General features: G+C 44.7%; 7 protein-coding genes across 7 annotated transcripts in view; 3 read left to right on the top strand and 4 right to left on the bottom strand.

Moving 5' to 3' along the window:
- LOC120065373 (zinc finger protein 43-like) overlaps positions 1 to 5,029 on the top strand; it is a 5,498-nt gene extending 469 nt beyond the window's left edge. The window contains exons 2-3 of the mRNA XM_039016316.1: positions 267 to 479; positions 599 to 5,029. Of these exons, the coding sequence (XP_038872244.1) occupies positions 281 to 479; positions 599 to 3,360 (2,961 nt within the window). The 5' untranslated portion in view covers positions 267 to 280 and the 3' untranslated portion in view covers positions 3,361 to 5,029. The remainder of the gene's footprint in view (positions 1 to 266; positions 480 to 598) is intronic.
- Positions 5,030 to 8,343: 3,314 nt separating this feature from the next.
- Positions 8,344 to 16,732, bottom strand: LOC120065372 (hyaluronidase-2-like). Its single transcript, XM_039016315.1, has 4 exons — positions 16,551 to 16,732; positions 12,878 to 13,847; positions 10,765 to 10,854; positions 8,344 to 10,206 (listed from the first exon to the last, which is right to left on the bottom strand). The coding sequence occupies exons 2-4, from the start codon at positions 13,829 to 13,831 to the stop codon at positions 9,814 to 9,816; spliced, it is 1,437 nt and encodes a 478-aa protein (XP_038872243.1). The 5' UTR covers positions 13,832 to 13,847; positions 16,551 to 16,732; the 3' UTR covers positions 8,344 to 9,813.
- Positions 16,733 to 31,827: 15,095 nt separating this feature from the next.
- Positions 31,828 to 37,599, bottom strand: LOC120065371 (tumor suppressor candidate 2-like). Its single transcript, XM_039016314.1, has 4 exons — positions 37,467 to 37,599; positions 35,025 to 35,314; positions 33,416 to 33,536; positions 31,828 to 33,107 (listed from the first exon to the last, which is right to left on the bottom strand). Exons 2-4 carry the CDS (start codon positions 35,177 to 35,179, stop codon positions 33,042 to 33,044), a joined length of 342 nt encoding a protein of 113 aa, XP_038872242.1. The 5' UTR covers positions 35,180 to 35,314; positions 37,467 to 37,599; the 3' UTR covers positions 31,828 to 33,041.
- Positions 37,600 to 38,867: 1,268 nt separating this feature from the next.
- LOC120064830 (ras association domain-containing protein 1-like) lies at positions 38,868 to 41,841 on the bottom strand (the record flags this gene model as incomplete). Its single annotated transcript, XM_039015427.1, is given in 4 exon segments — positions 38,868 to 39,017; positions 39,194 to 39,306; positions 39,633 to 39,795; positions 41,746 to 41,841. Coding segments are annotated over 4 exon segments (522 nt in total), but the record flags the coding sequence as incomplete, so codon positions are not given.
- Positions 41,842 to 64,064: 22,223 nt separating this feature from the next.
- Positions 64,065 to 92,252, bottom strand: LOC120065370 (helicase ARIP4-like). Its single transcript, XM_039016312.1, has 22 exons — positions 92,144 to 92,252; positions 86,756 to 86,940; positions 84,786 to 85,401; positions 83,945 to 84,078; positions 80,092 to 80,292; positions 79,398 to 79,633; positions 78,683 to 78,865; positions 78,384 to 78,517; positions 76,789 to 76,985; positions 76,006 to 76,348; positions 75,581 to 75,758; positions 75,022 to 75,246; positions 72,879 to 72,997; positions 72,561 to 72,685; positions 70,849 to 70,948; positions 70,238 to 70,443; positions 69,774 to 69,949; positions 69,374 to 69,570; positions 68,956 to 69,140; positions 68,436 to 68,525; positions 67,955 to 68,047; positions 64,065 to 67,746 (listed from the first exon to the last, which is right to left on the bottom strand). Exons 2-22 carry the CDS (start codon positions 86,886 to 86,888, stop codon positions 66,752 to 66,754), a joined length of 4,866 nt encoding a protein of 1,621 aa, XP_038872240.1. The 5' UTR covers positions 86,889 to 86,940; positions 92,144 to 92,252; the 3' UTR covers positions 64,065 to 66,751.
- A 550-nt stretch (positions 92,253 to 92,802) lies between these two features.
- On the top strand, positions 92,803 to 110,153 carry LOC120065369 (ubiquitin carboxyl-terminal hydrolase BAP1-like). The gene is made up of 17 exons (XM_039016311.1): positions 92,803 to 93,004; positions 93,283 to 93,312; positions 93,423 to 93,477; positions 98,197 to 98,329; positions 99,958 to 100,077; positions 100,170 to 100,231; positions 101,573 to 101,715; positions 102,075 to 102,153; positions 102,245 to 102,368; positions 102,813 to 102,960; positions 103,203 to 103,375; positions 103,562 to 103,683; positions 103,836 to 104,308; positions 104,715 to 104,950; positions 108,420 to 108,512; positions 108,657 to 108,729; positions 109,040 to 110,153. Exons 1-17 carry the CDS (start codon positions 92,968 to 92,970, stop codon positions 109,171 to 109,173), a joined length of 2,235 nt encoding a protein of 744 aa, XP_038872239.1. The 5' UTR covers positions 92,803 to 92,967; the 3' UTR covers positions 109,174 to 110,153.
- A 13,660-nt stretch (positions 110,154 to 123,813) lies between these two features.
- Positions 123,814 to 257,821, top strand: LOC120064829 (protein bassoon-like). Its single transcript, XM_039015426.1, has 12 exons — positions 123,814 to 124,148; positions 126,649 to 127,024; positions 164,129 to 165,250; positions 240,632 to 241,471; positions 244,056 to 246,721; positions 246,803 to 247,308; positions 247,540 to 248,435; positions 248,739 to 250,551; positions 251,242 to 251,249; positions 254,183 to 256,283; positions 256,672 to 257,691; positions 257,811 to 257,821. Exons 1-12 carry the CDS (start codon positions 123,814 to 123,816, stop codon positions 257,819 to 257,821), a joined length of 11,694 nt encoding a protein of 3,897 aa, XP_038871354.1.
- The last annotated feature ends 30,537 nt before the right edge of the window (positions 257,822 to 288,358 follow it).

Raw genomic sequence — 288,358 nt, 5'->3', positions numbered from 1 at the left:
GATATCAACCGTGCAATGTAATTAATTTGTATCTCAAAATAATATTAAAGTAACTTCAAACCAAATAATTGAGTTAGTTTGGCCTTGACAGCGTTCAACTTTGAGATCCTCTAATAATATGCATTCTGCTTTGTTTTATCAATTGAAAAGTGCACGTCTTGTGTGCCTATCAACAATGAGAAGGGATTCTTTATCTAACATATTTAGAAAGATGTTTGTAGATTTATTTTTGTGTGTTTGTGTGCTTCTTTGGTGATACGTCTCAGAATAAGACGATAACATGGAGTCCATTGATTTGGAGAGGGAGGACCCTTCTAGCTCACTATCTGGATATGCCAATGGAGAGATAATGACCCTGGAGATCTCAGACGTCTCTCCAGACTTGCTTGTTCTCGAGGTAAAAGACAACCTACCTGAAAGTAACCATGGCAGCCTAGACATGGAGATGGATGCTGACTTTCATAATGATGATGGGCATGGTAAGAAAAGAACAAGGGTATTGGTTTGTGGGTTAGGCTAACTTGTTATTAACTGGATTGTTAACTGTGAGGTCAAAATAATTTAAATGTTGTACTTGTTGCCTCTGTCTTTTGTAAAGGTTTTGCGAATGTGGAACTCCAGTTCTTTCCATGTGATGCCTGCGAAGCCTCCTTCACTAGTGAACCAGAGCTGGAGCAGCACTTCATAAGCTCTCATTCAATATGTGATGTAGCAAGTGAGAGAGGAAGACCAAAAGCCAAGTCAATGGAAACAGGTGTCTCACCCCTGCACACCTGCATGACTTGTGGGAAGGTGTTCAAATACCTAACTTCATTTCAAAAACATGAGGAAACTCATATCAAAGCCCTGCACACCTGCAAGACTTGTGGGAAGGAGTTTAAATACCTAACTTCATTCACAAAGCACCAGGCCACTCACATTGTACCAAGACCGAGAGGAAATGGAAAGTCAATCATAGCAGTAGGCTTAAATGTCAATCAGAAAGTGAAAGGCCTTCACACCTGCAGGCACTGTGGTAAGGGGTTCAAATACCTAACTTCTTTCATAAAGCATGAGAAGACACACAGGATAACCAAAAAAAGCAGAAAAAAACAGAGGAACCCTTCAAGTTCTGAGATTATTGTACGTCTTGAAGGCAATAGGAAAGATGCCACAGAAACTTGTGTAAGGGCCATCAAGAAAAACAGGAAGAACAGCGACGATACTGAGGATCAGGATGCATGTATTCTAATATCTTCTGATGATGAACTAGCCAACACTGCAGAGCAGCAAACGCCTGACTCTAACCGTTCTCCTCCTTTTCCTTCTGACTCTAACCGTTCTCCTCCTTTTCCTTCTGACTCTAACCATTCTCCTCCTTTTCCTTCTGACTCTAACCATTCTCCTTTTCCTTCTGACTCTAACCGTTCTCCTCCTTTTCCTTCTGACTCTAACCGTTCTCCTCCTTTTCCTTCTGACTCTAACCGTTCTCCTCCTTTTCCTTCTGACTCTAACCGTTCTCCTCCTTTTCCTTCTGACTCTAACCGTTCTCCTCCTTTTCCGCCTGACTCTAACCGTTCTCCTCCTTTTCCGCCTGAGTCTAAACGTTCTCCTCCTTTTCCGCCTGACTCTAAACGTTCTCCTCCGTTTCCTTGTCTGGACTGTGGGAAGGTTTTTAAGTTTTTCAAATCTTACCAAAAACACCAGAAAAGACATGCTTGGGCACAGGGCAAAAGTGAAATAGTGCCTCCTAAACAGGAGCACGGAGCGCAAGTGAAACAACAGATTAGATGTCCAGTTTGTGGTAGAGCATTCAACAAGCTTAAAGCTTGCACCAAACACGAGAAAATGTATCATCGGGAAAATAACTTGCGTAAAAACACATTTGCTTTAACGTGCTGTGAATGTGATCGTCATTTTGAAAAGGCAGATATTTTCCAAAAGCATAAGTGCTTCCACCTGCGTAAGCATGTAAAGGCTTTCATAGAGGCAAGTAGGGTGAGCCAACAGGGGGATATTTTCTATTGTCAACTCTGTGTCCTAAAGGTTGCCAGTGGACTGGAGTTTGAGAATCATGCCAGGGAAATGCACCCAGACCAATACCGCAAAACCCTAAAAGCAGTAGGCAATGTCAGGACATGTATCATTAAAGACACCTTGAAAGGCTTGCCGACACAAAGGGATCTGGAGGCAACTGAAATAGACTTAAACACTGTAGGAGAGACAGAGGAAGATGTATCGAGACAATTTATTTGCAAAGATTGTGGGGACTGTTTCATATATCATGTTTCGTTTAATTTTTGTGGAAAATGTTTAAAGGATCGCAAAGACTCTAGGAGAATTCGGGAGAGCAACGTAAAAGCCTCCAAGCTGCATCACTGTGAAGAATGTGGCCTTGACTTTGGCCGAAAGGATCACCTAAAGCGCCACAGCTGTTCTCATTCTGGCAGTTCCTTTATCTGTTTTGATTGTGGCATTGGATTCAGGGATCCAGGAGAGTTGCGGACGCATGAAAAGACTCATCAGGTGAGAAACCACGTCTGCCAACTGTGTGAGAAGCGATGTGAACATCAAAAGGAACTGATGTTGCATCATGAAGTTTATCATCCAGGACCAGATGGTTATACATGCCACCAGTGTGGCAAGAAATTTAGTACTGGGGAAAAGCTGGGAAAACACAGAATGATCCATTCAGACAAAACTCCCCATGTTTGTTCATATTGCGGTACAAAGTTCAAGGGGCGAGAACATTTGAGACGGCATGAGAACCTGCACACCAATGAGAAACCTCACCTTAGTCATTGTTATGGAGATACATTTGGGCGACAGGAGGACTTAAAGACCCACCTCGGTAAAATGCACACAATGTTGAGGAGTTATCTTTGTAAGGCTTGTGGGACAACGTTCAAGGACCATAACTCTCTCCGAAGACATAGATATCACATTCACACAAAGGCAGGCAAGGTGTTCCAATGTGAGAAGTGTGGCCTAAGCTTCAGCCGGGCGGATCATCTGAAGCACCACAAGTACACACATTCTACTGAAAGGCCCTTCTCATGCTCAATGTGTTACAAAGTATTCCACATGGCAGAAAACCTCAAGAAGCATGAGCGAAATCATAGAAACAAGTGGTTGGAGTACCTCAACACCCGCCGCCACAATAACACACCCAAGCAGGAGAGCCATGTTTCTGAGAGCTCCAAGTGGAAACTGGGCTGGTCTGAAGCATCTGCCCTACTAAAGCTCATCCAGAGCCACTCCAAGCAGCAACATCATACCTGCTATGTTTGTAAAAATACTTTCAGAGGGCTTTACTATCTGAAAAGACACCGTCTACTAAACTGTCTTGGACAAAGGAGTAAAATTATGGATTCATTCTGATATGGAACTGTTCAATAACTCACTTTGGTGTTGATAATATGGGAGATTTAGAAGAGAAATGTAATTTAATTTTGTAGAACTTGTTGTATATTTGTATATAGTGAGCTGTGGTTTGGTATCTTGTATTGTCTGGTTATTTAAATGTTATTATAGACCCTCATAGCCATCACACCAGAGCCAGTGTTGCCAATATTAGACTGCTGTGCTATAGTAGGATTACATTAGGCACAGACGTCAGTTCAACATCTATTTTACATTTTTGTAAACTAACGTGAATTCAAAATGAAATCAACAAAACATTTCACCATGACATTGGATTTAGGTTCCAAGTTGGGTGAAAAAAATCCTGTACGTTGATTACTTTTTGCAAATATGATAATTTTCCCACGTAGATTCAACGTCGTCACCTTGTTTCCACGTCATTTCAACAAAGACATCTGTTGATTCAACCAGTTTTTGCCCAGTGGGATTGCTGAAAAAAAAAATCTCTTTCCTTTAAACTGGTACAGAAGAATGGAATGGTATACCAAACCTTATAAAATCCATCAGTTTTAAGAAACCTTAAGAGGAAATAAATGGTTTATGGGCAAAATGCTTTAAAACTACACAAGCTAAAAGAAAGATAATTGTATCAATGAACATTACTTGGTCATCTATTTTATTCCTTTTACTGTTTCCTCCCTATTGATGAGATGTATTTAAGATGTTATAATTAAGCAATAAAGCCCGACGAGGTGTTGTATATTGCCAAACTACCACGGCTAAAGGCTGTTCTTAGGCGCAACGCGGCGTGCCTTGATACAGCCCTTAGCCCTGGTATATTGGCCATATAAAGCAAACTCCTGATGTGCCTTAATTATATTATAAACTGGTTACCAATGTAATTAGAACAGTAAACAAGTAATTATGCATCATACCTGTGGTATATTTAAGCAATAAGGCCCGAGGGGGTGTGATATATGGCCAACATACCACGGCCAAGGGCTGTTCTTATGCACGACGCAACGCGGAGTTCCTGGATACAGTCCTTAGCTGTTGTATATTGGCAATATGCCACAAACCCCTGAGGTTACCAACATAATTACAATAGTAAAGAAGTAATTATGGGTCATATCCGTGGTATATTTAAGCAATAAGGCACCTCAGGGGTTTGTGGCATATGGCCAATATACCAGGGCTAAGGGCTGTATCCAGGCATGCCACGATGCGCCTAAGAAAAGCCCGTAGTCGTAGTATATTGGCCATATACCACCCCCATCTGGCCTTATTGCTTAAATATACCACGGCTTTCAGCCAGTCAACATCCAGGACACAAACTACCCGGTTTATAATCTTGTGTATATTTTGTTTTTGTGTATTCAAGGGGACCACAATGGAAATACGTTTTCAAATTTGTGGTTATATTGTGTTTAAAATGGTCAAGTTGTATCATGCATTTTAACAATGACAATTATAAAATCAAACAATGAATTTTGTTATCTTGTTTCCTGTATCGAATGCCCACTGAAGAATGTCTATAGGACCAGGCATACATATTCAAATATCCTTCAACATTTTGTTATTGAAGCAGTTAGGAAGCTTGCATGCATACTTTATAGTATATTCATACTCTTACCTCTTTTGTAACATTTTGGAAATGAACAATGAAACAGATGTTGATGACCAATAAAACAAAGAGATGGTGTAATAAAAAAACACTCTAAACTTTTTGTTCCAAAGTGTCCACATGGAGTGATCACAGAGCATCATTGTGGTCCAGGCTTGTATAATGACAGATTAGAGGATGGTATTGTGTTCATCTCTCACCATCCACACCTGGCGTTTCACAATGCCTTGGTTTTCTTCTCTTACATTTAACTCGTATTTATTTAAGACGGCTTCTCTTTCTAAACAATTCATACCATACAGTATACTCTCACATATACAAAAAAGCCTGTATAAGAAGGCAACGTTCACTGAAAAAGGTCAGAAGTATGGATTAACTGCTTAGCATCTGACCATAAGGCGCTACAGAGGGTAGTGCGTACGGCCCAGTACATCACTGGGGCCAAGCTTCCTGCCATCCAAGACCTATATAATAGGCGGTGTCAGAGGAAAGCCAATTAAATTGTCAGAGACTCCAGTCACCCAAGTCGTAGACTGTTTTCTCTGCTACCGCACAGCAAGCTGTACCGGAGCGCCAAGTCTAGGACCAAAAGGCTCCTCAGCAGCTTCTACCCCCAAGCCATAAGACTGCTGAACAATTAATCAAATGGCCACTGGACTATTTACATTGATCCCCCCTCCATTTGTTTTGTACACTGCTGCCAAATACATTTAAACTCAGTTTTTCACAATTCCTGACATTTAATCTTTGTAAAAATTCCCTGTCTTAGGTCAAATAGGATCACTACTTTATTTTAAGAATGTGAAATGTCCGAATAATAGTAGAGAGAATGATTTATTTCAGCTTTTATTTATTTCATCACATTCCCAGTGGGTCAGAAGTTTACATATACTCAATTAGTATTTGGTAGCATTGCCTTTAAATTGTTTAACTTGGGTCAAACGTTTTAGGTAGCCTCCCATAAGCTTCCCACAATAAGTTGGGTGAATTTTGGCCCATTCCTCCTGACAGAGCTGGAGTAACTGAGTCAGGTTTGCAGGCCTCCTTGCTCGGACCTGCTTTTTCAGTTCTGCCCACAAACTATAGGATTGAGGTCATTCCTTTTTGATGGCCACTCCAATACCTTGACTTTGTTGTCCTTAATCCATTTTGCCACAACTTTGGGTCATTGTCCATTTGGAAGACCCATTTGCGACCAAGCTTTAACTTCCTGACTGATGTTTTGAGATGTTGCTTCAATATATCCACATAATTTTCCTGCCTCATGACGCCATCTATTTTGTGAAGTGCACCAGTCCCTCCTTCAGCAAGCACCCCTACAACAGGATGCTGCCACCCCCGTGCTTCAAGGTTGGGATGGTGTTCTTCGGCTTGCAAGCCTCCCCCTTTTTCCTCCAAACATAACGATGGTCATTATGGCCAAACAGTTCTATTTTTGTTTCATCAGACCAGAGGACATTTCTCCAAAAAGTACGATCTTTGTCTCCATGTGCAGTTGCAAACCGTAGTCTGGATTTTTTATGGCGGTTTTGGAGCAGTGGCTTCTTCCTTGCTGAGCGGCATTTAAGGTTATGTCGATGTAGGACACGTTTTACTGTGGATGTAGATACTTTTGTACCGGTTTCCTCCAGCATCTTCACAAGGTCCTTTGCTGTTGTTCTGGGATTGATTTGCACTTTTCGCACCAAAGTATGTTCATCTCTAGGAGACGGAACACGTCTCCTTCCTGAGCGGTATGACGGCTGCGTAGTCCCATGGTGTTTATACTTGCGTACTATTGTTTGTACAGATGAACGTGGTACCTTCAGGCGTTTGGAAATTGCTCCCAATGATGAACCAGACTTGTGGAGGTCTACAATTGTTTTCTGAGGTCTTGGCTGATTTCTTTTGATTTTCCCATGATGTCAAGCAAAGAGGCACGGAGTTTGAAGGTAGGCCTTGAAATACATCCACAGGTACACCTCCAATTGACTCAAATTATGTCAATTAGCCTATCAAAAGCTTCTAAAGCCATGACATCATTTTCTGGAATTTTCAAAGCTGTTTAAAGGCACAGTCAACTTAGTGTATGTAAACTTCTGACCCACTGGAATTGTGATACAGTGAATTAAAAGTAAAATAATCTGTCTAAACAATTGTTGGAAAAATGACTTGTGTCATGCACAAAGTAGATGTCCTAACCGACTTGCCAAAACTATAGTTTGTTAATTAACAAGAAATTTGTGGAGTGGTTGAAAAACGAGTTATAATGACTCCAATCTAAGTGTATGTAAACTTCCGACTTCAACTGTACATTAACAAATTACCTCAACTAACCTGTACCCCCACACACTGACTCGGTACCAGTACCCCCTGTATATAGCCTTGTTATTGTTATTTTGTTACTTTTAATTATTTTTTATATATTTTTTTACTTTAGTTTATTTGGTTAATATTTTCTTAACTCTTCTTGAACTGTACTGTTGGTTAAGGGCTTGTAAGTAAGCATGTCACATGTATTCGGCACATGTGACAAATAGTTTGATTTGATTGACATTTTCCTATCAATCTAAAAATGTTATAAAGGTCCTGTGAATTGGCTAAGATGTTATAGGGCTTTAGTAACATGTTTGTTAATGATTGTTTACCTACCAACTACAGTAACAGCAGTCTTGCATTCAGTCTATTGATTTATGGAATTCACATCTTGGCCACACATAGCCTTTAATAGTCCAACTGTACACGCATCAATAGTATTACACGTGCCAAAAGATTTGGATGCTGTTGAATGAGTGAACAGCACTATCCTTCCTCCTGGAGGGTTGGAACTGGAAGATTGGGGGGGCTCGAAGTCTGGTTTTAGTTATAAAACAAGGCTTTCTCTGTACTCCTAGCACAATAATATTGCTTTTGGCACCATGAGATTACCCCCCTTATACATGGAAGAGATCCCCAAAAATGGAGGGGAAAAAGAGGAAAAGTGAAATGTTGGCAAGACACAGAGGTAGGTGACTCAGGACAGCAAGTTACCAAGGTGCAAAGGCCTTCACGTGAAAACCTTGCCAGACACGTTGCAGCCTGCTCCCCGGGCGCCTATGAGGCGATGACGTGGACGTCGATTAAGGCAGTCCCCTGCACTTCTCTGATTGAGGGGTTGGGTGAATGCATCCAGTTGTGCAACTGATTAAGTATCGCCTTTTCCCTTATTTTTCTGATGCCATTAAATCCAACTAAATGTGTCACTGTACTGACCATGAATGGTTAAAAGATGCTTTTCCAAAATGTCAAACTGCTCACTGTGTTTGCAACACGTGGAATGTGATTGTGAACTCTGACCCACCATGATGTTAATAACGGCAGCACAACAGCTCCAAGATACAAATTCAGTGAGAGCCTTCTCATATTTCAAGTTTAATGTAATAAAAAGAAACGACTAATTACAATTACATCCAATGCACATGTAGGAGAGTAAATGAGAAGCATGTTTGGGACATAAATAAGAGCAGTGAAAATGACAGACCCTCACTGAGGCCCCTGGAGAAGCCTACGAGAGGACAAAGCCATTTTCTAAGGAATTTGGTTTCAGGCAACAGAAGGCAGAATAGAGTAAAGACAAAATGAGCGAAAGTGCTTTCAGCTTTGGTTTACAATCCTCACAAAACATCAACACAGAAAATGTAGATGCACCAGAATAAGAATCATGACAATAAGGATGATGACCACAGACACGTTAGGCCAAACACACTCGTTGGACAGGCACAACGCACTGTCATCTGTGCAGATGAGTGGTGTGTTAACAAATGTCAAAGAACATGTTGTGGACTACAAACATTTCTTACACATTCTTAGATTAGTCGTTTCTTGTTGATGTGACTGAGGTGCTGAAGTGTTGCAAAAGCAGTCCGCGTGTGACACAGACAGCTATGTAGATGAAATGAGTTCCTTGCCACAATGCTAAGCTTTACTGAAGGTCATGAATTTTCAAATGAAGCAGTCTTTTCCAAATATTCCAGTTATTTTCCACAGCAACATTAGAGGCATAAAAAAAATTAGACCATAGAAAAAGAGACCATTACAAAAAGGTGCTGAAAATTGCTGTCGATTTTCCTCGCCGTATCTGCAGTTGGACCAGATCAGAATTGGGTGAGGGTGTAGCCGTCTAGCCGAGAGGTAGGACTACCCAAGCACAGCACAGGTCTCTTTGGACAGAATCTTCACAGTGGCAGTCTCTTCGTAGAAAAGTAGCGTTCTTGTGTGATGCGTTAGCTTCTCTGTTGTTGAAGATTCAACTCTCTCATAAGTTTCAACATGAGTAAAAAGAGAGGCACATTCTAACAAACTACAGTCTAACTAGTAACCCCAGTACACTTCTAACTAATGACAGTTCACTTAGACACACACAAACTCAATAATACAGCTGGTTAGCATTCATACACCTTGCATGCATCTTAGTTCTAGTTATGGCTGTTAGCTACAGATGTCTTCCAGCTCTGGTGACGGGAGGGATAGATCACTACAGTATGGACCTTCATTTCTGCCACACCTGCAGCGCACCCACTCACTAATAACATCAAGTCAAAATAGAAGGCCTGTTGTTTGGCCCACTTCAAATGCTGTCCCTTTCGCTTGTGTGGGTAACTGGAGGGTACTGAGGGGTATCTTCAGTCCCCTCCTTCCTTCATCGTGTTGAGAAGCAGGCACTCCCATGTCCTCTCCTCCATGGATCAGTCCCACAGAGCAGCTAGTGCCCATCCCTGACCAGGAAGCCCCCTGAGCACCAGTAGAGGCCAGGACTAGAACCAGGACCAAGGTGTGGTGGTGGTGGCTTCCCCCATATTGCACGGTGTCAGCGCCTGCTCCTCCCAGCCTCAGTGGCGCACAGTGAGAAGCCCCAGAGGGAGCAGCAGAGTCAGCACAGACCAGACTTTCCAGACAGGGGCAGCACCACTCTTCCCCAGCTCTCCCTGGGCACAGCCCTCACCCTTGTACCCACTGTAGCACTGGCACTGGAAGTGTTGACGGTACCCAGCCAGCTCCCCCTGGCTTAGTTGCCCAGTCACCTTCAGCCTCCCCCCCTGGCTGCTGATGCTGTGGGTGAGGGGGCTGAGGTGCAGGTAGGCATCAGTGTCTGAGTGTTTGCGGAGGCAGCGGCCATGGAAGCCGCACAACTTCTGACTGCACAGTTCTGCTGCTGTGGAGACATTGAATAGGTACCGGCCCAGTGGACCGCGGAGGTACTCACTCAGACTGGAGCAGCTGGCCTGGAGAGAGAGAGACACACATATACACAAACATACATACAGCGACACACACATATACCCACAGAGTGAGACAGAGGCACAGACTCAGAATGGAAATGAGAAACTCAGACAAAAACAAAGTGGGGAATTGGAGGTCAAGTGTGATACGGGGCAAACAGAGACACCAACACATGTTAGCATTTAATGTGGATAGACAGGAAATAGTCATTACATAGTAGCTACAGAAGGGAACACCAGACTGATGACTCAAACTAGGCATAATCTATGAATGATCAAATAGGTGTGTCCCCCAAATGGCAACCTATTCTCTACAGGGCCCTGGTCAAAAGTAGTGCACTACGTAGGGAATAGGGTGCCGTTTGGGAAACACACCAATTTGAACATTCATAGATTATGCATAGTTTGAGTCATTATGTTGGGAACAGGGAATCTTCAGGGAGAACACTCCCATTGCTGCAGCCGTAAGTATGTTACAGAGGGGAACACCAGACAGAGGACTCAAACTAGGCTATGCATAATATTGAATGATTAAACAGCTTGAGTGATGAGAACACTCACATTGCTGCTGGCGTAGGTATGGTCTCCCCAGATGATGACCCCAGATGCTCCCAGGGCTACACTCTCCCCAATAGTGGACACCAGGTCTGTCTGCACACACACAAGTTCAGTATGGAAGTTGGCAGCCCATTATGAACATACTAGCCATGTTTGAGATTGACTACATTGCAGTCGGCGACGACCCGTCAAATCATAATGAGTTGTCATCATGACGTCAGGTGATTTGTAGTTCAGTCAGTCTGCAGTGGCTGACTACAGTGACATTAACTGTAATCGATCTGAAACACATGCACTACCCTCTATGAACAGGAACACACACATCATTTAATCATTTCTTTAACACTGACCAGCTGAGCTGACCCACACCCTTTACACTTCATGTAGATGACGTCACATTATATGGAAAAGATGGTGATTCAGAAAAGAATGTCAGAGGAACTGACACATATCTCTTTACTCCCTGGTTTAAACACAGATGTGTCACTCTCCCACGCACATCCTTTCACTCCGACACGTCCTTATGGAGGCTTCAGACACACTCAAAGTAAGAAATGAAGCATGATACAATATATAGGCTAACCATGATCTCTCGTTCATTCAGAATAATCCTACAAACACACCTTCTGTCTCTCCCTCTCTCATCCAGTGTGTCTGTGTGAAGAGTGGTCCAGTGGGAAAGTAAACACTGATACCCAGGCTGCCTGACAGCAATTTATTCATCCACACACACACAACAAACCTCACAGCACACACACAACCAACCTCTCATTTAAATCTATTCTGTCAGTAATCTATTTCCAATTGTCTCTTGACTCACTACTACAGTGAATTTGTCTAACTCCCCTCATCTATCCCTTGGTGAAACAGCTGCAGGAAATGTAATGAAAACTGCTGACAGAAATGGGAACCAGCGAACAAACGTCACTCTTCAGACGAGCAGTGGAGTTTTTCCACAGGGTTTTCAACAGAGTGGTTGAACAGTACATTCACACGCACACAAAATTAACTTGAACTTGGGGACAGTCTGTCTTCCTGCATGCATTTGTCCTAAACAGAACAAAACTGGACAGTAAAGAGCGAAGGGAATTATTTAGACTAGGCTAATGGCTCTACTATGGCCCAATCAATTCATTCATGACTCTGGTGTGGGTAAGAATCAGTTGCTGCTTGAGATACAGTATTTTGTGCGCAATGGGTGTGTGTGTGTACTCCAGATTAGTGTATGTGCGTGTTATTGGAAAGTTGGCCAAGGGTAATTATATTTGGTGTAGAAACCGCAGAGAGACATATTTAGGTTTCTGGGGAAACACAGGCAACTCTGTTGCTGGACATGCGAAGCCTGGTCATGTAGGAGTGTGTGTGGACATGTAAATGTTCTATATTTAGCCCTGACATATTAGCCTGGCTTTCTTTAACACAATACGATCCAGACAACAAAGCATTCAGATCCTCATGGGCCGGTTTCCCAGACACAAGTTAAAGGGATACTTTGGGATTTTTGTCAATGAGGCCCTTTATCTACTCCCCAGAGTCAGATGAACTTGTCACTCAGACCGCACTCTTGGTTAAAATGTGATTTGTTGAACACTTTTTTGGTTACTACATGATTCCATATGTGTTATTTTTACTATTTTCTACATTGTAGAATAATAGTGAAGACATAAAAACTATGAAATAACACATGTGGAATCATGTAGTAACCAAAAAAGTGTTCAACAAATCAAAATATATAGCAAAGGGTTGCTATTTGAAAAATATAAAATATATTTTGATTTGTTTAACACTTTTTTGGTTATTCTACAATGTAGGAAATAGTAAAAATAAAGACAAACCCTTGAATGAGTAGGTATTCTAAAACTTTTGACCGGTAGTGTACATCAGGGTTAATTCAGTCTCACACACACACATACACACACTTTCTCGACAAAAAAATAACAGTTGTGGTAAGAGGCAGCTGAGAATTTCAAAGCTATAGTGTGTCTGATTGATTTCTTACCGGAATAACAAAATCAGAGATATCAGGTCTCTGCATAGCACAAGTGGTCATGATGAGTAGACTAATCATATCTAAAGTATAGGGACAGAATCAGGCCTATAACATGGGCCCTCTCACCTCAGTCAGCGGAGTCAGCTCGTTGGCATAAGTAGGCCGGGTATAGACAAAGACAGGCCGTGCCAGCCCGTCACCCGCCGATGCCAGACGCATCCCCTCCTTCACCCGGTTGCGGACAAACTGCCGCCCAAACATGGTGGCGCGCAGCACTGTGCTCATGTAGACAGATGGGAACAGGGCCGTGCTCTCAGTCCATAGCCAGGTCAGCTGGTCATTGCGGGCCACCTCCACGTCAGGGCAGCGGCCAGTGTAGTTCTCCAGGCCGCTCCGGTAGTCATGGTTGTAGCAGTCTGGAAACAGGTAGAACCCCCACAGCTGGTTGGGCCGCAGGCTCTTGGCCAGCCGCAAGGTCTCCAGCATGAATTTCCGGGCAGACAGCTCAAACTCCTGCTGGGCCACTTTCCCCACGCGCTCCAGGGGCCACTCCAGGTTTTTGTTGGCCACCAGTTGCCGGGATTGGTTCCGGTATACGTCCTTGACGTCCCAGTTGCGGATCCACAGCGGACGCCACTCCTCCCAATCGATGACGGCAAGGCCTTTGGCGTTTGGTTCACTTATGTACTTGTGAACACCTTCGGGCATCTTCTCGTAGTGCTGCGTGAGGCTGGCGGCCTGTGGGAGCCCACCGTTCACTGCGGTGCCGTCCCGCTCATAATACGGATACAGCCCTAACCGGTCCTTATAGAAGATGGTGAGGTTTTGTCTGACAAAGCCCTCGTTGGGCGACGCCACAATCTGGAACTGCTCCCGTGGGAAACGCACACCGTGCCGGGGGCGGCAGTCCTCTGTCGGGGCATTCCAGGCGAGGAGCAAAGGCTTCTGGGAGAACATGGGCCATCTAGTGGGCTTCAGTTCTTCAGCTCCGAGGACATTCCAGGGAGTGAGCAGAGCCAGGAGCAGCAGCCAGGGCAGCTGGCCAGTCAGGGCCAGGAGAGAGTGAGGCGCTACCCCCATGGCCACCTTCTCTGCCCTGGAAGAGAGACACAATGTCAATGTAGCTCTTTACAATCACAGCCTAGGAAATGAGTCTCTCCAGTTACTCAGTTTCTCTGTAGACTATATAATTTGGCAGTGATACGAGCTATTTTTACTGAATGAAATGGCATGTTTACTTAATATACATTTCTCCAGGTGCCCTCACAAACCATTTCTAACTGTGGTATGTAATAATACGCCTTGAGCAAGAGTGTGTGTGTTTTCAACTTCAAATCAACATTAACTTCCTTTCACAACACTGATTGGCACACATATGGTGGGAGATTGCCAACCATTATGACAGGGCTAGCTTGTAGGATATCTCTGAAATTTAAGAGAGTATCTTGGTACTACTCTTCATACTAACATTGTTGGAAGGTCATGTAGCACTGCAGTAAAAAACACAAACAAAAGACAGACACAAAACTGTCTGACAATGCATGGAGAGATAATATATTATTTCCAGGGTTGGGTAGGTTACTTTCAAAATATAATCCGTTACAGTAACTAGTTACCTGTCCAAAATTGTAATCAGTAACGTAACTTTTGGATTACCCAAACTCAGTCATGTAATCTGATTACATTCAGTTACTTTTAGATTACTTCCCCCTTAAAACACATTAGAAGAAGACAAAAATGTATGTTACCAATTGAACGACATCTATTTCAGGATAAATCAATGTTAAAGTTTACATAGCTGGCCATATATGGATGTAAAATGTTACTTTATGGGTTGGTTATGTAGGCTTCTTCTAACCCATCGCTTTCTACTACATATAAAAATAATATGAGTCAATTATATCTTTACATTAAAAACCAAAGTCTATCAGAATTCCAGTCATTCCAATAAATGTTATACCCCTTGATCTTCAAGAATAGGTCTTGGAAATATGGAATTATAGATTAGACAAATAGTTTTACCTGAGCATAACCCCAAAACTAAGGACTTATTAGCCTGCCCTACTCTGTTGTTTATGATTTTGTTGTCATGGAGGACTGATTGGGCTCATTGATTCCAGTTCAAAAATAAATGCTGTGCTCATGGAATGGCATGCTTTGAGCACTACTGAAAAGTGCTATTTACATGTGAAAAATGAATGCCATATGCTGCATTTGCTACAGGTCTATTGTTGACCTTTTTGTTGGTGACACTTTTTGATATCTTGATAATATGCAGCTGTTTAATGGGCAAATCCACAGATGAAACAATAATAAAATTGGTACCCCGCCTCTGTTTTGGTAAAAAGCTGAGGGATGGGCCTGGAGAAATGTAACCACTCTCAGATTAATAGACAGAGCTACAGATGGAAGGACTGACCATCCACGATATCAAAAGTATTGTTTTAACCATGTTATGAGGCTATACAGTGTTTGTTCACATTTACAAACATTTGAGAAAAACAAGATTATATTTTGGGTTCTCATGGAGTGTAACAGTTGAACTAAGCTCATGAGTCATTATAAATTATATTCTTCAAGAATTAAATGGATATATATATAATCTATAAGTCAAAAATGTATGTAGCAACTACAGATTGCCACTTTAAGTCTATCAAAAGTGTGCGAGTTTGAGCATGTGTCCATTAGGCCTATGGATTTTTATTTTATCAGCATGAATTTGATTGAGCAATAAAAGCCCCACTTTTATTCCATAGGCCGCTGTTGCAAGAGCGTATTTTTCACTGGATGTCCACCGGTTTCAAAAACAATGATTGCTAAACTTTAACTTCTTGAATTCAACCATTATTGGGTTCAAATACACATTTAGATTTGTGAACAGCCATGCGCAACAACCACAATCCGTAAGGAGCAAATAACTAAATGAGAGCAGTGTGATTCACATCAATGCGCTATGTAGATATCAATAATAAATGATATCCGTATCACCGTAGACTACACCACTACTGTCATCCTCACCTCCAAGCGTTGGTTCAAATTCGATAATCTTTGGATGTTGACAGCAGTCGCACCATTGTAAGATATAGCTTGGACTGTAGCCTACAAAAGCCTATTCCTGCGCTTTTCCCGCGATCGATCAAACATTTTGTGTGTCATCATAGTGGTCTCTGACTTGTGGTCAGACTCGCTCAGGTGGAACAAATTGTATTTTTTTTTTCAATGCTGATTTGAATGTCATTGAGAAAACAAGTCTAAAATATGTTTTTCGCTAACATCCTTTCTGAATTTAAAAGTAACCCTTGAAGTAATCATCTAGTTTTTCAAAAGTATCTGTAATCTGATCACAATATTTTTGCTGGTAATGTAACGAATTAGCTACCGTTTTTGTAATCCTTTACATCCCAACCCTGATTATTTCTGTAGACCAAAAAATACTGACGACTGCATTTTACCCTGTTTTTCGTGTTTCTGCTGGCCTCGAAACGAATCGAACAATACACTCAAATGTATAACCAAACCAGCTTCAGACAATGTGAATGATTATCATTACTCGCTAATTCGTTAATCAAATAAGTAATTATATGCATACCAAATTCCACAAACTAGTACGAATACGCGATGTAGTTGAACACGCGCACACCGTTAGCACGAGCTAGTTTCAGTCCTTGCATTTACTCATTACATTGTAGCCAAATACAATAACTGAAATTGAATGATACAGTTGCGAACTGTGCAATAATGTTACACTACTTGCTACTGTAGCAACACAAGTTTCACTAGTTGACCAAGGGAATCTGACCTGTAGCAGACGACTAGATCAGGACAGCGGTTTATTCCACTAGTGTGGTTTCAAACAAAAAACGACATAGAAGAATCTGCCGACATCCTGGTATACATATCTCCTCATGATGGAAATGTTCCACCACTCTTCTTGCTAATAACATATTATAATCAATACATTTTTCGTGAAAATCCCATCTTCCCAACAACGCATCGCGCCCAGTTCCAAGCAAAGAAACGATGCGCTACGAGTTTAGAACTGCTCGTTCCATTCTACGGGAAAGGGGGGATACGTTCAGAAATTGACGTCAATGTTTAGGTCACTTCGTCTTGATGAGGAGTAATACATATGTCATTGGACTAATTAATGTCAATATATATTTATGTGTATGTTAAAGCCATACTAATGTATTTGTAGCGTTTTTGGTTTGACGTTTGTTTACGATTACTCCCTTTAAATGTCAATAGTGGCTTAGTCTTCCAATTTCGCTGAGGGGTAGGATATCACGCCAGAATGTGTTCTTTAAATTAAGATAGTCACATGTAGGAACCAATCCAATTAATTATGTTTATGTAGGTTTAGATAGCAGAGATGTGGGTGACTGGCACTGCTTGAGTTGAACTACTGAAAGACTAGCTAGTCTATAAATACCACGTGTTACAGGAGTGTGGATGTCCACTTTAAACGAGCACATCCTACTTTTAGACTGTGTGTTTGTTATAATTCAGTCATCTTAATGTAGTCCTTACTGATACTTTTCAGTAATTGAAAAGCTGTGACCATACTCTTTGACATCTTTCAGGAAACTGAAATAAAGCATACAGCAAAAAAGCTTAAAGCTGTCTAACTACATCCACGCATCTGCAGTTCACCCTCTAGAAAGCATGATGTCCGCTGACCATGTACTGTGGACATAGCTGCTGTTCCTGTGAAAGTTGGGCGCGACCATTGACTCTCCATGCTGACTCACCTGGCAGGGTCAAACTTATGAAGGGGAAAGCGTCTCTCATGGCTGCTGACCAAGCAGGTTAAGACCTACAGCAGGAATTTCTCGCTCTCTTTCTCGCTCTGTTTGCTTGTTTGCAGATGTAATTTCAGTACAGGGAACACAGAAGACCAGACCATTTTAAGTCAACTGGGATACCTTAAAGTAACGTATCATGTAAACAGGGCCTGCCTGCTTTACATCAGTGCCAGGTGTATCTGCCTGTAGTCTGGTCTATCTCCATTGAATGTCCATGGTTTAAAGCCTTCCCCTCTCTCTAAGCCCTGTGGAGCGGGCAGTAATCAGGAATTGCTACTAACACACACCTGGAGGTAAACTACAGTAGTAGTGAAGCCACCGTGCTTCTACCTCTTCATTGCTTAATTGCTCTTTGGGGTTTTAGGCTGGGTTTCTGTTTAACCACTTTGTGACAACTGTGGATGTAAAAGGGGCTTTATAAATACATTTGATTGTATATTGCCTCGTTATTGTTATTCTTATTGTGTTACTTTTTATTATTACTTTTATTTTAGTCTACTTGGTAAATATTTTCTTAACTCCTCTTGAACTGCACTTATGGTTAAGGACTTGTAAGTACGCATTTCACGGTAAAGTCTACACTTGTTGTATTCGGCGCATGTGACAAATAAAGTTTGATTTAATTTGATTGAATGATTGACCACAGTAGAGTGCATTTACCGCAATGCAATCAGTGCCTTAGTATGCCACCCACACACAGCTAGGCAGCTACAGGCACAGATGTGTGGTGCTTTGAAGTCTGGCCTAGGGTCCACTGTTGTGAAATCCAGACAGGAATCTACTTGACAGGAACAAATCATTCAGCAAACCAGAGGGGATTTTACAGAATGTTTTTTGAGAGGAGTGCAGTGCAGAGAAGAATGACAAAGATGTTGTGGAAATGTGTTTTGTAGTTTGAAGTAGTTAACGAAGGAAGAAACTCTAGCGGGGAAGTTTAGGGGTGGATTTGTTTTATGCTACACTCCCTAATTGATAGCATGCTAACAAAACTCACAACTTTTAGACAAGAATCTCCCATGCATAGACTACACACACACGAAACAACTATGAAAAAGCTGAAAACACATGAAAATAAATGTTAGAGTAAATTGGAATATTATCAAATTAAAATGACTTAACACACTGAGGCCTGTGTGTGATATGTTTAGACATTTTACAAAAGGCATCAATGTGATGTGCCTCCTGTCATAGCAGACTATGAGAAACGGTGTCTGAAATGCAACTGGTAATCAACCTTGGGTAATTGATTCAGGAGTAGGGCACATTACTTTTAGATGATGGATACATGCATAGTAAGAAATGGAGTAAAAAAAAGGAATGCAGACAAATATGTGATAGTCAATTGTTGAATAAATCGGTCTCTGAAGTTTTTCCCACTTACCCAACAGAGGCTAGAGTCCTTTTCCTTGCAAATCCACTGAAGAGGACTGGATGTGTTGTACAGACCAGTTTCTTTCCTCCCTATAATGTTGGCTAAAGTGTCCTGGGTCCCCCTGCATTGACAATCCCTTGAGTGTGTCAGTAGTTAAATGCAGAGATCCAGCCTTACATCTTATTTCAACCTCTGACAGACCCCACCTCTGTCCCGCCCATGCAACCATGCCAAATAGACATCAGGCTCATGAACTCAATAAAATATAACTCACCACTCTCACCAAGGTTAGGGTGAGTTAGACTTAGGGCTCAAACAAACCAGGAGGTACTTCCTTCCCTCTCATGCTCATAAGAGTCAATTCCGCCCTATCCCTTAATTTAATGGTAAACTGACAGGTTGTTGGATCAGGTATTATACTAGGTATCAATTCTGAGGCATAAAGATGACTTATTTTACAAGACTAATTATTAGAAGACAATCCCCAAATGCCCAAACCCTACAAAAATCCTGTGTGTGTGTGTGTGTGAGAGAGAGAGAGAGAGAGAGAGAGAGAGAGAGATAAGGCACATGTTAGGGTTTAGTGTTGAAGCCAGGGGTTTCCTTTGTTTTTGTCACTGATCATCTGACTGCAGTACGACCTCAAGCGTCTCCCATTGTCCAGCTATTGTCCAGCTCAGGGTATAAAGTTCATTCTGACCCTGTACTGGGGGGAAGGGTATGTCTGGGGTCACACACACACACGCGCGCACACACACACACACACACACACACACACACACACACACACACACACACACACACACACACACACACACACACACACACACACACACACATACACGATAACGCTTGGGGCTAGTGTAAAAAGTCTCCGGCAACCCATCATTTTTAGTCTAATCAGCACTTTAAATGCTGTTGAAAGTACACTCAAATGATCATGAATGTACATTCTGTTCTTTGCATTGGGTATTTTGGGTGACTGTTGACACAAAAGACCTCTGTGGTAGGAACATTGCCACTTTGTGCTGCATTGTGTTGAGCCCTATATAATAGACACTTTCTCATTGCGTGATAGACCCTGTCCTTAGTGTGTCCCTGTATAGGCAGAAACAAAAGCTGCTTTTATACGCTGGGCAAAAGCAAGGTCATAGATCAAAGCCAATAACAGTCACTAAACTAAGAAGCTAAGCTTGTGAATAATCTTCAGTGTCAGTTAGTGGGGTTGGTGCTGAAGTGAGATGGATAAGGGTAAAATTAGGGTAATAATCACGGTATTAACTATGTTAACTATAATCATCAAGTTCTGACCTTCATCAGGTTACTTAGTCTGAAATATATGTAGGGTTTAGCAGGAACTTTGTACTAGTCTCGTGCTACCAGACATCACACGATATTCTAGTTTGTTTCTATGGATAAACATAGAACGACTGGAGTCAAGGCTATCTTGGTACAGACTTTCAGCTTGTGTTATGAATGTGTAGCTACTGCTAGTGATGGTAGTAATTATCCCTTTCCTTGCCACCATCATATGTCACATTACATAACTATAGGATAGAACTGGGAAGAGCCTCTGGATGCCTCCAATCAAAATGGTTTGCATTCCACTCATGCACAATGTAACAGTTTAGAATTCCCAAATCTGAAGAGGTAACGCGAGACGAGACAGGGCCAGTTCAAAGACTCCTGTCTGACTGTCCAGCAGGGAGAATGTCACCTTTGACCCTGCATTAATCTACATCCCCATAAAACCACAGGTCTGTTAGGACATACGAGATGGCCAGGGATAACAGAAAAGCCACACGAGGTTGTAGAAAATGGCTCCTTGAATCAATGGCTTTCCAAATAGCTTCTAGTCTTTCTTTGGCTTTTGTTTTCTTTCCTATCCTTTGGCTTTTCTGATGTGTTTACATTTGTTTACAGTTTGTTTGGCTCCAGTCCCACCCACAAACATGTTTCATGGTAATTCGCTAATTGGAACATTACGCAAAATTCTTTGAAATGACAATTACAATAAGTACTATGCAAAACATTCTGAAGTGAGCGCCTCGCTATATGACAGCCAGGGACAGAAAAAATAATAGTTCCCTTCTCGGAAGTGTGATGCTAGAAAGAGCTATTCTTCTACTAATACTTGTTCTTTCCCTAAACTGAAAGAAAAATGTCCTCCGGGGGGAATGGGCATTGAGTTTCCTCATAATTACTCTGAGACTGCCACAATAAGGCCTACAATATGTGAAATACAAACAATATGCTCGTATAAAATCCAACGTGAACAAATAAGACACTCATTATCCCTTTTCTTTGGACTCAAAGAGAATTTGGGGTTTCTTGAAAGCCCCAAAGAAAGATTATGAAGTTCAGAACACAACCTACCAAAAAAACGAAACTTTCCATCTCACCTGTGCATAGCACTTCACCAAACCTCTGAAATATTATTGTAGCTTTGTGGAAAAGTACAGATATAAAAAACTATTAACCGTTGTTTAATCTCCCTCCTTTGACGCAGTGCACACAGCGACTCACCACAGAGTTTTTTGTAGGCTGAAAAGACAGGAACAAAACCTTGTATAAAAGCAATAAAGTGAAGTGGACCATGACACAGCATTCTTTTATCCTCTAAGCAGACAATAACACAGACTTCTTTGCAGGACAAACAAACACACTCAACATACACTTTCAGATGGGCAAAGAACAGGGTGATCAAATCAAATTTATTTATATAGCCCTTCTTACATCAGCTGATATATCAAAGTGCTGTACAGAAACCCAGCCTAAAACCCCAAACAGCAAGCAATGCAGGTGTAGAAGCACGGTGGCTAGGAAAAACTCCCTAGAAAGGCCAAAACCTAGGAAGAAACCTAGAGAGGAACCAGGCTATGAGGGGTGGCCAGTCCTCTTCTGGCTGTGCCGGGTGGAGATTATAACAGAACATGGCCAAGATGTTCAAATGTTCATAAATGACCAGCATGGACAAATAATAATTACACAGTAGTTGTCGAGGGGGCAACAAGTCAGCACCTCAGGAGTAAATGTCAGTTGGCTTTTCATAGCCGATCATTGAGAGTATCTCTACCGCTCCTGCTGTCTCTAGAGAGTTGAAAACAGCAGGTCTGGGACAGGTAGCACGTTCGGTGAACAGGTCAGGATTCCATAGCCGCAGGCAGAACAGTTGAAACTGGAGCAGCAGCACGGCCAGGTGGACTGGGGACAGCAAGGAGTCATCATGCCAGGTAGTCCTGAGGCATGGTCCTAGGGCTCAGGTCCTCCGAGAGAGAGAAAGAAAGAAAGAAAGAAAGAAAGAGAGAAAGAGAGAATTAGAGAGAGCATACTTAAATTCACACAGGACACCGGATAAGACAGGAGAAATACTCCAGATATAACAGACTGAACAAACCCCCCCGACACATAAACTACTGCTGCATAAATACTGGAGGCTGAGACAGGAGGGGTCAGGAGACACTGTGGCCCCATCCGATGATACCCCCGGACAGGGCCAAACAGGCAGGATATAACCCCACCCACTTTGCAAAGCACAGCCCCCACACCACTAGAGGGATATATCCAACCACCAACTTACCATCCTGAGACAAGGCCGAGTATAGCCCACAAAGATCTCCGCCACGGCACAACCCAAGGGGGGGCGCCAACCCAGACAGGAAGACCACGTCAGCGACTCAACCCACTCAAGTGACGCACCCCTCCTAGGGACGGCATGGAAGAGCACCAGTAAGCCAGTGACTCAGCCCCTGTAATAGGGTTAGATGCAGAGAATCCCAGTGGAGAGAGGGGAACCGGCCAGGCAGAGACAGCAAGGGCGGTTCGTTGCTCCAGAGCCTTTCCGTTCACCTTCACACTTCTGGGCCAGACTACACTCAATCATATGACCTACTGAAGAGATGAGTCTTCAGTAAAGACTTAAAGGTTGAGACCGAGTCTGCGTCTCTCACATGGGTAGGCAGACCATTCCATAAAATTGGAGCTCTATAGGAGAAAGCCCTGCCTCCAGCTGTTTGCTTTGAAATTCTAGGGACAATTAGGAGGCCTGCGTCTTGTGACCGTAGCGTACGTGTAGGTATGTACGGCAGGTCCAAATCGAAAAGATAGGTAGGAGCAAGCCCATGTAATGCTTTGTAGGTTAGCAGTAAAACCTTGAAATCAGCCCTTGCCTTAACAGGAAGCCAGTGTAGGGAGGCTAGCACTGGAGTAATATGATCAAATTTTTTGGTTCTAGTCAGGATTCTAGCAGCCGTATTTAGCACTAACTGAAGTTTATTTAGTGCTTTATCCGGGTAGCCAGAAAGTAGAGCATTGCAGTAGTCTAACCTAGAAGTAACAAAAGCATGGATTAATTTTTCTGCATGATTTTTTAACAGAAAGTTTCGGATTTTTGCAATGTTACGTAGATGGAAAAAAGCTGCCCTTGAAACAGTCTTGATATGTTCGTCAAAAGAGAGATCAGGGTCCAGAGTAACGCCGAGGTCCTTCACAGTTTTATTTGAGACAACTGTACAACCATCAAGATTAATTGTCAGATTCAACAGAAGATATATTTGTTTCTTGGGACCTAGAACAAGCATCTCTGTTTTGTCCGAGTTTAAAAGTAGAGAGTTTGCAGCCATCCACTTCCTCATGTCTGAATCACAGGCTTCTAGCGAGGGCAATTTTGGGGCTTCAACATGTTTCATTGAAATGTACAGCTGTGTGTCATCCGCATAGCAGGGAAGGTTAACATTATGTTTTCGAATGACATCCCCAAGAGTTAAAATATATAGTGAAAACAATAGTGGTCCTAAAACGGAACCTTGAGGAACACCGAATTTTACAGTTGATTTGTCAGAGGACAAACCATTCACAGAGACAAATTGATATATTTCCGACAGATAAGATCTAAACCAGGCCAGAACTTGTCCGTGTAGACCAATTTGGGTTTCCAATCTCTCCAAAAGAATGTGGTGATCGATGGTATCAAAAGCAGCACTAAGGTCTAGGAGCACGAGGACAGATGCAGAGCCTCGGTCTGACGCCATTAAAAGGTAATTTACCACCTTCACAAGTGCAGCCTCAGTGCTATAATGGGGTCTAAAAGCAGACTGAAGCATTTCGTATACATTGTTTGTCTTCAGGAAGGCAGTGAGATGCTGCACAACAGCTTTTTCAAACATTTTAGAGAGGAATGGAAGATTCGATATAGGCCGATAGTTTTTTATATTTTCTGGGTCAAGGTTTGGCTTTTTCAAGAGAGGCTTTATTACTGCCAATTTTAGTGAGTTTGGTACACATCCGGTGCATAGAGAGCCGTTTATTATGTTCAACATAGGAGGGCCAAGCTCAGGAAGCAGCTCTTTCAGTAGTTTAGTTGGAATAGGGTTCAGTATGCAGCTTGAAGGTTTAGAGGCCATGATTATTTTCATCATTGTGTCAAGAGATATAGTACTAAAACACTTGAGTGTCTCCCTTGATCCTAGGTCCTGGCAGAGTTGTGCAGACTCAGGACAACTGAGCTTTGGAGGAATACGCAGATTTAAAGGGGAGTCTGTAATTTGCTTTCTAATGATCATGATCTTTTCCTCAAAGAAGTTCATGAATTTATTACTGCTGAAGTGAAAGCCTTCCTCTCTTGGGGAATGCTGCTTTTTAGTTAGCTTTGCGACAGTATTAAAAAATAAATTTCGGATTGTTCTTATTTTCCTCAATTAAGTTGGAAAAATAGGATGATTGAGCAGCAGTGAGGGCTCTTCGATACTGCACAGTACTGTCTTTCCAAGCTAGTCGGAAGACTTCCAGTTTGGTGTGGCGCCATTTCCGTTCCAATTTTCTGGAAGCTTGCTTCAGAGCTCGGGTATTTTCTGTATACCAGGGAGCTAGTTTCTTATGACAAATGTTTTTCGTTTTTAGGGGTGCAACTGCATCTAGGGTATGGCGTAAGGTTAAATTGAGTTCCTCAGTTCGGTGGTTAACTGATTTTTGTCCTCTGACGTCCTTGGTTAGGCAGAGGGAGTCTGGAAGGGCATCAAGGAATCTTTGGTGTCACGACTTCCGCCGAAGTCGGCCCTTCTCCTTGTTCGGGTGGTGTTCGGCGGTCGACGTCACCGGCTTTCTAGTCACCACCGATCCATTTTTCTGTTTCGTTTTGTTTTGTCTGCATAATTACACACCTGGTTTCAATTCCCCTATTATGTTCCCTATTTAACCCTCTGGCTTTCATTTCTGTTTTGTCCGTGATTGTTTGTTACGTTAGTGGTTGTTGTTATTTCTTATGATGTTTTGTAATTATTCCCTTTGTGGAATTTTGCTGTGATTTTTGAGTAAACGTTTTGTGTTTCGCTCAACACCTGTGTCCTGCATTTGACTCTGCTACTTCGCCGCACACAACCCTGACATTTGGGTTGTCTGAGAATTTATAGCACAACTTTTGATGCTCCTTGGTTGGGGTCTGAGCAGATTATTTGTTGCGATTGCAAACGTAATAAAATGGTGGTCCGATAGTCCAGGGTTATGAGGAAAAACATTAAGATCCACAACATTTATTCCATGGGACAAAACTAGATCCAGAGTATGACTGTGGCAGTGAGTAGGTCCAGAGACATGTTGGACAAAACCCACTGAGTCGATGATGGCTCCGAAAGCCTTTTGGAGTGGGTCTGTGGACATTTCCATGTGAATATTAAAGTCACCAAAAATTAGAATATTATCTGCTATGACTACAAGGTCCGATAGGAATTCAGGGAACTCAGTGAGGAACGCTGTATATGGCCCAGGAGGCCTGTAAACAGTAGCTATAAAAAGTGATTGGGTAGGGCTGCATAGATTTCATTACTAGAAGCTCAAAAGACGTTTTTTTTTGGTAAATTGAAATTTGCTATCGTAGATGTTAGCAACACCTCCGCCTTTGCGGGATGCACGGGGGATATGGTCACTAGTGTAACCAGGATGTGAGGCCTCATTTAACACAGTAAATTCATCAGGTTTAAGTCATGTTTCAGTCAGGCCAATCACATCAAGATTATGATCAGTGATTAGTTCATTGACTATAACTGCCTTGGAAGTGAGGGATCTAACATTAAGTAGCCCTATTTTGAGATGTGAGGTATCACGATCTCTTTCAATAATGGCAGGAATGGAGGGGGTCTTCATTCTAGTGAGATTGCTAAGACGAACACCGCCATGTTTAGTTTTGCCCAACCTAGGTCGAGGCAGAGACACGGTCTCAATGGGGATAGCTGAGCTGACTACACTGACTGTGCTAGTGGCAGCCTGCTGCCTGGCCTGCACCCTATTTCATTGTGGAGCTAGGGAAGTTAGAGCCCTGTCTATGTTCGTAGATAAGATGAAAGCACCCCTCCAGCTAGGATGGAGTCCGTCACTCCTCAACAGGCCAGGCTTGGTCCTGTTTGTGGGTGAGTCCCAGAAAGAGGGCTAATTATCTACAAATTCTATCTTTTGGGAGGGTCAGAAAACAGTTTTCAACCAGCGATTGAGTTGTGAGACTCTGCTGTAGATCTCACCACTCCCCCTAACTGGGAGGGGGCCAGAGACAATTACTCGATGCCGACACATCTTTCTAGCTGATTTACACGCTGAAGCTATGTTGCGCTTGGTGACCTCTGACTGTTTCATCCTAACATCGTTGGTGCCGACGTAGATAACAATATCTCTATACTCTCTACACTCGCCAGTTTTAGCCTTAGCCAGCACCATATTCAGATTAGCCTTAACGTCGGTAGCCCTGCCCCCTGGTAAACAGTGTATGATCGCTGGATGATTCGTTTTAAGTCTAATACTGCGGGTAATGGAGTAGCCAATAACTAGGGTTTTCAATTTGTCATAGCTAATGGTGGGAGCCTTCGGCGTCTCAGACCCCGTAACGGGAGGAGTAGAGACCAGAGAAGGCTCGGCCTCTGACTCCGACTCGCTGCTTAATGGGGAGAACCGGTTGAAAGTTTGTGTCGGCTGAATGAGCGACACCGGTTGAGCATTCCTACAGCATTTCCCTCCAGAAGCCATGAGAAAGTTGTCCGGCTGCGGGGACTGTGCGGGGGGATTTATACTAACGTTACTATCTGTACTTACTGGTGGCACAGACGCTGTTTCATCCTTTCCTACACTGAAATTACCCTTGCCTAACGATTGCGTCTGAAGCTGGGCTAGCAGCACAGCTATCCTCGCCGTAAGGCGATCGTTCTCCTGTATATTATGAGTACAGCGACTGCAATTAGAAGGCATGTTAATGTTACTACTTAGCTTCGGCTGTTGGAAGTGCTGACGAACCATGTCTAGATTAAACGTCCGGAGTGAAAGAGTTGAATGAAAAAAAGTTGAGTGAGGGAAAAACAAAAAATATAAACGGTAATTAAAAAGTAAAAACCGTAAAGTTGTCAGGTAGCAAAGTAAGGTTGGCAACAAAACGCACAGCAGCATGTAAAAGACACCTGAGTTATTCCATGTCATTTCAACAAGCCATGACACCCACCATCTCAGATTGTTCTGAAATCATTTCTGTAGTTAAAAACAGATAAGATTAGCATTCCTGCAACATTCTTTTGTTGAAATATAATTTGATCGCTGAGAAATTAAGCGAATTGATTGCACACAAATTGGCCATTTTCATTTATATGATAATTATAATATTCAATAAATAAAGTACCTAACATCCAATTCTAACAGTGAGTAAAACATGAGGAATTCAAAGAAATTGTCGAAAGCCACCCACACCAATACCACCCTAACAATGAGTATACAATATCAGTTCTCTATGTCGGAGAATTAGTATGCAGCTGCGGCTCTGAGTATTTGTTATTCATGTAATGTATTCTCAGTAAATTTGGTCATTTTTCCCCCACCCTGTTCAGAAAAATTTGTTATTGAAGTTATATCCCGTCCTACATACTGATATTACCAGGTCTGACTAGATGGTGCTGTTTCTGGTGTTAGGTGATGTAGGATGGGACATAAACCTAACAACTTCAATGACCCTGGGTGGCGTTTGACCATTTCTCTGGATTCCTCATGTCAAACTCACTGTTAGAAAAAAGCTTGGTCCAAACCGGATGTTAGGTTAAATTAAAATGGCATATTTGGGTGCAATCAACTTAATTTCTCAGAAAAATTTCAACAAAATAATGTTGCAGGAATGCTAATCTTAACTGTTTCTAACAACAGAAACAATTTCAGAACAATCTGAGATGGTGGCCGTAGAAAACCTCTTTCTTGTGGTTTTTGGAGGTGGAACGACCCACCTTCCTCATGAGTAATAAATAGGAAAAGGTATGAGAGTGAAAGGTAGCCCCACGAACACCAACACACCGACAAGTATACCCGCTCAAACACCCCTGGGGAGAGTTGGCCTCTGTTGTTTCCTGTGCAGTACACTCTTAGAAAAAAAGGTGCTATCTAGAACCTAAAAGGCTTCTTTGGCTGGCCCCATAAGAGAACCCGTAGAAGAATCCTTTTTGGTTTCATGTAAAACCCTTTCCACAAAGGGTTCTAGATTGAACCCAAAAGGGTTTTTACCTGGGACCAAAAATGGTTGTCCTATGGAGACAGCTGAAGAACCCTTTTGGAAGCCTTTTTTCTAAGAGTGTAGTTGGGGTCGTTTCCTCCACCCTGTGTATACGTCAGTGACATCCTTCCTAGGTTTCAATTTCCCCTCTTAGCATGTCCAGACCCATAGAGGACGGGGGACAGGAAGACGCCTTCCATAACAACAGAAACATTGGTGGACTGTGGCTGCAACGACAGCGTGACAAAGACAACCGCACATCAGCAGAGTACCTGCCAGTGTTACACCAGGGCCAAGGACATGCCACATGCTGTTGCTGAACATAGTGGTATTGCCCTGGGCACAATCTACAGCTGCCAAATGTACCAAGGTCAAGGGCACACACAGACTCACACTCGTGTGAACACAGAGCTTCACAGCCTTCAATAGTTTTATAATGTGAGACGCAAAACAATGTCTCTCAAGCCTGTCAACCAGATCTAATGTTAACCTCTGTAGTGAAATAATGTTTGAAGTAGTGCCTTTAGTAATCATAGTGAAACAAAGTTCTATGCAATATCTACAATTCACTTTTCATAGACACAATTTAGTGGATGACAATTACAACTTTTCAAGTAGTGTACCCCAGACTACACATGCTCAGATCAGTGGTAGAGAAACTGCAGCAGAAGCAGCCTCTGTGGCTTCTATCCACTGCTCTAAAGTGTAATAAGTCACAGTGTAAGTACTGTGGGTCATCTGTTAGTAATCAGACAAACACAATTTACAACAGAACGGCATGCTATGTGTAAAACACACACACACACACACACACACACACACACACACACACACACACACACACACACACACACACACACACACACACACACACACACACACACACACACACACACACACACACACACACACACACACACACACACCCTCCAACCTAGAATAGTGACAGAGCGGTAGGACCACTTCAGAAGTTATTTATAATATGTAGAAACACACCCTCACATGATTGCTGAACTCCATCCTCTCCTCCCTCTCCTCCCAGACACCATAGTTGTCAAACAATGAGTTACTGGGCTTGTTCGAAACTGCAGCCAGCCTTGCAGGAGACTGCCGACTGACTGATCTACAAATAACCTTGCATCATAAATAATTACTCAATATTATTTATAGATCATTCAGTCACAATTGACTGAAAATGCATCACATCGGCTGCAATGTCAAACACGCCCAATCACTTTCCTAACAGTGTAAAATGATTTTTTATAATATGGCTTGACACTGCAGGAGTCATCTGTGCCCAGAACTCAAGCACAGTCATGTACAGAGCCTTCTATTTACAATAGAAACATTTTTACCACCATGTAGCTAGATTTTACCACCATGTATACCTCTTCCATGGAGCTCAGCGTTAACTGAGGATACAAGAAGCAATTTATCAGACAAAAGCCCATAAAACAGACAGACATGATGGGCCCATATGGCGTAGATTATAAGATTAGAAACTCCCACCCCTTACCCAATTAAAACTTATCTTGCTGTCTGCAGGGAGCTCAGAGTCTGTCCTCAGAAGGAAATTAGAGACTACAGGAGACCCGTGTGTGGGCGAGTAGCCAATGGGGGCTCTGAAATTAAATTAACGTCCCCCTGAGAGGCAGGCTAGAGAGGTGTGTGTCTGTGGACATGGTGATTCAATAGATTGTGCCGTTGTGAACATGAACGTGCTCTGGTCCAATGTTGATCTTTCCCACTTTAGGTAGAGGTCTGGAAGTATACACCCGTTAGATAGGGCAGGCTTCCACCACTTCAATATGACTGGCCGATAAAGTAATCATCTGTACAGCGTCTGGAAGTTTCCCTTGGAGCAATGCTCTCATCAGTTGGTCAGTACAATGATGTTGTATTGGGCAGAGGGAATCACCTTTCTGTTGGGGTCGCTAGGGGAAAAGCTTGAGCCAATCACTAGTACGGGAGGCTAAAGGGCAAAGATCACAGGTTCTGCAGAATCAAATGACAAATACTCCCCCTTGTGGCTGAATCAGGCACAACTATTGTTACAAAACAAATAACTAGCCTACGATATTGTTGCACTCGCTTTGTATAGTGGTCTCAGGACTAGTTACATTATCTGTAACGTGATTGAATGTGTGCGTTTATATACTGAACAAAAATAAACACAACATGCAACAATTTCAAAGATTTTACTGAATTACAGTTCATATAAGGAAATCAGTCTATTGAAATAAATTCATTAGGCCCTAATCTATGGATTTCACATGACTGCGCAAGGGTGCAGCAATGGGTGGGCTTTGGAGGGCATAGGCCCACCCACTTGGCAGCCAGGCCCAGTCAATCAGAATGAGTTTTTCCCCACAAAAGGGCTTTACTACAGACATACTCCTCAGCACACCCCACCTCAGACGATCCCGCAGGTGAAGAAGCCGGATGTGGAGGTCCTGGGCTGAAATGGTTGCACGTGGTCTGCGGTTGTGAGGCTGATTGGAAGTACTGCCAAATTCTCTAATACGACAGTGGAGGCAGCTCATGGTAGAGAAATGAACATTCAATTCATCATGGGCATTGTGTTGTGACAAAACTGCACATTTTAAAGTGACCTTTTGTCCCCAGCACAAGGTGCACCTGTGTAATGATCATGCTGTTTAATCAGCTTCTTTATATGCCACACCTGTCAGGTGGATGGATTATCTTGGCTAAGGAGAAATGCTTACTAACAGTGATGTAAACACATTTGTGCACAGAATGAGAGAAATAAGCTTTTTGTGCATATGGAACTTTTATGGGATTTTTATTTAAGCTCATGAAACATGGGACCAACACTTTAAATGTTGGGTTTATTTTTGTTCATTGTATGAGAAATCAGTGTTTGAGGACCGTGTTGGGCGCACACGTGGCCAGGGAGACAGCAACCTTGCCTTAGGTCCAGCTCTGACTTGACTCCTTTGGGTTGGCGAGCCAAAGCGGATTATTATGTTCAGATGGTGATGGAAACAAATGTATAAAAAACTACAAACAGGCATACCTAAACTAAAGAGCCTACATCAAAACGAAAGGCCTCATGGCCACCAAACCAACCCAACAGCCTCATGGCTCTCAAGCTGGGACACTGACTATTGACCACCTGAATTGGCAGCACCTGGTGTGCTTATCAACCAGGCTCAACACCTGGACAAGGTTGCTGCTGCACCCTGGTGGGGGAATGGAGTGTGGAAGTGGTAGTGAGCTGTAGTGTGCTGTCTAAACTAAGTAACCTATTCCATAACACTATCCATGAACACAGATGTGGGGAGAAGAGAACACAGAGAAATTCCACAGTTGAAAGAGGGAGACATCAGTTTGTGTAATGGTGTGTAGAAGACAAAGGGACCACGACCCGACTGGATACATTTTGAGTTGTAATTAAAAACAATGCCATTGTAACAGTTATAATAAATTAACAGTGAAATGTATCGCACTAAAGCAGTGAAGGAACAGAGGACTTTCCCAGGGGGACTCAAGTTCTTGCTTCTCTGTACATGTGTCTGATGCCTGGGCCCGTGCTAAAAAAAAGCAATTCAGTAGGATTGCAGATCTAGGATCAGACCCCAGCCCCCCCCCAGTCCCTTTAATGTTAATGTGATTCACTATGATGATCTCAAAGGTTAAAACTGATTCTAGATCAGCGCATACTCAAACGTTTCATAACTACAAGCCCTGGTCTTGACACCATGATCACCACAGCCAGTCAAACATCACAACACATCACATTAAGATCAGCTTAGATCACATTGGCCACCAATTGTCTAGCTCCATCATGGGGAAATGACAGAAGCAGAGCCATCGTCATGCATGGTGGAAATTATATCAAGCCATGGCGTTTTTTAAAAACTTGTAAACATAAAATGTGCATTAAATATTCCTATATCTCTGACCTCAGGATATGGCCCTAATAGTTGAAGCCCTATCATTACTCTGGAAGCTCTGAAGACTGAACAGGTATCGGAAAATCTCACCCCTTAATACGTACAGATGGTAAATTAACTCTCTAGGGCGGGGTTTAAAGATATAGGATTGCCGGCCTATTCTGAGACACACTACTCTACTTAACAGCCCATGGTTCAACTCAAATTGTCCCATTACATTCTCCTTACAAAGTACAATGGATCCTCCTACAAGAGCACACTGCTGCTGTGAGACAGGCAGACAAGCTGTTGTCACAATTCATTCCATATCCACTAACACACATACTGTATATATTGAATAGGTTGAGGGTAACGGGAGCATAATTATGTCTTCAGCCATCTTAACCGACGTGTTTCACAGATCATCGACGGTCTCCGTAAGTGGCCACATACTACTTTGTGTAACGTGACTGCACACAGGCCACACTTTACAGAGTCCACATGCAGGGGCTCAACACAATCATGTGTTTAGACAGCCTGTCTATCATCACAGGTCAGGGCTCCTGCCAAACATCATCACAGGGAGACCACGGTGGTTTAGAGGAGGGTAGGTGGAGGGCTTCAGGGTAAAGTATAGGTGGAGAGGGAAACAGGGGGACGGAGTTGACACATTGGCTAGTCTGAGTCTGGTCTCAAAACGTGGCTCCAGGCTTCATCAAACCTCACAGAGAACGACAGGGAAATCCACATGGATGCAGGGGTGCTCCAGCTTTATGGTTCCCTATATGGAAAACCCCCCCAAAAGAGACAGAATGATGAACACAACTAAAACTAAAGCACATGATCATTAAGTTAGCTACCTAAACATTCAGATGAGAGATCAGGATATTGCCATATCGGATATACTGGTGTGGGGGTGTGACAATTTTCATCATGCATACTAGGGGGGTGTCCAATAGAGTTTATTGGACAAATTCAGATAGGGTGAAACAGGGAAGTTTCTGTTTGCTTCCATTTGGTTGCTAGCGAATACACCCCTGAATTTTGTATTCCAAATGGGGGCCGTTACCTGACAGAGGGGGCTGTTACCTGAGGTATGAGGTTTTTCTGGATCTTCTTCAGTTTGGCCCTCTTGCGGCCGTTCTTCGTCACAACCGTCTCCTCATAGAACTCGTGGGCCAGGTCTCCATCCTCGTCAAAGTACAGGGAGCTGAAAGTAGATAAGACATAAGGGTTACTGCTGGGTGTGGTCTGGTCTGATTAATCAGGCTGTAATACACAATTGGTATATACAGCCTTGGACTAATTCCTGCAAAATCGTGTAAAATGTTCCTTACAAGCCAGAATGTTGAATATAATATAATCTTACTCTACCAATTGTCTGAGGTTTATCCTTCAGCTGCTTGAAATTTTTGACAAAATATCCACAGGAAAGTATTGTTTATCACAACTTTTTAGAGAGCCGGGTTGTTTCAGTTCAGTACCAAGGAAAGTTTGTTTTATATTCTATATTCTGTTCTCTCATTAATAGCTATTGAACCAAGCATTCCATGACAATGAACAATTGTACAGTCTGAATTAGGGGAGGATGGAGAACATATATATAAATGTTCATTGTCATGGCATGCTTGGTTCAATAGCTATTGACAAGAGAAAACCAAATATCCAACATAAAACAAACTTTACTTTGGTGCTGAACCGAACCATACACCTACTGGCTCTCTAAAAGTTGAGTAAACAATACTTTCCTGTAGATATTTGGTCAAATTTCAAGCAGCTAAAGTTCAAACCACACAGACAACCAGTAGAGTAAGTTTAAATGTCATTTTATTCAACATTCTTTCTTGTAAGGAACATTTAAATGATTTTGCAAGCATTAGTTTGAGGCTGTATATACCAATTAATTGTGTTACAGCGTGATTAATCAGACTAGGTGTTGTCCACAGATACACTACCGGTCAAAAGTTTTAGAACAACTACTCATTCAAGGGTTTTTCTTTATTTTCTACATTGTTGAATAATAGTGAAGACATCAAAACTATGAAATAACACATGGAATCATGTAGTAACCAACAAAAGTGTCATATAAAATACATTGATTTGTTTTTGAGATTCTTCAAATAGCCACCCTTTGCCTTAATGACAACTTTGCACACTCTTTTCAGCGGCAAGGACTGGGAGACTAGTCAGGATCGAGGGAAAGATGATCGGAGCAAAGTACAGAGAGATCCTTGGTGAAAACCTGCTCCAGAGTGCTCAGGAACTCAGACTGGGGCGAAGGTTCACCTTCCAACAGGACAACGACCCTAAGCACACAACCAAGACAACGACCCTAAGCACACAACCAAGACAACGCAGGAGTGGCTTCGGGACAAGTCTCAGAGACCTGAAAATAGCTGCACAGCGACACTCACCATCCAACCTGACAGAGCTTGAGAGGATCTGCAGAGAAGAATGAGAGAAACACCCCAAATACTGGTGTGCCAAGCTTGTAGAGTCATACCCAAGAAGACAGGGTATGCTACAATTTCTAAAAACCTGTTATTGCTTTGTCATATGGGGTATTGTGTGTGTGTAGATTGAGGGAATTTAAACAAAATCTGTTTTAGAATAAGTCTTACGTAACAAAATGTGGAAAAAGTGAAGGGGTCTGAATACTTTCCGAATGCACTATAGCTACTTATGATGCTATATTTACCTTCGTCTGGTAAACACGAAGGGCGTCGCACTTCGGAAACTTTGGAGCCTCGCCAGCGACTGTGCGTCGACTCCCTCTTTGGTTGGATCACCATCAACACTGCCTGAACCAGCAAAAGGCCAATAACCTTTGGTTTTGGAGCCACTACCTCCCATCTTCAACTGTAGGACATTATTTTCTTGGCCAGACTGCACCCAGGAGAGATGTAGCTAGTTGGTGCTCGATGAAGGTGTTGACAGTTCGAGACAGGGACGTTGTTTATCAAGTAGAAGACAGTAGCTAGCTAGAATCTAAAGGAATTACAGAGAAAGGAAGTTACTAGAAGCTAGATATTGATGAATGGTGACAAAAGTTTCCCTGGCAGCTGCTGATTTTGCTAGAGACCACATTACCTGCAATCTTAGCTATGTTGACATATTTTGCTAGCTAGCTAGCTATTTGTGACTATTTAGCATGAGTTAGTGGTCTTTCATCTAGTATTCTATACTCAAGCAATAAGGCCAGATGGGGTGTGGTATGTGGCCAATATACCATGACTAAGGGCTGTTCAAGATCACAACACGGAGTGCCTGGATACAGCCCTTAGCCGTGCTATATTGGCCATACACCACAGACCCCCAAGGTGCTTTATTGCTATTATAAACTGGTTACCAACGAAATTAGAACAGTAAAAATAAATGTCATGCCCGTGGTATACAGTCTGTTATACAACAGGTGCTTCTAATCCTGAATGCTCATTGGTTAAAACCGCCTTCCAGCCGGTGTCTATTCCACAAATTACCACCAGCTAAATCTATGACGTTAAAATGTCCATTTACTCTGTTCCATCTGACTACGCAATCCACTCTCTCATCAACCCAGCCGGGCAATATATAAACTTGGATCTCCACTATAAAAAGCATCTAGACATTATCTCACATTTATGGGCTCCCGAGTGGAGCAGGGGTTAAAGGCACTGCATCTCAGTGCTAGAGTCACTACAGATCCTGGTTCGATTCCAGGCTGTATCACAACCGGACGTGATTGGGAGTCCCAGCTTTCCCATTGTAATGGGAATGTCAAGAGTCAGGACGAGATACAGCGTTTCTCAGCCAGTCAAAATTATGAATCAGATGGCATTGTTTTTACAGATATATACAAAGAAATGTCAATTGAAAAAAGCTACAATGAAAGAAAGTGCAGCTAGTTTACACTTTACAGCTTCAGTTTGAAGTGATTGTGTTAGCTGTGTTGTTGGTTAGCTCCTCTGAACAACAGTGTCCTGACGAGAGAGCACATGTTCTATGCCAGGCAAAATCTCATCTCATTTGCTCATTGTTATGGATGTATCCAAATAAATGTCACGAGAAAGCAGCTTAAACAAATGCAGCTACTGTTGTTATTCTGGCTGCACTGTTTGACGTGACGAAGTTAGCCATAGTTGGCTAGCTAGCAGCCAGTATGGCAATGGAACATTTAGAGCAAAAGACTGGGATACATAGATACAGATCCATAGATACAGAACAAAAAGACTGAACGACTGTCTCTGGCAACCGAACTGATAGAACGAAAGACCAGCCAGCTTGGGCAGCAACACATTGTCAGGACTATATCTTGTGGAAGGATGAAAGAGTATGAATACATTCATCAAAATAACAATGAAAATATGTCAATCATTACTTGAATATGTTGCTAACCCGTTGTATAAAATAGACTCTCGTCCCTAACACCCCATGCCAATATACCCTCCAAACAACAGCTTCTCGGTCATTGTCAATTATAAACTTGGTGGCTCAGCCCTGAATGCTAATTGGCTGACAGCCATGGTATATCAGACCCTAGACCACAGGTATGACAACATTTATTTTTACTGTTTTAATTACTTTTGGAACCAGTTTATAATAGCAATAAGGCACCTTGGTGGTCTGTGGTATATGGCCAATATACCACGGCTAAGCGCTGTATCCAGGCATTCCGTGTTGCGTCTTGATTCAGAACAACCGTTAGCCGTGGTATATTGGCCATATTGCCTAAATATACCACGGCTGTCAGGCAATCAGCATTCAGGCCTCGAACCACCCAGTTTTTTTTTTTTTTTTAACATAGCAAACGAGCATGGTAGGATTTGAGGCTGGCGTTAGTTTCCCAAACCAAAGTAGTTTAGCTAGCTGTTAGCGAGCTGTTTACACCAACGACGTCCTGTCATCATCCGTAGCTATCTAGCCGACGGCTCACTTTATAACTTTCCTGTTAAATAGCAGCATGTCATATCTGAAACAGGTTGAAGTATTGAGCTTGGCAGAACATTCCAGCGTGTCTGAGGCGGTGATATGCTAGTTGTAGCTAAGGCCCTTGAGAATATCAGATAGCTAGCTACAAAACGCCATACTTGCTGTCAATACGTGCTGTCACGTTTCCATTTGATTTGTTACATGCTTGAAAGCGCATTCACTATCGCCATACCCAGAGTAATTTCAGCTTGATGTCGATTGAAATCTAGGAGGTGGCAACTTCCTTTGACGACGAATGCCTTCAAAACACAAACAGCTCTCTCACGCTGAAAAAGCTAGCCACAGCTTTCAGCCTCTCCCTCACTTCCGTCAAATGGAGGGAATGTACTTGCGTCACTTCCAGTCTATTTTTTTAAAAACTTTCCTTGTTGGGAAGGAAAGGAGATGAGGAAAGAGAGCAGATAAGCAAAATAGTCTACTTTAAAGTGGGTGATGTAACGTTAAGTCATAATAACAACACTGATAACAAAATAAATATTCAATGACTTATCTTTTTATTATTAGTGGAAATATGAACACTGCAAAATAGATTCATTTCCTTAGATATGTAATTTCCATAATAAAACATGCATGACACTGGCTAATTAAAAGTTTAAAGGATTTATCTGAGTAATTTTGACAGATGGCTTCCCAGAAAGCTGGGCCATGTGCAGTAGGAAGAAAATATTTTTGAAACAGGGAGAGACCTATACTGTCCCTGTAAGAACACAGAATTTTTTTCCCGATTTAAATACATTTTTTCTACAGTATGCCCTACTGAACACAACCCTGGTCTAAAACGGTTGTCAAGTTTCATCACACGTCCCTAAACTAAGATAGAAATCTAGAGAAAGCCCACAACAGATTGGCATGTCAGACGCATTCAATGATCCCTTTATTAACAAGGGGAATTATTAGAGTAACAACAGCTCAATACAATTAAATCTTCAGTTATCGCAACCTCCCCCAACATCTGAGCAGCAGAATACATTTTCCCAGTGGAAAAACTCCAGTTCTCCAGTTAAGCAGTGTCCAGACCAGGACATCTCCTGGGTGTCCAGTCAATGACTTTATCGTCTGTCCTTACTCCTCAGACAACTTCTTCCAGTCGTTCACAGTAGTGCCCAATCCAGGCCACACAACACCCATAGTAGTAGTCCACTGGTTTGCACTAAATATCTCTACCTTCTCTCCTAGCTATGTCCCTGGGCTTGTTCGACATTGCAGCTGACAGTGCAGGCGACTGCCGACTAACTCATCTACAAATAACAACTCATTATTATTTGTAGATCAGTCAGTCAGTCACAATTTACCCATGATACATTACAATGTTGATCCTCTCGAACACGGCCAAAGTCTGTCTCAAGGACATGTTCATGATTGATCTCTGACTTCCTGTCTCTCCCCCTATCTAACCCCCTTTGGCCGTAGTTGCCATCTACAGCTGCAGAGGTTGTTGTGCTGTGCTCTATCTGCTACATCAAGGACAGCTCTAAAGACCTTTGAACTCAGAATGGCATATTGTGTACCATGCTCCTGGTGGCTGCTGGTCAATAGTGTGCATGCCTCTCCACCATGATGCCATTACATCACATCAGCCGGGGGTGGTGATGCTGGCCATTGCCTCCTTCACCCTGTCCCAGCCCAGAGCGTAGCGCTTGATGATCTGCCGGACGTGTTCCTCCTCCTCACGCTGAAGGATCCGCAGGAAATTGTGCAACTCAGGGAAGCTGAATGCATCCCACTGTGGGAGAGAGAGTAACTCAATCTCAATGCAATAAAGTTACATTACAGAGTTACATAGTCTGTCAACACTTTACAATACACATAATTTTCAGTATTGTGCATATGAGAGCCCTCTTTGTGTATTTTTTGGACATAGAAATACATTTTATTTCTATGGTTTTGAAGATGACTCACATTGACCTCACCAGTCTAATTCTCTTTCAACACCAGACTGAGGACTATCTCATTAGGTCCGGCACACAGACGCAGGTGGAGCGGCCGCTCGTCAGACATCTTACGGAGGTATACTGGAAAAGTAAAACAAAGAAAGAGACAGAGAGAGATACATAGCCATAATATGACTTTTGAAGAGTCTCTATTCCTTTGATACTTTTTTGAGTTGAATGTTTACTGTTAATTTTTGATTGTTTATTTACATTTTGGCAATGTAAACATGTTTCCCATGCCAATAAATGAAATGAATTGAATTGAATTGAATTGAGAGAGAGAGAGAGAGAGAGAGAGAGAATTGACCCGGACATTTTCATACGTTGTGTTTGGTATCATATTAAGTGGAATGATTTGAGCATGTTCATGACAGTGCATTTAGGTTATATTGCTTATGGACACTTACTCTGGTTTTGACGTTCACTGCGCTCAAACAGGGCGAACTTGGCCGGGTTGTCCACCACAGTGAATTTGTTGAGCAGGGCCTCTATGACCTCTCGTACCTGTGTCCTGGAGCTTATGTGCAGGTGTTTGGCTGTGTCTTTGGGGAGGTAGAAAGAGGTCCGGCACTTCAGCCGGAAGTGTCACACAACACAATGCCCCAGATTGGCATGCTTACTGCAGGAATGTGCAATTTGCATGCTTACTGCAGGAATGTGCACCATAGCAGTTGCCAGAGAATTTCATGTTCATCTCCCTGCCATAAGCCGCCTCCAACATTGTTTTAGAGAATTTGTCAGTTCGTCCAACCGGCCTCACAACTGCAGACCACATGTAACCACGACAGCCCAGGACCTCCACATCCGGCTTCTTCACCTGCGGGATCGTCTGAGACCAGCAACCCGGACAGCTGAAAACATTGTGGGTTTGCACAACCAAAGAATTTCAGCACAAACTGTCAGAAACCGTCTCAGGGAAGCTCATCTGCATGCTCATCGTCCTCACCAGGGTCTTGACCTGACTGCAGTTCTGCGTCATAACCGACTTCAGTGGGCAAATGCTCACCTTCGATGGCCACTGGCATGCTGGAGAACTGTGCGCTTCACGGATGAATCCCGGTATCAACTGTACCGGGCAGATGGCAAACAGCGTGTATGGCATTGTGTGAACGAGCGGTTTGCTTTGTGAACTGTGTCCCATGGTGGCGGTGGGGTTATGGAATGGGCAGGTATAAAGTACGGACAACGAACACAATTGCATTTTATTGATGTCAATTTGAATGCACATAGATACCGTGACGAGATCCTGAGGCCCATTGTCGTGCCATTCATCCGCCGCCATAACCTCATGTTTCAGCATGATAATGCACGGCCCCATGTCCATGGATCTGTAAACAATTCCTGGAAGCTGAAAATATCCCAGTTCTTCCATGGCCTGCATTACTCACCAGACATGTCACCCATTGAGCATGTTTGGGATGCTCTGGATCAAAGTGTATGACAGCGTGTTTCAGTTCCCAACAATATCCAGCAACTTCGCACAGCCATTGAAGTGGAGTGGGACAACATTCCATAGGAGATGTGTCATGCTGCATGAGGCAAATGGTGGTCACACCAGATACTAACTGGTTTTCTGATCCACGCCCCTACTCTTTTATAAAAGGTATCTGTGACTAACAGATGCATATCTGTATTCCCAGTTATGAGAAATCCATAGATTAGGGCCTAATTTATTTATTTCAATTGACTGATTTCCTTACATGCTGACCACACCGCTCACGTCGCGTGCGTGATAGTTGCAAAATAAATGCACACATACATGTTATTCAATCATTGCACCCATACTGCTCGCGAGCGTCTGCGTGGCCAGGCGCTAAAATAGAAATAGGTTCTATTTGTGACGCTCAACGCGCTGCAAGTCCGGCCTCTCCCATCTCCTCATTGGTTTTTAAGAGGATATACCAACGTGCCATCTCCTCATTGGTGTTTAGAAGCAAATACCCACGTGGGTGATTGAAAGATTAATTTAGGTCCACACTACAGTTGGTTGTAGTAATGCTGTAAAGTTGGTTGCCAACTGCAATACAAAGTCCAAAGAAGAAAAATAAGCCTGAAGTAAGGAGGAGAGATAACGAGAAACAAATTTGTTTTTCCGTTTTAGCTGTGGATTAAATGTCGGAGTTGAGGACCTTGTGCATTTCAGGTAAAATAACAACCCAATGTTTATAATCCAGGACAAATTAGCTAAGAACAGCAAGCTAGCTAGCTAAATTGCCATAAATGTTAAATGCTTTTTGACCTGTCCCCAAATTAATATAATTGGTTCAGAGTTTGATTTGATATTTCAACCTGATCGTTTCTGGTGTCCGGTTTGGTCAGCATGTTATATGAACTGTAACTCAGTAAAATCTTTGAAATTGTTGCATGTTGTGTTTATATTTTTGTAGAGTGTATTAACCACATACATATACAGGACACCCGGACATAAGGGGTCAGCAACTCATTTACAAAGCGAGGTTAACTGGCCATTCGACACAGGTTTGTGTGTGTGTGTGTGTACATTCATTGACATTTACATACCAGCACCATGTAGAGATTGCTGTTGATTTGAGCATTGAATTCCTTCACCTTCTGCTGGATGTCACCGACAGAAAGCACTCGTTTCCCCCAGTCAATAGGTTAAATCTGAAATAGAGGAGAGGAATGTGAGTATCAAAACAATTCTCCTAGGACCTATTCCTGTGGTCTGGCTGTAGGCTCACAAGCTAACCAACCACAAGAGGTCAGCAAAGAGCTTACTTGTGTTGTTCTACAGCTTTATTATACACCTGCTCTATCAGTGATCTCCTAAATGTAATTTTTTTCATGAAACAAGTGATTTTTGGGGCATGTGGTAAATAAACGTGTTCTACGTCCCTTCCGTGTACAGTAGTTAGTTGTACAAAAGTATCCTATGTCCTCATCTGGCATTACTTTTTCACATGATAATACAACCTCTCTTTCTGTCCAGTAAACAGCGAGTTCACTCCCTTGGGTTTAAAGACAGGTGCATGAAGCAGCTGGAAGCTGGCCAACCTTGCTCTCTCCACCCCCTCCCTACCAAGTCCAGCTAGCAATCACATCAGGAAACCCTGCCTTCCCCAAGAACAGAGGAGAGGAAGTCATATCTCTGCCAGTTCCAACCAGCATATTAAACATTTCCACACAGCAACACAAGTTCTCTTTGCATCAATTCTCCAATGTCTCATGCAAAACCAAAATAATTCCCAGCTGGGAAAAAAGCAATACACACTGTGCCAGTGTGGAGCTTTGTATGCACAAACATCTCAGACTACCTGACCCAACTCTGTGTTACAGAGAGTTTCTGCGTATGTGGTACTTTCTTGCATCAAATGGCAATAGCATGAGAACATAATAATACTAGTAGATAGCCATAGGGTAATATTGAGACTGTTGAAGACTGGGGGCCATGCCACCATGACACAGCATTATGCAAATGAGCTGAACGCTGTTCACCTTGAAACTACTGTAGCTAATAGAGTTAAGTGGTATCACTCAGCATGAAATTAATGGACATATCCATTATTCAAATAATTGGAGGGGACAAAACATAGGGGACAAAAGCCTATATTTCCGTTCCCCTATAATTTGTTTAAGTCAATGTGTTGTTATGCGTTAATAACATTAAGACTACACTACCCAGCAGGCTATGTGGGGGGCAGGTGGTTGAAGAGTGCTTTGGATGGCTAAACAAGGAGTTTTCTAGCTGAAGAACGGTTGAAGTCGGAAGTTTACATACACCTTAGCCAAATACATTTAAACTCAGTTTTTCACAATTCCTGACATTTAATCCTTGTAAAAATGCCCTGTCTTAGGTCAGTTAGGATCACCACTTTATTATAAGAATGTGAAATGTCAGAATAAAAGTAGAGAGAATGATTAATTTCAGCTTTTATTTCTTTCATCACATTCCAAGTGTGTCAGAAGTTTACATACACACAATTAGTATTTGGTAGCATTGCCTTTAAATTGTTTAACTTTGGTCAAACGTTTCGGCTAGCCTTCCATAAGCTTCCCACAATAAGTTGGGTGAATTTTGGCCCATTCCCCCTGACAGAGCTGGTGTAACTGAGTCAGGTTTGTAGGCCTCTTTGCTCGCACACACTTTTTCATTCTGCCCAAAAACCTTCTATGGGATTGAGGTCAGGGCTTCATGATGGCCATTCCAATACCTTGACGTTGTTGTCCTTAAGCCATTTTGCCACAACTTTGGAAATATGCTTGGGGTCATTGTACATTTGGAAGACCCGTTTGCGACCAAGCTTTAACTTCCTGACTGATGTCTTGAGATGTTGCTTCAATATATCCACATACTTTTCCTACCTCATGATGCCATCTATTTTGTGAAGTGCACCAGTCCCTCCTGCAGCAAAGCACCCTCATAACATGATGCTGCCACTCCAGTGCTTCATGGTTGGGATGGTGTTCTTTGGCTTGCAAGCCTCCCCCTTTTTCCTCCAAACATAACGATGGTCATTATGGCCAAACAATTCTATTTTTGTTTCATCAGCCCAGAGGACATTACTCCAAAAAGTACGATCTTTGTCCTCATGTGCAGTTGCAAACCGTAGTCTGGTTATTTTCTGGCGGTTTTAGAGCAGTGGCTTCTTCCTTCATCAGCGGCCTTTCAGGTTATGTCGATATAGGACTCGTTTTACTGTGGATATAGATACATTTGTACCTGTTTCCTCCAGCATCTTCACAAGGTCTTTTGCTATTGTTCTTGGATTGATTTGCACTTTTCGCACCAAAGTACGTTCATCTGTAGGAGACAGAATGCATCTCCTTCTTGAGCGGTATGACGGCTGCGTTGTCCCATGGTGTTTATACTTGCGTACTATTGTTTGTACAGATGAACGTGGTACCTTCAGGCGTTTGGAAATTGCTCCCAAGGATGAACCAGACTTGTGGAGGTCTACAATTTATTTTCTGAGGTCTTGGAGGATTTATTTAGATTTTCCCATGATGTCAAACAAAGAGGCATTGAGTTTGAAGGTAGGCCTTGAAATACATCCACAGGTAGACCTCCAATTGACTCAAATGATGTCAATTAGCCTATCAGAAGCTTCTAAAGCCATGATATCATTTTCTGGAATTTTCCAAGCTGTTTAAAGGCACTTAGTGTATGTAAACTTCTGACCCACTGGAATTGTGATACAGTGAATTATACGTGAAATAATCTGTCTGTAAACAATTGTTGGAAAAATGACTCGTGTCATGCACAAAGTAGATGTCCTAACCGACTTGCCAAAACTATAGTTTGTTAACAAGAAATTTTGAAATTTGTGGAGTGTTTTAATGACTCCAACCTAAGTGTATGTAAACTTTCAACTTCAACTGTATATGTTCATTAAAAGTAGTTAAACCTACCCCACGGTTTGTCATTATACAAGAAGCAAACATAACATGGTGTCAGATTGGTAGTCGCTATGATGAGACAGAGAAAAGAAAGGAGTAACTCTGCAAATTTCCGCGACGAAAATTGAACTTTCTACCACAAGTCAAGTGACGTGAGTAGTTGAAGATGCTAGCTTGCAACGAGCCGCAGCAGCGAGAGTGATAGCAGCGAGAGCGAGGCTGCATTGGAATCTGTTGACGAGCAAGTTGATGAGCAACATACCGAAGTAAGAGAAATTGACACTGTACCTGTTTCCCGTCATGGATAGGCGTAATCCTCCTACTCCTATGCAGTAGGAGGTGGTGAGAGAGCATGGCGCCGACAGAGATGGTTCGAGCTTCGAGTTCTTAGGAAACTATGCAGTATTTTGTATTTTTAATGTATTATTTCTTACATTGTTACCCCAAGAAATCTTATTACATACAGCCGGGAAGAACTATTGGATATAAGAGCAACGTCAACTTACCAACATTACGATCAACAATACGACTTTCCCAAAGCAGATCCTCTGTTCGGACCACCACCCAGGACAATGGAGCTAATTCCAGTAGGCGATCCAAAACAACAACACCGCAGAAGGAGCAGACGAAGTGGCCACCTGGCCAGGCCCCATAGATGTGCACATCGTACACCGCTCTCGAGTATACTACTAGCCAATGTGCAGTCTCTTGACAACAAGGTATACGAAATTAGAGCAAGGGTTGCCTTCCAGAGAGACATCAGAGATTGTAACATTCTCTGTTTCACTGAAACATGGCTCTCTCGGGATATGTTGTCGAAATTGGTTCAGCCACCGGGCTTCTCCATGCATCACACCAACAGAGATAAACAACTCTCTGGGAAAAGGAAGGGCGGAGGTGTATGCTTTATGATTAACGACTCATGGTGTAATCATAACAACATACAGGAACTCAAGTCCTCCTGCTCACACGATCTAGAATTCCTTACAATCATGTACCGGCCATTTTACCTACCAAGAGAATTCTCGTCAGTTATAGTCACAGCTGTGTACATTCCCCCTCAAGCAGACACCAAGACGGCTGTCAAGGAACTTTACTGGACTATATGCAAACTGGAAACCATACATCCTGAGGCTGCAGTTATTGTAGCTGGGGATTTTAACAAATCAAATTGGAGAACAAGTCTGCCTAAATTCTTCCAGCATATTGAATACGCTACGCGCATGCGCAATACCCTCGACCACTGCTACTCTAACTTCCGCGATGCATGCAAAGCCCTCCCCCGAACTCCTCGGCAAATCTTACCACGACGCCATCTTGCTCCTTCCCTCTTATAGGCAGAAACTCAAACAGGATGTACCAGTGATGAGAACCATTCAACGCTGGTCCGACCAATCGGAAGCCACGCTTCAAGATTGTTTTGATCACGCGGACTGGAATATGTTTCGGTCAGCCTCAAAGAACAACATCGTCCTATACGCTGACTTGGTGAGTGCGTTTATGAAGAAGTGCATTGGAGATGCTGTACCCACTGTGACTATTAAAACCTACCCTAACCAGAAACCATGGATGGATGGCGGCATTCGCGCAAAACTGAAAGCGCGATCCACCACATTTAACCATGGAAAGAGGTCTGGGAATATGTCTGAATATAAACAGTGTAGCTATTCCCTCCGCAAGGCAATCAAAGAAGCAAAATGCCAGTACAGGGACAAGGTGGAGTCGCAACTCAACGGCTCAGACACGAGATGTATGTGGCAGGGTCTACAGGAAATCATGGACTACAAAAAGAAATACAGCCACGTCACGGACACGGACACGTCAAGAAGAGATTCAAGCAGAGATTCAATATATACCTAGCAGCCACGTCACGTCACGGACACGTCAAGCAGAGATTCAAGCAGAGATTCAATATATACCTAGCATCCAGTGGAGCAGGGGGAGATGATGACAAATTGAAAGCCTCCATTTTTCTGCATGTTATTGGAGAGGATGCATTGGACATTTACAATAGCTTTCAGCTAGACGAGGCAAACTTGACATTGACTGTGCTAATGGCTAAATTTGAGGAGTACTTTGTACCAAGCCTGTACGTCATGTTTGAGAGATTCAAGTTTCTCTCATGATCAGAAACAGGGAGTTAGTTTTGACCAGTATTTGGCTGAGCTGAACACTGAGCAAAACGTGTGAATTTGAAAATCTGAAAGACTAACTAGTGAAAGACAGGATAGTCTGTGGCATACTTGATAGACTCAAGGAGAGATTGCTGCGTGAGCAAGATTTAACTTTGGATAAAGCAGTGAATGTGTTGAGCAGCTGAAACCACAAGAGCACAAGCTAAAGAGCTGCGTAGGGATGAGACGTCAGTGCATGCAATAAAAAGAGAGGAGCACCACACACAGAACGCCTTACAAAACATAAACAAGCAAAAGAGAGAAATGTGGAAAATGTGGATTCATCCACAAGCCAAAAAATTGCCCTGCCAATGGAAAATCATGTAAAAATAATAATTTCTCAAAATTCTGCAAAGCTGAGGCTGCAAAGAAAAAGGTTCACACAATCAAGGAGGAGACTGAAGAATTCTTTGTTGATTCTGTGGAAATATGCAAGGCAGTAAAAGCTGAATGGATTGTGCCATTGACTGTGAATGAAACTATAATACCATTCAAGCTTGATACTGCAGCACAGGAAAACCTCTTGTCGCTGGATGACTACAAAACACTGAAAGTGAAGAGCAAAATACACCCGGTTCAAGGTTAATCAAGGTTACTGGTTATACTGGGAAGAACGTACCAGTCAAAGGAAGCTAGCTGCATAGTAACTTTACAGCACAAAGAAAAACTTCAAAGTACAGCTGCTGAACGTGAAAAATATTGTACAGCCTATTCTAGGATTCATTGCATGTGAAAAGCTCAATTTGTTGAAAAGAGTGTATGTAGTGACATCACAGACTGAAAATTACCAATAATCACTACTGGCTGAGAACGAGGATGTGTTTGAGGGTCTGTCACGTTCGTAATAAGGACGGGACCAAGGCGCAGCGTGTGTTGAGTTCCACATCTTTATTTGCAGTGAAACTTCTCAAAAAACAATAGTTTTGCGTGTGGTGCTACAAGCACAAGTGGTGCTACAAGCACAAACACAAATAATATCCCACAAACACAGGTGGGAAAAATGGCTACCTAAATATGATCCCCAATTAGAGGCAACGAATACCAGCTGCCTCTAATTGGGAAACATACAAAACACCAACATAGAAATATTGAACTAGAACACCCCCTAGTCACGCCCTGACCTACTACACCATAGAGAACCAAGGGCTCTCTATGGTCAGGGCATGACAGGGTCTTGGATGTTTACCAGGAGAGCACAAAATATGTACTGATGAAAAAATGACTCCAGTTGTGCATGCATGCAGAAAAGTTCCATTTGCACTGAGGAAAAGGTTCAGGAGGAACTGGGACGCAAGGAAAAGATGGATGTCATCACAAAAATGGATGAACCTACAGTGGGTAAGCTCACTGGTTATTTTGGGGAAAAAGAACGGCGATCTCAGGATATGTCTAGACCCAAGAGATCTCAACAAAGCAATCAAGAGAGAGCATTTCAAGTTGCCAACCAGAGAAGAGATAATGTCGCAGTTTCCTGGAGCAAAGTGGTTCAGTAAGATTGATCAGGATTCTGGCAAATGAAGCTAGATGATGCAAGCTCAAGGCTATGCACATTCAACACACCTTAGGGTAGGTACAGATTTCTTCGTCTACCATATGGGATTCCCTCAGCGCCAGAGGTCTACCACAAGACAATCCACATTATCTTCAAGCACATTTTAGGAGTGGAGACCATGATGGATGACATCATCGTCTGGAGGTCCATAAAAGAAGAACACGGTGCGAGAGTGAATCAAGTGCTGGAAAGTCAACCTAAAACTAAACAAGGATAAAAGCGAGTTTGGTGTGAAAACACTTACCTTTGTGGGAGATGTACTTTCAGAGGATGGAGTCAAACCAGACCCGAGGAAAACATCAACCATCAACAACATGGAGCGCCCGAAGAACAAGGACGACGTGAGATGCTTCATGGGCATGATCACCTACCTTGCAAAGTTCATACCGCAACTGTCAGCACAGTCCGCTCCACTCAGATGTCTCTGGAACAGAAAAACAAATGAGAATGGTCCCATGAGCAGGAAAACTGCTTCAAAAACATAAAGAAGACAATCACAGTTGAGCCAGTGCTCAGGTTCTATGATCCAGAGAAAAGCACAAGGATTTCTGCAGTCGCATCACAGTTTGATCTGGGAGCAGTTCTTCTGCAACGGCATGACGACAAATGGAAACCCGTTGCTTATGTGTCCAGAGCCTTGACAGGCGCAGAGACAAGTTATGCACAAATAGAGAAAGAACTACTGGCGAGCACATACGCATGCGAAAGGTTTCACCAATATGTCTACGGACAAGACTTCAAAGAAACCGACCACAAACCATTGGTGTCAATCATGTCTAAGCCACTGAATGATTGTCCAATGAGAATCCAGAGAACGTTGATCAGACTGCAAAAGTATGATGTGAAGATCATCTATGCCCCGGGAAAGTTCATGTTCGCCGCTCTTTCTCGAGCAGTCGACAAGAAAGAGAGCTTTTGACACACAGTAAAACACTGAGATTCAGGCCTACGTCGACATGATCGTAGCATCACTTCCTGTGTCTTCTGAGAGAATGGAGCAGATCAAAAGAGAGACCGCAGCGGACCAAACAACGACAGGGTTGAAAGAAACAATACTGATAGGATGGCCCGCACAGAAAAACAACTGTCCAAGGAGAATACAAGATTACTGGATGTGCAGAGCAGTGCTCACCGTTGTGGATGGCATAGTGTTCAAAGGCAACAAGATTGTCATTTCCATGGCACTACGCAAAGAAATGCTACAGAAAATACACAAGGGCCATTTGGGTGAGGAAAAATGCAAACGACAAGCACGAGAATTAATGTACTGGCCAAGAATGAACCAGGAAATCAGGCAGACCACTGTTTCATGTGAACAGTGTTTGACATACAGGCCAAAGCAGCAAGCAGAGCCGCTAATGCCTTATCCAGTACCCAACAAACCCTACTACAAAGTTGGAGTTGACCTTTTTGACTGCAATGGCAAAAGTCACATTGTTGTTACCGACTACTACTCAAACTACCCTGAAGTAGCAACACTGCCAACTACCTCCAGCAAAGCTGTAATCACCTACCTGAAATCAGTCTTCGCAAGACATGGGGTTGTGTCTGAACTGTACTTAGACAATGGCCCGCAGTTCTCAAGTTCCGAATTACGATCGTTTGTTAACGATTGGGGATTCCGACACAACAGCAGAGAATTCAGTCATAATTGTCAAAGGTCTGATGAAAAAGGCACATGATGGAAAGGAGGATTAAAAATCCCCCAAAATCTGATGATCTACCGCAGCGCACTGCTGCAGAACGGACTTTCACCTGGACAAATGTTGATGGGACGTTGCATAAGAACCAACCTACCCATCCATGAGGACTTGCTAAAACCCAGAGGTGCTCACAAAGTCAATCTCGAAGGAAAAACTGAATGACTCCAAGACATCACTACAGGAACCTGGTTGAAGCAAGGGTGCGTGCGGAGAGAAGTTGCACCGCGATCCTATGAGATCCAAACAGAGCATGGATCACAACTGAGACGAAACAGAGTGGATCTAAGGCTGCAGCCATTCACTCAAGGGACTGAGGATCATCAGGAGGATACTGCTGAAGCGCCTTTAGCAATGGAGAATTCAGTCAGAACAGTTGGACAACGAACGCTGTCCAACTGTTTCAGGAAGCACTTCAGCAGAACGACCAAAAAGGACTGTCAGAACCCCTGTAAGGCTTATTGAGAATTGCACACAAAAAAAAAAGAAGAAAAGGGGCACCTGGACTGAATGTTTTTGTTTATGTGAAAAGAAATAGAGCCACAATAGAGTATTGTTGGACAGACTGCATTTAGTTGAAAAACAATTATAATATGGTGAAAGAAATGTTTGTTATTGAAAATGGCATGTTATGCAGGTTGGGTAAACAATGTGATGTTACATGTTTAGTTACAGAGAAAAGTAGTTTTCTTCAAGGAAGGAAGATGTGTTATGTGTTAATAACATTAAGACTACGTTACCCAGCAGGCTATGCAGGGGCAGGTGGTTGAAGAATGCCTTGCATGGCAAAACATGGAGTTTTCTAGCTGAAGTATATGTTCATTAAAAGTAGTTAAACCTACACCGCGGTTTGTCATTATACATACAAGGAGCAAACATAATAGTCACTGTATATCAAAAAGTAGCATATCCATGTAGAAAATCCTATTAAGCCAGCTTACACTCAGAACTAAAGAAACTACATTGTTTTTAAAACAGACTACAATGCAGTCCATCGACAAAGGCATAGTCCTGAGAAAATAAAGGCATTTTTGGGGGGGGGTAGTATGTTATCTTATTAACTTGATAGACCAGACTTCTTAGTCTTTTTTTAAATTGCCGCGGACGCCTCACTGTTTTCCTTTTGACTTCGATAAAGACGGATGTTGAAAAACTGCGATTCCATCTCATCCTGGCTTCAGTATCCGCTGCTGGTCGCGCTGCCCCACGTCATCTCAAATGATGGGGTCTTTTCCATTGCCTCGTTTAATTCCATATCTCTATGTTACAATGTTAACGGATTTGTGCGTCCCTCACCAATTGTCATCAATTCTCAAAATCATAGCCTAGGTAATTATTAAATTATATCCACTCGAGAGAAACTTGTAAATTCAATTTAACAATAAGCTCATCAATAAACATTATAATATTCTACCATTCCTATTACTACTCTACTTGTCCCGTTACATCAGTCCCTCACATGATTTACATTTGATGGGGAGTCCGCATGTGGTCCATGAGCCCCAACCATTGCCACTCCCCGACCGTGAAATGAACGCACTGAAAGAGTGTCTACCCCCTCCTTATTTCCCAAAAATGACCAACCCGAATGTTCAGCTGTGACAGCGATTGCTCTTATGGTCATTTACCACAACACCAACAGTCAAACCACCATTAACACCATAGGATAAATAACTGAGGAGCATGGTGTTTTCAAACTATAGTCTAGTTCGGACTCGTGTTCTGTCAATAACTGACTAAAACAGAAAGTATGTAGCAGAACTGACTAGTGTTGAATAATAGATGAAAATGTATTGACTTTATTATTTTATTAGTTATGCATTTAAGGAGATATTTTCTGTGGTGCAAAATTAGAACAGCTGTTTTATTGTGGTGTTACTAAGAAAACTCCTCCTCTCCACCCTTCTAAATTGTTTGCAGAGGCTCTGGCCATCTTGACAGGCAGGCAGCCTCAGGAGTTTGGTAATAAAATCTCTATCTCTGTGAGCATATGGCACTCTGAAACTATAGGCTCTAAAAGCAGTAGGCCTAGATCAGTGGTTCCCAAACTTTTTATAGTCCCGTACCCCTTCAAACATTCAACCTCCAGCTGCGTACCCCCTCAAGCACCAGGGTCAGCCGTACCCCTTCAAACATTCAACCTCCAGCTGCGTACCCCCTCTAGCACCAGGGTCAGCTGCGTACCCCCTCTAGCACCAGGGTCAGCGCACTCTCAAATGTTGTTTTTTGCCGTCATTGTAAGCCTTCCACAAACACACTATACCATACATTTATTAAACATAAGAATGAGTGTGAGTTTTTGTCACAACCCAGCTCGTGGGAAGTGACAAAGAGCTCTTATAGGACCAGGGCACAAATAATAATATAATAATAATCAATCATTTTACTCTTTATTGAGCCATCTTATATATAAAACATTTTTTTAATTGAAAATTGTGAATAGCTCACCACAGGTTAATGAGAAGTGTGTGCTTGAAAGGATGCACATAACTCTGCAATGTTGGGTTGTATTGGAGAGAATCTCAGTCTTTGATCATTTTCCACACACAATCTGTGCCTGTATTTAGTTTTCATGCTAGTGAGGGCCGAGAATCCACTCTCACATAGGTACGTGGTTGCAAAGACATCAGTGTCTTAACAGCGCGATTGGCCAAGGCAGGATACTCTGAACGCAGCCCAATCGAGAAATCTGGCAGTGGCTTCTGATTAAATAAAATTTTCACAGAACCTCTTGTTGCAATTTCGATGAGACTCTCTTGTTCAGATATCGGTAAGTGGACTGGAGGCATGGCATGAAAGGGATAACGAATCCAGTTGTTTGTGTCATCCGTTTCGGGAAAGTACCTGCGTAATTGCGCACCCAACTCACTCAGGTGCTTCGCTATATCACATTTGACATTTTCTGTAAGCTTGAGTTCATTTGCACACAAAAAATCATACAATGATGGAAAGACCTGTGTGTTGTCCTTGTTAATGCAGACAGAGAAGAGCTCCAACTTCTTAATCATAGCCTCAATTTTGTCCCTCACATTGAATATAGTTGCAGAGAGTCCCTGTAATCCTAGATTCAGATCATTCAGGCGAGAAAAAACATCACCCAGATAGGCGAGTCGTGTGAGAAACTCTTCATCATGCAAGCGGTCAGACAAGTGAAAATCATGGTCAGTAAAGAAAACTTTAAGCTTGTCTCTCAATTTTAAAAAACATGTCAATACTTTGCCCTTTGATAACCAGTGCACTTCTGTATGTTGTAAATGCGTTACGTGGTCGCTGCCCATATCATTGCATAGTGCAGAAAATACACAAGAGTTCAGGGGCCTTGCTTTAACAATGTTAACCATTTTCACTGTAGTGTCCAAAACGTCTTTCAAGCTGTCAGGCATTCCCTTGGCAGCAAGAGCCTCTCGGTGGATGCTACAGTGTACCCAAGTGGCGTCGGGAGCAACTGCTTGCACACGCGTTACCACTCCACTATGTCTCCCTGTCATGGCTTTTGCGCAATCAGTACAGATACCAACACATCTTAACCACCAAAGTCCATTTAATGTCACAAAGCTGTCCAGTGCTTTAAAAATACCCTCTCCTGTTGTCCTGGTTTCCAGTGGTTTGCAGAAGAGGATGTCTTCCTTAATTGACCCCCCATAAACGTAACGGACATGTACCAGGAGCTGTGCCAGGCCCGCCATGTCTGTTGACTCATCCAGCTGTAACGCATAAAATACACTGGCGTGTATGTGAAACAGAAATTGTTTCAAAACATCTCCTGCCATGTCACTGATGCGTCGTGAAACAGTGTTGTTTGATGAAGATATTGTCAGTATAGTTTTTTGAGCCTTTCCCCCCAGCATTGTCCCAGCCATATCCGCGGCAGCAGGAAGAATTCCACAATAGTATGGGGCTTGCCTGTCCTAGCCACTCGGTAGCTCACCATTAATGGTATCTGTTGCTCTTATACATGTCTTACTACTCGAAAGTCGTCTTAATTCTTGTTAAAATAAATCCTGTGGCTTATTTTTCAAATTGGCATGTTTTGTTTCTAAATGTCTGCGCAAGAGTGAAGGTTTCATCGAGTTGTGAGATAGTACTTTAGCACTTTTAACACACTGTGGCTGAGGAAAGGCACTACTCCCAATATAAGTGAACCCCAAATCAATGTAGTTCTCATCATATTTGCGCCTCTTCGATGGTCCAACGTCCCTGTCTGTTGTTTGGTGCTTTCCCGGGTAAAGGGGCAGTAGCTCTTCAGCTGCATCAGATTCACAACTGTCAGTGTCCGTGCTAGCTGGGCTAACAACAAATGTAGAATTACTGATGCTAGCATTGGATGTGCTCCTGGAAGCAGAACAACTTGTGTCGTCAACAGGTGCAGGTGTAGTACTGCTGGTAGTAACAGTACTACTAGTAGAGCTGGTATGTGTCTCTATGGACAAGGGCCTTACTTTTTTTGAACCATTTATTTACCCATTTGTCGAGCAAACGGAATGAGCAGCAGCTACGTTTGGCTACATACGGACCGTTAGTGGAATTCCCGCGAGAGAGTAACGGGATTGGATGTTAATTATTTGACTAGGCTACCTGTATTTGACATTGTGTTGTTATTTTGCTGAACACTAGATGGTTTAATTTTATTTTTGGCAGTGAAACGAGGCTACTCAGGCGAGAAGACATTTAAAAAATATTTTAAAAACTAAACTTGAAAACTATTACAGACTACAAAGGAAAGCCCAGCCTCGAGCTTCCCAATGACACGAGCCTACCAGATGAGCTAAATTACTTCTATGCTCGCTTCGAGGCAAGTAACACTGAAACATGCATGAGAGCATCAACTGTTCCGGACGACTGCGTGATCATGCTCTCTTTAGCCGATGTTTATTTATATCACTTTTATTTAACCAGGTAGGCTAGTTGAGAACAAGTTCTCATTTGCAACTGCGACCTGGCCAATATAAAGCAAAGCCATTCGACACATACAATAACACAGAGTTACACATGGAATAAATAAAACATACAATCAACAATACAATAGAAAAATCTATATACAGCATGTGCAAATGAGATAGGATAAGAGAAGTAAGGCAATAAATAGGCCATGGTGGCGAAGTAATTACAATATAGCTGTCACGATCGTCGTAACAATGAAGAGAGGAGGACCAAGGCGCAGCGTGATAACAGTACATCTTCTTTTTATTTGAAGACGAGCACGAAACGAACACTGACAAACTATACAAAAACAACAAACGACCGTGAAGCTATAGAACGAAAGTGCAGACACAAGCAACTAACGTAAAGACATAGACAATCACCCACAACCTACCTAATGACTATGGCTGCCTAAATATGGCTCCCAATCAGAGACAACGATAGACAGCTGTCTCTAATTGAGAACCAATCTAGGCAACCATAGACATACAAACACCTAGACTGAACACTGCCCCATAAACATACAAAAAACCCTAGACAATACAAAAACACATACATCCCCCATGTCACACCCTGACCTAACTAAAATAATAAAGAAAACAAAGATAACTAAGGCCAGGGTGTGACAATAGCAATTAAACACTGGAATGGTAGGGTGTGCAGAAGATAAATGTGCAAGTAGAGATAGCGGGGTGCAAAGGAGCAAGATAAATAACTAAATACAGTATGGGGATGAGGTAGATTGGATGGGCTATTTACAGATGAGCTATGTACAGGTGCAGTGATCTGTGACCTGCTCTGACAGCTGGTGCTTAAAGCTAGTGAGAGAGGTAAGAGTCTCCAGCTTCAGAGATTTTTGCAGTTCGTTCCAGTCATTGGCAGCAGAGTAAGAACTTTAAACAGGTCAACATTCACAAGGCCGCTGGGCCAGACGGATTACCAGGACATGTACTCCGAACATGCGCTGACCAACTGGCAAGTGTCTTCACTGGCATTTTCAACCTCTCCCTGTCTAAGTCTGTAATACCAACATGTTTCAAGCAGACCACCATAGTCCCTGTGACCAAGAACACTAAGGTAACCTGCCTAAATGATTACCGACCTGTAGCACTCACCTCTGTAGCCATGAAGTGCTTTGAAAGGCTGATCATGGCTCACATCAACACCATTATCCTGGAAACCCTAGACCCACTCCAATTTGCACCCCAACAGATCCACAGATGATGCAATCTCTATTGCACTCCACACTGCGCTTTCACACCTGAACAAAAGGAACACCTATGTGAGAATGCTATTCATTTTCTACAGCTCAGCATTCAACACCACAGTACCCTGGGACTAAACACCTCCCTCTGCAACTGGATCCAGGACTTCCTGACGTGCCGCCCCATGTGGTAAGGGTACGTAACAACACATCCGCCACGCTGATCCTCAACACGGGGGCCCCTCAGGGGTGCGTGCCCAGTCCCCTCCTGTACTCCCTGTTCACTCATGACTGCATGGCCAGGCACGACTCCAACACCATCATTAAGATTGCAAATGACACAACAGTGGTAGGCCTGATCACCGACAATGATGAGACAGCCTATAGGGAGGAGGTCAGTGACCTGGCCGTATGGTGCCAGGACAACAACCTCTCCCTCAACTTGATCAAGACAAAGGAGATGATTGTGGACTACAGGAAAAGGAGGACCGAGCATGCTCCCATTCTCATCGACAGGGCTGTAGTGGAGCAGGTTGAGAGCTTCAAGTTACTTGGTGTCCACATCAACAACAAACTATCATGGTCCAAACACACCAAGACAGTCGTGAAGAGGGCACGACAAAGCCTATTCCCCCTTAAGAGACTGAAAAGATTTGGCATGGGTCCTCAGTTCCTCAAAAGGTTCTACAGCTGCACCATCGAGAGCATCCTGACTGGTTGCATCATTGCCTGGTATGGCAACTGCTCGGCCTCCGACCGCAAGGCACTACAGAGGGTAGTGCGTAGTGCCAGAACAAAGGAGACGATTGTGGACTACAGGAAAAAGAGGACCGAGCACAGCCCAAATCTCATTGACGGGGCTGCAGTGGACCAGGTTGAGAGCTTCAAGTTCCTTGGTGTCCACATCAACAACAAACTATCATGGTCCAAACACACCAAGACAGTCGTGAGGAGGGCACGACAACAGCTATTCCCCCTCAGGAGACTGAAAAGAACGCCAAGTCTAGGTCCAAGAGGCTTCTAAACAGCTTCTACCCCCAAGCCATAAGACTCAAATGGCTACCCAGACTATTTGCATTGCCCCCCCCCCCCCCCTTTTACACCACCGCTGCTACTCTCTGTTGTTATCATCTATGCATAGTCACTTTAATAACTCTACCTACATGTACATATTACCTCAACTAACCGGTGCCCCCGCACATTGACCCTGTACCGGTACCCCCCTGTATATAGTCTCACTATTGTTATTTTACTGCTGCTCTTTAATTACTTGTTACTTTTATTCCTTCTGAATATAAAGACAATATTGGTGCCATAGAGGTTATTCATCAACGATTGGAATTCACAGTCTGTTTCACAATGCAAATTTAAGTAATTAACCCTTCTTCATGGAGTCTGGTCAAGGAAGAAATAGCGTGGAACCAATGACTATCTAGAACTAACTCAACAGCTCATCGGAACTACAATTCCCAAAATGCACATGAGAAAGTAGGAATAATAGTGATTCTGTTCACATCACACCATAGCTTGAATTTCAATATCAAGAAATGCCGCACAGACTCTGTTGATGAGAATAAAACACTCCACGCAATGAATGACCCTTTTTACCATATCTGTGTAATTCAATTATTGACCCAGTAGTTAATTGTATTATTTAGCTAAACTTGTCATCTATTGTGTAACGACTAATGTTAGGTAGACTGCAGCTGGGACTGCTTAAGTTTTACTCTTGCTTGTCAATAACGGGTTGCAACAGCTTTCTCATGTAGCCTATTTCACTTTACAGAATGAATTTGGTGAGAAACTGGTGTAATACTTTGTAATTAACTTTCTCTACTATGGGTTTCAATGAATGTACAAAAATAAATAATTATTATTTTTCCACTTATTAGGAAAAAGTTATCAACTCCCCCTTAAAAATTGAGGCCTATCTGTGGGTTCAAATGGGGTTGAACTGACGTCAGATGCGCACGCACAGTTCTACCTGTCCATCTTGTGCGCAAAGGAAAGGCAGGAAACCGTGGCGAAACTCAGAATCAGAGCTTCGAATTGACAGTTATGGGAAAGTAGAATGTGGGATACTGGCCAAGCCTGGAACAAGTGAGTAACCCAACCTTGGGGCCAGCAGAGCACCCTGGTCCAATCAATGCTGTTACATAGCTACTGGGTTTCACCTTAACCCACTAGAAATATTTTCTATTGAGATTAAATAACCCAATAGGTTTGGTTTTTTATCTGTTTTTCAGGTTTGTTTTCTTGGCAACCTTTCCTAGCAGTAAGTTGACACATCTGTGTGTACATAATGTAGTTTGTAAATGAATCTCACTCAAATGTCACAGAAGCGTGACATACATTTTTCCTCGACCATTCTCTGATCTCCACCCTCCTTGCTGTTCTCTTCCGATCTCATTTTGATTCCCCTCTTTCCTCTCTAAGTTCTCCCTCTTCATGACAGAGGCTATGGCACCTCTTCTCTCCACACTGCTCTCCCATCCTGAAGTTTCCCCACCAAGACGCATGTCCTCTGGATCCTGCAGTGTCTCTGTGCCACCTTGGTACCTGAACAGCAAACCCCACTTCACCTTGTGGCATGGCCTGGTGGGCCTGGGGACGGTATGTGTTGTTGGGGTGCAGACTCTGGCAGCTCTGCTCCTCCTCTACTACTCTCTGGCTAAGGGCTGGTCCCTGGCTAGGCTGAAGCGCTACGCAGCATCCGGCCTCATCACCTATCTGCTTGGCAGTGCCAGTCTGCTCCTGGGCACCTGCTCTGTGTGGTTTACAGGCGCTGTGGGAAGATACACCTGGTGGCACCCTACTCTGCTCAGCACCCTGGTCATCATGAGCCAGGTGTCCAATACCTACATGGCTAAGAAACGACTGGTGTCCTAAACAGGCTATCGCCAACATCAAGCTCACAAACAGTCATGGACTATTACATACTGACCAGACCGCTCGCACGCATGTTGATTTCGTCCACCCACACCAGATGTGATCAGGACACTCAGGTTGAAATATCAAAACGAACTTTGAACCAACTATATTAATTTGGGGACAGGTCAAAAAGCATTAAACATTGATGGCAATTTAGCTAGCTAGCTTGCTGTTGCTAGCTAATTTGTCCTGGGATATAAACATTGGGTTGTTATTTTACCTGAAATGCACAAGGTCCTCTACTCCGACAATTAATCTACAGATGAAAGGGTAAACCGAGTTCGTTTCTAGTAATCTCTCCTCCTTCAGGCTTCCTTTCTTCGGACTTTATATGGCAGTTGGCAACCCAACGTTAAGGTGCATTACCACCACCAACTGCACTGGAGTGTGGATCTCAGTTCATCTTTCAATCACCCACGTGGGTATATGCTCCTAAAAACCAATGAGGAGATGGGAGAGGCGGGACTTGCAGCGCATCAAGCGTAACAAATACCACCAAATTCTATTTTAGAGCCCAGCTACGCAGACACTCGTGAGCAGTGTGGGTGCAATGATTGAATAACATGTACAGTGGCTTGCGAAAGCATTCACCCCCTTGGAATGTTTCCTATTTTGTTGCCTTACAACCTGGAATTAAAATAGATTTTATGGGGGTTTGTATCATTTGATTTACACAACATGTCTACCACTTTGAAGATGCAAAATATTAATAAGACAAAAAAACAGAAAACTTGAGAGTGCATAACTATTCACCCCCCAATGTCAATACTTTGTAGAGCCACCTTTTGCAGCAATTACAGCTGCAAGTCTCTTGGGGTATGTCTCTATAAGCTTGTCACATCTAGCCACTGGGATTTTTGCCCATTCTTCAAGGCAAAACTGCTCCAGCTCCTTCAAGTTGGATGGGTTCCGCTGGTGTACAGCAATCTTTAAGTCATACCACAGATTCTCAATTGGATTGAGGTCTGGGCTTTGACTAGGCCATTCTAAGACATTTAAATGTTTCCCCTTAAACCACTCGAGTGTTGCTTTAGCAGTATTCTTAGGGTCATTGTCCTGCTGGAAGGTGAACCTCCGTCCCAGTCTCAAACCTCTGGAAGACTGAAACAGGTTTCCCTCAAGAATTTCCCTGTATTTTGCTCCATCCATCATTCCTTCAATTCTGACCAGTTTCCCAGTCCCTGCCGATGAAAAACATCCCCACAGCATGATGCTGCCACCACCATGCTTCACTGTGGGGATGGTGTTCCCTGGGTGATGAGAGGTGTTGAGTTTGCACCAGACATAGCGTTTTCCTTGATGGCCAAAAAGCAACATTTTAGTTTCATCTGACCAGAGTACCTTCTTCCATGTGTTTGGGGAGTCTCTCACATGCCTTTTGGCAAACACCAAACGTGTTTGCTTATTTTTTTCTTTAAGCAATGGCTTTTTTTCTGGCCACTTTTCCGTAAAGCCCAGCTCCGTGGAGTGTATGGCTTAAAGTGGTCCTATGGATAGACTCCAATCTCCACTGTGGAGCTTTGCAGCTCCTTCAAGGTTATCATTGGGCTCTTTGTTGCCTCTCTGATTAATGCCCTCCTTGCCTGGTCTGTGAGTTTTGGTGGGCGGCCCTCTCTTGGCAGGTTTGTTGTGGTGCCATATTCTTTCCATTTTTTAATAATGGATTTAATGGTGCTCCGTGGGATGTTCAAAGTTTCTGATATTTTTTTATAACCCAACCCTGATCTGTACTTCTCCACAACTTTGTCCCTGGCCTGTTTGGAGAGCTCCTTGGTCTTCATGGTGCCGCTTGCTTGGTGGTGCCCCTTGCTTAGTCGTGTTTCAGACTCTGGGGCCTTTCAGAACAGGTGTATATATACTAAGATCATGTGACAGATCATGTGACATTTAGATTGCACACAGGTAGACTTTATTTAACTAATTATGTGACTTCTGAAGGTAATTGGTTGCACCAGAACTTATTTAGGGGCTTTATAGCAATGATGATGATTTATTTTAACATGTTATTTTTTTCATTTCACTTCACCAATTTGGACTATTTTGTGTACGTCCATTACATGTAGTTGATCCCCCAAACATTTATTTTTTATTTTTTGTTACAGTGAAAATTGGTTGTCAGATTTTGCTATAGACTACAATGCATTATGAAAATGTGTCTAAAGCATGTAATAAAACACTCCAAACCAACTCATATTACATCACAATCTCAATCTGAATAATGCCTTTGAACTCACATTTTTTTTTTCACTGTGACATAAATCATTGTTTGAATAATGCAGTTTACAACAACTAAAATGTGCAAATATGGATTCATGGAACAGTGGAAAACAAAAATTGAGTGCAGAGACATCCAGAATGAGATTCTGATGTAATATGAGGTAGTTTGGAGTGTTTTATAACCAGTGGTGTGTATTCATGGATGCCAAGGGAAACCAGTCTCTCTGTGTTTCATAATTTTCCTTCAATTTGCAAGAGGTTGAATGTATCTCACCAGAGAAAGCATCCGAGCGAGCCAAACAGCACCCCCCTGTTTCTGTATGTGTAGCCCATCTATCTGATGTTGTCTGGTCAAAAAGAGTATGACACTATTGGCGCCCATAGCATTGAATGCAAGGGAAGCCAGTAAACATTTAGCCTCCCTTGATAAATCCCTTGATAAAAAAAGTATAAAATAATATCCAATTAGCATTGAGCTAAACTGAGTGAGCTCAACTATGAATGGTCCTGGCACACCAAAAAAAAGTGTCAAGGAAAGCCAGTTTGGACATCAAAATACCAAACGACATAGACAGAAAACTTGAATTGTTGCATCTCATTGTGTTGTTGTCATCCGATGGCTAGCTAGCTAAAATGATCCCTTTCCTAAATTAGCCATGAACGGAGATGGGGATTTGGACTTATGGTTTTACTTATTTCTCCATACTGGCCAATCATTATAACGGCGATTCTGATCTAACCATAAATTCATACATTGTGCCCCTGGCCTAAGAGGATGAAAGTTCGAAATGTGGCTAGATGTAGTAGGCTAATGTTAACAATTTGGTTCATTGTTGCCCATGAAAGGAAGTTAGACTAGAGAGCAAGCATTTTAGTCAGGTAGCCTAGGTCAACAACTAAAAGTGTGTACTTTATGCCAGAGTCATAGACTGTTTCGTTAACATGAAAGAGAGGAGGCTGACATTGGCGTTTCTCCACAAGTAGGGTCAACGTGTTTTCTACTTGCACGCACGCACACATACGGAGAGAAATCAGAACCATGGACAGCCACATCATATTTAGTTTATGTTGATTGGACAATTTTTTGGTTGTATCTTTTAGTTGTCACTGTGAGCATAGGGGATTTGATGTTGAAATGTTGAAGTTGAAATGGTGCTGGAATAGTGGAGGCAGCTCCTGTTTTCTTTACAACTTGCGGTAACTCTACATGGTTATAAATTAATAATTGTTTTAGTAGTCTGAAATTGTAAATATTAACTTGCTTGCTGTTTGTCATGTAACTGTTACATGCAATATGCTTTGTGGACTTTACCGGACCTAGGTAGCTCTCCGGTTTTGTGATGGAAAAAAAGGTGCGGTTCAATTTATTCTGCCACTGTCTTCTTATTGTCCCAGCCTTAGGCCTATTTATCACAGTGGCAAGGCAAATGAACAGGTTATAAAGAAAACAACGCAATTATGGCATTTCCTTCTGGCTTGGGTTCCCCAGTGCTTTTACCCACACACCGCTACTGTTTATAACATGCTTAGACATATTTTCATGATGCATTGTAGTCCATAGCAAGTGATGACTCAGCTAAATGTGACAACCAATTTTCTCTGTAACGAAACAAAATATTTAAAACGGTTTGGGGGATCAACTACAAGCACAGAAAGAGTGAAAATAAGGCCATCTGTAAAAATGGGTGAACTTGTCCTTTAAAGCATTAATAGAAGCTTTACTGTAGAGCTCTTTGGAGGACCAACATGCATTCTGCCTAATGCCCAAAAGAATCAGTGGCTTACATTGGTGCAACTTTGATTTTGTCACATCTACTCCTGAACTAGTTTTAATGTCAAAGTGGAAGAGCATTTAATAGTTTAATAATTGTTTCAAATTGTGTGTTAACTTTACTTACAGCAAAGAAGTGGTATGTAATCACCAATAAGGATAGAATTGGATAGCACATATCAGCATGGCCTAGTAGAAAAGTGTTGTATGGCAGAGAATTACACAGTAGTGTAGTAGTGTATACTTACTAACTTCATATGTGGAACACAAAGCGTCCATGAGAGAGCGCTATTGCTACCGATCATCTGCCTTTTTGGGGATGTTTTTTTCATGACAGGCCTCAGTCCGTCATCTCCTTCACGGTTCTTTTGGGTGGCCAGCGGAGGGATGTCTTTGGAAGTATTTAGTAATGTAAAGTAGTATTTTGTATCTGAGAGCCAAGGAGAAAAGGAAAGCCGGTTTTGTGTCTAAAACTCAGGAAGTGGTGATATTGGTTGTTGATAATGTTAATATTTTATGGTGTCATGTGACCAGCTCGTTACTGATGTTGCTGCTTTGTTTTCTTTGCATTGCCTTTAGGCTTGAATGGACCAATGCACATTTCTTGCGATTCATTTATTTTCTCCAATCTGCTAATATCTGCTAATATTGTACTAGTTTTAACACTCAGGTATGAAATTACAGCCAAATACGTAAGATGTCATATTTACTGATGTGGTACACTGACTGCAATGTGTCAAAAAGCTGTGCAGTATTTGCTTCCAGCCTATCTGTAACTCCCGCATCTGTCTTACTATAAGGACATACGCATAATTTTTCATCATATCCAAATCCATTATCCTTCACAGATTCGCAGCTGCAAGAGTGCAATTGAAGGTTGAGCTGAACATAATTCTTGCAATTTCAATACAAATACATTTAGCATATTGGTTTGTGTTTCCATGTGAATATATGTTCAAAAAACATCTGAGCAAAGTGCACCACGTCAGTGTAATACACAATCAAAATGATGTAATAACGCAAGATAAGTGTTTTATTCACTGTTAAAATAATATTAACAAAGTAACACAGTCGTCATTTTATGCTCGCCTCTATGCTGGATACATGTGGTGACTGACTTCTGATCTCACACAGTCAGTTTGCGACACTGGTCTGCTCTTTCACAGACACTGGTCTGCTCTTTCACAGACACTGGTCTGCTCTTTCACAGACACTGGTCTGCTCTTTCACAGACACTGGTGAAAAGATCAATGTGGATAAAAAGAGAATAAAAAACGAGAGCATAATGTACAAAAAAAAGACAGATGAATTCATTTAGATCATTATAAATAAATAATTTTGGTAAATTCATACATTGAAATAAAAGGACAAACTAGTAGAGGCGAGCCAACATCAAGATGTTAAAAAAAAAAACATTGCTACTAAATAAAACTAAAAATTACATATGGATACGGAGTTCTCCTCATGATGACACTTAAAACAAACAAAAAGAAGCACAGTAAAACAATTTTGATTGGGAGGGAGGATGGGGCTTCTTCCTCCAAGGAAATAATCATCTCTCTTAAAAGGACTGGGATGATTGGCTGAATCATTTGATGGACACAAGACCGGGTCAACTAGAAAAAGGTTAAGGAGGTTGCGAGGTGAGGTGGAGGAAAACATCCAACATACATGATCGACTAGAAACAGGCTGTAAGGATAAGGACAGGTAAGTAAGCAGTAGTGGGTGGGTAGAGTTGAGGTTGTGAGGGGCGTGTGGTGGAATCCCCCATTCTTTTATAGTCCAATAGGTGGAATAGGGAGTTGAGACTAAACTGAAACTCCACACAAACGTGGGTAATATATATATATATATATATCAGACATTTATCCTGGCTCCTGTAGTCCAACTTGAGTTCCATGTACAATTCCAGTGGAGAAAAATAACCTGGAGGCCCGATCCATTCCCCTCATGTTATGATTTTGAGATGACATCACAGAAAGAAAAACGTATCAACCAACCACAGAACAGCACAGACCAGTACAGACCAGTACAGACAGACCCAAAGCACTGTAGAGCTACAGAGATACACTACTGAGAGAAGCTACTTACACGGACTGTCTGTCTGCCGTGCGGTCAGGGATACACCTAGCTACCTCAGACAGGCTACTCCTGTGTGCTGCTTGCTTCTCATTGGGTAAGGCCATCAATCCATCCATACCAACACAACGGGCTGGCTTAACTATGCCACACAAATGGCCACAGTCCATGGTGGGTTACTGTAGTCATTGTTAACTACTGTAGCTAAATGGTTGTGGGTTTGTCGCCTTCTGCAGGTATACACCCAGTCATGCTACAGAGTAAACCTATGGCTCCAATGGATGCTTTAAGGGCCTGTATTCATAAAAGCGTCTCAGAGAAGGAGTGCCGATCTAGGGTTAGTTTAGCCTTTTTGATCATAATGAAAACATTACATGGACAAGGGGACCTGATTCTAGATCAGCACTCATACTATGAGACACTTGATAAATATGGGCCCAGAACTATAAACCGTTTGTGACTGTATATGATCCATATCCCTATTTGTATAGTGCAAGTGTCTTAGTGTTTTTATAGCTCTGGTCCAGGGTGTTACGTGCAGCTTGCAGAGTGTTGGCAAGCTGCACGTAATGCTCAAACTAGAGCTAGTGGAGCCTGTCCCTTGAGTTGGACACCAACCTGTCTGGATGCTCAGTAGTTCTGTCTGAAGTTGTTACGAAGGGGAAAGGGTGCACTAAAGGTGTAAATGCTAAGATTCAAGAAAAAGACCCCTTAGTGTCGTTTAAGGCTAAACGAACGAATGAGAACACATTGTCCGAACCCACCCAGGTCAGCCCCCCATGTTATCAAAAGGCTGACATGGATGTACATTCATTTGACCTTTTAAGGTCTCTCTTTGAAATAAAAGTAACTCAAATGGCCGCCTCGGCAACCAAGCTAAGGGCGTTGCCGTCATTATGACAACTTGATCATAAGAACATACTGTCTCTCTATCCAACCCTTCCCCTTGAACTTTTAACTCAACCCTGGCCCAGTCTGAACTCTCTGTATAAACAACTAATGATTATAACCACCATTTACAAAATATCAACAAGATCAGTTTAGAATATTAGTAGAATCAAAACATCCAGGTCACATATACTGTATTGTCTTGTCATCCTTTCCAACAGAGGGACGCTACAATATCTAGCAAACAGCTAACGACTCTAAAGCACTTTTTTTTTTTTTTTTTTATGCAAACGGTCCAACAGATGATTACATAGTTCCATCTGATGTGAGCTCAGATCAGACAGTGTCCTGACTGGCCTCAGAGATCGTCATGGGGGTCTAATAAGGGGATGGCGGGCAATGCTAGAAGATATAGCCGGAGAGGGAGTGCTTGGAAGCCCCATGTTCATCTCAACTGGTTCCTCTCAACAAAATGTCAATCCATTCCCATCCATGGTCTCCAGTGCTCAGCCTCACCAACCTCAGGGGCTCGGGCAAATCTTCAGTCTCTTCTTCAGTAAGATATTCAGCATAAGGATTTGTTACTCTGTCTTGGTAAGCACATGAGGTACAACTCATTCTCTCTCACTCATTCGCTCATGGGAGAGTCTGTGTGTGTGTGTGTGTAGGGGGGGCTATGAAGGTTAGCCATGTTAGAGCTGGGGTGGGGGGTTGTCAGAGTTTAAGAATGCTCATTGTCCTGTCACCTCAATGACATCATCGTCCGAGCTGCTGCCACCGTTCTCCATGGCTAGGTGGTGGGAGTCGGGCTGGCTGAGCGCTGCACCCAGGAGGCTGGAGGGGGATGAGGGGAAGTGGGAGAGGAAGCTGGAGCTTCCTCCAGTGCTGGCCGGGCCTCCTCCCAGGGTGTTGGGGTACATCGTGGGCTCAGGCAGCAGGGACTGACTGTAGTTCAGAGGGAAGCCTGGGGACAGCAGACCAGTCACGCTGGGGTTCATCAGGAAGGGGGGAAGGGTGGAGGAGGAGGAGGATGTTGAGGCCGAGGACATGGGCATGGTGTTAATGGTGGAGGAGAAAGAGGTGGAGGACAAGGAGGAGGTGGAGGATGAGGGGAGGTGACCATTGTTTCCTGTGGCTGAGGAGGCATGGCTGAGGAGATCCGCCCCTGCCGAGGGGAACATGGTCTGCAGGTCTCCCAGAGTCTGTCCTGCTGACTGGAGGAACGGGGATGAGGAGCTGCCTCCCATCAGCATCGGGTGGCTCATGTGTCCCCCCAGCAGGGCCTGGTTCAGGGGGGGGAAGCTGAGCCCTCCACTACCCAGGGAGAGACCCGGGAACCCGGTTGCAGATGAGCTGCGTTTGCCCCCCGCCTGCTTGTTTCCACCCGCTGCTGCGGCCATCTTGCGTTTGGAGCATCGCAGAGCCTCGCTGATGCTCATTCCGATGTCCTCTCTGAGCTGCCGACTGAGGTCCGACTCCGTGTTCTGACTGTACTGCTGCGTTCTGCTCCCTCCCTCTCCATCCCCTGTAACCATGTCCGACGGCGACGGCAGCTCATTGCCCATGGCGACGGTATCCACGTTGACGGCGTAGCGGCTGAGCTCTCTGAGAATCTCGGGGCTCTCGGGGGTGGAGGGACGCGATGCGCTGTCGGGGCTCAGCCGCTGGCGCTCCATGGGAGACAAACAGCCGTTACCGATGGCGTGGAGCAGGGAAGCCTGGGAACCTGCGGCAAAGAAGAGGGTAAAAAGAGTCATTATTCCCATAACTGAGCATGTTGATCTTGTCTCACCACAGGTGTCCCGCAGGGCTCTGTACTAGGTCCTCTCTGGTTATCTATGTAGTCTGAACACCAAGTCACTTTGTTTTGTCATATCCTGTCACATGGATTCCTCATCATGTAATGTAAAGTACTTTGTGTATGTGCAGTGCACCTCTGTTAGTAGCAGATCCTCCCTGCACTGCTCTGCTGAGCTTCCCTGAGCGGATGGCAAAAATCCTCCCGTCATTGGTCCTAATGTAGGTACCTGTGAGGAAGACAGCAGTTAATGGCGGATATCAACTCAAACTTGATTTGTCATATGCACAGGATACAGAGAAGTGTGCACAACAACTTGAATGCTCTCCTCTCGACATTAGCTAATAAAACTATACAAATATTTAGGAAAAAATAAGGTAAAGTAAGAAACATAAAAATAAGCATGCAGGGAAGCACCAGTCAGTTTTGATTCTTAGGTTAAAGTACCGAGCCCTTTATATAAATGAGATAACCTGGGAATTCAGGTGTCCATGTGGATATTGTAAACCGCTCTCCAAGGTGTGCACAGTATTTCAATTAGAGTATGTAGAGAATTAATTGAACTACACATGCAGGTAGATATGAGGTACATCTTCTACAGTATATGTTATTATCACCTTTTGACCCTTTGATCACATGGATGCTCTCTCCTGCACCGATACGTGCCTGGACATCCGTGGTGCTGTTGGCTCCAGGGATCACTATATCTGAAGGCGCAAACAGAAAGAGTTAAATTATTTCCAAACAATACCACGGGAGTATCCCAAATAGCACCCTATTCTCTGTAGGCCCTGGTCAAAAGTAGTATACACTCTATAGGGAATAGGGTGTCATTTGGGACATAGATCCTATATCACTGGTCTATCATAATGCAGCCCCAAAGCATTTCACCTGACCCAAGACCAGGAGTTATTCCTAAAACTCCTAACCCGTCGTGTTCATTAGGCCCAAAACAGAAGAAACCGCTCCGAAACAGGGAAGTACCTTGTCCAATAAGAAATGCTAATTGTCATTGTACTTGGCAAAACGTTTTGACACGATGTGCCCTAATGAACAGGACCCGTACCAAGCGTATCAGTGTCTATCAGTACCAATTCAATTAAAACGTTATTGTCCCTGCAGGGATATGTATTGTACCAGTGGTAGTGACGATCCTCTGGACATAAACACCGGCCTTCTGCAGGTAGTTGACCGGGAAGCTGACCCCGGAGCTGGAGCCGGCCATGCCCATGCCCGCCATGCGAGGCATCATAGGGATGGGGGTGGACTGGACGGGCCGGACGCTGGCCATGGGCTTCTCATCACCCCGAGCTATGGGACGCCTAGGGGATTCAAAAACACATGAGGATCATATCATTACACATTCTGATGTGGGACAGTCTTCTAGACTGATGATATCTGCAGATGGCATGGTTGAGTTTGGAGGCTAGAAGGATCATTTGTATGGATAGGCTGTTGTTTAGGCCTGCTTAACAGGCTTACACAGCGCTGTTGAAGGATTGGTTAGGGATGCTGTATGATAGGGGTAGGATAACGAATTCATTGGACGACTCGCCAGTTGCGCTGGTTGAAGGCTGGGATGTTGGTGAGGGTCTGGTCGCTGGTTGGGTAGTAGTGGGCGTAGGAGGGGCGAGAGTAGGGCACAGAGGCACGCTTCTCGTCCTCATAGCTCTTCTTAGCAGCTCTCTTCTCTGCTTTAGTAAGCTTGGACTCCTTCCGGTCCACCAGCAGAGACTCATGATGGAAGGGTTCCTGGTGGGGTACAGATCAACAGGGATGTTAGTGTGGGTGGTGTGTGTGTGTGTACCATATTAATACAGTATCCATGACATGACGGTGTGTATATATATTTAGTGTCCAGTTTATTAGGTACACCAATCAAGTACCGAGTGTACCTATAAAACTGTGTATATGTGTGAGTGTGTATCTGTGTGTGTGTGAGTGAGTGAGTGTACCTTAGTGATGAGGTGGGGGTAGATCTGACAGGCTTGGCTGATGACCGTCTCCATCTCTTCGTGAGATTGCAGAGGGGCTTTGGCCAGGTCAGGCTCCTCCTCTGCAAAGTGCAGCAGCGACTCCACCTCCTTGCGGGTGAAAGTCAGTACCGGGTTCAGGTCGTCCACCACGCGGTCTGGACACAACCAATCACAGTGTGTTACTGACCTTGGACATAGCCAATCACGGTGTGTTACTGACCACTGGACATAGCCAATCACAGTGTGTTACTGACCACTGAGATTCCCCTGTACTATGCCGTCATTTGCATTTCAACTTCAATATCATGCCATCCAACATTCAATATATTTAACCACACACACTACACTCTCTTACCAGACATGCCCTGTCACACACACAGGAGCATCATCACCGTCACCCCCCCACTGTCTCTCCCAACCTAACCCCCCTCCCTCTGTCTTACCAGACATGCCCTGCTTGGAGACCTGCCGGTCGTAGATCTTCTTCTCCAGGGTGAAGTCACAGACCAGGCGGTAGATGTGGCAGCGCTTCTTCTGGCCATAACGGTACACCCGACACACCGCCTGGGCATCGTGACACGGGTTCCATGACGCGTCAAATACCACCACCCGGTTGGCCCCGATTAGGTTCACACCCAAGCAGCCCGCCCTGCATGTCACAACCCAGGCTTATTAACAACATGCGCAAGTGTGTTTGTGTAAGTGAATGGCTGATCAAAGTGTATGTAAAAGGGAGGGAGAATATACTATTCCAATGTGTGTGAATAAATATCTTTGTGTGCGCGAGTGTGTCTAATTGAGTGTATATGGCTGCGTTTACACAGGCAGCCCAATTCTGATATTTTGTCCAACAAAAGAGTTGATCTGATTGTTCAAAAGACCAATTAGTGAAAAAAATTATCATAATTGGGCTGCCTGTGTAAACACAGCGTTTGTTGTGTATTTGAGTGAAGAATATATAAGTATAGAAATATAATTACTAGAAGGGGCAGACAACAGCAATTTCACTTACATTTCTATGTGTGTGTATCAGTGTGTCTGTATAGTCTATTACCTTGTTGACAAGAGGAAGACCCATGTGGAGGTGTTCTCTGGGTCGTTGAACTGGTTGATGAGTTTCTCTCTCTCGGAGGCAGACGTACTCCCATCCAACCCTGGGGGAGACAACCGACACATTCACTACATCAGCATCATGGGGCGATTCCAGACAAATAGGTGATGTCCCAAATTACACTATTCCCTATGTAGTGCACTACTTTTGAACAGGGCTCATATAGGGGTCTGGCCAACAGTAGTGCACCATTTAAGGAATATGGTGCCATTTGGGACACATACACTGTGTATCTAGTGTAGTGTGGTAGCCAATCCAGTAGGGGGCAGTATATTTAAATAATTAACCCAGAGATCAATGGCTGAGAAAAAGCATGGCTCTTTCTTAATTCATCTTTCATCAATTTCTCACATTGTCTCTTATTGCCTCCATTTCCAAACCCATTGGAGAAGAAGATCTGATGGAGACCCTGGACCTTTCCTTACAGGACAGTTGAGGAGGCGGCGAGGAGATAGCTATGTCACCGCTATGACATTTTTGGCCGATACCGATATCTTCCTTGCAAAAAACCCCCCAATACGATACCAATATTTAAAATGTTAGCTGCCTTTTAAGCATTCTAATACAGTTAAATAGTTAACACACACCCACACGGACGCAGACGGTCAAAGGCACTGCATCTCAGTGCAAGAGGAGTAACAACAGTCCCTGGTTCAAATCCAGGCTGTATCACATCCGGCCGTGATTGGGAGTCCCATACTGCGGCGCACAATTGGCCCAGGGTCGTCCAGGCCGTCATTGTAAATAAAAATTTGTTCTTAACTGACTTGCCTAGTTAAATAAAGGTTACACACACACACCAGAAAGTTATTTTGTTTACATTTACATATGTCCCCATTACCAGTAAAACATAATCAAAACCTATTTCTTTCACTTACTTGCTGTGCTGTTTCATTGTTCATTTATTCAGTCGTTTCATTCCCAACCAGGATTTCTATGAAAAATAGAGCACTTGGTAGTATGTACCGGTGTTCGACCAGTCGGCGAAAGCCAACATCACCCACGACAGAGAATGGTTGATTGTCAAGGGCAATGAATTCCATTATCTTGGCTTTAATGGATTTCGCCTTTGAGTTGTCTTGCTGAAATTTTCTTACTCTTTCAAATGACTGCTCAACTTGTTGACTGCTTGATCCACACAGCAGACATTGTGTGGGCCAGGTTAGGAATGCTGTGTTGCACGTGTAGCGCAAAATTTTACATAGCGTCATTACGTCATGTACCTACATTATATAGGTATGCACGGTAGATTTGACATCGGTTTTTAACATCGGCGTTACATCGGGCTGATACCGATGTTGGCATTTTTAGCTAATATCGGCTGATTCCGATATGTTCACCGATATATCGTGCATCCCTATATAGGATATGAGAAATCACAGAAAGACTGATTGAGATTAGAGACGTAGATTTGTTCAGTTAGTGGATTGAAGCCAAAATATTCCACAGGACAGGATGTGAAAACAAGCTAACTAGTCTAATAGTCTGGAACAACAGAGTACATTAGTGGGATCTGGGTTCAAATCACAGCTGAGCTAGCACAAGTGAAGAGTCAAAGGGTTGCCATGGGAATAATGACGACAGGGTCTGGGTAGTAGTGGTTGCCATGGGAACAGGGTCGTGCCATGTGTGTGTTTGTGTGGATGATGACTCACTGTAGTAGTTGATATTGCGGACCCAGGTCTGGTTCTGGCCTTGGTTGTCAGGGGAGACTCGGCCTGCTGGCAATGGCCGTCTGGACAGGAAGCCTTCAATGACTGTCAGGGTGGACAAGCTCTGACTGATGGACATATGTCAAACACACACACATTAAAAATACATTCAAGTCAGTTAGTATCACATGGATATTTCCAGGTGAAAAGCAAAAACACTAATTTCCAGTCTCTCTAAGGACAATGAAGTCTAAGTATGACTATGCTCATAGGGAGTGTTTGGATGAAGTGGTCCATGTCAGACATAGGAAGAGGTCCAACCTGAAGACCAGGATCTTGTCTCCTCTGCTCACACTCTCATCGATCAGGTGGAAGAGCAGCAGCATCTTGGCAGAGTTCTCCAGAACCCCAGTCTGGTAGTTGTTCATGATGTCCTTGGCCTGGAGTGACAGAGATACATGGAACAGGACAGGAGATGGGTGAATGAAGGTAATTCTTTCACACCAACGAGGACGTCTTAGGTTTTACTAGAGATGTGCATCTTTCCCTTTCAAGATGATTCGATACATGGGCTCCGATACGATACAGGAACGATACTTTTTTGTTTGAAAAGATTTGGTTGGATGCGATGCACTAACATTTGTTTCATAAACACATTCAAAAAGCAAACATTGCCCCCCAACTGGTAGTGGTGCCCAGTTTCCCTTATGGCTCAGCTCAGGTGCCTACATCCACTATACTGTTCAAAAGTTTGGAGTCACTTAGAAATGTCCTTGTTTTTAAAAGAAAAGCACATTTTTTTGTCCATTAAAATAACATCAAATTGATCAGAAATACAGTGTAGACATTGTTAATGTTGTAAACGACTATTATTTTTTTATGTATTATCTACATAATGGGCCTCTGTAAACCTATCCGCAACCATCACTCCTGTGTTCCAATGGCACGTTGTGTTAGCTAATCCAAGTTTATAATTTTAAAAGGCTAATTGATCATTAATTAGATAATCATTTTGCAATTATGTTAGCACAGCTGAAACGGTTGTGCTGATTAAAGAAGCAATAAAACGGGCCTTCTTTAGACTAGTTGAGTATCTGGAGCATCAGCATTTGTGGGTTCAATTACAGGCTCAAAATGGCTAGTGTATATGGTGGATGTAGGCACCTGAGCTGAGCCATAAGGGAAACTTGATATCTACCAACACACTACCAGTTGGGGGGCAATGTTTGCTTTTTGTCTCCCCGCCACCATCACCCACTAATGAATGTCATTTTTGCAGATTAAAAGTGTTACAGCAAGTAATTTATCAACATTTATCTGTAAAAATTAGCTATGACATAGCCAATGAATATATAGCACAACTTTGGATTCCACCCCCATCTAATAATCAAATGGTTAGTGAGATTCTCTTCTTCTGCCGCTTCAACTGTGCAGTGCGGGTAGAAAAAGTGATTGCTGTCCTCGTTATGAAATGATCAACTTTACCCTGTATATCTACAAATGACCATATACTGATTGCTTCAAGCAAAACTAGCACAATTATTGCTGATGGTGAACCTGAACAACGGAAATAAAATGTAATGTAAACCCTGATCAGCATAAATAGCCAGATGAGTTGTGTCTCCGTAAAACACCATTTTCAAAAGCGCATTATATAAAAATAACCTATCAAATTACACCAGTTGTCACTCAACTAATCAAGACTAAGATTGTGCAAGCAATTTTACAAACATTTGAATGCTATCCTGTGACACGTAGATGTGTCAGATCGGGGCCTGCCTCTCGTTGGTGGGCGCGCAAAGTTGCGCACAGCATGCAGTTTGACTAGGCTACTAATATTGCCTGGGGTTGTTTGGCATGCAAAATGACATGTAGATCAATGACTGTCAACATAATGGCATGCTAAGTTCGACCCTTAAGGAGAGGAAGCAGTGGTCACAAAAGATGAGGTATTTTCTGAAGGTAGAAAGAAAGTAATTTGAGCAGCCCCAAAAAATTATGAACAGGCGATTTGTAACGTTTGAATTGATTTTCTGACCTATGAATGCTACATTTGGATCGGTTTGGGGTCCCGTGTACCAATGCGCTCATATCTTAAAACATTTAATCTGGGGAACGACGCGTATCAGTGAATCGTTACATCCCTAGGTTTTACAATACAACTTCAGAATCCTTACAGTGGAAATTCATGCAATAATGAGAACAGCATTCAGTCTGGTTTAACCAGGGTTGTATTCATTAGTGCATACCGCAGCAAAATGCTTTGCAACTGAACGTGAAAACAAGCATTTCTTATTGGACAAACTCAGGTAGGTGAGGCTATAGGTTTCTACCCGTTTCGGGTAGACCCAGGCTAACATAGGAGAAGTATCTAACAAGTTCCCAGCCAGCTGTGGGTCGAGAGTGGTGTTGTGGTGATACGTACCCATGCCAGCCTGTGGGTTGAGAGAGTGGCGTTACGTACCCATTCGTAGGTGATGACTTGATTGGCTCTCTCCTGGATGGGGTTGAGCGGGGGCAGGGCGACGTTGACCCGGCTGTTGGCTGAGTCGGCAACTTTGGCCTTCAGGCTGGCGCCGGGGCAGCGAGGGTTGGCGGCCGCCGTGATGTCATCCAGGTCTAGGTCCTGCTCGTTGGCTAGGTTCTCCTTCTGAAGGGTCTCGTACAGCACGTCAGGATGGTTCCAGATCTACGCACACATCAATGGACTGACTTCAATAATGTTACTGATTCCAGGTTAAGATCGGGGTGTATATCCTGGCTATGCTAACTAACCCACAGCAGTACCCTATCTTCACTATGGTCTATGGCAGAGGTATTCAACTCTTACCCTATGAGGTCCGCAGCCTGCTGGTTTTCTGTTCTAACTGATAATTAATTGCACCCACTAAATCAGTCTCTAATTGAAAAAATGCAGTGGAACTGACTTTGAGGTCCAGAGTTGAGTTTGAGTGGTCTGTGGTATGCCTGCCTGTCTGTCTCTGTCTAATCCCACAGCACCAGTACAGCAATCTCAGCCTCACCTTGCAGCAGACGCAGAAGGCCTTGAGTGGGTTGAGGCCCAGCCAGCCGCTGTTGCCTGCCTCTCTGAAGCGGTTCATAAACTCAGTGTAAAGGGCCCTCTGCAGGGGCGACAGGCGCACCATGATCACATGCTCTTCCTTGGAGGGGAGCTGGTCCCTCAGTACGTCGTGGCCTCGCCTGGGACAGACAGGGATTATTATCAGACTGCATATACACCTAACCAATCCTTCACAGATCTATAGGAGAGAGTAGGGGCTAAGAGTGAGGGGTTGATTTAGGATGAGAAACCATATTTGACAAGAGAGAGGATAGAGAAATCGAGAAAGAGAGAGTGAGAGAGACAGAAAGAGCGATATAAAAAGCAAAGGGTGAGGAGAGGTAGGTGAATAAATAAAAAATAGTCTGCACTCTTCTCTGCTCTCACCTCTGGACGAAGCCCTCCAGCAGACTATGGAGGACGTGACTTCGATATCTCATCACCCTGGCATCCTGCGGCGTGCTGTCCACACACTGCCCGTTCAGAATGGGCCTCTCGAACATGTTACTGAACTCCTGCCTGGTGCCCAGGAAATCAGGCCTGACAAAGTCCACCATGCACCAGTACTCTATTAGGTTGTTCTGGAGGGGGTATCCTGTGAGGACCACACGTCGCCTGGAGCGGATGTTTTTCAGGGCCTGCGAGGTGCTGGCGTGGCAGTTCTTAATGCGGTGGCCCTCATCACAGATCACCACGTCTGGACCGGGTCTGGCCAGGGCCTTCTCCATACCTAGGAGGAGGAGGAGTGAGAGAGTAAAACACAGGTTGGGAGAATGTGTGTGTGTACAGGTGTGTGTGTTTGTAGGTGTGTGAGAAAAATTATGATGAATGGATAAAATAATAACGTTCTCTGATCTATTATTAGTAGTAGAATGTCATTGCAATTCATCACCCGTGGCATTTTAATATTGTAATTTATGCCGTTTTATTTCAAGGCATTACTCATCCAGTGTCAGCCTACAGTATTGTATCATTATATTGGTGATACATTATCTCATATTCATAAAGCTTCTCAGAGTCAGTTTTGCATTTTAGATCACAATAAATAATATTAGCTGGACATGTGGGACCTGATCCTAGATCAGCACTCCTAATTTGAAACTACTACTACTCCGGCCCCAGAACACCTATAGTGGGCCCTGCAGCGACCTCTAACCACTGACCCCTTACCTTTCATGAGCTCCTGCTGCCTCTCCTCTTCGTCCAGGTCGATGATGACGGGTCCCTGGGGCTTCTTAGACTTCCTCTTCTTGCCTGTCACAAAGCTCTTCTTCAGGGACAGCAGGCGGTACATCTCATACCCCATCAGGAGGACACCTCCATCCCTGGACCAGTCCTCCACTACCTTAGCCCGAGCCACCGTGGTTCTGTAGGGCACACACAATCACAGCATTAAACTTATCTTATAAAAAACAATCAATCAATCAATCATAATCACTAGTTAACTACACATGGATTACTAGTTTATCTAGCGTGTCCTGCGTTGCATATAATCGATGCGGTGCGTATCGTTGCTCCAATGTGTACCTAACCATAAACATCATTGCCTTTCTTAAAATCAATACACAAAAGTATATATTTTTAAACCTGCATATTTAGCTAAAAGAAATCCAGGTTAGCAGGCAATATTAACCAGGTGAAATTGTGTCACTTCTCTTGCGTTCATTGCACGCAGTCAGTGTATATGCAACAGTTTGGGCCGCCTAATTTGCCAGAATTTTACGTAATTATGACATAACATTGAAGGTTGTGCAATGTAACAGGAATATTTAGACTTAGGGATGCCACCCGTTAGATAAAATACGGAACGGTTCCGTATTTCACTGAAAGAATAAACGTCTTGTTTTCGAGATGATAGTTTCCGGATTCGACCATATTAAATGACCTACGGCTCGAATTTCTGTGTGTTATTATGTTATAACTAAGTCTATGATTTGATAGAGCAGTCTGACTGAGCGGTGGTAGGCAGCAGCAGGCTCGTAAGCATTCATTCAAACAGCACTTTCCTGCGTTTTGCCAGAAGCTCTTCGCTGTGCTTCAAGCCTATCAACTCCCGAGATCAGGCTGGTGTAACCGATGTGAAATGGCTAGCTAGTTAGCGGAGTGCGCGCTAATAGCGTTTCAAACGTCACTCGCTCTGAGCCTTCTAGTAGGTGTTCCCCTTGCTCTGCATGGGTAACGCTGCTTCGAGGGTGGCTGTTGTCGTTGTGTTGCTGGTTTGAGCCCAGGTAGGAGCGAGGAGAGGGATGGAAGCTATACTGTTACACTGGCAATGCTAAAGTGCCTATAAGAACATCCAATATTCAAAGGTTAATAAAATACAAATGGTATAGAGAGAAATAGTCCTATAATTCCTACAACCAAAAACTTCTTACCTGGGAATATTGAAGACTCATGTTAAAAGGAACCACCAGCTTTCATATGTTCTCATGTTCTGAGCAAGGAACTTAAACATTAGCTTGCTTACATGGCACATACTGCACTTTTACCTTCTCCAACACTTTGTTTTTGCATTATTTAAACCAAATTGAACATGTTTCATTATTTATTTGAGGCTAAATTGATTTTATTGATGTATTATATTAAGTTAAAATAAGTGTTCATTCACACACACACACACACACACACACACACACACACACACACACACACACACACACACACACACACACACACACACACACACACACACACACACACGACAGTATACAATTGACACACAGTGCAGTGTGTTAGTCAGCTTTACAATATAAAATGTGACATACTTGTGCTCGTCATTGAGGATGTGGACTCTGAAAGTGCGTCCTGTGAGGATGGCAGGGTCACTATCAGGGGGAAGGGCCTCTTGGGTGGGAAGCCACAGGTTAAACTCCGCCAGCCAGTTCTGAAGGGTGTTCACCTGGGGAGAAAGAGAGAGATAAAGACACAGCTGTGCTCACAGACAGACACACACGCACAGAGAGACACACACAGGGGAGATGAACAGAGAGCAATGGGAGAATAGAGACAGAAAGCAAGAGAAGAGAGCGAGACACACTCATCATCTCCTTAACGGTCTACTCACAGGGACGATGGCCAGTACGGTGTGGGCCCCGGTGTGTCTGAGCAGGATGTCTATAAATGAGATGACTTGCAGGGTCTTGCCCAGACCCATGCTGTGGGCCAGGATACAGCCAAACCCGCTGCTGCCCTTATAGCGCTCCAGAGACTCCACCAGGTTATCATAGAGGAACCGGATCCCACCAACCTGGGGAGGGAGGGAGAGAGGAAGGAAAGAAGGGGGTGGAAAGAGATGGAGCGAGAGAGGGGGAGGTAAGTGGGGGAAGGAGTGAGAAGGAGATGAGGGATGGAGGAAGAGAGAATGAACTCAATTAAATAACGCATGCAGTCAAGGCACTTTTACTTGTACCCGGTCTGCCTTTGTGACACCATCTCCCATGTTGCAGCAGTGTGTGTGTGTGTGAGTTAGTGTACCTGGTGAGGTTTGACGTCACGTGCCAGTTGTGGGGTGAGGTACAGGTCTTTCTCCCCTGTGGGGTGCTGCTGTCTGTGTGTGTTAGTTAACGTACCTGGTGAGGTTTGACAGCGCGGGACAGCTGTGGGGCAAGGCTTCCTCCTCTGCAGGGTGCTGCTGTGTGTGTGTGTGTGTGTGCGCACGTGCATTAGTTAACGTACCTGGTGAGGTTTGACAGCACGGGACAGCTGTGGGGCAAGGCTTTCTCCTCTGCAGGGTGCTGCTGTGTGTGTGTGTGTGTGCGCACGTGCATTAGTTAACGTACCTGGTGAGGTTTGACGGCACGGGCCAGCTGTGGGGCGAGGAACAGGTCTTCCTCCTCTGCGGGGTGGTTGATATTAACTAGGACCCTCCCCTGGGCATCTGGTTGGTTGAGCGAGTCGTTGATGTGCGCGCCGCTGCTCTCCGCCGTGCCCCCCACACCTTCGTCCTCGTCCTCATTGGCCGACTCACTGCTGATCTGCAGGGCATCGTCGTCCCCGGAGCTCAGCTCGATCACGTCTGGGAGGAATTTGATTGATTAGATATATTTATTATTCGGGTAAACGACACAGTTAAAAACAACAAAATAACACACTTATTTCCACTGTGGTCCTGGAGAGAGGAAAATTGATATTCATAGTTCATGCCATTAAGCGTTCGTAACCTGACAGCTAACCAATTACTGTGTATATATATTCCTGTTGGTGCAACCAAGGAACGTTATAACTGTAAGGTTCTACCTATAAAGTTCTTTGCCCTTGTGGAGATCTGAGAGGATTGGACAGGTCTAAGAAATATGTTAATAGCGCCGCCTTACCTTCTGATAGATAGGCTATGGGGAAGTTACACCATATTGCTTACACCAATCAAATAGTCTCAGATCTCCACAAGTGCATAGGGTCTCGGGGTTCAATTTGTGACACAGACAGAGAGTTGTGGTTGTTCCCTTTGTTTGAGCAGTCCTCCTACAGTCTTACCGTCTCTGATAGCAGGTCTGACAGCGGGTCTGATAGCCAGTCTGATAATGGGGATAGCTGGTGGCTTGACATCCTCCTGCTTCTCCTCCTCCTCACTGCTGTCACTGCTGTCCAGGCAGATGACGTCCTGCCTGGCTAGGAAAGCAGCCTCTAACGACCCCTGACCTTGACAATCCTCCTCCCCAGGCCTCAACACCGATTCTATTGGAGGAGAGGGGGAAATGCACAGAGAATAATGAGAGAAAGAAAGAGAGAGAAAGAGAAAGACACAGACAGGCAGAGCAGGATACGGGTAACACGGAACCCAAACAGGCTGCATGCGTGCGCCATCGTGCATAAATTTATTTTGTCCCCCCACACCAAACGCGATCAGGACACGCAGGTTAAAATATCAAAACAAACTCTGAACCAATGACATTCATTTGGGGACCGGTCGAAAAGCATTAAACATTTATGGCAATTTAGCTTGCACTTGCTAGCTAATTTGTCCTATTTAGCTTCCTTGCTGTTGCTAGCTAATTTCACCTGATATATAAACATTAGGTTGTTATTTTACCTGAAATGCACAAGGTACTCTACTCCGACAATTAATCCACACTAGAGGTCGACCGATTATGATTTTCCAACGCCGATACCGATATCGGTCGACCTCTAGTGTGGATTAATTGTCGGAGTAGATGACCTTGTTATTTTATCTGAAATGCACATTGGAGAACAAAAAAAAGCAGATACCGATTATTCGGCCGATTTAAAAAAAAATGTATTTGTAATAATGACAATTACAACAATACTGAATGAACACTTATTTTAACTTAATATAATACATCAATAAAATCAATGTATCCTCAAATAAATAATGAAACATGTTCAATTTGGTTTAAATAATGCAAAAACAAAGTGTTGGAGAAGAAAGTAAAAGTGCAATATGTGCCATGTAAGAAAGCTAACGTTTAAGTTCCTTGGTCAGAACATGAGAACATATGAAAGCTGGTGGTTCCTTTTAACATGAGTCTTCAATATTCCCAGGTAAGAAGTTTTAGGTTGTAGTTATTATAGGAATTATAGGACTATTTCTCTCTATACGATTTGTATTTCATATACCTTTGACTATTGGATGTTCTTATAGGCACTTTAGTATTGCCAGTGTAACAGTATAGCTTCCGTCCCTCTCGTCGTTCCTACCTGGGCTCGAACCAGGAACACATCGACAACAGCCACCCTCGAAGCAGCGTTACCCATGCAGAGCAAGGGGAACAACTACTCCAAGTTTCAGAGCGAGTGACGTTTGAAACGCTATTAGAGCGCACCCCGCTAACTAGCTAGCCATTTCACATCGGTTACACCAGCCTAATCTCGGGAGTTGATAGGCTTGAAGTCATAAACAACGCAATGCTTGAAGTATTGTGAAGAGCTGCTGGCAAAAGCAGTAAAGTGCTGTTTGAATGAATGCTTACGAGCCTGCTGCTGCCTACCATCGCTCAGTCAGACTGCTCTATCAAATCATAGACTTAATTATAACATAATAACACACAGAAATACGAGCCTTAGGTCATTAATATGGTCGAATTCGAAAACTATCATCTCGAAAACAAAACTTTTATACTTTCAGTGAAATACGGAACCGTTCCGTATTTTATCTAACGGGTGGCATCCATAAGTCTAAATAATCCTGTTACATTGCACAACCTTCAATGTTATGTCATAATTACGTAAAATTCTGGCAAATTAGTTCGCAATGAGCCAGGCGGCCCAAACTGTTGCATATACACTGACTGCGTGCAATGAACGCAAGAGAAGTGACACAATTTCACCTGGTTAATATTGCCTGCTAACCTGGATTTCTTTTAGCTAAATATGCAGGTTTAAAAATATATACTTCTGTGTATTGATTTTAAGAAAGGCATTGATGTTTAAGGTTAGGTACACGTTGGAGCAATGACAGTCCTTTTTCGCGAATGCGCACCGCATCGATCATATGCAACGCAGGACACTCTAGATAAACTAGTAATATCATCAACCATGTGTAGGTATAACTAGTGATTATGATTGATTGATTGTTTTTATAAGATAAGTTTAATGCTAGCTAGCAATTTACCTTGGCTTCTTACTGCATTCGCGTAACAGGCAGGCTCCTCGTGAGGCAGATGGTTAGAGCGTTGGACTAGTTAACCGTAAGGTTGCAATATTAAATCCCTGAGCTGACAAGGTAAAAATCTGTCGTTCTGCCCCTGAACAAGACAATTAGCCCACTGTTCCTAGGCCGTCATTGACAATAAGAATGTGTTCTTAACTGACTTGCCTAGTTAAATAAAGGTGTAATTTTATAAAATTAAATCGGCAAAATCGGCGTCCAAAAATACCGATTTCCGATTGTTATGAAAACTAGAAATCGGCCCCGATTAATCCGCCATTCTGATTAATCGGTCAACCTCTAATCCACACAAAGACGGTCAACCGAATAGTTTCTAGTCATCTCTCCTCCTTCCAGGCCTTTTCATCATTTAACTTATATGGTGATTGGCATCTAAACATTCATAGTATTACCACGACAACCGGCAACAGTTCGTCTTTCAATCACCCATGTGGTTATAACCAATGAGGAGATGGCACGTGGGTACCTGCTTCTATAAACCAATGAAGAGATGGGAGAGGCAGGACTTGCAGCGCGATCTGCGTCAGAAATAAGAATGACTTCTATTTAAGCCCTTGGCAACGCAGACGTTCATTGGCGCACGTAAGCAGTGTGGGTGCAATAATTGAATAACATAGATTCCTACATTTATTTTGCAACAAGCACGTGACGCGAGCGGTGTAGTCAGGGTATAAGTGAAAGATCGAAAGAGAAGGGATGAGCACAGTACATCAGAAAGTATTACATTTTTTGGGGGGGGCTTTGTCTAAAATGTACTAAAATTATCTATTTGACATAGGCGGGTTGGTTGTTTGGCAAGAAAACCGACATGTGCACAACTATGGGGAAAAACAGACGGGGTTGGCTTAGATTGTTGACAATATATCGACAATATATCAACTATATTTTGTCTCCAATGTTTACTGAAAACCCAAATACATTTGCACAATGAGCACTTGTCTCAAATATATTGTTACAGTTGTTGGTTAGCTAGCTAGTGAAGTTTTGCCGTATTAGCATAGACTTGATATGAGTCAAAACATGGTATCTAGAACATGATAAAACTAGCTGAAAAGTGCCACCTACAATTCCCCACATTGCAGCTTCTTGCTAGCTATCTAGACATTCAGAATCACAACCCCACACAGACCTCTGCCCCAACTACATGTTAATAAAACAGTTTGACAGTGTTTATGAGTGCACCCCATAAAAAAGAGGCACCAGTAGAAGTGGTGCTACAGTCAGAGGCTCCATGTGTAGCAAGTGAAGTGGGAGATTTCTAATCAATGGTAAATGGAATTTAAATAACCAAATTAAGTTGGCTAAATGAGAAGGCGTAGGCTACAATGATCAACCAACAAGTAGGCCGTTTCATATGAATAGAGTTGTTGTAGACAAGGACGCCTCAAAATAGCCTCAATTAGCCTTGCTACTTTAGCTAGCTAGTTGGCTACTGTAGCTAGCTAGCTTCTTTACAACGATTTGATGCAGCAAAGACAGGCCGCAACAAGTTTGTCTAACTAGCACGATTCGGTTTGGTTACTTTCTCCCTTAGTCCTACACACATTGACTGTCACATTCACTGGCCCACACCCTTCCCCCACTCTTCTGCTGAAACAAGCAGAGCTCTCTCGCAAGAGTGTCTCCATTGAAGCCCCCCCCCCCCCCCCCCTCCAAATGTATTTTCTTTGTCCAGAGGGTGGTTTGGGGTAGAACTCTCACCTGGGGGAGGACAATCTGTGACAGGTGGTGCTGTATAGTCCTTCCTCTGCTGCTCCAGACGCCTCAGCCTCTCTAACTCCTCCTGCTGGGCTGCCTTGGTCACTGCTTCCATCTGGTGCTCCTTTAGCAGCTTCCTGTTCGGAGGAGAGGAGGACGGGTTAGAGGAGAGGAGGACTTGTTAGACGAGAGCACAGAAGACTGGTTGAAGTAGATGAGGACAGTGGACAGGTTAAAGGAGAGGAGGACAGGGGAATGGGTTAAAGGAGAGGAGGACAGGTTAGAGGACAGGGGGACAGGTTAGAGAAGAGGAGGACGGGTTAGAGAAGAGGAGGAGGATAGGTACGAGGAGGACGGGTCAGAGGAGAGGATGAAGACGGGTCAGAAGGGAGGGGGACGGGTCAGAAGGGAGAGGGACGGGTCAGAAGGGAGAGGGACGGGTCAGAAGGGAGGGGGAAGGGTCAGAGGAGAGGGGGAAGGGTCAGAGGAGAAGGGGCCGGGTCAGAGGAGGATGGGGGGACGTGTCAGAGGAGGACGGGTCAGAGGAGGACGGGGGGGCGGGTCAGAAGAGAGGATGAGGACGGGTCAGAGGAGAGGGGGACGGGTCAGAGGAGAGGGGGACGGGTCAGAGGAGGACGGGTCAGAGGAGGACGGGGGGGCGGGTCAGAAGAGAGGATGAGGACGGGTCAGAGGAGAGGAGGACGGGTCAGAGGAGAGGAGGACAGGTCAGAGGAGAGGAGGACGGTTCAGAGGAAAGGAGGATGGGTCAGAGGAGAGGAGGGGGATAGGTTAGAAGAGAGGGTGCATTATACATTGGCACCTATCAAACCTATCAAACAAATACCTGATGTTCTTCCTCATGTGTGCTGGTTTAGAGGTCTTAGCAGGCTTAGGGTCCTTAGACTTGGTGGCCCTCGGTTTCTTATTTTTGCCCGCAGAGGGCTTGTTCTGGCTGGGGCTCTCAGGACCGGACGAAGGGGCCTGGGACTTTGAAGCCTTGGAGGCCCTTGGTTTCTTCTTTTTGCCCGCAGAGGGCTTGTCCTGGCTGGGGCTCTCAGGACCGGACGAAGGGGCCTGGGACTTTGAAGCCTTGGATGCCCTTGGTTTCTTCTTTTTGCCCGCAGGGGGCTTGTCCTGGCTGGGGCTCTCAGGACGGGACGGGGGCTGGGAGCAAGACGCAGGTCTCGAGTTGGGCTGGGAGGAAGGCCTGGAGGCGGGCTTTTTGTCCACAAAGGGCTTGTCCTGACTGGGGCTCTCAGGACGGGATGAGGGCTGGGAGCCATCGCCAGACGGGGGCTGGGAGCGAGACGCAGGTCTCGAGTTAGGCTGGGAGGAAGGCCTGGAGGTGGGCTGAGACGGGGGCCCAGAGGGAGGCTCTTCCGAGGGTGAGGTAGCTGAGGGGGAGTCCCTCCCTCCCTGGGTCTCCATCTCTGTACTGCCATGGCCACTCTCTGGCCGCTCTGTGGAACAGAGGAGCAGAGAATGACATCAATCAGTCAACTAATTATTAAATCAGTGTCTGGGAAACTGGCCAATAGGGTTAGAGAAATAGACAAACCCTTTTGGGAAAGCATTGTTTGTTGGGAATTTTCTCCAATCCCCCTTGGACACTATTGAATGGTGTTGAATGCATTCAGTTGTACAACTGACTAGATATCCCCCTTTCCCTTACCAAAGCATTGGTTGATCAGTTTCTGGGGTACTTTCAATGGAGAATCTCAATTGAACAAAATTCTTAGTCCAGGATCAGGCTTAATGATGTGTCTGGGAAATCGTCCTTAAATCCTAACTATTGTATTCTTTTATGAGCCAAATAATCATTTTCTCTATGGTTCATTCATGGCTGTTACTGTCTAACCCCAGTAAGACATGTTACATACAATGTCTGTGTCCCAAATGGAACTATTCTCTTAATAGTGCACTACTTTTTACAAGAGCCCTATGGGCCCTGCTCAAAGGTACAGCACTAGAAAGAGAATAGGGTGCCATTTGGGACGCATCCAGTGTCTTCATTAGTCTCCCATCCTTCTAGGTAGCCAGGCTGTGAGACTTAGTGGGGCCTTGCCTGGTGTTCCTTACCCCTGGAAGCCTCTCACATTCTTGGCATTGAACACATAGTTTGGAGGCGTTGCTCAGAGCAGATGCAGGCAGCTCCAGGCTGGAGCAGCATTCATCAAAACCTGCATTCTCCTGCCTGTGGTTCTGTCTGTTCTAACATGTTGTTGACACTAGTCCGTCTGTAACAATGTGGGACACGGTGCCTCCGAAGACTCTCTCCAAGTGCCTGGCTCACTACCTGACTGTTGTGTGTCCCAAATGACACTCTATTCCCTCTGTAGTGCACTACTTTTGACCAGGTACCATAGGCACAATGTAGGGAATAGGGTGCCATTGGGGACACATACTCTGTGTAATTGATTGGTTGACTACATAAGTTCACATTTTAAATAAAGATATTTTGCGTCAGACTGCTGTACAACCATTTTAACACAGACTCAGCGATATGACGTTGCCCTGAGCAGCAGGATGAACTGAGAATATTGAGCGCAATGCAAGACGATGCACTCGCACAGAGTATCTGCACATGTGGATGGGTACGGTTCGCTCTGCTGCAACGTGGTAGCTGCAGCACAACAACAGTGGACAAGTGCTGTTTACTTTATGTATCACCTATTCTACCTTTAACAAATATAGCATTTAAAGTGAATTAGAATTACTTCTAGAATGTGGTCTTCTGTTCTGACTGGTATTAATTGTGAGTAGTAAACTAGAGGCAACTTCTACGGATTTGACACATTCCCCCCCGCCACTCACCGACTGCATCATCTTCATCATCCCCATCGTTGTCACCATCATCATCAATCTCCTCCTCTTCCTCTTCCAGATCCTCCTCTTCACTGTTAACGCTAGGGTCCAGGTCACTTCCTGAGATCGATTCTTCAGACATGGCGTCCCGCAGAGCTCAGAGAGCATTACCTACACATCCTCACTTGGGGTACCTGCAATCAAATAGAGTACACATCGCTTTAGCCATTATGTCTAACAACAAAGCAGAGACCCCATTTAAAGGGGTAGTTGACCTAGGCTAATTCAGGGTAAGGAAACAAATATGTAATTTTGGCTAACTCTCTTTAAGCTTGGCAAAATGTGTGGAGTTCATTGTTGTGAAGTGGGCTGTCTTGTTGGGGGTTAGAAAACAGAACGAAAATGTGGAAAAACAACAAAAGCATGATAACATAAATCACATTAGCAAGTAGATCATTATCAATCACATGGTTTCATTTTCACTTTCGTCATCTAAGACAGAGAAGTGCTTGCAATAGAACAATACAGTAAATTATAAACTGTCATCACTTTACTCTGCCCTCTTCCAAAGCTTGCATTCTCAAAGAGTCAGAGAGAAAAGAGTAAAAGGAGCTTGTGTGTGTGTGTGTGTATTTATGTGTGTGAGCGAGAGAGAGAGAGAGTGTGAGCGAGCTGGCCAATTACATAAGAGCTAAGTTACATAACTGGCCATTGCCACTCAGGCTGTGCCTTCCCTTGAACAGACTAACCCAATAGACACACAGAGCATGGTCTCTCTGCCCCTTTCTCTCACCTCACTCACATACAAAAGCCTACATACAGTCTCAGTGCAGGTCAGACACTGTTCCTTCAGATGAATATGAAACGACTGTTTCAGGTCTGAGTGTCACAGATCCCACCCACACAGGCAAGATAGACATTCTCTCACGCACTTTAAGTCTACTGTTCTCCTATTAATGAAAGATGCAGAGTGTGCTGCAAAGCTAGAAATTAGATATTTTATGTCATGTATCTTATAAATGTGTGGAGCAGCAAACTTGGCAAGGCTCATACTTGGTCATAAGAGTTGACGGGCAAACTACAGCGCCTTCAGAAAGAATTCACACCTCCTGACTTTTTCCACATTTTGTTATGTTACAACCTGAATTTAAAATGGATTACATTTAGATGTTGTGTCACTGGCCTACACACAATACCCCATTACGTCAAAGTGGAATTATGTTTTTCAACATTTTTACAAATGAATTAAAAAGGAAAAGCTGAAATGTCTTGAGTCAATAAGCTAGTGTTTCCAAACTCAGTCCTCGGGAACCCAAAGGGTGCACGTTTTGGTTTTTGCCCCCAGTACTACACAGCTGATTCAAATAATCAACTCATCTTTAAGCTTTAAATATTTAAATATTCTGTGTAGTGCTCGGGAAAAAAACAAAACGTGCACCTCATGGAGTCCCGTGAACAAAGTTTGGGAAACACTGCAATAAGTATTCAAACCCAGCGTCATGACAAGCCTAAATAAGTTCAGCAGTAAAAAGGTGCTTAACAAGTCACATAAGTTGCATGGACTCACTCTGTGTGCAATAATAGTGTTTAACATGATTTTTGAATGACTATCTGATCTCTGTACCCCACACATACAATTATTTGTAAGGTCCCTCAGTCAAGCAGTGACTTTCTAACACAGGTTCAACCACAAAACCAGGGAGGTTATCCAATGCCTCGCAAAGAAGGGCACCAATTGGTAGATGGGTAAAAATAAAATAAAAAGCAGAAATGAATATCCCTTTGAGCATGGTGAGGTCAATTAATTACACTTTGGATAGTGTAGCAATACACCCAGTCAGTACAAAGATACAGGCGTCCTTCCTAACTCACTACAGACCCTGGAAACCGCTCTTGGATTTCACTGAGGCCAATGGTGACTTTATTAAAACAGTTAGAGTTTAATGGCTGTGATAGGAGAAAACTGAGGGTTGATCAACAACATTGTAGTTACTCCACAATACTAACCTAAATGACAGAGTGAAAAGAAAGCTTGTACAGAATAAAAATATTTCAAAACACGCATCCTGTTTGCAATAAGGCACTACAATAAAAAAAAAAGGCAAAAAATGTGGCATAGAAATTAACTTTATGTCCTGAATACAAAGCGTTATGTTTGGGGGGCAAATCCAACACAACACATCACGGAGTACCACTCCACATATTTTCAAGCCTGGTGGTGGCTGCATCATGTTATGGGTATGCTTGTCATCAGCAAAGACAAGGGAGGTTTTTTCTTTGGATAAAAATAAACGGAATAGAGCTAAGCACAGGCAACATCCTTGAGGAAAACCTTGATCAGTCTGCTTTCCAACAGACAAATTCACCTTTCAGCAGGGCAATAACCTAAAACACAAGGCTAAATATACACTGGAGTTGCTTACCAAAACAACACTGGATGTTCCTGAGTGGCCTAGTTACAGTTGACTTAAATCTGCTTGAAAATTAATGGCAAGACTTGAAAATGGCTGTCTAGCAATGAGCAACAACCAGATTTATGATTTTTTAAAAGAGCAATGTGTAAATGTTGTACAATCCAGGTGTGCAAAGTTGTAATCACTGCCAAAGGTGATTCTAACATGTATTGACTCAAGGGTGTGAATAGTCATATAAACGGAGATATTTCTGTATTTCATTTTCAATACATTTGCAAACATTCCTAGAAACATGTTTTCACTTTTCCATTACGGGGCATTGTGTGTAGATGGGTAAGATTATATATTTTTTAATCCATTTTGAATTCAGGCTGTAACAACAAAAATTGGAAAAGTCTAGGGGTATGAATACGTTCTGAAGGCACTGTGTCTGTGATGATTACCCATCCAAATGAATCCAATATGCACAAAACCATTTTTTTTACCATTTCCCTCACATACTAGTGCTGTCATAAATGTAATTTAAAAGGTGTTACATACACAATACTTGACATGGTTATTTGGTCTGCCACTTATTGAGTTTACATAACCCGTGTAATTGATAGGTTATATTAATGAAATGTGAAGTTAATGACATGTTATGTAATTGATAGGTTATGTTAATCAATTACAATGTTTTTCATATTTGGATCAACTATAAAAGCCTCCATAAAAGGAGGCTTGTATAATGCAGAGATGACACTTTACTTAAATATGTATTTTATTTAAGATATTAGAAACACAATGTTGAAGACCCCTGTCAACTAAAATCAACACTTATAGTTAGTTTGGGATAAATGATTTGCCTTCAGTAAGTTTAAGAAAAATTGCTTTGTGCCTTGTAATTCTGTTACCAAAAACCCACGTCTCAGAAATGTTCTAATTTCTCTCCCTCGTGGAGGATAATTCAAGTTCACAGAAGTAACAAGTAAAGGTAGACCTACCAATTAGTTGTAGTGTTTTACAGATTTTTTATTTATTAATTTAACTAGGCAAGTCAGTTAAAAACAAATTCTCATTTTACAATGATGGCCTACCCCAGCCAAACCCTCCCCTAACCCGGACGACGCTGGGCCAATTGTGCGCCGCCCTATGGGACTCCCAATCGCGGCCGGTTGTGATACAGCACGGGACCGAACCAGGGTCTGTAGCCTCTAGCACTGAGATGCAGTGCCTTAGACCGCTGCGCCACTCAGGAGCCCTGACATCAAGTTTGTTTAGGAATTATTAAGTGATTAAAACTCTAATTCCCCCCCCCAAAAAAAACAGTAACGGAATTTCTGCATTGAATTAGCTACAATGGGAAATCATAGTAGTCACAAACCACAGTTTGCCACTGTCCTCCCACTGACATACTGTTATGTTCAGCTCCTACGTTTTTTTCTTCTTCTATTTCTGTCATCTGGTGCTCAAAGCAAGACTGTGAAAACAGTCTGGACAACCCTCCCTCTCACTCACTCTCTCGCCAGTTAATGTCACCTACCCTCTTTCCATTTACTGTAGCATCCTGAAAAGTAGTTGAAATCAGTCAGCCCTGGCCAGACCAAATCTGAATCAATCATAGACATCTATGTTTCACAAGTTTGGACAGCACAGTAGAGAAGTTGTATGATTTGTTAAACTTAAAATCCATGGCTTTTGTTTGGCATGCATTTTAAAGTGAAAAATTAGTCAAATCGTAATTCTGTTACCGTGGAATTGCCTATATCTATCTCGCTAGCTGTGTTATTCAGGTTTTCTATTTAGGCTAACAGGGACTGTATTCATAAAGCGACTCAGAGTAGGAGTGCTGATCTAGGACCAGGTTCCCATTGTTCTTAAATTATTATATAAAAGGCTAAACTGATCATAGACCAGCTTTGTGGATAGGGGCCCAGAGCTGATTGAGAGAATACTAGAGGTGAAAACCTTGTGTAAAAAACAAAATATAGTGTCAAATCTGACAGAGGAAGGAAGCTGCAGCATTGAACACAGTCAGAATCACAGATCGTCGCCTGCCTCTCAAACCCTATGAATCTCAACATTCAGTTACTTTGTGATCGGTATCCATGGTGAACCCAGATAGAGTCAGCCGATACATTGAAAGGTTTTCAATAATACATGCATGTCCAACATAAAATATTTATACATTCCTGCACAGCTGCTTACAAAATATGAACTGTATCGCCATGAGCAGCATGTGAATAATACCTCTCCTCCTGCATATCAAACTATGATCCCAAGGCAATAATTGTGTGTTATTTGAATTTAGATTTAAGAAAACATAACTTCATCTCCCACACACTACTATTGAGCCATAGTGCAGTGTGTTACATAAACATGCTAAATAAATACAAAATATTATATCCAACTCTAGCTTCTGTAAGTAGCTATGACGAACAACCATAAATAGGTAGCCGATACCTGGCTTACTTGTTTTCTGATCCCACCCTCCTAACGTTTAATATGTTTTTAGTTAGCGAACATAAACATTATACAAAATGTAGAATCGACTAATATTAGCAAGCAAACCAGATACTGGGTTTTTGAACGCTAATCTGGGTTGGAACATTGCTAAGAAATAGCTAGTTAGCTAACGTTAGCACTAGCTACCGAGCCCATTCAAAAGACAGTATTATTCTAAGGCTGGGTAAACTAGCTACCGCGATAGCTATAACCATATTACCTACTATCTTTTGTTTTGCCACAATTAGTTAGCTAGCTAAATTTGAACGATTTCTATGACTATGAACAAACAAGTCTTACTAAATACAGCCAGCTAGCAGCTAGTTCGTGCGTGATTGAGCAGCTAGCTTGTTGTTAGCGAGCTAGCATCATGTTAGCATACAAATCGCTGTTTTCAGCCAACGTCTATTGTCCAGGGGATGGCTAATCTAGAAAGCCCCTTATGTCACTGAAAAACAAGTTAAATTCGAACCAAAAAGGTGCCAAACTATGTACTTACATTTTGCATTCCCTTAGGAAATAGTGACGATATGTTAATGATTAATATATATTTTTTATAAACAGTGTAGCTAGCTATTTTTTTATTCCCCCCTCACAGTTTCTTCAAGGGTAACAGTAACAATGTTCCCTGCACGCATGGAAAAACAACACGCCAGAACATAGTTCCGGAGGCACACTCGAATTCCCCAAAACTGTTTTCAGGCAGGGCCCAAAATTCCTGTTTTATTTTAGTTTGTGCTGTACTCAGCAACACGAAATAATTGACTCAATGATAATACCATAGTAATTAGAGCATTTATGTAATTTGTCTATAAATGCACACCACGAGAAAGTATATTATGGCGTCATCTGCTGGATAAATGGATTGAATCACGGTCGTCACTAGTTACCACAGCCACAAAGTCATAATTATGGCTAAACTAGTTTCCCACTGTACTGTTTTTGTCTAAACCCCGTCTATTTCTAAAATGTATCTGATTTTAAACCTAACCACACCGCTAACCATATACCTGACCCTAACCTTATATTAAGACCAAAAAGCACATTTTGTTTTCATGAATTTTTACAATAGAGACAATTTTAGGTCTGCTATCTAGTGGAAACCCTCTTGAACGCGACTCTATCGAAGTCGCATCTAAATTACGTACATTTAAGGCGTCCGAGCTGTCATTCTTTTGTGTTTATCTATCAACTAGCTACGACGTTTTAGAAATGTATTTTTCTTCGTTCTGTTAGCTAATTGGATAAACTGTATGTAGTGATTCTATAAATATGGACTGGCGGACTAGCTTTAATATCGATTGACTGTGTGTACATGCAAAAATGAACAAAGGGTGGCTGGAGCTCGAGAGTGACCCTGGTAAGAAGCTAACGCTAGCTAACATTAACCAATTCGTTGTCAAATCTAATCTGTAATCGAAATGTTTGATAATCTATGTTTTACTGTCACTAAACACATCACGTTTAATAATAGCAATTCACGTTATAGTCATATGTCATTGCCACATCTAACGTTAATAGCTATATTGATTGTTCCTTAGCCAGTTGCACAAGGAGGAATAATAAACTCTGTTTGTATGGTCGATGCCATAGTGTTAAACGGTCCATTAACGTGTGGGTTTTCTATGGTGTTTGCAGGGCTGTTCACGCTCTTGGTGGAGGATTTTGGTGAGTTGATTTGACAGGCTGGTTGTTAAAGTAACATGTACTAGATAAGTTTGAACAGCACATACTTTGAGCATCCCTTTGTGTGTTTTGCATGTGTGTTTATAATGTAGGTGTGAAGGGGGTCCAGGTAGAGGAGATATACGACCTACAAAGCAAGTGTCCAAGGTATGGAGTCATGCTATTCAGGCTACTGTCAGTATCTGAAATGGCACCCTATTCTCTAGCCAAAGATGTATTCTTAAGGAGCCTAACATTATACCCTTATGTTATTTTCAGAGGTAGGCTGGCTCTGTCAGCCAAAACAGCCAAATACTCCATCTAAACGTGAATTGATACACAGTTGTGGTATGGTTATAGGAACATAAAGCCCTCTACTTTAATTTCACAAATGCAAAATACACACTTAGTATTCTTGTTAACAAACTTGTTTTTTGCATGACATGAGTCATTTTTCCAACATTTGTTTACAGACAGATTATTTCACTTATAATTCACTGTATCACAATTCCAGTGGGTCAGAAGTTTACATACACTAAGTTGACTGTGCCTTTAAACTAGAGGTCGACCGATTAAACAGAATAGCCGATTTTAATTAGGGCCGATTTCAAGTTTTCATAACAATCGGTAATCAGCATTTTTGGACACCGATTATGACTGATTACATTGCACTCCACGAGGAGACTGCGTGGCAGGCTGACTACCTGCTATGCGAGTGCAGCAAGGAGCCACGGTAAGGTGCTAGCTAGCATTAAACTTATCTTATAAAAAACAATCAAACTTAACATAATTACTAGTTAACTACACATGGTTGATGATATTACTAGTTTATCTAGCTTGTCCTGCGTTGCATATAATCAATGCCGTGCCTGTTAATTCATCATTGAATCACAGCCTACTTCGCCAAATGGGTGATTTAACAAGCGCATTTGCGAAAAAAAGCACTGTCATTGCAGCAATGTGTACCTAACCATAAACACCAATGCCTTTCTTAAAATCAATACACAAGTATATATTTTTAAACCGGCATATTTAGTTAATATTGCCTGCTAACATGAATTTCTTTTAACTAGGGAAATTGTGTCACTTCTCTTGCGTTCTGTGCAAGCAGAGTCAGGGTATATGCAGCAGTTTGGGCCACCTGGCTCGTTGTGAACTGTGTGAAGACCATTTCTTCCTAACAAAACCGTAATTAATTTGCCAGAATTCTACATAATTATGACATAACATTGAAGGTTGTGCAATGTAACAGCAATATTTAGACTTAGGGATGCCATCCGTTAGATAAAATACGGAACGGTTCCGTATTTCACAGAAAAAAATAAACGTTTTGTTTTCGAAATGATAGTTTCCAGATTTGACCATATTAATGACCTAAGGCTCGTATTTCTGTGTTATTATGATTAAGTCTGATTTGAAAGAGCAGTCTGACTGAGCAGTGGTAGGCAGCAGCAGGCTCGTAAGCATTCATTCAAACAGCACTTTCCTGCATTTGCCAGCAGCTCTTCGCTCTGCTTCCAGCATTGCGCTGTTTATGACTTCAAGCCTATCAACTCCCGAGATTAGGCTGGCAATACAAAAGTACCTATTAGAACATCCAATAGTCAAAGGTATATGAAATACAAATGGTATAGAGAGAAATAGTCCTATAATAACTACAACCTAAAACTTCTTACCTGGGAATATTGAAGACTCATGTTAAAAGGAACCACCAGCTTTCATATGTTCTGAGCAAGGAGCTTAAACGTTAGCTTTTTTACATGGCACATATTGCACTTACTTTCTTCTCCAACACTTTGTTTTTGCATTATTTAAACCAAGTTTCATTATTTATTTGAGACAAAATTTATTTTATTGATGTATTATATTAAAATAAGTGTTTATTCAGTATTGTTGTAATTGTCATTATTACAAATATATGTAAAAAAAATCAGCCGAATAATCGGTATCGGCCTTTTATGGTCCTTCAATAATCGGTATCGGCGTTGAAAAATCATGATCGGTCGACCTCTACTTTAAACAGCTTGGAAAATTCCAGAAAAGGATGTCATGGCTTTAGATGCTTCTGATAGGCTTATTGACATCATTTGAGTCAATTGGAGGTGTACCTGTGGATGTATTTCAAGGCCTACCTTCAAACTCAGTGCCTCTTTGCTTGACATCATGGGAAAATCAAAAGAAATCAGCCAAGACCTCCTAAAAAATATTGTAGACCTTCACAAGTCTGGTTCATCCTTGGGAGCAATTTCCAAACGCCTGAAGGTACCACGTTCATCTGTACGAACAATAGTACGCAAGTATAAACACCATGGGACCACGCAGCCGTCATACCACTCAGGAAGGAGACGCGTTCTGTCTCCTAGAGATGAACGTACTTTGGTGCGAAAAGTGCAAATCAATCCCAGAACAACAGCAAAGGACCTTGTGAAGATGCTGGAGGAAACAGGTACAAAGTATCTATATCCACAGAAAAATGAGTCCTATATCGACAACCTTAAAGGCCGCTCAGCAAGGAAGAAGCCACTGCTCCAAAACCGCTAGAAAAAATCCAGACTACGGTTTGCAACTGCACATGGGGACAAAGATTGTACTTTTTGGAGAAAGGTCCTCTGGTCTGATTAAACAAAAATAGAATTGTTTGGCCATAATGACCATCGTTATGTTTGGAGGAAAAAGGGGGAGGCTTGCAAGCCAAAGAACACCATCCCAACTGTGAAGCACGGAGATGACAGCATCATGTTGTGGGGGTACTTTGCTGCAGGAGGGACTGGTAAACTTCACAAAATAGATGGCATCATGAGGATGGAAAATGATGTGGATATATTGAAGCAACATCTCAAGACATCATTCAGGAAGTTAAAGCTTGGTCGCAAATGGGTCTTCCAAATGGACAATGACCCCAATAATACTTCCAAAGTTGTGGCAAAGTGGCCTAAGGACAATAAAGTCAAGGTATTTGAGTGGCCATCACAAAGCCTTGACCTCAATCCTATAGACAATTTGTGGGCAGAACTGAAAAAGTGTGTGTGAGCAAGGAGGCCTACAAACCTGACTCAGTTACACCAGCTCTGTCAGGAGGAATGGGCCAAAATTCACCCAACTTATTGTGGGAAGCTTGTGGAAGGCTACCTGAAACGTTTGACCCAAGTTAAACAATTTAAAGGCAATGCTACCAAATACTAATTGAGTGTATGTGAACTTCTGACTCACTGGGAATGTGATGAAATAAATAAAAGCTGAAATAAATAATTCTCTCTACTATTTTTCTGACATTTCACATTCTTACAATAAAGTGGTGATCCAAATACGGGGCATTTTTACTAGGATTAAATGTTAGGAATTGTGAAACTGAGTTTCAACTGTATATACTAAAATATATTTGGACACCCCTGCAAATGAGTGGATTCGGTTATTTCAGGTGTTTAAAATCTATGCAATGGGGCTGGAGTGGTTTTAAGCTCGCCACCATTGGACTCTGGAGCAGTGGAAACGTGTTCTCTGGAGTGATGGATCATGCCTCACCATCTGGCACTCCATCGAACAAATCTGGTTTTGGCGGATGCCAGGAAAACGCTACCTGCCCCATTGCATAGTGCCAGCTGTAAAATCTGGTGGAGGAGGAGTAATGGTCTGGGGCTGTTTTTCATGGTTCGGGCCCCTTAGTTCCAGTGAAGGGAAACCTTAATGCTACAGCATGCAATGACAATCTAGATGATTCTGTGCTTCCAACTTTGTGGCAACAGTTTGGGGAAGGCCCTTTCTTTTTTCAGAATGACAATGCCCCCCTACATAAAGCGTGGTCCATACAGAAATGGTCTGTCGAGATCGGTGTGGAAGAACTTGATTGGCCTGCACAGTGCCCTGACCTCAACCCCATCGAACACCTTTGGGATGAATTGTTCAGACTGTGCATCGGGCATCTTAACTAAACTCACTTGTACAGAAGATGCGTTTGTACAATGACTCTTATGCTGTGTTTAGATGTATGACGGTTTTTGCGTCCCACAAGTCGGCATAGCAGGGCAAGAAAGACGGTGACTGCAAAAGCAAGCCGGCACAGAGATATTTCACCAGATGTATAAATGTGAAGCATCCTCTTGGCGTTTCCACTCACTACCAAATATGGTAGTGAGAGGAAGCGAAGTGTCCGGCAGTGGGAGAAGCTGGAACGAGATGGATTTTGGCCGACATCCTGCAAATTCTCATCAATGGAACATTTGCTCTCCATACAGTTTTTTTCTTCCCAAAACTAGAATCTGTTATGATCAGAGTGAACAAAATTTTGTAGACTTCACCCTTTGCTAAAGTGCCCTATTATTATTTTTTATTATTGTTTAGGAGTGCAAAGGTGAATTGCGTTATTGCACACACACTTCAAAGTAGGCGTTCCCTAACGCCAGCTTGTACTTGGTTCTGACCAGCTCCTTGCTTTTTCTGCCTACTATGGCTAATTTCTTCCCATTTGAAACAATGGGCTGTGGTCTATCTTGGTTTAGTTATAAAAATCAGTATATGTTGCTATGGTGATTTCAGTAAACAAACATCCGGTAGAAAACAAGGCTATGGCAGATATTTGAACTCCAGCATTCACCGCCAGCCTCAACAGCATTTACCATCATGCTGTCATTGAAAACAAAGACATCTGGTTTGCGGTCTACCTTGTACCATGTAAATGCAGCATTATTGGTATGTGTAATGGAACTGAGAGTCATGATCAAGGGCTACCTATTCCCTACATAGTGCACAACTTTTGACCAGAGCCCTATTTCACACTGTGACAACCTCTTTGAAAGCCTTACTAATGTAAATGAACCCCAATGTGTATGAAAGAACCAAATCTGTGGACTGCTGTCTGTTGACTAACTCCTATCACCCCCCTCCCCCCAGCCCTGTGTATGGCTTCATCTTCCTGTTCAAGTGGATCGAGGAGCGAAGGTCTAGGAGGAAAGTCTCCACCTTGGTGGATGAGACCTCTGTCATTGATGATGACATTGTTAATGACATGTTCTTTGCCCACCAGGTGAGTCTGTTTTAATCCTTGACTACACTGTAGGGTTCAGGGCAGTCAGTTTGCCTTAATACAGATTTGTATGCATGGAGGCTACAGTGCCTTTGGAAAGTCCAGACCCCCTGACTTTTTCCACATTTTGGTAGGTTACAGCTTGATTCTAAAATGTATAAAACAAAATGTTTTCCTCATCAATCTACACACAATACCCCATAATGACAAAGCAAAAACAGGATTTTAGAAATTTTTGCTAATTAATATTAAAAAATACATTTACATAAGTATTCAGACCCTTTACTCAGTACTTTGTTGAAGCACCTTTGGCAGCGATTACAGCCTCCAGTCTTCTTGGGTATGACGCTACAAGCTTGGCGCACCTGTATTTGGGGAGTTTCTCCCATTCTACTCTGCAGATCCTCTCAAGCTCTGTCAGGTTGGATGGGGAGTGTTGCTACACAGCTATTTTCAGGTCTCTCCAGAGATGTCCTTGATGTCCGATCGGGTTCAAGTCCGGGCTCTGGCTGGGCCACTCAAGGACATTCAAAGACTTGTCCCAAAGCCAGGTTTTCTTCAAGGATCTCTCTGTACTTTTCTCCGTTCATCTTTGCTTCAATCCTGACTAGTCTCCCAGTCCCTGCTGCTGAAAAACATCCCCACAGCATGATGCTGCCACCACCATACTTCACCGTAGTGATGGTGCCAGGTTTCCTCCAGAAGTGACGTTCAATCTTGGTTTCATCAGACCAGAGAATTTTGTTTCTCATGGTCTGAGAGTCTTTAGGTGCCTGTTGGCAAACTCCAAGCGAGTTAGGTGCCTTTTACTGACGCATGGCTTCCATCTGGCCACTCTACCATAAAGGCCTGATTGGTGGAGTTCTGCATAGATGGTTGTCCTTCTGGAAGGTTCTCCCGTCTCCACAGAGGAACTCTGGAGCTCTTTCAGTGACCAACGCATTCTTGGTCACCTCCCTGACTAAGGCCCTTCTCCCCAAATTGCTCAGTTTGGCCAGACGGCCAGCTCTAGGAAGAATAATGGAGGACACTGTGTTCTTGGGGACCTTCAGGGCTGCAGAAATGTTTTGGTACCCTTCCCCAGATCTGTGCCTTGACACAGTTCTGTCTCTGCGCTTTATGGACAATTCTTTTGACCTCCATGGCTTGGTTTTTCCTTTGATATTCACTGTGATCTGTAGGACGTTTTATATAGACTGGTGTTCCTTTCCAAATCATGTCCATCAATTGAATTTACCACAGGTGGACTCCAATCAAGTTGTATATCTAAAGGATGATCAGTGGAAACAATATGTACCTGAGCTCAATTTTGAGTCTCATAGCAAAGGGTCTGAATGTTTTTTTTTGTTGGTATAAATTAGCAAAAATGTTTTCGCTTTGGCTTCATGGGGTATTGTGTGTAGATTGCTGAGGAGGATAATTTAAAAAAACAAAACCATTTTAGAATAAGGCTGTAACAAAATGTGGAATTGTCAAGGGGTATGAATACTTTCCGAAGACACTGTATATTGTTGTCAGAATGTGGTGCATTCCGTCATTTCCTACTGTGCCGACGGTGTCATAGGAAGGCATTGTTTTTCTTTTCTTTATGCCATTGAGTTCCTTTCTGTTATTATTTTTGTGTCCAGCTGATCCCAAACTCCTGCGCCACCCATGCACTTCTGAGCGTGCTCCTGAACTGTAGTGGAGTTGAGTTGGGCACTACCCTCAGTCGCATGAAGACCTTCACTAAAGGCTTCGGCCCAGAGGTGAGGTGTACACACCACACACCTCTCTCCAATTTTTACTGTGGTGTCATGATTAATCAAATTTTACATGATGGTATTTTATGTTCTTTCAGAGTAAAGGCTACGCCATTGGAAATGCCCCAGAGTTGGCTAAAGCACACAACAGCCATGCCAGGTAGGAGGCACTGTTGCATCTGTCCCTCCTTATTGTGTATGCCCCTTCATTCTGGGTCTACCACTAGGTTTTATTCACTAGGCACGTAAGAAAAGACTGAAACAGGAAATTACCTACCTGAACTTGTCCAATAAGAAAAGATTGTGTTCATTTTTTGTTGCAAAATGTTTTGCTATGATGTGCACTAATGAATACAACCCTGATGTATACAAATGTGGCACTGCCACCCATGATTGACTGGTATTGCATTTTTTTTTTTACTTAACTAGGCAAGTCAGTTAAGAACAAATTCTTATTTACAATGACGGCCTACCAAAAGAAAAGGGCTGGGATTAAAAAAAATAATAATAAAAAATCTAGGACAAAACACACATCACTACATAAAGAGAGACCTAAGACAACAACATAGCATGACAGCAACACATGACAACATGTTAGTAACACAACATGGCAGCAGCACAAGGTACAAACATTATTGGGCACAGACAACAGCATAAAGGGCAAGAAGGTAGAGACAACAATACATCACGCAAAGCAGCCACAACTGTCAGTAAGAGTGTCCATGATTGAGTCTGAATGAAGAGATAGCGATAAAACTGTCCAGTTTGAGTGTTTGTTGCAGCTCGTTCCAGTCGCTAGCTGCAGCGAACTGAAAAGATGAGCGACCCAGGGATGTGTGTGCTTTGGGGACCTTGAACAGAATGTGACTGGCAGAACGGGTGTTGTATGTGGAGGATGAGGGCTGCAGTAGGTGTCTCAGATAGGGGGGAGTGAGGCCTAAGAGGGTTTTATAAATAAGCATCAACTGCTCGGTCTTGTGACGGGTATACAGAGATGACCAGTTTACAGAAGAGTATAGAGTGCAGTGATGTGTCCTATAAGGAGCATTGGTGGCAAATCTGATGGCCGAATGGTAAAGAACATCTAGCTGCTCGAGAGCACCCTTACCTACTGATCTATAAATTCTCTCTGTAATCTAGCATGGATAGGATGGTCATCTGAATCAGGGTTAGTTTGGCAGCTGGGGTGAAAGAGGAGTGATTACGATAGAGGGACCCAAGTCTAGATTTAACTTTACCCTGCAGCTTTGATATGTGTTGAGAGAAGGACAGTGCACCGTCTAGCCATACTCCCAAGTACTTGTATGAGGTGACTACCTCAAGCTCTAAACCCTCAAAGGTAGTAATCACACCTGTGGGCAAGGAGCAGTCTTCTTACCAAACCACATGACCTTTGTTTTGGAGGTGTACAGAACAAGGTTACGGGCAGTGAATGGAAAGGGCTACCAGTGATGTTCAGCTCTGTCCAATTCTCACACCTCTTCCTTCTCTTTCCATGGAGACCGGAGCCCAGGCACCTGCCGGAGAAGCAGAACGGGATTAGCGCCGTGCGGACCATGGAAGCATTCCACTTTGTCAGCTACGTGCCCATCAAAGACCGCTTGTTTGAGCTAGACGGCCTCAAGGCGTACCCCATTGACCACGGTAAGAACTGCAAACTGTGATAGACTTAGAGAAGCAGCATTGTACCACTAACTCACGTTGAGACAGCCTGGTGCCTTCAAAGCACCTTGCTACGACTTCTCTAATCTACTGCGTGGCTTTATAATATAACTACTGTTTGACTACAATGGCTGTATCCCAAATGCTACCCTATTCCAGGTATAGTGCACTACTCTTGGCCTGTTCTGCTAGGGTCTAAATTTGTGCACTATATAGGGAATAGGGTGCCAATTGGGGGGACACTAGGTGTACGCTCCAGTGACCTCATGGGCTCTATATGAAAGCAGCTTTTAGGGGGGTCAATTGTAAACACTTTAATTTTCTCTCGCTTTCTCTCTCAGGGCCATGGGGAGAGGAGGAGGAGTGGACGGATAAGGCACGGCGGGTCATTATGGAGAGGATTGGCTTGGCCACGGCTGGGTGAGCCAGGGGCCAATCTCCTGCCTCAGTAACACTGAATGAGATGTTCAGACTCTAGCTCTCTCTCACACACACTTTTCGTCCCTCCCAGAGAGCCCTACCATGATATCCGCTTCAACCTGATGGCAGTGGTTCCGGACCGCAGGGTGAAGTATGAGTCAAAACTGGAGATCCTGAAGAGGAACAGGCAGATGGTACTGGAGGGGCTACAGCAGGTCAGGAGACACAGGGGTGTGTGCGTGTGTGTGAGCGCACGGTGGCAGGGAGCCTAGTGGTTAAGAGTGTTGGTCCAGTAACCGAAAGGTTGCTGGTTTATATGCCTGAGCCGACTGACAGATTTGTTTTACCTAATGTGCCCTTGAGTAAGGCACTTAACCTTATTTACTCTAGATAAGAGTGCCTGTAAAATGATTAGTGTGTATAAAATCATAACTATCAAACGGTTCTGGAGTGGCTACAGTAGGTCTGGACACAGACAACGGAGCCCACTGATACCGCCCAGTGAGAATGTGCGTGTCTGTATATCTGTTTATATGTGTCTGGGTACATTTAGCTTACCTGGTGCCCTTGGTTAGCTAAAACGAATGCACCAATAGACGCATACAGACATGCACAATGTCTGTCTGATTGACTTGATATGAGTGTGACATGTTCCCCAGCTGATCCGGGTCACCCAGCCAGAGCTTGTACAGGACAGGAAGCAGCCAGACTCCTCCCCCTCAGACGACACACCCCCTACTATCAAAAAAGAAGAGGCAGACCCTCAACCTGTTACATCACAGGGGGCTGAGCAGACTCCTCCCACAGGTATTAAATTCAGCTCTGAACCTCCCCAATGTTGATTCTCTTTATAGATACGAGAATGTGAGTCTTATGAGTCACCCTATTGCCTTTACTGTGCACTACCTTTGCCCAGGGCCCTGTCAAAAGTACTGCACTATATATGGAATAGGGTGTCATTTGGGATGCAACCTGTTGCAGGGTATGATGTGCTTCAACTGGTACATTGACATTCATGGACTCTGACCATGTGTTCCACTGTTGTGCAGACACAGCAGCCCAGTCCCAATTGGTCCCGAGCCCCTCAGGCAAGGGGAAAGCCATGGGGAAACCAGCTGCCCCATTGGGGGGAGCGGGGACCTCCCAGCCTGTCACCAGCCCCATCGTCCCTCGCCTACCAGCCTTCTTGGACAACCACAACTACGCCAAGTCCCCCATGCAGGTCGGGGGGACGGGTTATGATGTGACACAACTCAACATTTCCACACAAATCTCTCATTGACATTAATGCATGATGATTTTTTCAACAGTCTTGACTTACATACTCCTATCTCAAGTTAGGATTCGACTCGAAGCCAATACTGTATGTTTGCCTTGGCAAGGTCGCTGATTGGTTGTTCTCTGACAGGAGGTTGAGGACCTTGCGACAGGAGTGGGTCATCCCCGGGTGCCCGGTGCGCCCCAGCCCCCCTACTCTGATGACGATGACTATGAGGATGAAGAGGAGGAAGAGATTGGCACACCAACCAGGTCAGCACCTTCACATCACATGGGCCCGTATTCACAAAGCATCTCAGCGTAGGAGTGCTGATCTAGGATCAAAATGTTATCTTCCAAGCAATTGGAGTGCTTGAAATGTATTGGTTATGTTTGTGCATTTGTCCGTGTATTTGTGTGCGTAGGTTCAGGCGTAAAGGGGTGCTGCGTTCCCGTACAGGCCGTGTCGGGGGAGGCAGCGGCGTAGAGACCAAGCTGGCACTCGGCGTCCTGGCCGAGAAACTCAAGAAGGAAGTCCAGAGGAAAGACTCTCTGGCCACGCCCCTCTCCGTCCGTACCGAGGGCCGCACTGGGGGCATCGTGATCACGGCTGCCTCCCAGCCCTCGCCCACACCCAGCAACGAGAGCACCGACACCGCCTCGGAGATCGGCAGCGCCTTCAACTCACCACTGCGCTCCCCGGCCCGCTCCCAGGCGGCCACGCGGCCCTCCAGCCCTGTGGCATCTCACCTGTCCCGGGTGTTGTTTGGGGAGGATGAGGGTCTGCTGAGGCTGGATGCCAGACAGAACCGGGCTGTCAGAGAGCTGGGGCCCTCCGTCAGCACCGCCCTGCTGCACCTACAGGAGGACGGGGTTATATACACTGTACCGCCATCCGGTGAGGAAGGACGGGTGTGTGCGTGGGTGGGTGAGAGCGATTGAAATTGAGGTATTGGACCTGTGGGGAAGCGAACATGGGCACTCGATTAAGATCATCGTAAATTACATTTCAAAGAGCATCTGTTTACCTTCAGACCTAATGACATAATCCATTATTTATACCTGGATTATACTAATCTAATACCAGAGTCACACCGCTCTTGAGATGCATATGGAAGACGATATCACTGAGTTGGAACCAGACCTGGGTTCAAGCACTATTTGAAATATTTTAAGACCATCTGTGCTTAATTGCATTCCAGGCAGGCTAAAGCAAACACTCAAAGTATTTGAAAGATTTTAAGAGTATTTGAATCCAGGTCTGGTTTATAGCTGCTAAATAGGTATGTTTCTTGCCTGTACAGCTGATACAGCTCTTGAAGAGAAGAAGGCAGGCGCTCCAGAGCCGGTAAAAGAGCAAGGTAGCAATCCAGCAGTAGAGGGGGACGGAGTGAAGGAGGAGGGGAAGGAGGGACCATCGGTGGAGGTGAAAGAGGAAGAGATCAGAGATGCAACAGAGGTCAAACCCAGCATGGAAAAGGTCATCTCCACGGAAACCGTTGGAAGCAACAAGCCATCTGGTGAAAAATACTCTCCTAAAGTAAGTCCTTTCCCTTTTTCTTAGAAACATATCTGGCGATATAAACTCAGCAAAAAAAGAAACGTCCTCTCACTGTCAACTGTGTTTATTTTCAGCAAACTTAACATGTGTAAATATTTGTATGAACAAAACAAGATTCAACAACTGAGACATGACATAAACTGAACAAGTTCCACAGACATGTGACTGTTCCATTTCGGTTAATGTGTCCCTGAACAAAGGGAGGGTCAAAATCAAAAGTAACTGTCTGGTGTGGCCACCAGCTGCATTAAGTATTGCTGTGCATCTCCTCATGGACTGCACCAGATTTGCCAGTTCTTGCTGTGAGATGTTACCCCACTCTTCCACCAAGGCACCTGCAAGTTCCCAGACATTTCTGGGGGGAATGGCCCTAGCCCTCACCCTCCGATCCAACAGGTCCCAGACATGCTCAATGGGATTGAGATCCGGGCTCTTCAATGGCCATGGCAGAAGACTGACATTCCTGTCTTGCAGGAAATCACGCACAGAACGAGCAGTATGGCTGGTGGCATTGTCATGTCAGGATGAGCCTGCAGGAAGGGTACCACATGAGGGAGGAGGGTGTCTTCCCTGTAACGCACAACATTGAGATTGCCTGCAATGACAACAAGTTCAGTCCGATGACGCTGTGACACACCGCCCCAGACCATGACGGACCCTCCACCTCCAAATCGATCCTGCTCCAGATTACAGGCCTTGGTGTAACGCGCATTCCTTCGACGATAAACGCGAACCCTCGTCAGTGAAGAGCACTTTTTGCCAGTCCTGTCTGGTCCAGCGACGGTGGGTTTGTGCCCATAGGTGACGTTGTTGCCGGTGATGTCTGGTGAAGACCTGCCTTACAACAGGCCTACAAGCCCTCAGTCCAGCCTCTCTCAGCCTATTGCGGACAGTCTGAGCACTGATGGAGGGATTGTGCGTTCCTGGTGTAACTCGGGCAGCTGTTGCCATCCTGTACCTGTCCCGCGGGTGTGATGTTCAGATGTACCCATCCTGTGCAGTTGTTGTTACACGTGGTCTGCCACTGCGAGTACGATCAGTTGTCCGTCCTGTCTCCCTGTAGCGCTGTATTGGGCCTCTCACAGTACGGACAGTGCAATGTATTGCCCTGGCCACATCTGCAGTCCTCATGCCTCCTTGCAGCATGCCTAAGGCACGTTCACGCAGATGAGCAGGGACCCTGGGCATCTTTCTTTTGGTGTTCTTCAGAGTCAGTAGAAAGGCCTCTTTAGTGTCCTAAGTTTTCATAACTGTGACCTTAATTGCCTACCGTCTGTAAGTTGTTAGTGTCTTAACGACCATTCCACAGATGCATGTTCATTGATTGTTTATGGTTCATTGAACAAGCATGGGAAACAGTGTTTAAACCCTTTACAATGAAGATCTGTGAAGTTATTTGGATATTTACAAATTATCTTTGAAAGACAGGGTCCTGAAAAAGGGACTTAGTTTATATAATTAGTACTAGTCAAGTTGAGACACCTACTTTAAAAAAAATAATTTAACTGTTTTCTACATTGTAGAATAATAGTGAAGACATCACAATTATGAAATAAACATGGAATCATGTATAAGCAAAAAAAGTGTTAAACATATCAAAATATTTGAGATTCTTCAAAGTACCCACCCTTTGCCTTGATGACAGCTTTGCACACGCTTGACATTCTCTCAACCAGCTTCACCTGGAATGCATTCAAATGCATTAAATCACTTCAACCCAATTGAGATGGTTTGGGAACCAAAAGCAGCCAAGTGCTCAGCATATATGGGAACTCAAGACTGTTGGAAAGGCATTCCAGGTGAAGCTGGTTGAGAGAATGCGAAAGTGTAGAAATCTTTCATCAAGGGTGGCTACTTTGAACAATCTCAAATAAAATGTATAACTTTTTTTGGTTACTACATGATTCCATATGTTATTTCATAGTTTTGATGTCTAAAGTGTTCTTCTATAATTTTAGAAAAGCGTTAAAATAAATGAAACCCCTGGAATGAGTAGGGAGAGAGCCTAAAGCAGCACCTGGATCTTCTGCACAGATTGTCAGACCTGGACCCTGACTGACTAAATCTCAGTAGTACAAAAATATTGGCGTTCCAAAAAAGGTCTAGTTCCCAGGACCACAAATACCATCTAGACACCATTGCCCTAGCACGCACAAAAAAACTATACATACCTCGGCCTTAACATCAGCGCCACAGGTAACTTCCACGAAGCTGTGAACGAGCTGAGCGACAAGGCAACAGCTCGCTGTGACACTGATATTTAGGCCGAGGTATGCATCGTTTTTTGTGCTCTAGGGCAACGGTGTCTAGATGAAAGCATATCAGTGATATCGTCTTTCTATGCCATCAAAGGGAACATAAAATTTGACATACCAAATAAGATCTGGCTAAAAATACAGTTATAGATCCGCTCACCAACCAAGAATGGGACCAACCAAATTGAGAGACTCCATGAAGAATTCTGCAAAAATATCCTCATCGTACAATGTAAAACACCAAATAATCCATGCAGAGTAGAATTAGGCCGATACCAGCTAATTATCAAAATCCAGAAAAGAGCCGTTAAATTCTACAACCACCTAAAAGGAAGCGATTCCCAAACCTTCCATAACAAAGCCATCACCTACAGAGAGATGAACCTGGAGAAGAGTCCCCTAAGCAAGCTGGTCCTAGGGCTCTGTTCACAAACAGACCCCACAGAGCCCCAAGACAGCAACACAGTTAGATCCAACCAAATCATGAGAGAACCAAAAGATAATTACTTGACACATTGGAAAGAATTAACAAAAGACTGAGCAAACTACAATGCTATTTGGCCCTAAACAGAGAGTACAGTGGAAGAATACCTGACCACTGTGACTGACCCAAACTTAAGGAAAGCTTTGACTATGTACAGACTCAGTGAGCATAGCCTTGCTATTGAAAAAGGATGCAATAGGCAGACCTGGCTTTCAAGAGAAGAAAGGCTATGTGCACACTGCCCACAAAACAAGGTGGAAACTGAGCTGCACTTCCTAACCTCCTGCCCAATGTATGACCATATTAGAGACATATTTCCCTCAGATTACACAAACCCACAAAGAATTCGAAAACAAACACAATATTGATCAACTCCCATATCTACTGGGTGAAATACCACAAGATGTGTGACTTGTTGCCACAATAGGGCAACGAGTGAAGAACAAACACCATTGTAAATACAACCCATGTTTATTTATTTTCCCTTTTGTATTTGAACTATTTGCTAATAATATGACATTTGAAATGTCTTTATTCTTTTGAAACTTCTGTGAGTGTAATGTTTACTGTTAATTTTTATTGTTTTATTGAACTTTATCTACTTTATCTACAATGTTAACATATAATTGGCATGCCAATAAAGCCCTTGAATTTAACTGAATTGAGAGCGAGTGTGTGTCACAATTTGTTTCTCACTTGTTTCCTGCAGGAGCTGCTTGCTCTGCTCAAGTGTGTGGAGGCTGACATCGCCAACTATGAAGTGTTTCTAAAGGAGGAGGTGGAGAAGAGGAAAAAATACAAGGTTATTGTAGTTGCTCTAAAGCAGAGCCATTAAAACGTTTAATCACAGACATCCAAATCTATGTGGGCGTGTTTGTTATGTATTTTGTGTGTGGGTTTTGTATGTTGGTGTGCTAATCTCAATGTTCACCCATGTTTTGACCAGATTGATGACCAGAGGAGGACCCATAATTATGACGAGTTCATCTGCACCTTCATATCCATGCTGGCACAAGAAGGTAAGGCCACCTCTTTCCTTTGGTATGGCAACCTAGGTGGATTTTCATGCACATTCTGTCTTTTCCTCTACCTCCCTCTCTCCTTTCACTCATATTAACTAATGTCACATCGCTATATTTCACCCCTACTGCCAGAGACCCATGCTGGTTGAGAGTAGTTAATAAATTATGCTTTTTCTTCTCTGACAAGGGTTTTCATGCAGGAAATGTTTTATATGTCTCTCAGGCAATTTTACAGGAACCTCTTTTAAATAAAATCAATGGAGTTCAGTCATTGTCATTTCTCCTCTGATCAGCTTTCTGTCTGCAGGCATGTTGGCCAGTCTGGTTGAGCAGAATATCTCTGTGCGTCGTCGCCAGGGAGTGAGCATCGGCCGTTTACACAAACAGAGGAAACCAGATCGCAGGAAACGCTCGCGACCCTACAAGGCCAAGCGCCAGTGACCGCAGGAAGTGCTAGCTTGGGGTCCCTCTGCACCAATCATGGCAGAGAAAAGGCAAAAACCCTTGTTGCACTCATGACATTGTCCTGTGACTTCAGGGAGAGAATTACTCATTCATGTTGTATTTTAGTGCCATTTTTTTTTTTTCATCCAATGGACCATCTGTTGATTAGCTGAACCAAATGATGTAACGTTATGCTTTCCTGTAATATTTTTTTTAATGCATGTTAAAGTCCCAAATGGCACCTTATTCCTATATAATGCACTACCCTATGGGCCATGGTCAAAATAGTGCACCATATAGGGAATAGGGTGACATTTGGGATGAACACCTAGTCTCCATGTTAAAAGGACCTTTGTCTGTGCCATCACACTGTGTACTGGGTTGTGTTCATTAGGGCAGAAAATGTTTTGCAATAGGAAAATAAGCATTTGCAATTCCGGATAGTCATTCCATTGGGGGCCTAATGAACACACCCCAGGGGTGACTCAACTGACTGTGGGACACAGGAAGCTGCTTGGAAGTCTGGGAGTTAGTCTGATCATGTGACGTGATATAATCCTCATTCCTGGCAAGCAGGGCTGGTTCACCACTATTTGCTTGCTTGTATCATGCTTTGGCAGTACTGTATGGTTGTATCCCAGATGGCACCCTATTTCCTATAAAGTGCACTACTTTTAGGGCCCAAGGGCTCTGTTCAAAGTAGGGAACTAGGGAATGGGGTGCCATTTGGGACTTAGTCTAAATCTCTTTGGAGGTCCTATAACTGTATAGATGAGATCTACTCCTTTAATGTTTTATCTGTAAATCTCTCAATTGAGATTCTGATCATTGGAGAGCATTGTCAGTGTGTTTTTGTACATACAGTATGTATCCGTCTGCTCAGCATCAGTGGTAACAGAAGTGTTTTTATTTTTTAATTTGTTATCCTAGTCACATGAATAACTACAATAAACTCAACAAAAGCACTATGGACCTCACTCACTCCTCATGTCATAGGTGGATGTCTGGGTCATATTTGGTGAGCTGAAATCACTGGGGCCTGGCTTTGACAGTGCATTTGTTTCATAACTTGAATAGCTTTATACATGGTGAGACTCCACTGGAGCTGGATAGGACACGTTTCTTTGAAAGAATACAGACTCTATTCCAAGAAAAGCTGTCCATTGGGCACAAGAGGGGAGGCTCAAGACAACGTGGTGGAGAACAGTCGAGACAGTTCCAGCAACATCAGCAGGGTCACAATGGAGAAGAGCCTTTGTTGCTGCGCTATGCTATGCGCCAGTCAGTGCTACAGGGTTATGGCTAGAAGGGATACAGCTTTTGTCAAATTAACATCAAAAGTTGAAATGTAACGCTTTTCTTAATCTAATTATCCTAACCTGCTGCATTAATTATCCCAACCTGCTAAGGTAAATTATAACCTGCTACGAAAAGTCTGACAAGCTGTACCCCATTCAGTCAAAACTGCGCGATGGGGCGAGTGAGTAATGCTTGTTGAGAGAATTGCCAAGCAGACATTTTGTGCAGTTGCTGCCGATGTCCACTAGGTGTAGCTGTGACTACAGGGTGAGTGCTGCTGAACCTTTTTTTGTTGTCACGGACAGTTATATCGTCAAGACTTCTCCACCGTCAGCAAGGCTTCGCACCACATGGGATCCTTCCAATGCAGTGCCAGGTTGGATACTTTTAGGCACATTGTCCAATAGTATCATACACTACCATTCAAAAGTTTGGGGTCACTTAGAAAGGTACTTTTTTTTTTTAAGAAACATTATTTGTCCATTAAAATAACATCAAATTGATCAGAAATAGTGTAGACATTAATGTTGTAAATAACTTTTGAAGCTGGAAATGGCTTTATAATTTAAATAAAAAATGGAATATCTACATAGGTGTACAGAGGCCCATTATCAGCAACCATCAGTTCCTCTGTCCCGTGTCTGTTCTTTTGCCCATCATATTTTATTTTTATTGGCCAGTCTGAGATATGGCTTTTTCTTTGCAACTTTGCCTAGAAGGCCAGCATCCTGGAGTCGCCTCTTCACTGTTGATATTGAGACTGGTGTTTTGTGGGTACTATTTAATGAAGCTGCCAGTTGAGGACTTGTGAGGCATCTGTTTCTCAAACTAGATACTCTAATGTACTTGTCCTCTTGCTCAGTTGTGCACTGGGGCCTCCCACTCCTCTTTCTATTCAGGTTAGAGTCAGTTTGTGCTGTTCTGTGAAGGGAGTAGTACACAGCGTTGTACGAAATCGTCAGTTTCTTAGCAATTTCTCGCATGGAATAGACTTCAGAACAAGAATAGACTGATCAGTTTCAGAAGAAAGTTATTTGTTTCTGGCCATTTTGAGCTTGTAATCGAAACCACAAATGCTGATACCTCAGATACTCAACTAGTCTAAAAAAGGACAGTTGTATTGCTTCTTTAATCAGGACAACAGTTTTCAGCTGTGTTAACATAATTGCAAAAGGGTTTTCTAATGATCAATTAGCCTTTTAAAATTATAAAGTTGAATTAGCTAACAACGTGGCATTAGAACACAGGAGTGATGGTTGCTGATAATGGGCCTCTGTCTGCTAATGTAGATATTACAGCACACTCACTCAGGGCCAACAGTGCAGTGACATGACCACGTTGGTACAGGAATTTAAAAAGGATGTTATCTTTCTCTTTTAGGCAGTGTATATTTAACTGGCAGAAAATGAATGGAGGTGGACGACAGTATGCTAACCCAATGTTAACTTTCATGCATTTCCTTAACCCTAACCTTATTCTCATTGACATTATACCTAATTTTAACCTAAACCTTGTTCCTAAGTCTAACCTTAAACAAGTAATTTCGTCCCATATGCCTCAATTTAAAAATGTTGTTCTGCCGATTCAATACACTTTTCTTTAAATACACAACACAACAACAGGATCTAATATTAGATTGTGTAACAACAAACATTTTCCCTCATAACTCAATGTCACTGGCACAACACCAGGGAGATGGGCTGAATTGAACGTAGTAACTCCTCTCAATGTACTTGGAACATCTGAACATTTAATGACTTTAGGACCAAGGAGATGTATTCAAAATAGCTTCTGATGTTTCGTAATACGTGTTCATTGATGGTAAAATGTGCCTGTTTGTCCATTTCCTGAAAAGTTACAGGGAAGATTAAACATTTTAATGAATTATGACTTGACATGCTCATTTAACATTTCCATGGCAGAGGTACATGCACACCAGTGCTGATCACACATAAACACTAACCACTTCCTACCACAACCACACATCCATCATTGTCTTTGTGTCAGTGAACCTATCTGCCAATCTCTTTCATCCCATTCAGTCCAAAATGAACCATTGACTGGCTTTTCACAGAAGTATTAATGGTGCTGAGGGGAGAGATTATAGATAGCCCTGTCAATGATGGAGTAGCCTGGGCTAGAGAGGAAATGAATCTGAATCTGTTTATTCCCTTGGGTCCTGCAGAGCACAGCGTCTGGTCAATAGTCTGATCTGGTGACTCCTCAGTCCTCACAGTGGCCAGAGAGGACTGACAGGGGAAGGGGACAGGGAGTCTGTCTACATCACATATAGCATCCTACTCTCTATATAGTGCACTACTTTTGATCAGAGCTCAATTGGCCCTGGTCAAAAGTAGTGCACTAAATAGGGAATAGGGTGCCATTTGGAATCCATCCTGTGTCTAATGCCCTTTGAGAATGTACCCTTTTAAGAGGAAGAGAACGTGCAGGTGTAACAGTATAACTTTACGTCGTCCCCTCGCCCCGACACGGGCGCGAACCAGGGACCCTCTGCACACATCAACAACTGACACCCACGAAGCGTCGTTACCCATCGCTCCACAAAAGCCGCGGCCCTTGCAGAGCAAGGGGCAACACTATATCTAGGTTTTCAGAGCAAGTGACGTAACTGATTGAAACGCTACTAGCGCGTACCCGCTAACTAGCTAGCCATTTCACATCTGTTACACAGGCTTCATTGAAGATTTATTTTCTGCTGTTTAGTGGTTACTCATTTTCATTCTCAGAGATTTGGAACATAAGAGGGTATACAACCTGGAGAGCACCACTGACAACCCTCTCCATGGAGCATACAGTAGGTCTATAACAAACACTAGGTCTACACATGCCTTAGAAAATGGAAATGAATAACAGGTCACATGGATCAAATTGCCTCTATATTGATAAAAGGTCTGTTTTTCATAGCGGTTCGGTGGGTTCAAGTGTCTTGCCCCCTCCTCGGGCACTGCGTGACCCCTACGCCTCCTACAAGGATCTATTTAGGCAGCCGAGACAAATTAGGATTTAGGGCACGCGCCCGTACGCGCGCTCTCCCGTTTGCGTCAGCACATGTCCTAACCCTTTATGCCAGTGCGCGAGCTCGGTGCAGGAAACTGAATTGTAGGTGATGATGGCGGAAGGAGAGCAGCGTTGAGTTGTCTCTGAGTTTTTATTCTAACTGTAGAAACCTCTACTACATCGTTTCTCTCCTCCTAATCATCTCCCAAGACGATGGGGAATGAAGGCAGCATCGAGGGAGAGGGCCAGCCGGGCCAGCCCGGCTCCACTGTTCCTTCTGCGAGTGCTCCGACTTCCATTTCAGCACCAGCGGGCTCTGGACAGCTCATCAAGCCCAGCAATGGTGCGCCAACAGGAGGTACAGGGACCGGACTCGGCCCGGGGATTAACAGGTAGGCTACAATCTAGGACAGTTCTCTGCAGAACCGTGACAATAAAACGACAGTGTTTCCGTTTCCAGGATATTTATTTATCGTGGCGGATGTCATGTAGCCTAGCCTATAGTGGCCGTTTTTCAGAATGTGGAGAAAATACAGCTGGTGTTTTAATTATTAATTTACAATATCGCTGTAACACATACTGTCCATATAGATGATTCCTAGTTTTAATATTTTGGTTACAATGTAGGGTATGTTTAGAATATAGGCTACATTTACAAATTTGATGCATGCATACATGTATAAAACCTCACGTTAACAGGCGGGTAAGATATAAAGGCCATTGTATAAACTATAAAGGGGAAGTAGACATTTTAAATCGTGAATGGCCACAGCTCTAAACTGTGTAATTTACAGCGTGCGTATTGTAGCCACCAAACTGAACATTTTCATTGATGAAGATTCCACGCCCGCTCTCGCACGGTGCGCGTGAATGTGGGCCATCAGATTGTAGCTAGACTAGAGTGGCCATCTCTTTGTAAAAATGGACCGAAACACCTTGTTCATATTATTTTACGTTTTCTCTACGAGCGATACTATCTAAAACATGTACCTGTATTTAGCTGATAAGCAATTCCATTCATTTTTACGCTTTGATTCCACGATGGGCGTGACTTGTGACGATAAGCAACTGCTGTGACCGTAGTGGCCTTCTCACGTGACGTGGATTCAGAGAATATCGATAATGGGCTATCCATGAGACCAATTATTCTTTCCCCACCAATGACCAAAGTCGCCTGATAATTGCCCGTCTAATAGGCGACCGTTACTCACTCGAGTTAAAAAAAATTGCATACTATCCATCATCACATAGCCTATCGAGATTATTCCAATAGAAAAATAACAACGTTTAGTAGGCTAATAATCTATAGAGGCGGGGCGAGGGGATGGAAGCATAGGGAGCCAACGTGTGTTCCCGGTAGCCTATGAATCATTTCTATCGCCACACATTGTAAATGGTCGCATGTGCTGTTGGAACACCATATCGTTGATAAAGCATCAATATTTTACCACGAACGAGACAATGAAGTGGATTGTGCAAACTCGAGTTTACAAGCTACATTCATGATTAATGTTACAACAACGCCGAATTTTAGTGAATCATATGCCCCACGTGAAGAATAGTGCTTTCCCTCCCCACGTGGCCTTTAGTAAGTTGTACAGTGTAGCCTCCTATGGTGTGTTTGCTGTTAATATTAATTTGCAACTCATTATTCAATTGTAACACACACACACTCAGAATGCTGAGATGAAGACCTGTCTGTGGTGAGTTTGTATGTGTAGATTACCTACAGATGGATGGTCTCTAGCATCTGTGTGACTGGATGACACAAACTGAGGAGGAGACCCGAATACTCACATACAGCTGCCTGCTTGTACTGTGTTAACGTCCCAAATGGCACCCTACTCCCTACATAGTGCACTACTTTTGACTAGAGCCCTATATAGTGAGTAGGGTGCCAATTAGGACGTAACCTCATCCAGTGTGTAGCTTACCTCTGACAGCCTGTATGTCTGCTGAAAAAGGTTCTCCGTTGTATAGTGTGAATGCATGTATTTTCTGTGTGTTACAGTATGTAAGTAGGACTATTCTTGTCCGTTTGGCATGACAATGAGTGACAAGGATTCGTCACTCAGGTTCTATTTTTACATGTGCAGTATAATATTGATTCCTCACGTGTCAGTGTCTTTCCATCTTGCTGGATGGTGGTGGTATCTCACACATCACCCAGCGGTGACGAGCACAGATGGGTTGACGCTTGGTGCTGTTCGCTCTGCATTTTCTCCAGCTATGTTTTATAATGATACCTTTGTATATACAGTGTATGTGGACACCCCTTCAAATTAGTGGATTCGGCTATTTCAGCTCCACTCGTTGCTGACTGGTGTATAAAATCGAGCACACAGCCATGCCATCTCCATGGACAAACATTGGCAGTAGAATGGCCTGTACGTGGCACCGTCATAGGATGCTACCTTTCCAACAAGTCAGTTTGTCAAATGTCTGCCCTGCTAGAGCTGCCCCGGTCAACTGTAAGTGCTGTTATTGGGAAGTGGAAACGTCTAAGAGCAACAACAGCTCAGCCGCAAAGTGATAGGCCACAGAAGCTCACAGAATGGGACCACCAAGTGCAGAAGCGCGTAGCGCGTAACAATCGTCTGTCCTCGGCAGCAACACTCACTACCAAGTTCCAAACTGCCCCTGGAAGCAACGTCAGCACAAGAACTGTTCGTTGGGTGTTTCATGAAATGGGTTGCCATGGCCGAGCAGCCGTACGCAATCCTAAGATCACCATCCGCAATGCCAAGCATTGGCTGGAGTGGTGTAAAGCTGGCTGCCATTGAACTCTGGAGCAGTGGAAACACATTCTCTGGAGTGATGAATCATGCTTCACCATCTGGCAGTCCGACGGATGAATCTGGGTTTGGCGGATGCCAGGAGAACCCTAACTGCCCGAATGCATTGTTCCAACTGTAAAGTTTGGTGGAGGCTGGGGCTGTTTTTCATGGCCACTTAGTTTCAGTGTAGGGAAATCTTAACGCTACAGCATACAATGAAATTCTAGACAATTCTGTGCTTCCATCTGGCAACTGGCAACTAGCAACTGGCAACAGTTTGGTAAGGCCCTTTCCTGTTTAAGCATGACAATGCCCCCGTGCACAAAGCAAGGTCCATACAGAAATGGTTTGTCGAGATCGGTGTGGAAGAACTTGACTGGCCTGCACAGCGCCCTGACCTCAACCCTATCGAACACCTTTGGGATGAATTGGAATGCCGACTGCGAGCCAGGCCTAATCGCCCAACATCAGTGCCCAACCTCACTAATGCTCTTATGGCTGATGGAAGCAAGTCCCCGCAGCAATGTTCCAACATCTAGTGGAAAGTCCTCCCAGAAGAGTGGAGGCTGTTATAGCAGCAGAGTGGGGACCAATATCTCATTCCATGATTTTGGAATGAGATATTCGATGAGCAGGTGTCCACATACTTTTGGTCATGTAGTGTATCTCAGCCAATAGCCCATGCAAATTAATTGGTGCGAGACTGCAACATAGATGTGTGTCGCTGTCTCTCTGGAGAGAGAAGAGAGGGAGAGAGAAGATAGAGGGAAAGAGAGAGAGAGGGAAGGAGAGATAAAAACCCACTGTGATGTCTCATTTAAAAACCCAGTAGGTGGTTTAAAGGCTCACTGCTATCTTAGCCTCACATTCCTGACAACTGGCTTTAAACAGGGAGACCCAAATCCAAAGGGAACAGATAGACGCTGGCGCTGTCTCAATAGCACCCTATTCCCTTTGTGGTCCACTTCTTTTGACCAGGGCCCACAGGGAATATAGGAAGGAATAGGGGGGCATTTGGACCGCTGGCCATGTGTGGTGACTGAGCCATGGACTCACTGTCTTTACATCCAAGCTTTATTGACAATGTTTTCCCCCATTGGTCTTCATCAGACATGATGATGGTGGATAAAGCACACGGGAGCATAGATAGATTGCAGTATGCAGCAGACCTGGGATAATATTTGAATACAGATCCGCCTTTTTAAAACTATTTCTCAGGAAGTGACTCATTTTTTGAAACTATTAGATTGGCTGCCTTCAACTAATGGCAGGGCTGTATCTGGAATTGCCTAGATACCATATAAATTGAATGAATAGAGCACACACAATCTCCTATTCTGTATATGTCTATCTGACAGTCATATTTGATCTACACCATACATTATCTACATGTACATACTACGTCAATCAGCCCGACTAACCGGTGCCTGTATGTAGCCTCGCTACTGTTATAGCCTCGCAACTGTTATTTTTCACTGTCTTTTTACTGTTTTTTTTCTTCTTTACTTACCTATTGTTCACCTAATACCTTTTTGCACTGTTGGTTAGAGCCTGTAAGTATGCATTTCACCTGCGCACATGATGAATAAACTTTGATTTGATTTATGTCTGAACATTCTGCAAATGTCCATTCTCCTGAATGTCAATAGCCCCAGGTATATATCATCAAGTCAAACCAATTAACCAATGATATTTTCTACAGATAAGTACAAATAAGTTGTGGCACTCAACTACAGTATGACTATGGGCCCTGGTCTAAAGTAGTGCACTATAAGGGAAAAGGGTGCCATTTAGGATGCAATTCCAGCACTATCTGCTGCTACTGCTGAAATATTGAATTCACTGCCACCTACCATGTTCATAAAGGAAACACTCATTGCCTGTCCATTTAGTTCAATATACTGTATATTAAGTATAGATTAGAATAATTCACAGTTAAAAGGCCTCACATGAAGAGTCATTAGTGAGAACAACCCAGTGTCTGTTCTGAGGTCAGCCCTGTCTGTGTGTTCATTCCAAATGGCACCCTGTCCCTATATAGTGCACTAGTTTTGATCAGGGCCCATAGGGCTAGGTAAAACGTAGTACACTATGGAATAGGGTGCCATTTGTGACAGAATCTCTGTCTCTTCTGAGAGAAGCTCTGTGTGCTGAATGTAGCAGCTAGGCCCTGTGTCTGCACTGAGAGTATACACTAAGTAGTTTCATTTGTAATGACTGAGAATATAGCTGTTGTTTTATATAGTATACTGTCAATAGCTGTAGACCTTCTGCAGTTGCACTGTTGACCTGTATAGGTAAGCAATGCTGATCATTTGATCGTCAGTGACATTGGTATTTGGTACACGTGAGTGGTTTAGACTGGCCCTAACTCTAACCCTGTCAACAGAGTGCTATTTACTGGCCCTAACCCTGTCAACAGAGTGTTATTCACTGGCCCTAACCCTGTCAACAGAGTGTTATTCACTGGCCCTAACCCTGTCAACAGAGTGTTATTCACTGGCCCTAACCCTGTCAACAGAGTGCTATTCACTGGCCATAACCCTGTCAACAGAGTGTTATTCACTGGCCCTAACCCTGTCAACAGAGTGTTATTCACTGGCCCTAACCCTGTCAACAGAGTGTTATTCACTGGCCCTAACCCTGTCAACAGAGTGTTATTCACTGGCCCTAACCCTGTCAACAGAGTGCTATTCACTGGCCCTAACCCTGACAACAGAGTGTTATTTACTGGCCCTAACCCTGTCAACAGAGTGTTATTCACTGGCCCTAACCCTGTCAACAGAGTGCTATTCACTGGCCCTAACCCTGTCAACAGAGTGTTATTCACTGGCCCTAACCCTGTCAACAGAGTGTTATTCACTGGCCCTAACCCTGTCAACAGAGTGCTATTCACTGGCCCTAACCCTGTCAACAGAGTGTTATTCACTGGCCCTAACCCTGTCAACAGAGTGTTATTCACTGGCCCTAACCCTGTCAACAGAGTGCTATTCACTGGCCCTAACCCTGACAACAGAGTGTTATTTACTGGCCCTAACCCTGTCAACAGAGTGTTATTCACTGGCCCTAACCCTGTCAACAGAGTGTTATTCACTGGCCCTAACCCTGTCAACAGAGTGTTATTCACTGGCCCTAACCCTGTCAACAGAGTGCTATTCACTGGCCCTAACCCTGACAACAGAGTGTTATTCACTGGCCCTAACCCTGACAACAGAGTGTTATTCACTGGCCCTAACCCTGTCAACAGAGTGTTATTCACTGGCCCTAACCCTGACAACAGAGTGTTATTCACTGGCCCTAACCCTGTCAACAGAGTGTTATTCACTGGCCCTAACCCTGTCAACAGAGTGCTATTCACTGGCCCTAACCCTGTCAACAGAGTGTTATTCACTGGCCCTAACCCTGTCAACAGAGTGTTATTCACTGGCCCTAACCCTGTCAACAGAGTGCTATTCACTGGCCCTAACCCTGACAACAGAGTGTTATTCACTGGCCCTAACCCTGACAACAGAGTGTTATTCACTGGCCCTAACCCTGTCAACAGAGTGTTATTCACTGGCCCTAACCCTGTCAACAGAGTGCTATTCACTGGCCCTAACCCTGTCAACAGAGTGTTATTCACTGGCCCTAACCCTGACAACAGAGTGTTATTCACTGGCCCTAACCCTGTCAACAGAGTGTTATTCACTGGCCCTAACCCTGTCAACAGAGTGCTATTCACTGGCCCTAACCCTGTCAACAGAGTGTTATTCACTGGCCCTAACACTGACAACCGAGTGTTATTCACTGGCCCTAACCCTGTCAACAGAGTGCTATTCACTGGCCCTAACCCTGTCAACAGAGTGTTATTCACTGGCCCTAACCCTGTCAACAGAGTGCTATTCACTGGCCCTAACCCTGTCAACAGAGTGTTATTCACTGGCCCTAACCCTGTCAACAGAGTGTTATTCACTGGCCCTAACCCTGACAAACGAGTGTTATTCACTGGCCCTAACCCTGTCAACCGAGTGTTATTCACTGGCCCTAACCCTGTCAACAGAGTGTTATTCACTGGCCCTAACCCTGTCAACAGAGTGTTATTCACTGGCCCTAACCCTGTCAACAGAGTGTTATTCACTGGCTGAGAAGCGCTGCTATACCATCCGTGGCTTTGTGCCGTTTGGTTTAATACCTTTGGTTTAATACCTGTGTGTGTGTGTGTGTGTGTTTAATGCCTGAGGTTTGGGCTTTCTAAGGAGCACATGGGATTCCATTCTACAAGCCTTTGTTATAAGCATAACAAATTGTTTTAAACAGTGAAATTGTTATTCATTGTCACCATATCCCAAAACAACTTTTTAATACTCCTATATCTAACCCTTTTCCAAAACTGTTGTTGTTTGTTAGTAAGACAGTTCAGTTGGAAAGTATAGAATGCAGATACTGATTGCCATGAGTTGAACACTTATGAATGATGTTCAGTATCACCATAATGACAAATCAACACTATAATAACCGTGTTTCTTTCTGTCATAGAAACAGAGCAGTAGTAGAGTCCATTGTGATTACAACTGCGATATCTAGCACTTTGCCCAATGTAGAACAAAATGCTTGTGGTTTTCTAATAAGAAAATAATTAATTTCATAGATTTGTATTTGATGTAACCAGGAGCCTGGCTCAGCTCAATTCATTTGTCTCATTAATACAGATTCTATTGCGGAAATGGCACACCGCCAGGAAGACTTTTGTTAAGGACAGTTTTTGCCAAGCCTTTATAGTGCTAGTGTTTCTCTGAACAGGTCTTAGGTGAACAGAATGATTCCTGGAGAGAGAGAGACAAAGAAAGAGAGGAACTGGGTGATTTGTGCTGCTTCACAACCAGCTGCTCTGCTCTACTCTGCTCAGCCCATCTTCAGTGACTCACTGTCACAAACAATTCTATTTTAATTCTCTCTTCCCTCATTTCCATCTCCTTCTCCCACCCTGGAAGTGGTGGCTGGCTGCCGAGCAGAGTACTGACTACTGGTCTTTGAAGAAGACGTGAGCGACAAAACAAGGCCTGCGTAGCGTTGTTGTTGTGACAGAAAGGAGAAAGCTATGATTTCTATTTTAATTGCTGTGGCTAATCCACGGGCTGGCCGCGGGCGTCTACAGGCCAGAATGACAAAGACAAAAGAGAAGTTATTAGTGCTGCAGACATATGATAAACCATCTTTCTTCTCAACTCGTCTCGTCTCTTTTCGTTTTTTCATTTCTCTTCTCTCCGCTCCTTCTCTTGTAAGGGGTGCGTGACTGGCTGCCGAGACGTCAGGCGCAGGAGAGCAGAACTGGGTAATAACCGGAGCAGTTTAATATGCAAAACCAATGGCACCCAGAACAACAAAATATGGGTACAAAATAACCCGGCGCGAACCAGTCAGAGTGCACAAGCACTTTACAACAAACAATTTCACACACAGACATGGGGGGAACAGAGGGTTAAATACACGACAAGTAATGAGGGAATGTAAACCAGGTGTGTGGGAAAACAAGACAAAACAAATGGAAAATGAAAGGTGGATCGGCGATGGCTAGAAGACCGGTGACGTCGACCGCCGAACGCCGCCCGAACAAGGAGAGGAACCGACTTCGGCGGAAGTCGTGACACCTCTCCTCGTCTCTCTTCTCCTCTCCTCGTCTCTCCTTTCCTCTCCCCTCCGTCAAGAGAGAGACATGGCATTAAGTTCACAGAAACATTTTTTTATTTTTTATTTGTAATTTTTTAAAATATTTTTTTATAATTTTTTTTTTTAAAGGAGTGGATCAGCTTAATATTCTGGAAAGAATGTTGCTTCCAATGTAATTGTCTGCATCATTTCCAATCCCCCATATTTTTTTGGTAAATATATATATCCATACACGCATGCATACATATACACATATATACATACACATACCTATATAGACATATATACTTTTTAAAAAGAATATACCTTTATTATTATTCCCCGCAAACCCTACCGCCGATCCCCCAATTGGAGTAAACTAATAAACACTTCTGCTTTTACCTTCAATTTATACATCTTATACACATTTTACAGACACAGTCTACTTTACAATAGTTCTCTCTTGTTTGTTCTTAGTCCTTCCTCTATTTCTGATGTCCATCCAGTTTGATATTTGTTTCTATTTGTAACTATGCTATTTCACAAAAGTTCCCGAACCTATATAAATTTTACAGATCCCGTATGCTTTACATTGTTTATCTTGTTATTAGTCCCACCCTTCAGCTCCATTCAACCCCTCCCATCTATCTTTCAACATCATCCATTTCCAATTAGAGGCAGCTGGTAATCGTTCTCACCTGTGTTTTATGGGATATTGTTTTGAGTTAGTGCACGTAGCATCTCTGTTGTCACGGTTCGTTGTTAGTTTATTGTTTATTTGTTTTTGTCTTTGCTAAGTTTCACTTTTTCATAAAATTATGTGGAACTCAACATCCGCTGCGCCTTGGTCCGATATTTATTCCAACGAACGTGACAGAATATCCCATCAAACCAGGACCAAGCAGCGTGTTCACCAGGTGAAGGATTTCTGGACATCGGAAGGTGATAATGGAGGACAGCGACGACGACAGTGTTCGCGGCTACAGTAAGCCCAAGGACAACCCCAAGTTTTTTTGGGGGGGGGGGGGGGGGGGCTCATGGAGCTGGCGGCTGAGCAGAGGGAAGAGCCAGAGACTGTCAGGGAGGCAATGGCGAAGTTGGGAGAGAGTGAGATGAGAGAGATGTTGTGCAAGTGTGTTCTGCTCAACATCCGACCAGAGGATCCGGTTAGCAGTCTGGTGCAACCTGTGCCGGTTCCACGCTTCTGGCATAAAGTGCACCTCTCCTGTCCAGTACGTCATGTGTCTCCTCCTCGCACTCTCCCTGAAGTGCGTGTCCCCAGTCAGGTACATCTTGTGCCTGCTCCCCGCACTCACCCTGAAGTGCGTGTCACCAGTCTGGCGCCACCTGTGCCGGTTCCACGCACTAGGCCTCCAGTGCGCCTTCCCAGTCCAGTGCGTCCTGTGCCTGCTCCTGGCACTCGCCCTGAGGTGCGTGTCACCAGTCCGGTGCCAGCTGTGCTGGCCCCACGCATCAGGCCTCCAGTGCGCCTCCCCAGTCCAGAGCTTCAGGCGACGGTCCCCAGTCCGGAGCTTCAGGCGACGGTCCCCAGTCCGGAGCTTCCGGCGACGGTCCCCAGTCTGGAGCTTCCGGCGACGGTCCCCAGTCCGGAGCTTCCGGCGCCGTTTCACAGTCCTGAGCCTCCTAAGACGGTCCGGAACCTCCTGAGACGGTCCACGGTCCGGAACCTCCAGCTCCATGGCCGAAGCCTTCCCCTGCGTCGATGCCCAGTCTAAGCACGGCGTCCAGTCCAGCTCCAAGGCCAGAGTCTTCTTCTGCGTTGGTGCCCAGTCCAGGCACAATGTCCAGTCCCGCTCCATGGCGGGAGCCTTCCCCTGCGCCGATGCCCAGTCCAGGCATGGCGTCCAGTCCAGCTCCAAGGCCGGAGCATTCTCCTGCTCTGGTGCTCAGTCCAGATATGGCGTCCAGTCCTGCTCCATGGCAGGAGCCTTCCTCTGCACTGATGTTCAGTCCAGATCTGGTGTCCAGTCCCGCTCCATGGCAGGAGCCTTCCTTGACACCGAGGTCCAGTCCAGGCACAGTGTTCAGCCAGGATCCATGGCTGGATCCACGAGATGAGTGGGTTCTTCGGCCCGCACCAGAGCTGCCACCAAAGCTGGCGGATCCACAAGCTGAGCGGGTTGTTTGTCCCTCACCAGAGCCACCCCTGATGCAGCGGATCCGCAGGATGAGCGGTTTCTTTGTCCCGCACCAGAGCCGCCTCCGATGCTGGCGGATCCGCGGGATGAGAGGGTTCTTCTAGAGAACCATTGTTTCTCTATGGTGAAGTAGGTCAGGGCGTGACTGGGGGTTATTCTAGTTTATTATTTCTACGTGGGGTTCTAGGTTATTATTTCTATGTTGGTGATTTGTATGATTCCCAATTAGAGGCAGCTGGTAATCGTTGTCTCTAATTGGGGATCATATTTAAGTAGCATTCTTTCCACCTGTGTTTTATGGGATATTGTTTTGAGTTAGTGCACGTAGCAGCTCTGTAGTCACGGTTCGTTGTTAGTTTATTGTTTATTTGTTTTTGTCTTTGCTATGTTTCACTTCATAAATTAAATTATGTGGAACTCAACATCCGCTGCGCCTTGGTCCGATCATTATTCCAGCGAACGTGACAGCAGTGTAGCCCAAAGATATTGTTTTTGTTGTGTTGAACTTGACAGTAACACGTATGTGTGTGTGAGTGAGGGGGGATTATTTAATTTTTTACTCAGTGAACATTATTTTTGCAGACATGTAGCCTTTTGCACTTGATCGATGTCTACTATAGTGGCCACTAAAATAGAGCAAAAGTAGAATGCCTGTTTGTTTCATTCGGTTTCTACTTTAAGATGTTTTTTTCCCAAGTGCAATATTTAGATGTGTGTGGTCACAAGCGTTCTATTATAAAGGCTGGCATGGCTAACTGCAATATTAGTGTATTGTTTTTTCTCTGGACTTGAGTGTCATTTGCAGTAAAGTCTAGGCAACAAATAACATTGGATTGCTTTCTTTGCATTTTTTTAGCTGTGAGTGTCACGATCGACGTTGGAAGCATACTCGAACCAAAGCGCAGCGTGATCTGGGTTCCACATATTTATTGTAGTGAAACGCACAAAACAATAACGAACAAACGAAACGTGACTTTATGGAGTGCTCACAGGCAACAACACAAAAACAAGATCCCACAAAACACAGTGGGGAAATGGCTGCCTAAATATGATCCCCAATCAGAGACAACGACAAACAGCTGCCTCTGATTGGGAACCATACCAGGCCAACATAGAAAAAAACAACCTAGATTACCCACCCTAGTCACACCCCGACCTAACCAACATAGAGAATAAAAAGGCTCTCTATGGTCAGGGCGTGACAGTGAGTTAGGTTCACATTAACCACTTTTTATTTTACACACAGAGACTGATAATGTAGATCATAGTCTTTGTTGTTTAATTAGTTAAAAACCTGCATTTCCTCCTAGCAAGGATGTTTTGCATGTTTCAGTGCAACAAAAAAAGAAGTGTCACCTTTTTGGGCCCTCACCAGTTTGCATCCTAAACCTTGCGTAGGCGGCAGACACTACCATATGAACTGAACCCAGACCACTACCATGTCTATTCCATATGAACTGAACACAGACCACTACCATGTCTATTCCATATGAACTGAACACAGACCACTACCATGTCTATTCCATATGAACTGAACACAGACCACTACCATGTCTATTCCATATGAACTGAACACAGACCACTACCATGTCTATTCCATATGAACTGAACACAGACCACTACAGGTATGCATGCTCAGCTCAGCTCTTCAGTGCACAGCGGACAGCGGGGTTGGAAAGTTGTGTGTACGTGTGTGATTGAGAGGGCGAGTGTTTCTTTAGTTGCCTACTGCCTCCTCCAGAGTAACTTTACTGTGAGGAAACTGTCTGTGTCAAATAGAACTTTATTCCCTATATAGGGCCCTGGTCAAAAGTAGTGCACTATATAGGGAATAGGGTGCCATTTGACACAGCCTATGTCTTTTCCACTGCCAGGGGTCAGAAGGCTGAAAGTGTGGGTGAGGAGGAGGAAGAAGTGAAACAGAAAGGAAGAAAAATTCTCAGCTCTTTGAAAATCCTGTTCTATCCTTATCTCACCAAGATAAAACCGTTTATGTTTCCAACTCACCCACTCTTCTTTTTTGATGTACCCATATTGGCATTGGGCAAAGCAAATGTTCCACTTGTAAACCCTTTCATTCAAGATTCATCGCCATACATGGTTGTGTATTTGTGCTTGAGGCATATACTGCTCTACCAAGCAAAAAGTCAGTAACTGCTCATAGCATGGAACTGAGAAATATGGCTTTTATTTACCTTGGTTTCACAGTAACTTTATGCAGTTACTGCTAAACATGACCCCCATTTTCTCCAAAACACAACACAATAGAGGCAGGATACTTGTCCACATGATTAAGCATGTATTTAATGTGACAAAAATGACATTAACTAATTTTCGACCAAATGAGCAGTTACTGTCTTTTTGCTCTGTAGGGCAGTATAGTTGGATCTACACAACCGATGTCGTGTGATGTGGTTTCATCTTGACATTAGACTACTTTAGAGGTCTGAAAACATCTGACAAAACTTTGATTTGAAAGTGCATTGTCCTATTTGTGAAGCTCTGCTTCAAAGCCCCGGCCTTAAAGCCATGCTATTCTGAGATGTAACACAACATCCTCTCACAAGAGTCTAACACGTATCTGTCATCCACAGCGTCTCTGGAAGACCCCCCCAGCCAGACCCTGGGTCCAGCCCCAAGGCGGGGGTCCAGACTGGGCCTGGTACAGGGGACCGCCTGGCATCCAAGGGGGAGCAGCAGGGCCACGCCGCCCGTAAGAATCTCCAGGTGGACGTGGGTAGTAGCAGGATGGGACGTTCCCCGTCGGTGTCCCCCGCCATCACCCCCACCTCCCCCTACTCTGTGCCCCAGATCGCCCCCATGCCCAGCAGCAAGCTGTGCCCCGTCTGTAAGACAGCTGACCTGACGGGCACCACGGAGGACAACCAGCCAAACTGCAGCACCTGCACCCAGTGCCGATCCACGGTGTGCAACCAGTGTGGCTTCAACCCCAACCCGCACCTCACCGAGGTAGGAACAAACAGTGGATCATGTGCTACTTTGCCTATTGATGATTTTGTTTGTTTATACAGTGTCCATATTAGGACATCTTCAGTTTTCTTTCTGAGACTGAATCAGCTCCCACTGATACAAAGGCTGTCCTAATATGGACACTGTATGTATATCAGTATATTTGACATTGTATGATACGTTTGAACTGTTTAGGACATCAGGAACAGAGAATGTGGTTAGGTTTATACAATGTGGTCAGGGTCATAGAATGTGGTTTGTATTTGTTATGGATCCCCATTAGTTACTCTTCCTGGGGTCCAGCAAAATGAAGGCAGTTATAACCTTTTATAAACACTACAATACATTTCACAACAGATTTCACAACACATTAAGTGTGTGCCCTCAGGCCACTACTCTACTACCACATATCTACAACACAAAATCCATGTGTACATGTGTGTATAGTGTGTATGTTATTGTGTGTGTGTGTGTACTGTATATGCGTGTGTCTGTGCCTGTGTGTGTGTGTCTTTTCACAGTCGCCCGGCGGTGTATTTTTATCAGTTTTATGAAAAACTGAGTTTTTATAGGTATTTGGCTAAGGTTTATGTGAACTTCTGACTTCAACTGTATATTTGTTGTTTATACAGTTGAAGTTGGAAGTTTACATACACCTTAGCCAAATACATTTTAACTCAGTTTTTCACAATTCCTGACATTTAATCATAGTAAAAATTCCCTGTTTTAGGTCAGTTAGGATCACCACTTTATTTTAAGAATGTGAAATGTCAGAATAATAGTAGAGAATGATTTATTTCAGCTTTTATTTATTTCATCACATTCCCAGTGGGTCAGAAGTTTACATACACTCAATTAGTATTTGGTAGCATTGCCTTTAAATTGTTCAACTTTGGTCAAACGTTTCGGGTAGCCTTCCACAAGCTTCCCACAATAAGTTGGGTGCATTTTGGCCCATTCCTCTGACAGTGCTGGTGTAACTGTGTCAGGTTTGTAGATCCCCTTGCTCGCACACGCCTTTTCAGTTCTGCTCACAGATTTTCTATAGGATTGAGGTCAGGGCTTTGTGATGGCCACTCCAATACCTTGACTTTGTTGTCCTTAAGCCATTTTGCCACAACTTTGGAAGTATGCTTGGGGTTATTGTCCATTTGGAAGACCCATTTGCGACCAAGCTTTAACTTCCTGACTGATGTCTTGAGATGTTGCTTCAATATATCCACATAATTTTCCTCCCTCATGATGCCATCTATTTTGTGAAGTTCACCATTCCCTCTTGCAGCAAAGTACCTCCACAACATGATGCTGCCACCCCGTGCTTCACGGTTGGGATGGTGTTCTTCGGCTTTCCTCCAAACATAATGATGGTCATTATGGCCAAACAGTTCTATTTTTGTTTCATCAGACCAGAGGACATTTCTCCAAAAAGTACAATCTTTGTCCCAATGTGCAGTTGCAAACCGTAGTCTGGCTTTTTATTGGCGGTTTTGGAGCAGTGGCTTCCTCCTTGCTGAGCGGCCTTTCAGGTTATGTCGATATAGGATTCGTTTTACTGTGGATATAGATACTTAAAAAAAAAAAGTTTTACCCCCCTTTTCGTGGTGTACAATTGTTAGTAGTTACTGTCTTGTCTCATCGCTACAACTCCCGTACGGGCTCGGGAGAGACGAAGGTCGAGAGCCATGCGTCCTCCGAAACAGAGTCCAGAGTCTCTGGTGGCACAGCTAGCACTGCGATGCAGTGCCTTAGACCACTGCGCCACCCGGGAGGCCCCTGGATATAGATACTTTTGTACCTGTTTCCTCCAGCATCTTCACAAGGTCCTTTACTGTTGTTCTGGGATTGATTTGCACTGCGTGGTCCCATGGTGTTTATACTTGCATACTATTGTTTGTACAGATGAACGTTGTACCTTCAGGCGTTTGAAAATTGCTCCCGAGGATGAACCAGACTTTTCTGAGATTTTCCCATGATGTCAAGCAAAGAGGCACTGAGTTTGAAAGTAGGCCTTGAAATACATCCACAGGTACACCTCCAATTGACTCAAATGATGTCAATTAGCCTATCAGAAGCTTCTAAAGCCATGACATCAAATTGTGGATTTTTCCAAGCTGTTTAAAGGCACAGTCAACTTAGTGTATGTAAACTTCTGACCCACTGGAATTGTGATACAGTGAATTATAAGTGAAATAATCTGTCTGTAAACAATTGTTGGAAAAATGACTTGTGTCATGCACAAAGTAGATGTCCTAACTGACTTGCCAAACTATAGTTTGTTAACAAGAAATTTGTGGAGTGGTTGAAAAACAAGTTTTAATGACTCCAACCTAAGTGTATGTAAACTTCCGACTTCAACTGTACATACGTATGGAGAGTACCAAAATAATAATCTAATGCCTGTTTTTTCGCAGCAAAATCTGCAGAGCTTGGAAGGTTGTATTTCCCAAATATATCAAATTTAAATCAAATGTATTTATATAGCCCTTCTTACATCAGCTGATATATCAAAGTGCTGTACAGAAACCCAGCCTAAAACCACAAACAGCAAGCAATGCAGGTGTAGAAGCACGGTGGCTAGGAAAAACTCCCTAGAAAGGCCAAAACCTAGGAAGAAACCTAGAGAGGAACCAGGCTATGATGGGTGGCCAGTCCTCTTCTGGCTGTGCCGGGTGGAGATTATAACAGAACATGGCCAAGATGTTCAAATGTTCATAAATGACCAGCATGGTCAAATAATAATAATCACAGGGAACAGGTCAGGGTTCCATAGCCGCAGGCAGAACAGTTGAAACTGGAGCAGCAGCACGGCCAGGTGGACTGGGAACAACAAGGAGTCATCATACCAGGTAGTCCTGAGGCATGGTCCTAGGGCTCAGGTCCTCCGAGAGAGAGAAAGAAAGAGAATTAGAGAGCATACTTAAATTCCTACAGGACACCGGATAAGACAGGAGAAATACTCCAGATATAACAGACTGACCCTAGCCCCTCGACACATAAACTACTGCAGCATAAATACTGGAGGCTGAGACAGGAGGGGTCAGGAGACACTGTGGCCCCATCCGATGATACCCCCGGACAGGGCCAAACAGGCAGGATATAACCCCACCCACTTTGCCAAAGCACAGTCCCCACACCACTAGAGGGATATCTTCAACCACCAACATACCATCCTGACACAAGGCCGAGTATAGCCCACAAAGATCTCCGCCACGGCACAACCCAAGGGGGGGCGCCAACCCATGTGCCATGGAATCGGTACATCAAAATTCTCTTCCCAACTATTTTGCAATCTATATGGCAGAGCTGTCAACTTTTTTGTCCTTAAATTAAACTGGTATATATTTTTATTCATCACAATTTTCTTTAACCAATTTTGGTCTTTAATGCAGGGCCGACAGACAAGTTCCTTACTTTTTCCCCCTTGCTTTTGCCTCGTCCATTTTTGCGTTAATGCTGAAATTAGTTGGTTGTAATTTTAGGTAGAGCAGACATTTCCATATTTTTTTGTTCACTGCATGTGTGACATAACTCCACCAGTCCTATTTATGATAGAATGTACAAAGATTCATGTTTTTTATCAATCAGTATATATGAGTTTAACCACAATATTTGTTGTATTATTTGTTCTGTCATTTCTGGTGGATTAAACTGAAATTGCAATCAACTTTCTATGGCTTGTTTTAAAAATAACTATATTTTGGAGATTACAACTTCGGTTGTTTGAATCTGAGTAAAGGGAAAAAGGCCATTCTTGAACATGGGGTGAGACATTCTTACTATTTTACTGGAGAACCAGTTCGGATTTAAGTATAACTTTTGTATGACTGATGCATTTAGTGAGATCAGTAATGCTTTAATATTTAATCATTTCTGCCCTCTGAATTCATATTCATTATATAAATAGGCACTTTTAATTTTGTCTGGCTTGCTATTCCAAATAAAATTGAATATATTTTGCTCATATAATTTAAAAAACAGGTTGCTAGGTGTAAGACCATAAGCAAATAGGTAAATTGGGATATGACTAAAGAGTTAATCAGAGTGATTTTTCCACAAATGGACAGGTATTTTCCTTTCCATGGTAGCAAGATCTTATCTATTTTTGCTAACTTTCTATAAAAATGTATTGGAGTGAGATAATTTCTTTCTTTCGGGATATGTATACCAAGTATGTCCACATCCCCGTTAGACCATTTTATTGGTAAACTACACGGTAATGTAATTTTTTTGGGGGGGGGGTGATCCAATACGTAATATAGTACATTTGTAATAATTTGGTTTTAATCCAGAGAAGTTAGAAAAAGTATCTAGATCCTCTGTGAGTGTAACGGCTCTCGTTTGTGGAATGAAGAGTGGACCAAGGCGCAGCATGGTAGGCGTACATCGTCTTTTTATTGATGACACCAAAACAAAATAACAAAGACATAAAACGAAAGCGAACAGTTCTGTCAGGCACAGACACTAAACAGAAAACAAGATCCCACAAACCCCAAAAGGAAAATGACAATTTATATACAGTGGGGAGAACAAGTATTTGACACACTGCCGATTTTGCAGGTTTTCCTACTTACAAAGCATGTAGAGGTCTGTAATTTTTATCATAGGTACACTTCAACTGTGAGAGACGGTTGAATCTAAAACAAAAATCCAGAAAATCACATTGTATGATTTTTAAGTAATTAATTTGCATTTTATTGCATGACATAAGTATTTGATCACCTACCAAACAGTAAGAATTCTGGCTCTCACAGACCTGTTAGTTTTTCTTTAAGAAGCCCTCCTGTTCTCCACTCATTACCTGTATTAACTGCACCTGTTTGAACTCGTTACCTGTATAAAAGACACCTGTCCACACACTCAATCAAACAGACTCCAACCTCTCCACAATGGCCAAGACCAGAGAGCTGTGTAAGGACATCAGGGATAAAATTGTAGACCTGCACAAGGCTGGGATGGGCTACAGGACAATAGGCAAACAGCTTGGTGAGAAGGCAACAACTGTTGGCGCAATTATTAGAAAATGGAAGAAGTTCAAGATGACGGTCAATCACCCTCGGTCTGGGGCTCCATGCAAGATCTCACTTCGTGGGGCTGATCATGAGGAATGTGATCAATGATCATGAGGAAGGTGAGGGATCAGCCCAGAACTACACGGCAGGACCTGGTCAATGACCTGAAGAGAGCTGGGACCACAGTCTCAAAGAAAACCATTAGTAACACACTACGCCGTCATGGATTAAAATCCTGGGGGGGGGGGGGGGCTGCCTCTCAAAATTGGGGGGGGCTGCCTCTCATGCTTCCGTTGTTGATTTAACTCCTCATATTGTTGCCGTTCCGCTCTCGCTGCCTCCATCTGCTCCCTTGGACGGCGATACTCTCCGGCCCTTGTCCAGGGTCCTTCTCCATCCAAGATTTCTTCCCATGTCTACTCCTCCTGGCCACGCTGCTTGGTCCATTTTTGGTGGGATCTTCTGTAACGGCTCTCGTTTGTCGAATGAAGAGTGGACCAAGGCGCAGCGTGGTAGGCGTACATCGTCTTTTTATTGATGACACCAAAACAAAATAACAAAGACAAAAAACGAAAGTGAACAGTTCTGTCAGGCACAGACACTAAACAGAAAACAAGATCCCACAAACCCCAAAAGGAAAATGACAACTTATATATGACCCCCAATCAGAGACAACGATAGACAGCTGCCTCTGATTAGGAACCACACTCGGCCAAAAACAAAGAAATAGAAAACAGACTGTCCCACCCAAGTCACGCCCTGACCTAACCAAACATAGAGAATAATAAGGATCTCTAAGGTCAGGGCGTGACAGTGAGGCTGTGGGGGGATTCAAATTGTGGATTTAAAAGAAAACATGAATCGTCAGCGTTCAATGACACCTTTGTTTTTAAGCCCTGGATTTTTAACCCCTTAATATTATTGTTGGATCTGATTTTAACAGCTAACATTTCAATGGCAATAATAAATAGATATGCCGATAGTGGACAACCTTGTTTTACTCCTCTTGACAGTTTAAAACTTTCTGAGAAGTAGCCATTATTTACTATTTTACACCTAGGGTTACTATACATAACTTTAACCCATTTTATAAGAGATCCTCCAAAATGGAAATATTCCAGGCATTTATATATAAACTCCAGACGTACTTTATCAAAGGCCTTTTCAAAGTCAGCAATGAATTCCAGGCCAGGATTCCCAGATTTTTCATGGTGTTCTGTTGTTTCTATCATATCCGCTTATATTATATTATCTCCAATGTATTGTTCATGTAAAAAACCTGTCTGATTAGGATGAATAATATCCGCCAATACCTTTTTAATTCTATGCGGTAAGCGTTTTGCTAGAACTTCACAACACTGAAGTGTGAGGCCCCCAATTTTTTAATGGACTGGATCTTTATATTTACCACTTGGATCCTGTTTCAGTAATGTCAGAGGGTTGGGGGAGACAGGCGCAGGAATGCGTAATAAGGGTTTTTATTACACACAAATTACGGCGTGCCGTGTAAAGGCACGAGGACGAAGACCAAACAAACACTACAATAAAACACAGGGTAGAAACCCAAACAAAAGAGCGAGGAGTACCACGAATAAATAACACACGCGCACAATGATTAACGCACGGGACGAGACCCGTAATCATCTGCGCAATCCACAAGGGCACGAAAGCCCAAAACACACAGCACAGGTACTCACACGCACCAACAGTCATTGTAACAATAATGGACAGCACCATGGTGAACAAAGGGCACATATATACAAATAATAATCAGTGGGAATAGGGGACAGGTGTGTGTGATGAAAGTTCCGGAGGGATCCGGTAATAATGAAATCAGACCTTCTTGTTGAGTTTCCCCAAACTGTTGCCACAAAGTTGGAAGCACAGAATCGTCAACAATGTCATTATATGCTGTAGTGTTAAGATTTCGCTCCACTGCAACTAAGGGGCCTAGCCTGAACCATGAAAAACAGTCCCAGATGGTGAAGCGTGAATCATCACTCCAGAGAACACGTTTCCACTGCTCCAGAGTCCAATGGCAGCTAGCTTTACACCATTCCAGCCAACGCTTGGCATTACACATGGTGATCTTAAGCTTGTGTGCCATGGAAACCCATTTCATGAGGCTCCCGACAAACAGTTCTTGTGCTGATATTGCTTTCAGAGTTTGTTACTCGGTAGTCAGTGTTGCAACCAAGGACAGATGGTTTTTACGTGCTTCAGCAAATGTCTTGTATGACCTCTTATACACTATATTAGACCGAGTCTTTGGAACTTTGGTTTTCCTAGATATAGCTACTATATTGTGTCAAGGTTATAACAGTGTGGCCAGGGTTATAACCGTGTGGTCAGGGTTATAACAGTGTGGTCAGGGTTATAACAGTGTGGTCAGGGTTATAATGAGTGTGGTCAAGGTTATAACAGTGTGGTCAGGGTTATAACAGTGTGGTCAGGGTTATAACAGTGTGGTCAGGGTTATAACAGTGTGGTCAGGGTTATAACAGTGTGGTCAGAGTTATAACAGTGTTGTCAGGGTGGTTGGTTTTACAGAGTCAGTGGCTGCATCCCAAATGGGAGGGAGGGAGAGGGAGCTAGGGAGAGAGTCAGTGGATATTGGTATTTTTCATATTGTTGTTTCATAAGAGGGCTTAGTTCATTAGTACATGCACAGCCTCCGATGCAACCTTTAGCACAATGGCAAAGCTCTGTGGGAGTGGTAGCTCGCAAGAATAAGTCCCAAATGCCACCGTATTCCCTATGTAGTGTACTACTTTTGGGAATAGGGTGCCACTTGAGACACAGATTTAATGTTCAGCACACAGCAGCCTTTTCATTGACTTCCTCTCACAGTTGATTCATGATATACCCAACGTGCCATCCTGATCCTGGCGGAATGGAACTCATTGTGTGCATCCCAAATGGAACCCTATTCCCTATTTAGTGCACTACCCATGGGCCCTGGTCAAGTAGTGCACTAAATAGGGAATATGCTGTCATTTGGGATGCATCTATTGTTGGTTGACTGTGAGACTGGAGGCTGTGTAAAAACATCATGACAGCCATACAATTTAGAGTGACTTAACAGGGGGTAACATTATGGCCAGGATATGCCATTAACCAATTGCAGAACTGTCAATCATCCATGTTCATCCAGTCATCTGAAATGGGTGTTGTATGTAAATGTAAATGAGTACACAAAACATTAAGAACACCTGCTCTTTCAATGACGTTGTCACGCCCTGACCTTAGTTATCTTTGTTTTCTTTATTATTTTGGTTAGGTCAGGGTGTGACGAGGGTGGTATGGGTGTTTTTGTCTTTTCTAGGTGTTTTTGTATATCTATGGGGTTTTGGTATTGTCTAGGTAAATGTAGGTCTATGGTGGCCTGAATTGGTTCCCAATCAGAGACAGCTGTTTATCGTTGTCTCTGATTGGGGATCCTATTTAGGTTGCCATTTTCCATTTTGGTTTTGTGGGTTATTGTTTATGTGATGTTGCATGTCTGCACTCGTTTCTTATAGCGTTCACGTTCGTTTTTGTTATTTTGTATAGTTTGTTCAGTATTCTTCTTTATTAAAAGGAAGATGTATTATAATCACGCTGCGCCTTGGTCTCCTCACTACGACGAACGTGACAGACGTAGACTGACCAGGTGAATCCAGGTGAAATCTATGATCTATGTCACTTGTTAAATCCACTTCAATCACTGTAGATGAAGGGTAGGAGACCGGTTAAAGAATTATTTTTAAGTCTTGAGAAAATTGAGACATGGATTGTGTATACGTGCCATTCAGAGGGGGGATGGGAAAGACAAAATATGTAAGTGCCTTGAACAGAGTATGGTAGTAGGTGCCAGGCGCTCTGATTTGTGTCAAGAAAGACAACTCAAAATTGGGAAGGTGCTCTCAATGTTTTGTACACTTAGTGTATAGGTTGTGTGTGTGTGTGTGTGTATGGATGCCTGTGTGCATGTCTATCTGTATGTGTGTGTGCATGTGTGCCTGTTTGCCTGTGTGTGTTTGTTGGTATGAACATGCATGCACGCGTGTGTGTGCCAGCGATAGGAGGTTGGTGGCATCTTAATTGGGGAGAATGGGCTTGTGGTAATGACTGGAGCGGAGTCAGTGGAATGGTATCAAATACATGGTTTCCAGTTGTTTGATGCCATTCCATTTGCTCTGTTCCAGCCATTATTATGAGCTGTTCTCCCCTCAGCAGCCTCCACTGGTGCTGGCGTGTGTGTATGTCTGTGTGAGTGCATTTTTATGCATTGTATTTGCATTATATGAAACAAGAGCTGCTATAACATAGATAAGACTGCACCAGACAGCAGTGAATTCTGTGTTTTAAGTGAATGTGATGATGACAAGCTTGTCTTATGTGGGTGTGTGAGTCAGGTGTTCCAATAATAACATCCTCAGCTGTCTAAATGCTGATCATTTCCTCAGGGAGAGAGATAGGGAGATAGAGACAGAGGGGAGGGGGGACAGGAACAAACAACAACACAAAGAGCTACCTATCCAAAATGGAGATGTATGGATAAACCATTTCTCCAACCTTTTCGGCCATATAACAAAGAACCCAAAACCTATCAAATCAAAGCAAATTTTATTGGTCACATACACATGGTTTGCAGATGTTATTGCGAGTGTAGCGAAATGCTTGTTCTTCTAGATCTGACAGTGCAGCTGTATCTAACAGGTAATATCTCACAATTCCACAACAAAACCTAATACACAATCTAGTAAAGGAATGGGATAAGAATATATAAGTATAAAATATATGGATGAGCAGTGACAGAGCGGCTAAGATGCAATAGATAGCAAAGAATAGATAGTGAAGGATACAGTATACAGTATATACATATGAGATGAGTAATGCGAGATATGTAATCATTCTTAAAGTGGCATTATTAAAGTGTGTAGTGTTTCATTTATTAAAGTGGCCAATGATATCAAGTCTGTAGGTAGGCAGCCAATGCTTTGTGTTAGTGGTGGTTGTTTAACAGCCTTGAGATATAAGCTGTTTTTCAATCTCTCTGTCCCAGCTTTGATGCACCTGTACTGACCTCGGCTTCTGGATGGAAGCGGGGTCAACAGGTAGTGGTTTGGGTGGTTATTGTCCTTGATTATCTTTTTTTCCTTCCTGTGACAGCGGGTAGGTGTCCTGGAGGGCAGGTAGTTTGTCCCCGGTGATGCGTTGTGCAGACCGCACCACCCTCTGGAGAGCCCTGCGGTTGTGGGCGGTGCAGTTGCCGTACCAGGCGGTGATACAGCCCGACAGGATGCTCTCGATTGTGCACCTGTAAAAGTTAGTGAGGGTTTTCAGTGAGGAGCCACATTTTTTTCAGCCTCCTGAGGTTGAAGAGGCGCTGTTGTGCCTTCTTCACCAGACTCTCTGTGATATGTACACTGAAGAACTTAAAACTTTCCACCTTCTCCACTGCTGTCCCATCAATGTGCATTGGGGGGGTGCTCCCTTTGCTGTTTCCTGAAGTCCACGATCATCTCTTTTGTTTTGCTGACATTGCGTGAGAGGGTATTTTCCTGACACCACACTCCGAGAGCCCTCACCTCCTCCCTGTAGGCTGTCTCGTCATTGTTGGTAATCTATCACTCCAGTGTTTAATTGCTAAATTGTAATTATTTCGCCACTATGGCCTATTTATTGCCTTACCTCCCTTATCTTACCTCATTTGCACACATTGTACATATACTTTTTTTATTGTGTTATTGACTGTATGTTTGTTTATTCCATGTGTAACTCTGTGTTGTTGTTTGTGTCTCACTGCTTTGCTTTATCTTGGCCAGGTTGTTCTCAACTAGCCTACCTGGTTAAATAAAGGTGAAATTTAAAAAAAATAAGCCTTCCACTGTAGTGTCATCTGCAAACTTGATGATTGAGTTGGAGGCGTGCGTGGCCACGCAGTCGTGGGTGAACAGGGAGTACAGGAGAGGGCTGAGAACGCACCCTTGTGGGGCCCCAGTGTTGAGGATCAGCGGAGTGGAGGTGTTGTTTCCTACCTTTCCTACCTTCTATACATGATAATTTACCAAACGTAGAGTCAGCTGTTAAAGACTACCAGAACCCACTGGATTCTCCAATTACATTGGATGAGCTACAGGACAAAATACAATCCCTCCAACCTAAAAAGGCCTGTGGTGTTGATGGTATCCTAGATTAAATGATCAAATATACAGACCACAAATACAGCTCTGATCCACAATATTTGGAAATAAGGTCTGGTCACCCCAATCCACAAAACTTTGACCCCAATAATTATGTGTCAACAGCAATCTCAGAAAAATCCTCTGCAGTATCATCAACAGCAGACTCCAACATTTCCTCAGTGAAAACAATGTCCTGAGCAAATGTCAAATTGGCAAATGTCAAAATAACATACAACAGACCATGTATACACCCTGCACACACTTATTGACAAACAAATAAACAAAAACAAAAGCAAAGACTTCTCGTATTTAGCTGATTTCAATAAAAGCTTAACTCAATTTGGCACGAGGGTCTGCTATACAAATTGATGGAAAGTGGTGAAGGAAAAACATGACATTATAAAATCTATGGACATTAAGAACAAGTTTAAAATCGGCAATAAAAACACATTTCTTTCCTCAGGGATGAGACAGGAATGCAGCTTGAGCCCCACCCTTTTCAACATATACATCAATGAATTAGTGAGGGCGCTAGAACAGTCTGCAGCACCCTGCCTCACCCTAATGGACTCAGAAATCAAATGTATACTGTTTGCTGATGATCAGGTGCTTCTGTCCCCAACCAAGGAATGCCTACAGCAGCACCTAGATCTTCTGCAAAGATTCTGTCATACTTGGGCTCTGACAGTATATCTCAGTAAGACAAAAATAATGGGTTTTCAAAAAAGGTACAGTTGCCAGGACAATAAATACAAATTCTATCTAGACACTGTTGCCCTGGAACGCAAAGAATTATGCCTACCTCGGCCTAAACATTAACACCCCAGGTAACTTCCACATGGCCGTGAACAATCTAAGAGAAAAGGCAAGAAGGGCCTTCTATGCCATCAAAAGGAACATCAAATTCGACATACCAATTTGGAACTGGCTAAAAATACTTCAATAAGTTGTAGAACCCAATGCCCTCTATGGCTGTGAGGTCCGGGGTTTCTAAAAATCTGTTTTTGCTTTGTCATTATTAGGTATTGTGTGTAGATTGATGAGGGAAAAAAACTATTGAATCAATTTTAGAATAAGGCTGTAACGTAACAAAGTGTGGAGAAAGTGAAGGCGTCTGAATACTTTCTGAATGTAGTATATGACCACATTAGAGAGCCATATTTCCAAAAGAACACACAGACCAACAAAGAAAAACAAATCTAACACTGATGAACTCCCATATCTGTTGGGCGAAATACCACAATGTGCAATCACAGCAGCAAGATGTATGGCTTGTTGCCATGAGAAAAGGGTAACCAGTAGAGAACAAACAACATTGTAAATACCACCAAAACTTATCTGTATATCTTTCCCCACTATTCGGAAGCCACTCCTCAGTAAAAGGCAAATGACAGCCCCTTCGAGTTTGCCAAAAGGCATACAAAGACTCTCAGACCATGAGAAACAAGATTCTCTGGTCTGATGAAACCAAGATTGAACCCTTTGGCCTGAATACCAAGTGTTACATCTGGAGGAAACCTGGCACCATCCCTACGGTGAAGCATGGTGGTGGCAGCATCATGCTGTGGGGATGTTTTTCAGCGGCAGGGACTGGGAGGCTAGTCAGGATCGAGGCAAAGATGAACGGAGGAAAATACAGAGATCCTTGATGAAAACCTGCTCCCAAGCACTCAGGACCTCACACTGGGGGCGAAGGTTCACCTTCCAACAGGACAACGACCCTAAGCACACAGCCAAGACAACGCAGGAGTGGCTTCTGGACAAGTCTCTGAATGTCCTTGAGTGGCCCAGCCAGAGCCTGGACTTGAACCCGATTTGAACATCTCTGGAGAGACCTGAAAATAGCTGTGCAGTGAAGCTCGCGTCCAACATGACAGAGCTTGAGAGGATCTGCAGAGAAGAATGGGAGAAACTCCCCAAATACAGGTGTGCCAAGCTTGTAGCATCATACCAAGAATACTCAAGGCTGTAATTGCTGCCAAAGGTGCTACAATAAAGTACTGAGGAAAGGGTTTGAATACTTACTTAAATTTCCATAAAAATATTTCCGTAACAAACAAAATGTGACAAAGTGGAAAAAGTCAAGGGGTCTGAATATTTTCTGAATGCACTGTATGTACAGACTCAGTGAACATAGCCTTGCTATTGAGAGAGGCCACCATAGGCAGAACAGGCTCTCAAGAGAAGACTGGCTATGTGCACACTGCCCACAAAATGAGGTGGGAAATGAGCTGCACTTCCTAACCTCTTGCCAAATGTATAATTAGATTAGAGACACATATTTCCATCAGATTACATAGACACACAAAGAATTCAAAAACAAATCCAATTTTGATAAACTCCCATATCTATTAGGTGAAATAACACAGTGTGCCATCATGGCAGTAATATTTGTGACCTGTTGCCACAAGAAAAGGGAAACCAGTGAGAACAAACAGCATTGTAAATACAACCCATATTCATGTTTATTTATTTTCCCTTTTGTACTTTAACTATTTGCACATCGTTACAACACTGTATAGAGACATAATATGACATTTGAAATGTCTTTATTCTTTTGGAAATTCTGTGAGTGTAATGTTAACTGATAATTTTTGTTGTTTATTTAACTTTTGTTTATTATCTATTTCACTTGCTTTGGCAATGTTAATGTATGTTTCCCATGCCAATAAAGCCCTTAAATTGAAATAGAAATGAAATTGAGAGATGGAGAGCCACGGAACGAGAAAGTGGCACAAACACTCCAGTGGTCTCTTACCAAAGGGCTCTGGTCAAAAGTGGTGCTCTATATATGGAATAGGGTCCCATTTGTGATGCAGTCATAGACTGGAAGAAATTAAAAAGAAATGGCACAAGAAAAATAGTAAAAACATATTTAATGGTTCACAGAATATTATGGGGAAAAAAAAAAAAACTTTCCCTTACATGCAATATCTGGTGCTTTTCTTTGTATTGTTGTGTTTGAAAAATTCAGTGTGTTGCGTCCCGGTGGGATGCTCAACCTATTTAGGCCAGTCTGCTGACTGGAACACACTCCTTCACAACACCTCAACTCTAGTCTGCTCTGGCTTATTATTGCTTGTAGGTTTTCAACATTCCGGTAACCCAAATTCCACAAATTCTGGTTAAAAGATTTCGCATTTCCTTCTTATTCCCTCCTGATTCTGAGAATCTTCCAAATGTGATACCTGGAAAAAACCTGGGAATGTGGGTAAAGTTTTTTCAACCCTTGTTGGTAAGTTTGATTTAAAAACATTTTCATTGCATATTATATAGACATGCGCTACAGTATGAATGTCTTGATATCTTGGATTTACTGTAAAATTCCCTGATGCAACGAGACATGTGTGTATCCACTCGATAATGAGTTATTTTAACTTATAAATACGATGTTTACTATGGTTGGTGTTTAATGGAATTAGGACATATGGGCTTCTTGGAGAGATAGTAGCAGAAATCCTTGAGCCTCGGGATAGGAGGGTTTAGGGTGCATCCGGAATGGTTCTCTATTCCCATATGGGCCCTGGTCAAATGTAGTGTACTATCAAGAGAATAGGGTACCATTTAGGATGCAAGCCATATTCTCAGTGCTGCAGCTAACCCAGTTTTTAGACCAGGCAGTTTTTGAAATAAACTTCCAGCCAAAAGTCAGCAAGCTCGCTCTCCAGCTGGTTTTGATTGTTTGACTAAATCATTCATGTATTTTTTATTAAATCATGATGGTTCCATGTCCGTTCCTTATGTGAATTCTCTGAAACCAGCCAATCCTCCATGGCTTCACAACATGGTTTAACCACATCCGATTTTTATTGACTTATTCTCTAATTTCATTTCCGCCTTTCTATCGGTTCTCTCTCTTTCTTAGCTTTGTTAATTTTATTGTCTCCAGACTATTCTGTGCCTCAATTCCATTCAGTTCAATTGAAATGGCTTTAATAATCCCAAACCAACAGTTATTGATGCCATGCCAAAGATATCATGCGATAGAAGCCCTCAAAAAAGGGACAACTATTTTGTATCTTTCTCATCATATGTCTATCCTATCTCTCGGGTCTCTCACTCTTTTCTGTTGTGCGCCCCCCCCCCCCCCCCGTCTATCCCTTTCTCTCTATCCCCCTCTCCTCTTCATATATATTTCCCCCTCTAAACTCTCCCACTCTCTCTTGTACTGTGAAATCATTTCAAGAAGAGAGAGCGAGAAGGGGTGAGAGAGAGGGAGGGAGAGAGAGAGGGGAGGAGAGAGCGGGGGAGAGAGAAAGCACAGGGGGAGAGAGAGAGGGGGAAGAAAGAGAGTGGGGGGATCTTTAAAAAGAGGGAGACCATTGCAAAGCAGATCCTTCCCTACATGATGGTTGGTAGTATTTGGAACAGCCTATTTCTTCTTTTTTCCAGGCATTGTACACTCTTAGAAAAAGGGTTCTTTGGCTATCCCTACAGGAATACCGTTTTTGGCTCCGGGTAGAAACCTTTTTGGTTCCAGGTAGAACCCTCTGTGGAAAGGGTTATACCTGGAACCAGAAGGGTTCTACCTGGAACCAAATAGGGTTCTTCAAATGGTTCTCCTATGGGGAGTGTAGAAAGGGTCCTCTCCTTTCAACAGGAAATATTAAAAAAGTATGAAAATCAGCTCTTGTGCTGCCACTCCATAAGGGAGTGGATAGTAGTGATCTTAATAATTATCGGCCCATTTCAAGGCTTCCTTGTCTAGCTAAGATTCTTGAATCCTTGGTAAATGTACAACTTTGCTCTTTTTTATCTGAGAAATGTATTTAGAATGTAAACCAAATAGGGTTTAGGCCTGGGCATAGCACTATTACAGCAACCACTTTAGTTTTTGATTATCTTGTCAATGACACGAAAATGAAATGTCCTGCTTTGTTTGCAGACCTGTCAAAAGCTTTTGATACTGTTGATCATGTTGATCATGCTATTTTATAGGCCTGAGCTCTAACACCTGTTCATGGTTTCATGATTATCTTAGTGACAAAACGCAGGCCATCGTGATTGATAGGGTTAAGTCTGAAGTTCTTGGAGTACTTAAAGGTGTACCACAGGGGTCGATTTTGGGACCTATTCTCTTCACAATTTGTATAAACACCATTGGTCAATCTGTAAAAAACGGTCAACTTAATCTATATGCGGATGATACTGTTATGTATGCTATTCCCACTAACTGTTGATCTGGCTGTGTCAGAACTACAGTCAGATTTTATAGCTATGCAGGAATCCCTTGCTGATTTAAAACTTAATGCAGGCAAAACAAATACATGTTGTTTTCAAACTCTCGTAAGAATGTTTCAGATGAACTACATGTTCACTCATTAGATGGTTCTTCAATCGAACGTGTTCCCGCATATAGATACTTAGGCATTTGGATTGAAATGGATTTGATGTTTAAAAAAACATACATGAGCTGGTTAAGAAGCTAAGATTTTTCTACTGAAACAGATCATGCCTTTCTCTAAGCAGTAGAAAGCATGTTATTCAGTCAACCTTTTTATCTGTTCTTGATTATGGTGATATTATTTATCAAAGTGCAGCTGCTACTACTCTTAAAATGTTGGATGCCATCTACCATAATGCCCTTCGTTTTGTGATAGTTTTGATACTCATCACTGCATCCTGTATCAAAAGAGTGGCTGGACTTTGCTAATTTACCCGTAGATCTCGACTAGGGCTGTGACGGTCACTAAATTTCGTCAGCAGGTGATTGTTAAGCAAATAACCAGTCTCACGGTAATTGATCGATAATTAACATAAACACATTTAGCATCTCCTGGCTTGCACACATAGCCTACAAGCCACTGATGCAGACCTTTGGAACATCTACATTTTAAAAAGTCTAATAAATCCATGTAATATAGCCTACACCTTCACAATAAATCCATTATTTATTTTAGACAGGTCTAAAGAAACATGATATGAAGAAAATGTGTAGCATACTCTGAGTTGTCCTTATGTTAGGTCCTCCTCTGGCTATGCCATATGGCTGTGGGCTACACTAGTTCATTTAGCAGGCAAGATTCACTTAGAATTCTGTGGCATTATTATATAATATTTTATATAATGAAGAATACAATTGAACAAAACTGAGTAAAATAGAAGGGATATTTTCTCCAAACGATGAGGGAGTGCGCACATGCGCTGTTGAGCGGTTAAGCTCTACTGGATCGGTATCCCCCCCACAGAATGGTTGAGCGAACTTAATCTAATGTGATTAGCATGAGGTTGTAAGTAACAAGAACATTTCCTAGGACATAGACTCATCTGATAATGGCAGAAAGTTTAAATTCTTGTTAATCTAACTGCATTGTCCAATTTACAGTAGCTATTACGGTGAGCAAATACCATGCTATTGTTTGAGGAGAGTGCACAGTTATGTATTAATAAACCAATTAGGCAAATTTGGGCAGTCTTGATACACCATTTGAACAGAAATGCAATGGTTCATTGAATCAGTCTAAAACATTGCACATACACTGCTGCCATCCCTCTTTGGACACTGTCTTAACTAACCTCCAGACGAGCTTCAATGCCATACAACTCTCCTTCCGTGGCCTCCAACTGCTCTTAAACACAAGTAAAACTAAATGCATGCTATTCAACCGATCACTGCCCGCAGCTGCTCGCCCGTCCAGCATCACTACTCTGGATGGCTCTGACTTAGAATACGTGGACAACTACAAATACCTAGGTGTCTGGTTAGACTGTAAACTCTCCTTCCAGACTCACATTAAGCATCTCCAATCCAAAATTAAATCTAGAATCGGCTTCCTATATCGCAACAAAACATCCTTCACTCATGCTGCCAAACATCCCCTCATAAAACTGACCATCCTACCGATCCTCGACTTCGGTGATCTCATCTATAAAATAGCCTCCAACACTCTACTCAACAAACTGGATGCAGTCTATCACAGTGCCATCCGTTTTGTCACCAAAGCCCCATACACTACCCACCATTGCGACCTGTACGCTCTCGTTGGTTGGTCCTCGCTTCATACTCGTCGCCAAACCCACTGGCTACAGGTTATCTACAAGTCACTGCTAGGTAAAGCCCCGCCTTATCTTAGCTCACTAGTCACCAAAGCAGCACCCACTCGTGGCACGTGCTCCAGCAGGTATATCTCCCTGGTCACCCCCAAAGCCAATTCCTCCTTTGGTCGTCTTTCCTTCCAGTTCTCTGCTGCCAATGACTGGAACGAACTGCAAAAATCTCTGAAGCTGGAAACACTTATCTCCCTCACTAGCTTTAAGCACCAGCTGTCAGAGCAGCTCACAGATTACTGCACCTGTACATAGCCCATCTATAATTTAGCCCAAACAACTACCTCTTACCCTACTGTAATTATTTATTTATTTTGCTCCTTTGCACCCCATTATTTCTGTTTCTACTTTGCACATTCTTCCACTGCAAATCTACCTTTCCAGTGTTTTACTTGCTATATTGTATTTACCTCGCCACCATGGCCTTTTTTTGCCTTTTACCTCCCTTATCTCACCTCATTTGCTCACATTGTATATAGACTTATTTTTCTACTGTATTATTGACTGTATGCTTTGTTTATTCCATGTGTAACTCTGTGTTGTTGTATGTGTCAAATTGCTATATTTTATCTTGGCCAGGTCGCAGTTGCAAATGAGAACTTGTTCTCAACTAGCCTACCTGGTTAAATAAAGGTGAAATAAAAAAATAAATAAATGAATAATGGCCAAAATCAAAATTGTGCCTAACCTGGAATAGTACATTCTGACCTTTCTCTACCATTTCAAAGATGATGATCTTTTACCAGATCTAATGTGTTATTCTCCTACATTACTTTCACATTTCCACAAACTTCAACATGTTTTCTTTCAAATGGTATCAAGAATATGCATATCCTTGCTTCAGGTCCTGAGCAAGGAGTTAGATTTGGGTTTGTCATTTTAGGTTAGAAAAAAAGGGTCTGATCCTTAATTAACAAATAAATAGTCACTCCTAATTTAGAGTTAATAATGTAACTTTAGTTGTTCTACAAACGTTGGGCTATATGTTTTGATTTTAATATATTGTAAGGCTACATGATTCAACTCTAATTATGATTTTAAAAAGTCACATGAAAGGCATGAACTCTGCTTTGTTTTTTGCGCAGGCTGTACACACTTCATCAGTCTCTCCTTCACAATTTGACAAGCACTTGATAATGCCTCAAATTTCCCGGCGGCAGCCCCTTTGTGTGGCCGTAATGCCCCCTAAAAAAATCCATGCCTTTTGCGGCAAGTGGCCGAATATAATAATTAGAATTCGCTTCTCCCTGATTGCTGCATTCCCCGAAGCATCTCTCACTCACATGGCTCTCCATCATGTTATTGGGTCTTTCTCACAGGCTACAAGCGAAGACAGACACATCGGGGATGGAACTGCACATGTCCTTATCCAATTCCGAGGTGCATATTGAAGATATTGTAAGAACTGTCCACGTTTACTTTTCATCAGCCAACAAGATGATTAGGCCTAACAAACAGCAAAAGTACTAGCCTATGTTAATCTACTATCCATGTTAGAGCATTGGGCCAGTAACCGAAAGGTTGCTGGATCGAACCCCCGAGCTGACAAGGTAAAAATCTGTCATTCTGCCCCTGAACAAGGCAGTTAACCCACTGTTCCCTTGTAGGTCGTCATTGTAAATAAGAATTTGATCTAAACTGACTTTCCTAGTGAAATAAAGGCTAAATTAAAAATATATACATATGTAATGGTCTTCGTCGGGCGAAAGAGAGGAGGACCAAGATGCAGCGTGGTAAGTATCCATTTCAATAAGGATACTTGAAACAACAAACAAAAACAATAAACCGACAAATGAACGAAGACGAAACAGTCCCATATAGTTAACACGAACACACAAACAGGAACAATCACCCACAACCCACAATACAAAACAGGCTACCTAAATATGGCTCCCAATCAGAGACAATGACAAACACCTGCCTCTGATTGAGAACCATATCAGGCCAAACACATAGAAATAGACAAACTAGACAAACAACATAGAATGCCCACTCAGATCACACCCTGACCAAACAAAACATAGAAACATACACAGCAAACTATGGTCAGGGCGTGACAGCTCCGGACTGAAGGGACAGCTCAGGCGGCTCAGGCGCCTCCGGACTGAAGGGCGGCTCAGGCGCCTCCGGACTGAAGGGCGGCTCAGGCGGCTCCGGACTGAAGGGCGGCTCAGGCGGCTCCGGACTGAAGGGCGGCTCAGGCGGCTCCGGACTGAAGGGCGGCTCAGGCGCCTCCGGACTGAAGGGCGGCTCAGGCGGCTCCGGACTGACGGGCGGCTCAGGCGGCTCCGGACTGACGGACGGCTCAGGCGGCTCCGGACAGACGGACGGCTCAGGCGGCTCAGGACAGACGGACGGCTCAGGACAGACGGACGGCTCAGGACAGACGGACGGCTCAGGACAGACGGACGGCTCAGGCGGCTCAGGACAGACGGACGGCTCAGGCGGCTCAGGACAGACGGACGGCTCAGGCGGCTCAGGACAGACGGACGGCTCAGGCGGCTCAGGACAGACGGACGGCTCAGGCGGCTCAGGACAGACGGACGGCTCAGGCGGCTCAGGACAGACGGACGGCTCAGGCGGCTCAGGACAGACGGACGGCTCAGGCGGCTCAGGACAGACGGGGTGCACTGTAGGCCTGGTGCGTGGTGCCGGAACTGGTGGTACCGGGCTGGGGACACGCACCTCTGGGCGAGTGTGGAGAGGAGGAACAGGGCATACTGGACCCTGGAGGCGCACTGTTGGCCTGGTGCGTGGTGCCGGAACTGGTGGTACCGGGCTGGGAACACGCACCTCTAGGCGAGTGCGGGGAGCAGGAACAGCGCATACTGGACCCTGGAGGCGCACTGTAGGCCTGGTGCGTGGTGCCGGAACTGGTGGTACCGGGCTGGGGACATTCACCTCTGGGCGAGTGCGGGGAGCAGGAACAGGGCATACTGGACCCTGGAGGCACACTGTAGGTCTGGTGCGTGGTGCCGGAACTGGTGGTACCGGACTGGGAACACGAACCTCTGGGCGAGTCCGGGGAGCAGGAACAGGGCATACTGGACCCTGGAGGTGCACTGTAGGCCTGGTGCGTCGTGCCGGAACTGGTGATACCGGGCTGGGGACACGCACCTCTGGGCGAGTGCGGGGAGCAGGAACTGGAGGCCTGGTACGTGGTACCGCCACCGGAGGGCTGGTGCGTGGGGCTGCCACAGGAGAGCTGGTGCGTGGGGCTGCCACAGGAGAGCTGATGCGTGGGGCTGCCACAGGAGGGCTGGTGCGTGGAGAAGGCACCGGATAGACCGGACCGTGGAGGCGCACTACAGGTCTCGAGCACCGAGCCTGTCCAACCCTACCTGGCTGAATGCTCACCGTAGCCTTGCCAGTGCGGCGAGGTGGAATAGGCCGCACTGGGCTATGCACACGTCTGGAGACACCATGCGTAGGGCTGGTGCCATGTACACCGGCCCGAGGAGACGCACTGGAGACCAGATGCGTAGAGCCGGCTTCATGGCACCTGGCTCGATGCCCACTCTAGCCCGGCCGATACGAGGCGCTGCTATGTACCGCACCGGGCTATGCACACGTACTGGAGACACCGTGCGTATCTCCGCATAACACGGTGCCTGCCCAGACCATCTCTCTCCACAGTAAGCACGGGGAGTTGGCTCAGGTCACCTACCTGACTTAGCTACACTCCCCGTGTGCCACCCCCCAAGACATTTTTGGGGCTGCCTCTCGGGCTTCCTTCCGCGCTTTCGTGTTGCTTCCTCATACCGCCACCTCTCCGCTTTCGCTGCCTCCAGCTCAGCCTTGGGGCGGCAATATTCTCCAGCTTGTGCCCAGGGTCCCTTGCCGTCCAGAATTTCCTTCCAGGTCCAGGAGTCCTGCTATCGCTGCTGCTGCTGCCCGTTACCACGCTGCTTGGTCCTTTGGTGGTGGGTGATTCTGTAACGGTCTTCGTCGGGCGAAAGAGAGGAGTACCAAGATGCAGCGTGATAAGTATCCATTTTAATAAGGATACTTGAAACAACAAACAAAAACAATAAACCGACAAATGAACGAAGACGAAACAGTCCCATATAGTTAACACGAACACAGGAACACACAAACAGGAACAATCACCCACAACCCACAATACAAAACAGGCTACCTAAATATGGCTCCCAATCAGAGACAACGACAAACACCTGCCTCTGATTGAGAACCATATCAGGCCAAACACATAGAAATAGACAAACTAGACAAACAACATAGAATGCCCACTCAGATCCCACCCTGACCAAACAAAACATAGAAACATACACAGCAAACTATGGTCAGGGCATGACAACATATTACAAAAGTTGACCTATTCTGTGTGAGAAATAAATATTCCAAACATAGTCTGGGACAGTTGTGGGATGCGATAGATCCCAAATTAAAACAACCACTAGCATCAAAAAAAAGTTTTTACGCAATGAGGCTGACGCAACAGATCAGAACATTTAGTTTAAAATGTTGATAAACTATTAAGCAATTTCTTCACATTATAAGCGTAGCAATGCGCACACGGCAGTAGGCTATATGCACAAATGTTCCATTAGCGGGAAAACACCATTATCAAAAGTGACCGCATACGTGATTTTGCATGTAATGCTTTTATTATAAAGGCCTGTCATTTACTGCAGCACAACATTGAGATGTGGTTTTCACAACACCAAGAGGCTTCCACTAATCACCTTTAGGATGTGTATGATCACATTTCTTCTAACCGCTGAAGGTTTCTGCTTTAGATAACTGTAATGCCAGCCTAGCAACATTTAGTAATGAGGCAAATGCCTTTGGAGAAAGTGTCTGTTTGTGTATGTGTGTTTGTGTGTGTCTTCATTCATTTGTGTGTGTGTGGGATACAAAGGCCTTTTGATGTCACTGGGCCCTGTTTTGTGCTAGTTAATAAACCACTGCAGTTGAAATCATCCTTTCTCCCTAAACTGCAGTCCTCAGCAGCTCCATGTAGCCTAGCCTGCTGCAGCTTGGTGACACTGCAGAAGACTGGTCTGCAGGGCATGGCTTCTCCATCTGTTTACGGCTATGTCTGTCTCTGTCTCTGTCTGCTCAAACGTTCCTCACAGTAGCACTGTGTCTGTCTCTGTCTCTGTCTGCTCAAACGTTCCTCACAGTAGCACTGTGTCTGTCTCTGTCTCTGTCTGCTCAAACGTTCCTCACAGTAGCACTGTGTCTGTCTCTGTCTCTGTCTGCTCAAACGTTCCTCACAGTAGCACTGTGTCTGTCTCTGTCTCTGTCTGCTCAAACGTTCCTCACAGTAGCACTGTGTCTGTCTCTGTCTCTGTCTGCTCAAACGTTCCTCACAGTAGCACTGTGTCTGTCTCTGTCTGCTCAAACGTTCCTCACAGTAGCACTGTGTCTGTCTCTGTCTGCTCAAACGTTCCTCACAGTAGCACTGTGTCTGTGTCTGTCTCTGTCTGCTCAAACGTTCCTCACAGTAGCACTGTGTCTGTCTCTGTCTCTGTCTGCTCAAACGTTCCTCACAGTAGCACTGTGTCTGTCTCTGTCTCTGTCTGCTCAAACGTTCCTCACAGTAGCACTGTGTCTGTGTCTGTGTCTGTCTCTGTCTGCTCAAACGTTCCTCACAGTAGCACTGTGTCTGTCTCTGTCTGCTCAAACGTTCCTCACAGTAGCACTGTGTCTGTCTCTGTCTCTGTCTGCTCAAACGTTCCTCACAGTAGCACTGTGTCTGTCTCTGTCTCTGTCTGCTCAAACGTTCCTCACAGTAGCACTGTGTCTGTCTCTGTCTGCTCAAACGTTCCTCACAGTAGCACTGTGTCTGTCTCTGTCTCTGTCTGCTCAAACGTTCCTCACAGTAGCACTATGTCTGTCTCTGTCTCTGTCTGCTCAAACGTTCCTCACAGTAGCACTGTGTCTGTCTCTGTCTCTGTCTGCTCAAACGTTCCTCACAGTAGCACTATGTCTGTCTCTGTCTCTGTCTGCTCAAACGTTCCTCACAGTAGCACTGTGTCTGTCTCTGTCTGCTCAAACGTTCCTCACAGTAGCACTGTGTCTGTCTCTGTCTCTGTCTGCTCAAACGTTCCTCACAGTAGCACTGTGTCTGTCTCTGTCTCTGTCTGCTCAAACGTTCCTCACAGTAGCACTGTGTCTGTCTCTGTCTCTGTCTGCTCAAACGTTCCTCACAGTAGCACTGTGTCTGTCTCTGTCTCTGTCTGCTCAAACGTTCCTCACAGTAGCACTGTGTCTGTCTCTGTCTCTGTCTGCTCAAACGTTCCTCACAGTAGCACTGTGTCTGTCTCTGTCTGCTCAAACGTTCCTCACAGTAGCACTGTGTCTGTCTCTGTCTGCTCAAACGTTCCTCACAGTAGCACTGTGTCTGTGTCTGTCTCTGTCTGCTCAAACGTTCCTCACAGTAGCACTGTGTCTGTCTCTGTCTCTGTCTGCTCAAACGTTCCTCACAGTAGCACTGTGTCTGTCTCTGTCTCTGTCTGCTCAAACGTTCCTCACAGTAGCACTGTGTCTGTGTCTGTGTCTGTCTCTGTCTGCTCAAACGTTCCTCACAGTAGCACTGTGTCTGTCTCTGTCTGCTCAAACGTTCCTCACAGTAGCACTGTGTCTGTCTCTGTCTCTGTCTGCTCAAACGTTCCTCACAGTAGCACTGTGTCTGTGTCTGTCTCTGTCTGCTCAAACGTTCCTCACAGTAGCACTGTGTCTGTCTCTGTCTCTGTCTGCTCAAACGTTCCTCACAGTAGCACTGTGTCTGTCTCTGTCTGCTCAAACGTTCCTCACAGTAGCACTGTGTCTGTCTCTGTCTGCTCAAACGTTCCTCACAGTAGCACTGTGTCTGTCTCTGTCTCTGTCTGCTCAAACGTTCCTCACAGTAGCACTGTGTCTGTCTCTGTCTGCTCAAACGTTCCTCACAGTAGCACTGTGTCTGTCTCTGTCTGCTCAAACGTTCCTCACAGTAGCACTGTGTCTGTCTCTGTCTCTGTCTGCTCAAACGTTCCTGACAGTAGCACTGTGTCTGTCTCTGTCTCTGTCTGCTCAAACGTTCCTCACAGTAGCACTGTGTCTGTCTCTGTCTGCTCAAACGTTCCTCACAGTAGCACTGTGTCTGTCTCTGTCTCTGTCTGCTCAAACGTTCCTCACAGTAGCACTGTGTCTGTCTCTGTCTCTGTCTGCTCAAACGTTCCTCACAGTAGCACTGTGTCTGTCTCTGTCTGCTCAAACGTTCCTCACAGTAGCACTGTGTCTGTCTCTGTCTGCTCAAACGTTCCTCACAGTAGCACTGTGTCTGTCTCTTTCTGCTCAAACGTTCCTCACAGTAGCACTGTGTCTGTCTCTGTCTCTGTCTGCTCAAACGTTCCTCACAGTAGCACTGTGTCTGTCTCTGTCTCTGTCTGCTCAAACGTTCCTCACAGTAGCACTGTGTCTGTCTCTGTCTCTGTCTGCTCAAACGTTCCTCACAGTAGCACTGTGTCTGTCTCTGTCTGCTCAAACGTTCCTCACAGTAGCACTGTGTCTGTCTCTGTCTCTGTCTGCTCAAACGTTCCTCACAGTAGCACTGTGTCTGTCTCTGTCTGCTCAAACGTTCCTCACAGTAGCACTGTGTCTGTCTCTTTCTGCTCAAACGTTCCTCACAGTAGCACTGTGTCTGTCTCTGTCTCTGTCTGCTCAAACGTTCCTCACAGTAGCACTGTGTCTGTCTCTGTCTCTGTCTGCTCAAACGTTCCTCACAGTAGCACTGTGTCTGTCTCTGTCTGCTCAAACGTTCCTCACAGTAGCACTGTGTCTGTCTCTGTCTCTGTCTGCTCAAACGTTCCTCACAGTAGCACTATGTCTGTCTCTGTCTCTGTCTGCTCAAACGTTCCTCACAGTAGCACTATGTCTGTGTCTGTCTCTGTCTGCTCAAACGTTCCTCACAGTAGCACTGTGTCTGTCTCTGTCTCTGTCTGCTCAAACGTTCCTCACAGTAGCACTGTGTCTGTCTCTGTCTGCTCAAACGTTCCTCACAGTAGCACTGTGTCTGTCTCTGTCTGCTCAAACGTTCCTCACAGTAGCACTGTGTCTGTCTCTGTCTCTGTCTGCTCAAACGTTCCTCACAGTAGCACTATGTCTGTCTCTGTCTCTGTCTGCTCAAACGTTCCTCACAGTAGCACTGTGTCTGTCTCTGTCTCTGTCTGCTCAAACGTTCCTCACAGTAGCACTGTGTCTGTCTCTGTCTGCTCAAACGTTCCTCACAGTAGCACTGTGTCTGTCTCTGTCTCTGTCTGCTCAAACGTTCCTCACAGTAGCACTGTGTCTGTCTCTGTCTGCTCAAACGTTCCTCACAGTAGCACTGTGTCTGTCTCTGTCTCTGTCTGCTCAAACGTTCCTCACAGTAGCACTATGTCTGTCTCTGTCTCTGTCTGCTCAAACGTTCCTCACAGTAGCACTGTGTCTGTCTCTGTCTCTGTCTGCTCAAACGTTCCTCACAGTAGCACTATGTCTGTCTCTGTCTCTGTCTGCTCAAACGTTCCTCACAGTAGCACTGTGTCTGTCTCTGTCTGCTCAAACGTTCCTCACAGTAGCACTGTGTCTGTCTCTGTCTGCTCAAACGTTCCTCACAGTAGCACTGTGTCTGTCTCTGTCTGCTCAAACGTTCCTCACAGTAGCACTGTGTCTGTCTCTGTCTCTGTCTGCTCAAACGTTCCTCACAGTAGCACTGTGTCTGTCTCTGTCTGCTCAAACGTTCCTCACAGTAGCACTGTGTCTGTCTCTGTCTGCTCAAACGTTCCTCACAGTAGCACTGTGTCTGTCTCTGTCTGCTCAAACGTTCCTCACAGTAGCACTGTGTCTGTCTCTGTCTGCTCAAACGTTCCTCACAGTAGCACTGTGTCTGTCTCTGTCTGCTCAAACGTTCCTCACAGTAGCACTGTGTCTGTCTCTGTCTGCTCAAACGTTCCTCACAGTAGCACTGTGTCTGGCAGTGGCGGCGTCCCAAATGGCACCCTATTACCTACAGTTGAAGTTTACATACACCTTAGCCAAATACATTTTAACTCAGTTTTTCACAATTCCTGACATTTAATCCCAGTAAAAATTCCCTGTTTTAGGTCAGTTTGGATCACCACTTCATTTTAAGAATGTGAAATGTCAGAATAATAGTAGAGAATGATTTATTTCAGCTTTTATTTATTTCATCACATTCCCAGTGGGTCAGAAGTTTACATACACTCAATTAGTACTTGGTAGCATTGCCTTTAAATTGTTTAACTTGGGTCAAACATTTCTGGTAGCCTTCCACAAGCTTCCCACAATAAGTTGGGTGAATTTTGGCCCATTCCTCCTGACAGAGCTGGTGTAACTGAGTCAGGTTTGTAGGCCTCCTTGCTCGCACACACTTTTTCAGTTCTGCCCACAAATTGTCTATAGGATTGAGGTCAAGGCTTTGTGATGGCCACTCCAATACCTTGACTTTATTGTCCTTAAGTCATTTTGCCACAACTTTGGAAGTATGCTTGGGGTCATTGTCCATTTGGAAGACCCATTTGCAACCAAGCTTTAACTTCCTGACTGATGTCTTGAGATGTTGCTTCAATATATCCACATCATTTCCTCCCTCATGATGCCATCTATTTTGTGAAGTTCACCAGTCCGTCCTGCAGCAAAGCACTCCAACAACATGATGCTGCCACCCCCGTGCTTCACGGTTGGGATGGTGTTCTTCGGCTTGCAAGCCTTCCCCGTTTTCCTCCAAATATAACGATGGTCATTATGGCCAAACAGTTCTATTTTTGTTTCATCAGATCAGAGGACATTTCTCCAAAAAGTACGATCTTTGTCCTCATGTGAAGTTGCAAACCGTAGTCTGACTTTTTTATTGGCGGTTTTGGAGCAGTGGATTCTTCCTTACTGAGCGGCCTTTCAGGTTATGTCGGTATAGGACTCGTTTTACTGTGGATATAGATACTTTTGTACCTGTTTCCTCCAGCATCTTCACAAGGTCCTTGACGGCTGCATGATCCCATGGTGTTTATACTTGCGTACTATTGTTTGTACAGATGAACGTGGTACCTTCAGGCGTTTTGAAATTGCTCCCAAGGATGAAACAGACTTGTGGAGGTCTTGGTTGATTTCTTTTGATTTTCCCATGATGTCAAGGAAAGAGGCACTGAGTTTGAAAGTAGGCCTTGAAATACATCCACAGGTAAACTTCCAATTGACTCAAATGGTGTCAATTAGCCTATCAGAGGCTTCTAAAGCCATGACATCATTTTCTGGAATTTTCCAAGCTGTTTAAAGGCACAGTCAACTTAGTGTATGTAAACTTCTGACCCACTGGAATTGTGATACAGTGAAATAATCTGTCTTTAAACAATTGTTGGAAAAATGACTTGTGACATGCACAAAGTAGATGTCCTAACCGACTTGCCAAAACTATAGTTTGTTAACAAGAAATTTGTGGAGTGGTTGAAAAACAAGTTTTAATGACTCCAACCTAAGTGTATGTAAACTTCCGACTTCAACTGTATGTAGTGAACTACTCTGGTAAAAAGTAGTAGTCTATGTAGGGAATAGGGTGCCATTTCAGACACGGCCAGTGTGTTTGTCTGCCTGCTTTTATATATCTGGTCCAAGGATCCATCAAAGGTTTTGCACTATAGGCTCTGGACAAAAGTAGAGCACTATGTAGGAAATATGGTGCCATTTTAGATGTAGCCAGTGTATCTGTCTATTTATAAGAGAGTGTGGCTGGCAGATTATGTCTAGCATTAGACTGACATGGCAGCCAGCAAAAGATAGATCCTGATTAGACTTTATTAAAAGCCCAGTGCAGTCAAAAATGTGATTTCCTGTGTTTTATATTTATTTCCACAGTGTCAGGTTGGAATAATACCATGAAATTGTGAAAATTATGAAAATGCCCTTTTATTGTAAGAGCTGTTTGAAAATACTGCCTGAAATTTCCACCTGTTTTGGAGGGATGGAGTTTTGGACTGCCTTTTGACATCACCAGACGGTAAATAATTTAATAGACAATAACAAAGAGTTACAAACCTCTCTGCCAATAACAGCTAGTTTTCAGTTCCCCCTCCCCACTCAGACCACTCCCAGACAGTCCTAGCTACATTCTTGCTTGATACATTGCTCTTTGCTACAACTTCCGGCGCCGACCAAGATGGCCGCCTCGTTCCTTGGAAAATATGCAGTAGTTTTTTTTTTTATGTGTTATTCCTTACATTGGTACCCCAGGTAATCTTAGGTTTCATTACATACAGTCGGGAGGAACTACTGAATATAAGACCAACGTCAACTCACCATCGTTCCAACCAGGAATATGACTTTCCCGAAACGGATCCAGTGTTTTGCCTTCCACCCAATACAATGGATCTGATCCCAGCCGGCGACCCTATGCGACGCCGTAAAAGGGGCAAACGTAGCGGTCTCCTGGTCAGGCTTCGGAGACGGGCACATCGCGCTCCACTCCCTAGCATACTACTCGCCAATGTCCAGTCTCTTGACAATAAGGTTGATGAAATCCGAGCACGGGTAACATTCCAGAGGGACATCAGAGATTGTAACGTTCTCTGCTTCACGGAAACATGGCTAACTCAAGAGACGCTAACGGAGTCGGTGCAGCCAGCTGGTTTCTTCACGCATCGCGCCGACAGAAACATACATCTTTCTGGTAAGAAGAGGGGCGGGGGGGGGTATGCCTTATGATTAACGAGACGTGGTGTGATCATAACAACATACAGGAACTCAAGTCATTCTGTTCACCTGATCTAGAACTCCTCACAATCAAATGTCGACCGCATTATCTACCAAGGGAATTCTCTTCGATTATAATCACAGCCGTATATATTCCCCCCCAAGCAGACACAACGATGGCCCTGAACGAACTTTATCTAACTCTTTGTAAACTGGAAACCACACACCCTGAGGCTGCATTCATCGTAGCTGGGGATTTTAACAAGGCCAATCTGAAAACAAAACTCCCTAAATTCTATCAGCATATCGATTGTGCTACCAGGGCTGGTAAAACCTTGGATCATTGTTATACTAACTTCCGCGACGCATATAAGGCCCTCCCCCGCCCTCCTTTCGGAAAAGCTGACCACGACTCCATTTTGTTGCTTCCAGCCTACAAACAGAAACTAAAACAACAAGCTCCCTCGCTCAGGTCTGTTCAACGCTGGTCCGACCAATCTGATTCCACGCTTCAAGACTGCTTCGATCACGCGGATTGGAATATGTTCCGCATTGCGTCCAACAACAACATTGACGAATATGCTGATTCGGTGAGCGAGTTCATTAGAAAGTGCATTGACGATGTCGTACCCACAGCAACGATTAAAACATTCCCAAACCAGAAACCGTGGATTGACGGCAGCATTCGCGTGAAACTGAAAGCGCGAACCACTGCTTTTAACCAGAGCAAGGTGACCGGAAACATGACCGAATACAAACAGTGTAGCTATTCTCTCCGCAAGGCAATCAAACTAGCTAAGTCCCAGTACAGAGACAAAATAGAGTCGCAATTCAACAGCTCAGACACAAGAGGTATGTCGCAGGGTCTACAGTCAATCACGGATTACAAAAAGAAAACCAGCCCCGTCGCGGACCAGGATGTCTTGCTCCCAGACAGGCTTAATAACTTTTTTGCTCGCTTTGAGGACAATACAGTGCCACTGACACGGCCCGCTACCAAAACCTGCGGGCTCTCCTTCACTGCAGCCGAGGTGAGTAAAACATTTAAACGTGTTAACCCTCGCAAGGCTGCAGGCCCAGACGGCATTCCCAGCCGCGTCCTCAGAGCATGCGCAGACCAGCTGGCTGGTGTGTTTACGGACATATTCAATCAATCCTTATCCCAGTCTGCTGTTCCCACATGCTTCAAGAGGGCAACCATTGTTCCTGTTCCCAAGAAAGCTAAGGTAACTGAGCTAAACGACTACCGCCCCGTAGCACTCACTTCCGTCATCATGAAGTGCTTTGAGAGACTAGTCAAGGACCATATCACCTCCACCCTACCGGACACCCTAGACCCACTCCAATTTGCTTACCGACCCAATAGGTCCACAGACGACGCAATCGCAACCACACTGCACACTGCCCTAACCCATCTGGACAAGAGGAATACCTATGTGAGAATGCTGTTCATCGACTACAGCTCAGCATTTAACACCATAGTACCCTCCAAACTCGTCATCAAGCTCGAGACCCTGGGTCTCGACCCCGCCCTGTGCAACTGGGTCCTGGACTTCCTGACGGCCCGCCCCCAGGTGGTGAGGGTAGGTAACAACATCTCCACCCCGCTGATCCTCAACACTGGGGCCCCACAAGGGTGCGTTCTGAGCCCTCTCCTGTACTCCCTGTTAACCCACGACTGTGTGGCCATGCACGCCTCCAACTCAATCATCAAGTTTGCGGATGACACTACAGTGGTAGGCTTGATTACCAACAACGACGAGACGGCCTACAGGGAGGAGGTGAGGGCCCTCGGAGTGTGGTGTCAGGAAAATAACCTCACACTCAACGTCAACAAAACAAAGGAGATGATTGTGGACTTCAGGAAACAGCAGAGGGAGCACCCCCCTATCCACATCGACGGGTCAGTAGTGGAGAAGGTGGAAAGTTTTAAGTTCCTCGGTGTACACATCACGGACAAACTGAATTGGTCCACCCACACAGACAGCGTTGTGAAGAAGGCGCAGCAGCGCCTCTTCAACCTCAGGAGGCTGAAGAAATTCGGCTTGTCACCAAAAGCACTCACAAACTTCTACAGATGCACAATCGAGAGCATCCTGTCGGGCTGTATCACCGCCTGGTACGGCAACTGCTCCGCCCACAACCGTAAGGCTCTCCAGAGGGTAGTGAGGTCTGCACAACGCATCACCGGGGGCAAACTACCTGCCCTCCAGGACACCTACACCACCCGATGTCACAGGAAGGCCATAAAGATCATCAAGGACAACAACCACCCAAGCCACTGCCTGTTCACCCCGCTATCATCCAGAAGGCGAGGTCAGTACAGGTGCATCAAAGCAGGGACCGAGAGACTGAAAAACAGCTTCTATCTCAAGGCCATCAGACTGTTAAACAGCCACCACTAACATTTAGCGGCCGCTGCCAACATACTGACTCAACTCCAGCCACTTTAATAATGGGAATTGATGGAAATTATGTAAAAATGTACCACTAGCCACTTTAAACAATGCCACTTAATATAATGTTTACATACCCTACATTACTCATCTCATATGTATATGTATATACTGTACTCTATATCATCTACTGCATCTTGCCATCTCTATGTAATACATGTATCACTAGCCACTTTAAACTATGCCACTTTATGTTTACATACCCTACATTACTCATCTCATATGTATATACTGTACTCTATACCATCTACTGCATCTTGCCTATGCCGTTCTGTACCATCACTCATTCATATATCTTTATGTACATATTCTTTATCCCTTTACACTTGTGTGTATAAGGTAGTAGTTGTGGAATTGTTAGGTTAGATTACTTGTTGGTTATTACTGCATTGTCGGAACTAGAAGCACAAGCATTTCGCTACACTCGCATTAACATCTGCTAACCATGTGTATGTGACAAATAAAATTTGATTTGATTTGATTTGTACCATTTTAATTTTAAACAATCACAGTAAGGTACTTAATTGTTACCCAGAAATGATTTGTTATTGAGATAAAAATGTCTGCTTTGGACCTTTGACACATGGCATTTAGTCAGTGTGTGTTTTAGTATGATATGTGGGAGTGCTGTGGTCTATCCCAGTAATAGATTTTTATAGATGCAGCTCTCTGCAGGCTTCCTCACTGCTAAAAGATTCTGTTTCATATGTACATGCACACACGCGTATGCTTTCTCTCTCTTTCCATAAAGCAGCGATGCCTGAAGCGCTGCTGTGTAATTTGTGTTTCAATCAATGGCAGGAGGTGACAGGTGGCAGGATCTAACACACACACACACACACACACACACACACACACACACACACACACACACACACACACACACACACACACACACACACACACACACACAGAGGGATGGGCAAACATTGCAAAATGCCATAAAGATCAATGTATCAAAATCAACTACAAAATGATTGTATTTTATAATGTATTGAATTAAAATACATGTATTTTCGGGGTCATGTCTAGATGGGCTACAGCTTAACCTAATTCTCCTAACTTTCTACATTAATTCTCCTAACCTGCTATGAAAAGTCAATTTTGACAAAAGCTGTATCCCTTCTAGACAAAACTGACAATACTCAGCAGACTTTTCAATTGTCCATTTTTACATACACATTTATATTTAGTTCATTTATCAGACACTCTTATCACATGATAATGCAACCAGACTTCTGACACCAATGCAGGGGGAAAGGGGGCAACAAAATGGTGAACCGCTATAAGAATGGTATAGAAAAGTATTTCGTATTTTGAAAATACAAATTACAGCTTGTGAAAGTATCTTCTTACAAAATACATTGGATTGTAGTTCAACCCAGTGTATTACCAATATCAGAAACAGAGAGAGATTGGTAAATAAGTGCTGGCTCTCTGTGAAAGATCAGATTTCATAAGGGTTAACATGATTGTCTGAAGCGATGCTGAGTGAGTGAGTGAGAGAGCGTGTGAAAGAGAGAAAGAGAGAGAGATTGCTCTCTGGGCCTGATGATAAAGACTTGATTTGATCAAGGCCCTGCTTTGGTTCTTTCTAGATATATTTTCCCTGCAGCCCACGGTTGTTCTGAGCATGCCCAGTGTACCAGGGGTGTAACCCCGTCTCCTACCCTTCCCTTCTGGTTGATTGAAAGTTCAAACTCTGGCTTCGTCACTCCCAGCTCAGAGAAACTACAGGGGACTAAAGACAGGGTCTGGGATACTGCTGTGACTGAATGATTGATACGGACACATGCACGTGCAGGCACACGCACGCACATATGCACACACACACTGATAGACTGTCAGAGTGACTGACTGACTGACTGACACAGAAACACACAGACTTGTTCTCATTGATCATTTGACAAAATGTAAACAAAGGCCTTGTGTTAAATATGCACTCCTCAATAATATGTGTAACAGCCTCCTTCTCCCTCCAGCCCTCTCCATTACTATGGTCCAGCAGGGCTTATGGCAACAATACGAGATCTCGACTACATCCCAAATGGCACCCTATTTCCAATATTGTGCACTGCTTTTGACCAGAGCTCAATTGGCCCTGGTCAAAGTATTGCACGAAATAGGGAATAAATACAGTATATTGCACTACTATTGAGCAGGGCCTTTTACTGAGGAGTGGCTTCCGTCTGGCCACTCTACCATAAAGGCCTGATTGGTGGAGTGCTGCAGAGATTGTTGTCCTTCTGGAAGGTTCTCCCATCTCCAAAGATGAACTCTAGAGCTCTGTCAGAGTGACAGAGCGAGAGAGAGTGAGAGAGAGAGAGATTGCTCTCTGGGTCCCCCGACTGTTCAGTTTGGCCGGGCAGCCAGCTCTAGGAAGAGTCTTGGTGGTTCAAACGTCTTCCATTTAAGCGTGATGGAGGCCATTGTGTTCTTGGGGATCTTAAATGCTGCAGACAGTTTTTGGTACCCTTTTCCAAATCTGTGCCTTGACACAATCCTGTCTCAGAGCTCAACGGACAATTCCTTCAACCTCATGGCTTGGCTTTTGCTCTGTCAACTGTGGGACCTTTATATAGACAGGTGTGTGCCTTTCCAAATCATGTCCAATCAGTTGAATTTACCACAGGCGGACTCTAATCAAGTTGTAGAAACATCTCAAGGATGATCAACGGAAACAGAATGCACCTGAGATCAATTTCGAGTCTCATAGCAAAGGGTCTGAATACTTCTGTAATTAAGGTATTTCTGTTTTTTGCTTGTCATTATGGGGTATTGTGTGTAGATTTCTGAGAAATAACAAATATTTATCAATTTTAAAATAAGGTTGTAATGTAACAAAATGTGGGAAAAGTCAAGGGGTCTGAATACTTTCTGAAAGCACTATATGTGTCTGTGTTTTGACTGTTTTCAGAGTAATAACACGCAGGAAAATAATAACAGAATCATATTTGTGAGCAGTGATCAATAGTGGCTGGTACAGACTGGCTAGATGGAGGAAAAACAAAACAAGTTAGACAAGATTCATTACGTCTCAGTACAAATGAGAAACTTAATGAAGTAAGGACGGACACATTCAGTTGCAATTACTGCCACAGACCATAAACGGACATGAAATTAAAGATGTAGCCTGAAAATGATGTCCTCTCAACTCGTGTTTTGTTGATGAAATGAAACAAGAATGTCTGGGATGACTACACCTTTCTTTCCCAACCCAGAGAGTGTTGGGGTTGTGTGTGTGTGTGTGTCTGTCTGGCTGTGTGTGTCTGTGTGGCTGTAAACAGTATACTGTACAGTATAAGTATGGTTGGTGAGTGAAACTACCTAGGGCCACTTGGTCCTGTGTCACTTAGTTCCAAAGGTTAGTCAGAGGTGAAGACCACACCCTCCATGTCCCCTGTTCCCCTTTCATCTTCTCCTAATGGCATTCGTTCTGTTATGCAATAGCCATGACACTAACGGTGGCTGTGTGTGTGTGTTTGTGGCAGCAGCTGTCAATTATCAACCAGGTCTATGGGCCAGGCCACCACTCTCACTCTGACTCTCACTCTAACTCTCACTCCCACTCTTGAGTCTCACTCTTACAGTATTTGCCTGAGATAGGGGGAGACAGGGAGAGGGGAGAGAGAGAGAGGGGAGAAGGGGGCGTCACTCCATTCTTCTTACAGTATCTGCCTGAGATAGGGGGAGAGATAGAGGTAGAAAGCGCTGGAGAGGGGGAGAGATATAGGATGTGATATTTTTTATTTTATTTATTTAACCTTTATTTAACTAGGCAAGTCGTTTAAGAACAAATTCTTATTTCAATGACGGCCTACCCCATTCAAACCCTAACCCGGACAACGCTGGGCCAATTGTGTGCCGCCCTATGAGACTCCCAATCACGGCCTGTTGTGATACAGCCTGGAATCGATCCAGGGTCTGTAGTGATGCCTCTAGCACTGAGATGTAGTGCCTTAGACCGCTGCGCCACTCGGCAGCAAAATAAAGAGAGGGAAAGATAAGGAGAGGATGAGGGAGAGAAGGTAATAGGATGAGAGGGAGATAAAGAGGGAGATATAGAGGGTAATAGGATGGGAGAAAGAGGGGGCAGGGACAGAGATGGTAAAAAGGGATGAAGACATGAAAGGCAAAGAGAGAAAGGAGGACAGTAAGACCAAGACACGATAGCGTGAGAGAGGATGATGACTGATCGAGAGGTAGACGAGGAGAGATATGGAGGGAAAGAAGGAGTTAGAGTTGTAAAGCCTGGATAATCAGGGTGATCCGTCTTGTTTTATTGAAGGAGCCCCTAGCTCAGTTTATCCCATGTGTCTGTGAACTGCAAATATCATCATTTATCACTCCTGTTTACCAACAAGATGCTCCTAGTGAGGCAAGCCAACACCAGGTGCCATATGTTTGAAACGTCTCAGAGTAGGAGTGCTCATTTAGGATCAGTTTTGCCTTTTAGATCGCAATGAATAACATTTTACAGACAATGGGAACCTGACCCTTGATCAGCACTCATACTCTGAGATACTTGATACGTTATTCGGTCCCAGTTCTCTTGCTCAATGTAGATTTTACATGTGATTTATAAGCAATTTGTTCCATTGATTGTCTATTAAGTATTTTTGTTAGTAAAACCAGTCAGTCACTGCTCAATTGATTTGAGTGAATTCAGTTGTTGGAGTATGTATAGTATATTGTTAATACTCTTGTTTTATTTCCTCTTTAATGCTGCCATAGGTCCAGGAGTGGCTCTGTCTGAACTGCCAGATGCAGAGAGCTTTGGGAATGGACATGGAGACACCTCGCTCCAAGAGCCAGCAGCAGATCCACTCTCCGTCCCACCAAGCCAAACTAGAGCCCATCTCTGAACCTCAAACTCAGCCCCCACCCCAGTCCCAGTCCCAAGCCCAACCTCAGCCCCAGTCCCAAGCCCCACCTCAGGCACAGCCTCTAACCCAGCACCAGGCTCTGACACAAGCCCAGCCCCCATCAGGCCCTAACAGACAGACTGGTCCAGGCCCAGGCCAGACCCCTCAGCAGCAGAGAGGTCCAGGGGGTCCAGTTCCAGCCCAGGGCCAAGGTCAGGGTGGGGCTCGTCTCCCCCCAGGAGCCATCCCTCTCCCAGGCATGGCCAAAGCCCCGTCCCAGCCTGACCTCCGTGGCCTTCCCGCCCACCAGCCCCTGCCCCTCCGCCAGGACCACACCCGCAGCGCAGGGAGCTCCCCATCCCGCCAGCCCCCGCCCCCGGCCGCCGCCCCCGAGCAGACCTTTGGAAAGCTGTTTGGAGGCTTTGGTGGCTTCGGTGCGTCCCTCCTCAACCAGGCCAGCACCCTCATATCAGTGGACCCGGTACCCACCCTGCCCCAGCAGCAGCAACATCCCCCCAAACCTGCCCCTAAACCAGTCGGACCCCAAGAACCTGCAGCTGGGGCAGGGAAACCACCAGGACCCCATCCAGGCCAACAGGGCCTCCATGCACCCCAACAGGGATCCCATGCACCCCAACAGGGATCCCATGCACCCCAACAGGGCCTCCATGCACCCCAACAGGGACCCCATGCACCCCAACAGGGACCCCATGCACCACAACAGGGACCCCATGCACCACAACAGGGATCCCATGCACCCCAACAGGGACCCCATGCACCCCAACAGGGCCTCTATGCACCCCAACAGGGACCCCATGCACCTCCCCAGCAGCAGCAGCAACAGCAGCAGGATAAAGGTGCCTGCTGTCCCCTGTGTAAGACCAGTCTGAATGTGGGCGTGACGGCTCAACCACCCAACTACAACACCTGTACCCAGTGCCACGCCCAGGTCTGCAACCTGTGTGGATTCAACCCTGCACCGCACCTGGAAGTAAGGCCGCTCTAATCTCTAATCTCTCTAGATCAGAGTCTTCTGACAGTTGGTTGTGGCTTCTGTGTGTGTGTGTGCGTGTGTGTGTGCGTGTGCGTGTGCGCGTGTGTTTGCAAGAGTTCATCAATCATTCAATCAATCAAATGTATTTATAAAGCCCTTCTTACATCAGCTGATATCACAAAGTGCTGTACAGAAACCCAGCCTAAAACCCCAAACAGCAAGCAATGCAGGTGTAGAAGCACGGTGGCTAGGAAAACTCCCTGGAAAGGCTAGAACCTAGGAAGAAACCTAGAGAGGAACCAGGTTATGAGCCAGTCCTCTTCTGGCTGTGCCGGGTGGAGATTATAACAGAACATGGCCAAGATGTTCAAATGTTCATAGATGATCAGCAGGGTCAAATAATAATTACACAGTGGTTGTCGAGGGTGCAACACACACACACACACACACACACACACACACACACACACACACACACACACACACACACACACACACACACACACACACACACACACACACACACACACACACACACACACACACACACACACACACACACACACACACACACCTCAGGAGTAAATGTCAGTTGGCTTTTCATAGCCGATCATTCAGAGTATCTCTACCGCTCCTGCTGTCTCTAGAGAGTTGAAAACAGCAGGTCTTGGACAGGTAGCACGTCCGGTGAACAGGTCAGGGTTCCATAGCCGCAGGCAGAACAGTTGAAACTGGAGCAGCAGCACGGCCAGGTGGACTGGGGACAGCAAGGAGTCATCAGGCCAGGTAGTCCTGAGGCATGGTCCTAGGGCTCAGGTCCTCCGAGAGAGAGAAAGAAAGAAAGAAAGAAAGAAAGAAAGAAAGAAAGAAAGAAAGAAAGAAAGAAAGAAAGAAAGAAAGAAAGAAAGAAAGAAAGAAAGAAAGAAAGAAAAAGATAATTAGAGAGAGCATACTTAAATTCACACAGGACACTGGATAAGACAGGAGAAGTACTCCAGATATAACAGACTGACCCTAGCCCCCCTTACACATAAACTACTGCAGCATAAATACTGGAGGCTGAGATGGTATGGGTCGGGAGACACTGTGGCCCCGTCCGACGATACCCCCGGACAGGGCCAAATAGGCAGGATATAACCCCACCCACTGTGCCAAAGCACAGCCCCCACATCACTAGAGGGATACCTTCAACCATCAACTTACCATCCTGAGACAAGGCCGAGTATAGCTCACATGCGTGTGTGTGTATGAGAAATCGAGAGAGAGAGAGAGAGAGAGACATAGAGAGAGAGAGAGAGACATAAAGAGAGAGAGAGAGTTTTGTGGCTTTGTGTGAGGTATGTGGGTGGATTCCATCAGGGTCTGAATAATGTTATAAAAGTGGGCCAAGTGCCCTGTGGTAAAAGTGGGTCAGGTGCCCTGTGATAAAAGTGGGCCAAGTGCCCTGTGATAAAATAGATGATAGAATGGTTTATGGATGTGTTTCTCAAAAAATGCCTTGTCATAGTGCATTAGAATATGCTTCCTCTGGCTACCCTGGTCTTTCTTGGTCTTTCTCAGACCTGTGTTTTACTAAAGCTTTCCCATGGGTTTGTCTCAGTGGCATGGCTCCTCTATCCTTTCATTGCTATGCATGGAAGTGGATTTGAAAAGGAAACATAAAATACATCAGGTTTGTTGGACATTCAGGCTGTTCTCAATTCACCTTTCCTTGTTTCCTTGCTTCCTCTCTCCTATCCTCCTTCTCAAAACACATTTGAGAAGGAGGATGCAAGGAATCAAGGAAGGATTAATTGAGTGTTCTGGTCCAGGGGTTGGCAGCCAGCACACCACTATGCATGCTCCATGCTGCTTCCTGTCTGTCTGTCTGTCTGTCTGTCTGTCTGTCTGTCTGTCTGTCTGTCTGTCTGTCTGTCTGTCTGTCTGTCTGTCTGTCTGTCTGTCTGTCTGTCTGTCTGTCTGTCTGTCTGTCTGTCTGTCTGTCTGTCTGTCTGTCTGTCTGTCTGTCTGTCTGTCTGTCTGTCTGTCTGTCTGTCTTCAGTAATCAGGTGGGATTGATTGTCTCCAGAATATCCTGTGACTGATCTCACCAGTTAGTGTGGCTCCAGAATGTCCTGTGACTGATCTCACCAGTTAGTGTGGCTCCCGAATGTCCTGTGACTGATCTCACCAGTTAGTGTGGCTCCAGAATGTCCTGTGACTGATCTCACCAGTTAGTGTCACTCCAGAATGTCCTGTGACTGATCTCACCAGTTAGTGTCACTCCAGAATGTCCTGTGACTGATCTCACCATTTAGTGTCACTCCAGAATGTCCTGTGACTGATCTCACCAGTTAGTGTCACTCCAGAAGTGAACCCCTAGGACTGATCTCACCAGTTAGTGTCACTCCAGAAGTGAACCCCTAGGACTGATCTCACCAGTTAGTGTCGCTCCAGAAGTGAACCCCTAGGACTGATCTCACCAGTTAGTGTCGCTCCAGAAGTGAAGCTCTATGACTGATCTCACCAGTTAGTGTCGCTCCAGAAGTGAAGCCCTATGACTGATCTCACCAGTTAGTGTCGCTCCAGAAGTGAACCCCTAGGACTGATCTCACCAGTTAGTGTCGCTCCAGAAGTGAAGCCCTATGACTGATCTCACCAGTTAGTGTCGCTCCAGAAGTGAAGCCCTATGACTGATCTCACCTGTTAGTATCACAGCAGTCCCTCCTGTGGTGAATAGAGAGATGTATCTGCGTCCCAAATGGCACCATGTTCATTATGTAGTTCACTACTTTTGACTAGGGCCCATGGGGAATAGGGTGCCATTAGAGATACAGACATGGCCAATACAACTAAATTGGGGTTGATCCTTCCTGATTAACAGATGACTCATTCATTAATATCAATGAGTCATAATGAAATATGTTCTGATGTTCTCCTATGGGGATCCACAGGTCAGTGTGAGTGACTCACCCCTTTATTCTCTCCAATGGTACTTAACACTGCTGGTTAGAACAGACTCTTGTTAGGCTTTCAGGCCAATCAGCACAGGCCAATCACCCAGCTTAATTATGCAAATCAGGCCCAATTGAATGATGGCAGTAACAACAGGGTTGGTGGCTGGCGTTGGGCTTTTAATTGGCCTGCCTTGTCTTCCTCGGCATCTGGCTGTCACCAGCAGTGGCACAGGCCATTCATAGATGGATAGATTGCTATGGAAACGCAGCGCTATCGTTTGTCAGGCGTTGCTTTCATGCCTGGGTGGATACAGATGCAGCGGAATGAGCCAAGCTACCAAAGAGTTTTATAAGATGTCCAAAGAGCGCAGAAAGTTTTAGAGTGATGTGACGAGATGTCTCGCTGGTGTGTTGTGGGTATGGTGTCCATATTAGGACAGCCCCAGTCTCAGCAGGACTTGTTTCAATCTCAGAAGGAGCTGCACTGTAGTTGTTTAACTCTATAGACGGACAGCAGTGTGAAGCCTGCATCCACATACTAGGTTTCTTGTTCTGGCTCTATAGTGAAACACCACATTATTGAAGTACTCCCCCTCTCTCTTGTGGGTGTGGTTGTGAGCTGCTCTAATTGGCCTAATGCATAGGGAAAGGAGGAGAGAACCAGAAGTGGAGAGGGGGAAAGGAGGTCCATGCTGCCGTGGGGTTATTTATGACCGGAAGTGTGAGCCTAGGTGTAGCTATCACCCTTTCTCTCCTGGCAGGGTGTTTCTGAGTGTATTCAGCAGCAACCCCCTGGACAGCTTCCGCTAGCCAATCTACATTCAGCACCACCCACCGAGCAGCTCCACTAGCCAATCCACATTCAGCACCACCCACCCAACAGCTCTGCTAGCCAATCCACATTCAGCACCACCCACCGAAATGCTCCCCTAGCCAATCCTCATTCCAAATGGCACCCAATTTCCTATATAGTGCAGTACTTTTGCTAACCCTATGTGTGGGTCTATCTGTGTTTTAGCTAGGAGCTACTGCATGTATTGGCTGAGTTGACTGTACAAATAACAGAGGGGAAAGGGATTATGTGACCATGGTTTTTGATGAAAAAACAGAATCTTTAGGGTAGAAAATGTGGTATTATTTATGGAATCACAATGCCTCTTAGCCCTATGAGAGCCATAATGCATAATACATTGCCTCTGAATAGACAGACTGTACCATACCGTATATCAAATGAAGGCTCAGCTTCCATTTTCATCTGTACAGTTTGCTGAGAAGAGAGAGAGAGAAAGCAGTTTGAGAGAGAACATGAAAGTGAGATGGAGAGAAAGGGAGGGAGAGGGAAAGCGACAGAGAGAGACAGCATAAAAGTGAGAGATGGAGGGAGAAATAAATAAAGTGACAGTCAGATAATGAGTATGAGAGAGAGAGGGATGTAATGTTACAGCAGCCTGGGTGATTCACGTCAATCAGAGCTGTGGGATTCCTGCAGGTCTCTAGTGAATACGATGTCCGTGTGTGTGTGTGTGTGTGTGTGTGTGTGTGTGTGTGTTAGTTACTTCCCCCATGCTGCTTTTTAGAGTAGATTAGAGGAAAATATCTCATTGTTCTTCTGGTTGTAAATAGGATCGTTTTTCTACTGATGTGTGAGCACGCTGACTAATTTACATCTGGGTCTGCTAGGAGTTGGTGGTGTGTATGACCGCGTCTGTGTGTGTGTGTGTGTGTGTGTGTGTGTGTGTGTGTGTGTGTGTGTGTGTGTGTGTGTGTGTGTGTGTGTGTGTGTGTGTGTGTGTGTGTGTGTGTGTGGGAGGGAGGGTGTCTGCTTTAAATTGCTTGCGGTTTATAATGTAAATGCCATAGCACATGTTGAACATACCTATAAAAGATATACCATCTGATAGAAAACAATGTGTTTGTGTACGCGCATGCAGGTGTGTGTGTGCGCGCATAGAAGTGTGAAGCTGTCTCCTCCTGTGTCTTAGGTTACATCTCAAATGGCACCCTGTTCCTTATATAGTGCACTACTTTTGACCAGAGCCCTATGGGAAACCCTGGTAAAAAGTAGTGCACTAAATAAGGAATAACATGCCATTTGGGACACACCCTTAGATTGTCCACCTGATTGTGACATTTACAATAGAGAATACTAATTGATTACAGTTTTCAGCCCCTATATGTCACGCCCTGACCGTAGATTGCTTTGTATGTTTCTATTTTTTGTTTGGTCAGGGTGTGATGTGGGTGGGCATTCTATGTTTGTATGTCTAGGTTTTGTATTTCTATGTTTTGGCCTGGTATGGTTCCCAATCAGAGGCAGCTGTCTATCGTTGTCTCTGATTGAGAACCATACTTAGGTAGCCTGTTTTCCCACTGGTAGTTGTGGGTGGTTATTTTCTGTTTAGTGTTTGTTGCACCTGTCAGAACTGTTCTGGTTATTTCTTTTGTTATTTTGTATTCAGTGTTCAGTTTTCGATTAAATAATATGAACACGTATCACGCTGCACCTTGGTCCTCACCTTCTTCAGATGAATGCCGTTACACTATACTTTAATAATGTCAGGAAATGGTTCCCTCCCACACTCTTCTTACAGTTCTGTCTCCTTTAGCAGTAATGACATTGGTGCTTCTTAAATGGCACCCTATTCCCTATATAGTGCACTACTTTAGACATGGGTCCATCCGAAAATGGCACCCTATTCCCTATATAGTGCACCACTTTTGACATGGGTCCGTCCGAAAATGGCACCCTATTCCCTATATAGTGCACCACTTTTGACATGGGTCTGTCCGAAAATGGCACCCAATTCCCTGTATAGTGCACCACTTTTGGGCCCTGTTCAAAAGTAGTGCACTATATTGGGAATAGGATGTCATTTGAAACGCAGCCCTGGAAAAGCCACAGAGAGATGTGCCCTGAGTGGGTCGTTAGTGAAGGGACTAGATCCTTCATAGAACAGTACACAAAGTGCAGAGAGAGGAATAGAAAATATAACTAATCAATAATTTAGGCAGGGAGAACATTATTAATAGTGTATGAAATGTGGTACAGGGAGAGTGCTGTGTTTGATCCCTGGTGTCACACAAAGCCTGTGTGTGTGTGTGTGTGTGTGTGTGAGAGAGAGAAAGATGCTGTTTCACTAGCGTCAGGGCATTTATTTTGGTCTCTTTCAACATCTCCCCTGGTGTGTTGGGTTTTCACGTGCACAGTGATCATGGGGCATATGATGTACTTCAACCAATGACAAGAGTGCTTGGGGTTTTGTATCTGTATCTATGACGACTTAGTCAAATTATGTGTGATGACACAGGTCACTATCTCTATTTCTGTCCATCTCGGACCATTAGATAGACCATTTGCAAGGTAACCTATGGGGCTTGGCTAACACTGCTATTTAAGAACTGCTCCTATCCATTCTGCTTAAAGATAAAACCAGCTTTGATATCAGTGGTGGCTGGTGGGCAGATATGTTGGAGGAGGGGCTCATGGCAATTGCTGGAATTAAATAAAAATAATGGTATCAAGCACATCGAAACCATGATTGATGTGTTCGATACCTTTCCATCCATTCCATTTCATCCACTGCGATGAGCCCGTCCTCCTACATATCAGACTACCAGCCTAATGTAAAAGTAAAATGTAGACAGAGTAAATCAAGATGAAACATACAGCATCAGAGGAGTCAGTTTTTTAAATCTTTTCTCGAATACTGTTGGTCCATCAACGCTTGAATAGAGCGTAGTTCACACCCCGGATTTTGATGCCAACACAGTTACTACAGTCCCATTAGTTTTCATTGCAACCTCGTTTGAATGCCGTGGTTACGCAAAATGTGTACGGAACACCGTTAGGTAGCTGCAGAGTAAATGAAGAGCACAGAACACCTTGACTTAATCAGCTCCTTTGTCAGGGCTCCTCTGTTTCCCTTCATGTCCCATCAAGGTCCCTGAGTGGCCCTTGTGATATCCAGGTAGAGACCCTGTCCAGACTGACTGTAGACAATAGCTATATTCCAATATCAGCACCTGTCTAGAATACTACTTAGACTTAAACAATGTTATAGACATGCATTGTACAGTGGTATGCTAGTATGATCATTGGCTGCAGCCTGGAAGGCTGACTGAGCCAGGGATTACTGCCCCTTTGCCCGCCGGATTGATTTGCCTTTTGTAGTCCAGGGATTATGGCTGTGTAAAAGGGTCTGGGAATGCCAGGAACCGACAGTCAATATCCTACTGCTCTCACACACACACACGCACACACGCACGCACGCACGCACGCACGCACGCACGCACGCACGCACGCACGCACGCACGCACGCACGCACGCACGCACGCACGCACGCACGCACGCACGCACGCACGCACACACACACACACACACACACACACACACACACACACACACACACAATGTAACACACATTCACTCAATTGCCATTTTTGTTTCCCATGGACACAGGAGGCACATGTATCACTCTCTCTTTCTCTTTTGCTTCCTCTCTCTCTTTTTCTTTCTCTTTCGCTCCCTCTCTCTCTCTCTCCAAAACACACAGGAGTGCCCAGCTGTGATAGAGCAAATATGAATGGTCCAGTAGGTGTAGACGAGAGAGAGAGAGAGACTTTTGATTTTGTCTTTCTTTAATGAAACATTCTCATTTCACTAAAACCTTACTACCCCCAAAACAAAACACCAGAAAACCTCCTGTACTGCAGTACTGCATATACAGTGAGGAGAACAAGTATTTGATACACTGCCGATTTTGCAGGTTTTCCTACTTACAAAGCATGGGAGCATGCCTACTTACAAAGCAAAATGATGGCTGGATTCACAAGATGTGTATCTTTCATCTGGTGTCTTGGACTTGTGATTTAATGATATTTAGATGCTAGTATTTACTTGTGGCGCTATGCTAGGCTATGCTAGTCAGCTTTTTTACTGATGAGGGTGCTCCCGGATCCGGGATTGTGTGCAAGTAGAAGTTAAACAGATACTCATGGTCCACTCTATCAAAAGCCTTTTCTTGATCTAGAGAGACTAGTCCAAAGTTCACATTAGAACCTCTCGACAAGTCCAACATGTCCCTGATTAAGAACAAGTTGTCTGAGATTGAGGGTCCCGGTACACAATATGTCTGTACTATAGAGTCCAGATGGGACTTCAGTCTGTTAGAGAGGACCTTGGCGAATATCTTGTAGTCCGCACAGAGCAGTGCCACAGCCTTCCAGTTCATAACCTCTCTTGGGCACGTGAGACGGTAGCGTCCCACCTCTTCAACAGCCAGTGAAACTTCTGGGCGCCAAATTCAAATACAGAAATACTCATTATAAAAATTCAGAAAACAAAACATATTTTACATAGGTTTAAAGATTAACTGCTTGTGAATCCAACCACGGTGTCAGATTTAAAAAATGCTTTACGGCGAAAGCATACCTTACGATTATTTGAGAACATAGCCCACTAGACAAATCATTACAAACAATAGCCAGCCAGGTAGAACAGTTACACAATTTAGAAATAGAGATAAAATTAATCCCTTACCTTTGATGATCTTCATATGGTTGCACTCAGCAGACATTCATTTATTCAATAAATGTTCCTTTTGTTCGATAAAGTCTCTTTATACCCAAAAGCCTCAGTTTTGTTTGCGCGTTTTCTTCAGTAATCCACAGGCTCAAACGCAGTCAAAACAGGAAGACAAAAAAAATCCAAATTGTATCCGTAAAGTTCATAGAAACATGTCAAACAATGTTTATATTCAAACCTCAGGTTGTTTTTAGCCTCAATATTTCAACCGGACAATAACGTCGTCAATTTAAAAGGTAAACAAGAAATGCACTCTCTCGGTCTGGCGCAGGAAAAAGCTCGGTGACACGGCAGGGTCCACTCATTCAGACTGCTCTTATTTCTTCATTTTTCAGAATACAAGCCTGAAACAATTTCTGAAGACTGTTGACATCTAGTGGAAGGCATAGAGACTGCAACTTGAGTCCTAAGTCAATGGATACTATTGGCATTGAATAGAAAACTACAAAACCCCCCAAAAAACGACTTCCTGAATGGATTTTTCTCAGGTTTTTGCCTGCCAAATCAGTTCTGTTATACTCACAGACACTATTTTAACAGTTTTGGAAACTTTAGAGTGTTTTCTATCCAAATCTACCAAATATGCATATCATATATTCTGGGCCCGAGATGCAGGCAGTTTAATTTGGGCATGCATTTCATCCAAAATTCCGAATGCTGCCCCATACCCTAGAGAAATTAAGTTCACACAAGTCCTCTTTTTGGGCAGCAGAGTCAAAGCCACCTAACGGCAGCTCATCAGCAACTCTCCTACCCCGACGCATTCACAGAACACGTAAAAGAAGTCCAGTCCAATTACTCCCCAGAATTTTTTAAATAAAACTCCACTGGGAGTCCATCGAACCCCGGTGCGTGGCCGGGGCACATCTGTGTTACGGCCTCTGCTAGTTCATGGGACAACAGAGGAAAGTCCATTTTATCCCTCTGTGCCAGAGAGAGCTTAGGGAGTTCTGCAAACAAGACCTGAGCACACAGGATCACACAGTTCTGCCCTATACAACTCAGTATAAAACTCCACAGTCCGCTCCCACATCTCCCCCACCACAGATGTCACTTGCCCATCAGACAGCCATAGACAATGCATACCCTTGGCTTCACCCCTCTGTCTTTACAAACCAAAGAAGAAGGAGCTGGGAGCGTCCATCTCCTTGAGCATGGAGAACCTAGCTCTTACAAGTGCTTCCTTTGCTTTTTACCTGGAAAAACTGCCCAGGTTGCTACATAATTCAGCTAAATTACCCTGGAGGGCTACATTGCCTTGCCCCACCATCTCTTCCTCCATCTCACTAATACTATGCTCGAGTTCCCCCAATACTCTTCTAGCCTCTGAGGATGAGAGAGCTGTATACTGTTGACAGAAAAGCCACATTTTGGACTTTCCCCCATCCCACCATTGACTCAGACTCAGTCTCTCTTTGCTGCACCCACCTTTCCCAAAAAATCTGGAAACCTGAGCAAAAGGTGGCATCTTGTAAGAGCTTTACATTAAACTTCCAATAGGATTCCTGCTGAGGCCCTGGTGAAATAGACAGCCGAGCCATGGTTATGTGGTGATCCGAAAAACCCACCGGGAGAATGGTAGTGCCCAACAGCCTATTGCTCTGATTCCTGGACATGTAAAACCGATCTAGTTGGGCTGCACTCACCCTTGCCCCAAATACCTTCACCCATGTATACTGTCTTTTGTCAGGATGTCTAGTTCTCCAAACATCCACCAGTACGAACTGATTAATGATGTCCCTTCACTCCCACTGACCCTGAATGAGGCTCTGGCCCATTTCTGTCTTTTGTAAAATCCATCGTATAGTTCCAGTCCCCTCCGACCACCAGCGTCTCCTCAGGCGCTACCTGTGAGAGTTCCTGTCTAAGACATCCATATAGAACCCCCCTCTCTCTCCCTGTGTTAGGCGCATACACATTTATAAAGACAAAACCCATGTTGTTTATTTCTGCTTTTACAACAAGCAGCCTACCCCTACACACCTCCTTTGAGGAGCACATTTTTACCGACAGACCCTGTACAAAAAAGACCTCCACTCCTGCACTAAAATGTGTCCCATTGCTCAACACACTTGCCCCTTTCCACCAATCGACTTCATTCACCACATCACTACGCGTCTCTTGCAGAAACAACACCTGTACTTTTTTTTGTTTTACCCAACACACTCCTACCCGAAGAGTCTCCATTAGAAGTGGGAGAAAAGCCAGCAAAGAAAGAGACCAATAACAAAGCTCAAAAAGCCCAAGTGGGTATCGTTAAAACAAACAGTGCATTTTCCACCATAGCAAATAGCCATTGAAAGAAAAGACCAAGGAAAAAATCAAGAAAATAAGTAAGGACAGAGACCTCCACACCAAACACTCAAACTCAAAACAAAAAACTCCCAGCATGCAGACACACACAGAGAGAGAGAGAGAGAGAGAGAGAGGCTGGTGGCTATTTGACCTACAACATTTATAAAATGTTTTACAGCCTCCTCTCCTCTTCCTAACTAGGCCACAACATTGACTAACAACCCAACACACCAGCCATTCTCCTGTGTGCATCCCAAATGGCAGCCTATTTCCTATTAAGTGCACTGCTTTAGGGGCTCTGATCAAAAGTAGTGCACTATATAGGGAATAGGGTGTCATTTGGGATGCAGTCCAGTGGCTGCTGTGATGTCACTGGGTAGCAAGCAATGGAACAATAGTGGAACATGTCGGAACAATGGGGAGCATGCTGGAACATCCCGGAACAATGGGGAGCATGCTGGAACAATAGTGGAACATCCCTGAACAATTGGGGAGCATGCTGGAACTTTCCGGAGTATGCTGGATGGGGAAGTGTTACTGCCTCAGTGTTGGTACTAGCTAGGCTCTCTTGCTCAGGAGGCCCATACTGAGCCAGATGGCTGCCAGCACCATGGCACCATTCATGTTTTTTTTTGTCTTAGATTAGCTTACTGTATGCTGGGGCCTCATGTATGGTGAAGGTGGGGGGTGGTTTGAGTTGCCCCATCCCCGTCCAAAGGGGTATCAGGCAGGGATGCCCAATTTCAGGACAGTTATATAGTCTGGCAATTGAAACAATGCTTTGTTTTTTAAGAGCGAGGCGTACTGGTTTCTCTGTGCCAGGGGTAATGAAGGGTCCCACGATAGCACTGTCTGCGTATGCAGATGACATGACAGTTTTTATTACAGGGGATGAGGATGTTAAGGCTCTCTCAAACACTTTAAAGGTGTGAGGGGGCCTCCCTCAGCTAGAGTCAATTGGAAAAAGAGTGAGTCGCTGTGGGCAGGTCAGCTTCAGATAGGGTCTGCTCCACGGTTACCATCGGGGATTCAGATAGGGTCTGCTCCACGGTTACCAGGGGGCTTCAGATAGGGTCTGCTCCACGGTTACCATCGGGGATTCAGTGGGGCAGAGATGGGATGAAGACTATGGGGGGTTTTCTACGCTCCAATGTCTTTCAGAAAAAGTACTGGGAGGGTGTAGTGGAGAAAGTGTGTGCCAGATTGTCAAGGTGGAAATGGATGCTACCCCAGGTGTCTTATAGGGGAAGGGTGCTGGTAGCCAATAATCTAGCCGCCTCTACCCTGTGGCACAGACTAATGATTTTACAGCCACCGGGGGGTCTGATAAGAGAGCTTCAGAGACCCTTGTCAATTTCTTCTGGTCTGGACAACATTGGATTAAAGCTGCGGCCCTGTACCTGCCACTGCACGAGGGTGGGCAAGGCCTGGGGGACATTTCTTCCAGGATCATGGCTTTCTGGCTTCAAGCAGAGCAGAGACTGTTGTACAGTGACGGTTCTAGCTGAGTCGACACAGCCTATACATTGATGAGGAGAGCTGGCAGTTTGGGCTTAGACAAGCATCTTTTCCTCTTAAATCTAGAGAGGAGTGATTTGTCTGGCCTGACTCCATTTTATGAGTTTGTTATGCAGGCCTGGAGAGTTCAGGCCTGCACCAGGGATGTGGCTCCACCAGGGATGTGGCTTTTTGAAGAGCCTTTTTTTTTTTATAACACTGCCATGCAGTCCCGTGCTATGGGTTCAGCCAACCTACGTTCATGCCTGTTAGGTGTGGGGTGTACCAAGCTAGGTCATCTGATGCGGAGCAGGAGCAGATCGTTGGAGGAGCTGGGAGAAAGAGCAGGGATCCGATCATCTCGTCTACTCAGGAAGGCCGTAGCGGTTCTGCGATTCCTTGCCAGTACTTCACTGACACTTCCAATTCTGATCGGTGGACGGAGGGTCTGGATTATGTGTTCCCTGCACTGAATGTTAGTGCTGCAGCGGGGGCATTAGAGGAGGACAGGGGGATGCTGCTTTCCTACCATACCCCAGAGCTGGAGGAGTTCAAGGCGATGAGAAGGAAGGCCATGTACAAAATCTGTGTAAAAGTGTCCCGTGCTTCTTCCCTGGAAGAGGTAAAATCGACGAGGTGGGTGGGTGTGTTTGGTCCAGGTGCCTCCCCAAAAGGCTGTTGGCTGTCTTTATATGAACTGCCTATTGAAAAGAGGACCGCTGACCTTCAATGGAGGATAATACATGGAGCTATAGCCACCAATATGCATCTGGTACACTTCGATCCTACTGTTGGGGAGGGGTGTCCATTCTGTGCTGAGTCTGAAACTCTGGCACATCTGCGCTTACAGTGTCCCAGGTTGGTCTGGATGATTGACCTGATCACTAGTTGGTTCTCAGCTATGGGAGAGGTTTTCTCTTTCCAACAGTTTATATTTGGGCTAAAGTACAGGTTTAGTTGAAATTGTGTATTTCTCTTGCTTAACTTTGTGTCAGGGGCAGCTAAATTAGCAATTTGGAAGACATGAAAGAACAGTATTCGGGGACAGGGGTCTGTGGACGTGGTGGGAATGCTGGAGGGGATGTTGGCAGCGAGACTGAGGGTTGAGTTTGCTTATTACACATTTGTTAACTACATTGGGCTGTTTATGAGTATATGGGGTATTCAGAGGCTGTTGTGTTTAGTTACTGTGGAGGAAGATTTGCTGTTGTGTTTTTAATTTATGCTTAACCATAGTTTTGTTTGTTTGAGTGTTTATCTCTCTCTCTCTCTCTCTCTCTTTAATTCAATTTAAGGGCTTTATTGGTATGGGAAACAATATTTTTATATGGCCAAAGTGAAATAGATAATAACACTTAGTGAAATAAACAATAAAAAATTCACAGTAAACATTACACTTACAAAGTTCAAAAAGAATAAAGACATTTCAAATGTCATACTATGTCTGTATGTCTCTCTAATATGGTCATACATTTGGCAGGAGGTTAGGAAGTGGGCAGTGTGCACATAGCCTGTCTTCTCTTGAGAGCCAGGTCTGCCTTCGGCGGGCTTTATCTCTATCTCTCTCTCTCTCTCTCTATCTATCTCTCTCTCTATCTATCTATCTATCTATCTATCTATCTATCTATCTATCTATCTATCTATCTATCTATCTATCTATCTATCTATCTATCTATCTATCTATCTATCTATCTATCTATCTATCTATCTATCTATCTATCTATCTATCTATCTATCTATCTATCTATATCTCTATCTATCTATCTCTATCTCTATCTGAAGAAGGATAGGGAGCCTATAAGGAATCTCGGCATTGGCTTAATCACATCTTCACAACTCATCATCGTCAAGGCTTGGTGGCTATGCTAACAAGCTCCAGGGGCCCCTGGCCATGCTGTGTATCTCCCCACTGTCAGAGCCCGACCCACAATCCCCCACCCCTCCGTTAGGTCCCCTTGTCTCTTCACATCATTTCATTCGCCTCATCTGCACTCCTCCTCCTGCACTGTTCCCCAACTGTACACCCACTAACGCGACTGTACACCCACTAACGCTAGCATTAAGAGAGAGTGTGAGTGAGTGAGTGAGTGAGTGAGAGAGTGATACAACCCCTTAATCCTTGCTGTGAGTCCAGAGCACTCTATAGCATCACTCAACCAGAAGTACTGGTCCTCCCACAGCCGACTGTATCACCCACAACTCCCATTAGTAGGCGCACTACAGCTCCATTTGCAGTGCATCTCTCCCACAGTGGGACAGAGGGAGACCACAGAGCTCAGTCCTGGGACAGGAGTATAAGACACTCATTCTTCATTATTGTGAGGCTTTTTTGTCTTCACAGGGCTAGAGGATGTGTCCCAATGGCACCCTATTCCCTTTATAGTACACTAATTTAGACCACTGCTATAGGGCTCTGGTCAAAGGTAGTGCCCTATATAGGGAATAGGGTGCCATTTGGGATGCAGGCAGTGTCTCATTGTTCAGAGGGCTGGACCGGAACATTGACAATACATCATTGTGTGACTTGATGTATTGTCAATGAGCTTTATGATGAAGTCGTTTTGTCTCTCTTACTGTAATATTCAATCCAGGTTTAGAAAGAGGGAGGTATTTGTATATATTATGGATCCCCATTAGTTCCTGCCAAGGCAGCAGCTATTTTTCCCGCGGTCCAGCAGCACAATACAGTTACAAACCGTGTAAAATACTACATGACATTACATTTCATAACACCTTACCCAACCCATTCAGTGTGCTCCCTCAGGTAGGCGATGTCGCTAAGCCTGCTCTTCTGTTTGAAGGCTTGGGTTCTGCACCCTCTTTTTAGAGGAAGATTAAATATTAATAGGTAGAGTAGTGAGATCACAGGGCTTTTTTGGTGCAGGTTTAATAGAGATACTGCTGTAGCTACAGTACTGATGATGCATCAATGCCAGCAGGACAGATCCAGCAGTCAGAACTGGTCGAAAATTGTTAAAATTATGTCATTACACTCTTAGAACAAAAGGTGCTATCTAGAACCTAAAATGATTATTTGGCTGTCCGCATAGGAGAAACCTTTGAAGAACAAATTTTAGTTCCATGTGCAACCCTTTACACAAGGATTCTACATGGAACCAAAAAGGGTTCTACCTGAAATCAAAAAGGGTTCTCCTATGGGGACAGCCGATGAACCCTTTTGGAATCCTTTTTTCTAAGAGTGTACACAACCAGAAACTGAAAAAACTATGAAATGATTTTGACACGCTTTGCCCGCTGAGGAGTGCTGTATTTTGGTACCTGCTGTTAGCTTCCTGGATCACAGACTGTGACCCCTCACACAGGGTCCCCTGTGTCCAATCTGATCTCACAGCTAATCTTGGTTATGAGCACATCTCCCTCAAACCAACAGAGCCACCATCTTGGATGCAGTTGGCTCAAATAGCCCACATGTTGGTTCTAATTAGAGCATTAAGAACTCCCTTTGCCTCTTGTGTCAGTCCCAAGGCCCTGGATCTAGGATATTCCAGTAGATTAGCCCGAATGACCACCATTCTGGCTCTAATATGAGCATGATGGAGTCCATCTTCATATCTAAATTGAAGCCAGTTTTTCCATTCAGTCTACTTAGTCCATGTGTCTGGAAGGTCAGAACATCAGTCTTTTCTTAGATTACTGTTGTGGATCTAATGTGTACTGCTCTATTAATTAGTGTAATGTTGCTGAGAGATTGATGTCTTTCTGTCTCAGTGTGTTAAATGTGTTTTAGAGTTTTATACTGACCACAGGACTTTAGTTAATACCGCACTCTCTTTATCCAATGTTCAGTCAGATGAATACATCTCCTTGATATCTTCCTCTATAGGGAATATGGTGCCCTTTTGGACGCAGTCCCTTGAGTTTACTCTCATTGTTGAGAGACATCACTCCCTTCTGAGAACATCATCACATGTAAAAGTGCTGGCAACAAGTGGTAAAACATTTTATTATGAATGTCAAGCAGTGTCTTTAAGAGTCTTTGTTATACACACACACACACACACACACACACACACACACACACACACACACACACACACACACACACACACACACACACACACACACACACACACACACACACACACACACACACACACACACACACACATACACACCAGTGGAGGCTGCTGAGGGGAGGTCAGCCCATAATAATGGCTGGAATGGAGCGAATGGTATGTGACAAGTATTAATGCCAAAATAACATGAAAAATAGGCAACCCAAACAATAACAAACAAAAAAATAATTTAATGTATTTTTTGTGTAAAAATGTTGGGAGCCCCACCTGCCCTGAATGACAGGTCGCCACTGGTCCCCCACCCTTACCAAAGTTACCCATCCCTGGTCTAAATAGTGACGGCAGGGCTGGCCCAAACTGCATGACTTTCTGAATAGATCATGGGAGACAAAAGTGAGAGACAGTAATGAATAAAGATGCTCAAACAAGCACATGTATCTGTAGTGGGTGTTCTTCAACTCTAGACTGTAAGACAAAACCCACAAAGAAAAGACAACAGGCAAATGCATATGTGGGCCCAATGTCTAAATCGTAGCGGCAGGGCTAGTTCAAAGTGTAGTAGGATGGTTCTCCTCACAGCTGAATAGATAATGGGAGACAAAAGCGAGTGACAAGAATGAATAAAAGAAATCATCACAGCGAAGTAATGTAGTTTGTGAGCTATAAAATAATATCCTAATAGTCTGAGGCAGGGTGCTCTGCAATCATCCTACTACAACTATTCTTTTTAAAAATCTTTATTTAACTAGGCAAGTCAGTTAAGAATAAATTCTTATTTACAATGACAGCCTACCGTGGAACAGTTCGATCCAACAACCTTTCGGAAACTGGCCCAGCGCTCGAACCACTAGACTACCTGCCACCCTATTATTATTTTTATGTTAAAATTATTACTTGAAATAAACTGATAGCTTTTTGTAGTCTTAAACCCTGGATTGTAAACTGCAATGTCAAAACATATTGATGCAACCTTTATTTAACTAGGCAAGTCAGTTAAGAACAAATTCTTAACAATGATGGTCTACACCGGCCAAACACGGACGACACTGGGCCAATTGTGCACCGCCCTATGGGACTCCCAATCACGGCCGGTTGTGATACAGCCTGGATTCAAACCAGGGTGTCTGTAGTGACGCCTCAATCACTGTGATACAGTGCCTTAGACCGCTGCACCACTCGGGAGCCTGAGTGGGGAGAGGTCTGTCCGTAATAAAGTGCTGCTCTGCTTTCTTGACATCGCTATCAACAAAACAAGTCTTACAGGCAATGTAAATGTACACAGAGAGCTAACATCAATGACATGCATGTCAATTTCTCCTGGCTCAAAGTAGAGGAGAGATTGACTGCATCACTACTTATCTTTGTGAGAGTTATTGACACGTTGACAGCAACGTCTGCACAACAACTGTTCGTCGGGAGTTTCATGAAATGGGTTTCATTGGCCAAGCCCATGCGCAATGCCAAGCTTCGGCTAGAGTGGTGTAAAGCTGGCTGCCATTGGACTCTGGAGCAGTGGAAACACGTTCTCTGGAGTGATAAATCACGCTTCACCATCTGGCAGTCCGACGGATGAATCTGTGTTTGGCGAATGCCAGGAGAACGCTACCTGCCCCAAAACATAGTTCCAACTGTAAAGTTTGGTGGAGGAGGAATAATGATCTGGGGCTGTTTTTGATGGTTCGGGCTAGGCCCCTTAGGTTCAGGGAAATCTTTACGCTTCCAACTTTGTGGCAACAGTTTGGGGAAGGCCCTTTCCTGTTTCAGCATGACAATGCCCCCATGCACAAAGCAAGGTCCATACAGAAATGGTTTGTCGATATCGGTGTTGAAGAACTTGACTGGCCTGCACAGAGCCCTGACCTCAACCCCATCATAACACCTTTTGGATGAATTGGAACGCCAACTGCGAGCCATGCATAATCACCCAACATCAGTGCCGACCTCACTAATGCTATTGTGGCTAAATGGAAGCAAGTCCCCTCATCAATGTTCCAACATCTAGTGGAAAGCCTTCCCAGAAGAGTGGAGGCTGTTATAGCAGCAAAGGGGGGACCAACTCCATATTAATGCCCATGATTTTTGATGAGCAGATGTCCACATACCAAATGAATTTGGAACATGACATCATCCTCTTTGGCTGAGACAGGCCCGTATGTCATTGGTGCAGCAGCTTTTTCCTTCTTTTTTAAAATTCTCTGGGTGGGTGGAGACTACGGGAGACACAGGCTCAGAAGTGCACACAACACACAAGGTAGCTAGCAAGGCAAGCAATCCACAGCTGGTGTTAGCAAAAAGGACACAGCCTATCCAACTATCTCACCAGTCACTTCTTTTTCAAATACTGTGATTTGTAGCCAAAAGTTAGATGTCCAGTGGAAACCTAGTTAGCTGTTATTGACTGATATAGGTAGCAGCAGTAGTTTGCTTGTCTGCTAGCAATCACAGCTAGCTAGCTAGTTACCTAGCTACAACAATATCAGGAATAGTGACAAAGCAATGGACAGAAACGACTCAGGTTTGCAAAATAATCAGTCCGTATTTATTGCTGTTATTGTAAAGTGCCCTAGTAGTTAATGCTTTTCCAAATTCTGAATCCATCCACACTATTTGACTTGGTTAAGCTGCCTAATGGGTAAAACAAAGCAAGCCTGTTAGCCAGTACATGCAGCCCTGCCCCACATGGAGTTGGTGCCTAATTTGAATATCCAAGTGCATGCACGTCTCATTGGCTGAGCTGGCAAATCAGCAGTTTTTGACTGATATACCCTCACACCATTCTGTTGTTTCCTAACAGGCCTAGCAGGGTCAAAGAGAAAAGCTGCTTTTTAACATCCCTCATTTATTTTTTGGGAAGGAAATCTATTTAATTAATTCATTATAGGTACTAACATATTTCAGATTAATCTGGAACGCTAGACATGTGAGATGTCCCCATCACTAATCTGAGCTGACCTGCGTTTGTGTCTGTGTGTGCTGCCTGGCTCTGTGGCAGGGGGGAAATAAACCCTGTAATTCATCCTCAATATACTCCCTGAAAATTAGCAGATTTGACAGATTAACCTTAATACTAAGAGCATGAAATAGAAACAAAAATCGAAATGAAGGATCTTGGCAAGCAACTGAGTGGTACAATATGGGTGTGTTCTGTGTGTTTGTGTGTGTGTGTGTGTGTGTGTGTGTGTGTGTGTGTGTGTGTGTGTGTGTGTGTGTGTGTGTGTGTGTGTGTGTGTGTGTGTGTGTGTGTGTGTGTGTGTGTGTGTGTATGAGCACGTGAGCAGTATTAATCTATGTTGTAGTCTAATGAGAGAACGGAAAACAGAGAGAGAGAACAGCAGGTGAACACACTCCAGTCAGCACAAAAAATAGTCCAGCACAACAACACCCCCTCAACCAGAGCTGGAGGTGGAGAGAAACTTGACTGCACTCTGGACTGTGGTGAGACCACATCAACAGGAGAAAGAGCAGGAGCAGGGGAAGAACAGAGCACTCGAGGAGAAGGTGAGATTGCTGGAGGGGAAGGTGAGAAAGATGACGTGTGACAGAGAACAACCCATTAGACAACCCATAACAGTCCACCGCAGACCCTGACCATAGCCTCGAAACCACAGCAGAACAGTCCACTCCAGACCCTGACCATAGCCTCGAAACCACAGCAGAACAGTCCACTCCAGACCCTGACCATAGCCTCGAAACCACAGCAGAACAGTCCACTCCAGACCCTGACCATAGCCTCGAAACCACAGCAGAACAGTCCACTCCAGACCCTGACCATAGCCTCGAAACCACAGCAGAACAGTCCACTCCAGACCCTGACCATAGCCTCGACATCACAGCAGGACAGACAAAATGAAGAACCCCAAGCTCAGGGGATCCCACCCCCTCTGAGCACCCCCCCTGTCAGCCACCCTGATAGCCCTCCTGACAACCCCCTCACACCCACTGAGGACAGTGGGTGTGAGTCGGTACCACGGAGTCGGTGCAGCCAGCTGGTTTCTTCACGCATCGCGCCGACAGAAACAAACATCTTTCTGGTAAGAAGAGGGGCGGGGGGGTATGCCTTATGATTAACGAGACGTGGTGTGATCATAACAACATACAGGAACTCAAGTCATTCTGTTCACCTGACTTAGAATTCCTCACAATCAAATGTCGACCGCATTATCTACCAAGGGAATTCTCTTCGATTATAATCACAGCCGTATATATTCCCCCCCAAGCAGACACATCGATGGCCCTGAACGAACTTTATCTGACTCTATGTAAACTGGAAACCACAAACCCTGAGGCTGCATTCATCGTAGCTGGGGACTTTAACAAGGCTAATCTGAAAACAAAACTCCCTAAATTCTATCAGCATATCGATTGTACTACCAGGGCTGGTAAAACCCTGGATCATTGTTATTCTAACTTCCACGACGCATATAAGGCCCTCCCCCGCCCTCCTTTCGGAAAAGCTGACAAACAGAAACTAAAACAAGAAGCTCCAGCGCCCAGGTCTGTTCAACGCTGGTCCGACCAATCTGACTCCACGCTTCAAGACTGCTTCGATCACGTGGATTGGGATATGTTCCGCATTGCGTCCAACAACAACATTGACGAATACGCTGATTCGGTGAGCGAGTTCATTAGAAAGTGCATCGGCGACGTAATATCCACAGCAACGATTAAAACATTCCCAAACCAGAAACCGTGGATTGATGGCAGCATTCGCGTGAAACTGAAAGCGCGAACCACTGCTTTTAACCAGGGCAAGGTGACCGGAAACATGACCGAATACAAACAGTGTAGCTATTCCTTCCGCAAGGCAATCAAACAAGCTAAGTGCCAGTATAGAGACAGAGTAGAGTCGCAATTCAACAGCTCAGACACAAGAGGTATGTGGCAGGGTCTACAGTCAATCACGGATTACAAAAAGAAAACCAGCCCCGTCGCGGACCAGGATGTCTTGCTCCCAGACAGACTAAATAACTTTTTTGCTCGCTTTGAGGACAATACAGTGCCACTGACACGGCCGCTACCAAAACCTGCAGGCTCTCCTTCACTGCAGCCGAGGTGAGTAAATCATTTAAACGTGTTAACCCTCGCAAGGCTGCAGGCCCAGACGGCATTCCCAGCCGCGTCCTCAGAGCATGCGCAGACCAGCTGGCTGGTGTGTTTACGGACATATTCAATCAATCCTTATCCCAGTCTGCTGTTCCCACATGCTTCAAGAGGGCAACCATTGTTCCTGTTCCCAAGAAAGCTAAGGTAATTGAGCTAAACGACTACCGCCCCGTAGCACTCACTTCCGTCATCATGAAGTGCTTTGAGAGACTAGTCAAGGACCATATCACCTCCACCCTACCTGACACCTTAGACCCACTCCAATTTGCTTACCGACCCAATAGGTCCACAGACGACGCAATCGCAACCACACTGCACACTGCCCTAACCCATCTGGACAAGAGGAATACCTATGTGAGAATGCTGTTCATCGACTACAGCTCAGCATTTAACACCATAGTACCCTCCAAACTCATCATCAAGCACGAGACCCTGGGTCTCGACCCCGCCCTGTGCAACTGGGTACTGGACTTCCTGACGGGCCGCCCCCAGGTGGTGAGGGTAGGTAACAACATCTCCACCCCGCTGATCCTCAACACTGGAGCCCCACAAGGGTGCGTTCTGAGCCCTCTCCTGTACTCCCTGTTCACCCACGACTGCGTGGCCATGCACGCCTCCAACTCAATCATCAAGTTCGCGGACGACACTACAGTGGTAGGCTTGATTACCAACAATGACGAGACGGCCTACAGGGAGGAGGTGAGGGCCCTCGGAGTGTGGTGTCAGGAAAATAACCTCACACTCAACGTCAACAAAACAAAGGAGATGATTGTGGACTTCAGGAAACAGCAGAGGGAGCACCCCCCTATCCACATCGACGGGACAGTAGTGGAGAGGGTAGTAAGTTTTAAGTTCCTCGGTGTATACATCATGGACAAACTGAATTGGTCCACCCACACAGACAGCGTTGTGAAGAAGGCGCAGCAGCGCCTCTTCAACCTCAGGAGGCTGAAGAAATTTGGCTTGTCACCAAAAGCACTCACAAACTTCTACAGATGCACAATCGAGCGCATCCTGTCGGGCTGTATCACCGCCTGGTACGGCAACTGCTCCGCCCACAACCGTAAGGCTCTCCAGAGGGTAGTGAGGTCTGCACAACGCATCACCGGGGGCAAACTACCTGCCCTCCAGGACACCTACACCACCCGATGTCACAGGAAGGCCATAAAGATCATCAAGGACAACAACCACCCGAGCCACTGCCTGTTCACCCCGCTATCATCCAGAAGGCGAGGTCAGTACAGGTGCATCAAAGCAGGGACCGAGAGACTGAAAAACAGCTTCTATCTCAAGGCTATCAGACTGTTAAACAGCCACCACTAACATTTAGTGGCCGCTGCCAACATACTGACTCAACTCCAGCCACTTTAATAATGGGAATTGATGGAAATGTATGTAAAAATGTATCACTAGCCACTTTAAACAATGCCACTTAATATAATGTTTACATACCCTACATTACTCATCTCATATGTATATGTATATACTGTACTCTATATCATCTACTGCATCTTGCCATCTTTATGTAATACATGTATCACTAGCCACTTTGAACTATGCAACTTTATGTTTATATACCCTACATTACTCATCTCATATGTATATACTGTACTCTATACCATCTACTGCATCTTGCCTATGCCGTTCTGTACCATCACTCATTCATATATCTTTATGTACATATTCTTTATCGCTTTACACTTGTGTGTATGAGGTAGTAGTTGTGGAATTGTTAGGTTAGATTACTCGTTGGTTATTACTGCATTGTCGGAACTAGAAGCACAAGCATTTCGCTACACTCGCATTAACATCTGCTAACCATGTGTATGTGACAAATAAAATTTGATTTGATTTGACATACACAAGACACAGATTGTACTCCTTATGGACTCAAATGGGAAATATATACAAGAAAATAAACTTTTTCCCAAACACGCGCCCTAGACCTTCTGTCTGAGGATAAACTAGGGTCACCCAGCCACATAATAGTACTCACAGGCACAAACGACCTGAGAGCACAGCAGGAAAGGGTGGTCACAGCACTCAAAGGAGTGATTGAAAAAGCTTCTTCTTTTTTCCCCAACGCACAAGTGGTTATCTTCCCCCTGATACCACGAAAAGACTTCCACCCTGCTACCATACAGCAGATAAACGCAAGTATTTTCCATGACTGTGCCACAAAACCAAATATTTACCTGGCCCACTACTCCACCCTGAACTTGAACAGCCTTTACGACCAGGTCCACCTCTACAAGGCAGCAATGCCCACCTTCGCCCGGACCCTAAAGGACATCGCCCTCAACCGCAGCCCCAACACCTCACACAGGAGCAACAGATCAACAGACACCCCGCCCAGACCAGCCGTACACTCTCCCAGACCTACACATAAAGGACCCACGCTGAGAGGACCTACATCCAGACCACAGCAACACCAGCCGTATCCACACCCCAACCCCAACCAATCAATACCCCCCCAAACCAACCATGCCCACACCCCATATAGGCCCCCTCAGATAAAACCTATGCCCCTCCTGCCCAGCCCATGCCCCCACTCCCGCAAACAGGGCCTCAACATGAAAGTCACACATACGCCCAGGCCGTGGGCAGGCAAACAGGCCCAACCCCCTCTCTTACACTAGCCCAAGCCAATGGCATGTACCAGATGCTCAGTAGGCTCTGCTCACACTAATTGGTCTGAGGCCAAACCACATGACTAACTTTGGACACTTTATGGGGCACAAAGCCTTCACTATCTCATCCTGGAATATCCATGGCCTGAGGTCATCTCCCTTTGGCCTAAAGAGCAGGAACCTGGACTTCACCAAAGCAAACAGAAATACGGACATTGTCATCCTACAAGAAACATGATATAGAGAAGATGTACCCACTGGTTGCCCTCTAGGTTACAGAGAGCTGGTAGTCCCATCCACCAAACTGCCAGGTGTGAAACAGGGAAGAGACTCAGGGGGTATGCTAATTTGGTATAGAGCAGACCTAACTCTCTCTATTAAATTAATCAAAACAGGAACATTTTACATTTGAATAGAAATTCAAAAGGAAATGATCTCAACAAAGACAAATGGCCACCTGTTTGCTACCTATATCCCCTCACTAGAATCCCCATACTTTAATGAAGACAGCTTCTCCATCTTGGAGGGGGAAATCAATAATTTCCAGGCCCAGGGACATGTACTAGTCTGTGGCGACCTAAATGCCAGAACTGGACAAGAACCTGACACCCTCAGCACACAGGGGGACAAACACCTACCTGGAGGTGACAGCATTCCCTCCTCCATATGCCTCCCTAGACATAACTATGACAACATAACCAACAAAAATGGGTCACAACTCCTGCAGCTCTGTCGCACGCTGGGTATGTACATAGTCAATGGTAGGCTTCAAGGGGACTCCTACGGTAGGTACACCTATAGCTCATCTCTTGGCAGTAGTACTGTAGACGACTTTATCACTCACTTCAAGCCAGAGTCTCTCAGAGCATTCACAGTCAGTCCACTGACACCCCTATCAGATCACAGCAAAATCACAGTCTACTTGTACAAAACAATACTCAATCATGAGGCATCAAAGTCAAAGGAACTGAATAATATTAAGAAATGCTACAGATGGAAGGAAAGTAGTGTGGAAATCTACCAAAAAACAATTAGGTAAATTGAAACGTTTCAAGGAGAAAACCTAAGAAAATGATCAACAATGACAAATGGTTTGATGAAGAATGCAAAAATCTAAGAAAGAAATGTAGAAGCCTATTCAACCAAAAACACAGAGACCCAGAAAACCTGAGCATCGCCTTCACTATGGTGAATCACTAAAACAATACAGAAATACACTATGGAAAAAGAAGGAACAGCACGTCAGAAATCAGCTCAATGTAATTGAAGAATCCATAGACTCTACCCACTTCTTGGAAAATGGAAAACACTAAACAAACAGCAGCACAAAGAGTTATCTATCAATTACCGTACGACAGACCACGTATTCACCCTGCACACCCTAATTGACAAAGAACAAACCAAAACAAAGGCAAAGTCTTCTCATTCTTTGTTGATTTCCAAAAAGCTTTTGACTCAATTTGGCATAAGGGTCTGCTATACAAATAAATAGAAAGTGGTGTGAGGTGAAAAAATGGCCTTTAACAGAGAGTACACAGTGACAGAATACCTGACCACTGTGACTGATCCAAACTTAAGGAAAGCTTTAACTATTTACAGACTCCGTGAGCTTAGCCTTGCTATTGAGAAAGGTATTCGTAGGCAGACCTGGCTCTCAAGACAGGCTATGTGCACACTGCCCACAAAATAAGGTGGAAACTGAACTGCACTTCCTAACCAGCCAAATAAATGTATGACCATATTAGAGACACATATTTCCCTCAGATTACACAGACCCACAAAGAATTTGAAAACAAACCCAATGTTGATAAACTCCCATATCTATTGGGTGAAATCAAATCAAACTTTATTTGTCGCATGCGCCGAATACAACAAGTATAGACCTTACCGTGAAATGCTTACTTACAAGCACATTACCAACAGTGCCGTTCAAGAAGAGTTTAGTTTATTTGGTAAATATTTTCAAAAGTAATTTAAAAAAAAGTAACACAATAACATAACAATAACGAGGCTATATACAGGGGGTACCGGTACCTAGTCAGTGTGCGGGGGTACAGGTTAGAGGTAATTTGTACATGTAGGTAGGAGTGAAGTGACTATGCATAGATAATAAGAAGCGAGTAGCAGCAATGTACATAACAAATGGAGGTGGGGGGTGTGTCAATGTAATGGTTCGGTGGCCATTTGATTAATTGTTCAGCAGTCTTATGGCTTGGGGCTAATCAAATCAAATCAAATCAAGTTTATTTTATATAGCCCTTCGTACATCAGCTAATATCTCGAAGTGCTGTACAGAAACCCAGCCTAAAACCCCAAACAGCAAGCAATGCAGGTGTAGAAGCACGGTGGCTAGGAAAAACTCCCTAGAAAGGCCAAAACCTAGGAAGAAACCTAGAGAGGAACCAGGCTATGAGGGGTGGCCAGTCCTCTTCTGGCTGTGCCGGGTGGAGATTATAACAGAACATGGCCAAGATGTTCAAATGTTCATAAATGACCAGCATGGTCAAATAATAATCAGGAGTAAATGTCAGTTGGCTTTTCATAGCCGATCATTAAGAGTATCACTACCGCTCCTGCGGTCTCTAGAGAGTTGAAAACAGCAGGTCTGGGACAGGTAGCACGTCCGGTGGACAGGTCAGGGTTCCATAGCCGCAGGCAGAACAGTTGAAACTGGAACAGCAGCATGGCCAGGTGGACTGGGGACAGCAAGGAGTCATCATGCCCGGTAGTCCTGACGCATGGTCCTAGGGCTCAGGTCCTCCGAGAGAGAGAAAGAGAGAAGGAGAGAATTAGAGAGAGCATACTTAAATTCACACAGGACACCGGATAAGACAGGAGAAGTACTCCAGATATAACCAACTGACCCTAGCCCCCCGACACATAAACTACTGCAGCATAAATACTGGAGGCTGAGACAGGAGGGGTCAGGAGACACTGTGGCCCCATCCGATGATACCCCCGGACAGGGCCAAACAGGAAGGATATAACCCCACCCACTTTGCCAAAGCACAGCCCCCACACCACTAGAGGGATATCATCAACCACCAACTTACCATCCTGAGAAAAGGCAGAGTATAGCCCACAAAGATCTCCACCACAGCACAAACCAAGGGGGGGCGCCAACCCAGACAGGAAGATCACGTCAGTAACTCCACCCACTCAAGTGACGCACCCCTCCTAGGGACGGCATGAAAGAGCACCAGTAAGCCAGTGACTCAGCCCCTGTAATAGGGTTAGAGGCGGAGAATCCCAGTGGAGAGAGGGGAACCGGCCAGGCAGAGACAGCAAGGGCGGTTCGTTGCTCCAGAGCCTTTCCGTTCACCTTCACACTCCTGGGCCAGACTACACTCAATCATATGACCTACTGAAGAGATAAGTCTTCAGTAAAGATTTAAAGGTTGAGACCGAGTCTGCGTCTCTCACATGGGTAGGCAGACTATTCCATAAAAATGGAGATCTATAGGAGAAAGCCCTGCCTCCAGCTGTTTGCTTAGAAATTCTAGGGACAATTAGGAGGCCTGCGTCTTGTGACCGTAGCGTACGTGTAGGTATGTACGGCAGGACCAACTCGGAAAGATAGGTAGGAGCAAGCCCATGTAACGCTTTATAGGTTAACAGTAAAACTTTGAAATCAGTCCTTGCCTTAACAGGAAGCCAGTGTAGGGAAGCTAGCACTGGAGTAATATGATCAAATTTCTTGGTTCTAGTCAGGATTCTAGCAGCCGTATTTAGCACTAACTGAAGTTTATTTAGTGCTTTATCCGGGTAGCCGGAAAGTAGAGCATTGCAGTAGTCTAACCTAGAAGTGACAAAAGCATGGATTAATTTTTCTGCATCATTTTTGGACAGAAAATGTCTGATTTTTGCAATGTTACGTAGATGGAAAAATCTGTCCTTGAAACAGTCTTGATATGTTCGTCAAAAGAGAGATCGGGGTCCAGAATAACGCCGAGGTCCTTCACAGTTTTATTTGAGACGACTTTACAACCATCAAGATTAATTGTCAGATTTAACAGAAGATCTCTTTGTTTCTTGTTACCTAGAACAAGCATCTCTGTTTTGTCCGAGTTTAAAAGTAGAAAGTTTTCAGCCATCCACTTCCTTATGTCGGAAACACAGGCTTCTAGCGAGGGCAATTTTGGGGCTTCACCATGTTTCATTGAAATGTACAGCTGTGTGTCATCCGCATAGCAGTGAAAGTTAACATTATGTTTTCGAATGACATCCCCAAGAGGTAAAATATATAGTGAAAACAATAGTGGTCCTAAAACGGAACCTTGAGGAACACCGAAATGTACAGTTGATTTGTCAGAAGACAAACCATTCACAGAGACAAACTGATATCTTTCCGACAGATAAGATCTAAACCAGGTCAGAACTTGTCCGTGTAGACCAATTTGGGTTTCCAGTCTCTCCAAAAGAATGTGGTGATCGATGGTATCAAAGGCAGCACTAAGGTCTAGTAGCACGAGGACAGATGCAGAGCCTCGGTCTGACGCCATTAAAAGGTAATTTACCACCTTCACAAGTGCAGTCTCAGTGCTATGATGGGGTCTAAAACCAGACTGAAGCATTTCGTATACATTGTTTGTCTTCAGGAAGGCAGTGAGTGAGGAATGGAAGATTCGATATAGGCCGAAAGTTTTTTATATTTTCTGGGTCAAGGTTTGGCTTTTTCAAGAGAGGCTTTATTACTGCCACTTTTAGTGCACATCCGGTGGATAGAGAGCCGTTTATTATGTTCAACATAGGAGGGCCAAGCACATGAAGCAGCTCTTTCAGTAGTTCAGTTGGAATAGGATCCAGTATGCAGCTTGAAGGTTTAGAGGCCATGATTATTTTCATCATTGTGTCAAGAGATATAGTACTAAAACACGTAAGTGTCTCTCTTGATCCTAGGTCCTGGCAGAGTTGTGCAGACTCAGGACAGCTAAGCTTTGGAGGAATACGCAGATTTAAAGAGGAGTCCGTAATTTGCTTTCTAATGATCATGATCTTTTCCTCAAAGAAGTTCATGAATTTATTACTGCTGAAGTGAAAGCCATCCTCACTTGGGGAATGCTGCTTTATAGTTAGCTTTGCAACAGTATCAAAAAGAAATTTTGGATTGTTCTTATTTTCCTCAATTAAGTTGGAAAAGTAGGATGATCGAGCAGCAGTGAGGGCTCTTCGATACTGCACAGTACTGTCTTTCCAAGCTAGTCGGAAGACTTCCAGTTTGGTGTGGCGCCATTTCCGTTCCAATTTTCTGGAAGCTTGCTTCAGAGCTCGGGTATTTTCTGTATACCAGGGAGCTAGTTTCTTATGACAAATGTTTTTAGTTTTTAGGGGTGCAACTGCATCTAGGGTATTGCGCAAGGTTAAATTGAGTTCCTCAGCTAGGTGGTTAACTGATTTTTGTCCTCTGACGTCCTTGGGTAGGCAGAAGGAGTCTGGAAGGGCATCAAGAAATCTTTGTGTTGTCTGAGAATTTATAGCACGACTTTTGATGCTCCTTGGTTGGGGTCTGAGCAGATTATTTGTTGCGATTGCAAACGTAATAAAATGGTGGTCCGATAGTCCAGGATTATGAGGAAAAACATTAAGATCCACAACATTTATTCCATGGGACAAAACTAGGTCCAGAGTATGACTGTGGCAGTGAGTAGGTCCAGAGACATGTTGGACAAAACCCACTGAGTCGATGATGGCTCCAAAAGCATTTTGGAGTGGGTCTGTGGACTTTTCCATATGAATATTAAAATCACCAAAAATTAGAATATTATCTGCTATGACTACAAGGTTCGATAGGAATTCAGGGAACTCAGTGAGGAACGCTGTATATGGCCCAGGAGGCCTGTAAACAGTAGCTATAAAAAGGGATTGAGTAGGCTGCATAGATTTCATGACTAGAAGCTCAAAAGACGAAAACGTCATTATTTTTTTTGTAAATTGAAATTTGCTATCGTAAATGTTAGCAACACCTCCGCCTTTGCGGGATGCACGGGGGATATGGTCACTAGTGTAACCAGGAGGTGAGGCCTCATTTAACACAGTAAATTCATCAGGCTTAAGCCATGTTTCAGTCAGGCCAATCACATCAAGATTATGATCAGTGATTAGTTCATTGACTATAACTGCCTTTGAAGTGAGGGATCTAACATTAAGTAGCCCTATTTTGAGATGTGAGGTATCACGATCTCTTTCAATAATGGCAGGAATGGAGGAGGTCTTTATCCTAGTGAGATTGCTAAGGCGAACACCGCCATGTTTAGTTTTGCCCAACCTAGGTCGAGGCACAGACACAGTCTCAATGGGGATAGCTGAGCTGACTACACTGACTATGCTAGTGGCAGACTCCACTAAGCTGGCAGGTTGGCTAACAGCCTGCTGCCTGGCCTGCACCCTATTTCATTGTGGAGCTAGAGGAGTTAGAGCCCTGTCTATGTTGGTAGATAAGATGAGAGCACCCCTCCAGCTAGGATGGAGTCCGTCACTCCTCAGCAGGCCAGGCTTGGTCCTGTTTGGCTAGAATCTGTTAAGGAGCTTTTTGGTCCTAGACTTGGCGCTCTGGTACCACTTGCCGTGTGGTAGCAGTCTATGTCACAGTCTATGTCTTGGGTGACTGGAGTCTCTGACAGTTTTATGGGCTTTCCTCTGACACCACCTATTATATACGTCCTGGATTGCAGGAATCTTCGCCCCAGTGATGTACTGGGCAGAATGCACTACCCTGTGTAGCGCCATACGGTCAGATGCCACGCCGTTGCCATACCATGCGGTGATGCAACCGGTAAGGATGCTCTCGATGGTGCATCTGTAGAACTTTTTGAGGATCTGGGGTAGCCAGAAGGAAAGCATGGCCAGCCATAGAGAAACGCTTATTGAAATTCTCGATTATCGTGGATTTATCGGTGGTGACAGTGTTTCCTATTCTCAGTGCAGTGGGCAGCTGGGAGGAGGTGCTCTTATTCTCCATGGACTTTGCAGTGTCCTAAAACTTTTTTGAGTTCGAGCTACAGGATGCAAATTTCTGTTTGAAAAATCTAGCCTTTGTTTTGCTAACTGACTGCATGTATTGGTTCCTGACTTCCCTGAAAAGTTGCATTCGATGCTAGTGCAGTCCGCCACAGGATGTTTTTGTGCTGGTCAAGGGCAGTCAGATCTGGAGTGAACCAAGGGCTTTATCTTTTCTTAGTTCTACCATTTCGTCCACCTTGTTATCTAGAGATTGGATATTGGCGAGTAATATGGGATAAGATTCCATGTCCAGGATGGAGGTCTGAACAAAGGATCGGCTTCTGGAAAGACATATTCCTGGTCGTAATGTTGGTCATTTGATATCGCTTTTATATCCAATAGTTCTTCCCGGCTGTATGTAATAACACTTGAGGTTTTCTTGGCTAACAATGTAGAAATAATACATAAAAAAACAAATAACGAGGCGACCATCTCTGTCGGCGCCATCACACATAGTGTTGGTTGCCTCGAAGCGAGCATAAAAGGCATTTAGCTCGTCTGGTAGGCTCGCGTCACTGGGAAGCTCGCGTCTGGGTTTCCCTTTGTAGTCCATAATAGTTTTCAAGCCCCGCCACATCCGACGAGCGTCAGAGCCGGTGTAGTAGGATTCAATCTTAATCCTGTATTGACGCTTTGCTTGTTTGATGGATCGTCTGAGGGCATAGTGGGATTTTTTATAGGTGTCTGGATTAGTGTCCCGCTTCTTGAAAGCGTCAGCTCTAGCCTTTAGCTCGATGCGGATGTTGCCTGTAATCCATGGCTTCTGGTTGGGATGTGTACGCACGGTCACTGTGGGGACGACGTCATTGATGCACTTATTGATGAAGCCAATGACTGAGGTGTTATACTCTTCAATGCCATTGGATGAACACCAGAACATATTCCAGTCTGCAAAACAGTCCTGTAGCGTAGCATCCGCGTCATCTGACCACTTCCGTATTGAGCGAGTCACTGGTACTTCCTGCTTTAGTTTTTGCTTGTAAGCAGGAATCAGGAGGATAGAATTATGGTCAGATTCGCCAAATGGAGGGCGGGGGAGAGCTTTGTTTGCATCGCTGTATGTGTAATAAAGATGGTCTAGAGTTTTTTTTTCTCTGGTTGCACATACTGGTAAACATTTGGTAAAACTGATTATGTTTGCCTGCATTAAAGTTCCCGGCCACTAGGAGCGCCACTTCTGGGTGAGCATTTTTTTGTTTGCTTATGGCCTTATAGAGTTGGTTGAGAGCGGTCTTAGTGCCAGCATCGGTCTGTGGTCGTAAATAGACGGCTACGAATAATATAGATGAGAACTCTCTTGGTAGATAGTGTGGTCTACAGCTTATCATAAGGCACTCTATGAGCAATACCTTGAATGTGCAATAGTGTGCAATCACAGCAGCAAGATTTGTGAACTTTTGCCACAAGAAAAGGACAACCAGTGAAGAACAAACACCATTGTAAATACAACCCATATTTATGTTTATTTTCCCTTTTGTACTTCAACTATTTGCACATTGTTACAACACTGTATATAGACGTAATTTGACATTTTAAATGCCTTTATTTTTTTGGAACTTCTGTGAGTGTCATGATTACTGTGAATTTTTTAATGGGCAACTAGTGGAAACAGGCCAGCTCGTAGTTGGCACCACTCCTCCAGGGATACAAACTAGTCACCTTTCGGCGAAATTCGCCGTTTTGAATCCAAAATAGGTGACCTACGTGATCCGTGTAGATCCGATGAGAAAATATGACTACTAAGCGAACGAGTGATGTGCGTTTGCAGCAATACTGTCTGCTGTATCCAAGACTCAGCCAATCGTTTACATAACGACAGAATGCAGCACACCACGTGACTGAAGAAAGAAGAGACAACCAACTTACTAGTTACAGCATCAGCGCGCGCTCTGCCAGTTACAGCAAATAATTGTATTTTTATTTTTATTTAGTTCACCTTTATTTAACCAGGTAGGCTAGTTGAGAACAAGTTCTCATTTGCAACTGCGACCTGGCCAAGATAAAGCATAGCAGTTCGACATATACAACAACACAGTTACACATGGAATAAACAAAACATACTGTCAATAATACAGTAGAAAAAAAGGAAAACAAAAAGTCTATATACAGTGTGTGCAAATGAGGTAAGATAAGGGAGTTAGAACAATAAATAGGCCATGGTGGCGAAGTAATTACAATATAGCAATTAAACACTGGAATGGTAGATGTGCAGAAGATGAATGTTCAAGTATAGATACTGGAGTGCAAAGGAGCAAGATAAATAAATAAATACAGTATGTGGATGAGGTAGTTGGATGGGCTGTTTACAGATTGGCTATGTACAGGTGTAGCGATCTGTGAGCTCCTCTGACAGCTGGCGCTTAAAGCTAGTGAGGGAGATATGAGTCTCCAGCTTCAATGATTTTTGCAGTTCGTTCCAGTCATTGGCAGCAGAGAACTGGAAGGAGAGGCGGCAAAAGGAAGAATTGGCTTTGGGGGTGACCAGTGAGATATACCTGCTGGAGCGCGTGCTACGAGTGGGTGCTGCTATGGTGACCAGTGAGCTGAGATATGGTGGGGCTTTACCTAGCAGAGAGTTGTAGATGACCTTTAGCCAGTGGGTTTGGCGACGAGAGTGAAGCGAGGGCCAGCCAACGAGAGCGTACAGGTTGCAGTGGTGGGTGGTATATGGGGCTTTGGTGACAAAACGGATGGCACTGTGATAGACTGCATCCAATTTGTTGAGTAGAGTGTTGGAGGCGATTTTGTAAATGACATCGCTGAAGTCGAGGATTGGTAGGATGGTCAGTTTTATGTTTGGCAGCATGAGTGAAGGATGCTTAGTTGCGAAATAGGAAGCTGATTCTAGATTTAATTTTGGATTGGAGATGCTTAATGTGAGTCTGTAAGGAGAGTTTACAGTCTAACCAGACACCTAGGTATTTGTAGTTATCCACATATTCTAAGTCAGAGCCGTCCAGAGTAGTGATGCTGGACGGGCGGGCAGGTGCGGGCAGTGATCGGTTGAAGAGCAGTTTATGGTGAGTTTAATTGAGTTTATGGTGTGAAAATTAGCTTGCTAATAAGTCTGACAGCTAAGGTTAGCTAACATCAGATGAGCCAAACATTAGATAACTGTTGATCCATGGAGAGTTTGTGTCCACGAAAACCCTATTTGAGGAGGGTCTGCTCAGGGTCTCTATTCATAAAACTGAGCGCTGATCTAGGATCAGGTCCCCTAGGATCAGGTCCCCCTGTCCATGTAATCTTAGAACAGCACTCCTACTTTAAGATACTTTGTGAATATGGGCCTGCCTTGCTGACATATGATCTGTCCAGACCGGGAATGATACAGTAAACACTTATGTAACCATCGTAATATTCCTTCTTCCATTCCATCATTCACCCTGGTTAGTGGAGAAACAGGAAGTGCTGTCAGATGATCCCCCACCCTAAACACCTGGGCAATTGAGTTGTTTGAACAGTTTATTTTGTTTACAACACAGGCACATTAACACCATGCATTTGCAATGCTAAATGATTGATACCATTCAGCAGACACTTTTATCCAAAGTGAATTATAGTAGTATGTGCATACATTTTCTTATGGGTGTTCCCAGTTGGAATCTAATCCACAACCCTGGCACTGCAAGCACCATGCTCTACCAACTGAGCCACCATGCTCTACCAACTGAGCCACCATGCTCCACCAACTGAGCCACCATGCTCTACCAACTGAGCCACCATGCTCTACCAACTGAGCCACCATGCTCCACCAACTGAGCCACCATGCTCTACCAACTGAGCCACCATGCTCTACCAACTGAGCCACCATGCTCCACCAACTGAGCCACCATGCTCTACCAACTGAGCCACCATGCTCTACCAACTGAGCCACCATGCTCTACCAACTGAGCCACCATGCTCCACCAACTGAGCCACCATGCTCTACCAACTGAGCCACCATGCTCTACCAACTGAGCCACCATGCTCCACCAACTGAGCCACCATGCTCTACCAACTGAGCCACCATGCTCTACCAACTGAGCCACCATGCTCTACCAACTGCGCCACCATGCTCTACACATTGAGCTAAAGTAAATTAATACGAATGTGAATGGATTCAATATTAGAGAGTTTTGTGTTAAATAGTGGTTTCTTTTTCTCTCAGTGTGAGAGTCATTTGAAGCTGCAGGTGTGGAGGTGGAGCAGTGCTACTCTTTCAGCTCTCAGGCCCGTGGAGAATTGAATGGGAGGATCCTGTCCACAGCCAACATAGAGCCAGATGACATAGACCAACTTTCATCTGCCCACTTCGACCAGAGCACATTGAACAGAAATCAAACATCATTCTAACCCCTCATATCATTGCATCAATGTATCAAATCACCTGCCTTGCCAAATAGATCTGACCATGTACTGTGGTACACATACAATGAGCGTTGTACAGTATCTGGTCTGTAGCGCTGTATGTCTAGTCCTGGCAGTAGCTGTGGCTCAGTCCCTCTGGCTAGGTCTGTAGATGATCCTTAATTTCCTCTCTAATCCTGCAGCCCTGGTCATGTGATCCTCATTGAAGGAGTCCCAGGGGATTGACCCACATACCTGCTGACTCGGCCTGACCTGGGCTGTACTAGTGATGGGGTGTAGAGTAGCCTGACCTGGGCTGTACTAGTGATGGGGTGTAGAGTAGCCTGACCTGGTCTGTAGGGTGAAGCCTTATGCTCTCACACGTACACACACACACACACACACACACACACACACACACACACACACACACACACACACACACACACACACACACACACACACACACACACACACACACACACACACACACACACACACACACACACACACACACACACACAGGTGTGCTGTAAGGGTGTTACTGACTACTACTACTACTACTACTATTACTACTATTAATACTAGTACTATTACTACTATTATTCCACTACTACTACTATGACTACTATTACTACCACTACTATTACTTATATTACTATTAATACTACCACCACTACTACTATCACCACTATTACTTCTATTACTACTATTAATACCACTACCATTACTGCTATTAATACTACCACTATTACTACCGACTTATTTTACTACTATTAATACTACTAGTATTACTTATATTACTACTGGTAATACTACTACTACTACTATTACTACTATCACCTATAGTACTACTATTAATACTACTACCATTACAACTATTAATACTATTACTTATATTACTACTATTGATAGTGCTACTATTACTTATATTACTACTCTTAATACTACTACTATTACTACCATTACATATGGTACTACTACCATTACTACTATTAAAACTACTACTATTACTTATATTACTAATATTACTCCTGCTATTACTACTATTACTTCTATTGCTACTACTAATACTACTACTACGCTTACCAATATTACTACTATTGCTGCTATTAATACTATTACTTCTATTACTACTATTAATAATAATCCTACTATTACTACTATTAATAGTACTACTATTACTACTATTACTTCTATTACTACCACTGCTACTATTACTACTACTACTACTGCTACTATTATTACTATTAATTCTACTACTACTACTAATATTAACACTACTACTACTACCACTACTACTATTACTTATATTACTACTATTAATACTACTACGATTACCAATATTAATACTACTACTACTATTACTACTACTACTAATGATGTTACTTCTATTAATACTACCATTACTACGATTAATACTACTACTGCTATTACTACTGTTACTTCTATTGCCACTATTAATACTCCTGCTATTACTACTATTCCTTCTATAAATACCTCTACTCGTACGACTATTAATACTACTACTATTACTACTTTTACTTATTTTGCTACTATTAATACGATTACTACTACTATTATTACTATTGATACTACTACTACCACTACAACTACTACTACTACTATTACTTCCACTACTACTACTACTACTACTACTATTACCATTATTACTAATATGACTATTATTACTACTACTACTATTATTACTACTGCTACTACTATTACTACTTCTACTACTACTACTACTACTACTACTACTACTGTTACTACTACTACTTCTACTGCATTACTATTACTACTACTACTTCTACTGCATTACTATTACTACTACTACTACTACTACTACTATTAATACTACTACTATTACTACTGTCACTAGTGTTCCTACTATTAATACTACTACTACTACTACTATTACGGCTATTAATACTACTACTATTACTACTGTCACTAGTATTACTACTATTAATACTACTACCACTACTATTACGACTGTTAATACTACTACTATTACTACTATTGCTTCTATTACTAATATTACTACTATTAATACTGCTACTACTTCTACTATTACTATTATTAATACTACTACTACCACTATTACTACTGCGGTGATGAAAGAGCAGTGATAGGATCCCTCTGTTTGCTGAGCCCGCTCTCTCTGTGTGTGTGTGTGTGTGTGTGTGTGTGTGTGTGTGTGTGTGTGTGTGTGTGTGTGTGTGTGTGTGTGTGTTTGTGCGTTCGTACGCACATGTGTGTGTACACGTACATCCAGGTGTGTGTGTGTTAGACACATTTCCCCAGTCACCTCAGGCTAACCCCATTCTCACCTGGCTGGCAGTGGGGCCCCCTGCTCTGCTGACTTTAATAATTCACAGTGACACTGGGCCACACTAACCTTCACTCTTCAACCATTCATTCTCAGCTGGATGCTTCTCCTCTGCTGAGCAGCATCATTATCCTGGCCAGCTACTATGCTGTGCATTAATTATGACCTCCATCTTTCTTGTTTATTCATCATCATACACTAGGTACTCCATCTCAGCTGTTGTTGCTTTAACGGTGAAGGTTAGGACAGGAAGGGTCAGACGTGGTCCTCTGACCAAGGGTGCGTCCCAAATGGTGTAATACACTACTTTTGACCTTGGCCCCTTACATAGGAAATAGGGTTCCATTTGGTACGCACACCAACGCTTTGTCCTCCTCTCAGAGCTACTCTTTAAAGAGGGCCTATTGTACTCATGAGTACGGTGTCCATGTCAGGACAGCCCCAGTCTCAGTACAGATGAATCAAGAACAAAGCTGTTCAGTGGTGATTTTTAGCTGCCAAGGTAGTGATTTTGTGAGTGACAAGTGCCGGAAAGATATGAGGAGCAGGACCAGAGGTGTGAAGAGAGAGAGAGAGATGATACATATTGATAATGAGCACCTGAGATATTCCTGGCCACTGGGCCACAACTGTGTTGTGACATTTAATGGTGACTGACATTTCATGGTCCCAGTGTGTGTCCCAACGCCCAGTAGAGAGCATGTGGGAGAGAAGGTCCTGCTGTGAACTGGTTATCTCCCAGGAGTACAGTAGCCTGGATGTTCCCTAATGGCACCCTATTCCCTACACAGTGTAGTGCAATACTTTTGACCAGAGCCCTATGACCAAATTCTGTGCAGGTCTGCGTAGGGTTATTATATCAAAGTGATAGGCTTCTCTAGACATTATGAAGATATGTTGATTTGCACAGAATCTGTATAAATGTAAAACACACACATTATATGTGAGAGCACATGTGACTGGCTGCATTATGTGTGTAGTATATATATGCATATGTTTGATGTTTGAGGTGTGTGACTGTCCCAGGTGTGTGACTGTCCCAGGTATGTCACTGTCCCAGGTGTGTCACCGTCCCAGGTGTGTGACTGTCCCAGGTGTGTGACTATCTCAGGTGTGTGACTGTCCTAGGTGTGTGACTGTCCTAGGTGTGTGACTGTCCCAGTTGTGTCACTGTCCCAGGTGTGTCACTGTCCCAGGTGTGTCACTGTCCCAGGTGTGTCACTGTCCCAGGTATGTCACTGTCCCAGGTGTGTCACAGTCCCAGGTGTGTGACTGTCCCAGGTGTGTGACTATCCCAGGTGTGTGACTGTCCCAGGTATGTCACTGTCCCAGGTGTGTCACCGTCCCAGGTGTGTGACTGTCCCAGGTGTGTGACTGTCCCAGGTGTGTGACTGTCCCAGGTATGTCACTGTCCCAGGTGTGTCACCGTCCCAGGTGTGTGACTGTCCCAGGTGTGTGACTATCTCAGGTGTGTGACTGTCCTAGGTGTGTGACTGTCCTAGGTGTGTGACTGTCCTAGGTGTGTGACTGTCCCAGTTGTGTCACTGTCCCAGGTGTGTCACTGTCCCAGGTGTGTCACTGTCCCAGGTGTGTCACTGTCCCAGGTATGTCACTGTCCCAGGTGTGTGACTGTCCCAGGTGTGTGACTATCTCAGGTGTGTGACTGTCCTATGTGTGTGACTGTCCCAGGTGTGTGACTGTCCCAGGTGTGTCACCGTCCCAGGTGTGTAATGAGGCTGTATATCCCAGTGTGTGTGTCCAAGTTTGTTTCTTTCTATGTGAGAATGTGTCGACAAGCAATGCAGTGATGATGTGTGTGAATGTGTGCATGCGTATGTGGCTCTCTGTATGTGACTGTAATGATTTGTGTATGTGTGTTTGTGATCATCTGTGTGTGTGTGTTTGTGTATGCTTGTGTGTGTGTGGCTTGTCTGTCTCTGTTCATTCATGTTTGTGTGTTGGGGTTATGGGTGTGTGTATTTCCCAGTCTGCACTCTGCCTACCTGCTTCCATTTCCCTGTCTATGATTCAGATGAGAAAGTGTTGTCTCTGGCTCCCTCCATAGGTGACAGGTGTTAAAACTCCTATAGCCTTCTCCTATAGGCTTCTGTACTCTACTCCTATAGCCTTCTCCTATAGCCTCCTCCTATAGCCCTCTGTACTCTACTAGCCTTCTGTACTCTACTCCTACAGCCTTCTGTACTCTACTCCTACAGCCTTCTGTACTCTACTTCTATAGCCCTCTGTACTCTACTCCTATAGCCTTCTGTACTATTTTCCTATAGCCTTCTGCACTCTACTCCTATAGCCCTCTGTACTCTACTCCTATAGCCCTCTGTACTCTACTCCTATAGCCCTCTGTACTCTACTCCTATAGCCCTCTGTACTCTACTCCTATAGCCCTCTGTACTCTACTCCTACAGCCCTGTACTCTACTCCTATAGCCCTCTGTACTCTACTCCTATAGCCCTCTGTACTCTACTCCTATAGCCCTCTGTACTCTACTCCTATAGCCCTCTGTACTCTACTCCTACAGCCCTGTACTCTACTCCTATAGCCTTCTGTACTCTACTCCTATAGCCCTCTGTACTCTACTCCTATAGCCCTCTGTACTCTACTCCTACAGCCCTGTACTCTACTCCTATAGCCTTCTGTAGTCTACTCCTTCCCTATTCTCTTTAATAGTACTTCACACATCATTCAACTTCTGTTGTTGACACTGGAAAAGGTGCAATGCTCGCTTGCCATTATTATTTTATTTATTTAAACAACCATTAAGAGCTTCTTAAAAGTAATTATGTCATTTTAAAATTATCTGAAAACTAAGCATCTCAATAAAAAACACAAAATTATGTCTAATCAGGTAATGCCAAATTCCAGTCTGAAGGAAGTTTGCTTTGAATTTATTTCCCTCAGTCATTAGGTGTGTTTTTGTCAACCTCCCTTCTAACGAGTCCTTGTGAGTATGAGAGAGGAAAACAGAAGGGTCACAATATTTTGTAGCTTAAACTGTTCAGACGCTAGAGTCAACTTCATGTGCAGAAAAAATGATCAACATGCCACATAGGCACAAAAAAAAAGCTACCAAAACGTTAGAAACCACACTACAGACATCCACTACAGTATCTGTCAATTTGGCACTGAACGTCGAATTTTGTCAGGGATTTATGTGCAGATATTTTATTAATGTTCAGAATTGATCAAAGGGCTAAAGTAATAACGGGATGGATCTGTTGAATTGCCCCGGTGAAGCTATTTATCAAACAACACATGTGTCTGACTCTGTTACTTTCCGGAGTCAGTCAGTCAGTCAGCCAGTCAGTCAGTCAGTTGTCACCATGCTTTGTGAACCGGTGGAGTGTATGTAGGGAGGGGCTGCCTAGGACTGCCTGTGTTGTTCTTTGAAGTCGATCTAATACCCAGTATGACAGGCAGCACCATCTGTGTTATTCTGCTCTGTCTTTGGAGGTGTGTATGGTGTGTGTTTGGGGGAGGGGGGGCTTTTGTGTGTGTGTGTGTGTGCGTGCGTGTTTTGGAGACAATGGGAAAAGCGGACGGTAGTGAGTGACATACCTGACCCATCTCACACTAGAGAAAGAGAGAGATACTAGGGAGTTTGTGTGTCCGTGTGTGTGTGTTTGTCTCAGTTTGCTGCTTCGTTCTGTAAGCGAAGGCCATTATTCACTGACAGACTTTCTGTAGCAACAAAGCATCCTACCCTATGGGAAAAGTGACCTAGTGACCTATTGTCATCCTTACATTACTGACTTTATAATCATCCTTCTCTTGCTTACATTATGAGGTTGTTGCTGGCTGGTGTTAGTCTTATCCAGACTTTGTGTGGAGAGAGGGGGGAGAGTAGAGAGAGAGGGGGGAGAGTAGAGAGAGAGGGGGGAGAGTAGAGAGAGAGGGGAGAGTAGAGAGAGAGGGGAGAGAGTAGAGAGAGAGAGAGAGCGGGGGGAGAGTAGAGAGAGAGAGAGAGAGAGGGGGAGAGAAGGGAGAGAGTGGGGGGAGAGGAGAGAGAGAGCGGGGGGAGAGGAGAGGGTGAGGGGGGAGAGTAGAGAGAGAGAGGGGGAGAGGAGAGAGAGGGGGGGAGGAGAGAGAGAGCGGGGGGAGAGGAAAGAAAGAGTAGAGAGAGAGAGAGGGGGGAGAGTAGAAAGAGAGAGAGGGGGGAGAGGAGAGTGAGAGAGAGAGAGAGAGAGCGGGGGGAGAGTAGAGAGAGAGTAGAGGGAGAGGGGGAGAGGAGGGCGAGAGGAAAGGAGAAAATAGGAGGGGAGAGAGGGGGAAAGGGCAGAGAGGAAGAGAGAGGGGAGAGTGGAGGAGAGGAGAGAAGAGGGGTGGGCAGTTTGGTTTGCTCTATATAAAGTATTCTCAGGGTCCAGAAAAGCCTCTATGTCTCAGAAGCCCACAGGCTCAATCTTCTACATGGGTCCCCTTTTTCTCCTTCTACACACTCTCAACCAGCTTCATGAGGAATGTTTTTCCAACAGTCTTGAAGGAGTTCCCACATATGCTGAGCACTTGTTGGCTGCTTTTCCTTCACTCTGCGGTTCAACTCATCCAAAACCATCTCAATTGGGTTGAGGTCAGGTGATTGTGGAGGCCAGGTCATCTGATGCAGCACTCCAACACTCTCCTTCTTGGTCAAATAGCCCTTACACTGCCTGGAGGTGTGCTTTGGGTCATTGTCCTGTTGAAAAACAAATGATAGTCCCACTAAGTGCAAATGGGATGGCGTATCGCTGCAGAATGCTGTGGTAGCCGTGCTGGTTAACTGTGCCTTGATTTCTAAATAAATCACCGACAGGATCACCATCAAAGCACCCCCACACCATCACACCTCCTCCTCCATGCTTCACGGTGGGAACCACACATGCAGAGATCATCCGTTCACCTATTCTGCGTCTCACAAAGACACGCGGGTTGGAACCAAAAATCTCAGGCCACAGGACAGATTACCACCGGTCTAATGTCCATTGCTCGTGTTTCTTGGCCAAAGCAAGTCTCTTCTTCTTATTGGTGTCCTTTAGTAGTGCAACTTTGCAGCAATTCGACCATAAAGGCCTGATTCAGGCAGTCTCCTCTGAACAGTTGAAATGTGTCGGTTACTTGAACTCTGTGAAGAATTTGGGCTGCAATCTGAGGTGCAGTTTAACTCTAATGAACTTATCCTCTGCAGCAGAGGTAACTCTGGGTTTTCCTTTCCTGTGGCGGTCCTCATGAGAGCCAGTTTCATCGTAGTGCTTGATGGTTTTTGCGGCTGCACTTGAAGAATCTTTCAAAGTTCTGACTGACCTTCATGTCTTAAAGTAGTGATGGACTGTCATTTCTCTTTGCTTATTTGAGCTGTTCTTGCCATAATATGGACTTGGTCTTTTACCAAATAGGACTATCTTCTGTATACCACCCCTACCTTGTCACAACAGAACTGATTGGGTCAAACGCATTAAGAAGGAAAGAAATTCGACAAATTAACTTTTAACAAGGCACACCTGTTAATTGAAATGCATTCCAGGTGACTACCTCATGAAGCTGGTTGAGAGAATGCCAAGAGTGTGCAAAGCTGTCATCAAAGCAAAGGGTGGCTACTTGGAAGAATCTCAAATATAAAATATATTTAGATTTGTTTAAAAAATGTTGGTTACTACATGATTCCTTATGTGTTATTTCATAGTTTTGATATCTTCACTATTATTTTACATTGTAGAAAATAGTAAAAAACTTGAATGAGAAGGTGTGTCCAAACTTTTGACTGGTACCAATTACACTGCTCAAAAAATAAAGGGAACACTAAAATAACACATCCTAGATCTGAATGAATGAAATATTCTTATTAAATACTTTTTTCTTTACATAGTTGAATGTGCTGACAACAAAATCACACAAAAATTATCAATGGAAATCAAATCTATCAACCCATGGAGGTCTGGATTTGGAGTCACACTCAAAATTAAAGTGGAAAACCACACTACAGGCTGATCCAACTTTGATGTAATGTCCTTAAAACAAGTCAAAATGAGGCTCAGTAGTGTGTGTGGCCTTCACGTGTCTGTATGACCTCCCTACAACGCCTGGGCATGCTCCTGATGAGGTGGCGGATGGTCTCCTGAGGGATCTCCTCCCAGACCTGGACTAAAGCATCCGCCAACTCCTGGACAGTCTGTGGTACAACGTGGCGTTGGTGGATGGAGCGAGACATGATGTCCCAGATGTGCTCAATTGGATTCAGGTCTGGGGAACGGGCGGGCCAGTCCATAGCAGCAATGCCTTCCTCTTGCAGGAACTGCTGACACACTCCAGCCACATGAGGTCTAGCATTGTCTTGCATTAGGAGGAACCCAGGGCCAACCGCACCAGCATATGGTCTCACAAGGGGTCTGAGGATCTCATCTCGATACCTAATGGCAGTCAGGCTACCTCTGGCGAGCACATGGAGGGCTGTGCGGCCCCCCAAAGAAATTCCACCCCACACCATGACTGACCCACCTCCAAACCGGTCATGCTGGAGGATGTTGCAGGCAGCAGAACGTTCTCCACGGCGTCTCCAGACTCTGTCACGTCTGTCACATGTGCTCAGTGTGAACCTGCTTTCATCTGTGAAGAGCACAGGGCGCCAGTGGCGAATTTGCCAATCTTGGTGTTCTCTGGCAAATGCCAAACGTCCTGCACGGTGTTGGGCTGTAAGCACAACCCCAACCTGTGGACGTCGGGCCCTCATACCACCCTCATGGAGTCTGTTGCTGACCGTTTGAGCAGACACATGCACATTTGTGGCCTGCTGGAGGTCATTTTGCAGGGCTCTGGCAGTGCTCCTCCTGCTCCTCCTTGCACAAAGGTGGAGGTAGCGGTCCTGCTGCTGGATTGTTGCCCTCCTACGGCCTCCTCCACGTCTCCTGATGTACTGGCCTGTCTCCTGGTAGCGCCTCCATGCTCTGGACACTACGCTGACAGACACAGCAAACCTTCTTGCCACAGCTCGCATTGATGTGCCATCCTGGATGAGCTGCACTACCTGAGCCACTTGTGTGGGTTGTAGACTCCGTCTCATGCTACCACTAGAGTGAAAGCACCGCCAGCATTCAAAAGTGACCAAAACATCAGCCAGGAAGCATAGGAACTGAGAAGTGGTCTGTGGTCACCACCTGCAGAACCACTCCTTTATTGGGGGTGTCTTGCTAATTGCCTATAATTTCCACCTGTTGTCTATTCCATTTGCACAACAGCATGTGAAATTTATTGTCAATCAGTGTTGCTTCCTAAGTGGACAGTTTGATTTCACAGAAGTGTGATTGACTTGGAGTTACATTGTGTTGTTTAAGTGTTCCCTTTATTTTTTTGAGCAGTGTATATAAACTCAGCAAAAAAAGAAACATCCCTTTTGCATGACCCTGTCTTTCAAAGATAATTCGTAAAAACCCAAATAACTTCACATATCTTCATTGTAAAGGGTTTAAACACTGTTTCCGATGCTTGTTCAATGAACCATAAACAATTAATGAACATGCACCTGTGGAACGGTCGTTAAAACACTAACAGCTTACAGACGGTAAGTAATTAAGGTCACAGTTATGAAAACTTAGGACACTAAAGCAGCCTTTCTACTGACTCTGAAAAACACCAAAAGAAAGATGCCCAGGGTCCCTGCTCATCTGCTTGAACGTGCCTTAGGCATGCTGCAAGTAGGCATGAGGACTGCAGATGTGGCCAGGGCAATAAATTACAATGTCCGTACTGTGAGACGCCTAATAAACCGCTACAGGGAGACAGGACGGACAGCTGATCGTCCTCGCAGTGGCAGACCACGTGTAACAACACCTGCACAGGATCGGTACATCCGAACATCACACCTGCGGGACAGGTACAGGATGGCAACAACAACTGCCCGAGTTACTCCAGGAATGCACAATCCCTCCGTCAGTGCTCTGATTGTCCACAATAGGCTGAGAGAGGCTGGACTGAGGGCTTGTAGGCCTGTTGTAAGGCAGGTTCTCACCAGACATCATTGGCAACAACTTCGCCTATGGGCATAAACCCACCGTTGCTGGACCAGACAGAACTGGCAAAAAGTGCTCTTCACTGACGAGTTGCGGTTTTGTCTCACCAGGGTTGATGGTCAGATTCGTGTTTATCATCGAAGGAATGAGCATTACACCGAGGCCTGTACTCTGGAGCAAGATCGATTTGGAGGTGAAGGGTCCGTCATGGTCTGGGGCGGTGTGTCACAGCATCATCGGACTGAGCTTGTTGTCATTGCAGTTAATCTCAATGCTGTGCGTTACAGGGAAGACATCCTCCTCCCTCATGTGGTACCCTTCCTGCAGGCTCATCCTGACATGACCCTCCAGCATGACAATGCCACCAGCCATACTGCTCGTTCTGTGCGTGATTTCCTGCAAGACAGGAATGTCAGTGTTCTGCCATGGTCAGCGAAGAGCCCGGATCTCAATCCCATTGAGCACGTCTGGGACCTGTTGGATCGCAGGGTGAGGGCTAGGGCCATTCCCCCCAGAAATGTCTGGGAACTTGCAGGTGCCTTGGTGGAAGAGTGGGGTAACATCTCATAGCAAGAACAGGCAAATATGTTGCAGTCCATGAGGAGGAGATGCACTGCAGTACTTAATGCAGCTGGTGGCCACACCAGATACTGACTGTTACTTTTGATTTTGACCCCCCCTTTGTTCAGAGACACATTATTCAATTTCTGTTAGTCACATGTCTATGGAACTTGTTCAGTTTATGTCTGTTGTTGATTCTTGTTATGTTCATACACATATTTACACATGTTAAGTTTGCTGAAAATAAACGCAGTTGACAGTGAGAGGATATTTATTTTTTTGCTGAGTTTATATATATCAACAAATTGGCGAGGGAACTAGAACAGTCTGCAGCACCCAGCCTCACACTACTAGATTTTACTAGAATCTGTCTACTGTTTGCTGATGATCTGGTGCTTCTGTCCCCAACAAAGAAGGGCCGACAGCAGCACCTAGATCTTCTGCACAGATTCTGTCAGATCTGGGCCCTGACATACATTTCAGTAAGACAAAAATTGTCACGTTCGTTATAATGAGTGGACCAAGATGCAGCGTGGTATGGTTCCATCCTCTTTATTTTGAAGTGAAACTCAAAGAAAACAATAAAGCGCAAAACGAAACGTGAAGCTAAGGTAGTGCTCGCAGGCAACTATACATAGACAAGATCCCACAAAGCACAATGGGGAAATGGCTGCCTAAATATGATCCCCAATCAGAGACAACGATAAACAGCTGCCTCTGATTGGGAACCATACCAGGCCAACATAGATATATATAATCACCTAGATAACCCACTCTAGTCACACCCCGACCAAACAAACATAGAGAATTAAAAGCTCTCTATGGTCAGGGCGTGACAAAAATAATGGTGTTCCAGAAAAGGTCCAGTTGCCAGGACCACAAATACAAATTCCATCTAGACACCGTTGCCCTAGAGCACACAAAAAAACTATACCCACCTCGGCCTAAACATCAGCACCAAAGGTAACTTCCACAAAGTGTAAGGAGGACCTTCTACGCCATCAAAATGAACATAAATTTCGACATTGCAATTAGAATCTGGCTAAAAATACTTGAATGTCAGTTATAGAACCCATTCTGCAAAAACATCCTTTGTGTACAACGTAAAACACCAAATAATGCATCAAGAGCAGAATTAGGATGATACCTGCTAATTATCAAAATCCGGAAAAGAGCCATTATATTCTACAACCTCTTAAAAGGAAGCGATTCCCAAACCTTCCATAACAAAGCCATCACCTACAGAGAGAGATTATCCTAGAAAAGAGTCCCCTAAGCAGCTGGTCCTGGGGCTCTGTTCACAAACACAAACAGACCCCACAGAGTCCCAGGACAGCAACACGATAAGACCCAACCAAATCATGAGAAATCAATAAGATAATTGCTTTAAACATGGGAAAGAATCAACCAAAAAACAGAGCAAACTGGAATGCTATTTGGCCCTAAACAGAGAGTACACAGTGGCAGAATACCTGACCACTGTGACTGACCCAAATGAAGGAAAGCTTTGACTATGTACAGACTCAGTGTAACGAAGACGCAGGGAGTCAGGAAGCAGGTGCAGTTGGAGAGTTTAATAAGAACTAACATAGAGTGAATACACAAATAAGAATAGCGTCTGAACATGAACACAGAAACAATACTGCCTGATGGGTGATAACAAGGGAGTGCTAGATAAAGAGAGTGTAATCAGGGAAGTGATGAAGTCCAGGTGTGCCTAATGAAGGTTGCCAGGTGTGCGTAATGATGGGTTGCCAGGACTGGTGGTTAGTAGACTGGCGACGTCGAGCGCCGGAGAGTGGGAGCGTAAGTAGACGGAGGGGTGTCGTGTGGGACGGCATCCGGCAGGGGACCAGGAACCACCGGCCTGAGGTGAAAAGAGGGTTGAGATCCGGTAGTTAGTGGGGAGCTGTAATTAGTAAGTTACTTCATTGACCCACCGGAGGACTTTGAATGCCCCACAAACTTGGGGCTCAGCTTCCGTCAGGGCAGGCGGAGCGGGAGGTCCCTGGTGGAGAGCCAGACATGATCACCAGGATGGAATACGGGTGCCTCACTGCAGTGGTGGTCCACCTGCTCCTTCTGACGTTGGAGCCTCACGTGGGCAGCTTTCCAAACCTCCTCTACTCGCCAGAACCACTCGTCCACCGCAGGGCCTTCAGTCTGGCTCGGGGTCCACAGGGCCAGGGCCGGCAACGGCGAGCACCGGAGAAGGGGAGTGGGAGTAGACGTGACACTCAGTGAGCATAGCCTTGCTATTGAGAGAAGACAGGCGATGTGCACACTGCCCACAAAAAGAGGTGGAAACTGAGCTGCACTTCCTAAACCCTTTCCAAATGTATGATTATATTAAAGACACATATTTCCCTCAGATTACACAGAACCACAAATAATTATAAAACAAATCCAATTTTGATTGTTGCCACAAGAAAAGGGAAACCAGTGAAGAACAAACACCATTGTAAAAACAATCTATATTTATGTTTATTTATTTTCCCTTTTGTAGTTTAACTATTTGCACATCGTTACACTTTACAAAGCCATAATATGACATTTGAAATATCTCTATTCCTTTGAAAACATTCACTTAAATTCAAAGGGCTTTATTGGCATGAGAAATACATTGCCAAAGCAAGTGAAATAAATATTAAACAAGAGTGAAATAAACAATCAAGTTAATTTTTATTGTTTATTTCACTCTTGTTTATTATCTATTTCACTTGCTGTGGCAATGTAAACATATATTTCCCATGCCAATAATGCCCCCTTTGAATTGAATGAAATGGATAGAGAGAAAGAGGACAAGGGGGTAGAGAGAGAAAGAGGGAAGGGGATAGAGAGAGAGAGAGAGAGAGAGATGGGGTGGCTGCTGTAAAAGCCAAAGCACTCTACATGAATAATTCTCCCTTCCCAGTCTTCTGGTTTCTCTCTCTCCCTCTTTCTCTCCCTCTCCTCATTCCCTCTCTCTCTACCCCCTATCTCTCTCTCTATCCCTCTTTCCTCTCTCTTCCCCTTCCCTCTCTCATTCTCTCTCTCTGTCTCTCTCTCTCTCTTTAACCCCCTCCCCCCACCCCCACCCCTCTCTCTCTCATCTCTCTCTTTCCCACACAGTGACATTACACCGAATCAGTAAAGGAACACGAGAGGGGCATGTTTGGCAGCACAAACGTGTGACAGGAAGCGAGCTGCAGAAATTCTTAATAGCATTCCCTTATTAGCATTTTACATTAACATCTTCCTGCTGTTTGGGTGTCAGCCAGTGATAAGCCTGTAGTTAATGGATGGGGGTCTTCCAGCTGACATAGGAGTCCACAGGGACCAGGGCCTGTGTGTTGGTTGCCACTATCGCTCTCCCCCTTCAGGCCAACTCCTCCACATGTCTGTGTGACAGTTGGGGGGGGACTATGTATGATTGCGTGTGTGTGTGGTTTGTTACTGTGTTAGGACGGTTTAATGAGTCTGAATATGCATGTGTGGGTTCGTCTGACAGTATGTGTGTGGGCCCTTGAGGTTATAATGTGTATTATACGAAATATGTAAATTGTTTGTCTTTTTACTCTCCCCTTTTTTCTGTCTACTTCCCCCTCCCACAAACCCAACACACACCAACACAAATCCCACACGCACCCACACAAACCCAACACACACCAACACAACACAAACCCAACACAAACCCAACACACACCAACACAACACAAACCCAACACACACCAACACACACCAACACAAACCCACACAAACCCACACAAACCCACACACACAAACCCACACAAACCCACACAAACCCACACAAACCCAACACACACCCACACCAACCCAAAACACACACACACCAACCCAATACACACTCACACCAACCCAACACACACCCACACAAATTCAATACACACCCACAACCATACAGACCCAACACACACCCACACAAACCTAACACAAACCTAACACACACACACCCACACAAACCTAACACACACCCACTCCCACACAAACCCAACATACATCCACACCAACACAAACCCAACATACATCCACACCAACACAAACCCAACACGCACCCACACCAACACAAATCCAAGACACACCCACACCAACACACACCCACGCCAACACAAACCCAACACGCATCCACACCAACACACACCCACACCAACACAAACCCAACACGCATCCACACCAACACAAACCCAACACACACGCACACACACTCAGATCATATTCCACATATTCCATCTCATTGAGCTTTTTCCAAGTACAAGCAAACTGCACAGATGGTTAGTTCTGAGAGCCCTGGCTGCACCTCTTTATATTTAGCTCCTCAGTAAAGCACTTGAGGGAGAGAAAAACAAAGTGTGTTTCGTCTGTTTCCATGCCATGCTCCACGCTCCCTTGCTGTCTCGCTTCAACAGCCAACTAAGTTGTGCAGGATTTGGGCAGAATTAGCGAAGGCATTATCTGGCTCACAGAGAGCTGTGGGTAGAGATACTCTCTGCTGTCTGCTTATGTAACACAGAGATATGAACTATAGCTCCTCCATCTCTCTCCTTTGGTGTTGTTGGGCCGTTTATTTGTGTTTGCCCATGGGTTGTGTCCGAAATGGCACCCTATTTCCTATGTAGGGCGCGGCAGGTAGCCTAGCGGTTAAGAGAATTGGGCCGTTAATCGAAAGGTTGCCGGTTCGAATCTCAGAGCCTGGAAGGTGGAAAAATCTGGCATTCTGCCCTTGAGCAAGGCAGTTAACCCCGATCAACAACTGCTCCCCGGGAGTGTCGACGATTAAGGCAGCCCTCCACACCTCTCTGATTGAGGGGTTGGGTTAAATGCAGAAGACACATTTCAGTTGAATGCATTCAATTTTGCAACTGACTAGATATCCCTTTTGATCAGAGCCCGTGCTCTATACTCTTAGAAAAAAAGGAGCCATCTAAAACCTAAAAGGGTTCTTCGGCTGTCCCCATACGAGAACCCTTTTTTATAACTTTTTTGGTTCCAGGTGGAATCCTATTGAGTTCTATCTGGAACCAAAAATAGTTATCCTATGGCAATGTTTCCCAACACTGGTCCTCCAGTATCAACAGTACACAGTTTCATGTAGCCCTTGACAAACACACCTCATTCAACTCATTGAGGGCTTGATGATTAGTTGAATCAGGTGTGCTTGTCCATGGTTACAATAAAAATGTGTACTGTTGGGTGTACTCAGGGACCAGGGTTGGAAAACACTGTCCTATGGGGACAGCCAAAGAACCCTTTTGGAACCCTTTTTTCAAAGTAGAACAGAGGGAATATGATGCATTTTCCGATGCAGACTCTGTGTTTGGATGTGTTGATTGTTCAGGCTTGTTGTGTGTGTCTAATGGACCTCCAATATCACAAGAGTCGTGTGCAGGGAAAAGTTAGCTTCGTCCTTGAATAGTACAGACTCTTTTTTCCCTCTCTCTCACCAAACCTTTGACAACTTCTTTTTTTATCTCCTCCCCAGCTGGAGAAAATGACATTTTCCAACTGCCCACTTAGATAAAAAATCTCTCTCTTCTTGCTCCGCTGTGTCTCGCTGGTGACTGAACCTCCTAGTTACTGGATAATCAGTAGAGCTGGGGAGCAGATCTGATGGAAGCCAAATGTACGGTGTCCATATTAGGACAGCCTCAGTTTCAGTCCTGCTAATCGACTGATTATCCAGTAACAGGGAGGTGTCTGAATATGGACACTGTACACATGGTAGATGGGAGCAGCATTATGCTGATGTAGTGCTTATTTTCATATCTCTAATGGTTCCAAATGATGTCATGTCTAAATCATGTACTGTCTAGGTCATTAGCAGCCATGTTGCACACTGTCCCCAATTAAACCATTACCAACCATGGAAAACCTGATGTTACCATCACCATTACATTCATGTTATTACTGTGTACTGGATGAGGTGGTTATTGCATTGATCACTCAGTGCTAGAGTCTAAGAAAAAAGGGTTTCAAAAGGGTTAATCGGCTGTCCCCATAGGAGAACCCTTTTTGGTTCCTGGTAGAATTTTTGGGATTCTAGGTGGAACCCTTTAGGGTTCCATGTAGAACCCTCTGTGGACAGGGTTCTACATGGAACCCATACGGGTTTTTCCTAGAACCAAAAATGATTATTCAAAGGGTTCTCCTATGAGGACAGCTGAATAACCCTTTTAGGTTCTTGATATACCCTTTTTTTCTAAGAGTGTATACCACTAATGACTAAGATGTATAGTTGACCTATTGGTTTGGAACAGCCTCATCTACTAGTACGTAATGAGGATATCGAACGATATAGTTTGTAAGAAACACTCTTCTGGAGTGATATTTTCATACAGGCTTAATCATACAGAAATCGGGTATCGGACTCAGCCCGGAATCAAAGTGAATGACTCCCCAGAATCGGCCCAAGTACATCGGGCCGTTTCCGTCTAACGGAATTCAGCCAACTTTGCCTGATTTAGTCATTTAAAATATTACTATTATACATTTTATACATACAAATTATACTCATCCACAAAAAAAAGTTTTGTGTTGAAGGAAACACCACACACCTGATGACGGTGTCATGCGCGCATGCACCTAGTGCGCCACAGGAGCTGCTACAGCGCGATGGGACAAGGACACCTGCACATTTACAGAACAAATCAAATTAAAGTTTATCGGTTGCGTAAATAGATTTGCAGATGTTATCGCAGGTGCAGCAAAATGCTTATGTTTATAGATCCAACAATGCAGGAATAATACATAGAAAACTATACAAAACAATACGCACATAATCCAAAAGTAAAAAGAAAGAAATTAAGAAATATCAGAAAGACCAATGTCAAAGTGTGGAACATATATATATATACGTATATACAGTATATACAGTCGTGGCCAAAAGTTTTGAGAATGAAACAAATATACATTTTCACAAAGTCTGCTGCCTCAGTTTGTATGATGGCAATTTGCATATACTCCAGAATGTTATGAAGAGTGATCAGATGAATTGCAATTAATGGCAAAGTCCCTCTTTGCCATGCAAATGAACTGAATCCCCCAAAAACATTTCTACTGCATTTCAGCCCTTCCACAAAAGGACCAGCTGACATCATGTCAGTGATTCTCTCGTTAACACAGGTGTGAGTGTTGACGAGGACAAGGCTGGAGATCACTCTGTCATGCTGATTGAGTTTGAATAACAGACTGGAAGCTTCAAAAGGAGGGTGGTGCTTGGAATCATTGTTGTTCCTCTGTCAAACATGGTTACCTGCAAGGAAACACGTGCCGTCATCATTGCTTTGCACAAAAAGGGCTTCACAGGCAAGGATATTGCTGCCAGTAAGATTGCACCTAAATCAACCAGTTATCGGATCATCAAGAACTTCAAGGAGAGCGGTTCAATTGTTGTGAAGAAGGCTTCAGCGTGCCCAAGAAAGTCCAGCAAGTGCCAGGACCGTCTCCTCAAGTTGATTCAGCTGCGGGATCGGGGCACCACCAGTACAGAGCTTGCTCAGGAATGGCAGCAGGCAGGTGTGAGTGCATCTGCATGCACAGTGAGGCGAAGACTTTTGGAGGATGGCCTGGTGTCAAGAAGGGCAGCAAAGAAGCCCCTTCTCTCCAGGAAAAACATCAGGGACAGACTGATATTCTGCAAAAGGTGCAGGGATTGGACTGCTGAGGACTGGGGTAAAGTAATTTTCTCTGAATCCCCTTTCCGATTGTTTGGGACATCCGGAAAAAGCTTGTCCGGAGAAGACAAGCTGAGCGCTACCATCAGTCCTGTGTCATGCCAACAGTAAAGCATCCTGAGCCCATTCATGTGTGGGGTTGCTTCTCAGCCAAGGGAGTGGGCTCACTCACAATTTTGCCTAAGAACAGCCATGAATAAAGAATGGTACCAACACATCCGCCGAGAGCAACTTCTCCCAACCATCCAGGAACAGTTTGGTGACAAACAATGCCTTTTCCAGCATGATGGAGCACCTTGCCATAAGGCAAAAGTGATAACTAAGTGGCTCGGGGAACAAAACATCGATATTTTGGGTCCATGGCCAGGAAACTCCCCAGACCTTAATCCCATTGAGAACTTGTGGTCAATCCTCAAGAGGCGGGTGGACAAACAAAAACCCACAAATTCTGACAAACTCCAAGCATTGATTATGCAAGAATGGGCTGCCATCAGTCAGGATGTGGCCCAGAAGATAATTGATAGCATGCCAGGGCGGATTGTCTTGAAAAAGAAGGGTCAACACTGCAAATATTGACTCTTTGCATCAACTTCATGTAATTGTCAAAAAAAGCCTTTGACACTTATGAAATGCTTGTAATTATACTTCAGTATTCCATAGTAACATCTGACAAAAATATCTAAAGACACTGAAGCAGCAAACTTTGTGAAAATTAATATTTGTGCCATTCTCAAAACTTTTGGCCACGACTGTATGTATATGTGTATATACAGTATATATATACACACACTGAGTATACAAAACATTATGAACACCTGCTCTTTCCATGACATAGTGTAACATATTAAGTAAGTGTTCATATTCTTTAATTAAATAAAAGGATCTCTAAGGTCAGGACGTGACACATAGACTGACCAGGTGAATCCAGGTGAATCCAGGTGAAAGCTATGATCCTTTTTGATGTAACACTTGTTAAATCCACTTCAATCTGTGTAGATGAAGGGGAGGAGACAGGTTAAAGAAGGATTTTTAAGCTATGAGACAATTTAAGTGCCTTTGAACAGGGTATGTTAGTAGGTGCCAGGAGCACAGGTTTGTGTCAAGAGGTGAAACGCTGCTGGGTTTTTCATGCTTAACAGTTTCCTGTGTGTATCAAGAATGGTCCACCACCCAAAGGACATCCAGACAACTTGACACAACTGTGGGAAGCATTGGAGTCAACATGGGAGAGCATCCCTGTGGAACGCTTTCAACTCAATATTAGGAAGGTGTACCTAATGTTTGTATACTCAGTGTATATAATGATGTGTATTACTTGCCTATTTGCATAGTTATATAAAGGTTTAATAAAAAAATGTAAAAAATAAAAGCTTGTATACAGTGCATTCGGAAAGTATTCAGACCCCTTGACTTTTTCCACATTTTGTTAAGTTACAGCCTTATTCAAAAATGTATAACATTTCCTCATCAAACACACATTACCGAGTAATAACAAAGCAAAAACAGGTTTTTAGAAATTATTGCAAATAAAAAAATGAAAAAAAATAAATGGAACATTTACATAAGTATTCAGACTCTTTACTCAGTACTTTGTTGAAGCACCTTTGGCAGCGATTACAGCCTTGAGTCTTCTTGGGTATGATGTTACAAGCTTGGCACAACTGTATTTGGGGAGTTCTCCCATTCTTCACTGCAGATCCTCTCAAGCTCTGTCAGGTTGGATGGGGAGCGTCGCTGCACAGCTATTTTCAGGTCTCCAGAGATGTTTGATCGGGTTGAAGTCCGGGCACTGGCTGGGCCACTCAAGGACATTCAGAGACTTGTTCCGAAGCCACTCCTGTGTTGTCATGGCTGTGTGCTTAGGGTTAATTGTCCTGTTGGAAGGTGCTCCAGTATGAGGTCCTGAGCGCTCTGGAGCAGGTTTTCATCAGGGATCTCGCTGTACTTTGCTCCGTTCATCTTTCCCTTGATCCTGACTAGTCTCCCAGTCCCTGCCGCTGAAAAACATCCCCACAGCATGATGCTACCACCACCATGCTTCACCATAGGGATGGTGCCAGATTTCCTCCAGACGTGACACTTGGAATTCAGGCCAAGGAGTTCAATCTTAGTTTCATCAGACCAGAGAATATTTTTTCTCATGGTCTGAGAGTCCTTTAGGTGCCTTTTGGCAAACTCCAAGCGGGATGTCATGTGCCTTTTACTGAGGAGTGGCTTCCGTCTGGCGACTCTACCATAAAGGCCTGATTGGTGGAGTGCTGCAGAGATGGTTGTCCTTCTGGAAGGTTCTCCCATCTCCACAGAGGAACTCCGGAGCTCTGTCAGAGGGACCATTGGGTTCTTGGTCACCTCCCTTACCAAGGCCCTTCTTCCCCGATTGCTCTGTTTGGCCGGGTGGCCAGATCTAGGAAGAGTCTTGGTGGTTCCAAACTTCTTCCATGTAAAACTGATGGAGGCCACTGTTTTCTTGTGGACCTTCAATGCTGCAGACATTTTCTGGTACCCTTCCCCAGATCTGTCACTCGACACAATCCTGTCTCTGAGCTCTATGCATAATTCCTTCGACCTTGGTTTTTGCTCTGACATGCACTGTCAACTGTGGGACCTTATAAAGACAGGTGTGTGCCTTTCCAAATCATGTCCAATCAATTGAATTTACCACTGGTGGACTCCAATCAAGTTGTATAAACATCTGAAGGATGATCAATGGAAACAGGATGCACCTGAGCTCAATTTCGAGTCTCATAGCAAAGGGTCTGAACACTTATGTTAATTAGGTATTTCTGTTTTTGTTTTTTTAAATAAATTTGCACATTTTTCTAAAAACCTGTTTTCGCTTTGTCATTAGGGGATATTGTGTAGATTGATAAGAAAAAAATAATATTTCATCCATATGAGATTAACGCTGTAACGTAACAAAATGTGGAAAAAGTCAAGGGGTCTGAATACTTTCCAAATGCACTGCAGACAGTATGGACAGTATATGAATAGAAAGGTGTGTCCAGCAGTAGTTATATAGGATGAGCCATGACTAAAATACAGTATGTGAACAGTATTAAAGTGACCAGTCTTCAATGACTATGTACATAGGGCAAAACAGTATCTGAGGTGTAGGGTAGAGTAAACGGTGGTAGCCGGTTAGTGACAGTGTCTCCAGTCCTGGACAGAGTACCGGCCGGAGGCTGGCTAGTGCTGACTGTATAACAGTCTGATGGCCTGGAGATAGAAGCTGTTTATCAGTCCCTTGTTCCCATCTTTGATGCCTCTGTACTGTCTCCTCCTTTCTAGATGGTAGCGGGGTGAAAAGGCCGTGGCTCGGGTGGCTGGGGTCCTTGATGATTTTCTTGGCCTTCATATGACACCTTGTGCTGTAGATGTCCTGAAGGGCAGCCAGTGTGCCCCCGATGAAGCATTTGGCTGACCGCACCTACCCTCTGGAGAGCCCTGCGGTAGCGGATGGTACAATAAGTAAGGCGCTACAGACGGTAGTGCGTAGGGCCCAGTACATCACTGGGGCCAAGCTTCCTGCCATCCTATAGACTAGGCGGTGTCAGAGGAAGGCCCGAAAAATTGTCAAAGAGTCCAGTCACCCAACTCATAGACTGTTCTCTCTGCTACCGCACCGCAAGCGGTACCGGAGCGCCAAATCTAGGACTAAAAGCCTCCTTAACAGCTTCTACCCCCAAGCCATAAGACTGCTGAACAATTAATCAAATGGCCACCTGGACTATTTACATTGTTTTTACTCTGCTGCTTCTAGCTGTTTATTAACATGGCCCACCTTGCCTGACGAGGATTCAGTCTCCTCACTGCCCGGATGTACTCCAGGTTGCGGTGGTCAGTCCAGATGAGGAAAGGGTGTTTAGCCCCCTCAAGCCAATGTCTCCACGCCTTCAAAGCCTTAACCACAGCCAACAGCGCCCGGTCCCCCACATCATAGTTCCGCTCTGCCGGGCTGAGCTTCTTCAAGAAGAAGACACGGGCGGAGCTTCGGTGGCGTCCCCGAGCGCTGAGAGAGCCCGGCTCCTATCCCAGCCTTGGATGCGTCCACCTCCACTATGAACGCCAAAGAGGGATCCAGATGGGCCAGCACGGGAGCCGAGGTAAACAGAGCCCTAGGTGCCCAAAAGCCCTGTCCGCCTCAGACGACCACTGCAAACGCACAGGACCCCCCTTCAGCAGTGAGGTAATGGGAGCCGCCACCTGACCAAAACCCCGGATAAATCTCTGGTAGTAATTGGCAAACCCTAAAAACCGCTGCTCCTCCTTTACCGTGGTGGGAGTCGGCCAATTACGCACGGCTGAAATGCAGTCACTCTCCATCTCCATCCCTGAGGTGGAAATGAGATACCCTAGGAAGGAGACGGCCTGCTGAAAGAACAGGCTTTTCTCAGCCTTGATGTACAGGTCATGCTCCAACAGTCGTCCAAGCACCTGGCGCACCAGGGACACATGCTCGGCACGTGTAGCGGAGTATATCAGAATGTCGATATACACCACTACACCCTGCCCGTGCAGGTCCCTGAAAATCTCGTCTACAAAGGATTGGAAGACTGATGGAGCATTCTTCAACCCGTACGGCATGACGAGGTACTCATAATGCCCTGAGGTGGTACTAAACGCCGTCTTCCACACGTCTCCCTCCCGGATACGCACCAGGTTGTAAGCGCTCCTAAGATCCAATTTAGTGAAGAAGCGCGCCCCGTGCATTGACTCAATCGCCGTGGCGATGAGAGGTAGCGGGTAACTGTACCTCACCGTGATTTGACTTAGACCTCTATAGTCAATGCACGGGCGCAGACCTCCCTCCTTCTTCTTCACGAAAAAGAAACTTGAGGAGGCGGGTGAAGTGGAGGACCGAATGTACCCCTGAAGCAGGGATTCAGAGACATATGTCTCCATAGCCTCCGTCTCCGCTTGCGACAGGAGATACACGTGACTCCTGGGAAGTGTAGCGTCTACCAGGAGATTTATCGCACAATCCCCCCGTCGATGGGGTGGTAATTGAGTTGCCTTCGTTTTGGAGAAGGCGAGAGCCAAATTGGTATATTCTGGGGGGATGCGCACGGTGGAGACCTGGTCTGGACTTTCCACCGGGGTAGCACCAACGGAAACTCCTACACACCTCCCCGAGTACTCTCGCGACCACCCAGTGAGAGCCCTCTGTTGCCATGAAATGGTGGGGTCATGACGAGCTAACCAGGGAAGGCCTAGTACCACGGGAAACACAGGAGAGTCAATGAGGAAGAGACTGATTCTCTCCTCGTGACCCCCCTGCGTCACCATGACCAGGGAGATGGTGGCTTCCCTAATCAACCCGGATCCTAATGGTCGACTATCCAGAGCGTGTACCGGGAAGGGTCTAACCACAGGAACAATGGGGATCCCTAAACTAAGGGTGAACGCTCTGTCGATAAAATTCCCAGCTGCGCCTGAATTGACGAGCTCCTTATGCTGGGAATGCAGGGAAAACTCAGGAAAACAAACCTGAACAAACAGGTGGACAACAGAGGACTCTGGATGAGAGTGGTACAGACTCACCTGGGGTGACGCCAGAGAGCCCTGCCTGCTGCCTCGACTACCAGAGGGACCAACCCGGCACCGACCGGCAGTGTGTCCTCTGTGGCCGCAGATGGTGCACATGAAGGCCCCTCCTCCAGCCTCCCTAAGCGCAGCCCCTCCCAGCTCCATTGGCACTGGAGCGGTGGTGCTGGAAGATGGAACCGACAGAGCCCTCTCTGGACGTCTGCGGGTGACCAGCAGGTTATCCAACCGAATGGACAGATCCACCAGTTGGTCAAAGGTGATGGTGGCATCCATGCAGGCCAACTCCTGACGGACGTCCTCGCGCAGGCTGCATCTGTAGTGATCGATAAGGGCCCTGTCGTTCCATCCTGCTCCGGCGGCCAAAGTCCGAAATTTCAGGGCAAACTCCTGTGCGCTCCTCGTCCCCTGCCTCAGGTGGAAGAGTCTTTCCCCCACCGCTCTGCCCTCGGGCGGATGGTCGAAGACTGCCCGGAAGCGGCTAGTGAACTCCTCGAAGTTGTCCAACGCCGTATCTCCTTCTCCCCACACGGCGTTTGCCCACTCCAGAGCTCTCCCCGAGAGGCACGAGACGAGGGCGGACACCCTCTCTCTTCCCGAGGAAGCTGGATGAACGGTGGCCAGGTACAGGTCCAGCTGTAACAGGAACCCCTGGCACCCTGCTGCCATCCCATCATACTCCCTGGGAAGGGAGAGACGCATCCCACTGGGACCGGATACAAGAGGTAACCCCGGTTGTGCTGGTCGAGGCGCTGGAGAGACTCCCTGTCTCTCCCAGCTGTCCATGGTCTGGACAACGCGATCCATCATGGCACCGAGATGTTGCAGCATCGCCGAGTGTTCTTGGACGCGCTCCTCGACTCCTCTGACCGGGGTACCTGCTCCTGCTGACTCCATGGGTGGTGTGGAATTCTGTCAAGGTTGTGCGCTACTGGAGTAAAAGTCAGGTGCAGGAGAGCAGAGAGTTGTGATCAGGCGCACACTTTATTAGGCAGAAGCAAACAACAGCCGGATGCAACTGCGTCAAACAAACCTCCAGCCAAAAGCGAAAGTGTAAAGCGCGACAAAGTCACAACGAATAAAAAGAGTTTAACAATAAACATACTACGGGTGAAATACGGTACCCGGGCAACACCAGCCTGGCGCGTCACACAAAAACACGGAACAAATAACAATTCCACACAAAGACATGGGAGGAACAGAGGGAATATATATGTAGTGTGATTAGGGAATGTAAACCAGGTGTGCGGGGAAACAAGACAAAACAAATAGAACAATGAACAGTGGAGCGGCGATGGCTAGAAGACCGGTGACGTCGACCGCCGAACGCCGCCCGAACAAGGAGAGGAGCCGACTTAGGCGGAAGTCGTGACATATAGCCTCGTTATTGTTATGTAATTTCCTTGTGTTACTTTTTTATTACATTTTTTATTATTTTTTCACTTTAGTTTATTTAGTAAATATTTTCTTAACTCTATTTCTTAAACAGCGTTGTTGGTTAAGAGCTTGTAAGTAAGCATTTCATGGTAAAGTCTACACCAAATTTGATTTCAGTAATGCTCTAACCTATTAATAATCACTGTTCATGCACCTATGGCAGCATACCACATTTACAGTACAGGCATAAATTCACTGATTAACCCTTTCACTCACTTACACCCAGAGAGGCAGTCACACACCTTCACACAGTCACATTCACACACTCCTATGGACTCAAATACAATTAGCTAATTCACTTTCACCAAATGAGAAGGCCAAGTGACAGGAGCTGAGGAGAGGAGAGAGTGAGTGGCACTTCCATGCCTTATCACTGGAGAGACTATCTGTCAACTGCTGTTCTCCGGGGCCTCAGATTAACTTCCCTATGAGGCTGTCTGTCTGCCAGGACCCTCCAGGGGCCACGGTCCAGACACGCAAAGTCACTAAATGATTTCTTGAATGTGGAGTGCTAGCTTGTTCTCTCTCTTTTTCATGACCAATTTTATTTTCTTATCTCCTCCCTCTTCCTAACATAAACACACTATCTCTATAGCAGTGGTGGAAAAATACCTAATTGTCATTGTCTTGAGTTAAAGTAAAGATACCTTAATAGAAAATGATACTTGAGTAAAAGTCCAAAAGTATTTGGTTTTAAATATACTTAAGTGTCAAAAGTAAAAGTATTTAATCATTTAAAATTCCTTATTTTAAGCTAACCAGACGGAACAATTTTTGTGTTTTTTATTTATTAACGGATAGCCAGGGGCACACTCCAACACTCAGATATAATTTACAAATTAACCATTTGTGTTTAGTGACTGCCAGATCAGAGGCAGTAGAGATGACTAGGGATGTTTTCTTGATAAGTGTGTGAATTGAACCATTTTCCTGTCGTGCTAAGCATTTGTATTTATTATGGATCCCCATTAGCTGCTGCCAAAGCAGCAGCTGCTCTTCATGGGGTCCAGCAAAATGAAGGCAGTTTATACAATTTTAAAACATTACAATATATTCACAGATTTCACAACACACTGTGTGCCCTCAGGCCCCTACTCCACCACTACCACATATCTACAGTACTAAATCCATGTGTATGTATAGTGCTTATGTTATCGTATGTATGTATGTGTGTGTGTGTGTGTGTGTGTGTGTGTGTGTGTATGCATGTGTCTGTGCCAATGTTTGTGTTGCTTCACAGTCCCCGCTGTTCCATAAGGTGTTTTTTAATCTGTTTTTTAAATCAAATTTTACTGCTTGCGTCATTCAAAAAATAACAAGTACTTTTGTGTATCATGGAAAATGTATGGAGTAAAAAGGACATTATTTTCTTTAGGAATGTAAGTGAAGTAAAAGTAAATGGTGTCAAATATATAAATAATTAAGTACAGATAACCCCAAAAATACTTAAGTAGTACTTTAAAGTATTTTTACTTAAGTACTTTACACCACTGCTCTAATGATTTTTTTGAGGAGGAGTGGAAGTAAACCCTGGAACCCCAAAGTACTTCTGGTGTGTTTGTAAACAACAGCTGTTCTGACACGGCTGTAAACAGCAAGTTAGCTAAGCTAGTTAACTTAGTATAGTTCTCAAGGTCAAGCATTTTGACCATTGTATTCGCGGGTGGGATGATCCTTACGACCGGGGACGGCTCTATTTTTGAAAAGGAAAGTTGATAGTTTTCCCAAAGAAGCATCGCAGCAGGCTGCATTGCCTGCATGGATAGTAACTTTAGCAGCAGGAGATGAACAGATTTCCAGTCCCAAAGAGAGAACTATGACAATACAAAAACACAATTGCAACGAAATATCAAATGTTATATCACTTCAGAATAATGAAGCAAGTACTGGTCTAAATGTTATGTTTCCAAACCTCAGATCCAGAGACCTGTGAAAGCTACTAAACCCTGTCTGCGGATGAAGGTCCCAAAGAAAGTCCCAAGTTCTGGAGAGTCCCAAGTCCAATGGGTTATATAGGCTATTGGTTTCCTGTTAGAATTGATTGTAGGAATACAAAAATACTGTTAAAATTAACAATGCATAGACCTAGAACATGCATGACCAACCTTGCTCCTAGAAATCTAGCTACTGGGTGTGCACGTTTCTGTTCCAACCCAGCCCTGACATTCTGCTTATTATTTGTATTAGACATCTATTTGTATTCATTTAAATATTCAATAATCTCTTGTTTTGGAGTAAGATTGATGTCTAAACTAACTAACCATTTGCATAGGTGTTCTTTGTATGATATTAAATAAAGTGTTGATTCTTAGAATTACAGCTACAATATGTAAATTTTTGGGGCAAACCAACCAAATTCACGTAGTGTTTCTGTCATTCTGAGATATTATTATCCTACAAAATTATCCTACAAAAACCATGATCTTGGTTGGGCTAGGATAACAGTAATTTAGGTTTCAGGGTGGGTGACATCACCACATGATGGCTACTAGGGCTTTGTCTCACTTTGTCTTTCCTTGATTACTCGCATCCTATCTTCTCACCTGTATTGTATCACAACTGTATTGGAGGAGAAGGTTAAAGGTCCCTCCCCTCTAACCTTCTTCTCCAATGGGTTTTGAGAAGGAGGAGATGACAGCAATTGAGGAAGGATGAATTGAGAAAGAGCCTAGCACTCACCTGTCAACTAGCTCACATGAGCTACACACTCACCCCTCTGTTACACTCACTGACCTCCTTCTCTGCATCAACCTCAACACACCCCTCTGCTACACTCACTGACCTCCTCCTTCTCTGCATCAACCTCAACACACTCACCCCTCTGCTACACTCACTGACCTCCTCCTTCTCTGCATCAACCTCAACACACTCACCCCTCTGCTACACTCACTGACCTCCTCCTTCTCTGTATAAACCTCAGCAGCCAGCAGAGCAGACTGTGTGAACTGAGTCAATCTAGCACCCACAGAACTGATTTTGTGGGTATTTCACTCTGCTACACTGACTCAAATCACCCACTCGGCGGCTGAGTTATACTGTCGGTGGCGTAGGAGGAGGTGAAAGGGGTGTGACTGTAGCACAGGTGAGCTGAAGGTGAGTTCTAGTAGCCACTGTGATGTGATGTCATACCCCTAAGACTAAGTAGTGTCTCCTGTCTATCATGAATTTATCAATATTTGAGTACCGTAAGCATCTTTTTGTTTCATTCTGCGACACACAGTCCTCTAGCGGTTGGCATGCTACCTTCAAGTGTAATTTGATTAGGGTGTGCGTCCTGGCCCGGTCAGGGTATTTCTCTCTTGCCTCTGCTATCCGTGTTCTACCCTTTTGGTTCCATTGCTTACAGTGGATGTGAGCTTATTTATGGCATGCATGCCCAAAGCAGACATACTGTATGATGTGATCAGTATTGGCCTCGTGGGCATGTACAATGCGCTTGTACATGTGGCTTGTCATTTCTATGCTGAAACAGGATTAGCTAATCCTCACACATTGTTCATATTTTGTTGAGATCAAATTGAATGACATTTGTCACATGCGCGGAATACAACAGGTGTAGACTTTACTGTGAAATGCGTACTCACGAGCCCTTTCCCAACAATGCAGAGTTAAAAGTAAGACAATTTGCACAAAAAAAAGAGGAAATAGTAACACAATAAAATAACAATAACGAGGCTATATACAAGGAGTACCGGTTCCAAGTCAATGTGCAAGGGTACGAGGTAGTTGAGGTGATATGTAGAAGTGGCTAGGCAATCAGGGTAGATAGTAAACAGAGTGTGAAAGTGTGTTTGGGTGAGTATGTGTGTGTGTGTGTGTGTGAGCTTGTTGGAGTGTCGGTTTAGTATGTGTGAGTGTGTGTGTGGGTAGAGCCCAGTGAGCGTGGATAGAGCCAAATCAAATTTTATTGGTCACATACACATGGTTAGCAGATGTTAATGCGAGTGTAGCGAAATGCTTGTGCTTCTAGTTCTGACAGTGCAGTAATATCTAACCTGTAATCTAACAATTACCCAACAGTGCAAGAGAGTCAGTGCAAAAAAAGGGGACAATGCAAATAGTCCAGGTAACCATTTGATTAACTGTTCAGCAGCGTTATGGCTGCTGTTTAGGAGCCTTTTGGTCGCAGACTTGGTGCTCCGGTACCGCTTGCCGTGCGGTAACAGAGAGAACATTCTATGTCTTGGGTGGCTGGAGTCTTTGACAATTTTTAGGGTCTTCCCCTGACAACTCCTAGTATGGAGGTCCTGGATGGCAGGGAGCTCATCTCTAGTGATGTACAAGGTCATATGCACTACCCTCTGTAGTGCCTTGCGGTCGGACGCCAAGCAGTTGCCATACCAAGCGGTGATGCAGCAAGTCAAGCTGCTCTCAATGGTGCAGCTGTAGAACTTTAAGGATCTGAGGGCCCATACCAAATCTTTTTAAGCTCCTGAGGAGGAAAAGGTATTGTCGTGCCCTCTTCATGACTGTGTTGGTGTGTTTGGACCATGATAGGTCCTTAGATATCTAAGCATATTCACTTTACTGCTACTATGTACAAATTACCTCGACCAACCTCGGTACATTGACTCGGTACCAGTAGCCCCTGTATATAGCCTCGTTATTGTTATTTTATTGTTACTTAAAAAAAAATAAAAAAAATATTTAGTAAAACATTTCTTAACTCTATTTCTTGAACTGCATTGTAAGGGATTGTAAGTAAGCATTTCACCGTGAGGTCTATACCTGTTGTATTTGGTGCATGTGACAAATACCATTTTATTTGATATTTGCTATGCTAGCCAAATGTAGCTCACACCACCAGAGCAAATGGATAATAAACCTGCTCGTCGAATCTCATTCAAAAATCATGGGCAATAATCTGGAGTTGGTCCCCCCTTTGTTGCTATAACAGCCTTAGGCTTTCCACTAGATGTTGGAACAGTGCTGCGGGGACTTGCTTCCATTCAGCCACAAGAGCATTTGTGAGGTCGAGCACTGATGTTGGGCGATTAGGTCTGGCTCGCAGTCTGCGTTCCAATTCATCCCAAAGGTGTTCGATGGGGTTGAGGTCAGGGCTCTGTGTAGGCCAGTCAAGTTCTTCCACATCGATCTCAACAAACTATTTCTGCATGGACCTCGCTTTGTGCACTTTCTCCAATCTGTTGCCACAAAGTTGGGAGCACAGAATCGTCTAGAATGTCATTGTATGCTGTAGCGTTAAGATTTCCCTTCACTGGAACTAAGGGACCTAGCCCAAACCATAAAAAACAGCCCAAGACCATTATTCCTCCTCCACCAAAATTTACAGTTGGCAGTATGCATTCGGGCAGGTAGCGTTCTCCTGGCATCCGCCAAATCCAGGACTGCCAGATGGTGATGCGTGATTCATCACTCCAGAGAATGCATTTCCACTGCTTCAGATTCCAATGGTGGCGAGCTTTACACCACTCCAGCCGATGCTTGGCACTGCGCATGGTGATCTTAGGCTTGTGTGCGACTGCTCGCCCATGGAAACCCAATTCATGAAGCTCCCGACAAACAGGTCCTATGCTGACGTTGCTTCAAGAGGCAGTTTGGAACTCTGTAGAGAGTGTTGCAACTGAGGACAGATGCTTTTTACGAGCTACGCACTTCAGCTCTCGGCGGTCCCGTTCTGTGAGCTTGTGTGTCCTACCACTTGGTGGATGAGCCGTTGTTGCTCCTAGACGTTTCCACTTCACAATAACAGCACTTACAGTTGACCAGGGCAGCTCCAGCAGGGCAGAAATTTGACGAACTGACTCCTTGGAAAGGTGGCATCCTATGACGCTGGCATCCTATTAAGTCACTGAGCTCTTCAGTAAGGCCATTCTACTGTCAATGTTTGTCGATGGAGATTGCATGGCTATGTGCTTGATTTTATACACCTGTCAGCAACGGGTGTGGCTGAAATAGCCGAATCCACTAATTTGAAAGGGTTTCCACATACTTTTGTATATATAGTGTATTATGTCATTATCATCTGGCTTTGCCCATATTGTTAGGTATACAGATCTATCTATCTATCTAATCAACCTTCATTTCATAATGTATGTCAGAGAAATCCCATATGGTGCCCTGTAGGAGAACGAGAAAAGAGAGAGGGGTGTCCACATACTTCTGTGTATATATAGTGTAACTCGTTTGTTCAGTTTTGGTGTTGGATCAAAAAATATGTACTTGTCATTTTGTGCTATCTAGCCAACTAACTAGCTAGTTAACTAACTCACAATTATGGTGCGCTGCAGCAACGGAGGTTCACTGGGGAACCTCTTGGTTGGCATGCGTATAGAACGTTATTGTTTTGACAGTTAAAAAGGTTGGCTGTGCAGTGAGCAGGTTACAAGTAGAGGAATCTCTCGTGGACAGATCTACGTAAACATAACTGGTAGCATAGAATCTGTTGGGATTGGAATGGGATGCGTGGGATAACGAGCAGCAGTAATTCTGGTGTTTGGGGTTTTTGTCACTGGTTATTTGAAAAAAATCACGGTTTTGCAGGTGTTAGCGTCTTTCGAATTTCTGAAGGGGAGGGGACATTGGACCCGTAGCTTGCAAAGAGATAGGGTGGAGCTCCTCATTCCATTTCCGCTTCTTGTTCTAGCATCTCTTCATCTTTTCTCTTAACACGTATGGATCCAGAATTTAATTGAGCAGCTGACCAATTGAGTGAGACTAGTTCTGGCTTAGTTGCAGACATATTCAGCAGGTTGTTTTTCTCATGCTGCTACTACACACTGAATTCTTGAAATGTAACCAAAAACTGAATGCATTTGAAATATTACATTCTAAAAATAAGATGCTTTTCAAATGATTTTACAAAAATGTAATCTAGCGGTGGTCAAATAATGTAATCTAAAATATTCTGCAATGAATTATGGAAGCATACTGTAGCAGAGATGTCCTCTATGATGTCATTATTTAACACCTGTGTTGTACTTTCCTTTATGAGCTTTATGCTGTGGGACGGTTTTGTAATATATTGTTGTAGTCTTCATTTCCTCCTCAGAGGTTAAAGAAGGCATCATAACAATAAAGGATGCCGTCTGTAGTGTCTTAGCTCTTATTACTTATTTATATAATAAGAAAGACTCTGAATACAAGAAATTGAACTGGAGCTTCACATTTACTAAAAGTAGTTAGTACCAGATTAACATAGAACAACACTGCGCATGACCAAGGGTGCTCCATTCTTAAAGGGGACATCAGTAATTAACAGAATATAACATTCCTTCTCTTATACAATCAGAGTTACTTTTACCAAACCACAACTGAAACATTTCCCAGAACTTGTTGTAGTTATTTTGCATCTTTTGATTTGAACTTGAACAGTTTGTTTTTGTTTGTTTGTTTATAAGTCCAGTCTGTCTGGTGGACGGTGCCTTCGTTCTGGGTAGCGCCTAGGATTGTCTGGAGGCTCCTGAACATCCTCAGTGTGTGCTTGTTCCATTATAGCTTCTGCTATAGCAACACCTTCATCAACACGTTCCCTTCTTTCAGCCTGGGGTCTCTTTACTGCCACACCGTCCTCTACAGTTCCTTGTGTGTCACTCTCAGGAGCTCTCTGTGCCTGTTCTCTCTCGATTGTTGTGCTGTTTTCCATGGAATGCATTTGGTTAATGTGACGCCGCCACATTATGTCTGGGCTCACTTGAACCTGGTAAGTTCTGGGTCCCGTTTGTGTATGTACGGTCCCTCTTGTCCATTTCCCTCCCCTTCTGTAGTCTCGCACCATCACTTCCTGTCCTGTTTGGAGATGGCGCTCCCGGCCACTTGAGAGCATCTTGGCTCGTTTGTTCAGCACATCATTACGCCTGTTTGGCTTCATGATGTTCAGCTGTGTGCGGAGAGGCCTCCCGAACATCAGTACGGCTGGGCTTTCATTTGTCGTGGCATGTGGGGTGTTTCGGTAGGGGGCCAGGAACTTGGCCAGTTTTGTTTGCAAAGTCCCTTCGTCTCGTTTTGCTGCACGAAGTCCTTGCTTTAGGGTTTGCACAAAGCGTTCTGCCAGCCCATTGGTGGCAGGGTGGTATGGAGCTGAGGTTGAGTGTTTGATTCCATTTACTGACATGAATCTTGTAAACTCGTCACTTACAAAAGCTTGCGAGTTGTCACTTACCAGCTGCAGCGGCAATCCGAAGCGTGCAGACGTTGTTCTGAGACACTATCGTCTGAGCTGAGGTGGAGGAGTCAGTGCAAAACACGTCTGGCCATTTGGAATGGGCATCAACTATAACCAGAAACATGTGCTTTTCAAAGGGACCAGCGTAGTCCACATGAATTCTCTGCCATGGCTCTGTGGGCCATTCCCAAGGGTGGACTGGGACAGGAGCAGGCATGTGAAGGGTTTCCAAACATCCGCTACAGTTCTTTTCCATATTTTCTATCTGTTGATCCAGACTGGCTCCTAGCGAGCAGCTTCATTTTGACAATTCCAACATTACCTTCATGTAGTTGCTGCAAAAGCTGATGTTGGCATTTCTGGGGTATCATGACTCTCATTCCCCACATCAAACATCCTTGGTACATTGTAATTTTGTTTCTCCGCTGGAAATACAGAGTCAGCTCCTTTCTGCCTGTAGCTGGCCATCCTGACATGGTGTAGGTGGACACTTTTGACAAGGTCACATCTTTCCTTGTCTCCTGTTTGATAACTGTGCTTGTGACCGGTAGTGCCTCGAGCTGAGCGGTATGGAAAATGTCCACTGCATCCACACTCCTTTGTCTTTCTCTTGTACACGGCAATCTGGATAATCCATCTGCATTTGTGTGGAGGGACGACGGCTTAAACTCAATGTCATACATATGACTGGCAAGGAACAAGGTGTATCCCTGTAACCTGGCTGCTGTCATTGCCGGAATGCCTTTCTTTGGACTGAAAATGGAAAGCAACGGCTGGTGATCCGTAACCAGTGAAACGCTTGCCATATAGGTATGCATGGAATTTCTTGACGCCCCACACTAGCGGCAGTGCTTCTTTGTCAATTTGTGAGTAGTTTGTCTCTGCATCATTCAATGTTCGTGACGCAAATACAACTGGCCTCTCTGACCCATCTTTCAGTGTGTGTGAAAGGACGGCCCCTAAGCCATAAGGGGACGCATCACAAGCCAACTTCACTGGCAGTTCAGGGGTTGTAATGCATCAGGACCTGTTCAGATGTGATGAGCCGTTTTGCCTCAAGAAACGCATTTTCACAGTGTTCTGTCCACCGCCATGTCCTATTCTTTCCCAGGAGCTGATTTAGAGGCTGGAGTACTGCTGAAAGGTTTGGGAGGAATCTTCTGTAGTAATTGATCAGTCCCGTAAAAGATCTCACTTCTGTGATATTTCAAGGGTGCTCCATTCTTAAAGGGGACATCAGTAATTAACAGAACATAACACTGTCCTCATATGGACACCGTATACAGGATATGATTTATGGTACAGATGGTAATCGTCTATAGAGGTGTTTATCGGGTTATATTATCGCCTTTGTGAGTGAAGACGTGACGGCTACAGTACACAGACACAGACACCATTTCTCTATGCCTAGGCCTGATCCTAGATCAGCGGTTCTACTCTGAGACACTTTGAATGCAGGCCCTGGGCTACAAACATGGTGCCACCATGTCTCTTTTCAATTCTCATAACCGGTAATAGAAGCATTTTTATTTTCCATTGGTCTGAGAATAAAACAACTGCTAAGACTGAGACTGTCCTAATATGGAAACCGCAGATCCGTCTCATTGATCAGCTCCTTTGATCTGAAATGGAATGTGTTTCTGTTAATATTCTGTCTTTGATAGGTTTACACCCTTTATCTCAAAACGAGTGTTGACATAATCTGTGGTGGGAAGTATGAATGTGAGTGCCTGTGTCTAACTCTCGGGTTACGTCCGAAATTGCCTATAGTGAACAACTTTTGACCAGGGCCTATAAGAATCCTGTCAAAAGTAGTGCATTATATAGGGATAGGGTTTCATTTTTGATGTACCTTTTGTTGATTGAATGTGAGTGGTGACAGTCTGTGTGTAACTCTGTTGAGTGTCATCTGCTCCATGAAGGATTACATCTGAACAGTTGACTGTGGATCTAATTGCAGTTTGGTCTCTGTGTCTCACCACTAATAACAATAGTACTGATTTGTATTCATACAGTGGCGTCATCTCATGTGCTTCAAAGCGCTTAACAATGTCTAGTGATTAAGCCTTCTCATGCAGATGAAAGACTTGATTTAGACAGCCTTTTGAAATGTACAACTACAGGGGTTTGACTGAGTCCTTTAGCCAGCTCTGACCTATCCTGTCAAGGGCCACACTGCAGCTAATGCCATGCCTGAAATAGCTAATCTGACTTTAAAGGAGGTCATAGATATCATGGACATTTGGTTCACAATGTAGGAAGGAACATTTTTGTTGAGCATATACTTAATCCAATGCCTGTCTGTTTTAATCTGAGGCAAATTATCACACTCTGAAGAAATTCAGATTAGGGTTGAATGGCGGGAACCTGTTACCAAGATTTCCCGCCCAAAACCACTCAATTTTCCAGGGTAAATAACTGCGAGAAACCGTAAATTATAATCAAATATTTATTTTAACAGCATTGCGTGAAATGGAACTGTAAAATGATATGTGATGTCTAAATCTGGCATCCCTACGGCCTCTGCATGATGAATCAACACTCAGGGTGGGGACAGACACCGCATCTCAGTATTGAGCGCAGTTCACAATGCATGTGTAACTGGTGCTGTACTGCACCGCTGTAACTCTGCGTTGTGAGTGGTTGATTGAGACTATAGATGTGAAATTTGGAGATCAGGTAGTTTTAATTAAGCAGAATTCACTCTGCATCCTGCATCTGCATCCAAAAGAAAATAAAACATTTGTAGAGCACATATGTTCTGCGAATCGTCGCCTCTTTCTCTCATAGTGCATCAAAATGATTTGAGCACGAGCACGCAGGGCAAAACATAAGTACACACTCCCCTACTCCCAGGATGCAGGCATTTTTAATTGTAAAGAGTTTTTATTGCAGCTGCAGAGTATTAAAACGTCCTATCACCAGTGTTGGAAAAGTACCCAACTGTCATACTTGAGTAAAAGTAAAGATACCATAATAGAAAATGACTCAAGTAAAAGTCACCCAGTAAAATTCTATTTGAGTAAAAGTATTTGATTTAAAATATACTTAACTATCAAAAGTAAAAGTATAAATCATTTCAAATTCCTTATATTAATGTCACGATCGTCATAATAAGCGGACCAAGGCGCAGCGGGATATGAAGACATCTTCTTTTATTAAAGATGACGAAACACGAAACGAACACTTTTACAAAACAACAAACGACCGTGAAGCTACAAACGTAAGTGCATACACAAGCTACAAACGTTCAACATAGACAATTACCCACAAACACCTAAAGCCTATGGCTGCCTTAAATATGGCTCCCAATCAGAGACAACAATAAACAGCTGTCTCTGATTGAGAACCAAATCAGGCAACCATAGACTTTCCTAAACACCTACACTGAACACAACCCCATACATACTAAAAACCCCTTAAACAATACACACACCCTAAACTAGACAAAACACACAAACATCCCCCATGTCACACCCTGACCTAACTAAACTAACTAAACAACTAATACAGAAAATCAATATAACAGAGGCCAGGGTGTGACAATTAAGCAAACCAGATGGCACCATTTTTAAAATGTTTTTATTTTTATTTACTGAAAGCCAGGGGCACACTCCAACACTCAGACATAATTTACAAACAAAGCATTTGTGTTTAGTAAGTCTGCCAGATCAGAGGCAGTAGGGATGACCAGGGATGTTCGGTTGATAAGTGCGTGAATCTGATTATTTTCCTATCCTGCTAAGCATTCAAAATGTAACAAGTAGCCTACTTTTGGGTATCAAATGTATGGAGTAAAAAGTACAATATTTTCTTAAGGAATGTACAGTAGTGAAGTAAGTCGTCAAAAATATTAAAGTACAAATACCCGAAATAGCTACTTAAGTACTTTAAACCACTTCCTATCAACGAATATTGTTGCTTTGAATCAGTGCACGCGCGAGGACTCTCTCGCAGTCTCTCTCTCTCCATCAACTCTTCTAGATTGATACGTACAGTATATAGGCCTACATTTAATGCAGTATTAGCCTTATATTTAGCTAATTAATGATGGGTTATGCATAAGCTTCTAATTTATAGCCTCTGTCCCTTGCGCAATACGCAAGCACCTGTGCTTGTAACGTCTGCTTCCAACTCACTCTCAAACACGTAGATAGATCCCCTGAACGCAGCTCACACTCTCAAACACAGATCCCAATCACCTGTTCACACACCTGTATGTCAACAAACCATTTCTGTATGGACCTTGCTTTGTGGACAGGGGGGTAGTCATGCTGAAACAGGAAAGGGCCTTCCCCAAACTGTTGCCACAAATTTGGAAGCACAGAATCATCTAGAATGCCATTATATGATGTAGCGTTAAGAATTCCCTTTACTGGAACTAAGGGTCACAGCCCAAACCATGAAAAACAGCCCCAGACCATTATTCCTCCTCCACGAAACTTTACAGTAGGCATCATGCATTGGGGCAGGTAGCGTTTTCCTGGCATCCGCCAAACCCAGATTCGTCCATCGGACTGCCAGATGGTGAAGCGTGATTCATCACTCCAGAGAACGCGTTTCCACTGCTCCAGATTCCAATGGCGGCAAGCTATACACCCCTCCAGCCAGTGCTTGGCATTGCGCATGGTGATCTTAGGCTTGTGTGCGACTGCTCGGCCAATCCATTTCATGAAGCTCCCGACAAATAGTTATTGTGCTGACGTTGCTTCCAGAGGCAGTTTGGAACTCGGTAGTGAGTGTTGCAACTGAGGACAGACGATTTTTACGCGCTACATGCTTCAGCACTCGGCAGTCCCGTTCTGTGAGCTGGTGTGACCTACCACTTCGCGGCTGAGCTGTTGTTGCTCCTAGACATTTACACTTCACAATAATAGGACTTACAGTTGACTTAGGCAGCTCTAGCAGGGCAGAAATGTGACGAACTGACTTGTTGGAAAGGTGGCATCCTATGACGGTGCCACGTTGAAAGTCACTGAACTCTTCAGTAAGGCCATTCTACTGCCAATGTTTGTCTCTGGAGATTTCATTGCTGTGTGCTTGATTTTATACAGCAAGGGGTGTGGCTGAAGTAGCTGAATCCACTTATTTCCACATACATTTGTATATATAGTGTAGCTACTCTACTGGTGCCAAAATGTGACTGTAGGGTGTCAGCAAATATAATAGTTTACACTAGTCATCTATGGCAAAGATACTTATGTTTCCCCTTTCATCTGTGTCTGGTGTTAACTAATTACTGGCTAGCTAGTGCTTCAGCCAGCATGGAACAAAATTGGGTGAAGGGTCATCCAAAACTCTGACGCAGTTCTCCTGTCCACACATCCATCAGTGCTGCTGTGAACCGCATCACAAGAGACATGCTAAACGGGATATGTATTTAAAAAAATGGACATGATTGCTTTGTGTATCACCAAATTTGCTTGAGATGATTTTACTGCAACACTGCTCACTGCATCCAAGTTGCTTGACATATGCGTTTGAAAGAGCTGTCAGTCAAGGCAAGCTCATGAATATAAGCTTCCCGCCCACTTAGCCTGTCTTTTTAAACTTCCTGGTAGTTAGCCATGAGATAAAAAAAAATTCTTCTAAAATGTTGATTATTTCTATCCTCCAAAAATATTATGGGTGATATATATATTATGGGTCACTCAAAGTCTATTTTACATGGGAATCAGAATGACTGTTCCAGATGAAAGAAAAATAGTGATGTCCGAAATGCCACTGTATTCCCTATATAGTGCACTATATAGGGAATAGGGTGCTATTTGGGACGCAGACCTGGTGTAAATTAGCGGCTTAAAACTTCTACGAGACAGCTGACTTATTGGAGAGTTGTGTTTTTATATTATTTCAGTTAAGAGGACATGCTTAATTTTTAAGTGCTGCTGTGAGCACAGCGGTGGTGCAGACAATGGTAGTGCAGACAGCGTGTAGTGCAGACCGCAGTAGTGCAGACAACGGTAGTCATATTCATGTCCTGTCTTATCTTAATGTTACTCAAGCAGACTCACCTTGTTGGACAAGTAAGGCACCTCTTCTCAGCTCCCACCATCCCACTTCTACCACATTATGTGTCACTGTGGTATGTGTGGGGCTGTTTGCTGAATGTTTCTTCCTGACTTTATGTTTTATTAATTGTTTCTTGACTGTAAATGTTCTTTCACTGACATTGTTATTGTCCCTTTTTGAATGATCATTATAGAATAATCTTCAGTTTGCAGTTAACAGACAATGTTTGTTTTGATACAATCCTGTACTTTGCCGTTTTCTAAAGGCCTCTTTTTGTTCTGTCTGTGTTTCAGAATAAAGAATGGCTCTGCCTGAACTGCCAGACCCAGAGAGCTTTGTCTGGGGCCCTGGGAGATGCTCCACTTCCTGTTCCTCAGCCAATGGGATCCCCACGGCACTCAGCTCCAGCCAATCAACAACAGCCTCAGCAGAGAGGGCCCAATCAGCAGGCAGGGTTACGGCCCACTGATCCTCATCAGCAACAAAAACCACTGGGTGCCCAAGTAAGTGGCCCTCCTTTCTCCCCTGCCAAACAGAGCAAGGGGCCTGCCCAACCCTCCCCTGCCAAGGTACAACCCTCCCCAGGTAAGAGTGCACACTCCCCTGCTAAAACAGCCCAGCCCTCCCCTGCCAAGGGTGCACCCTGCCCCACTAAAACAGCATCCACCCCTGCTAAGGGCACACCCTCCCCTGCCAAACAGATAGGACCCACTGCCCAGAGCAAGGGTCCTGCCCAGCCCTCCCCAGCCAAGGGTGCACTGTCCTCTGCTAAAACAGCATACACCCCTAACAAGTGCACACCCTCCCCTGCCAAACAGACAGGACTCACTGCCCAGAGCAAGGGTTCTGCCCAGCCCTCCCCTGTTAAAGTTGCATCCACCCCTACCAAGGGTGCACCCTCTCCTGCTAAGAGTGCACCCTCTCCTGCTAAGAGTGCACCAACTCAACCTAAACCCAACAAGCAGGCCGGTAAACAGCAGCAGGGCCTGGATAAAACTAAAGTCGTCCCCAAAACTCATAAGGAAAATGAAGCCAAAGCCTCGCCCAGGAAGGGAGCACCTGAAGCCATCACCACATCAAAAGATGAAAAGAAGAAACCCGTTGAAGATTCACAGAAGTCAAAACACCATGACGTGAGCCCCCTGCAACTTTGCAACTTCAGCGTCTTCACCACCGTTATTCTTCTTGATTTACCACCAGAATTTAATTTACCTCATTTTAGTAATCGTTGTTGTCACCATCATCATCACTATGATCATTATAGCATATCATTATATCATTCTCATCCCCCTTCTCCTTGTCATCTCTATCCCCAAGCATCAGCCGTTTACCATGCATCACCTTTGGTATCTTTTCTTCATGTTTTTATTAGTTCAATCATAATGTATGATCTGCATTATAGTCATCCCTGTCTGATATTGTAATCATGACTAATCAGTGTTATTAGCTAACATGCAATGCACCATTTTTTAAAAACTTAATCATTATATTTTGATCAGCTTGTTTATTTTTACCATCATTCATCATTCTTCAACAATGGCAGAGATTTCATTGCACATTTAATTATACGAGCATGTAACCAAAATATCATGTTTTTTCTTTGCGTTTTATTGTTCTTTTTCGTTTTGTTGTTTTTGTCACTTTTTATCTGAACTTTTTGTAGTCATATTTGTGTGCATTTCATTGTCTGTAATTGTTGCCTGTGCTTTAATAACGTTCATTTTATTATCTGTTATAGTTGCATGAGCTTTAATAATGTTAATTACATTATCTGTTATATACAGTTGAAGTCAGAAGTATTCATACACCTTAGCCAAATACATTTAAACTCAGTTTTTCACAATTCCTGACATTTAATCCTTGAAAAAATTCCCTGTCTTAGGTCAGTTAGGATCACCACTTTATTTTAAGAATGTGAAATGTCAGAATAATAGTAGAGAGAATGATTTATTTCAGCTTTTATTTCTATCATCACATTCCCAGTTGGTCAGAAGTTTACATACACTCAATTAGTATTTGGTAGCATTGCCTTTTAATTGTTTTAACTTGGGTCAAATGTTTCGGGTAGCCTTCCACAAGCTTCCCACAATAAGTTGGGTGAATATTGTCCCATTCCTCCTGACAGACCTGGTGTAACTGAGCCAGGGTTGTAGGCCTCCTTGCTCACACACGCTTTTTCAGTTCTGCCCACAAATTCTATATAGGATTGAGGTCAGGGCTTTGTGATGGCCACTCTAATACCTTGACTTTGTTGTCCTTAAGCCATTTTGCCACAACTTTGGAAGTATGCTTGTGGTCATTTTCCATTTGGACGACCCATTTGTGACCAAGCTTTAACTTCCTGACTGATGTCTTGAGATGTTGCTTAAATATGTCCACATAATTTTCCTGCCTCATGATGCCATCTATTTTGTGAAGTGCACCAGTCCCTCCAGCAGCAAAGCACCCCCACAACATGATGCTGCCACCCCCGTGCTTCACGGTTGGGAGGGTGTTCTCCGGCTTGCAAGCCTCCCCCTTTTTCCTCCAAACATAACGATGGTCATTATGGCCAAACAGTTCTATTTTTGTTTCATCAGACCAGAGGACATTTCTCCAAAAAGTACGATCTTTGTCCCCATGTGCAGTTGCAAACTGTAGTCTGGCTTTTTTATGGCGGTTTTGGAGCAGTGGCTTCTTCCTTGCTGAGCGGCCTTTCAGGTTATGTTGATATAGGACTCGTTTTACTGTGGATATAGATACTTTTGTACCTGTTTCCTCCAGCATCTTCACAAGGTCCTTTGCTGTTGTTCTGGGATTGATTTGCACTTTTCGCACCAAAGTACGTTCATCTCTAGAAGACAGAACGCGTCTCCATCCTGAGTGGTATGACGGCTGCGTGGTCACATGGTGTTTATACTTGCTTGCTATTGTTTGTACAGATGAATGTGGTACCTTCAGGCGTTTGGAAATTTCTCGCAAGGATGAACCATACTTGTGGAGGTCTACAATTTTTTTCTGAGGTCTTGGCTGATTTCTTTTGATTTTCCCATGATGTCAAGCAAAGAGGCACTGAGGTTGAAGGTAGGCCTTGAAATACATCCACAGGTACACCTCCAATTGACTCAAATTATTTCAATTAGCCTATCAGAAGCTTCTAAAGCCATGGCATTATTTTCTGGAATTTTCCAAGCTGTTTAAAGGCACAGTCAACTTAGTGTATGTAAACTTCTGACCCACTGGAATTGTGATACAGTGAATTATAAGTGAAATAATCTGTCTGTAAACAATAGTTGGAAAAATTACTTGTGTCATGCACAAAGTAGATGTCCTAACCGACTTGCCAAAACTATAGTTTGTTTACAAGAAATTTGTGGAGTTGTTAAAAAACGAGTTTTAATGACTCCAACCTAAGTGTATGTAAACTTCCGACTTCAACTGTATTTGCCTGTGCTTTGATGACTGAATTATTTTCAATGTAATTATTCTCATGTCTTGCCAGAATAGTAATACAGCCTGTTTAAACTCCAGTGCTTTTATTCCAACCCCTATCATCTGTGAAACAAATGCCCATAAAAGTAACTCTGCCGATGAGTTAGGTGAAACGATAGGAAAGAAAGGGTGCACTGTTGCCTGTAATAGACTTTTTGCTACAGAAATTAATTACGTCAGGGGGCAACAGGACTGATGCTAATACTGGCCTCTGACTTGTCTCTCTTGTTTCTCTCTTTCCTTTAGGATTCCAACAAGTCCAGCACACAGAGCCTCAGTGACACGGGATACTCCTCAGATGGGATCTCCGGCTCCGTGGGTGAGATCACAGGCCATATCCGTGAGGATCCGGGGTTAAAGCTGAGTGAACGTAGCCTCTCCAGCCCCTCTGAGATCACTAAGCTAGAGAGCTCCATGCGGCCACTGCTAGAGTCCAAGTCCAAGACCGCTACAGACCAGGGCGAGGAGAACAACTCTGACGGGGAGGTGTCGGACGATCTCAGCTCCAAGCTGCGCCACGACTATGTGGAGGACAGCAGCGAGAGTGGTCTGTCCCCCTTACCGCCCAGGCAGAAGAAGTCCCATAAAGAAATGACAGATGAGGAATTCATGAGGAGGCAGATCATGGAAATGAGCGCTGACGAAGACGAGATGGAGGAGGAGGAGGAGGAAGGGTACGGCTACCAGAAAACGAAAAACAAAAAGGATTTGGGGAAGGAGAAACGACGGAGCCTCACCCACCATTCCAGTAGTTTTGAGGAGGACACCAAGGTGGTAGATGGCGAAGACAATGAAGGTATGATGGCTTCCCAAGGAGGCCTGCGGCGGTTTAAGACCATTGAGCTGAACAACTCAGAGCATGACCTCAGAGAGCCAGAGCTGGAGATGGAGAGTCTGACTGGATCACCAGAGGAGCGGTCGAGGGGGGAGTATTCATCTACCCTCCCTGCCACAACTCCCAGTTACACATCTGGCACGTCCCCTACCTCTGTGTCCTCCATGGAGGATGACAGTGACAGCAGCCCCAGCCGCAGGCAGAGACTGGAGGAAGCCAAGCAGCAGAGGAAGGCTCGCCACCGCTCCCACGGCCCACTCCTGCCCACCATCGAGGACTCATCCGAGGAAGACGAGCTGAGAGAGGAAGAGGAGCTTCTGAGAGAGCAGGAGAAGATGAGAGATCTGGACCTGCAGAGTATCCGCAGTACAGCCAGGAAAACCAAGAGGGACAAAGAGGAGCTAAGGGCCCAGAGACGTAGAGAGAGATCCAAGACTCCTCCCAGCAACCTCTCGCCCATCGAGGATGCATCCCCGACAGAGGAGTTGAGACAGGCAGCAGAGATGGAGGAGCTCCACAGATCCTCCTGCTCCGAGTATTCCCCTTCCATGGACTCAGAGGCAGAGGGCTTTGAAATGATGGGCTCCAAGCTCTACAAGTCAGGAAGCCACCACAACCTACCCACCTTCATGTCTCTCTACTCCCCCACTGAAAAACATACTGCCACTTCACCGTTGGACAAGACACTGAAAAGTGCAGAGGAGGTGTATGAAGAAATGATGAGGAAAGCAGAGATGCAGCAGCAGCAGCAGAGACAGCCAGGAAGGCCAGGCCAACAACAAGGAAGTCCGCAAAGGCAACCGGCTGGGGCACCTCAGCCTAGCAGCAAACAACATCTAGGCACTGGAGCACCTCTAACCCCTGGCTCCAGCCCCACACAAATCTCTGCACCTGTTTCCTTCTCCTCAAACGATCCACGTGGGGCTGGAAAAGGGGCCCCACCAGGAATCAGTGTGACACAGCATCTATCGAAAGAAACCCAAGACCGGATGAGGACGCAGACTGCCAAAATAGGGGGTGTTATCCCCCCAGTGGCTGGAAGACCAGGTCCTCAGGGACCAGCACAGGGGGCGCCTCCTCCTGACTCTGGAGCGCCCTCCATCGCATCCTCCCTCTTCTCCTATTTCAAAGGCCCCAGTCCTCCTGTTTCCCCTTCCCCCTCTCCCTCACAGAGTCCAACTCATTCCCTGTCCCTACGACCTACAGGGCCTGGGGTGTCCCCACAACATTCTCAGCCTGGCGCTGGTGGTGCAACCTCCCCAGTACCACCGCAACAACATGATGCCCAGATGTCTCGAAGAACAGCATCGCCACGCCTTGCAAGACAACAGTCCTCCTCCGACTCACCAGTAATGGGGATAACGCTGGGCTCTAAGACCACCACCAGTCCTGCCAGGCCTCTGACTGTAAACTCCTCCACTTCTCCCCTGTCCTCGCCAACACAGGCTATCCGTCAACCCATGTATCAGCAATATATTCCTTCAACAAGCTCTCCAACGTCCCCACAAATGCATCTATCGCAACAATCCCCTCAACATGGTTTACAGAGGCCCCAAAATGCAGAGAAGGTTAATATTGGTATAAGCAGGACAATGACAACCACAGCTACCACATACAGTCGTGGGTCAATATCAATGGAAAATATCTCCCTATGTAGGATCTCCAATGTCCCAGGTACCTCTAGGGTCGTAGAGCAGGGCCAAATGGAAATGCGTCCGACTGGACCTGCATCTGTAGTGGACCTGAGAGCACCAATGAAGGCCTCCCCAATCATCATGACAGACCAGGGCATGGATCTAACATCTCTGGCAACTGATACAAGAAGGTATTCCCTTGATGCTGAACAACCCCCCAACCATCACAAATCGGTGCAGCCACTGAATGCTGCCATGAACCTGAATGCACAAGAGCAGCCGCATGTTTCGGCGTCCACTCCAACAACAGTCAGCATCACCGTGGCAGCCTCCATGTTTATATCACAGCCGAAGGGGCATCCAGTGATTTACGGAGATCCCGTGCAGAACCGTATGGATCTGGGGCAAGGCGTTGGGTCAGCAATGTGTCTAACACAAACTAAGCCACCCATTACTGACCCGTCCATTCCTAAGATTGATGCGTGTCTGGAGGATCTGGGCATCCAGCAGCAGCAGCTCCAGATGCAGCAGCAGAAGCTCCTACAGCAACAACAGCTCCTCGAGCAGCAGCTTCAGCAGCACCAGCAGTCTTCCTTTGCTCGCTATAACCTAGCGAACCAGGTCCAGCCGCTGTTGCTGAAGAAAGACCTGGTGGTTAGCCAGACGAGCAGTGGCAGTGCCCAGCCTGTGGTCAGTGTGATTCCTAGAGTATCTCCCATGCCGCCCCAGCCAGCGTCTATAGTTCTACCTCCCTCTAACAATCATCATGACTATGGTCAGAGTGGGCTTGCCTTGGAGTTGAAGAACAAGCCCACAGTTATGAACCTGTCCACGGGAAAGCCCCATGTCATGATGGTCCAACTGGAAGATAGCAATGCCTCTCAGATGGCCACTGTGACTCAGCTGGTCAAAGAGCCTCCTCCTCCTCCCCAGGTCCTGGATCTCACTGGTGGACAGATACAGAAACCAGAGAACCAGGTGGCTTGTTGTGACGTTGTTTACAAGCTACCCTTTGCTGGTAGCTGTGCAGGTAACTTAACTCAGAAAAATGCTACCACTGAATCTTCCCAAATCACTCTTCCACCCCCTGCCCCACACTACAGTGTAGGCCAGCAGCAGCAGAAACAACAACAACAGCCACAACAACAGCAACAACAACCACCACCTGTTAATAATGGCTACCAGGCAGCAAGCATGCAAGGAGCACCAGAGGAGCCTAAACCGATGCAGGGAGTCCCTCTATACCCTATACCCCCTGGAGGCAGGCTTCAACCTTCCATGTCTGACACCAACATGTCTAATACAGGTCTTCAGTACTATCAGAGGACTAACCCTGGGGACCTGGCAGTGGATCTGAGCACCATGAATCAGGCCTACGAAGGAGGATATCTCGGCATGGGTGCGCAATACGGATCCTACACAGACTTACGTCATCAAGGAGATGTTGCAGGGCCTCCCTTGCCCCTGCGAAGGTACGGCTCCATGTCCAACATCAACCAAGACTACGGCTATAGTCAGGCAGGTTTACCGGACGCAAACCTGGCACAGTATAGTGCCACTACGGCCAGGGAGATCAGCCGAATGTGTGCAGCTCTGAACTCTATGGACCAGTTCGGTCAACGGTACAGCAACCCTGAGATGATGCAGTATGTTTCTGGAAGTGGAGCAGGGCCTGCAGCCAGGCTCAACCTACAGCAAAGCTTAGCATCAATCCGAGCCAACCTACTCTATGGCCCTGATGGGAGGCCCACTGCACACGGCCAAGCCCTAACCAATCTGATCAATGCTAGACAAGCAAGCATACGGGCCTTATATCCATCTGCAATGAGAGGAGCTGACGGTATGACATATTCCACCATCAACACCCCAATAGCCTCTACCTTGCCAATAACCACCCAGCCCTCCTCTGTTCTGCAACCCATGCCACAAGGAATATACCAACCTTACCCTGCAGGCGTGACCGCTGTACCACTGGCGAGCCTCACCAGGTTGCCTCATATGACCCCAAAGATGCCTCTGTCCACACAGGGACATTACGGTTACCCTCCTCCCAACCAGTTCCCTACAACGGCTGGTGTTCCTGGAAGTGTACCTGCCACGAGCACCTCCACCAAGGAAGCTCCTGTCTACCTTGGGAAGCCTTCTGCAGCCGTCTCTGTGCACACGGCTGCAACCTTACCACTGGCCCAGCCAATTTCTCATATGAGTGGACAAACTACTGCGATGCCAATTCAGTCTGCAGTAGTCCCTGCAAACCAACAGACTCCCCAAACTCAAATCCAAGCGCAAAATGTTACGACGCACCCCCATACTCAAACTCATATGCAAGTCCAAATGCAGCAACAAATACAGTCCCAAATACAGCAACAAATACAGTCCCAAATACAGCAACAAATGCAAACTCAAATGCAACAACAAATAGCAACTCAAACTCAAGCTTCATTTCTGACTCAAACCCAGTCCCAGCCTATAACTCAGCCTGATCCACAGGCTCTAGTGCAGCCCCATCTGCAGACCACTCGCCAGATTACTTCTACTGCAGCAGCCAGCACCACCATCGCCACTTCGGTCGACCCAGAGCTGGAAAAGGTAGAGGAACGTTTGAGACAGCAACAGGAGCAGATGCTGCAGATGGAGCGAGAGCGTGTGGAGCTGGAGAAACTTCGGCAGATGCGCCTGCATGAGGAACTGGAGCGAGACCGCATGGAGCTCCAGAGACACAGGGAGAAAGAACAAATGCTGGTGCAGCGCGAGATTCAGGAGCTGCAGACCATCAAACAGCATGTCCTGCATCAGCAACAATCAGAGAGGGAGACACAGCTGGTCATGCAGAGGGAACAGCTAGCCCAGCAGAGGATGCAACTGGACCAGATCCAGTCGCTGCAGCAGCAGCTCCAGCAGCAGTTGGAGGAGCAGAAGAGGCAGAAGACAGCAGTAGTGGAGGCATCGGCTGCAGCTGAGGCAGCCGCTGCATCCGCAGCAGCATCTGCTCTAGCCACTTCCACTCAAGGTGCCATACAAGGGGTAGTAGTCGGAGGAATATCCCCTCAAGGTGCCATACAAGGGGTAGTAGTTGGAGGAGGAACCCCTCAAGGTGCCATACAAGGGGTAGTAGTCGGAGGAGGAGGAGGAACTCCTCAAGGTTTCATCATCTGTGACCAGAGTGGTAGGGTGATTCAACAGGACGGCCAAAGTGTACAGTTCTGGCAACCCCACATGGAAGGGCAGGTGGTCCAAGCAGTGATGACCCCAAGGCCCATACCAAGCTCTGCCTCTGAGATGTCCTTGAGAAACAGTGAGAATCAGTTGGGGTCCAGGATCATGAAGAAGCAAAACTCTATGCCTCGTCTTAGGGATGGATCGGAGGAGGAGCTGGTGAGGAGGATTGCGGATAGCTGCGTGCAGACGGACGATGAAGAGGGTGAGGACAGGTACATGAACCGCAGGGGCAGGAGAACCAGGCGGATCGCCGACTGCAGCGTACAGACAGACGACGAGGATCAGGCAGCTTGGGAGCAACCGGTTAGGCGCAGGAGATCGCGCTTATCCAAACATTCAGACTCTAGCGGCGAGGTCAAATCCGATGGAACCGCCAAAGTGTCCTCCTCCAGCATAGCCATTCAGACCACCAACGACTCCTCATGCCAGACTGAGGCCGACCAGTTGAGCAGGATCTCACCTGCAATCCACATCACTGCGGCTGAGACAAATAAGGTGGAGCTGCTTCACTACATCTCTGCCCCAGAGAGGACCCATAAGGGTGAGAGCTTGGCCTGTCAGACAGAACCGGAGGCCCAGTCTCAGGGGGTGGTGGCCCCTCAGCTCAGCGTCCTCACCACCATCAGCCCATATTCCACCTCTATGCAGATGGTGGGCTCCACCCCATCTCCTCCCCAAGGGGTGGCTAAGTTCGAAAGGAGGAAACCCGACCCTCTGGAAATCAACTACCAAAGCCAGCAGCAGAACGAGTCCCCGTCTCGCCAGCCTCCCAAGTCTCCCCAGGTGCTGTACTCCCCTGTGTCCCCGCTGTCACCCCATCGGATGCTGGAAACCACCTTCGCCTCCCAGGAGAAGCTCAACAAGGCGCACGTCACGCCCCAGCAGAAAGCCTTCACTGCAGAGTCTCCTCAGCGTCACCAGAGCCTCCCCAGACCTATCAAGAGTGTGCAGCGCTCCATGTCGGACCCCAAACCCCTCAGCCCCACCTCAGAAGACCCTGCCAAGAACAGGTTCTCCCCTTACCATCAGCAGGCCCTCTCCAACAGTCAGGTATGTAATAAGTTACATTATTACTGTTTCTCTTTCACTTCAATAACTTTCACATTAACAAACAGTAAATCATAATGTGACCTGATATGAAAATAAATAGTTAGTGTAAGTTATTAAGAAAAGAACAAGCATTTAACAAGACAGGAGACGTTTTTTCATGACTATGCTATATACAGTAGAGACCAGAGTAAGTACGTACTGAGGAGAGTGTGATACTGAATAGACTAGATAGTCTTGTGTGAGAGCACAGATGCATCACACAGGGTTTGGCATCAAAGGACGCGACAGAATGTTCTCAGGAGAGCAGCTGTCCATGCTAGGCACCAGGCAAGCTTCCCCTCTACTCCATTATACCAACCTCTCTTTTTCTCACTCCATAGCTTTCTCTGATATCCCTTTCTTTTTTCTCCTTTGCCTTTTCAGTCTGCTTTTTCTCTCCGTCTCTCTCTCTCTCTCTCTCTCTCTCTCTCTCTCTCTCTCTCTCTCTCTCTCTCTCTCTCTCTCTCTCTCTCTCTCTCACACACACACATACACGCGCGCACACGTACACGCACGCACGCACACATACACGCACGCACACACACGTACACACACGCATGCGCACACACACCCCATTCCTCTCTTTCTCCTTTATTCTTTCCCAGCTATATCTGGCAAAGCCCTTAGAAATGCCAGGGGGAGACATAATGTGGAGGCATCCTGGTACAGCCCTGCTGTCTTCCGGCATGTTAGCAGCTGGTCAAAGTAAAGTCAGATCCTTCTGTACTCAGTGAGAGGATTTTTACATATATTTATTGTTTTATTTGTGCTGGCCATACATCAACATTTTAATAAAATGGCATTCTCACGGATACTTAATACATTCACTATGGGTCTACACAACTCCTAAACTGTAAGTAGAAAGAAGAGTTTGTTGTTGTTGGCATATGTTTTGAGATAAGTGATCAGGATGAAGGACGTTTTTTATTTTATTTATATGATAACGTGTATGACTATGTTATGATTAGAATCTTCTAATGCTCCGAAAATGATTCATATTAATAATTTATGCTGAGAATAGCTCCCAAGTTGCCCATTCTCTCTCACTTGGACATCATTCTTCATGGTTGTAGCACTCATCTTTTGCAGAGTACATTTTAATAACAAACATATTATTTATGACGAAAGTATTGTTGAATGGACCCAAACAAATCTAAACATAGAATTTATACATTTTACCTTCATTTTACTGCAGTGAGCTAATCAGGGTCACACAGAGTTTTCTTGGTAGTCTTAAAACCTCTTGACACTAGGGGGGCGCCATTTCGACTTTGTAAAAATTCGTTCCCAAATTAAACTGCCTCGTACTCAATTCTTGCTCGTACAATATGCATATTATTATTACTATTGGATAGAAAACACTCTCTAGTTTCTAAAACCGTTTGAATTATTTCTCTGAGTGAAACAGAACTCATTCTGCAGCACATTTCCTGTCAGGGAGTGAGATTTCAGAAATCGAGGTCCCTGTTCTGAGGTCAGTTTATAAGTCCCCATGTAAGCCATCGGGCTACATGCACTGCATACGCCTTCCTCTAGATGTCAGTAAGCGGGGAGAATTTGAATGGAGTGGATTGCGCAATCTGGGGCCCTATATAAGACCGTGGAACGGAAGTACCGTTCTTTTCAACGGGGCGCCTGGCGCATCAGGGACATCACAATGGCCTCCTGCAAAGCTTTCGTTTTAGCAGTTCTGTATCTCCGGTCATGTTTTTATTCGTTATAGTTGTTAAAGACATCATAAGGTAGTTAATTTAAACCGACTTATAGCAGTTTATATCAGTTTATTGCGATTTTCCTGGATTTCTTTGTGATGCGCTTTCACGAGTTGGACACCTCTCCAGTGGGTGGCTATCGTTAGCTGCTATTTCCACATGAGAAGAGGACATCTTTCAACCAAAAGACGATTGTTCTGGAGAAAGGACACCTTGCCCAAGATTCTGATGGAAGCTCGGCAAATAGTAAGCAATCTTTATGTTGTTAATTCGTATTTATGTTGACAAATGTCAAATAATAATTCCGCCATGAATTTCGGTGCGGTCTCGCTTTAGCGCACGCTGTATGCTGAAGTAACGTTAATTTTAAAAATGTAACACAGCGATTGCATTAAGAACTAATTTGTCTTTCATTTGCTGTCCAACTTGTATTTTTTAGTCAAGTTTATGAATAGTTTTCGATTAGAATAGGTGCCTCTCCAAGATGGCGCCGGACAGATTGCTTGAAGTTTTGGCCACTAATCACATTGTATAACCACGATTTGTGCCGCTAAATATGCACATTTTCGAACAAACTCTATATGCATTGTGTAATATGATGTTATAGGACTGTCATCTGAAGAATTCTGAGAAGGTTAGTGAAAAAATTTATATATTTTGGTGGTTTATACGTTATCGCTATTTTTGGCTTGAATCAATGCTGTTGTGATGTTTGCTATTGTGGTAAGCTAATATAACGCTATATTGTGTTTTCGCTGTAAAACACTTAGAAAATCTGAAATATTGGCTGGATTCACAAGATCTGTGTCTTTCATTTGCTGTATGCTGTGTATTTTTAAGAAATGTTTTATGATGAGTAATTAGGTAATACACGATGGTCTCTGTAGTTATTCTAGTCGCTTTGGTGAGAGTTGTGATGGTGGCTGCAATGGTAAACTATGATTTATACCTGAAATATGCACATTTTTCTAACAAAACATATGCTATACAATAAATATGTTATCAGACTGTCATCTGATGAAGTTGTTTCTTGGTTAGTGGCTATTTATATCTTTATTTGGTCGAATTTGTGATAGCTACTGATGCAGTAAAAAAATGGTGGAGTAAGAAAAGTGGTGTCTTTTGCTAACGTGGTTAGCTAATAGATTTACATATTGTGCCTTCCCTGTAAAACATTTTAAAAATCAGAAATGATGGCTGGATTCACAAGATGTGTATCTTTCATCTGGTGTCTTGGACTTGTGATTTAATGATATTTAGATGCTAGTATTTACTTGTGACGCTATGCTAGGCTATGCTAGTCAGCTTTTTTACTGATGGGGGTGCTCCCGGATCCGGGTTTGGGAGGAATTAGAGGTTAAACAATCTACTGAAACAAAAGTACACACCTCACACATGGTAATAGGCTTAAAGTAAAGAAGACATCTGTACCATGTCAGTATTCAATTTTGAGTTTACATCCCAAAATTACACTTTATATATATCACAGCAGACTGAAATATAACAAAAACTGTTTTTTAAAATAATGTTTATTAAATATGAAATTATGAAAAATATTAATAACATTCCACGCATGAGGCCACTCGGTCATTTTATTGCAGGAAAGGGCTACATTGATGCTAAATTAGTCTATAACATTACCATTTTCTGAATTAAGCTATAGAAATGACAAAGTATCAAGGTATAATGATTAGAATAGGGGAATCAAGGTATAATGATTAGAATAGGGGAATCAAGGTGTAATGAGAAGAATAGGGGACTGGACTAGAATCTTCTTTAGTGCAGTTAGTCTGATTTCCATGCAGGCATTCTGTTCAATGTTATGTGAGTGTTATCCTGATGGTGTTTCTCTGCCACTCTCTCCAGATGGCCACCCTGCAGCAGCAGCAGAACTCTCTGATGAGAAAGGTGAAGAGGACCCTACCCAGCCCGCCTCCAGAGGAGAGCCCTCTCCCCATCGTCACCCCAGCCATGTCCCACATGTACAGCAGCTCTCTGGGGATGCAACCCCAGCGGGTGCTGCCCAGGCCTGCCCAGGGGGTCACCAAGGCCGGCCTGCTGAGCGAGCTGAAGGCCGTGGAGCAAGAGTCCACCAAGCTCCGCAAGCAGCAGCAGGAGCTAGAGGAGGAGGAGAAGGAGATTGACGCCAAGCTGCGGTACCTGGAACTGGGCATCCATCAGCGCAAGGAGACCCTGGTGAAGGAGAGGGAGAGGAGAGAGCTGGCCTACATGCGCTGCATGGGCGACGCCCGCGACTACATGTCAGACACCGAGCTCAATAACCTGAGGATTGTGGCGGCCACGGGAACGTTCGACGGTAATGGTCTGCTGACGAGGCCCAGCACGGCGCCGCTGAGCCAGTTCCCCAACGACCTCGGCCCAGCCTCCCAGTACCCGCCCACCTCCTCCTACATGGCCTATCAGTACCCACAGAGCCAGCCCACGCCCACACAGCAGCCAACCGCTGCTTACCAACAGATCGGTTTCCAGCCCCCTCAATACCCTACAGCCTCCCAGCCCCAGCCAGGCACCTTCCAGCCCCACCCACCCCAAGGCTCAGGCTACCAGACCCAGCCAATCTACCCAGCCCATGGGGGCTACGGCCAGCCTTCCTACCCGACAGACCTGGGCATGCAGCAGCATGGCCACCAGGGTTTCCAGCCTCCCAACCCCTCTATCCTGGGCCAGAACCTCCCCTACCCAGGCCAGAGCCCATATTCTGGCCAGGGCATGTCCTTCCAGCCGCAGGCTGAGATCCTCACGGTCCACCAGAGGCCTCATCAGACCTCCCTGGCCGACTTGGAACAGAAGTTGCCCACCAACTACGAGGTGATCAGTAACCCTGCCGTGTCGGTGGCCACATCAGCTCCAGACACCGGCTTTGGCTCAGTCTATGCCTCTAACACCATGCCCAATGCCTATGGGCAGTACCGCCCCCCGGAGCCAGTCCTGACCCACGGTGTGGACAGCCCCACGCCGGCCTACGCTGCAGATGGCCTCTACACCGCAAACCTGGAGCAGAACATCCCCAGGAACTACGTCATGATCGACGACATCAGCGAGCTGACCAAAGAGAACACAGGCTCGTCTGTTGACGTTCTGGGACATCCTGTTGCAGGACGCTATGGTGAGAATGGCCCTGCGCGCCAAACTGGCTATGGCAATGAGCCTGTGGACCCGTACACGTCTGCAGGCACCACAGGCTACCACCAGAAGGGCTCTGTGGATCCCCGGACCAGCACCACTGTAGGCGGTGGGGGATCTTCTTATTACTATGACGACTATAATAAACACCTCAGCACACCACGCCCAGGGGGCCCGGGGACCCAGAAACACCCATTCAAGAACCTGGCTCCCGCCGTTGTCTCCTCCGGTAAGCGCAGCAAGCACAGAAAGCAGGGCATGGAGCAGAAAATCTCCAAGTTCTCCCCCATTGAGGAGGCACGGGACGTGGAGTCCGACCTGGCCTCTTACACCATGACCAACTCCACCGGCGGCAGCTGTACTGTGGTGTCTCGGTCTGGGGTGAAGAAGAGCGGCAACGACCAGCGGAAGTACTTTGGTGGCCACCCGGGAAGCCGGGAAGCCCTGGAAGAGGAGGACCGGATGTACGGCTCGGGGAGGTCCCGGTCTACTGGCTACGGCATAGACAAGATCTCCTCCAGGGACTCCTCCAGGAGCAAGTCTTACGAGAGGGAAGCCATGGAGCGGTCTCAGAGAGGCGGTGGTGGACGGCCCGGACTGCGCATCCATAACTCAGAGGAGGAGAGCCCCCTCAGCCCCGTGGGGAAGCCTGTAGGGGTCGGACGAGGTGGCACAGGGGTACCAGTGGACCCCCATGACGTGAGGAACCAGTACGGCTCCAGCCACTCCCTGCCGGATGTCCAGGACCACCACATGAAGGACCTGCCCAGGAGCCACGTGTACAAGCCAGATGACCCGTATCTCGTAGACGATCAGCACGCTGCTGTGTCGGACAGTGAAGGTAACTGGTGCTGAATGCCACTAACAGCCTGACTTCCTCTGTCTTTCTGTCTGCTGGAAAGAGTCTGCATGCCAAGATTCTTCAGAGTAGCATGATGGCTTCTTCTGTTTTGTGACTGTGAATGTTGTGCCCAATGCATGAAACCGCATAAGCCTGTTTTCTTTTTTTTTGTTTTGCCTGCTGAAACATTTTTATTTTTGTGATTTTGTTTGCTGTTTTTTGTTTGACTTTGAAAGACTTTCCATGTTTTTGAAACTTTGGGCCCTTCTTTTTGTCTGTCGTCTGCATGGCTTCAGTTTAGACTGTATGTCTCTCTCTCCTCTTTTCCTCTCTACACATCATAAAACGAAAGTAAACTGACTGATGATAATCTTTGTTGTTCAAAAAGCCTATCATCTGGGTCAGGAGGAGACGGACTGGTTTGAGAAGCCAAGGGAGGCTCGCTCCAACCGCTCCAGACACCATGGGAGCGCAGGGCACATCTCCACTGGTAGACAACAGACCGGCGCCAACGTGAAGCACACCTACCATGACTATGATGAGCCTCCCGAAGAGCAGGACCTGTGGCCTCAGGACGAGTACAACAACCAACCTCGCCACCCCTCGTCTACCTCATCATCCCGCGACCACCGTGGTCACCATGCCAGCAGCTGCGGTAGCTCGGGGAGGCACTCCTCTTCCCGCCACTCCGGTGAGGAGCCTCGGACGTCCAGCCGCTCCTCCAGAACACACCCCAAAGACCAATCCGCCCGCTCTGAGGGCCGTGGATCCTCCTCCACCCAGAAGAGGGGAGGCTCGGAACCCCGCTCCTCCCGGGATGGCTACCGGGACCGGGACTCTGGAGACTACTCCTCTCGTGACCCGGCCTCTGGCCACCACCGTGAGGGCACCAGTGGCAGGGGTCAGAAGCCGCCAGGCTCTTCCTCCAGGAGACAGGAAGGGGTTCCTTCTGCAGGGGCCAAGCAGGGTCTGGGGCAACAGCCCCAGGGGGGTCCAGGCGGGCAGCAGCAACAGCCCCAGGGGGGTCCAGGCGGGCAGCAGCAACAGCCCCAGGGGGGTCCAGGCGGGCAGCAGCAACAGCCCCAGGGGGTTCCAGGCGGGCAGCAGCAACAGCCCCTGTCAGGCAGACAGCCTGGGTCCCAGGGACCAGACGGGGGCAAACCAGCCCAGCAGCCTGGCCAGCAGCAGCAACGTACCCAGCAGCAGCAGCTTCCACAGCAGAGCCAGCCTTCCCAGACCATAGCCGGGGGCCCTCAGGCCACTCCAGTCACTGCAGGGCCAGGACCCATGGCAGGACCCATGGCAGTACCAGGGCCGGCACAACAGCAGGCTAAACCTGGCCAGACACCGGCACAAGGCCGGCAGCCAGCCGGACCTACCGCAGGCCAGCCAACAACCACAGCTGTGAGTACACCTGAGATGGGTTTGGTATTTCAAGATAAATTGAATTGTGCGTCCTGGCAATGCTCATGAAATTACTGGGCCTATGTAATTTTCCCCTTTTATTTTTCACTTCTTGGTGAACAGCTGGACAGTAACAATTTTGTTCCCCACTCTTTCTGTTCTGCAACAGGTGACTTCTGCCACACCTGCAGCAGCTATTGGGGGGATCAAACCTGCAGCAACGATTGGAGGGGCAGCAGCAGCACAGCCACCCAAGACAGCTACACCACCCCTCACAGGCATCGGTGAGACTGACACCTCTCTCGCAGTCTAACACTGCATTAATACATTACTGTCTTTAGACTCTCTCAAACCCAAACAGAGAATGACATACTACCCAAACAGACATGACATACTACCTAAACAGACATGACATACTACCCAAACAGAGAATGACATGCTACCCAAACAGAGATGACATACTACCTAAACAGACATGACATACTACCCAAACAGAGAATGACATGCTACCCAAACAGAATGACATGCTACCTAAACAGAGAATGACATACTACCCAAACAGAGAATGACATGCTACCCAAACAGAGAATGACATGCTACCCAAAAAGACATGACATACTACCCAAACAGAGAATGACATGCTACCCAAACAGAATGACATGCTCACTAAACAGAGAATGACATGCTACCCAAACAGAGAATGACATGCTACCCAAACAGAGAATGGCATGCTACCCAAACAGACATGACATGCAACCCAAACAGACATGACATGCTACCCAAACAGACATGACATACTACTTAAACAGAGAATGACATGCTACCCAAACAGAGAATGACATGCTACCCAAACAGAGAATGACATGCTACCCAAACAGACATGACATACTACCCAAACAGACATGACATGCTACCCAAACAGACATGACATGCTACCCAAACAGACATGACATGCTACCCAAACAGACATGACATGCTACCCAAACAGACATGGCATACTACTTAAACAGAGAATGACATGCTACCCAAACAGAGAATGACATGCTACCCAAACAGAGAATGACATGCTACCCAAACAGACATGACATACTACCCAAACAGAGAATGACATGCTACCCAAACAGAGAATGACATGCTACCTAAACAGAGAATGACATGCTACCCAAACAGAGAATGACATGCTACCCAAACAGAGAATGACATGCTACCCAAACAGACATGACATGCAACCCAAACAGACATGACATGCTACCTAAACAGAGAATGACATACTACCCAAACAGAGAATGACATGCTACCCAAACAGACATGACATGCTACCCAAACAGAGAATGACATGCTACCCAAACAGAAATGACATGCTACCTAAACAGAGAATGACATGCTACCTAAACAGAGAATGACATGCTACCCAAACAGAAATGACATGCTACCCAAACAGACATGACATGCTACCCAAACAGACATGACATGCTACCCAAACAGAGAATGACATGCTACCCAAACAGAGAATGACATACTACCCCAACAGAGAATGACATGCTACCCAAACAGAGAATGACATGCTACCCAAACAGAGAATGACATGCTACCCAAACAGAGAATGGCATGCTACCCAAACAGACATGACATGCAACCCAAACAGACATGACATGCTACCCAAACAGACATGACATACTACTTAAACAGAGAATGACATGCTACCCAAACAGAGAATGACATGCTACCCAAACAGAGAATGACATGCTACCCAAACAGACATGACATACTACCCAAACAGACATGACATGCTACCCAAACAGACATGACATGCTACCCAAACAGACATGACATGCTACCCAAACAGACATGACATGCTACCCAAACAGACATGGCATACTACTTAAACAGAGAATGACATGCTACCCAAACAGAGAATGACATGCTACCCAAACAGAGAATGACATGCTACCCAAACAGACATGACATACTACCCAAACAGAGAATGACATGCTACCCAAACAGAGAATGACATGCTACCTAAACAGAGAATGACATGCTACCCAAACAGAGAATGACATGCTACCCAAACAGAGAATGACATGCTACCCAAACAGACATGACATGCAACCCAAACAGACATGACATGCTACCTAAACAGAGAATGACATACTACCCAAACAGAGAATGACATGCTACCCAAACAGACATGACATGCTACCCAAACAGAGAATGACATGCTACCCAAACAGAAATGACATGCTACCTAAACAGAGAATGACATGCTACCTAAACAGAGAATGACATGCTACCCAAACAGAAATGACATGCTACCCAAACAGACATGACATGCTACCCAAACAGACATGACATGCTACCCAAACAGAGAATGACATGCTACCCAAACAGAGAATGACATACTACCCCAACAGAGAATGACATGCTACCCAAACAGAGAATGACATGCTACCTAAACAGAGAATGACATGCTACCCAAACAGAAATTACGTGCTACCCAAACAGACATGACATGCTACCCAAACAGACATGACATGCTATGCAAACAGACATGACAAACTACCTAAACAGAGAATGACATGCGACCTAAACAGAGAATGACATGCTACCCAAACAGAGAATGACATGCTACCCAAACAGAAATTACATGCTACCCAAACAGACATGACATGCTACCCAAACAGACATGACATGCTATGCAAACAGACATGACAAACTACCTAAACAGAGAATGACATGCTACCCAAACAGAGAATGACATGCTACCCAAACAGAGAATGACATGCTACCCAAACAGACATGACATACTACCCAAACAGAAAAGTTTATACTACCCAAACAGTGCCATCTGACAGTGCGGTTGTTGTTCCTCTGCAGGCTCTAAAGCAACCCCCCCTGGAGGGATAGGTAGCAGGCCTGTTGGGATCGGCAGTGCAGCGGCAGGCCAGCCCCCAGCGGAGGGCGTCAACGTTCTCACCAATATCCTGGGAGGGGCGGGAGGGGCAGCTGAACAGGCGGGGAAACTGGGAGACGGTAAAGCCCTGAGAACCTGAACACCTGAGCATCCCAAATGGCACCCTATTCCCATATAGGGCACTACCTATGGATCCTGGTCAAAAGAAGTGCACCATATAGGGAATAGGGTGCCATTTGGGACGAATACAGAGTCTGATGTGGAAGGAATTACTGTTTAACAATTACTTTTCTTCTGTATGGTGTGTGTGTGTGTGTGTGTGTGTGTGTGTGTGTGTGTGTGTGTGTGTGTGTGTGTGTGTGTGTGTGTGTGTGTGTGTCCTCAGTCGTTGATGTTCTTTCTTAGTGATTGAACATAATACAAAATGGACCCTTTATTTTATATACACCCCTTCTACAGAATATTCTGTGAAAAGGACTAACTTTCTATACTGTACTAAATATGATATTCTGTGAAAAGGACTAATGTCCTAACTTTCTATACTGTAATAAATATTTTTTCCCTCTCACCCCATCTATTCTCTATCTCTTTTACACAGCTATTTCTGGCCTCGGGAAGAAGTTCACTTCATTTTGGTGAACGGATGAAAGGAGGGTAAATGCAATGGATTTCTTTGTGATTTTTGATAGATGTAAGGTTTAAGTAGTTGACACTTTGTTTGTGTGTTGTGGAGGTCCCAGGTGTGAGGGAAAGCTTGTGTTTGTCTTGCAGGGTATGAGGAGTTGCGATGGAGGGGGATTAGAGGCTTGGTACTAGAAAAATCTATGAAACTGTTTTCGGCATTTTATACATTTCACTATCACAACGAAGCGGAGAAGGAGGAGGAGGAGGGTACCTGAGTGCATCAGTGAGTATCTCATGAAATAAATACATGTCTTTACACATTGGGGCGGTGTGTCTTGTCTTTGGAGAAAAATATTGACCATATTTGTGATAATCCACAAAGAAATGTCTTCCATTGTACTCTTCATATTTTCATGATGTATATGAGTGTAGATTAAATATTTAAATAGCTTTTCGAAGTTAAATACTCACCCCTCAAAGTATTAATACTATCATCAATAGTTAAGGTTAAGTTTAATGCAGTTAAGGATACAGAGGTTGCATCTTCAATGGCACCCTATAACCTAAATGGTGCGCTAGGTAGGGAATAGGGTGCCATTTGGGCAACAGCCGCACACTGCGGTGGATGAATGGATGAAGCATTGTATCAGCTGGATATTTGCATAGATTAACATAGATCCATGTCTGCATCATGTAGAAGCATGAGTGAACTGATGACTCACTAAGGACTGTGATTGTATATTCTGTCTAATCTGCTGGGGGCATTTTTCTTATTTTTAAATTCTTTTCTCTCTCTTTAATAGCACTTTTTCATTGAATTGGTTCTCTGCTGTGTCAAGTCAGGTAAACAGAAATGACTGTATCCATGTTCTCCCACTGTTGGAGTGGTCGGAAGTTAGAGCCCAAGTTAGAGGTCAGAGGTTAGAGTCAAGAGGTTAGAGCCCAGAGGTTAGTCCAGATTAAAGGTCACAGGTTAGTCCAGGTTAGAGCCAAGAGGTCCGTCCAGGTTAGTGCCCAGAGGTCAGTCCAGGTTAGTGCCCAGAGGTCAGTCCAGGTTAGAGGTCAGAGGTTAGTCCAGGTTAGAGGTCAGAGGTTAGTCCAGGTTAGAGCCAAGAGGTCAGTCCAGGTTAGTGCCCAGAGGTTAGTCCAGGTTAGAGGTCAGAGGTTAGTCCAGGTTAGAGGTCAGAGGTTAGTCCAAGTTAGAGGTCAGAGGTTAGTCCAGGTTAGAGGTCAGAGGTCAGAGCCCAGGATAGGTCCAGGAAGTGTACCCTTTCACTCCTCCACACACGTCCATTATACTGGGTCAGGCACAGAGCACTATTAATTAGGCAATGGAGGGCCTCCCGGGTGGCGCAGTGGTCTAAGGCACTGCATCGCAGTGCTAGCTGTGCCACCAGAGATTCTGGGTTCGAGTCCAGGCTCTGTCGCAGCCGGCCGCGACCGAGAGGTCCATGGCCCAGCGTCGTCCGGGTTAGGGAGGGTTTGGCCGGCAGGGATATCCTTGTCTCATCGCGCACTAGCGACTCCTGTGGCGGGCCGGGCGCAGTGCACGCTGACCAGGTCGCCAGGTGTACGGTGTTTCCTCCGACACATTGGTGCCGGGCTGGCTTCCGGGTTGGATGTGCGTTGTGTCAAGAAGCAGTGGGGCTAGGTTGGGTTGTGTTTCGGAGGACGCATGGCTCTCGACCTTCGCCTCTCCCGAGTCCGTACGGGAGTTGCAGCGATGAGACAAGACTGTAACTACTACCAATTGGATACCACGAAATTGGGGAGAAAAAAGGGGTAAAAAATAATAATAATTTGCCAATTGATAAGCAGACTAACCATGGCATTACTGTCCTTTCATGCACCCGCACGGGCAGACACGCACACACACACACACAAACTGGGACCCACAGAATGAAAAATCTATAAAAAATCCCTCATTACATTGTAGAATGGGCTAACACGAAAGCAGCACAGTAAAATGGTTTTCTAAACACAACACATTTCAATGCATTTTTATTGAGACCCCATTTAAAACATATCATGACTATCATATGATGCTATTTGGGCCCTGCTTTCTCCCTATGCCCACTACTGTGTCTGTCATTGTGCTAGTGTAGTTATTATAGGGTCTGCCTAGGTTGGGTTGACTCTTGGTTTGATATCATAGGCCATGACGCCGGGTTCCTCACATCTCTAGTGTGTGTGTGAAGGGGGTGTGTGTGGTAGGGGTGAGAGATCCAGTGATCCAGTGCAGGGATCTAGAGAAAAAACCTTCTCAGTGCCTCTCTGACCAACAGGCAAGCCTACTCAGCCCTGAGGATTACTGACAATCCCAGCAGGGCTCTGATTGGCTGCCACTGCCCTGGTGGAGGGGCTTGGGACATAGTGACATGTAGGGGGGGGTAGTGGAACTGGAAGCACTCACCGTGGCCGTCTTGGGGCAGTTGTGAGGTCTTAGATAGGGGATGTGGTCTGTTTAAATGAGGTGTCGGCTCGTGGTGGATGTGTCCTATTACTATACAGTCACAGGAGGTATAGTGTAGCTAGTCTGTGACGGGAAGGTTACGAGCAAAACTCAGTAAATTAGCTACAGTACAATCAAACCTTTCTAATCAGTCGTATTGCAGAGATTTTATTCATAGCCCTATTTTAAAATGCATAGCTTTCAAAGTGTAGATGATCTCATATCAATATTACTTTTTTAAAGAAAACATTTATTATTATAGAGAATTTTCACAGAATTCACTTGGATAAGGGTGTGGGATTGGTTCCCATGGTAATTACAGTCTGGCGCTGGGGTGTTGGCCACTGGGTAACCCTCCAGGGTGCATAATCTCTGGCTCTCTCTCTCTCAATATCTCTTTCTTTTTTTATCAGTCTCTCTATTTCTATTTCTCTCTCCCTATCCCTTTCTCTTTCTCCTTCTCTCTCTAGGGGATTCTGCTCTGCTGAGCCGTGTGTAAGGAATTAGAATGTAATTGTGTGTGTATGTGTGTTCTTGTGTCTCTGTGTGTAGGTGTGTGTGCACATGTACGTAGTTATCCCTCAAGCAGTACAGTAGTACAGTACTACAGCTCTCCTTTTCCCCCTGTAGGTGAAATCCTGTCCTGAAATCTTTCAGCACTAACTACATGAGACAATAATGAACACATTTTACAGTCTGTCTCTGTGTACTGTATTTTGCCTGTTTGTCATATTATTCAAATGTCTGTGACATATTGGATCCTAATGCAGCACATACCATATAAATTCAGTGTATATTGATCTCGTAGGGTTTTAAAATTCCGGTAACTTTCCCAAAATCCCCAGGTTTTCCCAAAATTCAGTAGAAATGATCTCTAGGTGAGAGACACTAAACTTTGACTTCATGTTTTCAGATGCACCAGCAGAATGCCAACGAGAGCCTACCTCACAGCTCCTGTAGGAGAGTGAATGAGACAGACAGGATTGTATCTTCATTCTCTCTTCGCTCTCTGTCTCACCTCCCTGTTTGTCTCTCTGCTTACTGAGAGAAATAACACCTGATCCAGGAACAGAACAGGGAGCTGTCACACACCGTAGGCTTGGCTTCCGCATCGCTCAGCTCAGAAGGACAACAACGGAGGATGCTGCTTCTTCACCTGAATCTCTGTCATTTTGGAGAGCACACTGAGATTCATCAGAGTTCTCCCATCACTCGCTGTGGTTCTATGATTCTAAGACAAGGCCAGATAGGAGCCATTGTAGAAGGAAATGTCACATCTGGTCAAAAGTAGTGCACTATATAGGGAATAGGGTGGCATTTGTAATGCAGGCTCTGAGGAGTCCACATCTGACCAGAATCATTCTTGACTCCACACTTTTGTGGTCAGAGGGCCTTATAACAATATCACCATTATAAAACAGTGGAGGAGGGAGATGGATACACAGCTCATAGGTTTTACTAGTACCAAAGAAACCTCTTTGCCAACTATGACACTAACTACTACACTGGAGAAGGCAAGACAAACAAACGGCAACAGACAAACAAACAAACAAACAATGCCCTGGTTATGAACCCCTTGAATGCTTGGTTTGTATGATCTCTACATTCCAGGGAACGATGACCCTTTGAATGTGTTTTTATTTCTCCTCCACATGTTGTGATGATATGATGTCTACAGAATGCAACATGTACATGTGGACACTGGAATGCACGCACAATAATAATAAAAAAAGAAACCCATACCTTCTAACACTTTTTCACCACTACGTCCAGAAGAGGGTTCACCAGACAATACTAGACGAGTAGGATAAAGAGAGGAGAAGCTACCAGTGTGCCCACCAATAGAGTGTGAGATCCACACAGGAGAGAGGACCAGATGGAACGCAAGCAAGCGTGACCATGGCTGTCTTTTAGCCATCGCAAAGCCATCATTTGTCAATCCCAGAGCGAGCACTTCGGGATTTTTTTTTTATATATAAAAAGTATTTTCATTTTGTTTCATTTCTTATAATTTTTGCCTGATATTTTTCTGAAAAGAAGAGCCTTATTCGGTACATATTTTTTACTTGTATATGTTTTGAAACGTCCATATCATAACTTTCTTAATTTCGTTTTGCACAACTGTATACTATTGTATGTACATAAATCCATCGAGAACACTGATAATGTAAATTATTAATTTGTGTTTTTATTAATTTATATTCATGTGACTTCTGTTTTTAGGTTTTAGGTTTTTGTTTGGTAAATCTATTTATATTTTATGGTCTATTGTTTTCTTATTTATTATCTTACATTTTAATAATTTGCTGGTTGATTTTTAAAAGCAATAGCATGCATACAATTATATACAGCACAATGGTGTTAATGGTGTTTAAAGTCATGGATGGGAATAACTGAAACATGTTGATAAACATCAGCAATATGTCAGAGAGAGTTGCATAATTACACATACACACCTAAATCTCTATGTTTACACTTACTCACACAGAGACATACATGCAATCAAGCAAACACACACACATGCAGGAGTGGCTGGAAGCAATCATCATTTCAAATGTTCTATGCAATGATTCATTTTGAAACTGGAACAGACAAAAAAACAAAGTTTAATACCATAATGACCAATGTTACTCACTAGAATCCAACAACATTGTGAACTGAAAGACATCAAAAACAGTTATGAACATATTTGTACTTAGCTAATTATATTTATGGATCTGAATATTTAACTATTGAATCTAGACTTTTATTTTTGTGGCATGTTTTATAGTACCCCATTACTCCCCATATGGGGGGACTTGTTGCCAAAGGGTTGACTGTGTAGACTGTCAGTCATGAATGTCCACCATCTTATTGCTTGAAGCATGATTTGCTTGGCTTTGTCCGGTTGTTTGTATGCTCTCATTCAGTCCTGGTGTGTGTGGCTTGACCAGGGCCCCACTGTGCCATGGCGTGTTCAGCTGTCCAGTCCGTGCTGCTATACAAACCTGTGATGCGGTTGGTCAGAAATTCTCATTGTAAAATGTCAGTCAATGTGCGCATCGGCTGTCAGTGTATAACCTGAAGGGTGGAGGATTCATTTCAGGTATCTGATTGGTTGACCAGACTGTCCAACAAATAGAATGGTTCCTTATGTCTCACTGCATTAGGAATGGCATCATGTAGTAATAGATGATGAGGGAAACAACTTGACATGCTTTGAAGCCACTAAAAGTTGCATACAAAGATATCAAGGTATCGTTAGTAGTTGGAGGAACAAATGTTGGAATCCTAACATCCACTTAGTCATGCATTGTATTTTAAGTTGAAGTTAGGATTCACCCTTAAATGAACAGTCTAGAACTCGTCGCAAACTTTAGAACTCAATCAGTGGACCACTGAACCTTCCATATCCAAGGCTAGTCTGGAGGGAATCTAGAGGATACCACAGTACTGTCAATCAGGTCAGAGAAACTCAACATTCTGCTGAGCCCAAGTCAATCATTCATCCAACCAGGGCATGTTATAATTAAAGCACAAGCCTTACTGGTATGTAAAGACAGAAATATGACACCAATAGGATATGTGTTATTGATTTCAAGGAGAGCTAAAACAAATGTGTTATCTCACGGTAATAATATAAATGAGAGTCTGCAGGGTGGATCCAAAGAGGGACCTTGGTATAGATAGCTGCATGCTCACCATCTTTATGGAGACTTTGTGGTCGATAAGAGAAGCATGAGACCAGATAGCCTTCACTGACTGTAGCGGTCCAAATGGAAAGACAGACAGACACACAAACACACATTCTCACTGTAAATACAGATGGATTCTTCTGTACAGCATTTGAGTTCATAGTACGGTCGTCTTGTGCATTCCCACACCGTACTTGCTGCCAACTTTTGTGCTTTTGTGTATAAAATAATATTGATTATGATTAAATATCATGATTATGAATATAATGATGAAATAAGCATAGTGTACCTGGCTGGCTCGTATTGACTGTTGGCAACATTGGAATAAACTTGTATTCAGATACATATTTGGTCTGTGTAGAGTTTCTATACATATTGTGTTTGTAAAACAAGGAGAAATACCTCCATGGTAAAAGTTTATCCAGGCATTCTATTGTCATTCTATCGGGAGGTTTCAAAGTTGATGAGAAATTATCAGTTTTTTAAAAAGAGATTGAAAGAAGAGGAAAAAGCTAATTGAAAATGCAACAAAAAAAATCCAGAAAAAGTGTAACTCAAGTCATTCACTGTTGTAAGTGCAATGGGCGAAATGTCAGTTGTGTATCCATCGTGAAACCTTGTGTTCTATTCAGTGTATTCCTGTAAACAGATAGAGTAACATTTTGGTGCATCATGTCATGTAATGTGATTAATGAAAATATTGACCCTGCAATTTCTTTCCAATCAGGAAAATAATAAAGAGAAAATCAAAAATCTCTCTCTTGTAGTTATTTATTTGTCATCCACTGTACTGTATTTCCTTGCTCTCTGCCTGCCTGACTGACTGCCTGACTGACTGTGCGAGGACAGGCGCTGGGAGACGAGAAGCAAGTACAGGGAGTGAACATTTAGTAAACAACGGACAAGAAACAAACAAGGGCAGCGTCTGGACAGGGGAAAACACAACGACAATAATGCTGACACGGGGAACAAACTGAGGAACAGACAGATATAGAATGGGCAATCAACAACGTGAAGCAGTCCAGGTGAGTCCAATGAGCACTGATTCGCGTAATTATGGTGACAGGTGTGCGTAATGATGGGCAGCCTGGCGCCCTTGAGCGCCAGCGAGGGAGCAGGCGTGACAGCCTGACTGCCTGAACGACTGCCTGCCAGACTGACTGCCTGACTGATTGCCTGACTGACTGCCTGAATGACTGCCTGCCTGACTGACTGCCTGAATGACTCCCTGACTGACTGCCTGCTTGACTGCCTGCCTGACTGAAATGGTTGCCAACAACAACCACTCACTGTTCACCACAGTGTCTTCAAAGAAAGAAACACAAAGCACTGCTACGCTCTTTGGAGTATTGAATGAACATTGCAGTGGTTAAGAGCTATCCATAGTGCTGAATAATTTTAGGCTGCTGCAGTGTGCTAACATGGTCGTAGGGTTGCGAAGGGAGGGTATAGAGTATTACTGGAAACTTTTAAAGTTCCAGTAAACTAACATAATTTTGGTAACTTTTACGTTTTGGAAAGGGGGATTTTGTCAGATGACATCTAGTTGCCTTTTTGGTTACTTCAGATTACCACTGTCACGTTCCCGCTCGACGTCGCCAGTTGTGTCATTACGCACACCTGCCACCATCGTTACGCTCACCTGCGCCTCATGAGACTCACCTGGACTCCATCACCTTCCTGATTACCTCCCCTATATCTGTCACTCCCTTTGGTTCTTTCCTCAGGCGTTATTGGTTCTGTTTATATGTTTCATGTCTGTACGCTACTCGTGTTTCTTGTTTTGTTCCATGCTTGTTTATTTATTAAATTCACTCCCTGTACTTGCTTCCCGATTATTAGCGTAAATGTTACAGAATAACGCCTCACCAAGGGGAAGCAACAGGGACCTTTTTTATTTTTACTGGTGACGTCAATTCCAAGTGCCGCTGCCGAAGCAACCGGAGATGCCTCAGCCGGCTCGTCAGGCTTCCATGCCTCAGCCGGCTCGCCAGGCTCCCCGCGCCTCAACCGGCTCGCCAGGCTCACCGCGCCTCAGCCGGCTCGTCAGGCTCCTGCGGCTCGTCAGGCTCCCGCGCCTCAGCCGGCTCTATAGGTTCCCGCGCCTCAGCAGAAGCGACTGGCCCACTCCTGGTCCTCGGGACCGTCCCTCTGGTTGGCGTCGTCCGGTGGCTGGAGCCGCGCATCAGGGAGGGGGTACTGTCACGTTTATTCCCGCTCGATGTCGCCAGTTACATACACCTGCCACCATCGTTACGGCAGTTGTGTCATCATTACGCACACCTGCCACCATCATTATGTGCACCTGCGCTTCATGACAATCAGCTGGACTCCATCATCTTCCTGATTAACTCCCCTATATCTGTCACTCCCCTTAGCATTATTGACTCTGGTTCTGTTTATGTTTCATGTCTGTACACTACTCCTGTTTCTTGTTTTGTTCCATGTTTGTTTATTCATTAAATTCACTCCCTGTACTTGCTTCCTGATTATTAGTGTACTCTTTACAACCACAGGGTCTTTAATTATATCTGTCCCTCTGTGTAGCCTTACCACATGTAGAATATATAAAATAATCAAATAAGATGATTTAAAAATGAACATTGCAATGACAAAACTGTAACTTTATCCAAAATACATCCCATCAACTTAATGAATACCATTAGTGTTTAATATGAGGGTTTCAGCATGAAATATCCTTTATATATTTTTTGACACACTTATTTATTTTACTATGTCAATGTCTATGTTGTAAAATTTGTGGCGCAAAGTCAATAGTTGGAAGAGTTGCAGAGCTCAATGAAAATAATGCCATGTTGATTAGATTCTTTTTTCATTATTTTGGCTATTTTCTCTTGAACCATATGGTCTATGCACAAGAAACGAATGGACAATATGGACACAGATATAAAAAGGAATACTATATATTAATACATATTTTTGTTACGTTATTCAAATATAAATTACCATAGATTAACTAAATTACCAACGATTCCGGTAAATTTGCTAAATTACAGGTAGCTTTGCAACCCTACGTGGCTGTAAGTTCAATTGACTTTACAACAGCCTTCACTTGGTAGTTTTCATCTACCTAAAGGTGAACAGGGACAGAAGGATTAGGAGAGAGGCCCAGTGAGTTAAGAGAAAAGATTCACAGATCCCAGACATTTTTAAGAGACTGTTCTGATAAGACAGGGCTTTACTCATAGAGGCTGTGTTGGCTTATCACTGTCTAGGCAGGACAGTCAAGACAGTCAGTGGAAAGATCTCTGTTTGTCTGCTGGGGATGAAGGTGTGTCAGGATGTTTTCTTTCATTCTACAGTTCAGAAGCCAGTGTTGATAAACATTGTCATTTGAAATGAAGGAAAGTCAGTATCCAACTGTGGTTTCTCAACTGCAACTGAGCTACATTTTCCTGGTTACTGATGCTTTTACAGTACAGTAAATCCAATACAAAACCTGAGGTTGGGTTAGACCAATTGTCTCTGTCATAGCGCAAACAAACCTTTTGTCTGACTGTTAATGCCACAGGACCCCGTGTTTGGCCCCTTTGTGTTTCTACTGGAACCATATCTAGGGAGAAAGCAAGTGTTCTTTTGCCTTTCACTAATCTAGTGATAGTTGTGAATACAACATACAGTTGATATCAGAGAAATGGCGATAGAGAGGCAAAGTGGCAATCTCTCATAATTGTATTTTACCTTTATTTAACTAGGCAAGTCAATGACAGCCTACTGGGGAACAGTGGGTTAACTGCCTTGTTCAGGGCCAGAACAACAGATTTTTACCTTGTCAGCTCAGGGATTCAAACTTGCAACCTTTCGGGTACTAGTCCAACACTCTAACCACTAGGTTACCTGCCCCCCGAAATAATCTCTCATTCCATTCCTCCCTCCCGATTTCCCCATCTTCTTTCCTTCTAGGAAGCGATCCCAGTCCGTTTCTATCCAGGAGAATAGTGGGCCATTCGCTTTGGTCACAAGTGTCCATGCTGTGTCAAATGTCTGTGCTGACATACGACTGCATAGTCCTTCCAACTACACCTTACGGCTTTACTATCAACCAGAGTGACAACCTTACTTCTGTCCACACGTGATGTTACTGATTGAAAGAAGGTAAGCATGTCCTATCCCTCCTTTTTATTAATAATTTAATCCTGTGCAATATGGCCACTCTATAACAGTACAGAATATCAACGTTAATTAATAACACATCATGCAGGGTCAACAACATCACATCCAGCTGTAATTTGAACTATACTTTCCATTGAGTGTTGATTCTCAGGGTCATGTAGTTTGCAAAAGTTCAATCAGGAAGGCTGGTCTGAATGGCTCGTCACCGTAAGCATATTACACCCCCTAGAGTCGATATTTTGAATATTGAATAGCTCCCCGTGTGTTAAGGCTAGAGATTGACATAACTTTATCTTGTAATGGTTGCAGCTCCATCCTCTTTTTCCGCCGATATAAAGTTTGCGCCTATTCCAATAACTTGAGGCTTGTGAAAGCGACCTTTTTCGACACATGAGAAGCTCAGGACAGGAAAATTGTCATGAAATCGTATTTAAAACCTGAAAAGTGTGAGCTACATAACTAATATGTCACCAATATTGAAAGGGGAGACTCTCAGGAACATGAATAATGTTCTGCTCTAATTTGTCTAAAGGTAACCAGTACTAGGCTGTAAAATATGGGGTAAAATGTGCTAAAAATAACGTGGGCGAACAAAAACCAAATATTTTTCTTATATCTCTCAGATATAGGACAGACACCTTTTTCCTTATTATAAATGTTTTGACTGTCTGTTTATGAATGTGTTATTCAATGTGTTACCCGGCCTCCCGGGTGGCGCAGTGGTCTAGGGCACTGCATCGCAGTGCTAGCTGCACCACCAGAGTCTCTGGGTTCGCGCCCAGGCTCTGTCTGTAACGGTTGTCCTCCTCCTCTTCTTCCGAACAAACTACAAAACAAATAAACGATGTAGACAGACCTGAACTAGAGAACTTACATAAACACGAAGAACGCATGAACAGGTACAGACTACACAAACGAACGAACAAACGAAACAGTCCCGTGTGGTGCACAGACACAAACACGGAAGACAACCACCCACAAACAAACAGTGTGAACAACCTACCTTAATATGGTTCTCAATCAGAGGAAACGTAAAACACCTGTCCCTGATTGAGAACCATATCAGGCTAAATGACAATGAACCTAAACATAGAAACACATAACATAGAATGCCCACCCCAACTTACGCCCTGACCAACTAAACACATACAAAAACAAGAGAAAACAGGTCAGGGACGTGACACTGTCGCAGCCGGCCGCAACCGGGAGGTCCGTGGGGCGACGCACAATTGGCATAGCGTCGTCCGGGTTAGGGAGGGTTTGGCCGGTAGGGATATCCTTGTCTCAGTATGTAAAAATGTAATAAAATGTATGCACTCTACTGTAAGTCGCTCTGGATAAGAGCGTCTGCTAAATGACTAAAAATTTTAAAAAATGTAAATTCAAAGCGTTTCTATGGGCTATAGCAGTAAAAAACAAATTCAATGTTTCATCAAATATTTTTTTTCGATGCCAGCTGTAAGAGGTGCGTAACTGGCTGCAGGGAAGTCAGGCGGAGGAGCCTTGGGTAACAACCGGAGCAGTTTAATGAGGCAAAACAAACTGCACCCAGAACAACAAAATACGGGTTGAAATAACCCGTCGCAAACCAGTCTGAAGTGCACAAACACTTTACAACAAACAGAGGGTTATATGCACGTCAAGTAATGAGGGAATGTAAAACCAGGTGTGCGGGAAAATAAGACAAAACAAATGGAAAATGAAAGGTGGATCGGCGATGGCTAGAAGACCGGAGACATCAACCACCGAACGCCGCCCGAACAAGGAGAGGAACCGACTTTGGTGGAAGTCGTGACAGTCCCCACCCTTGACGCGCGGCTCCAGCAGCGCGCTGACACCGGCCTCAGGGACGACCAGGAGGGCGAGGTGCAGGGCGATCCGGACGGAGACGGTGGAACTCCCGCAGCATTGAAGGGTCCAACACGTCCTCCACCGGAACCCAGCATCTCTCCTCCGGACCGTACCCCTCCCACTCCACGAGGTACTGAAGGCCCCTCGCCCGATGCCTCGAATCCAGTATGGAGCGAACGGTGTATGCCGGGGCCCCCTCGATGTCCAGAGGGGGCGGAGGAACCTCCCGCACCTCAGACTCCTGGAGCGGACCAGCCACCACCAGCCTGAGGAGAGACACATGGAACGAGGTGTTAATACGGTAATTGGGGGGAGCTGTAACCTGTAACAAACCTCGTTCAGTCTCCTCAGGACTTTAAACGTCCCCACAAACCAGGGACCCAGCTTCCGGCAGGGCAGGCGGAGGGGCAGGTTTCGGGTCGAGAGCTAGACCCGGTCCCCCGGTGCGAACACCGGGGCCTCACTGCGGTGACGGTCTGAGCTGGCTTTCTGGCGCGTTGAAGGTGAACATGGGCCGCGTCCCATGTCTCCTCCATGCGCCGGAACTAGTCGTCCACCGCAGGAGCCTCGGTCTGACTCTGATGCCAAGAAGCCAGAACCGGCTGAAACCCCAGTACGCACTGGAAGGGGGAGAGGTTAGTGGAGGAGTGGCGAAGCGAGTTCTGGGCCATCTTTGCCCAGGGCACGAACGCAGTCCACTCCCCCGGGCCAGTCGTGGCAATAAGACCGCAGAAACCTACACACATCCTGGTTAACTCTCTCCACCTGCCCGTTACTCTCGGGGTGAAAACCTGAGGTAAGGCTTATCGAGACCCCTAGACGCTCCATGAACGCTCTCCAGACCCTCGACGTGAACTGGGGTCCTCGGTCAGACATTATATCCTCAGGCACCCCGTAGTGCCGGAAGACGTGAGTGAACAAGGCCTCCGCAGTCTGTAGGGCCGTAAGGAGACCGAGCAGAGGAAGGAGAGGGCAGGACTTGGAGAAACAGTCCACAACGACCAGGATCGTGGTGTTACCCTGTGATGGAGGGAGATCTGTGAGAAAATCTATCGACAGGTAAGACCATGGCCATTGTGGAATGGGTAAGGGGTGTAACTTACCTCTGGGCAGGTGCCTAGGAGCCTTACACTGGGCGCACACCGAAGAAACATAAACCCTCACGTCCTTGGCCAAGGTGGACCATCAGTACTTCCCACTCAAACAGCTCACTGTCTGACCGATATCTGGATGACCAGAGGAGGGAGACGTGTGAGCCCAATAGATCAGCCGGTCACGGACAGCAGACGGAACGTAGACACCTAGCGGGAGCGGGCTCTGCACATAACGCCTGTTCAATGTCCGCGTCCAGCTCCCACACTACCAGCGCCACCAGGCAGGAGGCCGGGAGTATGAGGGTGGAATCCATGGGCCGCTCCTCTGTGTCATACAGCCGGGACAGTGCGTCTGCCTTGACATTCTGGGAACCTGGTCTGTACGAAAGGGTGAAAACAAAACAGGTAAAAACATGGCCCACCTTGCCTGGCGAGGATTCAGTCTCCTCGCTGTACGGATGTACTCCAGATTGCGGTGGTCAGTCCAGATGAGAAAAGTGTGTTTAGCCCCCTCAAGCCAATGTCTCCACGCCTTCAAAGCCTTGACGAAAGCCAACAGCTCCCGGTCCCCCAGGTCATAGTTTCGCTCCGCCAGGCTGAGCTTCTTCGAGAAGAAGGCACAGGGGCGGAGCTTCGGTGGCGTACCCGAGCGCTGAGAGAGCACGGCTCCTATCCCAGCCTCGGACGCGTCCACCTCCACTGTGAACGCCAAAGAGGGATCTGGATGAGCCAGCACGGGAGCTGAGGTAAACCGGGCCCTTAGGTGAACAAAAGCCCTGTCCGCCTCAGCCGACCACTGCAACCGAACCGGACACCCCTTCAGCAGTGAGGTAATGGGAGCCGCTCCCTGATCAACACCCCGGATAAACCTCCGGTAATAATTGGCAAACCCTAGAAAACGCTGCACCTCCTTTACCGTGGTGGGAGTTGGCAATTACGCACGGTTGAATTGCGGTCACTCTCCATCTCCACCCCTGAGGTGGAAATGCAGTACCCTAGGAAGGAGACGGACTGCTGGAAGAACAGGCATTTCTCAGCCTAGACATACAGGTCATGCTCCAACAGTCGACCAAGCATGCTCGGCGCGTGCAGCGGAGTATATCAGAATGTCATCGATATACACCACTACACCCTGCACATGCAGGTCCCTAAAATTCTCATCCACAAAGGCTTGGAAGACTGACGGAGCATTCATCAACCCGTACGGCATGACAAGGTACTCATAATGCCCTGAGGTGGTCCTGAACGCTGTCTTCCACTCATCCCCCTCTCGGATACGCACCAGGTTGTAAGCGCTCCTGAGATCTAGTTTTGTGAAGTAGCGCCCCGTGCATTGACTCAATCGCTGTGGCTATGATCGGTAGCGGGTAACTGTCCTTCACAGTGATCTGGTTAAGAGCTCGATAGTCAATACATGGGCGCAGACCCCCCTCCTTCTTCTTCACAAAAAATAAACTCGAGGAAGCGGGTGAAGTAGAGGACCGAATGTACCCCTGACACAGGGATTCGGAGCCATATGTTTCCATAGCTGCCGTCTCCGCCTGTGACAGGGGATACACGTGACTCCTGGGAAGTGCAGCGTCTACCAGGAGATTTATCGCACATTCCCCCCGACGATGGGGTGGTAATTGAGTCGCCTTCTTTTTGGAGAAGGCAAGAGCCAAATCGGAATATTCGGGGGGAATGCGCACGGTGGAGACCTGGTCTGGACTTTCCACCGTAGTAGCACCAATGGAAACCCCTAAACACCCCCCGGGCACTCTCGGGACCACCCTGTGAGAGCCCTCCGTTGCCATGAAACAGTGGGGTCATGACAGGCTAACCAGGGTAGGCCTAGCACCACGGGAAATGCAGGAGAGTCAATGAGGAAGAGACTGATTCTCTCCTTGTGACCCCCCTGCGTCACCATGCCCAGGGGAGCGGTGGCCTCCCTAATCAACCCTGACCCTAATGGTCGACTGTCTAAGGCGTGAACTGGGAAGGGCATAGCCACTGGAACAAATTGGGATCCCTAAACTATGGGCAAATGATCTGTTTATGAAATTCCCAGCCGTGCCTGAATCGACGAGTGCCTTATGCTGGGAATGCGGGGAAAACTCAGGAAAGTAACATACAAAAACAGGTGTGCAACAGAGGGCTCTGGGTGAGAATGGTGCCGGCTCACCTGGGGTGACGCCAAAGTGCCCTGCCTGCTGCCTCGACCCCCAGAGGAACCAACCCGGCACCGACCGGCAGTGTGACCTCTGCGGCCACAGATGGTTCACGTGAAGGAACCTCCTCCGGTCTCCCTGAGCGCAGCACCTCCCAGCTCCATGGGCATCAGAGCGGTGGTGCTGTGGGATGGAACCGACAGATCCCGCTCTGGACGTCCGCGGGTAGCCAGCAGGTTATCCAGCCGAATGGACAGGTCCACCAGCTGGTCAAAGGTGAGGGTGGTGTCCCTGCAGGCCAACTCCCGACGGACGTCCTCGCTCAAACTTCAGCGATAGTGGTCGATCGGGGCCCTGTCATTCCATCCCGCGCCGGCGGCCAGGGTGCGAAAGTCCATCGCGAACTCCTGGGCGCTCCTCGTCCCCTGCCTCAGATGGAAGAGACGTTCACCCGCCGCTCTACCCTCGGGCGGATGGTCGAAGACTGCTCGGAAGCGGCTTGTGAAATCCTCGAAGTCGTCCAGCGCCGCGTCTCCTTCTCCTCACACAGCGTTGGCCCACTCCTGGGCTTTCCCCAAGAGGCACGAGACGAGGGCGGACACCCTCTCACGGCCCGAAGGGGCGGGTGGATGGTTGCCAGGTATAGATCCAGCTGCAGCAGGAAACCCTGGCAGCGCGCAGCCGTCCCATCGTACTCCCGGGGAAGGGCGAGGCGAATCCCACTGGGACCGGGTGCAGGGGGGGGGGCGAGTAGTGGAGACCCCTGTTGTGCTGGTGGAGGCGCTGGAGGAACTCCCTGTCTCTCCCAGCGGTCCATGGTTTGGACGACGCGGTCCATGGCGGCGCCGAGATGGTGGCGCTCCTCGACCCCTATACCAGGGTCACCTGCTCCTGCTGACTCCATATTTGCGGGTGTGGAATTCTGTAAGAAGTAAGTAACTGGCTGCAGGGAAGTTAGGCGCAGGAGAGCAGAAATGGGTAGCAACCGGAGCAGTTTAATGAAGCAAATCAAACTGCACCCAAAACAACAAAATACAGGTTGAAATTTTTTATATACTTTCAATATTTAAAAATATCTAATGGGCTGTTATCTGAAGAGCCAAGTTAATATTGATGTTAAAACTAGTCATCCTATATTGTTGAATGTAAACAGACAAACTCCAATACTCCCTACAATACTGTAGTGATGATGCTTTGTGTTCTGACTCACCCTGTCTGTAGTGATGATGTGTTGTGTTCTGACTCACCCTGTCTGTAGTGATGATGTGTTGTGTTCTGACTCACCCTGTCTGTAGTGATGATGTGTTGTGTTCTGACTCACCCTGTCTGTAGTGATGATGTGTTGGGTTCTGACTCACCCTGTCTGTAGTGTTGATGTATTGTGTTCTGACTCACCCTGTCTGTAGTGATGATGTGTTGTGTTCTGACTCACCCTGTCTGTAGTGATGATGTGTTGGGTTCTGACTCACCCTGTCTGTAGTGATGATGTGTTGTGTTGTGACTCACCCTGTCTGTAGTGATGATGTATTGTGTTCTGACTCACCCTGTCTGTAGTGATGATGTGTTGTGTTCTGACTCACCCTGTCTGTAGTGATGATGTGTTGGGTTCTGACTCACCCTGTCTGTAGTGATGATGTGTTGTGTTGTGACTCACCCTGTCTGTAGTGATGATGTATTGTGTTCTGACTCACCCTGTCTGTAGTGATGATGTGTTGGGTTCTGACTCACCCTGTCTGTAGTGATGATGCTTTGTGTTCTGACTCACCCTGTCTGTAGTGATGATGTGTTGTGTTCTGACTCACCCTGTCTGTAGTGATGATGCTTTGTGTTCTGACTCACCCTGTCTGTAGTGATGATGTTTTGTTTTCTGACTCAGCCTGTCTGTAGTGTTGATGTATTGTGTTCTGACTCACCCTGTCTGTAGTGATGATGTGTTGTGTTCTGACTCACCCTGTCTGTAGTGATGATGTGTTGGGTTCTGACTCACCCTGTCTGTAGTGATGATGTGTTGTGTTGTGACTCACCCTGTCTGTAGTGATGATGTATTGTGTTCTGACTCACCCTGTCTGTAGTGATGATGTGTTGGGTTCTGACTCACCCTGTCTGTAGTGATGATGCTTTGGGTTCTGACTCACCCTGTCTGTAGTGATGATGTGTTGTGTTCTGACTCACCCTGTCTGTAGTGATTATGTATTGTGTTCTGACTCACCCTGTCTGTAGTGATGATGTGCTGTGTTCTGACTCACCCTGTCTGTAGTGATAATGTTTTGTGTTCTGACTCACCCTGTCTGTAGTGATGATGTATTGTGTTCTGACTCACCCTGTCTGTAGTGATGATGTGTTGGGTTCTGACTCACCCTGTCTGTAGTGATGATGCTTTGTGTTCTGACTCAGCCTGTCTGTAGTGATGATGTGTTGTGTTCTGACTCAGTCTGTCTGTCTGTAGTGATGATGTGTTGTGTTCTGACTCACCCTGTCTGTAGTGATGATGTATTGTGTTCTGACTCACCCTGTCTGTAGTGATGATGTGCTGTGTTCTGACTCACCCTGTCTGTAGTGATGATGTATTGTGTTCTGACTCACCCTGTCTGTAGTGATGATGTGTTGTGTTCCGACTCACCCTGTCTGTAGTGATAATGCTTTGTGTTGTGACTCACCCTGTCCGTAATGATAATGTGTTGTGTTCTGACTCAGCCTGTCTGTAGTGATGATGTATTGTGTTCTGACTCACCCTGTCTGTAGTGATGATGTGTTGTGTTCCGACTCACCCTGTCTGTAGTGATAATGCTTTGTGTTGTGACTCACCCTGTCCGTAATGATAATGTATTGTGTTCTGACTCAGCCTGTCTGTAGTGATAATATTTTGTGTTCTGACTCACCCTGTCTGTAGTGATAATGTTTTGTGTTCTGACTCAGCCTGTCTGTAGTGATGATGTGTTGGGTTCTGACTCACCCTGTCTGTAGTGATGATGTGTTGTGTTCTGACTCACCCTGTCTGTAGTGATGATGTGTTGTGTTCTGACTCACCCTGTCTGTAGTGATGATGTGTTGGGTTCTGACTCACCCTGTCTGTAGTGATGATGTGTTGGGTTCTGACTCACCCTGTCTGTAGTGATGATGCTTTGTGTTCTGACTCACCCTGTCTGTAGTGATGATGTGTTGTGTTCTGACTCACCCTGTCTGTAGTGATGATGCTTTGTGTTCTGACTCACCCTGTCTGTAGTGATGATGTGTTGTGTTCTGACTCACCCTGTCTGTAGTGATGATGTGTTGGGTTCTGACTCACCCTGTCTGTAGTGATGATGCTTTGTGTTCTGACTCACCCTGTCTGTAGTGATGATGTGTTGGGTTCTGACTCACCCTGTCTGTAGTGATGATGTGTTGTGTTGTGACTCACCCTGTCTGTAGTGATGATGTTTTGTGTTCTGACTCACCCTGTCTGTAGTGATGATGTCTTGTGTTCTGACTCAGCCTGTCTGTAGTGTTGATGTATTGTGTTCTGACTCACCCTGTCTGTAGTGATGATGTGTTGTGTTCTGACTCACCCTGTCTGTAGTGATGATGTGTTGGGTTCTGACTCACCCTGACTGTAGTGATGATGTGTTGTGTTGTGACTCACCCTGTCTGTAGTGATGATGTATTGTGTTCTGACTCACCCTGTCTGTAGTGATGATGTGTTGGGTTCTGACTCACCCTGTCTGTAGTGATGATGCTTTGTGTTCTGACTCACCCTGTCTGTAGTGATGATGTGTTGTGTTCTGACTCAGCCTGTCTGTAGTGATGATGTGTTGGGTTCTGACTCACCCTGTCTGTAGTGATGATGTATTGGGTTCTGACTCACCCTGTCTGTAGTGATGATGTGTTGGGTTCTGACTCACCCTGTCTGTAGTGATGATGCTTTGTGTTCTGACTCACCCTGTCTGTAGTGATGATGTGTTGTGTTCTGACTCACCCTGTCTGTAGTGATGATGCTTTGTGTTCTGACTCACCCTGTCTGTAGTGATGATGTTTTGTGTTCTGACTCAGCCTGTCTGTAGTGTTGATGTATTGTGTTCTGACTCACCCTGTCTGTAGTGATGATGTGTTGTGTTCTGACTCACCCTGTCTGTAGTGATGATGTGTTGGGTTCTGACTCACCCTGTCTGTAGTGATGATGTGTTGTGTTGGTACTCACCCTGTCTGTAGTGATGATGTATTGTGTTCTGACTCACCCTGTCTGTAGTGATGATGTGTTGGGTTCTGACTCACCCTGTCTGTAGTGATGATGCTTTGGGTTCTGACTCACCCTGTCTGTAGTGATGATGTGTTGTGTTCTGACTCACCCTGTCTGTAGTGATTGTGTATTGTGTTCTGACTCACCCTGTCTGTAGTGATGATGTGCTGTGTTCTGACTCACCCTGTCTGTAGTGATAATGTTTCGTGTTCTGACTCACCCTGTCTGTAGTGATGATGTATTGTGTTCTGACTCACCCTGTCTGTAGTGATGATGTGTTGGGTTCTGACTCACCCTGTCTGTAGTGATGATGCTTTGTGTTCTGACTCAGCCTGTCTGTAGTGATGATGTGTTGTGTTCTGACTCAGTCTGTCTGTCTGTAGTGATGATGTGTTGTGTTGTGACTCACCCTGTCTGTAGTGATGATGTATTGTGTTCTGACTCACCCTGTCTGTAGTGATGATGTGCTGTGTTCTGACTCACCCTGTCTGTAGTGATGATGTATTGTGTTCTGACTCACCCTGTCTGTAGTGATGATGTGTTGAGTTCTGACTCACCCTGTCTGTAGTGATAATGCTTTGTGTTGTGACTCACCCTGTCCGTAATGATAATGTGTTGTGTTCTGACTCAGCCTGTCTGTAGTGATGATGTATTGTGTTCTGACTCACCCTGTCTGTAGTGATGATGTGTTGTGTTCCGACTCACCCTGTCTGTAGTGATAATGCTTTGTGTTGTGACTCACCCTGTCCGTAATGATAATGTATTGTGTTCTGACTCAGCCTGTCTGTAGTGATAATATTTTGTGTTCTGACTCACCCTGTCTGTAGTGATAATGTTTTGTGTTCTGACTCAGCCTGTCTGTAGTGATGATGTGTTGGGTTCTGACTCACCCTGTCTGTAGTGATGATGTGTTGTGTTCTGACTCACTCTGTCTGTAGTGATGATGTGTTGTGTTCCGACTCACCCTGTCTGTAGTGATAATGCTTTGTGTTGTGACTCACCCTGTCTGTAGTGATAATGTTTTGTGTTCTGACTCAGCCTGTCTGTAGTGATGATGTGTTGGGTTCTGACTCACCCTGTCTGTAGTGATAATATTTTGGGTTCTGACTCACCCTGTCTGTAGTGATGATGCTTTGTGTTCTGACTCACCCTGTCTGTAGTGATGATGTGTTGTGTTCTGACTCACCCTGTCTGTAGTGATGATGTGTTGGGTTCTGACTCACCCTGTCTGTAGTGATGATGTGTTGTGTTGTGACTCACCCTGTCTGTAGTGATGATGTTTTGTGTTCTGACTCACCCTGTCTGTAGTGATGATGTGTTGTGTTCTGACTCAGCCTGTCTGTAGTGTTGATGTATTGTGTTCTGACTCACCCTGTCTGTAGTGATGATGTGTTAAGTTCTGACTCACCCTGTCTGTAGTGATGATGTGTTGGGTTCTGACTCACCCTGTCTGTAGTGATGATGTGTTAAGTTCTGACTCACCCTGTCTGTAGTGATGATGTGTTGGGTTCTGACTCACCCTGTCTGTAGTGATGATGTGTTAAGTTCTGACTCACCCTGTCTGTAGTGATGATGTGTTGGGTTCTGACTCACCCTGTCTGTAGTGATGATGTGTTGTGTTGTGACTCACCCTGTCTGTAGTGATGATGTGTTGTGTTCTGACTCACCCTGTCTGTAGTGATAATGCTTTGTGTTCTGACTCACCCTGTCTGTAGTGATGATGTGTTGGGTTCTGACTCACCCTGTCTGTAGTGATGATGTGTTGTGTTCTGACTCAGCCTGTCTGTAGTGATAATGCTTTGTGTTCTGACTCACCCTGTCTGTAGTGATGATGTATTGTGTTCTGACTCACCCTGTCTGTACTGATGATGCTTTGTGTTCTGACTCACCCTGTCTGTAGTGATGATGTGTTGTGTTCTGATTCACTCTGTCTGTAGTGATGATGTGTTGTGTTCTGACTCACCCTGTCTGTAGTGATGATGTGTTGGGTTCTGATTCACTCTGTCTGTAGTGATGATGTGTTGTGTTCTGACTCACCCTGTCTGTAGTGATGATGTGTTGGGTTCTGACTCACCCTGTCTGTAGTGATGATGTGTTGGGTTCTGACTCACCCTGTCTGTAGTGATGATGTGTTGTGTTCTGACTCACCCTGTCTGTAGTGATGATGCTTTGTGTTCTGACTCACCCTGTCTGTAGTGATGATGTGTTGTGTTCTGACTCACCCTGTCTGTAGTGATGATGCTTTGTGTTCTGATTCACCCTGTCTGTAGTGATGATGTGTTGTGTTCTGACTCACCCTGTCTGTAGGGATGATGTGTTGGGTTCTGACTCACCCTGTCTGTAGTGATGATGTGTTGTGTTGTGACTCACCCTGTCTGTAGTGATGATGTGTTGGGTTCTGACTCACCCTGTCTGTAGTGATGATGTGTTGTCTTGTGACTCACCCTGTCTGTAGTGATGATGTTTTGTGTTCTGACTCACCCTGTCTGTAGTGATGATGTGTTGTGTTCTGACTCAGCCTGTCTGTAGTGTTGATGTATTGTGTTCTGACTCACCCTGTCTGTAGTGATGATGTGTTGTGTTCTGACTCACCCTGTCTGTAGTGATGATGTGTTGTGTTCTGACTCAGCCTGTCTGTAGTGTTGATGTATTGTGTTCTGACTCACCCTGTCTGTAGTGATGATGTGTTAAGTTCTGACTCACCCTGTCTGTAGTGATGATGTGTTGGGTTCTGACTCACCCTGTCTGTAGTGATGATGTGTTAAGTTCTGACTCACCCTGTCTGTAGTGATGATGTGTTGGGTTCTGACTCACCCTGTCTGTAGTGATGATGTGTTGTGTTGTGACTCACCCTGTCTGTAGTGATGATGTGTTGTGTTCTGACTCACCCTGTCTGTAGTGATAATGCTTTGTGTTCTGACTCACCCTGTCTGTAGTGATGATGTGTTGGGTTCTGACTCACCCTGTCTGTAGTGATGATGTGTTGTGTTCTGACTCAGCCTGTCTGTAGTGATATACTTTGTGTTCTGACTCACCCTGTCTGTAGTGATGATGTATTGTGTTCTGACTCACCCTGTCTGTACTGATGATGCTTTGTGTTCTGACTCACCCTGTCTGTAGTGATGATGTGTTGTGTTCTGATTCACTCTGTCTGTAGTGATGATGTGTTGTGTTCTGACTCACCCTGTCTGTAGTGATGATGTGTTGGGTTCTGACTCACCCTGTCTGTAGTGATGATGCTTTGTGTTCTGGCTCAGCCTGTCTGTAGTGATGATGTGTTGGGTTCTGACTCACCCTGTCTGTAGTGATGATGCTTTGTGTTCTGACTCACCCTGTCTGTAGTGATGATGTGTTGGGTTCTGACTCACCCTGACTGTAGTGATGATGTGTTGTGTTGTTACTCACCCTGTCTGTAGTGATGATGTATTGTGTTCTGACTCACCCTGTCTGTAGTGATGATGTGTTGGGTTCTGACTCACCCTGTCTGTAGTGATGATGCTTTGTGTTCTGACTCACCCTGTCTGTAGTGATGATGTGTTGTGTTCTGACTCAGCCTGTCTGTAGTGATGATGTGTTGGGTTCTGACTCAGCCTGTCTGTAGTGATGATGTATTGGGTTCTGACTCACCCTGTCTGTAGTGATGATGTGTTGGGTTCTGACTCACCCTGTCTGTAGTGATGATGCTTTGTGTTCTGACTCACCCTGTCTGTAGTGATGATGTGTTGTGTTCTGACTCACCCTGTCTGTAGTGATGATGCTTTGTGTTCTGACTCACCCTGTCTGTAGTGATGATGTTTTGTGTTCTGACTCACCCTGTCTGTAGTGATGATGTGTTGTGTTCTGACTCAGCCTGTCTGTAGTGTTGATGTATTGTGTTCTGACTCACCCTGTCTGTAGTGATGATGTGTTGTGTTCTGACTCACCCTGTCTGTAGTGATGATGTGTTGGGTTCTGACTCACCCTGTCTGTAGTGATGATGTGTTGTGTTGTGACTCACCCTGTCTGTAGTGATGATGTATTGTGTTCTGACTCACCCTGTCTGTAGTGATGATGTGTTGGGTTCTGACTCACCCTGTCTGTAGTGATGATGCTTTGGGTTCTGACTCACCCTGTCTGTAGTGATGATGTGTTGTGTTCTGACTCACCCTGTCTGTAGTGATTATGTATTGTGTTCTGACTCACCCTGTCTGTAGTGATGATGTGCTGTGTTCTGACTCACCCTGTCTGTAGTGATAATGTTTCGTGTTCTGACTCACCCTGTCTGTAGTGATGATGTATTGTGTTCTGACTCACCCTGTCTGTAGTGATGATGTGTTGGGTTCTGACTCACCCTGTCTGTAGTGATGATGCTTTGTGTTCTGACTCAGCCTGTCTGTAGTGATGATGTGTTGTGTTCTGACTCAGTCTGTCTGTAGTGATGATGTGTTGTGTTCTGACTCACCCTGTCTGTAGTGATGATGTATTGTGTTCTGACTCACCCTGTCTGTAGTGATGATGTGTTGTGTTCTGACTCACCCTGTCTGTACTGATGATGCTTTGTGTTCTGACTCACCCTGTCTGTAGTGATGATGTGTTGTGTTCTGATTCACTCTGTCTGTAGTGATGATGTGTTGTGTTCTGACTCACCCTGTCTGTAGTGATGATGTGTTGGGTTCTGACTCACCCTGTCTGTAGTGATGATGCTTTGTGTTCTGACTCAGCCTGTCTGTAGTGATGATGTGTTGTGTTCTGACTCACCCTGTCTGTAGTGATGATGTGTTGGGTTCTGACTCACCCTGTCTGTAGTGATGATGCTTTGTGTTCTGACTCACCCTGTCTGTAGTGATGATGTGTTGTGTTCTGACTCACCCTGTCTGTAGTGATGATGCTTTGTGTTCTGACTCACCCTGTCTGTAGTGATGATGTGTTGTGTTCTGACTCACCCTGTCTGTAGTGATGATGCTTTGTGTTCTGACTCACCCTGTCTGTAGTGATGATGTGTTGTGTTCTGACTCACCCTGTCTGTAGTGATGATGTGTTGGGTTCTGACTCACCCTGTCTGTAGTGATGATGTGTTGTGTTCTGACTCACCCTGTCTGTAGTGATGATGTGTTGGGTTCTGACTCACCCTGTCTGTAGTGATGATGTGTTGTCTTGTGACTCACCCTGTCTGTAGTGATGATGTTTTGTTTTCTGACTCACCCTGTCTGTAGTGATGATGTGTTGTGTTCTGATTCACTCTGTCTGTAGTGATGATGTGTTGTGTTCTGACTCACCCTGTCTGTAGTGATGATGTGTTGGGTTCTGACTCACCCTGTCTGTAGTGATGATGCTTTGTCTTGTTCTGACTCACCCTGGTCCTGTAGGTGATGATGTGTTGTGTTCTGACTCAGCCCTGTCTGTAGTGATGATGTGTTGTGTTCTGACTCACCCTGTCTGTAGTGATGATGTTTTGTTCTGACTCACCCTGTCTGTAGTGATGATGTGTTGTGTTCTGACTCACCCTGTCTGTAGTGATGATGTGTTGTTCTGACTCACCCTGTCTGTAGTGATGATGTGTTTGTGTTCTTGACTCACCCTGTCTGTAGTGATGATGTGTTGGGGTTCTGACTCACCCTGTCTGTAGTGATGGATGTGTGGTGTTGTGACTCACCCGGTCTGTAGTGATGATGTATTGTGTTCTGACTCACCCTGTCTGTAGTGATGAAGTGTTGGGTTCTGACTCACCCTGTCTGTAGTGATGATGTGTTGGGTTCTGACTCACCCTGTCTGTAGTGATGATGTGTTGTGTTGTGAACTCACCCTGTCTGTAGTGATGATGTATTGGGTTCTGACTCACCTGTCTGTAGTGATGATGTGTTGGGTTCTGAACTCACCCTGTCTGTAGTGATGATGTGTTGTGTTCTGACTCACCCTGTCTGTAGTGATGATGGTTGGTGTTCTGACTCACCCTGTCTGTAGTGATGATGTGTTGGGTTCTGACTCACCCTGTCTGTATGATGAGTTGGGTTCTGATACTCACTCCTGTCTGTAGTGATGATGTTTGTGTTCTGACTCACCCTGTCTGTAGTGATGATGCTTGTGTTCTGACTCACCCTGTCTGTAGTGATGATGTTTGTGTTCTGACTCACCTGTCTGTAGTGCTGATGTTTGTGTTCTGACTCACCTGTCTGTAGTGATGATGTTTGTGTTCTGACTCACCCTGTCTGTAGTGATGATGTGTTGTGTTCTGATCACCCTGTCTGTAGTGATGATGTTGTGTTCTGACTCACCCTGTCTGTAGTGATGATGTGTTGGTTCTGACTCACCCTGTCTGTAGTGATGATTGAGGGGGAGAGAGGAGGAGTGAGGGGAGGAATGGGGAGAGGAGAGGAGGGGGGATGGGGAGGGGAGGTTGGGGAGAGGAGAGGGGGGGGGGGAGAGGAGAGGAGGGGAGGACAGGGAGAGAAGAGGATGAGAGGATGGGGAGAGGAAGATGGGGGAGGAGAGGAGGGGAGAGGAGGTTGGTATTATTGGACCGCTTCCTCCAATTCAGTTCCAACATGACTGGATATTGATCAGAGCGAGAGAGCGAGCGAGAGTACAACCTATATAAAATACAACCTCTTATGGCTTCTGTGTAGGTGTGTGTGTCTATTCATTTGTCAATGACTGTGTGTGGGGGTGTGGTAGGAGAATGACTGTGTGAATGGGAGAGGTCTTTGATTATCAAGGTGGATGATTGATTTGCATGTGAGTGTTCATCCAATGCAGTATGTAGCTCTATGATTATAAAATAAGATATCGCTGGGATATGAGGTAACAACAGGACCTGGCCTACAGTATGTTAAAAGATGCTCAACATGATTAAAAGACAAAAAAGCTATTGTGATTGTGTTGAATAGTTTTGGGAAAGAAAGATAATAAAAAACTGGAGCTGGAGGAACCCCAGAGAACATTATTTAGTGTTGAGGTGCTGACTAACGGGGGATAAACTGGAAGCTTGAAAAACAAAGAGAGTCGCACAGTCTATGTATAAACGCCCAGCAATTTATTGGGTAAACCACAAACGTTTCGGTGTCACAAAGATAATTTGTAAAAATCCAAATAACTTCACAGATCTTCATTGTAAAGGGTTTAAACACTGTTTCCCATGTTTGTTTAGTGAACCATAAACAATTAATGAACATGCACCTGTGGAACGGTCGTTAAGACACTAACAGTTTACAGACGGTAGGCAATTAAGGTCACATTTATGAAAACTTAGGACACTAAAGAGGCCTTTCTACTGACTCTGAAAAACACCAAAAGAAAGATGCCCAGGGTCCCTGCTCATCTGCGTGAACGTGCCTTAGGCATGCTGCAAGGAGGCATGAGGACTGCAGATTTGTCCGTACTGTGAGACGCCTAAGACAGCGGTACAGGGAGACAGGACGGACAGCTGATCATCCTCGCAGTGGCAGACCACGTGTAACAACACCTGCACAGGATCGGTACATTCGAACATCACACCTGTGGAACAGGTACAGGATGGCTACAACAACTGCCCAAGTTACACCAGAAACGCACAATCCCTCCATCAGTGCTCAGACTGTCCGCAATAGGCTGAG

This window comes from Salvelinus namaycush, chromosome 20, assembly GCF_016432855.1.
Source record: "Salvelinus namaycush isolate Seneca chromosome 20, SaNama_1.0, whole genome shotgun sequence".
NCBI classification, from domain to species: domain Eukaryota; kingdom Metazoa; phylum Chordata; class Actinopteri; order Salmoniformes; family Salmonidae; genus Salvelinus; species Salvelinus namaycush.
The sequence above is the reverse complement of the archived record's forward strand: the minus strand, read 5'-3'. Positions and strand labels throughout refer to the sequence as shown.

Bases quoted from the DNA above. Each gene is read 5' to 3' on its own strand.
- LOC120065372 (XM_039016315.1), bottom strand. From the start codon at position 13,831: ATGGGGGTAGCGCCTCACTCTCTCCTGGCCCTGACTGGCCAGCTGCCC. The intron at 10,855-12,877 runs GTGAGAGGGCCC...GTGTGTGTGCAG, and splicing joins AGCTGACTCCGCTGACTGAG to ACAGACCTGGTGTCCACTAT. The intron at 10,207-10,764 runs GTGAGTGTTCTC...CTCTCTCTCCAG, and splicing joins ATACCTACGCCAGCAGCAAT to GCCAGCTGCTCCAGTCTGAG.
- LOC120065371 (XM_039016314.1), bottom strand. From the start codon at position 35,179: ATGGGAGGTAGTGGCTCCAAAACCAAAGGTTATTGGCCTTTTGCTGGT. The intron at 33,537-35,024 runs GTAAATATAGCA...ATCTACTTTCAG, and splicing joins TTCGTGTTTACCAGACGAAG to CTCCCTGTACTTTGACGAGG. The intron at 33,108-33,415 runs GTAACAGCCCCC...TTTTCCATATAG, and splicing joins AGAAAAACCTCATACCTCAG to GGAACCATAAAGCTGGAGCA.
- LOC120065370 (XM_039016312.1), bottom strand. From the start codon at position 86,888: ATGTCTGAAGAATCGATCTCAGGAAGTGACCTGGACCCTAGCGTTAAC. The intron at 84,079-84,785 runs GTATTTGTTTGA...TCCTCCGAACAG, and splicing joins CACATGAGGAAGAACATCAG to GAAGCTGCTAAAGGAGCACC. The intron at 78,518-78,682 runs GTGAGTAGACCG...CTTTCTCCCCAG, and splicing joins CCGTACTGGCCATCGTCCCT to GTGAACACCCTTCAGAACTG.
- LOC120065369 (XM_039016311.1), top strand. From the start codon at position 92,968: ATGAACAAAGGGTGGCTGGAGCTCGAGAGTGACCCTG. The intron at 93,005-93,282 runs GTAAGAAGCTAA...TGGTGTTTGCAG, and splicing joins GGAGCTCGAGAGTGACCCTG to GGCTGTTCACGCTCTTGGTG. The intron at 93,478-98,196 runs GTATGGAGTCAT...CCCTCCCCCCAG, and splicing joins CTACAAAGCAAGTGTCCAAG to CCCTGTGTATGGCTTCATCT.
- LOC120064829 (XM_039015426.1), top strand. From the start codon at position 123,814: ATGGCGTCCAGTCCTGCTCCATGGCAGGAGCCTTCCTCTGCACTGATG. The intron at 247,309-247,539 runs GTAACTTAACTC...TACCCCCTGGAG, and splicing joins CTTTGCTGGTAGCTGTGCAG to GCAGGCTTCAACCTTCCATG. The intron at 256,284-256,671 runs GTAACTGGTGCT...TTGTTCAAAAAG, and splicing joins TGCTGTGTCGGACAGTGAAG to CCTATCATCTGGGTCAGGAG.